We start from the raw sequence: 288,358 nt of genomic DNA, 5'->3' as shown, positions 1-288,358 counted from the left end.
GCACGAGCATTTATAGTATAGATAAAAAAACAGATGTGCTGTGTTTGTTTTTTTCTGTTTTTACAAATGAACTATATATATATATATAGAGAGAGAGAGAGAGAGAGAGAGAGAGAGAGTGTAAAGAGTATTTAATGTAAATATATAAATTCAATATGCATTTAGAATATAAAGTAATTATGTATGTATAGTATATGAAACTCTATATATAGTATTAAGTACAAATATTAATATATGGTATGAGATACACGTTTATGTGGAACTATTTGGGAGTGTGACAAATTACACTTACATTTGTTTTGCCTATTGTCATATTCTCTCTCTCTCTCTCTCTTTCACTCTCTCTCTCTCTCTCTTTCTCTCTCACTCACTCACACACCTTGCTCCTTGCTAACACCTCGCTCGCGCCCGTTCTGCATAAACAACACCACTCCAGTCGCGCGGTCTGTTTGATATGCGCGCTCACAGGCGCAGCGTGCTTCATTAGCATCCGGTCCGCGAGCCCCACTTTATGGGCTGCGCGCGCTGATGAGTTTCACCGCGATCAGGAGGGTTACACAGAGGCAGCAGTGTGTGTGTGTGGAAGGGAGAGGGGGCAAAGTGCACACAGACACGAAGGGGTGTGTGTGTGTGTGATATTTGCATAGTTGTAGTGATTTGTGGGGACCATATGTCCCTAGAAAAATGGGAAACAGTATTTTTGTAAGGTTGTGGAAACTTGTGGTTAGTAGCTATAAAACCATTCATCTAAAATCAGAAAACTTAAAAGAAGACAGAGGAGTGTTTTTAAGGTGTGATTAGGTGTAGTACAGCAGTGTTAAAATACAGGCATGCAGGAGGTAGTGGAAACACTGAACACAGCTGTGTGTAAAAAAAAAAAACAGGACTAATATCAGCAACAACAAACTAAAGTACTAGGTTTCTAGCAGGTACCGGCTACTTACCGTCAGAAACGGCAAAAAAAAAAAAAAAAAAAAAAAAAACCATAAAAGACAAAAAAAGAGTTTTTTCTTGTAATTATGGAGCATATTGGTACATCCCTCACAAAATGTTTGCACAACTGTTGTATTTTACCACCATCCTGCAAAATTCTTACTTTTCTATTTTTGCTGTTTTTCTTTATTTTTTTTATGTCTTTTCAATGTCAGATGGTCCAGGTGAGACAGTCACATGATATTACAAAAGTAAAATATTTGGTCGAACTAGACTTCTAACTCTAAATTTAATCATAGAAGATTGTAGAATGTATAATTTGTAGGTTTTCTGCATAAATGTATCTATTTTTTCCTTTTTCAAAAGAGTCATAACAGAGAAAGGAAGCATGAATATATTGGTAGCGACACTGTTTTCCTAATTCTTCTTCAGGAAATGGCAGACAGTTTGTGTTTATTTGGCAAACGTGAACAGAAGCTGAAGTTTAAATAAATAAAAAAAAGCTCTGGAAAAAATTAAAAGACCATTTCAGTTTCTGAATCAGTTTCTCTTATTTTGCGATTTACAGTTATATGTTTGAGTAAAATGAACATTGTTGTTTTATTCTATAAAACAACACAGACAACATTTCTCCCAAATTCCAAAAAAATATGTTATTTATTAGCAGAAAATGAGAAATGGCTAAAATAACAAAAAAGATGCAGAGCATTCAGACCTCAAATAATGCAAAGAAAATAAGTTTATATTCATAAAGTTTTTTTCTCATTAAGAGTTCAGAAATCAATATTTGGTGGAATAACCCTGGTTTTTAATCACCATTTTCATGTATCTTGGCATGTTCTCCTCCACCAGTCTTACACACTGCTTTTGGATAAAATTATGCCAGTCCTGGTGCAAAAATTCAAGCAGTTCAGTTTGGTTTGATGGCTTGTGATCATCCATCTTCCTCTTGATTATACTTCAGAGGTTTTCAGTTTGGTAAAATCAAAGAAACTCATCATTTTTAAGTGGTCTCTTTTTTTTTATATATAAGTTGTATATTTGAATATCTGCCAAACAGCGCCACGAGTGGACAAACACTTAATTTCTATTAAAATTGAATGTTTATAGAAGAGAGAAAAAGCTTTCTGAACTTTCTTACTAAATTTTATTCAAAGCATTTTCAAACAATTTTTAATTTTAAAGATAATATGTAAATTACTTCTGGTCTGATTGGCTGTCCTCTATTGTGTGCCACATCCATAACACAGCTTAATCTGAAATACTTAATTAATTTTAATATCTTGTCTTTCTAATGCAAAACATAATTTTTGAAATGATTCGATTCTGGCAGTTGTTTTCTAGATGCTGTCCAATTTTTATGATGAATGGACCAATTGAAATGCTCCTAAAATACAAATATGGGTAAAACCATCTTACATTGAATTCCATTAAAAGTTAACATTAAAAGGCTTTTCCTTCACCTGGAGATAGCCAGTTATTGCACGACAGTAGTGATATGTAAACATAATAGCAGTTTTTGTGCAAATACATTGGTTTTTTTTTGAGACACCATAAAAATAATACATACAAAAGTGACTTTAGCTTCCATATAAGGAACCTAAAAAATGAAGTCAATAGTGCAGTATGAAAGTGCTATCTTTTATTATGCCTTGTAATACAGCATGAGGATATGGGCTGTATGACATACAAATGTCAAAATACATTAATATATTCTGATCAGTCGGTGGCAATTATTAAACATAAAAAAAACACATTTCTGAAACATTCATGCAGTTAATCCCATTGTTTATTAACACTTCAAACTTCACATAAGTGAACAGACTGCCTAACCACTGCATCTAAAGTGTGTGTGTGTGTGTGTGTGTGTGTGTGGGCCTTAAGTGTGTCTGTGCACGTGAAGGAGTCCATGACCATCCCACGGGACGCCATTAATCCTTCCCACGTCTGACGGCCATTTTCGTTCATGCTTGTATGATGCGTGTATGTGTGTGTATGTTTGAGGGGGTGGTGGAGGTTCGAGCTTTCTCCTTTAAACGCACAATGCCATATTTATAAGGCTGTATTTATAAACACATTTGCATAGATCAAGATGAAAAAGTTGTTTGAATTGGGGGGCCATTTGCATTTGGCGAAACATATGGCGTAGCCGCGGAAGCCATGGGCCATGCCTTCATTAAGCCAGCTCCGTTTCATCAGCGCCGCGTGCTCCCCACTGCGCTCCCCTACCGCGCAGCCTTCTGTCCCCGAAGGTTCCACTGACAGGGGACAATATGTCCCCAAGGTGAAACGCACCCTGCTCCCAATGATTATTTAATCTGACTCACGCATCGCTCCTAAAAGGGAGAGGGACAAAGTGGCCGTTTTTTTTTTTTTTTGCTTGTCGGAAGTGAGACTTGGTCTACAGGTGATGGGACAGACACGTGTTGTCTGGAGAAAGCGTGCTTACTGTGTACAGTGCATTAAACAAATTCAGGCTGAGCGAAGTACAGGCAATGTGTGGGAATTCTTTATCCATCAGTTTAGCACACACTACAGCTATATACTTTCATTCTGTATAAAGACATAAATAAAGTACATAAACAACGGATGATCATTTTAACCCTTTGAATGCTTTGGACCATTACTCATTACTATATCTTGATTTGCATTGTTTTCCATGTAATTGTAGATGCCCTGATTTATGTACCCATAATGTTGTTGAGTAGAGTCAAGACTAAGTCTGAGAAACAGTAGGATTAAGTAGACCAAGTCAGGATCAGACCAAGGAGTAGGTAATAGAACTAGTGTAACATAATTGGAAATAAAAATAAAGCAAAACAAAATGAAATATAAGTATTTTACTTTGTATTCACTGTGACATATACCACAGTGAAGTTACTGCGATGCTCCACTGACAATAATAGCATCATCATATGTCATTGCCACTCGGGTGAAGCTGCTCAGTGCTGTAAAACCTAACAGGCTAATTTTAAAACCCCACTACCAAAAACTTCTGTATTTTTTCGCACTATAATGCGAACCAGTTTATAAAACACATTTTATGTGACTCTAGTAACTAGTAACAAGTTGTAGGAACAGGGGTGTCGCCATGTTTTCCTTCTAAATTCAGCAATAAAGCTAAGCTAAGTTAAGTAAACAAAACTGTAATTCTTAAAAAAAAAAACATTTCAGATGAGTCAGTGAAGTCAAATGAGTGTTGGGTGCTAATCTATACAGATTTCTCTCCTGAAAACTGTTTATTTAGTACTTTACTACTTCCACTAATACTGGAGCATTAGCATAGCGGCTAACTGCTAGCGATTAGCGGCTAATGCCACCCGACAGAGCTACACTGAGGAACCCTGAGTGTTCCAGTAAGCCAGTCAGGGGCGGATCTAGCCATTTTGGGGCCCTAGGCAAAATATAAACAAGGGGCCCTCATTCTTAAAACACACACATAAACCAAATAACTAGAGATGGAACGATCGATAGGCAGTGTATCGGTATCGGCTGATTTTCAGCCAAAATGCGGTATCGGCGATCGGCAGATATTCTTCTGATTTTAGCCAATCTGATTCAGGAGTTTAGGGTTAAGCAGTTTATCAGAGCTGTGTGAGGATGAAACTGGTGAAACCGGTGAAACTGCTCGCTTACAGGAAGCTGCAGTTCCTCATCCAACCACTAGTCAGAGCTGCAGCAGCAGCAGCACAAGACCCGCTCTCCTCACTCACTCAGTCAGTGCTACAGCCACGGGCTACAGGGCTCAGCTCAGCCAGTCTGGAGCCTTTCCTGTTCATCTGTGTAGAAAATAAAAGTTTTAACCCCACTAAACGGATAATACAGCTCTCTACAGTTCATCTTTCAGCCCAACCAGATAACAGCAGCAGTTTAGAGCAGCCGTCACGGAGTCACTGCTCGGATTACATTATAAACAGGTCAGTTAGCGCGCTGCTAACCTCATGATGTTTATAACTACGGAGTTTAATGGACACACCACGGCTGCAAGGTTAGACTGTTGAAGGCTCCTGAAGACTATTAAAGGCTATTGGAGGTTATCGAAAGGGTTATTGGGGGCAGAAATCAGTACAGGCTGGTTAGATAAGTGATTCACGTGCTCGTCCTTTGCTGCGGTGAAACTGTGAATAGCGCTGTCACAGTGATGTTTATTAACGTCATTAAAACAGATTTTGTCAGGTATTGTCTTATACATATGTACACATAACTCCTGAAAAGCGTTTATTTTGGTCAGTAATACTTTTAAATTAAATTACCAGTGTTTGCTTAGGCGTGGATGTAATTAGGGGAATCTGTACCAGGTTTGTCTGGCACCTGTGTGGCATTAATGTGGCATTTGGCCCCGCCCAATATCGGTATCGGCGATCGGCCGATCGTGGTGAAAGACGATCGGCGATCGGAATCGGCCCCGAAAACACTGATCGGTCCAGGAGGTGTAAAAAGGAGGTAAATTTTGGCAGTGCATCTCTTGCTCTCTGCCCGTTTCTTTCGTTTAGCAGAACCACTTTCATAACTCCGCCTTATTTTCACTGTGACAGCTGTCACTCTAGTTTTGGTTTGAAGTAACGTCGTGTGGCACGTTGCTACGTCATCATATTATGGACTAGTTCAATGCAAGCAACGGAGGGGGGTATGTGTGTTTGGACAATTAGTATTTAGACATTAATCCGGTATTCTACTGATATTTCTGTTGTTTTTTAATAGAAATATGTTTTTTCTTTACTTTACATAAGTAACAAATTAACATTGTTTTTGGTGTATTTACTGTAGCTGGGATGGTCAGATTTGGGGGCCCCTATGGAGGACAGATTTGGTCGAGGCCCTAGTCAAATGCCTAGGTTTGGCTAATTAAAGAACCGCCGCTGAAGCCAGGGCACTATTAGCTCTATTAGTTCGTTCCATGTAGCTTGTTTAAACATGGTGAGCTAATGGTAGCTGACTGGCTAAAGTCTCTTCAACTTTTTAACTAACAGCTAACACAGAGAAAACAACAACTCTATCTGGAAAGACTAATAATTACAATATTCTATTTTCAGGATGAAAGGATATGCTATATGATATGTTATGCTACTACGTGCCTCTTATGAGCTGATGCAATAAAGCAAACCAGCCAATCAGAGCAGTAAATATCCCCATAGATATTATAGATAGATCCCATCAGGACCAATATATAATGCCACAATACACAAATATTTACATTGATCAGCTATAACATTAAAACCTTCTGCCAAATACAGTGCCCTCATACAGCCAAAACACTCCATGTTTTTGACCTCTATGTTGTTGACCTCCTGTATCTGGCACCAACACTTACATTAGCTGGAGATCCCATATGTCCTATAGGTTGTGGGAGCTCTGTCACCGGTTTACTGGTTGTCACTTCTTAAACCACTTTTGGTAGTTCCTGATGAATGCGCACCAGGAACAGCCCACCAGACCTGATGGCCTAATGTTTTGGAGATGTTCTCACCCAGTCTTTAAGCTACCACAATTGGGGTCTCTTGTCGAAGTGTCTTAGAACTTTTCATCTGCAATAAACTTACTGCGGCACTTAAAAAAGAGGTCACACACTCTAATATTTCATTGGGCTGCCATTAGCTTTGATTGCAGCACACATTCACTGGGGCATTGTTTCGATAAGCTTCTGCAATGTAACAAGATTTATTTCAATCCAGTGTTGCATAAATTTTTCACCAAGATCTTGCAGCCTGATGATGGTAGAGTGTGACCACTGCTCAAAGTCTTCTCCAGCACATCCCAAAGGTCTGGACTCTGTGGTAAACAATCCATGAGTAAAAATGATGATCCCATACTCCCTGAATCACTCTTTCACAATTCCAGCCTCATGAATCCTAACATTGTCATCTTGGAATATACCTGTGCCATCAGGGAAGAAAAAATGCATTGATGGAATAACCTGGTCTATATTCAGTATATTCCGGTAGTCAGCTGACCTCATTCTTTTAGCACATACTGTTGTTGAACCAAAACCTGACCAACTGCAGCAAACCCAGATCATTTACTTAGTTAAATTCAGGTGGCAATTTTTTTTTGGCCAGGCAGTGTATATAGATTAAATTCCTGTCAGTTCATCTGTCAGTGGTTTTAATGTTGCGGCTAATTGGTGTAGACAGTATATTCACACACTCATCCATGTGGTTGCCTTTGTTAGTTTAGAGCGTGTTCTCCAGCGCAAGCTTTATAAACAGCAGGTTGATCTGTTTTGACACATACAAGCATGTTATTTTCAGTCCAGAAAAGTGCTAAGAGAGGCAGACATAGACTCTAAACCACACACCTTTCTCCAGCTTTCTAAACCTGGCTATTATTGCTTAATATTTACATATTTAATCATATTTTTCACTGAACCGACCCAAGGACTGATATAGCAGACGTGCCACAAATATCCACCAAAGCCCTCCACACGCGACCACCTGTGGGTTTGAGGAACAGACAACAGTGTTGTTGATGTGTTGTTGATGTGTTGTTGATGAACACTTAGCTCACAGGTTTATCTGGGGCAGATAATTCAATTATGGGATGATACATGTGGAGAATGTGTTAGAGGAATATTTTAAGAAGCGTTTTATTAGTGCTATATGAATCTGAATACAGTTCTTTCATTTGTTTCTGAATGTTTGTGAGTCAGAGGTTTGCGTCGGTTTCTTTATAGGCCATAGTTGTACTTTAAATTGGACATGGACTCTGTAGATTTACTATGAAACCTCAGACTGATAAACAGTCCAAAATCAGAAAATGTTTTGACAATGTGCAAATATGTCATTGCAGACAGTAGGAACACAATATATTTCATGTTTATATTCAATTCCTTCATTTCAAGTCTGCAACACATTAAAACAAAAAGTTGGGACAGTAAGGCACAACTTTCTCTAAAGTTCTCCCAGTGTTAGGAGCAAATGTTCCCCCAATAAACTGACGGAACATTCATACAGTACACAGTTCCATTAATGTTAGGAGAAAACTTTCCACACTAATGTTAATGAAACATTCTAAACACATTAAACAGCCTCATGTTCCTCCAACATACTAAATAACATTTTCACATTAATAGAACATTCTAAAAACTCCTTACATTCCTAGAATTTCCTACATTTCCTTCGGGATAAATAAAGTATCTATCTATCTATCTATCTATCTATCTATCTATCTATCTATCTATCTATCTATCTATCTATCTATCTATCTATCTATCTATCTATCTATCTATCTATCTATCTATCTATCTATCTATCTATCTATCTATCTATCTATCTATCTATCTATCTAGAAAACAGAGGTGTGCAGTGAGGCCCTTCTAACCCTTCAGAGAAGGGGTGACAATAAATGCATATAAATAATTACATAATTTTTAAGCAGGAAATATATATCATAGCTATTGTAAGTGTAAGAATATATTTTATAAATTAACTAAAATAAAAAAAACAGCAACTAATTCTAAAAAGCATTGGTCTGTGTTTTTTTTAGTTGCTACAGGACTCTTATCTGACTGACAGCGGTTTTAACCAATCAAAGCTTTTTAAAATGGCTTCTGCCCCTGTGTGTCTGCATGACCCTTCTCCTGATTTTAAGAAGGGTGTAGTAATGAATCTATTAGCAAAGTCGAAGCAAGTCTAACCAATCAGATTCATGATTTTCACTGGCTGTGTAACCCCTTCTCAGCTCTGCGCTGAATGTGTTATGCGTTTCTTAATCATAAACGGAGCTCATGCTGGATTAATTTAATAGTTAGCTAACTATCATGGAATTGCGACTGCAGATCAGACAGATATTGTGTCATATTATATTAAAAAGCCTTTTTAAAGGCTACCCATCAATGTGAAACTAATTCACAATAAAAGGCCGCCTGACTGTTGAGTTTTTGTGTGTACTTAATGTTTTGGCTGCCCTGGTGTACTGTAGACATCTTTGTTGAAGGGTAGTACTTGTAGGCAAATTAAGCATTTATTGTTGGGTCTATTGTATACTTTTGTAGTTTGTATCTGTATGTGTGGGCTGTTGATTTGTATTAAGTTAATATAACTCAGTCAAGTCAAGTCAAGACAGAGAATATGTAGTTATTGTAATATTTATCTCTGTGTCGGTCGGCCGGTGGCGGGGCGGCGGGGTAGGGGGGTGGTTGCAGAAGGGGTCAGAGTCCTGCACGGGTCCATTTTTTGAGACCCGCACCCACCCATATCCGCAGAGTACAGCACCCACCCACTTGCGAACCCGTGGTTATTTCAAAGTTAAATCCGTACCCGCCCGGACCCGTTAATATTCTACCCGTTACCTACCCGGGCCCTTGAAAAATCACACAAATCGAAAGTATTCTCATAGCACACTTTATTTTTCAATGTGCCTGTGAAAAAAACAACAACGTGGTGCCAACGAGGCTTCCAAAATAAGTGCCAAGCTATTGGTAACATGAGACATTGTTTTTGTATCAATTTTTTTTTTTTTTTCGAGGAAAAACGTCAGTATGACAAAGTAAAATCGCCCTGTGCATGGTTGGGGCTATCTTAATATCTATATGTCTCAGGTTGCTGTGCAGGAACAGTAGCCTCTATTCATTATGTAGCAAATAAAAGGCTACTAAAAATAACCACTTATTCACGTGCTACCCGTGCTACCCACCCATATTTAACTTACCCGCCCGCAAAACCCACCCATAAAATTTCAGTATTTGTAAAACCACCCGTTTTAGCATCTATTTGCCCGTGTCCGCGGGTACTCGACCCGGTGCAGGACTCTGGAAGGGGTACCCACTATATTCACTGCAAGCCACTGCTAGAATATTAGGAAACAAATATTCCTACATTAATAGAATGTTCTAAAAATGCTGCACAACCTTGTTCAAAGTTCCTAGAATGTTAGGAGTAATGCTCCCACACTAAGGTCAATGGAACATTTTATAAACGTTACACAGCCTCAGTCAAATTTATTTAATACTTTTTTCTATTAGAGTTGAATTATTTAATATGCAGGATGTTTGATAAGTCTATACATAGAATGTGTTATCTAATACAAATATGTGTGACTTGCTAGTTCTTAGCTAATTATATTATTAATAAAATTGGGACTTTCCTACAACTCTACACACACCTGCATTAACCAGACAAACATGCTTGTATCTGGTGGAGCTAATGCTAATGCTAATGCTAATGAAAAACACAGCACACCAGTGCAGGGGAACTCAGCACTAAGGCCTCAATCCATGCTCTACTAGAGTTGGTCTCAAATGTCCTTAACACATCTGATTGTGGGTCTAAAAGAAATACAGACCAGCACTGGTCTGACTAGGCTTGAACTGGTCTGACTATGTTCCCATTTCTTCTCACAACATTTAAAGACGTTTTGGTATAAAGGATAACAGGCAATTAAGTGTTTTACTCTCTATTGATGACTGGTCATACCTACAGTCCAGCCAGTCCAGTAGTCAGCCATGTCTTTGTAATGTGTGCAACATGTGATTTCACATTGTCTTGTTGATAAAAATAAACTCAGAATAAGCCTCACTGTATTTTCTGCATTAATGCTGCCATCGTATCTTGGGTTCGGTAAGAAACACTACATTTATTTTTACAGTTTCTTTAAAGAACCACCCTTTGAAAAGTGAGTGTTTTTTCTATGGTTCTGCTCAAAAACAATCTTAATTTTTAAGTGCGTTCTTCTGTTGAAAGCAGTCAAAGCCAAAGCCATTTGGCAGCACTGTAGCTGGAGCCCTGGAGAAACAGACTTTTTAAACACTGGGCTTCTCAGCTAAGTACACATTCATATCAAAATACTAGTTTAATTAATTTGCCAATATGGTAATGACTCCAATTGAGCCAATATCTACATTTTCTTTGCTCACATTATTAGCATGGACGGTGGTGGCGACTAACCCTAATATTTTGCAGCCGTTTAGTTGGAGTTAAGATTCGAGGGCATGCAAGATGGTTGCGTTATTAAGCCACACGCCGACATATTCCAACTGGGAAAAAGCATCCAGTCCTTTTAATAAGTAATGATCGCCAAAGATCAGAGGAACCGTACAGTACAGCAAAACAAGTTAAGCACAAGCTTTGATAATGACACTTAATAATTCAAAGTGTGTAATTATCCCTTTACAGAGAAGCACAACAGCGGCGGGAAGCTGGAGGGATTTTGGCAATTAGCGGAAGATCGGGGTCATCCGATCAGACCCCGGGAGGAGGCAGCAGTGACCGCATTAGGTGCTCTCCATTAGGTGAAGAGTCTTACCTGAGAGTACTGAGAAATACTGGTTTAAAATGCTTTAACTCTTTTAATCACGAATTTGAGTGTTTTATGTAATGTGACAAGGTCAGTTAACACATTTATTATGGTTTGGTTTCAATGGAAAAATCTCTATTTAAAATGCTGTTCTATACAACACTAGGCTTAATCCTGTCTGTGAAACTGTATGGGGAAATATCTAAATGTTTGCGGAAATTAGGGGTGGGCAATATTATATCGTATACAATATATCGTGACACAGAAATACCGTGATATTAAAAATCCATATCGTGATAATAGAGATGTTCTGTTTTAAAAGTAGTATATTATTTACTGTGAAGCTTTAGGTGTATTTATTGTTTAATTGTTTTAGTTTGCAGTTTAAATTCATGCACTAAATATTCTGCAATTTTTTTGCTGCATTATATTATTTTATGCTATATTATTTATTTTGCCACATTATGTTTATATTGTTATACTATTATACTATATTCCTGAAATTAATTAATTATTTTTCTGTTTTCCTATATCGCCAAGTATATCGTTATCGCAAAAATACCCTGAAATATCGTGATATTATTTTAGAGCCATATCGCCCACCCCTAGCGGACATGTATGCATCAATTTTTTTTTTTTTTATAATCAATGCACCCATTGCTCACAACATCAGTGTGTAAGCAACAGCTTGTCTAGTCCCTATTGAGAAGTACCATATTTTTCTTATTATATGGAGTTAGGATGTATATAGGTAGTCAGGTTGTAAGGAGCAGTAAAGTAACTCCACTAAAGCACAGCATTGTACAGGAGTTTAAGTCAAGTTCTCCAGCAGTATTAGCGTTAGCCACTAACAGCGCTAAACGCTGGCACTTTTACCGTTCAGAGGTGAGTATTATCTGTCCAGACATGTGATTTCACATTGTCTTGTTGATAAAAATAAACTCAGAATAAGCCTCACTGTATTTTCTGCATTAATGCTGCCATCGTATCTTGGGTTCGGTAAGAAACACTACATTTATTTTTACAGTTGAAGTACAGAGGTGAGTATTATCTGCCTGTAGCCTATTGCTAACAACGGCTAGCATTGCTGAGGCAGCATTAGCATTAGCCGCTGACCGCGCTACGCACTAGCGGTTAGCCACTAAAGCTACTGCTCCAGCTTTAGTGGAAATCTGGAAATCTAAACTTACTATAAATAAACAGGAGAAGCATTTTACTTACCAAAATAAACAGTTTTTAGGAGAGAAATCTGTGTAGATTTACATCCAGCACTCGATTGACTTGTCTGACTCGCCAGAAATGTTTTTTTTTAAAGAAATACAGTTTTGTTTACTTAACTTAGCTTAGCTTTACAGGTCTCATCCCCCAGCGTTGAGACCTGATGTATTAGAAGGGAAACATGGCGACACCCCTGTTCCTTACCAATGTCGTATGAAATGCGCCTTATAATCTGGTGCGCCTTAAGTATGAAAATAGACCTTTATTGGTAGTGTGCCTTATAATCCAGTGCTTCTCACAGTGTAAAAATATGGTATTGCCTTGAGCAGATAAACATGAACTTATTACTGGCACACTGCATAATTCTAGGCTTTGGCTAGAGGGGTATAATGCCCCCCAGCATTCAATTGTAGGGCAGTGGAGCTGTGTTCTCTGAAATCTGGGCAGATTTGGGGAGCTGGAGATGAGGTGGGGATGTTCCTGACCTCACCAATGCTCTTGTAATGATGAATGCAACCAAATCCTCACAGCAATGCTCCAAAATGTAGAAGAAAGCATTCCATATGCAGTAGCCACTGTTAATGACCTTATATTGTGGTGACATGATTTGTGGAGTCCTTTGGTCAGTCCAGGAATTTGCTACTGTAGATGGGGCCTCCCAAGATTTCAGAAGAAACAATGAATACTTGGGTTATTTTATTATTTAATACGACATGACCATGCTACTGTAGATGCCATCGCAGCCATAAACTGGTCTGAGACTGGACAGCGTGACCTTCACGCACCTTTATAATAGGATGTCCCTCTTTGTAGAAGCACTTATGTTGTTCTTGTGATGTTGACAGAAGGTTCTGCTATCTCGTTGCTCATCTTTGTCCGCCTTTTGTTTTAAATCCCGTGCTCTTATTCTGCACATTTTGACGGGGTAAAAGGTCCCACATTTGAAACTCCAATAATTGAGATTAATCACCCAAGCTAATCACTGTATTTGTCTCCCATCCATTTGTGTTCCACAATACACAGATGGAAAAAAAAACAGGGATGAAAAGAATCACCGCTCCTATTAAATCACTATCTTTCAACAAGCGGCGCTCTCCTTTTTTAACGCAGGAGGGCATTCAGAGGAGCTGCTTGGCACTCATTGTTCAGTTAAATGAGTAATCATAACATCAATGAGGCGCTGAAACGCGACGCGCTGCACATTGACAACCTTTGCGCCCCTTTGAGGGAGGGGAGTTAATTTGATCACCATGATCTGGGCTCCTTTCAGACACGCGCTCCACCACAGCCAGCCAGCAGCTGGGGGGCACGGGCCCTAAATGCTCGCCATGAACGGCCCTGGGAGAGAACAGGCAAAAAAATGATATCAGAATCTACGTTTTTAAGCCTTTGCTGTGCATCTAGTGGGCGCTAGACCGGCGTTAGCGGCCCTGCTGCAGCTCCATCATCATAGCGGATCATCTCGCAGCCGTGGCGGCTGAGCCAGACGAGCCTTGCAAAGCCTAATTGCCAGATGGTGAATATTTATCTCCCCCTTCTTCACTCAAAAGTTGCATTAATTGCAGGGCTGCCCGGGGGCTGAATTTTCCCCTGATCAGAGAGATAGAAGCCTATGACCCTGATTAGGGCCCCACTCCTCCCAAGTCCCCACCCCCAAGTCCCGTGCCCCCCCTTTCTTTACCCCCTTATGATCTGCAGCAAAGGTGGCTGTGGCAGTGGAGGGTGGGGGTGGAAAGTTTGGATCATCATCCCAGTCATTTGCCTATTGAGCCACCTGGGCCTTGACATGGGTGATAGTAGGGGTGGTGGGGGTGGTTTGGGCTTGTGTGCACATTTCTGTGTGTGTGTATGTGAATAGCTGTGGTGGGCTGGCTTAGGGCGGGCATTAAAAAGGGGAAAAGGGGAGGCGATGGAAGGGGAGTGGGGGGTCTTAGCATTCTCCAAGTCTTTCTCCATCCTCATCTTCTTCTCCACACCCCCCCACCCTTCCCTCCCTTTTTTCTCCCCTCCAGCACCGCGTGCCACCCCTGCGGCAGCTCTCTCTCCGAGCCCCGGCCTCGTTTACATATCTCCCAGAGATGTAATTGAATTAAATGAAGCTTCTGGAGGGCAGCTGCGGCAGCTGCTGTTTGTGGCATGTCAAAAGGCCCGCCACTTTAAGAGCACTTACATATGCTCCAAATTAGCAGGTCAGATAGGCACATGCGTTCGATGACAGGGGCACCGCTGCCAGCGCAACAAGGGGCCCTGCAGCTGTGGGCAATTCACTCTGAAGGGCCTTTATCACAGGCTCATTATCAGTGTATGTGAGTGTGTATGTACGCGCATGTGTGTATGGAAAGGGGGTGACCGCGTGCGAGTGTGTGTGTGTTCAAGCTCAGAGGTCACTGAGGGAATTAGGGAGTATTAGCTGTCCTATTAGATACTAATAATACAAGCAGGCCTTAGGTCAGCGAGTCAGGAGGTAAAATTAGATATTTAAAGCTTTAAATTAGAGATTAGCAAATCAGCTTTTATTCACAGCTAACTGTTCATTTGATTTTTTTTTTAGAACAGTGTGCTATTAGCGGGGCCTTTATTTCTGTGTGCTGTAAGGACAGTTAGATAACACCAGATTAGAAGACAAAGAATATAGTTACACTAGAATTGTGTATTTCAACAATTACTATTTATACATTATTATAAACCCTTAACCCCTTAACCCCATCTACAGTATACTGTATGTAAGCCATTATTTCTTCACTCCCATAAGGATAGCGCTGTTATAAGTGACATTGGTATTACAGGCCCTAGAATTGAACCCTGTGGGACTCCACAAACTATACCTAAGCAAATAATTCACAGTAGGTTCTGCATTACGATTTATAACCCAATGGTACATCTAGTGTTAAAGGGGATAAGGATAAAGGTACCATAATATGTTTTTAGGACAATGTCATACCCGTTTTTAAAAGAGGGGCATACATTTGACCCGAAATATAGTGAGCTTTTCACCTACCGTAGGTCTCTAAAGTAATTTTGGTCATTTTTGTTTAAAGTCCTAGGACTAGTTTGAAATGTGCAATTTCTTCACAACAGGCTACTTAAGAAACAATGACTCAAAATATTGTTTATATATTTATTTAATGAGAAAATATTGTTAGAAAGTATGTGAATCTCTACTGTTAGTAACTAATGAGATGCTGTTTAATTATTTTAAACATACGTTTCTGTGATCAATGGTGATCAATTCTATAATGGGATAGGGTGCTGCTTTACCTCAGTGATGTTAATGGGCTTTGTTGCATGAAAAGCTGTGCTTAGGGTTACTGTCTTGCTGCATGACCTATTCCTGCTTAAGCTTCAGTTTCTTTAAAGATTCTACTGGTATGATTCAAAATGTACAGTTACACTAACAACGGCAATCCATTTTAGCTCCAAGGCAAAAATGTAGCCTCCAGCTATGATAATGGAGATACTTAACATGGAGCAATGGCATTACTTCAAAATACCAGACTATACTGGATATCTAAACTTGCAGAGTACACACGATAGTTAAATCGGATTGATTTCAGATTGCGTTCTCACCACAAATGAACCGATTCAGAGTTCATTTGGGACCGGTCCAAGACCACCACTTTTCAGAGGGCTTGGTGAAGTTATTTAAGTCTTATTTAATATCATACATTTAAAGATTCAATAAGGAAGCTCCAGTTCTCTAAACTACGCTTTTTTGGTTTAAAACTTAAAGTAAATGTGAACATCTTGGCATTTTGAAATATCCTGAAATAAATTATTTACAATAAAATAATTCAGTGTTAAACATATAAAGTCTAAATTCTTAACCTTTGTATTTTTTTTCAACCATGGGAGGGAACAATTGTATTTATTCAGAGTTCATGTAAAATTGACTGGGACATCTTAACTGGGACATTGACCTTTAATTGCTTTAGCTGTATGAGTTACACTAATTATTGATGCAAATATAATCAAATTTACTATTTATACCTGAAGTGAGTATTGGGAGCAGTTAGCAGTTAATCATTTCAAATACTGAGTTTTAAATCACTGCATTTCCACATAACAAGCAGACAAGTTCTGTGCCGTTACTGTAAACGTAGTTATGAAACGTGGGAATGTGAATCTTTCCAGAGCCGACTGAGTCGCTGCCGAAAACTGGTGGTGCCAGATTTTGTTCCCAAACTCCCATAATCCACTAGGAAAATATTTACACATCTTATAATTTGTGGGAAAGGTGTTAAATCATTTTAGTTCTCATGGCAGTTCTTGATATAATGAACCTAATCGTATATCACACAGAGGTATCACTTTGCATGCAGATGAGAACTTGCTTTGCTCTGGTTTCCAGGGTGTTGCTGTGATATTTGAATAATACTTGTCATTGACTAATCAGCTGTTGCGAACAATTACCTAATGGCCTGTCAATCAAAGGCTGTCAGTCAAAAAAAGTGTTTTGCAATTATGTTATTTTTATTCCGAATTGGATGATGTTTATGAGAAATGGAGCCTTATGTAATTGCGGTGAGTGTTACCTAAGCAGTGCGCTGTTTGATTAGCCACCAGTGTGATTGAGAACATTAAATAAATTGGCTCGGAATGTAAGTGAGCCGCATAGACAACACTGTTTGTGTGAGAGAGAAAGGAACAGACGAGGCTTGCGAAACTTCTCTGGACATTCGCAAGATGTTATAAGAGGCCCAAATCAGTGTGGTAATAGCACTGCATAGACTAATTAACTAGTTAAAAGTAAAAATAGAGCATACATTTTTTTGAGCCTAGGATAATTTAACAGAATATTACACCTCAATCAGTTTTAGGTCCTGTGGTGGTATAAGTTTCATATGTACTGTACACCAATCAAGCATAATATGATAACCATCTCTTTGTTTCCACATCGGTTTTATATTTTTTTACTGTATCTGTTTCTTTACATACATGTTTGGTGAGGACCATCACAGAGCAGCACAGTATTATTTGGATAGTGGGGCATTTTCAGCACTGAAGTGACATGGTGGTGGTGTTTTAGCGTGTGATTTAAACACTATGTGGCATATTCCACGGAATCTGTGCCATTTCTGTCCCCAGGAAATTACATGTATAAATGTGCACAAAAATAAATACATTTAAAATACATTTCATTGTTACGTGTCTTGTACATTGACCTGATTGTAAAAAGTAAGATATGTAATAAACAAATATATAAAAACTACTTAGAACACTGAAAAATACCATTTGTTACCTGTTCCCACTCTTTAACTATAAACTTTACCATGAAATATAATAATTAAAATCCAGTAACAGGAGTGAGTTCCAGTAACAGGAATGAGTGCCATTAACAGGAGTGATTTTTTTGTCGTCATAAATATCAATTATATAAACAGGCAGTCAAACATTTCTTTAAAATAAAGACTTTCTTGAGAGAAAATCAAAGGAATTAGTGGACTTGCTTTTAAACATGCTTTTAAAATGTCGCATGAGTTTTGTAACCATCTTCGGTTTAGAAATCTTGTAAAAACTGAGTAAAGCTGCCTGAGATTGAACAGTACATGTTTTGAATAGTTAAATATGTGTTATTAGATTCAGAGTTTAAAAAAAGATTACAACAAGCAAATTGTACCCATTTAGTGGAAGGGCCCATGTCCACTGTTCACTGTCAACTCTATTAGACACTCCTACTATCTTATTGGTGCACCTCGTAGATGCACCATCTACAGTCTAAGATTATACCGCACTGTCCTGCCTGGTAAACCCTCTCATGTCTGATGTATTTATTGTATTTATTTAGCACTTTATGTTGTCTATAATGTACTGTTTGTTTCATGTAGCACCATAGTTCCAGAGGAACGTAATTTTGTAGCACATTAAAAGCCTCTTAATTTGACCTGATGTAAAGTCAGAGACAGAATAATAATAGATAAAAACCTTAAGTTTCTATTTTTGTTTTAGGATTTGCTAAAGAATTAATTTATGACTAGCTGACTACTTTCTGAAATTACTTGTCCATTAGTAAAAATGACTAGTCAGTTGTGCAACCCCTATAGTGTGGGTACAAGTTGGTGAGTTTTCAGAACAACTCGGCCTACTCTTGATTAATGACAGAACATATTGAGAAACTTCTCAGACCTCGGTTTGGTTGATTAACGACTGACACTCTTAACTTTTCTTCTCTAAAGACAAAGATGGATAGAGAGATACCTCCAATTCCGCTCCAAATCTACCATGACTCTGTGCAGCTTTGTTGAGGTTTTATGGTGGAACTGTTGAGATCTTCCTCTTCTGTTGTGGTTCTTCTGCTCCAGTCAAAGGGGAAATGTTGCGGAGAGCCCAAAGTCTGTGACTCAGCTGTTTGCGTGCCGCATTTTAAAAAAGAATGGCAGTGGAGCGGCAGCAAACAGCGCGGTTAAAAATGCATGAGCCGCTACCCAACGTTGCTCTCGCTGTGTCGAATAGAGCTATCACTGGTGCCTGTTATCTCCAGAACCCCCAGGTAGAAATGGTAATGATACCACTTAACATCGCTGCACATATGGAGGGAAAATGGAAATGCCAACAGCACCTCAACTATAAAGAAAATCAAATTGAAATATTAATCCGCTGATTAATATAACATTATGAGAGCCCATTCTCTTTGTTGTTTAACAACAAAGGGTTGCAAAATAAGCAACTGCCTAAGAGGTAAGGGGTTTAAAAGAGTCCCACTGAGGTGCTAAAATCCCTTTCAAACATCATTACCGCGCATAATGTATTCACTTCCACAGTGCTGAGATTTTGATATTGATGTTTACTCATTTATTTTTTAATTAATGTTCTTTGTTAATGAATTCTTTGATGAGAGGCATTTTGTAAATCATTATCCTGAGAAAAAAAAGCACCCTTAATTTCGCCTGCGAATTTTGAAAACGTAAGGTGTAAGGGGAAAAAGTTGCGGATGAGAAGCAGGGTCACTGGTTAAAGTTTTTTTTTTTTTCAAGTCAGTAATTCTTGTGTTTGTTGTAAACTTTGCATCACATGGGAATCTACTAGGGAGCTCAAATGGGAATTGGCAGCATTACAAGCGACATGCTTAATTAAACTGACTCCGGGCCCTGAAATTGTGAGCTGTGAAGAGTGGAGTTGGTTTGTGGTGAAAATGTTGGAGAAGTTCAGGCCTCTCTTGGAGATAGTTTGAGAACAGCACCCTTAGTATTTATTTAATCAGAGAAATCAAATGAACATCAACACTCTCAGACAATCCTGATGTAGCTTGTATAGACAAACTATGAGCTGAGGAACAAAAGTATGACAAAAAAAAAGTCTTCAGCAGCCTTAAACCTGTACTTAACAATGCATACATTTTTATTCATAATTTTATTCATAGTTTAGTTTTTATTTAACGCTTCTTGTCCATTCACAACACTGTTGGACAGTGCTGTTTTGCTGGTTTGATGGTCAGGTTCATCAAGCTGCCATTATTGGGCCCTTGAACAAGGTACTTAACACTCACTGCTTCCTTTCATTTCAGACATGTGTTTTTTTAACTAACTAAGTTAAGTAAAGCTTAGCTCAGAAAACAAAACTGTAATCAAAAAAGACTTTCTTTTAAAGTCAAATGAGCACAGGGTGTTAATCTACACAGATTTCTCTCCTGAAAACACTTCCGTTTTTTACAGTAAGCTTAGATTCCCGAATTTTTCCAGCACTAAGGCTGGAGCTTTAGCATTAGCGGCTAACCGCTAGCTAGCACTTATTGCGGTTAGCAGATAATGCTAATGCTGCTCCAGCAGCGCTAGCCGGAGTTAGCAGCAGGCACTTCAAGGCAGCAGCTCAGGAGAGAAAGAGAAAGGAGATGATTAGGGCAGGGTTTATGTTCGCTGGATGAGCTGTAAGAGGAATAGTTAGAAGGACAACAGTAAGTGACAAATTACAGGAATTGTAGTGAGACATTATTCAAAAGCTTGGGCAAATAGAAATGTTTTGAGTCTAGATTTAAAGATTGAAATTGTGTCTGAGCCCCATATAGTAATAGGGAGGGTATTCCAAAGATGGCTCTTCCTCCTGCATAGTTTTTTCTAATACGTGAGACTAATAACAGGCCAGCGTCTTGGGAGCAGAGTGAATGTGGCGGATTGTAAGGTGTAAGAAGTTCCTCCAGATAATGCAGGGCCAGTATTAGGGGAAGTATTTCATAAGTATTTCATAAGTATTTCATAATCTCTACAAAATTTAACAGGTAGCCAGTGTAGGGATGAAAAAATAGAAGTAATGTGCTCGTCACCAAATCATTGGTAAGATGGCGGCACAAGCGACCAAAAAAACCCACAAATGTGAGTATTTTTCTGGTAAAAATTACGACAACCACTACCACCATAGTTTATTGTGTAGTTTCAATGTTTTATGGCCAATTTCTTCATAACAAGTTGGGCTTTTCGAATGAGCTCCATTAATATAGCCCATAAACAGATCATGTGCAGAGTATAATCCAGATGGGCCTCATGTTAAACACATCACTGACCCTGATGGGGCCCATTTCTGTCATCTTTTTGTGGGGTCAACATCGAAATGGAACCCGTGGACAAAACATTTTTCAACATAGTTGGGGTATTCATGCAGACCCCACAATCTAGGTTAATTAAAGTATTATGGTGCTATGGTATTATTGATGCTTTATCATATATAACAGACAATACACTAAATCATTTTTTTTCAGGTTGAGTGGATAGTCGTATATTCATTTTAAAGCTAGCCTACATCCTGGGCCATACGAAAGTCTGAGCGCATGTCATTCTAGTACTGCATGGTGACTGCATGGTTAAAGCCATGAGGTCCCAATGAGATCCAACTGTTCTGAAAGTTCTGAAGATTTCAAAAGACCCATCAATCTGTAAAACTTATTTGTTTAAACATTGTTCACAGAAATAAAAGCCTTCATGACTAGACTTCAACCTGAAGCTCTTTAGGGTTTGTGACACAACTAGTCAAGAAGATCTAGCAGATGGAGAAGCTGGTTGTACATCACTGCCACCGCTTTGGATAGAAGCTCATTTAGAATGTCTCTACATTTCTAGCTGATTATTTTAGCTTCTTGTAAAGGTTCATTGTATTTTATCAATTAAAATCTTCAACTTTCTATAAGAGTAGATCATTTAGCTGTACATACACACAGAAAATACAGTATAATAATAATAATCATCATCATCATCATCACCATTATAAGGGGCTTGCTCATTTCTGTACCCACAGCTTGTTGACGGCCATACAAATCCACGCTAAACTGCTGCACGAAACTTGGAAAGCTCCGTACAAAACCCTCAAATGGATGAATGCGTGTTGGAAAGGGTACACGAGTTTCATACAATGTTGCCGATACGAAAAGTCAGAAACGTGGCCTTACGCCATTTCACATTCAGCGAGAGCTTTCGCAGAAAATGTGCATTTTAGTCTTTGAGACAAAGAAAATGGCTTGCTTCACCCCCGCGAATGACTGATTGTGTTTGCAGTACCTCACTTACACCACAGTGCTATTTTTCTTTCTATCCTTCAAGCCAGTCTAAATGAAGCCAAACTATACAACCCTAAAGGCACATTCATCACCCTGCGTGGAGAAGCTCTGTGCAGATGTTACGCAAGTAACTGATTGCTCCCACTCTCTCTCTCTCTCTCTCTCTCTCTCAAAAAAAAAAAAAATCCCAACTAGAATTAGGGCTTTTCATCGGCAAATATATTTCACTTGTGATTAATTGCAAGACTCAAATCCAGATCATTTCTACACAAGAGCGAGCATTTTGGCTTTGTAAAATTGATATAAAGAAAATGCAAATCATTGGTGTTCTTGGCACCAAACATATGCTGCCACGATGCCAACAAGCCTGCCCCTGACGGTCCCAGCTGGAGGCTTGTAAGACTTGCTTTTGGCAACGGATTTTTTTTCCACCCCGTTTTGCAAATGATCGGCAATTAATATGCCAAGCATCCAAGCCTTATTCTGCACCTGTTTATGTGTAAGTTTAAACTCGGGGTAATGTACTGTGTGTAGGTGCACATGCTTTAGATTCATATTACTATATGGAGGTTCAGCTGCTGAGACAGTACTACAGGAAGTTACTGGAGCTCTGTGTATGATTCCCACTATTTAGGTCTTTGTGTGTTGAATGCATATTAAACCTTTGTTGTCTTTATCATCACATCATGTACAATATAGAGCGATTTAAGCCTTTTCTTAAAAAAAATATACTACAGAATACTACAAAACAGATAAATCAGATAAAAATAAAACAAAGTTGCCATAAAAAAAACAAAAGTCCAAAGAGTTAAATGCCTCTAAAGGCTTATTAATGATCAGTGTTAAATACAGATACAGATATGGATATGGACAGAGCCTTCTGTCTTTACTCTGTGTATGTTCTCTGAAATCTTATACTTATATGGATGGAATGTAGCTGTACCTTTGGAACACTAGTGGTAATTAGTAGCAAATAGTTAAATACAGAATAATTGAATATTAAGACAATGAAGGAGAAAAATAACATCTAGTGGAACCTTTTGAATTAAATGGTCTTAGACATGCACTGTAAGTACATTATCAACTCCTGATTGTTGTTATCAGAATTATTTGACTCTGAACCGTCCTCTAGTGGATGTGTTGTTTATTGCACATACCAGACAGAACAAAGAGAAGTATGTGGGCAGTTATAGTCATATAAAAAAAAATAGTCCTATTCATTATAATGCATGAAGGGATAATTTTGAATCACTGTCTATATAATATCTATATATGCCTCTTTTACCAATGCCTTTTCTGTAAGTCTCTCCACACATTTTTTTGCTTGAATTTTGGTAAACATATTATTCTCAGTATGATGTAGCTTCAGAGGTATTGGTGAGTGAAATTGTGTAACATTTTTACTACATATACTTTATTACTCTTGTTTATTTTATATTTTTCTTGTTTGCGGGTTTGGTCTGATCGTTTAAAATTCCAGACTAGTGTCTTATATTATATACAATTTTTTTAATCCTTTTTTTTTTGCTGTTATTACTGTATTTTTTGCACTATAAGGTGCACTGTATTTTAAGGTGCACTATCAATGAACATCTATTTTCTAGTCTATTTTCATACATAAAGCACACTGGATTATAAGGCGCATTTTAAGAAATATTATAAGGAACTTCTAATTCAGCAGGTCTCGCCTCTGGGTGGTGGTGTAGCTAACTAAGTTAAGTGAAGCTAACCTAAGTAAACAAAACTGTAATAAAAAAGACTTTATTTTAAAGTCAAATGAACGCTGGATGTTAACCTACACAGATTTCTCTCCTGAAAATTCTTTATTTGGGTGAGTAAAGCACTTCTGTTTATTTACAGTAAGCTTAGATTACCAAATTTCTCCAGCATTAGCATTAGCGGCTAATTGCTCCAGCAGCGCTAGCTGGGGTTAGGAGCAGACAGATAATACTCCCCTCAAAACGGGGAAATAGTGGTTAGCGGCCAATGCTAATGCTGGAGATACACACTGAATAACACTGCAATTTGGTGAAATGGCTTTACTGCTCCTTACAACCTGACTGGTCAAATTCATATATAAGAAGCACTGTTGATTTTGGGGAAAATTAAAGGATGTTAACTGCGCCTTATGCTGTGAAAAATATGGTAAATTAAAGGTTAAAACCTTTCTCACAGAACGTTATGAAATATGTTGTGTCCATGGTGAATAGATACATGCAGGACATTCCTACACATTTTTTTGTTGCTACTTATGTCATTTTCAACATCATGCCCAAACTTCAGATGAGCGTAGTGTATGTGCTAAATACAACAATAGGCTGTAGTTGCTTTGTAAACAATGGGGCCTCATTTAACAATATCTTGTTAAGACTGTCCTCAAAAATATCCAAGAAATGTCTTTTTTGGGTCCGTGATGGGTTTAAAAGCACAGAATTGTTCACAGCTTTGCTCTTACAACAGTGGATCCAATTCTACTCAGTACTCAGTACTGAACAAAGCCCAAATAAAAAAAAACAATGGTTAAACAAATTTCAAAATCTTCATATAAAACAATGAATGTAAGTTTTAATATGTTTTATAAGAAATTTCCCAGTTCCTTTCAACTTCTAGTAGAATGAGCAATTTTAACATTTAACCCTGAAACCTCCTTATTAATTTTTAACCATCTTAACTATTGTAAATTATGTATATATTATGAAAAATGAGTGGAATTCCTTTTTTTAAGTAATAAACTGTAGCTGTATTTTTCTTGCGGTGATCCGTTGTGCTTTTCCAGAACTCCAAACTAACTACGCGTGGTTCCAGGCTGATGGTGTACCCAAGCACCTGAGAGCTAAAGCGAACCCTCCGAGCAGAATGAAAGAACATTATTTACATTTTTCCAGTCAGCCATTTTAGGAAGTTAAAACTGTGGTAAATGCAAATTACACTTTCAGGGGTAGAAAAAAAAGAAATATTCAAATGATATTTAGTAAGACTGGAAATCTGCCCAAGGCAACGTATGTACATACGATGACTGCGGCTCCGTCTCTGGATCTGTCTGGTTTTTAGCAGTGCTCACAGTGCTTCTTTGAATTATTCCACTGTGTAAGTGTTCACACTCACTGCCACTTCTAAGCAATGAGCAAAGCAATGTGCAGCATAACAGTTAAGTTAATCCTATACGTTTTATTTAAACACATTTGCTGTGTTCTGCACACTTTAAAGCAGGAGAGTGACACTCCAACTCCAGGACTAATTTCCTGAAGCTCTCCAGCTCAGATTTCTGCACTGATGGTGGCTCCGATACTCTCCATCTCTCTCTTCTCTGGCTCATCTTCCTCACCACACAACTTATGATGGATAGGAGGCCTTAATGAGCTTCTTACAAGCAATTAAGTAATCAGGGAGCCCTGCTGCTCTGCGATGAGGCTTTAGAGAGCGCTGACAAACGGTGGGCCATCAGTGCTCCAATCAACAGGACATGGAGCTCAGCTTCGCCACCAGTGCTATTTTAGACAATGACGCTCTGCGGTAATGCTGATAATCACATCCACAGGTCTGAGGATTTATGAGTTTTGGAGTGTTAATATACTTACTGTACCTGAGAACGCAGCTTATGTTTTGTTTATAAGATATAAGATATATATTCTGTAATGCTGATGTCTGTTGTTAACTACAGGTATTGGAGTCTCCTTATAGAAACCTGCTTTAATAATAATAATTAGTTTATCGTAATAGTGTAGCTACATTCACAAAGATAAATACAAAAGCATTTTTTATTAAGAATTTAAAAATAAATACATTTTTAAATGATTGCAGCCTAGCTTCTTACATCGTAATGCTTATAATTCCTTAACCACATACACATACCTGCCAAAAGTCATGGGATAGCAGTATGTAAGTTGAAGTGAAGTTGCATGAAGCATGAAGTGAAGTTATCAAGCGAGGCCTAAAAGTGAGTGCCAGATAAATCAGAAATTTCACTTCCATTCCTCCTCCTGTCTACCAGGAATACATCATACAAGGCATTACCAGTGGACAGTGGTGCAATGTGCGGTGGCATCTTCTTCCTTCTAACTTAGGATAAAATTCACATTCAGTCAATGCAGAAGTCATCCTAGCACTCCTAGTTAGAACCCATTTGCAGATCCTGGACATTTTTAGGTTTAATCAGTACAGGCCTGTCTAATGTTAACTGTATTTGTGAACTTAATGCACACTGAACCTGTAATTCAAGAAAAAATGGGTTTTAATTTTAGCTGCTTTTCCTTTTTTGTTCTTCACATTGTGTCAGAAGCACAACAACAATAATAGAAATAAACTTAAATGCCATATGTCATGTGGAACTAGTATCTGGTCCTGTGACATTTACCATGGACTACAGAAGCTGAAAAACACTGCACTGACCTAAGTGTGGCCTCCTCAAACTCCAGTAATTTACTCCACCTTGCCATTAGAACGCTGGCAAGTGTTCCTTTCTCACCAAATAAAACCTTCCAACACTTCATGATCAGTTTACATGCTACCTTACATGCATGACTATTGGCATGCAGCTTAGAAATGCTCCAAAAGTACTTGGAATAAATTTAACAAACAAAAAGATGCAAAGCTTTCAGATGTCAAATACAGCAAAAAAAAAAAAAAAAAAAGTTCAGAAATCAATATTTGGTGGAATAACGCTGGTTTTTAATCACAATTTTCATGCATATTGGCATGTTCTCCTCCACCAGTCTTACACACTGCTTTTGGATAACTTTATGCCACTCCTGGTGCAAAAATTGAAGCAGTTCAGCTTGGTTTGATGGCTTGTGATCATCCATCTTTCTTTTGATTATATTCCAGGGGTTTTCCATTTGGTAAAATTAAAGAAATTCTTAATTTTTAAGTGGTCTTTTTTCCAGAGCTGTATGTGTATAAAACAAAATTTATTTATAGGCCTACCTCATGATTTCTTAGCTTTCTAGGTGTACATTTAATACCTACTATAATAATTATTGTTTTTTTCTATTAAATTATAATGTGAATCACTAGCCTAAGAAGTTGCATTGTTTCTTCTGTATAATTACCAATATTTTGTGTCAAGAAAGCTCCTACTGTGACAAGGAGAGAGAGAAATACAAGTGCATTTAATTGCACAAGCAGTCATGTTCCAAACACCGCAGGCTGGGGGCTATGACACGTGAAGTCTCTCCACTCAGAATTGTCAGCTTCATATTTCTCACCCAAAGGAGACAGGCTGAGCACCCCTGGGTGCAATCACACCTCAGCCTCAGCAGTGACTTCCTCACATATTAGAATGCAGCCCCCTGCACTGCCACAGCCGAGAGGTGGGGAGTTATTGGAACACGACAAGATAAGTGCGCACTGCAAAGCAAATATGTTGCCTATTAATAGGCTGGGTGGTGAGTAGTACCTGGAGCGGTGCCGGGAGGAACTGTGGGTGAACGCCAGAAGTGCAATACTCTATGGTGTGTGTGTGTGTGTGTGTGTGTGTGAGAGAGAGAGAGAGAGAGAGAGAGATAGATGGAGATTTGCTGAGGGAGCAGATTTTTACCCCTGAGCTGGCATACTACTCCACATACACACACTCTGATAACACAAGAACTCACTCACACAGATATACACACTGTCTTTATGTTCACCCTGTTCACTATATAACTTTACACTACATAAATGGACCACGCCTTAGTACACACAATATACTACAACCAGGACAAGACAAGAAAAGAAAAGTAAATAAAAAAGATAAAATTGGACAAAAAAAGAAGAAAAGGCTGGGCAGGAAAGGGAAAGTAAAAATGGAATAATAAAAGAAAACATGGACAAAAATAGAAAAAAAAGGCAGGTAAAGAAAGGACAGAACAGGGAAAAATTAAGAACTACAAGAAAAGAAAAAAAATTGGATTGGGAAAAGAAGTAATGAAATTGGTTAGACAAAATTAAAACAAAAAGGCATGAGAATTCAGATGTAATTGAACAGAAAAGGAAAAAATAAAGAAGCAAAAAAGACAAGACAACAGAAGCTATAAATAGAAAACAAAAAATGAACAAAAAGGGAAATGATAGGGCAGGATAAGAAAGGATAACACAAAATCGGACAAGAAAAAAAGAATGGACAAACCAGGAATAAAATGATAAGGACAAGAGAGGAAAAGAAAGATGTGGACAGGACAATACAATACAGGAAAAAAAAAACAATTGAATAGAAAGAGAAAAAATAATGAATAAAAAATGAACAAGAAAATAAGAATTAATGGGACAGACAAATAAGGACGGGACAGGAACAAAATGATAAGGACAGAAAAGGACAAAACTAGAAAAGAGAAAATGGGGTGGGACAGGACTATAGACAAGACAGACATGTTAAAGATGGGACAGGGAAATAAATGATGGGACAGAACAAGACTGACAAATTATGCATAGACAGGAAAAGAAAGGATGAGAAAGGACAAGACAGACATATTAGGGATGAAAGAGGAAAATAAATGATGGAACAGGACAAGACAGACAAATTATGGATGGAACAGGAAAATAAACAATGGGACAGGACAAGATGGCCAAATTATGGACGGGACAGGAAAAGAAAAGATGGGAAAGGACAAAACAGACATATTAAGGATGGGACAGGAAAAGAAAGGATGAGAAAGGACAAGACCCAAATTAAGGAAGGGACAAGGAAAGCACGGATGGGACAGGACAGACAGGATAAACAGTAAGAGATAAGATGAGATATGACTGGAAAGGAAAATACAGAATAAGATAAGACAGAACCGAGATTAATGACAATGCCACATTAGCACTGTTATGGATGTAAGTAGGCAGTTTAAAGTGACCTGTACTCGGAATGATAATTAATGGAAAATGAAACAGAAACATTCAATCAAAACATGTATTAAATGTTTCTTGTTTATGTGGTCACAGTATCACAACAACAAACTGCTGGCCAGTTCCGTGTAGAACTCTTCCATATGGCTGACTGCCACTTGGAGCGCTCTCTCTCTCTCTCTCTCTCTTTCGCTCTCTCTCTCTCTCTTTTTACACATGCTTATTCTTCACAATCTCTGTGTGAGGCTGCTTACTGTCTGTGCTGCATGTGTGTTTGGTTTGTTTGTGTTTGTGTGTGTGGGCGTTTGTTTTTCCTATTTCCTATCTACTTGTTTTTTTTTTTACTTATTTCACTCTCATGTTTTTGGTATATTTTTTTTTTTATCAAGCAAACAGTTTATATACACCATAACTCTTAGTATTGCAGTCTGTCCTGACATACAGTGATCAAGCATAACATTATGACCACCTCTACACAAATTATATATTTTTTTTCAACTCCACTGAACATATATAGGGACACTTCGTAGTTCTTTAATGCTCCGGACCCTACAGGGCCACCAGAGGGTCATTCTCAGCACTGTAGTGGCACTGACATAGTGGTGATGTGTTGTGCTGGTATGAGTGGATCAGATACAGCAGTGCTGCTGGAGTTTTTAAACACAGAGTTCACTCAGTGTCCACCCTATTAAACCTCTACTTACCTGGTCCTCCATATACAATATATATAAAGCCAGAGGCACTGGTGTTTACTTGTGTGTTCACTACGTGGATGGGCACAGGATACTGCCCAAAGGATGATGCCCACAGGACGATACCCACAGGACCCTACCCATAGAATAATGCCAATAGAATGATACCCACAGGATGATACCCACATGACCTAGCCCACAGGACACTGCCCATAGGAAAATGCCCATAGGATGCTGCCCACAGGACACTGCCCACAGGATGATGCCATAGGACGATGCTCATAGGATGATGCCCAAAGGAAGATACACATAGGACAATGCCCATAGGAGCAGCCCACAGGATGCTTCAAACAGGATAATTTCCACAGGACACTACCCACAGGACATTGCCCACAAGATGCTTTCCACAGGATGTAGCCCATAGGACACTGCCAACAGGACGCTGCCCAACGGATGATGCCCACAGGACGATACTCATAGGACAATGCCTACAGGACACTGCCCATGGGACACAGGATGATGCCCACAGAATGATACCCATAAGATGATGCCCACATAATGATACTCACAGGACAATACCCAGAGGACACACTGCCCATAGGATGCAGCCCACAGGACACTTCCCATAGTATGATGCACACAGGACACTGCCCACGAGACAGTGTCCACAGGACAATGACTATAGGACAATACCCACAGGATGATGCCCACAGGATGATGCCCACAGGATGATGCCCACAGGTCACTGTTGATGGACTTTTCTTATGCATATAAACCAGCAACACTTCTATCTGCCATATCAGTGTCACTGTAGTGCTGAAATAACCCACCACCCAAATAGTACCTGCTCTCGGTGGTCCCATGGGGTTCTGACCATTGAAGAACAGTGTGAAAGGAGGATAATATATAATATAATAAGTATGCAGAGAAACAGAAGAACTGTAATTAAAGAACTTCAAAGTGTCCTATATGATCAATAAAGCTGAAAAAGGTTGATAATCTGTTCAAACAAGGTTTTGGTCATAATGTTACGCACACTTTGTTTACATTTTCAGCACAAAATTGCAGTAAACGCAGCCGTGCATGTGAGCTAAAACGACTGCATCTAATAGGTTGTGACATATTTGCACCACACAGCTATGGAGAAACATTGCAAGCCAGTGGCTGGTCCCCTGTGCTGCTGATTCCATACAGATAGCCCCAGCTAATTATGATCTAATAACTGGCAGACTGTCCAGCATTATTACAGGAAGGCAAGGTTAAATTAATAGCCCATCATCTGCCCTCTGAATCAGTCATTTCGTTATAATGATCATAATTTCGGCTTTAAATCTTCATTACCTGTCAAGATCTTAAAGGAGGTCTGTCAATTTTCTGCCTCAATGAGAATTAAGCCCAGCATTGTTTAAGTCAGGGTCTGTTTTTCAGAGGAGAAAATAATCCAGTTAACAAGGTACACATCACGACAGCAGAGCCAGAGCCACGGACATTCTTCAGCTTCAGTCTGTCTGATATTTTCTACAAAAGAAAAGAAAAGAACTAAACCAAAACCAATAAAACCCCACAAATGTTTACTACGAAATAAAAGCTTCGCACAGTTTGCTGTGTTCTTTGCTAATTTACCCACACCGACAATAAAAAGAGGGCAATTAGCTTATGATTTCTGAAGTTGTTCCCCCTCCCCCTGAACATCATCACGTCTATGTTTTGCATATTCATACAGACTGAATTTTTAAGGAATATCCAGTGGGCAGAAACTATCAACGAAAGTGTAAACACACACACACACACACACAAAAAAAACCCTAATTTGGTCCTGCTGAACATGGCATCGCATAAATTATATCATAGACCTCCTGTCCTGGTGGAATAGTTATCAAATCAAACACATTTTATGGGCTGTAAATAAGAAACACACTGAACTACAGCTTCTGAGGCTGAATTTAGGGATGAGACATGAGCAGAAAGCCATCTCTCTTTTTTCTTCTTGGTCTGTGTCTCTCTCTCGCTTTTTTTGTTCGCCGTATGTCTTTCTGTTTGTTGTGTCTTGATTCATAACAAACAGCTCTGGGCTCAAGAAGGCTTCAGGACAACAATAATAAAGAGAGAGTGACAGAGAGAGAGAGAGAGAGAGAGAGAGAACAAGCAATGGGGGTGTCCCAGTTGCATACTAATTAAAGATACTAGTTTTTGAGTATGTAGTACCAGTACAAGCCAAAAGTTTGGACACACCTTCTCATTCAATGTTTTCCTTTATTTCTTTATTTCATTTATTTTCTACCTTTAGATTAATATTAAAACATGAAAACAATTAAGGGAAACATATGGAATTACATAATAAACATAAAAGGGGTTGGTCTCCAAAATCCCCTGACCTAAACCCAACTGAGATGGTGATTTGAGGTGATTTGGGATGAGCTGGGGCTTCACAGCGTGAAGAAAAAGCAGAAACTGATGTGCAGCACCTCCAGGAACTCCTTCAAGAACATTGTTGTTTTATTCTACAAATTACTGACTATATTTCTCTCAAATTCCAAATAAAAATATTGTCATTTAGAGCATTTATTTGCAGAAAATGAGAAATGGCTGAAATAACAAAAAAGATGCCAAACCTCAAATAATGCAAAGAAGACATCAAGTTCATATTCATAAAGTTTAAAGAGTTTAAAAATCAATATTTGGTGAAAGTATCCTGGTTTTTAATCACAGTTTTCATGCATCTTGGCATGTTCTCCTCCACCAGCATTTATGCCACAACTGGTGCAAAAAAGCAAGCAGTTCAGCTTGGTTTGATGGCCTGTAATCATCCATCTTCCTCTTAATTAAGGTTTTCAATTTGGTAAAATCAAAGAAACATAATTTTTAAGTGGTCTCTTATTTTTTTTCCAGAGCTGTATATGTTATGAGTGTTGTATGCAACTAGGATGCAGACAAAAAGTGAGATAAAAGAAAAAGACAGGAGAGAGAAAGAAAGAGAGACTCCCTGCTAGAGTAAATAAAGTCTGTATCATCACCATCCGGCAAACAGTCCAGCTGCACATGTGCTGAAGATCAATGAGGTCAGTGAAAATGAACAAGTGTAAATCAATCAAGTGTCCCGTTTGGGTGCAGGCGGTACTGGGGGCGCCATCCCTGACGCCGACACCGGCCAGGGCCCAGTAAACTACATCAACATCCACCAGAATGAGGCTACTGTGCAACACAGGCTCACCATATTCTGTGAAAGACTGCTCTGTGCTGCATACGGTGTATACATCAGGTTCACAGACATGGAGGATTGACTGCCTTTTCTCCACATTATAATTAATGGCCTGCCTACTGTCCAAGAAGCTCTCTGTGTAAATCTTCTCAGATAGATTTTCAGAGCTTTCCTAAGACATGGGAACACTGCCACAAACTGGACAAACATAAATGAAAACACCCTCAAAGCTGGAGTGCACCGTCTGGACAAATCTGAACTTTATAATGTTCACTCTTCAGAAAATTAATTGACAAAGTGAATGAAATAGAGTGAATGAGAAGAAGAAATAACAGCAATCAAACACAGTTATTGAACATCAACCAAATTGGTGTATTCTGGCTTTAAGAAACGTTTGGTTGGCGTGAAATAATTAAACGCATTTGTTATGGAACTCAAGAACTATGCTTTTCCTCTATTCACAGAGATTTACTTTATTTTTTCATCATACACACTATCCTGCAATGTTCCAATATTCCACAAGTTTAAATAGAAGTGAACAGTCAATTTTACACCATAGTGTCTTAAAAACAGGTTTAATCTCCTATAAGACCTGGACTTACGTATGCACTTTTAATGTCTCCTAGCTCTCTTAACATTGTACAGAAAGTCAATATTGCAAAAAACATCGTCCTTATATGTAGACAGTAGTGTATTTTAACATTTAAAAATAGCTTTACCAGTTGGGTATTAGTAGGACCCAATTAGTCCAAAAACAAACTGTTTGCTTTTCTTCAGTGCAAGTAAATAAACTAGCAAATTAGAATATAATTAAAAAGTTACTTTATTTTAGTAATTCAGTTCAAAAAGTAAAACTCATATATTGCATAGATTACACATCTTAAGCGTTTATTCTTTTATTTCTGATGATTATGACTTAATCAAGTGGTACTTTTGGCAGTATGTCAAGTCCTGCTGGTAAATTAAATCTTCATTTTTCAAAAAAGTTGTCAGCAGAGGGAAGAGTGAAGTGATGTAAGATTTTCCAGAAAAAAAACACTGCACTGGCTGTTGACAACACCAACAGATGACATGTCTCTCCAAACCATTGTAAAAACTTCACGCTAGACCTCAAGCAGTTTGGACTGTGTGTCTCTCCACTCTTCCTCCAGACTCTGCTCCCTTAATTTCCAAATTAAATGCAAATTTACTGATGATCAGTGATGCTTTGGAGAGGCATGTTATCGGCTGGTGTTGATCCACTGTGTTTTATTATCAAGTCTGAAGTCAGTGCAGTGATTTCCCAGAAAATCTTACAGCACTTCCCTCATGCTTCCCTCTGCTGACAACTTTTATGAAGATACAGATTTCATTTTCCAGCAGGACTTGCACACTGCCAAAAGTACCAATTGGTCTTATATAATATTCTAATTTTCTATGGCTGTAAACATAATCATCAACAATAATAAAAAAACAGTTTAAAATAGATCACTCTTTGTGCAATCTATAATATATGCATTTCACATTTTCAAGTGAATTACTGAAATAAAGTAACTTTTTGATGATATGTATATATTTTTTGAGATGCACTTGAAGTTGTACTATTCCAGTAGAAGAAGTATTAGCACTGTTATTATTACTGTATTAGTCTGTAATAATTGTGTGTATAAACCTCATATTGTAATGTATCGAGTCTTACTGTTTAGATTACTGTATTACATTACCTGCAGTAATATGATTGTGTCACTGATTCACACCATTTTTGCATGTTTTTACATTCACACTGTTGCGGAATACTCTTTTCCAGTCATATTTTTTGTTATGAATGTTAGCTTAAATTCATGCTTTTATTCATTTTGCACTGTTCTAAAAAGATGCACACACACACACCAGCTAAAATGATGCAAATATCTATTAGCAAATTTTGACACCAACTTGCAAAAAAGAAAACTAGAAAAGGGGGAAATGGAGTGGGCTTCAGTGAACTGTGTGTAAAATTGGCCAATTCTCCCTCAATTCAGTTCTACAGAAACAAAGACACAAAAAAGGCCAGGAGCCATCATGATTAGAAATTGTCAGCTCTCTCTCTCTCTCTTTCTCTTTCTCTCTCTCTACCTCCCTTTCTTTTCTTAACCGCCTGACAACATATAAATAAGCCTTTAAAAATGGACCCCTCAAATTGAGCCGGGCTAAAACAACCAAGTCATTTCACCTCCCGACAACAATTGATCAATTGTAATTACCGACCTGCGGATTGGACCTGTAGTTCGTCTGGTGTCCCTGGGGGGACCCTACAGAGAGAGCGAGCTCCAGTAACAGGTAGACTCTGTAGGACAGTGCAGGAGAAGGAGGCTTTTAATTGCTTTGTGCAGTGCGTAATTGAAGGTTCAAGTGTGTTGCCATGAAGAGTGTGACTTCACTTGGCCTTGTCTAATTAATCCCGTCACACAATCCTTCTGCCTTCAATTTTCACGTTTGGCTCTCGTAGCGAGGTGAGAATAAAGCTGGAAATATAGGTTTGTAACTGTATGCCTCTCGCTGAGCCAGATGCACACAAATAAAATCAAATGGAGGAGGTAGTCTGGGCTTGATTCAAGCTTGGAGGGTCGACAATTTTGTTTGGAGAGTGATGGGTAATGGTAAATACTTTATTAGCCAATTAAAAATATATTAATGACATTTTGCTAAGGATACAGGTAATGGAGATAATTTTCAGTACATAATTTTCAGTACATTTGCTATATAAACGTAGTATTATTTAACTGTACTGATCAGCTGGTGTTAATTCCTTCAACTTGCTCAAAACAAATAACATTATCAGATGACATAAACACCATTCTCACAGTAACCCATAAGATATGCTACGTAAAATATTAAAATATTAATTTCCAGCTTCCAGCTAATATATTATTATTAATTTAGTAACTAACAATAATAAGCACTCTCTGTGCACACAAATGTAAATAGGGATAAGAGCTCAGCAGCTATATAAAATAAAATAAAAACATCTCCAAAAAGGAAAAAGGTGTGTATAATATACACCAGACAGAAAACACTGGATACATCAATACATATTAGCATTAGCCAAAGAGCATATCAAATGCCTTTCTTTGTGATGAAGAGAGTACCCTCCTACTGAGCCATATGGGATTTCAGCTGCAAAGACGATTTATTATTAAGTGTTATGTGTTACTCCATATGACATCATGTCTAAAGCTATGCAGGAGTTAGAAGAAAGTGTGAAAAATATAAGCGATTATACAAATGAGCTTAACAATATTGTATTAAACATATTATATATATATATATATATATATATATATATATATGTATATGACATACAATGTGTACACCTTTGTATGTCATACTTCTTTTTGAACTGATATCTCAGTCCCCCGACCTAAGTTTTATTGAAAATCTGTGGTGTGATTTAAAGCAGGCTGTTCATGCTCGAAAACCATCAAACCTGACTGAACTGGAGATGTTTTTTGAAGAAGAATGGTCCAAAACATACTATAGGAAGTGTTTAGAGGCTGTTATTTCTGCAAAAAAAAAAAAAAAACATATTAATGACATATCAATTTAGTTGGAATATTATTTCAACTAAATATTGATGTCATTTTTCTGTTGGGGTGCCCAAATGTATGCACCTGCCTAATTTTGTTTAAATAATTATTGCACACTTTCTGTAAATACTAAAAAAACATTTCACTTCTTAAATATGACTGTTTTTATCTGCTAGATGATATATTTAACTGATTATTAAATTGCTGATCTGGACAACCAATGATTTATAAATGAAAATCGTGAAAATTACTTAATTAACTTTTTTCATGCCACTGTAATAAGTACTATTATCTATACTATATCAGTATTATATCTATTCCATGCTGGACAGGCAGAAAAAACATTTACTTGGAAAAGTGTAAAGAAATTTGTATTTGTTTTGTGTGGATTTATAAAGCACAGAGAATGTGAATTGCGTGTGTAAGTGTGTCTAATTAGTGTGGCAGTTCTGACTATAGCAACCTAACTACAAGGAAAGAGCCAGAAGGTAACGTAGACATGTGGGCACCCTGAAACACTGGCATTTCCACCCCAGCATCCACAAAACTGAGTCAATGCATGCAGCATCCAGCATCTCAGTTTGCTACAATTCTCCTGGCTCAGAAGTCCTTATCAAAAGGGATATATTACTTACCAAATATTAAACTACAGAAGGCAGTTTTCAGTCTAGGACCTAGTCTAGATTAGGTCCTACTGAACATTATTTGGAAGGTTGTTCTATAATCCTTTAATTTTCCCAAAAATCGTCAGTGTGTGTTATATAATCTGGTGCTCCTTATGTATGAATTTTACCAGTTAGGTTGTAAGGAGCAGTAAAGCCCCTCTGCTGAACTACAGCATTATACAGGAGTTTCAGTTTAGTATTAGCATTGGAGCAGTATTAGCATTAGCTGCTTACCGCACTAAGCGCTAGTTAGCTCTTTTGCCATTTCAGAGGTGAGTGTTATCGGACTATAGCCTTCCCGTTTACCGCGCTAAAATAAGCTATGTGGGATGATATGCTAACTAACATCACCCTGGGTTACTGGAACACTCAGGGTTACTCAGTGTAGCGTTGTCCGGCTAGCCTTAGCGGAAATCTGTAAATCTTAGCTTACTGTAAATAAACAGAAGCACTTTTACTCACCCAAATGAACAGTTTTCAGGAGAGTAATCTGTGTAGCTTCACATCCAGCGCTTGTTTTACTTAAATATAATAATAAATGTGCCTTATAATCCAGTGCGCCTTATGTATGAAAATAGACTATCATCGATAGTGTGCCTTATAATACGGAGCACCTTATAGTGCCAAAAATATGGTAATATATTTAAAATTTATTTATGATCATTGACACGACCCGTTTGTAGTAATCATATTCATGGTAATACATGTATGTATAGGTAGAAAACCATGTGTGGTTAAAATAATCAGTATTAATATAATTTTGTGTAAATTAGAACTGCAGAAAAAGTAAAAGTTACTGTAACTAGCTCCACCAGCTGTTATATTTAACTCTGCCTACAGGGTCAATTGTAACATTTTCACACACATTATTTGCTCATGATTTAAATGTCCAAAACAGAATCTGCTGGACAAAAGGTTGTTATTTGCATCAGAGACAGGCACAATAAGTAATATATAACCTTGCTCAAAATCATCCAACAATTTCCAACAACATTTACTTTTATCTCACTGCAGATATTATAAACTCAAGATATATCACTTTATTACTTTCTCTCTTCAGTGTCAATTTTTTTTAAGTGTTGTGAGAAGGAATGGCAACATCGTAAAGTGGTAAATGCCTTAACGGCCAACTTTTTGCAATGTGTTACAGGCATGGAATGCAGCAATCCATGTATATTAATACATCAAATGAAGTTGATAACAGAAAAAAATATCTTGGGTTTATACTGTATGTGATAAAATTCAAAATATTATTTAATCATATTTTAAGAATAGCCTACTGCAACTTTTGTCTATTTTGTAAACAACCATAACTTACCAAGACTGTACTTTTTCATTTTAATTTTGAGATATGGACTTTTTATGGTTTCAAAAATTCTAACAATATAGAATTTTACAATATGGCACACCCCTAATTACAGTAAATATAAATTGATGAAATACATGGATTTAAAGTATATGTATATTAACCATATTAACCATTTCTAAGCTTCCAGTATTATATTAGCTTTCTTTACTGTGGCAGTCCTGATGAGAGCCAGTTTCATCAAAAATGTTTTGATGGTCTTGGCAACTGCACTTGAGGATACTAATTTTTCAAACTGACTGACCTTCATTTCTTGTTTTTTCTTTACTTAGTTGAGTAGTTCTTCCCATAATATGGATTAGAATCAAAAAGTGTTTATTTGTTCATAGAAGACAACAAAAATCATTACATTACTTATAAGGGTATGGCCCTAAAATAATAAACATCATAACATTTTCACATTTACGACATATTTCACTATATAACAAAACCTTAAAAATATTTTATTTCTTTCAAGAATATACTACTGCAGCTTTTATCTATTTTGTTAATGATACTAACTTACCAAGATTGTAATGTAATACAATTTAATAAAAAATAATGTAACAAAAAAATCTACCAAAAAACTAAATTGCTGATTTTTTTCTGTGCACATATAAACTGCAAACATAAATAAATATACAAATTTACTCTTAAAGCTTCACAATAAATAACAAAATAAAAGCAAAAAAGATTTTTAGAAAGAATATTATAATTAATACTGTTATTATAATATGGTCTTTTTATGGTTTAAAACATGCTAAGGATATAATCATGAATGATACAATAGGGTAACACTCATCATTACAGTAAATATAAATTAAAATAATATATTTCTTATACTTAGCTTATCAAATTTAAGCTAATTTAAGGAAAAAAATAGAACGGTTGTGGAAAGCTTTGCAGTTTTCTTTTTTGTTGTGAATAATTTGCTATTTGCTAATGTATGTCTGCTTTGTTTCAACTCTATTCATAAATTAAATGATTACTCTTCAGATCATTTTCAGATTTAAACATTTCTTTTTCTTTTTCTATCAAAGCGTAAGCCTAAATTCTAGCTAACTAGTCCATGTGCAGCAGCTTGGCTCTTTATCAGTGGCTAAGCATTTGCCTCCACTGCTGGCTGTCCGTCTCCATACAGCAGTGAGGTTGAGCGGAGGCTAAACAAATAACCCATTAGCCTCACAGCAGGCTTCATCATCAGCTCGTTGGCTGACTTTCACTGGAAGGAGCGGAGATCAGCACTTTTTTTTCTCCCTGCGTTCTGATTATACGGCTACATACATATGTCTGCACCAATCAGACCCAAAGCTGTGACCATTACAAGGCCTTTGACTGGAGAGCATTATCGAAGTGCAGCCGTACCACCTGACTTCCTTCTGTTCTCTTCACAGCACATCTGAAGATAGCAAACTGCACTGTTGCTCACACCCCTCCCCGATCGCCGTGTTGTCGTTGGACGACAGCCACCAATCATGAGCCAACCGAGTTAACAGACACTTCCGCTCCACACACAAGGAACCATCTGTTTTTAAGGCAAAAAAGAGAACGTTATAAATGTCCCTCCTAACACCACATCACGTGTCCTCTTTCTAAAGCAGCAGAACGGCAAAGACGAGTTTCAGAAGGATTTAATGCACTCAAGGCCTTGCGTTAGCTAGCATATTCACTTTTATATGATAGTTGTAGTGCTGGAACATGCATACGTTGTATCTAAATTGACCTGGCAGTGGCTCTCATAGTGATGTTTTCCATTGGCTATGCTACAATTACTTATAAACACTGGAAGAGCTATTAGAAAATGTTTTGTGGAAAAGAGTAACATGATTATAGCATTAGCATTAGAGTGATTAGCAAAATTTCTAAAAAGGAAATAAATATCACAGTAGATAAAGTCAAGTTATTCCGTTGTATACTTTATTATCCTATAGAGCAGGTACTATTTTTATTTATTAACACTGCTGTGACACTGACATGGTGAAGGTGTGTTAGTGTGTGTGTTGTGCTGGTATGAGTGGTTCAGACATAGCAGTGCTGCTGGAGTTTTTAAACACTGTCCACTCACTGTCCACTTCGTTAAACCTCTATCTAGTAAAGTCAGAGAAATAGTACAAGCTCATTGCAAGTTGCATTCATTGCTGACAGAGCTTATCTAGTCTCTGTAGTATTGCCAATATAATTGAATAAGAGACCACTTAAAAATGATAAGTTTCTTTTATTTTACCAAATTAGAAAACCTCTGGAATATAATCAAAAGGAAGATGGATGATCACAAGCCAGACGTAGCATAAAGTTATGCAAAAGCAGTGTGCAAGACTGGAGGAGCAGAACTGTGAAAACTGTGATTAAAAACCAGGGTTACTCCACCAAATATTGATTTCTGAACTCTTAAAACTTTATGAGTATGATCTTGTTTACTTTGCATTACTTGAGGTCTGAAAGCTCTGAATCTTTTTTTGGTTATTTCAGTCATTTTTCATTTTCTGCAAATAAAATGACAATTTTTTATTGGGAATTTGGGAGAAAATGTGTCTGTACTTTATAGAATAAAACAATGTTAATTTTACTCAAACATATACCTATAAATAGCAAACTCAGAGAAACTGATTCAGAAACACAGCCAGAGCTGTAAATTGTGTACAGTGGACCTCATTATCCTCCTATTTTCAAGCCTAAAGTACTAAAATCAACACACAGGCTCCCTGTTTTGCTTAAATTACAAACGCTGCAAATGTGTGTTATATGCCTGACTATTTCTGCCACCGCCAGGTCAAGCTGATCAAGCCTTCCGCCAGTGTAATGTTTGCATGTCTTGTTTTTTAGAGGCTATTTTGGGAGGCGTTTTATTTAATTTAACAACCCGAGGGGGGCTCAATTTGATGCCACTTTATCCATTTCCCGAGAGAGCTGAGAATTGCATTTCTGTCTTCAAGTGTTACAGCCGCAATCCTGTTGCCTTTAGGGGTAAGACACATTCATTTTCATCATTAAGGAGTTAAGGTACATTGCAATAAATGCATTATTTATCAGATTTGACACCGAGGCCATATGTTAGCGCAGAGATCCAATTTCTCTGTAAAAACTAAGCAAAGTACAGAAAGAAACTTCATTATTCAAGGAACCTATTTCTAGGTTTCTTTTTTAATGGCTATTTCAGGAGCCAGGACTGGTTATAAATGTCTCGGCCTAAATTTACCTCAGCAACATTAGTCTTGACGCCGCCCGTATTAGTACATTAGGCTTTTTCGATGACCACATCTCATCTGTGGAAATTACATGTGCAAAGGTACATGACTTGTGGGGTCATTTCTTTTTAATGGGGTCATTTCTTTTTTGTGACCTCTTTATAGTTTAAGTGGAAGATCTGTTCCCCAGATCCACTTTTACGATCTACTAAAACTGAATGGGTTGAACCGAGCAAACTAGTTTCAACACGTCTCAAAATAAGTCATAGCTTAAAACTTACACATGCCTTAGGAGGTGTAACATCTGCCATAAATAATGTAATTGAGATGGCTGTTGGTTTTGAGCTGTAGCAAAACAAAGGATACATTGGTTTGGGTTGGGAAAGCATTCTGCACTACATAGCACACCCTTTTGATTATTTTGGTGACTTTGATGGATATTTTGCTTCAGGGTCATTCCAAACTTGTACAGGAGTCAACTGTGCGCAGTCATAAGAGCAGTTTCACTGTTATTATGTGAGAACATCGATGTATATTTGTGTTCATACAGATCACTTAAATACCCCGAAATACAGAAATTAGGGCTGGGCAGTAATGTGAAAAAAATAATAATTAAAGGATAAAGGATATTCCTTAAATAAGGCTTGGTGAAGCTGGTCATCCATGAAACTCATTACATGAAGCTCTCTACATACCACTTTTGAGTTAATCAGAAGTTAATATGAAGTTTGGAGGTCTGTAGTGATTGGTGACTCTGCACACTATGAACGGCAGCCCTCTTCTGACCCTGCTCTGTCGTTTTCAATTGACAGAGTGAGTTGCTTTCATTCCCATCACAGTATCTTCATCACAAAATGACACAATATATGAAGGAATCAGATTTATTAGCGGACAAACAGCTAAAGAATGTAAACAATACATTTAAAAAAGAAATACGGTAACAATTTTAACATAGCTTTCTAGTTCAGAACTAAATATTTTGAAGTTTAAGGTTCAACTATTATTTAAATAGTTCCATAAACACTATAAATGGACCTAAAATACTCAATGTTTAAGTATTTAACAGAGATATTTCTTAAATGTTTTATTGCATAAGTTATTGCAATATCAATTTACAATATGTTATTCTTAAAGCCATTAGAGGCATTTGTGTATTTAAGTAGCTGTTTATCAGTTTTGTCACAATTTCCTAGCTACTCCAGGTAACAAATAAGGCAACAGTTTGCATTAATATTATCCTTTAAGCTGCAGCATTCATATATTTATTTAAAGGGCTATTCTTACTCATATTGCAAAGAGCAGCAGCAGAAGCTCCAGGAGATCTGTTCTCATGTTACTCCTGGCAGGACGGAGTGAGACAAGCATGTGCACTGGATTGTGTAGATTCATCCTCCTCAACTTGGCAACCCGAGTGAGTGGGGCAGACAACTCTCTGTGGTGTTTTGAAATTGGACTGCTGTAGATATTTTACACTCTCGCTCTCATTTCCTACTTAATGCTCCTTTAACTAAATCCAACGTATAGTTTAAGATCTAGTCTGGAGACTTAACTCTCTAACCTGCGATCAGACTTCATCACGTTCATCAGCTGGCGCAACCAACTGCAGAAGAGCATCACGAAGTGCCTAACAAAGTACCCCATTATCTCCTAACATCTCGGGGTGTCACATTTCCAGACCTCTTCTCCTCTCATCTCTCTCCGTTTCTCTCCCTCTCTCTCCTTCTCTCTGGCGACAGATGGGTTGGCCCACCTCTCTGAGGACAGTCTTATGCAGACCTGTGTGTGCCCGACAGGATGGCAGAGATCAAACGACATTGTGGAAGGTGAAGAGCCTCTTTATTCGCCAGCATCGCTGTGTGATGCGGTGGCAAAGGGGGCCAGTTGCAGTCTGACTGGCTGGGATGGCTTCAAACAGCGTGTGACCCTGTTTTGTGTACAAAACGATGGCACAGGCTGCCGGCAGCGAGCATATGATGGATAATGCGCTGTTTGTCCTATGTGGCAAAAATAATCCCTCTATAATGCTATTCTCTCTAGTATTAGTGTTTACTTTCATGGACATTGTTTTACTTCGGTGGCCAAACTGATAATTTTACTTGTTTACTGATATTTTTGCTCTTTTCTTCAGCTAAACCAAATTGTTTGCCATTAATTTGGCCAATTAGGATCATTTGAAGACATTTTTATTGTTATTACTGGGTAAAAATATACCAGTATGTATTTAGTCTATGAATAAATCTATGACCACTACTTTCTATTCATTCTGCTATTGTTCAATAATTTTAAAGTGTAGTTCTTCTTCTAGTTTCTCTGAATTTCTTTACCCTACTACATGCTCCTTTTACCCTGATGCTATTTGTGCTATTTGTTTTGGACGGTGGGTTATTCTCAGCAATGCAGTGACACTGACATGGTGGTCTTGTGTTAGTAGTGTGTGTTATGCTGGTATGAGTGGATCAGACACAGCAGTGCTGCTGGAGTTCTTAAACACCTCAGTGTCACCAACCAGAAAAAAAATATATCCGGTAGCATTTTATGGGCAGCATCCAGCTGTCTGTGTACATTTGTACATCTTTGTCAGCAGTGGGTGCAACCTAAAGTATCTAAACACATTCGTTAGAAGGTAGGAGTGTTTAATATAGTGGCCAGTGAGTGTGTCACGGGCGGAACCTTAAAAAATTAAGACTTTTACTTTAGTTAAATACAACAGTAAACTACAGCAAATAAAACAGAAAGCAAACATGAGTAAACACAAAACAAGTAAACAGGACTGGGATAGCTAAAATAACAAATACGAGATCAAAGAATAAACAAAACTAAGAAAACAAGAAACTAAAATAGCTAGATTAACAATAGGAACTAAAACCAAACAAATCTGACACCAGAATAAACAGCATACAAGGAATACGAAGCACACAAAGCATATAAAAGACATAGGGCATATGAAATACACAAAAACAAACAAAAGGGATTATATACACGTGGAGGGTGAGGAACACCTGGGGAAGGAAACGAGAAGGCAGGTTTACAAACAAGACACAAGGTGACAACACTAATGGCTAGGCGGGCTAGGGCAGAGACAGGACAGTAACACAGGGCCATGTGCTTGAAGAGCACATGGGGAAGGAAAATGAAACAGGCTGAAAGACAGGACACACACTAGCCATACAAAGGCGTGACAGAGTGGACTTAGTGTTTAAAAACTCCAGCAGTACTGCTGTGTCTGATCCACGTACCAGATCATACCAGCACAACACACGCTAGCACACCACCACCATGCCAGTGCAGTCCCTGCAGTGCTAAGAATAATGACCCACCACCCAAATCAAGTATATAACCATAGAACTGTATTTTTAAACAGTTAAATAAGTCAGTTTGACCCACAATATAAGAGGAGGGTTAAGAAATCTCTGTTGGATGTTAGATGTAAACATCAGCACCCTGTAATTCACCTCCACCTGATCTTTGTCTAGATGTCTATCTGACCCAGAGCTACAGTGCTGCAGTATAATCAATTTCACCAGTGTGTGAGCACACACATCAAGGGCTATTCATCAGTGCCATCCCGGTCTCCAAAAAAGCCTCAGCCCTTTGGTGTTTCATCCTCTGTAAAGCTGCAAAGAGTGCATTGGGGAAGGACATAATGAGTGTCAACCAGTGGCAATGCCTGGATTCAATCTCTGCTCAGCGTCAATTACTGTTCCACCACTATGATGCTCTCTGGAGTCAGCAGCACCGCTGCCGCCTTTGATCGGCTCGCTGAGAGCAGTTACCAAATTACCAAAGCCTCGGTGTGTAAATCTAAGAAATACGAGATCAAAATGTTTGTGCTAACCAAGCAACTTAAAATGCACCTTCTCCCATTGTTATTTATTAGAAAAGGGTCTATATTTTACTGTATTTTAGCGTTGATTTTTAAATACCAAGAGTTGTAATCTAGTTATGACTATGAACAAAAAAAATGCATGTTCACAGAATTGTCTCTCTTATAACAAAGCATACCTGTACAAAAGCATGAACAAAAGTATAGCAAAACCTGATTTTTTCCTGTTTTATTCATTGCCTTTTAGTCAAGTCAAGTGGTGGGGGCTTTATACCCCTCTAACCCACACCTAGCATAGGCCTGGTTTCAGTATGTTCATGTTTCATGTTCATGAGTCCTATTCTATTTGAAACACTGCTCCACAGGGACTACACAAGTAAACTACTGGACGCTTAACTTAATCAGCTAAATGCCACTCTCAGAGACTGCCAGTTATGTTCCCCCTCTGATTACCCCTGTAAAAGTAATTTAGTTACTATATGGATCACTTAATTTTAAAAATAAATAAGTTACTTTTAAGTTACTTTTAAGTTTCTGACGCCTCAACTTTACAATTTTACCAAAACTCACTTTATTGGAGGCTTTGCTCCTCCTTTAAGACTTGGGTTCTGTAAGTGTGCAGCTGCAACTTCAAATGTTTCTTCAAATTTGATTTTGTGATTGTGATTTTTTTTGTCTTTAGCTAATACAAACTCAGAAGAGTGTCTGTATTTCCAGCTAGAAATCTCTCGCTTCCCTCCAGTGTTTGTATCGCTGTGTGGTGTTACATGTGGGTTGTATAGGTCATAAGTCACTCCTAGAGATGCAAGAAGAAAGTAAAAATATACTGCAGCGAATCTGCAGTAATGTTCTGTGTTTACTGACTGTAAACACAAATGCACTGTTGTGTTCAGGGTAGAAGACAAGCGTGTGATTGGGGGAAGAGTGTAGAGTCTCTGGGAGCGTGTGTGTGAGGTTGAGAGAGGGTGTGTGTGTTTGTGTATGTGTGTTTGTTTTGCCTGAGTGCTAGTTTTAACCTTTTAGCTTGTTAGCTTTTAGCTTGCTAGCCTGTTGTTAATTTGGCGTGTTTGTAGCCAACATTTCAAGCAATAGAGCGACAACTGTAAACGTCTTTCTTGTCCATCCTTTCAATGCATCCAGACAGATGTTACAATATCTTTATACTAAGAAAAATATCAAAAATAGTAACACACAGTGACCTGGATTGTTGAAAGAGAGTTTCACTTTTATCTGATTACTGGATTGGAAATAGTAACGTGTTGGATTACTCATTACTGAAAAATGTGGTCAGATTAATGAGTAATGCAGTACTAAGTTATATGTTACTGACAGGGTTGTCAGCCATCCCGTAAAATACGGAATCTTCCTGTATTTGGGCAGTAAATTCCATGTTCTGTATTGAATTGATACAGGACGCGCTTTGTTCTGTATTTTTGCGGTTCATTATTAAGATGGGTAAATTGAAATGTGTGAAATTGTTTGCACTACTATAAATATATACTTGCAGAATGAGCTTTTGTGTTTTTACAGTACTGATAAAATACAAAATTTTAAAAATGAACAAGTAAATAATTGGCTTTCTTCATGAATTGTAATGATGTAGTTGTGGTTGCAGCATCTCCTGGTATTAAGCCTGTCCTGGACACTTACACTATACAGTGTCAGTTGTAGACTATACAGTATTTTCCTTTTAATAGAAAGTTTACATTCAAAATGCTTCAAAATTCAAGACTAGTCTTAATAACATTGTCTGGAAAACTGCCCCATAGTCAAAGGTGTCAGTAACGAAATACAAATTCTTAAAATTTGCACTTTAGGCTCCTGTGGTGCTGCTGTTTTTTCCCCCTTATTATTTTTTTTTAAACCAGTACTTTTAAGCTATGTGCAGGAAGTGGCACGCTGAAGCACATTTTGTCGGCATGTAAGGTGAGTCTATCCCAGGGGCGCTACACATGGAGGCATAATCAGGTACTTAGATCTCTTGCAGGTGCACTTGATAAGAAACGGTTAGAAGTTAATAACATGCCCGTGGTAGGTTGCAGTAGGGTAATCACGTTTGTGCGTGAGGGGCAGCATAGTGGAGAAACAGCACAGTGCTTGAAAACTGCTGGTAAGTGGGCCAATGCACGAGATTGGAAGTTATTAGTGGATGTAGGTAGTAAACTGCAGATCCCAGAGTGCATTCTGGTTACAACCTTGAGGCCGGATGTAGTGTTGTACTCTGAAAGTAAGCGGATAGTGTATTTTATAGAGCTGACTGTTCCGTTTGAAGACGAGGTAGATGGAGCTTATGAAAGGAAAAGGCTGAAGTATACAGACTTGGTGGCTGAGGTGAGAGAGCGTGGGTGGCAAGCGTATATTAGACCGGTAGAGGTAGGTACTAGAGGCTTTGTTGCGAAGTCTGCCACAAGACTGCTGTCTGAATTCGGAATTAGAGGTCGTGTGCTAAGGACTGTAGTGAAGGAGTTGTCAGATGTAGCTGAAAGATCTAGTCAGTGGTTGTGGTTCAGAAGGGCTGAGGCTGTGTGGGGAAGGGAGTGAGTTTGTGCTTCTACAGCAAGCTTGGAGGGGGGTGGGTCTGGGACGCCAGACTTCACTGTTGAGCCTTCTGGAGGTGTCGTGGGCCTAATTCAGCGAAACACTGACGAAGGAAGGTGCCTGCCTGATGACCCCTGAGAAGAGCTTGCACTGAAGTTTGTGTTAGAGTTTGGATGAAGGGGATTGGTGTGGTCCTGCTCTTGTAATAATTTGTCTCATGAGTTTTTGTAGACGTCTGAGTACTTGGCAGTTGAGGCACGGACCATGAACATAGTTCGCTATGCTTCTGGATTCTTGTCGAGCCAGTATCGGATGGTAGTGGTTGCTGTGTTCTGCTCACGCAACTTATAATGTGATTTATTGTGTGTGATTGTGCTTAGGTAAGTGTGTTGTTGCCATAGTTAAAGGAAGTGAGCTTAGATTAAGGAGGGATTCTGTGTGTTCATAGGTTATTTTTTGGTAGGTCTATTACTTGGCAGTTGAGGCAATGGACCATGAACATAGTGTTAGGCTGTGCTTCTGGATTCTTGTCGAGCCAGTATCAGATTGTGGTGGTTTTGCTATTATTGTTAGTTGAGTGAGTAGTAGATCCTGGCTGAGCCCTATGCATAACCCCAGCTGTTAGGTGCAGGATTTGTCAATTTCCTGTATTATATTACTTGATATCTAGTTAAGCTAGTGACTGCTGTGAAGAGAACAGTTGACAACAGAGGAAAGACCCTGTGACAGCATGGAAAGACAGCTGACAAGAGGGAATAGACCCTAACGGTGCTGCCATGGGCTGGCAATCCATGGTAGCAGCCACCATGGTTAACCATGTGTGTGCAACCAAGCAAGCTACATTGAAAAAGAAAAAAGCAATACCCCAGGAGTCAGCGAGAGCAGGGGTGGAAGATGACTCACAGGCGGATAACATGGTTACGGACTCTGGAACGGACATGACTACGAGAAGTGGGTTAAGCATAGAGGCAGGTGGGATGGTAAGTGGAAAGGAGTTGCTGACCTGTGTGTGTGGGTGGAGCAAGGTCACATCAGTGAGAGGGCTGAGGATACACCAAGGAAAGATGAGGTGCTTGAGTGAAGGAGTGCAGGGGCCCCGCATTGAACAATACTTTGAACAGAATTGTTTGAGTCAGTCGGCTGAAGTCCAGTGGCAGGTTACATGCCACAGTCCGCAGGATATCAATACCTTTGATACTAGGGAGGCTAACTTAAGCACAGAAGGAGTGGAGGATGAAGGAGGTGTTGATAGGTCAAAGGCTAAGGGAAAGCAGATGGGTAGGGAGAAAGGAATCGGTCAAAGATCCAAAGTTAAATGGCCAGGCACAGGAGACAAGATGGCATGGAGGAGTATTAATGATGATTTGAAAGGTATGCTTGAGGGTTTGAAGGGAACAGCAGAGAGTAAATTGAACAGGCTAGGTAAAGTCATTTATGATTATGGAATGGCAAGATTTGGTGTTGTGCAGAGGAACGTAAAGTGTCAAGATGTAGTTAAATCAAGGCGGCAGGTAGAAATAGAAAAACTGGTTAAGGAATCAAGGTTACTCAGAAAGAAGTGGAAGAAGGGGAATGAGGCAGAAAGAGAGGGCATTGAGTTATTGCAGGAGGAGTTGAGAAGTAAGTTGGTAAAATTGCGGAGAGCAGAGGCTATGAGGAAAAGGAGGAAGAAGAAGGAGCGTGCTAGGATAGAGTTCTTTAGAGATCCATTTAGGTTTGTTAAGAGTCTGTTTAGTAAGGAGAAATCAGGAAATCTAAAGGTCGGAAAGAGGGAGTTGGAGGAGCACTTTAAGAGTGTTTACACAGAGAAGGAAAGGTCTAGCGACCTGGACCTACCAGCAGACATGCCGCCGTTAGGTGATATAGAGTGGAAAATGGATGTTAACCCCCCTAGGTGGAGTGAGGTTCAGGAGGTGGTGAAGGCTGCAAAGGCAGGTTCTGCCCCAGGGCCAAATGGGGTTCCATATAGATTATATAAAAGTGCACCAGATGTTTTGAAGTTTCTATGGAAACTAATGGCTATAGTGTGGAAGAAGGGGATTATTCCAAAGGAGTGGCGCAGAGCAGGTGGTGTTCTTATCCCAAAAGAAAAGGATTCTGTGGCTATTGATCAGTTCCGTCCCATAAGCTTGTTGAATGTGGAGGGTAAGATCTTCTTTAGTGTGGTTGCACGTAGACTAGCAACGTACCTGAAAAGAAATAATTTAATTGATACGTCTGTACAAAAGGCAGGAATTGCAGGTTTTTCTGGTTGCATAGAGCATAATAGTATGATTTGGCATCAGATTCAAACAGCAAGAGCCGAGAAAAAGGATCTACATGTGGTGTTTTTAGATCTGGCTAATGCTTTTGGTTCGGTACCGCATGCATTGTTGTGGAAGGCATTCAATTTTTTTAGGGTTCCAGAAGAGATTTCAAGGTTAGTTAAAGCCTATTTTGAAGACATACAGTTTTGCTTTAGTGTAGGGGAGTGTGTCACATCTTGGCAACGACTGGAAATAGGTATAATGGCAGGTTGTACAATTTCACCGCTAGCGTTTACGATGGCAATGGAGGTGATTATTAGGGCTTCTAAGTGGGTCGTAGGCGGGGAGAGGCTGCATGATGGCACCCGGCTCCCACCAGTTAGGGCGTTTATGGACGATATGACAACATTAACGACCACGGTGCCATGTACCCGGCGACTGCTAGGGAAGTTAAATGATAATCTTAGGCTGGCTAGGATGAAAGTTAAACCGAGCAAGTCTAGGAGTGTATCAATCGTTAAAGGGAAATTGATACAAGAAAGGTTTATGATGGAGGGAGAAGTCATACCATCTATATTGGAAAAGCCAGTTAAGAGTTTAGGTAGGTGGTATACTGCAGCACTGAATGATAAAGAGCAGGTGGAAGGGTTGAGGACAGAAATGGTGGAGGCCATTAATAGAATTGATAAGTCTTTTCTGCCAGGTAAATTAAAATTGTGGTGTCTGCAGTTTGGTTTGTTGCCTCGTCTAAGGTGGCCACTTACAGTTTATGATATTCCGATTTCTGAGGTTGAGAGGTTAGAAAGGGTTATGAGCAAGGCTATAAGGACATGGTTGGGGGTGCCGCGTTGCCTTAGTAGTGTGGCGTGGTGTGGGAGAGGGATGCTGGAACTGCCGTTGACGAGCTTGGTTGAGGAGTTCAAAAGTGCTAAGGTAGGACGTGAAATGCAGTTGTTAGCGTCAAAAGACGGGCTGGTTAAAGCAACAGCACCAGTGACTAGGTCTGGGAGAAAGTGGAATGCTCGAGAAGCTACTCAAGCCGCAAGGAGGGCACTGGAGCACAGGGATGTTGTGGGGCAGGTGCAAAATGGGAGGGCAGGATTAGGTTTAGGTGATTCTTGGAAAGCATTCGGCAAGGCCACATCACCTGAGAAAAGGCGTATGGTTACAGGGTTTATTCGTGAGCAGGAGGAGGAAGCAAGGAGGGCTAAAGCAGCAGGGCAGAGTAAACAGGGGCAGTGGATGAGATGGGAAAGTGTAGAGAAGCGGAGAATCACCTGGCGAGAGTTATGGGGATTGGATACAGGCCGTATAAAGTTTCTTTTGGGAGCTACATATGATGTTCTGCCAACGCCACAAAACCTTGCTCAGTGGGTGGGTGAGGATCCAAGTTGTAAGCTATGTGCAGGAAGTGGCACGCTGAAGCACATTTTGTCGGCATGTAAGGTGAGTCTATCCCAGGGGCGCTACACATGGAGGCATAATCAGGTACTTAGATCTCTTGCAGGTGCACTTGATAAGAAACGGTTAGAAGTTAATAACATGCCCGTGGTAGGTTGCAGTAGGGTAATCACGTTTGTGCGTGAGGGGCAGCATAGTGGAGAAACAGCACAGTGCTTGAAAACTGCTGGTAAGTGGGCCAATGCACGAGATTGGAAGTTATTAGTGGATGTAGGTAGTAAACTGCAGATCCCAGAGTGCATTCTGGTTACAACCTTGAGGCCGGATGTAGTGTTGTACTCTGAAAGTAAGCGGATAGTGTATTTTATAGAGCTGACTGTTCCGTTTGAAGACGAGGTAGATGGAGCTTATGAAAGGAAAAGGCTGAAGTATACAGACTTGGTGGCTGAGGTGAGAGAGCGTGGGTGGCAAGCGTATATTAGACCGGTAGAGGTAGGTACTAGAGGCTTTGTTGCGAAGTCTGCCACAAGACTGCTGTCTGAATTCGGAATTAGAGGTCGTGTGCTAAGGACTGTAGTGAAGGAGTTGTCAGATGTAGCTGAAAGATCTAGTCAGTGGTTGTGGTTCAGAAGGGCTGAGGCTGTGTGGGGAAGGGAGTGAGTTTGTGCTTCTACAGCAAGCTTGGAGGGGGGTGGGTCTGGGACGCCAGACTTCACTGTTGAGCCTTCTGGAGGTGTCGTGGGCCTAATTCAGCGAAACACTGACGAAGGAAGGTGCCTGCCTGATGACCCCTGAGAAGAGCTTGCACTGAAGTTTGTGTTAGAGTTTGGATGAAGGGGATTGGTGTGGTCCTGCTCTTGTAATAATTTGTCTCATGAGTTTTTGTAGACGTCTGAGTACTTGGCAGTTGAGGCACGGACCATGAACATAGTTCGCTATGCTTCTGGATTCTTGTCGAGCCAGTATCGGATGGTAGTGGTTGCTGTGTTCTGCTCACGCAACTTATAATGTGATTTATTGTGTGTGATTGTGCTTAGGTAAGTGTGTTGTTGCCATAGTTAAAGGAAGTGAGCTTAGATTAAGGAGGGATTCTGTGTGTTCATAGGTTATTTTTTGGTAGGTCTGTTACTTGGCAGTTGAGGCAATGGACCATGAACATAGTGTTAGGCTGTGCTTCTGGATTCTTGTCGAGCCAGTATCAGATTGTGGTGGTTTTGCTATTATTGTTAGTTGAGTGAGTAGTAGATCCTGGCTGAGCCCTATGCATAACCCCAGCTGTTAGGTGCAGGATTTGTCAATTTCCTGTATTATATTACTACTCCTTTGCTTAAGTAAAAAGCTTTAGTTGATATTTTAATCCCTGGTATTTGTACTTCTACCTAAATAATGAATGTGAACACTTTTGACACCTTTGCCCGTAGTGTACTAGTGTTGGAAACCTGACTAAATCAGTAGGACCCACCAATTACAAAAACGTAAATTATGTTCCCCCTTTCATGTAAATGACCTCTATTCTTTAAGTCTAACTTTAAGTACAGGTTAATAAAACGAGATCTTTTAAACCATTTAAATCAGTCATTGGTCATTGAATGGATATCATTTATATAGTGTAAAAATTCTGTTTCAAAAATATGAACTTTGTAAAGGGCCACACATTTTTAAGTGGAATACTGTCCAACTCTACTTAAAAATCATCACACTGCATGGCGTCGCTTCCCCAGTTGACATAAATCAATTGCGGGCATCTCAGGGAATTACCCTATGAATGATTTATGCCTTTTTGTGTTGCTATTAGTGACTGGGTATTGAGGTCCAGCGAGTGCTTTCCCTCAGGTTGTCTTATGTACATTAAAAACGGACTTGTTGAGATACTCCAAACACATTTGGTTACACTGGGCCCATTTGGTTTCATTTCACTTGGCAAACATATCTGTGTCAGGGCCAACTGGGTGACTGGAGCAGGCAACACAAACCATTTCCTATGAGCAAACACTGCGCTGTGCTGTAAAGTCGAGTGAGAGAGTACGAGCCTGGGCAAACACAGAGGTGGAGAGATGGGCACAGGCCAGGCTAAATGGCTTAACATCAGCCTCATGCCTAATGGAGCTGACAGAGCTGCGGGCGGTTTGCTCACTCTAGAATGGAGGAGAATGGCAGGATTACTGTCAAGGCCAGTGAAACATATGGTGAAAATGTTTGTTAAATCCACATTTGAAGAGATTGGATGAATTGATTTCTCACTCATCTGTTGATACAGTGTTTCTCAGTAATAGTGGTACAGCCGCTTTTTAATAATGCATTAATGCACAAAGCCTTAGGGCTTAAAATCTATAGCCTATGTGTGATACACTGTGGTTAGAATAAAAGGAACTGGAATTGCTTGAATGTATCTGTATTTTATATAATGAAACTGTGTGTAATAGGCCATTATTTACTTTTTTTTAGCTGAACTTCATGTCACCCATTGTGTTTACATAAAGAAGGCATTCCATAAAAGTGAATAAGCTAGTTTGTCGATTTTGTTTTAAAATAATGGATTTTATTTATTAGTTTATTTAAAATAATAAAACATTTGTAAATATTAAAATTCTACTGTCTGAATATTTATGATAATTGAAAGTTCATTGCTCTTTAAAATGGTATAGTTGCATCATAATGCAGCATTTTAAAAGTGACATAACAGTATTGACAGTAGAATGGATGATCACAGATATTTCTGGGATAATATATTGTCCAAAAATAGTTATTGTGACAGGACTAATCACAGCTAAACCTTTATATATTATTATTAGTTATAAGTTGTACAGAGGAAGAATAGAAATATTAATAACAGTTATGGTTCCCTATGGAGATACATAGGGAAGACCACTTAAAAATGATGAGTTTCTGTGATTTTACTAAATTAAAAACCTCTAGAATATAATCAAGAGGAAGATGGATGATCACAAGCCATCAAACCAAGCTGAAGTGATGGAATTTTTGCAACAGGAGTGGCATAAAGTTATCCAAAAGCAGTGTGTAAGACTGGTGGAGGTGAACATGCCAGGATGTGATTAAAAAACAGGGTTATTCTGCCAAATATTGATTTCTGAACTCATAAAACTTTATGAATATGAACTTGTTTTCTTTGCATTATTTGAGGTCTGAAAGCTCTGCATCATTTTTGTTATTTCAGCCATTTCTTATTTTCTGCAAATAAATGCTCTCAATTACAATCTTTTTATTTGGAATTTGGAGGAAATGTTGTCTGTAGTTTATAAAATAAAACAATAATATTTATTTTATTCAAACATATGCCTATAAATAGCAAAATCAGAAAAAACTGATTCAGAAACTGAAGTGTTCTCATTTTTTTTCCAGAGCTGTATATGATATGTGTAACTTATTTGAAGACACTTTAAATGGCTCTGTATTGAACCTAAAATGTTTTTTCTTTAGTATCTAGAACATCTTAAGGCCCTTTTATTTTTACACGTGTCAGACTGCAACAAAAAGCTATTGTTCTATACAGAAGCCGTTACACCACACTGCTGAATAGTATGTGGTCTGCAGGGATTCTATATGCTCTTTATTCTCTCAAACCCCTTTCAACTCCTTAACGTCTCTTCCAAAAACCATAACATGACATACTGTACCTCGAGGGGCAGAGCGGTTTTGCATGATATTTCAATTTGAGGCATTTGAATAAACCACTGTCATTTGTGTCCTCTTGGAAACCGTGACGATCATTTTAACAGACAAATTTGACCACAGCTTGAGGCTAATACATGCGCGTGTCTGTACGCGGCCCTGTTTGTTAGATTCACACTATTAAAGTGAAGGGTTGCTCTAGGTTTTAAGCCTTCTTAACTATTTCAGGCTCAATACGGTTTATATGTCAGCTAGAATCCTTTTGGAAACTGGAATGGTGCTCGAAGGAACCCATGAGTGTGATGTCAGAGTTCATTTTTGTCTTCCAAAGCTTAAACTTAATGTAGCACAATATACACAATGTGGACAAAAATGCAATGTGTGATAACGCTGTTGAAAATCCTGATATTGATGTGAAATGTGAAAAATTATTGGGGGTTGGGGGGGGGGGGGGGGGGACCTCCCTGAAATCAACTTTTGCAACTTGGGATGTCGGTTTGACTATCATATTTATAAGAATTTGGACTACAGAAAGTCATCATTTCTAGATTAATCACTTGTGGTTTTCACTTTTTATTATCTGTTATTCATCCTGTCACGACAAGCTGCACAACAGAGCAGACATTTTTTGTGAAAATTGCCATTTGATGAAAACCTTGTCACGTGCAAGCACTGTTTTATTTATTTATTTATTTTTTGTTAGTTTGTCTCTTTCTCTCTCTGGAGTATTGAGGGAGGAGTCTAACATTTACATGGAGAAACCAACATGGCTGCCGGAGGAAGAGGATAGTTGTTTGGTTCTAAACCTCTTATGTTAAGACTACTATGTCTTTTTTTTGTCAAAATGGGTCTTACTCTGTGTTGTTAGGAATGTATTGTGTATTATATGTCTTTAGAAAGGGGGCATGAGGTGCAGAAATTAATTATTATTGTTCATTCCTTAATTCCTCTTTGACTGGGAGCAGAAATTATTTTTTATAAGTTTTTTTATTTTTGTTGCACCTTAAATGCTGAAGCTTCTGCCTTCTTTTGCACCATTTAAAAGGTGGAACTGCAAAGTTAGCTATTTAGCTACAGCTACTGAAATAAACATTTGTAGAAATTGGCCACGATACATTAAAATTACACATTAAACTGTGGTGATATAGTGGTTTTAACAAGGAAAATACTACATTTTGTTGGTTTCTTCAGTCGCTTATGCCACAGTCTTGCCAGTGATTCTCTGAAAAGCCTCGGAAAGGATTATGTAGCCCTAACAGCTCCCCTACTCCTCCAGCCTAACAAGAGTCGAGACACCCTACCCCTAGACCCTAGACGTGCACACACAAAACAAAAACAGAGGGGTAGGGCTATAAGGTGAAATGGGATTTGGCCTGTAAGAAAGCTGTGTGTTTGGGGGGACCTTTGTGTGCACTGCACCTGTTGCTTTCAGGACAAAAAAGCTGCACTGTTTCCTGTATCTCTACCATTGACAGTATATATTAACTGGACCAAGCCATCCCGCTGATTTCAACAGAGCCAGATGAGGCCAATCGTGTCACTTCCTGGTGGGCTTCTCGTGGGGCGTTAACCGGGAAAGTGAGAGACTGCGCAGGCGCCAGCATGACGCGAATCTTCCGCGTGCCGTGCAAACAACCGTACTGTTTATAGGAGCTGCACAGAACTATTTACTCCACAGTGAGAAAAGCTTCATTCCGGCTTTTATTGAATAAACAGCAGATAAAAACTAGAATTACTGGTATCCAATATTAGTCCACGGATTTACTGAAGAATATCCATAGTATATGGATCACTATATCACTATATAATGAGCATTTAGAAACTCAGTAATAAGAATAATAAATGTGTAATATAAATTACAGTTATATCTATACACTATAATTCTCATAGTCTATCTTACTTCTATTTACTACTATCTTACTATCTACAATGTATTATAACTGATAGTAGTAGCATTATATTTGCATAATAAGAGGTTACTTTGACCCTGCTCTAATTCAATCAGCTCTGTACTTTTAAATTAAGAGGAGCAACTTCTCCAAACATTACAGCACGGTATTTTGGGTCGCTGTCTTTTTACGTCATCGTTAGCATAGTTGTATACAAATGTTATTTTCTAAAGCTATGAACAGATTACTAATCTTATGGATCAAATGGCAGAAAATCCGTTCTTTGTAGAAAAGAACACGGGCCGTGTCATAATCGAAAACGGCTTGGAAATACATTTATTATTGGTTCAAAGACACCCAGAAATGAATGGAAGTGAATGGATAGCTTTGCTCAAATGGTCCTCTCATCCCTCAGCAGCACACTTCCGGTGGCACGTTTCGGAAGGGAAAAGCTGGGGGCCTGATCTCTACAGGTGTTTCCCAATTCAGGGGCTGCATCCTTCGAAGGACTCATTTGAAGGCCGATAACGTCACAGCGGTGCAACTAGGCTGTCCCATTTCAAAGACTCCTTCGAATGCGGCCGACAAATGCAGCCTTCTTTTCCTTGGAAACGAAGGATGCAGCGGGTGTATCCTTCACAGCCTACAGTATCCCAAGATTCATTGCGTGCCGGCTTATTTCAGCACGAAAAGGGCGGAGTCAGCAGAGGAGTCGGCTGTATTATGTAGTATACTATGTAGTATTATGTAGTTTATAGATATTATAAATATTATTTATATATTATATCATTTATATTATTTAGTTTATATATATATAAATATATAAGTATTAAGTTTATATATGTGGTATCATGTTTATGTTGTTATATGTTGTAGTTTATAGATATATAAAAACATATTTATTTACATAAACTAAATAATATAAATTAAATATATTAATATATTATTTAGTTTATTAATAAGTATTGTTTAGTTTATATATATATAGTATTTATATATATATATAAACTACATAATACTTTATTCTAATTTATTCTCTTTTTTCAACTTTATTTCAAACATCCTTTTATTTGTTTATGTCCAATTCCACCCGTTCACATTTAAAATATTTAAGTATTTGCACAGTTAATTAACCTGGACTTAATTTATTTGGTATTTTTTGGTCTGAAGCAACAAGAATCAAAAGCTCTGGCTCATTTCTCAGCTCTGACTTTGGTTGTGGCGGGTGGAATCTCAAACAGGAAACAGGAAATACTCCGTAGGGTAGACTGTCCCATTTCAGTACTGCCATCGCAGCCTACCCATCCTTCAAAGGACACACCTTCATAGACCGCGTCCTTCAAAGGATGCAGCCCCTGAATTGGGACACACTGTACCAGTCAATCGTTAGCAATTAACCGCAGCAGTTAGCAATAAGTAGTTAGCGATTAGCATCATGTTAAGAGTGTGAATGGAAAACTACCGGTTTAGACCATAATTTAGGCTGGTTCTGTAGCGTTTCTATGTTAATTATGATATGGTACTTATGTTCTACAGGAAGATTTTAATTCAGATAATCCTGGAAGCAAATAATACTGGTCCCAGCCTTTCCATTAAAGACAACAAGTCTGAGACTGTGCAGCTGGGGTTGTCCTTAAATTTAATAAAAGGTCTATATAGTCCTAGGTTAACACTTCTCATCATTGTAAACAGTCCATTTTATCACTTTATACAAATGTGCACGTATGTTCTACCAATAACAGTGCTTACTTTATGTTAATAAAATATGAAAAACACCATTAAAATGGTCACACTACTTGAGAGATGCTATAGCACAGTGATTTAAACCATGAGTCTGTGATCAGGACAGTCAGGACTTGACATACATTATTGTGTGAGTTATAAATCATAATCATATCCCACCTAAATAGCATTCCTAAATACAGCGCTATAAGCTTCTACAATGCTAGCAATAGGGGCGTAGTGTTGCCCATGCAAAGAAATGGCTATTTGTACACATTAACAAGCTCAAAGTAGCTCCATACTTCATTGGTAGAATTCGTAGAGCCCTGACATTCAAAACAAGTCACTGAAAAGATGTAATTTGACAGTAATATGCTCAGTTTTGTATATGCAGTATGTTTTGTTCTTTAACTGTTTGGATCTTTTTTCACATCTTTTCTCTGAGCCTCTCGGCGCCGGTTTTGGAGAGCAATTGTCCTTCAAGGAGGCACTCAGCTTACTACTATTAGACACCTGACTACATCTGTAGGTCACTAAGGGTGTCCACCAACTGCATTTCCCCCGGACCCCCAGCCACAGACGCTTCACAGCAGAGCTTGAGTTTAATCTGAGCTGAAGTCACTTCTCTGGTAGTAAAGCAGAGTTTTTTTTTCACATGTGCTCTTATTGCTCTTATTATCACTCTTATTATTCCCTTTCAATAGAACTATGTAGTTTTCCTAGAATTCATGAGAATATCAGTCAAAAGAGCTATAGATATTTAATAGGAATTTCTAAATAACAGACAAACAAAAAATACTCATAACTGTAAAAGCAACTCTGGTCAATTTCATTATTTTGATTGCAGAAGTAATATTTTTCACTTATAATAGTTGATAATACTATTGATAATAGTTACTTTTTCATGATAATTGGCATCTCACTGTACAATAATGTTAGACATTTTTTCTTTTGCCCTAAAGAATACTTTACATTTTTATTTCATAAGTAACCATTTTATATTACAATAGTTAAATACTAAGTATGTCATATACTAATGTATGAGTAAATATAATTTTAGTATAATGGAAAATGAAAAATGAAGTAAAGATTTTTTTTTAATAAATAAAAGGTTCTTCACATTCATGAGAAGTTTGGAAATAGCTAAAGATACCCTCATAAATTTAGTATATATTAGTATATTGTTTTTTTTTTATTTTTATTCAAATATTAGTGTTTGGCAAACAATTAAAAGCTCCCTTCCCACATAAATAGCTTCATAATATCATTTTGTTGCAATATAAGGTGCCCAAAACAATTGGACTACCCTGTATATTAATAATAACAAAAGTATAAGTCATTCTTTCCAAACCTTTCATTTTAATTGAATCTTTGTCATTTTAAATGAGTAATTGATTTTTGGACAAAAAAAAATCTTTTGCTTTCTTTCACTTTTTTCATTAGACTCTCTTAACATTGCTCTCAACTGAGGACAGAGAAAGAAACCAATTGTCAATCATGAAAAGCTTCCTTAAATTCAATTCAGCTCTAGTGTAAATTAGACATTGATTTTTCCTCTGACTGCATTTGTGGCTTAATGCTTTGGGATGGCAGATAAAATTAGTTTCTGTGAGTGTGTCCCAAAGGTGTACTAATGAGTAATGCTAATCACAGTAGTTTCTTTTTTAGTATGATGTCAAATTTGAGTATAATCAGTTGGTTTTTGAATGTAGTTATGTTAAACAGAATTATCCCACAATGCAATGTGAAATGAAACGTCTAGTCAGTGGCAACCCTCAAGCCTGTTGACTACAAATATGTTACATTTTTAAACATAATTTAATTATATGAATAGTGGGTATAATATTAATATACAGGGTGAGTAATAAGTTGCTGAAATAATTCTAAAATAATATATTTTATATTACCCTGTATATACCTTATATCTTGTTTTCATTAGGCGTTATTGAAGGTGACAGCGGTGCATAAATCAAGAAGCCACTCCCATCTCAGTCATTTATCCTCTGATTATGACCAATGGAGAAGATGTGAAACTAATCTCATCTGAATAGAGCTTTAGTGTGTAGTACACAATTGGGACACAGCCCATTTCTGTTTGTTTTTATTTATTTATTTTTTATTTTAACAAACTAAAAACTACACACTTATTTAAAGTATCAGTTTATTAGTGTCTGATTACTCTGACTTGTTATCTTATATCAGATTGTGGATTTATTTATGAATAAATAAACTACTCGATTGCAGGTCAAAAAGGCCATTTCCAACCAAAAAAAAAAAAAGAGACAAAAATCACAGAAACCAAAATGAATGTGAAAGTTTGAAGGGTGACAACTCATGAGTATTTCAACACTATTTTATTACAGAAGTGTAGCTATTGCCATTTCCTTCTCAACGTATATATTTTACATTAAATAAACACTGACTTTGTTTTTGATGTAAAAAAAGACAGAAAAAAACAATAATGAGCGTACTGCAGGGCATAGCTGCCATCTGATATGGAATGACTACATGTATCCAATCACACGAAAAAGCAGCATCAATGTGTATTAACCTGAATATACATATTCATAATTGTAGAGATGATGGCGTAGTGGGTTGATGGAACGTTCGTGTTGACTTCATAATTTCAACTTCATTTTGACATTTTCTTTAATAAATAAATGTAAAAAGGTTTACTTGGTTCTACAGTAAAACAGCAGTGTTAATAATAGGATGAGATGGACACTTTGAGACTATGCATGTATATGGTCTTACTACTGTATTTTGTCTTAAATTATTCAACATTAAGAAGCAGTTTCCTGGACAGGGAATAAGTCTAGTTATAGAATATATATCTCCATTCAAAATGCTGTGTAGTCCAAGGCTAGGCTTAATCCATGTCTGGGATCTGACTCTATATTCCCTTACATTAAAAATGCAACTTTAGAGCTTTAACCGGTTTTAAAATCTCATTAATTACAGTTTAAACATATGTAAAAGAGGGATAATTTTTAAGTAAAAAATAACAACATTGGGTCAGAACAGCTTTTAAAACAGCTTTTAAATTCCCATTTATCACTGCCATGCCTTGTTTTATTTATTTATTTATTTATTTATTTATTTATCTACAGCTCTGGAAAAAAATAAGAGACCACTTCTCTGATTTTGGTATTTAAAGGTTTATATTTGAGTAAAGTGAACATTGTTGTTTTATTCTATAAACTGCAGACAATATTTCTCCCAAATTCCAAAAAAATATTGTAATTTAGAACATTTATTTGCATAAACTTAGAAATGTCTGAAATAACAAAAAAGATGCAGAGCTTTCAGACCTAACGTTTTAAGAGCTCAGAAATCAATATTTAAGAAGATTTAAGCAGTTCAGTTTGGTTTGATGGCTTGTGATCATCCATTTTCCTCTTGATTATATTCCAGAGGTTTTCAATTTGATAAAATTTAAAAAACTCAATTTTTAAGTGGCCTCCTAATTTTTATCCAGAGCTCTATGTTTAGGATGGACTTGATAACCCAAATGGTACAAATAACATTACACAGGCATGTGCTGCTCATCTGCTAAAACTAAAACACTTAACCAGTACTGATTTGGTTTTGTTAATGTAGGGTCAGTAGATTTTATGGAATCTTGCTCATTAAATCATCATCTGCCTCAGATATGTGCTTGTTTCACTTTCACTGTGGAGACCCTTGTAGGCCATTATACCCCAACAAAAATTAAATGCGTCATTAGCTGTTAATCAATATGACACCAAAAGAGGGGGCCATGAAAATAACTGATCAGTCCACAAATGATTAAAGGAGATCTTAGGAAAAAAAGAAGTTAAGATTTATTCACCCACGTGCTCCAGACTATAAACCAGTCTAAACAGATGAACACATTGTTTCAGTACCAGGCCGTTAACGTCCAGAGTCACACCTGTGTGAATATGGCATGCTGCAAATACCCAAACCCCCATGTTTTCTTTTATTTTTGAAGAAAAGGAAAAAAAAAAAGAAAGAAAAACATTGAAGTAGCGACTACAGTAGAAACTACCGCCAGTAGGTTTACACGCTGCCCGTCTCTGTCCATAAAGTGCACTCTTTGTCCCGGGGAAACGACGGAGACGTCAGACAGAAAGAGGAACTGGTGGGGGAAAGCCTGAAAAGGTCAGAGTCTATGGGAGGAGGTCCGCCGCCGTGGGTCAGACTCAGGATCAGTTATTAGTAGACGTAGCCCTCGTTGTACGGGTGAGGGTTGCAGTAGGCGCCCTCCTGAACGTACGCCACGCTCTCGTCAAAGTGCGACAGCGGCACCGTGTCCTCCTCATTGATCTGCCTCTCCATATCAGTCTTCAGCACAGGCCGCTGATTGTCGGGGAAGGCCATGGAGAACAAGGCCTCGGGATCGCAAACGAATTTATACACGTATCTCTCACCCGCCACCTGTTCAAACCAGATTTACAACTTAATTAGTACCATAGGCTACATACTGTATACAGCTTTGTATCTAAACACAATATGTATCGTCACTGTCACACAAATATGTAATGCGATTTCTGACTTTTGGTTTATTAATTTGTTTAAAATTGTTTTAAAACAATTTACAGAAAAATGTCCACATTTCAATTGTACCACAAAGTCGATAATAGGAAAAAAAATAAATAAATAAATAATAATAATAATAATAAAAATTCTGTACCACTTTAAAATAAGGCTCCTTTATTAAAGGTTTCTAAATAGTTTATAAAGGAGTTTTTTAATGGTTAATAATTATGTTATAAACCATTAATAAGCAGTTACAACAGTTAAGCAAGGGCAACAGTTACCTGCCTTGTACCAAATAGTGATTCCACATTTGTTTATACTGTTTAAACCTTTAAAATCTATAAATCTTAAACCGGTTAAATCTTTCTGGAAGCTTATCTTACTTTCTTACTTTTCCATTCTTTCTTACTTTTATCAGTCATCATTAACATTTCTGGTAATAACTTTATTAATTTAACTATAATAACACATTAAATGACTAAACTGACTTTCTATATTATTTTATTAGATATGTGAAAAAAAAACAGTGAAAAAAAATGTCACTGGTGTTCTTTCTATTTATATGTTGTAAGTGCTTATTAATGTTTTTCAAGTCTTTACAACTTAATTTATTACCATTAATAAACTTCTTTCTAAAAAAATACATTTTGCATAAAATTTTGACCAGAGCAAAGTTAAACTGCATATTTATAAAAGTATTATTAAATTAGCTATGATTCTGTCATTGTGATGCGTGATATGTCACAGTCTTCACCTTTTGCATGATCCCCTTCTCATAGTAGTATCGTAATGAGCGGCTGAGTTTGTCGTAGTTCATGGCGGGGCGATTCTTCTGGATCCCCCAGCGTCGTGCGACCTTCAGGAAACATGTCAGTGAGTAGATCAAATAAATCAATCAAATAATTTATTCATTAATTTATTTTACAACATACATGTAGAGACCTGAATAGTGCCAGATGCTTTTTAATATTGCAATTCATCAGGAGTGTACCCTGATGACTTAGCTAACACATACTTAAAACAATTGATTTCTTACACCTTTTTCTTACTTCACTTTTTTTCAATATGTATTATATTTATTTTACCCCGGTTTTGGACATGTACATAGTTATAAATATAATGCCACCTTCTAGAGAAATCTGAGAAATATTCCTGTATTTTTAAAGTTTTAAAGGGCAGGACTTTTGTCAATTGTCTGTCTGACATTACACCACTAAATCTTGAGGATTTCTATTCAAGCATTGCATAAAAAACGTTCATGTTTGATAAGGAACTTTGCTGAAAAGCATCAGTGTAAGTGTAATAGAAAATATATTTTAAAAAATTATAAATACAAATCAAACAGTTCGTAGTTTCGTTATGTTTGTCTAGATTTTACATCTATTTTCAAACATGCAGAATTTGGGTTGATTCTTGTTACTGATCTGAAATTATTAAGTGGAGTAGAGAGAAAACAGGCAGCTTTTCCAGGTGTCCTGTAGGAGATTTCAAAGCCCTTCAATTTTCAGAATGTAAATTAAATAAACTTGTTTTACTGCAGAAAAAAAAGGTTTAGTATCACGGGACAAGGCATTTAAAGGGGTTAAAATTGCGCAGCTCTAATTCTAACTTAACAGATGTCAGAACAATAAATCTAATGATACATATTGTCTATTATACAAAAAAACAATAGATTTTCAAAGTTTTCCTACATCAGCTACAGGCTTTCAGGCTCTGAAAGGGAAGCTAACGCTCTGAAGCTTTGAGCGTTGTGTCCAGCTGGACATATGTGTGTCTACACCTCTCATTCAGAGATGTGTTCATTAGTACGAGTGGAGCGTGGCAGATGTTGCGGCACCTGTCCGTACGACCACCCGCCCGCGGCCCCCTTCCTTTTCAAATCTCCCTCCCGCCACTCTCCCACAGCCCGGCGCAGTCGGCCTTTTCTCTCTGCCGCGGCTCATTCACGTCTTACACCTGCCCAGCCAAAGCCTGCAACCCTCAGTCACCTGATGGCATGAATGGCCCCCTGTCCCCTACAGCTGCCCAATGGACTGAAGCCAGCTTCCTCTATACACACACACACACACGTACACACAGAGGCCAAAGCGAGCCATGCTGCCCCTAATGCAGATCACAAACACAGCACTGTTAGCCTCTTTCAGAAGCCCGGGCCAGTCAGCATAGCTCAGGCTTTCAGAGAGTCTGCACGCTGAAATATTTAGCAGTCAGTCTCTGCTGGCTGTTCTGTTTGGATGGACATGAAAGCTCGCTGTGTAAAAACAAGCTCTGGCCTCCTTTCTGGTCAACAAAACATGCCCGCAAGGTCAAACGCTTCAAATACTGTGAGCCAGTTAAACTGGGATTGGCTGAAATTAGTGACGGTAAAGAAGTAATGAGGCAACAGTACTGAGGTGCAGCTGTAAAGTAATATACAGCTAGAGGTGTGCTAAATTTTTATTTATATGAAGATCACTTCAGTTTCTAAATCAGTTTCTCTGATTTAGATATTTAAAGGTCCAGTATATGTTTGAGTAAAACGAACATAATTGTTTTATTCTATAAACTATGCACAACATTTCTCCCAAATTTCAAATAAAAATAGTCATTTTTTAACATTTATTTGTGTAAAAAAATGAGAAATGGCTGAAATAACAAAAAAGATGCAAAACTTACAGACCTCAAATAATAAAAAAAACAAGTTCATATGCATAAAGTTTTAACAGTTCAGAAATCAATATTTGGTGGAATAAGCCTGGTTTTTAATCAGAGTTTCATGCATCTTGGCATGTTCTCCTCCACCAGCCTTACACACTGCTTTTGGATAACTTTATGCCACTCCTGGTGCAAAAAATCAAGTATTGATGGTTGTGACAATCCATCTTCCTCTTGATTATATTCCAGAGGTTTTCAATTTGGTAAAATCAAAGAAACTCATCATTTTTAAGTGGTCTCTTATTTTTTCCCAGAGCTGTATAGTGTTTGTTTCGCTATTTACCCTAAAGCTTTAAATATATTTTTGGGTATATTGTTTGTATGTAGTTTATATGCATGCACTAAATATCCTGTATGCTTTCGTTGTAGATATTTGTTACATTACATGATTAAAAAAATAAATAAATAAACAAATAATGCTGGTCATTTTTTTTAAAATAGTATTACAGTGAGTCAACAACCAATCAGCTTTTTTTCACTGTGCATATAGTGTTTGTTTTTTCATTTGATCATGTGACACCAGTACACCCTCAATAATCACTGTCTGTTAAAGAAGGATGATAGTACCTCTTCAGGTTCGATGAGTTTGAACTCCATGCCCCGGCCGGTCCACGCTATGAAGTGTGAGTTGGAGGGGTCATCTAACAGAGCCACCAGGAACTGCCAGAGCTGCAGCGAGCCACGCCTCTGATAGGTAGGACCCTCGCGGTATAGCCCCGCCTCCTGTTTAATATCACCTGCAGGCCACGAAACAGAAGATCAGGTCGATCTTAATGCTTGAAGATATTTCCTAATACACTGATAGCTTTGTTAGTAGCACTCTGAAAAATATAGAGATTTTTCCTGTCCGTAAAACAATACATATATACTGTTTATAACAACTAAACTGATAGCGGGAGAGGAAATTATATTAACTAATTAAACATTTTTGTTTTAAGTTAGTCAAAAAGACAAAGTAATGCAAATGTATCTATTTCCACTGTTATTATTCTGCATATGTAAAATGCAAAGTACATTTTTCAAAATAATTCAACGGCAACTTTTTTTTTAATAAAGTGGAGACAATGAAATGTGATTGAAATCCTGAATAATTATATAATTCTGAAAACATCATAGAAAATATATGTAATTTCTTAAATAAAAAAAAAGTAACTGTTTTAAGTAAAAGTTTTAACTGTAAGAAAGCTTTAATCTAAATCTCACCTTCAGCCTTTTCTGGAACCACACAAGTGTCGTCATAGAAGTGCCTGGCAACTTTGTCAAACATGCAACCTGCAGCAACAATACGTTTACAAATATTATACTATTTTCAGATTTTTCATAAACATATTTTACTGAAAACAGCTTTTACACCAACATGCTATACTAAATACAGCATTTACACAAACATACTATACTATATTCAGCTTTTACACAAACATATTATACTAAATCCAGCATTTACACAAACATATGTGCACATGCACCTTTTAAAAGCTTTAAAGGTCCTAAATAAAACTTACCTTCAGTTCTGTTTGCATGAGCCAAATATCCCTCTTGCCTCAGGTAAACAGAGTGGCAGCTAGGCACTTCTAAAGAACACGAGAAAGAGGGGAATATAGTACGACTGTCAACAGGCACAGTGATTAAAAAACCTCAAATAAACCCCTGGAATAAATGAGGTATCAGATAAACGCTGCATATGTTTTACACATGTATCTTTCACTTTGTTAGCTCTTGTTGTGATTGAATCAAAGCAGAGCAACAGTTCCTAAGTGAATGCTCAATAAAACAGCTAACCCTGTTCATTTGAGCCTATAAAGATCTTTCAAGGCCTCATCGGAGTAATGGGCCTGTCGAGGAAATTACTGTTAATTAAATTAGCCACTGCCCTCCCATCCTCTCCACAGCACACAACAAACAAGCTCTTTTATGTGCTACAGTAAATTCTACTGAACGACGCCGCAAAGATACAAAAACGCATCGATGTTCGTGTCACTTGAAGTAAATTTAACAACGTCTATACAGAAGACATGTATATTTTAAAATGAGCTTTGTAGGGGAAAAGCCTATATAGTTTGAATAAAATAAAATATATATATATTATGGAGCTTATATTGATGAATATTCATATACATGTTATAGTGAGTTATTGCAAAATATATATGTATAAAATATATATATATATATAAATGGTGGAAAATACATTTTTATTTCTGTATTTGTAATAAGAAAAAGTTATTTGCTCTTAATTATTATTTGTGATATTAAGTTAGGGCCACCCACCATTTTTTTTACTTTGTCAATAAATAAATATGTAAGGTTTGTTCAAATTTTATGCTGCAAATTTACTTGAAAAAAAAAAAAATCCATTAACCCTTTTAGCACATAACACTATTTGAGAGCTGCTGTAAATCAGAACAGACCATGAACCAGCGAATGAACAAGTTTATAAACCAATGAAACAGTAGCTTTGCCCCGCCCACTGCACTGGAAAAACAGTAGTACGAGTAGTAGCCATTAAGGCAAAGTAACAGCTAATTTTTTATTTATATTTAATTTGATTTAGAACATTTTTTAAATGTGTGTTTTTTATCAATTTATTTATTTGCTAGATTGACAGATTCTGTACCAGAATATTGAAGTCTTCTTTTCTGTGCATTACAGAATTCTTATTTTATTTTTTTTTCTTCACTGGAGATATATCAGGTCTGAAAGGGTTAAACGTAGATACAAGGTTTTTACAGGATTGTTATATGGACATAATAAATTGTCTTTTTTTAATTAGAAAATTTGAACATTTGTAACTTTTTTTTATGTCTCAGTATTTGTAATAAGCAAAAGTTCTTTGCTTATAAAAGCACTGTGTAAATGCATTATTATGCTATTGTTTTATTATTATTATTTTTACTGTATTTTTTGGCATAAATTGGTGTCAAAATAATATATAATATATAATGCAATAATATCTGAATGTACAATATATTATACCAAAAAATAATTTATATATATATTTATATATTTGTATTATTTAAATATTTCCCACAGTTTAGCCCAGGCTGCACTTTGCACTTTACATGACTGTACTGGTCCCTCGTGGGACTGAATTAGATCAGGCAGAGCTGCTGCTGCTGTCCTGAGTCAAATCAGCCTCTACAGGAAGCAGCTGAGGGCCAGGCGCCGCATTCCTTCCTGACAGGCTGCTCCAGTGTACCTCCAGTTTTTATGAATGAAAAACGCCACCAAACGGCTCTCCATTCATGCCAGAGCCGGGCCCACAGCCCGGGGGCCCTGGCCTGAGAGAGAGGAGGTGAGGGAGAGATTAGGGGCCCCTCTCCTCCCCTCTCTGGCCAGGCCCTCAGGAAATGAGACCAGAGCCCCTTTTTCTAATAACGCACTAATTCTATCAGCAGCCTCATCGCTCACACGGCCACTATCTGCCTTTAGAAAAATAGACTTTACCGGAATCGTCTCAGACTCTTTCCTGTCATACTCACGGGCTTAACACGGGGCTATTCGGGGGGGTAATTAGCACATTTTAGCTGACCATTCCTGCTGACCAAATGCTTAATATCTTTAAGCTATGTCTAATATCTTTATTAAGATTTTTATCTAAATAATAAGATCTTCTGGGCGCACATAAATTAAGATTTTTTTTACCTAGTGTATTAGCTGAATATGTACCTATAGCCAAAACAGGCTATAAGACGCCACTTATACAAACAGAATATACAACAGTTGTTATCAAGCTAAACTGTAGTATATATCTATAAGGGGCTTGCCATATCATATTGTATGCATGATAATGTCTTTTTTATCATATTTTATATTCATCAATTTTGGAAACAATAATAAAAATTAGTTTCTTTGACAATAGTGGTAACTTTGCAGCACTTTTTGTTTTGTTACATGATTTATTGTTATTTTGCCAAAAAATATCGTTATTACTAAAATACTCTAGAATATTGGGATATTATTTAAGGGCCACATCACCAACCCCAATCTTAATTTTTATCATTTTTGACTTTCTGTCAGTTTTGTCCAAACTTTATTATGAATGGACCAATGGAAATGCTGCAAAATTACTTGAAATAAAACTTAAAAGTTTTTTTTTTTTCTGAAGGTTTTTTCTCTTCTTGGAGAAACAAGGTTTTGACATATCAGTGACAATGTCCTAAATAGATGAACAGTGAAATATTGAAATATTATGCTACTATTTTAGAGCAACATCGCCCACATCTAATCTTAATTTTTGTTATTTTGAACTTTTTTGTCATAATTTATATCTGGCAGTTTACTTGAAATAAAACTTCCTTTTTCTGAAGGTTTTTTCTTTTTTTTTTTTTTGGAGATACAATGTTTAAACATGTCACTGAAGATGTCCTAGACAGATAGAGTAACCGATATTTGCTCCGATGACAGATCTTATAATTTATGCTTGTTTAACTCCTATAATCGTAACACACAGCTCTGAACAGGGTCACACCTAACTGAGTGTAATGTATGTAGAGAAATCTCACCTGAATCGTAGGTGAAATCTCGCGGCTCCTGCTTGATCATCATAGAGTGGGGGTACGAGTGGGGGATGGGAGCCCCCACCATGACCGGATGCTCAAAGATGTGGTCTGAGTATTCCTGCTTGAACCCTTGAGAGGGGAAGGGGATGCTGGGCTCAGACATCTGTCTGTGGTACATGGGTCGCCCGTCCGGCGTCATGGAGGGCGGGGAGGGGAATGAATGGCATGGCTCTGATAACTGTCGCCGAAACCTGAGGGAGGAAATACAACAACAATAACATCATTAGCAAAGGGTCTTACTATAACTTTTTTATTATATTAATTCATGTACGTGTATCTGATTTAAAATATGGTAAAATCCCTAAACATAAATGTTTCTGTATAAGAGCAGTACTACTAAGCAACTAAGCAATATTTTAGTGATTTCCTTCTCATATATGGTAATAACTGCATTTTAACAGAATTTGAAGACACTAGAAACCTAATATACTGTTAATAAAATCTCATTGCATTAAGATATCACCATTTTCTTAATGTTGACATTGAATGTATATAACAAAAATCTGTATCTACCTTTTTTTGAGTGAGTTTCTGTGTGAATACAGAAATAGCTTGAAAATACTTATAATTAGAATAAAACGTTCAAAAGAGGGTAAAATCTCCCAATAATTAGATGTTTGCATTTTAATATACATGTAAAATATCAGTATTCACTTCTGCCATTTAGACAATATTTCGATTACTGTCATTGTCATATAATACTTGCTGATTTACACAAAATAAAGTCTCATAATATTTTTGCACTTTAAAATTTCCCTCCTTCTATAGAAATCCCTGTTTACAAGTTCAGTTACACTATTGATCGTAACTGTAAATGGTTTATGGATATAACAAAACACTATCTGATTTTTTTACACTTAAAAAAAAGGTTCCAATTGAATTAAATGGACCAATAGAAATGCTTTAAAATACTTGCAACAGAATCTCTAAGATTTAACTTTACTTATATATTCATTTAAAAAGAATCCAAGTAAGCATTTCTATTGGTCCATCCATTAGATTCCAGATCATATATGTATGCACACACAGACACACACACCCACACACAATATACACACGACATATACTGTATAAATAAGTAGTATGCCTCATGCGTATTACCTGTGGTCCATGGAGTACGTGCTGTCGGGGAGGGGCTGTGGGGGGACGAGGTGGGGGTATGTCCTGTCTGGTTTAGGAGTGGGGGCAGCGCTGGGAGACACATGCTGATGGGGGGACACTGGTGTGCTGCAGGGGGTCGTAGCTGGGCTGGAGGCTTTCATTCCCGCTGGATGTTTCTGCTCATAGGCACTGCAGACATCAGGGAATAAGAACAGTTTGGTTAGACCCCCACTGCGTCCCCCAGGACAGACTAGCAGAGCCTCTGTCAGACTCCTAAGTCCCTCCATTAATAAAAAAATCAGTTTAATTACTCTTTACATATAACAAACAATACAGCTGCTGATATTAATACCTTATATTCCATTATCTGCAGTGATGTTCCAATGAGTTTAATTTAAAGAAAAAGGGTATTTTAGTGAGTTTCAACAATTTCAGCTATCAGCTCTCAGTAGTAAATCATTATAGCTGAGCTGACAGACTGAACTGAAGTGCTATGATGCCTCTGGAAACAGGTTGGCTCCTTCAGTACAGTGTTTATCTGACTTCAATTTACACCATGCAGAGTGAAATTAGCATAAAATGCCATACATTGATCATTAAATCGACATATGATTGAAAGAAGGCAAGTATTTTTAGTTATGCAGGGAAAATGTATTTGGTACTATTATGTATTATCATGTTCAACTCAACATTAGGAAGCTTTAATAAAAAATGATTAATTGAAATGTGTTTATTATTGTAGTTACATTACACTAAATATTTCAGCATTGTTGATGCCACTGACAATAATAAAAAAACAAAAACAAGTGCATAAAAAGAGCCATGCCCATTAATATCAGCTGATACGAATTAATTAAGGTAATTATTCCTATTATTTCTTGTATTTGTGTGAGTATTAATTCTTGGTGATATGACCTTCTATAAATATTCTGATTAATTGAAAATTTGACCATGATAACGAATAAGTTAGGGATGTACGATACGTATCATAATACAGTGATCGCGATACTTGGATATATTGATATTTTCTGACACCCCTACAGTTTGTGAATGATTCTTTTAATGGCACATCCCTTACATATTTAATACTATGTTTTTTTTAAGAGGATAGAACATAATCGCACACAGTGTGGAAATATTAACAGAATTAAAAAAATGTCGGTTTTGGTGAATTTTCTATTAATTTTCCAGCCCTAGTTACTATTGTCATAAATTCTATTACTTCTGCTCGTCATTTATAATGTTTATTGGCATTTGTATTTATATATTTTCATATCACTTTTGGTATTCAACTGAAATAAAAAAACTGTGATATTGTGATATAAATTGTGATATGAATTTTGACAATATTGTCTAGCCCTCATTACATGCTATTCATATCAAAAATAATAAATAAATAAAAATAATAATAAAATATATAAATAAGGCATAATCAGGGCTCTACTTCTGCTGTGGGTATATAATATTAATATAATAAAACACTGAGCTTCACAAATAAGAACTGAAAACAGTCAGTTATAAGTTATTCTATATTTTTAACTCCACAAAATGTCCATGTCAGTCACAGACTAATAAAAAGCTTTTTTCACAAGTGAAAATAATATATATATATATATATCTTGTTTTTTACTTCTCAGTAAAGCAAGTCTAAGGCAAAGGTTTCTGACAGCTACTGTACTGTGAATACTGTATTATTAGCATGCGTCACTGAGCAGCGTACCTGATATTATACAGGCACTTCTCCCCATAGTGGAGCTTGAAGGGCCTCTCCTGGCTGCAGGCTGATCCCAGCTCAGCACATGGGCTGTGGGGCTCCCGCTTGATCCTCAGCTGCAGCCCGTGGAACGCCACTGTGTGTGTGTGAACAGGGGAGACAAAGAGAGAGAGAAATAATGAAATAAACCAAAATACATCATCAATAAATACACCATGTTACACAACCAGCAACTCTCAATATTTTTTTTTTTACCAGACATGACCAGAAGTTGATGTTTGAACATCTCGTATTCAAGAGAAATATACAGTAACTATCTAGTAGAAATGTGATAAAAAATAAAAAAAATAACAAGTGTGAATTTGACTTATGTACCAAAAGAAATATATTGTGATTTTATATGTATACAGCTCTGGAAAAAATAAGAGACCACTTTAAAATTATGAGTTTATTAGATTTTACCAAATTGAAAACCTCTGGAATATAATCAAGAGGAAGATGGATGATCACAAGCCATCAAACCAAGCTGAACTGCTTGAATTTTTGTCACCAGGGGTGGCAAAACGTTTTCCAAAAGCAGTGTGTAAGACTGGTGGAGGAAAACATGCCAAGATGCAGGAAACTGTGACTAAAAACCAGGTTTATTATTACAATATTTTACTTGGAATTTGGTAAAAAAAAGTTGTCTGTAGTTTATAGAATAAAACAACAATGTTCATTTAACTTAATAATATACCTATAAATAGCAAAATCAGAGAAACTGATTCAGAAACTGAAATATTTTTTTCCAGAGCTGTATATTTTGCAGTGTTTAAAAATACTGTACATTTTTCCAATAATTTGCCAGTTACCAAGCTGATGATTCAGCACGTTGTAAAATAATAATTTCTTGTGTTTCGAGGACTGGAGTAGATTTAATTTATCTTGTAGAGGAAATGTGTGAATTTTTGTCTCAAATTAAAATGTCAACTAAAAATTACTAATTACTCTATTATCTTTAATACTGAAGTGAAAATCCATATTTGAATGAAATTTACTTCTGTAACAAGCAAGTTGGACTATGGCGTGTTTGCCTTGAATTAATTGACATGGCATTGCACATCATATGGTGTGACTATTGCACATGCGCACTGTGATAACGATGCTCAAATGTGTTGCTCAGATACATTGTTCAGCCCTAATCACAACCTCTAGAAACACCTCCTTAATTGGGTGCATCTTTGAGCAAATGTAGAGATACAAAAAAACAAACAAAAAAAAACGTTAACATGAGACGTGTGCCTACAGCTGCGCAGTACATCACTGTGGCATAACGCATCTCTCGCCTCGAGACATGACATCTACCGGGGTGGGTGTGACCCGTTCAGAACGCCTGCTCTCTTTAAGGAACGCGCTGGTATCTCCCAGACAACAATAGCACCATCCATCATACACCCTTCTCCTTTCACCACCCCTACACCCCTACACCCCTCATCCCTCATGCCTCAGAGCGCTGAGAGCAGGAGAATGATAGCTGCTGAATGTCCTGTCACTCTGTGGAAAGATCAGCCAGCGCTAAGTCTGTTAGCCTGCTGGACCATCTCTGCTGTCAGTCTGCAGAGCTGATACTGACACTGACTGAGTGAGTGAGCACATTTTTGAGACACCTGCACATTTAAGGGTGTTGAAAAATAGTTTGTCCTGTATTTACTGGAGTTTCTGTCTCTACTGTACAGGAATGAAGTTCAAGATTTGGTTGCATTCAGCAACAAGGGACTATTGTTAGTGAGGTGAGGATGTTGGATCATCCCCACCTCCTCAATTCATGCCAAAAGTATTGTATAGAGCATTATTAATTATTCCAGAGAACACAGATCTTTTAATTGCTCTGCAACTACGAACAACATTTCTCCAAAATTCCAATAAAAATATGGTCATTTAGAGCATTTATTTGCAGAAAATGAGAAACGGCTGAAATATAAAAAAAGATGCAGAGCCATTAGACCTCAAATAATGCAAAGAAAACAAGTTCATATTCATAAAGATTTAAGAGCTCAGAAATCAGTATTTGGTGGAATAACCCTGGTTTTAATCAAATAATTTTCATGAATCTTGGCATGTTCTCCTCCACCAGTCTTACACACTGCTTTTGGATAACTTTATGCCACTCCTGGTGCAAGAATTCAAGCAGTTCAGCTTGGTTTGATGGCTTGTGATCATCCATCTTCCTCTTGATTATATTCAGAGGTTTTCAATTTGGTAAAATGTTTTCAGAGCTGCACAAGACTACAATGAATGTCCTGTGATATAACTATTGTGCATGTGCACACTGTGGTAAGGATGCAGAACCGATATACTGTGCAATCATTTTTTATTTTTGATGTCTTATTGTATATGTTTAATGGTTAATGGTTTAACATCTTAAATGCATTACTATGCTATATTATTATCATATCAGTGGCTGTAAATAGTCTTAAAATGACTATAATGGTGCTTAACGCAATGGTTTTAGAGATCGTATATTTTCAAAAAAACAAAAAAAAAAAAAACAAAACTATTGTGACAGGCCTAAATCCATCCATCCAACCAAGCAAATATCCAATCTATTGGCCACTGGCAGCTGTATTTAGACAGCAACACTTAAACTGAGGCTGGAGAGGCTGTCAAGTCAGATAAATCTTCTCCTGAGCTTTGACTGACTGCTGTCTTCACCACGGTGGAAAAATCACAGCTGCTGATTCCCAGCCCCCCGAGAGAGCTGACCTTTTACGGTAATTGATCGGAGGTCAAAAAGGCACTGGGTAAAGATCTGTGACAATGCTGAACAGAGTAACACCCGTTAAGCAGCGTCTCCATCCAGCTCATTATGAGGGTGTAATGAGGGTGGAGATGCAGAATTACGGCTCATGATGATGATAGATTCCACATTGATCAGTCATGCAGCTTCACGTCTACCAGTAACTTTGTGTTAACCCTTTAACGTCTTTATCAAGAAAAGGAAATTAAATATTTGAGTTTTTGTATTTTTTCTTTGTTTGCTTAGTTTTTGAAAGATACATCTTAATCAAATGATTGAGACAATCATTTATATGATGTATAAAGATACATAATAGTTACATAAATGGTTCCATTCATTAAAAGGCATCTTACTGACCTTTCAGTGGATTTATTTAGCCTAACATAACTCTGCTGATTGGAAGAGATGGCACACTCACTTCTTTAATAAGTGACTTAAATGTGCTCTACTACCAAATGTTCAAGCAAAAGCTGAATGGTTAAATGTTTTGTTTTATAAAATCCTGAACCAAAAAAGGATCTATATAATTAATTAATACAATACCAATTGTAAATAGATAAACTTCCCACTATAAGATTATATATAAATGTAAATAATATATACTAATACTTTTTAGTGCAACAATTGAACAAGAAAGGTAAAAGGCAAAATGCCACCAAAACTAACTCAATGCTGTTTTGATTACAATCATATTTCCCGGCCTTCGCAATAATTTTCTAAGGACCAAAACAAGAACCACTTAGAGTAAGAAAAAAAAAATGTCACTATAGATTTTACTCCGAGGAACAAAAGTATACAAATCAATACAAAATGTATTTGCTCTTCAGCCGAGCTGAACCCTATTTTCAGTGGGGGGACGTCATGCGTGTGACTGGTGCAAGATTGCAGCAATTACAGATGCATTGATTTCTCTTAATGGACGGCATTATGAAGGACTTGTTCATGGCATTTACTGCTATTATTCATTTCCTCAAAATTTTGGTGATATTTTAAGGCAGTGTAAAGCATGACAGATTTAAAGGCAAGCAATTTTCACTTTTCCTTCTGAAATATGGCACTAGAAAACACAATACGGTCACGACGTGAGGCTTGTTGTTAAGTAAGGCAAATGCCGAGCTTGTAAAAACAAATCACACATCATTTATTGTTATTATTATTATTTCAATTGTGACACATGTCCATTGTATTCTAGTGGCCAGACACTAAGTAGAAACTAAGCTATACTATTTGTATTACTAATAATTTGCTTTAATATTCCTTATTTAATTTAATACTTTTATGATAAAAATGATCATATGATGATCTATAGACATACACCTATTATCAGTGCAGTCATATATAAGTGGTTATTGCAATTATTAGAAATGAAATCAGTTAAATATGTAAAACTATTTTGTATATACACTATGCATAGTGAAGATTATGATATATTACAAAAAATGCAATACATCATCAGTGCCAAAAAACTCCTTAACTTCAAAGAAAGATGATGTTTTTGTTGGATATTGCATACGTTTATATATATATATATATATATATATATATATATATATATATATATATATATATATATATATATATATATGTGATTGGCCAGGTATACCTAATAACAATACATATACTATGTACATATACTATACTGTAAATAAGCTTTCACTTCCTCTGCACTACTCCCCCGTCCTGTTCTGGAGAACGTGTGTTTATTTTGGTCTGTTTTATGATCCTGTGTTTTGTGCGGTGGCGGGACTGGGCAGTAGCTAGGCGGAAGTGAGTGCGAGGCCGTGCCAGAGTGGACCCATATGGGAGGGCTGCAGGCTAGGATGCCCGTTCAGGAGCCCCACCACCGCGCCCTCGCCCTCCCACCATCTGCCCGGCCCTCCACTCCTCCCCTGCTCTTCCCTCGCTCGCACCCACCATGCCAACTCCCAGCACCCAGCCGGGGGAACGACACTGCAGCACAGTGCAGAGGAGAAGCCGAGTGAAGAGCACTGATCATCACTCACCATCACTGCTGTACCAAAACTCATCTATCATCTAATAACATCATCTTACTTTTGATTTTAAAGCTTTAATCCGTTTATTATATTGGTCAGATTGTTGTGAAGCTTTCAATGGTGTTAAAAAGCTGAAATTGAATTTATTAAGTTCTGATATGATGGAAATAACTATATTTCTGAAAATGCTTCAAGTAATCATGATTTGTTAATACAATGTAAAGAGTAGTTTGTTTTTAATGGTGTAAAAAAAGCTGAAAAAAGGATTTATAAAGTTCTGACATGATGAAAATAACTATATTTCTGAAAATACTTCAAGTAATCATGATTTGCTAATACAATGTAAAGAGTAGTTTGTTTTTAATGTTTTTTAAAAGCTGAAAAAATCGATTTAAGAAGTTTTATAATATAAATAATTATGACATTTTAATACAATGTAAAGAGAAGCTTCTCCTTAATGGTGTTACAAAAATCTGAGAATTGGATTTGTAAAGTTCTGATATGAAGAAATTAACTATATTTCTAAAAAAAATACTTTAAGTAATCATGATTTGTTAGTACAATGTAAAGAGTAGCTTGTTTTCAATGGTTTTAAAAAAGCTGAAAATGGATTTATGAAGTTCTGATATGATGTAAATAATTTTATTTCTAAAAATACTTGAAGTAATCAGGCATTTTTAATACAATGTAAATAGTAGCTTGTTTTTTAATGGTGTTAAAAAAGCTGAAAATTGGATTTATCAAGTTTTGTTATGATGTAAATAATTATATTTCTGAATATACTTCAAGTAATCATGAATTATTAATATAATGTAAAGAGTAGCTTGTTTTAATGGTGTTAAAAAAGCTGCAAATTTGATTCATGAAGTTTTGTTATGAAGTAAATAATTATATTCCCTAAAAGAAAATTAATAATCATGAATTTGTCAAGACATTGTATGGAATAGCCTGCTTGTTTATAGAAAAATAAATAATAAAATAAAATAAGATAAAATAAGATAAATATATTACATTATATAGTGAAGTAAAATGAAAAATATATATCCTGAACATATATGTGACCACAATATAAGCTCTATAAATCTCGGTTTCCTTCGTAATGAGAAGACAATACAGTGTAGAAACTGCGATGCTCTCTGGAGAAACACTAAGCTGCATTGTTAGCTGGTGGGTTAACTTCCGTAACAAGACAAAGCCTTCTGTTTTCTTCAGCACGCCCCACACGCCTGCCTGTTTTGGCTTCTCTTTAAGACATAAGCTGGCATCACACCCCACTGTGCCACACTCAGTCCATGCCACTTCCGACACTGGCACTGACACCGAGTTGACCACTTCAAGCCAAGTCTACTTCCTATGGCCATTTAAAGCACTACCGGAGCGAGATGCTCACTCGCTAACATGCTACACGCTACGTGAGCTACAGTACAGAGCCAACTGTACACCGTCCTGTACAGCATCGCCCCCCCCCCCAGAGGAGGAACAGCAGCGGTCTAGTAGCCAAGCAATAGATTTTGATGTAATTTACTGCATTATGAATGACATATACAGTAGAATTAGTATATATAATATTATACTGATCATTAATTTTACCTTTTTACATTTTTAGTAAATCCATGTACTAAAAATTAAATAACTTACAATAATAAAGACAATATCTGATTTAGTTTATGATATGATATTCATTGGAAGGTCTTAAATACTTCAAAATAAAATTACTTACAATAATAAGGACGATAACTGATTCAATGTATGATATTACGATTCATTGGTCTCAAATGTGACAAAATAGTAAACTGTAAACTGATAGTAAATTCTAATATAAGACTAATATAGTGTACCAGTAAATATTTATGAAGGTTTGATATGATGTAAATAACTATATTTCTGAAAATACTTCAGGTAATCATGATTTTTTTTATAAAATGTAAAAAAAATAGCTTGTTGTTAATGGTGTTAAAAAAGCTGAAAAAATGTATTTATCAAGTTTTGTTGTGATGTACATCATTATATTTCTAAACATATTTCTGAAAAAAGTAATCATGAATTTTTAATACAATATAAAGAGTAGAACTTATTATACTGATTATTAATGGTCATAATTGAATGATAACTCAACCATTTCTTCCTTTTACACTTTTTGTAAATCCGTGTACTAAAAATTAAATAACTTACAATAATAAAGACACTATCTGATTCAGTTTATGATATTATGATATTCATGGGAAGGTCTTGAATACTTAAAAATAAAGTAACTTACAATATTAAAGGCAAAATTTATGATAAAGATTCATTGGTCTTAAATATGACAAAATATAACAGTAAACTGGTAATACATTCTAATATAACACTAGTAAAGTGTACTATTAAAACTTCTTTTAAAGTAATTTAAAGGTCTCATACTTACAGTTTTCACTCTGAAAGTCAGGAACAAACTGCTCATCGTTGTCCGGAACTTGAGCTGAAAAGAGAAAACAGAAAAAAGTGTAGAGAGCCGTATTAGTTTCTTCCCTTGCCTGTGGCGTAACTTGAAGAGTTAACGAAATCTGTATTTCAGATTTACTTAAATAAGTCATTTCCTCTAATAAAGCTCCAATGATTTAAACAGTAATGACTCAAAAATCTCTAACCCACGCATGAGGACGCTTATTCATTTATGACAAAGGAAACATATCCGCTAATTATGTCAATAATCTAATTTGGACTTAATTTGCTGGACAGAGCAGGGCCTTGCGTGTGAAACACATTCCAAATCTCTCTCTCTCTCTCTCTCTTTCTCACCCTCTCGTTCTCCCCTTTTACAAGTACTGTACACAGGGTTGTGTGTTTCTCACTATAGCTCACTTTCTCAGATAGGCCAAATCACACCAATACACAACCACAATAAACCTATTTTGCCATTTTTGTTATTTCCCCATTCTTCTCTCTGGTTCTGAAGAGACCCGAAGAGGGGAGGGAGGACAGCCATGCAGCTAGAAAACACCCATTGTTCACACTGTCTAATTGGGACACGTCCCCACTGGTGAATGCACCTGTACCTGCCGCGCCGGCTCCGCTCCAACCCACGCGTGTTCCCTACCTCTCCTTCACTCGCGCCTAATGCTAAAATAATGAGCTCTTCATACAGAGTCCAATTAAACATGCTCATGTTTATCTCCCACACATTTACACCCCGAGTCCGCCGCCGGTTCCCCGCTCGCCTGACCTGCAGCACAGGTAAAAGGCCGTGCGGGACCTCTGAGCTCCAAGCTATTAGCACATCGCTAAATATGGCCTTCCATTTTCACAACGATGATAATAATAACACGCCAGGTTATTAGGCGACAAATGTTCAGTATTTACAGTATGTTTGTTTTTTATTGATGTTTTAATCACTGCAGAAGGTTCATTTGGTGGAATATTTTTTTTTCAAGCACACACACACACACACACATAAGCTTGAACACACACTCTAATACACATGCCAGTATTTGAGCAGTTGACAGATGACTTATCTTTATGACACTAGTCATAAAGTGTGTTGTAAGGTGCAAACAGCACTTCAGATACGCACAGCAACACAATCGCTAGCAAACTATTAACCTCCTGTTGGACCAGTCACACACACACACACATCCGAATAAGTTGTTTAACTCTCCCAAAATAAAGAAAGAAAAACACACACACACACACACACATATATATATTACATTAAATAGACTAAGACTTCAGTATATATATATATATATATATATATATATATATACTGAAGTCTTAGTCTATTTAATGTAATGTAGAAACCCATTTCCTACTAAATATACTGGCGTCTGGGTCCAATCACATTTCTAAATAAAATAATCCCCTGAAAATAAACAGATAAAGAGATAAAAGACATTACAGAAAGGATAATAATATAGGAACTGCAGTAACTAATAATCTGGTTTGTGCTCTTTCTATTACCAATTTAAAAGTATATGTAGTTATATATTACAGAAAAACAACATACCAGGTATATATATATATGTTATATACAAGCATTTTGCATTTTTATGTTGTACAAAAAATGATCAAAAAGAAAAAGAACAGATGTAACAGACAAAACTACTGAAATACATACAGTAATAGACTGTAATATGCTGTTAATGTATGGTAATACAATATAAATATGAAGAGTGCATTTGCATAATACGATAAAAGTGTGTTTAAAGAACAACACATCTTTACAGTTTAACTGTTTAACTTAATGTAACAAATACAAATATTCGACATGGAACATTATCAGATAAGGTCCATTTTAGTAAATGCTGAATAAAATGACTCTATAAACGAGAGAAAGATCAGAGTGAAAGTCTGTAAAATGATGGAAGACTGTAAAATATGAACATCAGAGAAAAAATGAAACAGAAAACTGTGAAAGTGTTGTAAAAGCTCTTATATATCACAAAAAAGTGTAGTTTTACTGTATTTAACAACATATAAATACACATTTCTAGAAAGTTTAACTGTGTATGGGTTCCACAGGTTCTTTCAGATGATTAGAACCTATAAAAGAAAGAGAAAGACTATGAAAGAAAGTGTGTGTGAGAGAGAGAGAGAGAGAGAAAGAGAGAGAGAAAGAGAGAAAGAGAGAGAGAGAGAGGAGGCTGCATGCTCGAGTCTCAGCAGGGTGAATGAGTCAGCCTGTGAATGGGGCAGCTGATCCCGGCAGCGCTCCTGAGGCCAGCCTGGAACTGGAGCGCTGCCGCCATTCACAGAAAAAACACACAAACACACACACACACACACACACACACACAAAACAGAGGGACACACAGTAAACACAGGCCAGAAACACCATGGCCGCTAGATTCACCAGCACACACGCACCTGTGATAGTCAATATACCGGTACGCCTCGTACACATGCATTAGTGTCATTTAGAAATCTAGTATTTTTTTTTGCTACAGTCTGACTTATAGTTTGACAAATAGCTCGAATAGACCACTTAAAAGAAAGGCTGAATCATTGTGAATATTGATTTTATATCTATAGCACTTTGCGTGTTAAATTTATTTGTTGATTTTGTTGATTTTAAGTGATGAATGTGTGTATTTATCATATTTGTAGTATCTTCTGTTCAGATCAGACTTAGAACAGAGTATTTACTAAAAATGAAAAGGAGACTCTAATATCTACAAGAGAATTTATCATATCACGTTTTTTTTAATATCATGATATTTATGATATTTAATCAGTCTCGTCCAGCCCTAACACCTGTGCCACATTAAAACCTTTGCTACCAACTAGTTCTGGGCAATTGTTTGAATGAATTCAGTTAATTTGCATAACTTTACTTAAATTTTATGTGATTTTTAAAATGGCTTAATAAAGGTTGTATATCTTTACATATAGCATATAACCTGTCAGAGAAAACTGCAGTTCGCTGGCTTTTGCTTCTGTCAAAAACCTGTAAAGAACCTGTAAAGAATTGACCAAACTTAAAGTAGGATATTTTTCACCTTGTTTAATATAAAAATGGCTTGTAAGTCTAAAAGGACCTGCTAAACTGAACTTTAGGTGTTTTTTTTTTACTCAGTTTCACACATATTTACTTGTACAAATTGGGTTTCCACAGTTCATTTTTTGAAGATTTGTATATTTAATAGCCCTAAATAGTGCAGTTTTGGCATATTTTTTTTATTGTAATGTAAATGTATATATATAAAATCAAGGATTATAAGTGACAGATACTGAAACTCACTCTTTGTTCTTGTGATCATTGCAAGCGCACAGTTTGCTACACTCAGAAAAAGATGCTCCACTATCTAGCCAGTAGTAGCCAACCGCAGTTCATTTAACAAACACTTTTTTCTCCATTAAGGTCTACATTTTCTAAAGAGACATATGCCCAGCTGCCAGCTGTCAGGGCGGAAAATGACACACACATGTCAAATGACCGGCCCATCACCTCTTTAGTCTCCGCTGTCGGAAATTCAGTCTATCTCTCATAAGTCTTCCTCTTCTTTCCAATTACCTGAGCCAATAAATCTCTGAAATGGTTCCAGTAGGTCTTCGTTTGGGTTCTAATGGACAGGAAGTCGTATATTAAATCTATCCGCGATTTGTCTACAACCCCTGGCCAGTGCGGCAGACTGATGTAAGACAGACTGAATTGGGCTCGTCACAGTAATATCTACAGCACTGGACAGTTCTTTCTTTCTTTCTTTTTTTTTTCGTCTTCCTTCCTGAGACACTAAAATATTTAAAGGATGTCTTATTCTTTTAAAGGCCCCGAGGTGGACCGGCTATAATCACGCTGGCAGTGAGGAAAGTAAAGTATCCTCAAATCTCTTCCTAAGCGCACTTTCTCATTCGCACATCTTCAGCTATATTGCGAGCATTTTTAAATGTATTAAAGAATACATGAAGCTAGTCAAAGGTTATGAAATATGGAGATTCGTTCTCACCTGTGTACGCACTCGGCCATATTTTAATCCACTTGATAATAATGAAAAAGACTCCACAGACGTTTTATTCTGGAGTTTTTAAAGGTGCGCTGTTAAGTTTAAGGTCTGTTATTAGTACTTATTCACAGAGAATTTATTCATAGATTTCTTTCATTATTATTTTATGTGCTTAATATTATAATTTAAAATGGAGTTTTACAAGTATGTGAACAGAGCCAGATGTATGTATGGGAATGAATTATAATAAAAACTTAAAATAAATAAAATAAAAAACTTTAAAATAAAGGAAAATATATGTATTATTCTAATGCTATAAAAAGGGGTCAGCGAGGAATAGAGCTGAGGGAATATGTGCCCAATGCAAAACACTGGTTCAAGTTTTACAAAAGTACTTTGCATGATTATAACGTGGCTATCTATTTTGTTTATTTAAAATATGCACATGGTATATGAATCCCAAAACATCTGGTTTAAAGAAATCTCATCTAGTATATATGTTAATACATACTGTCAACTTATATTAATAAAAAATAATAAAATGTTTATTTTTTGTAATATGAAATGTATTTTTAAAAGAATCTAGACTATAACCATACAAATATATATGATAAGTATATATATTTTTAAACAGTGATATTAACTTAACTTAGCTAAATAAAGCATGTAATCACAGTCAAGCAAAAACCTTGTATCTCCAAAGTCTGACTCTTTCTTAACTTAACTTAACAATAGAAGTAAATAAAATATTCCAAACAATTTGCAAACATTTCTGTTAATTTCTGATTCATGGTAAAATATTGTTTAAATATATAAAGTTGTAAACAGATGTCAGAATCACATTAAATCAAAAAGTTAAAAATAGCCAAGTATAAAGAAGATACACGTTTTTTTGGCATGACAGTGCTATTGTGCATTAGGTATATCTTTAGAAGTCTTATTTTTGGGTGTGTCGTGAAATCTAAAGAACAGCCGTCAAATGACAGATTTGTTCAGATTATGTCAAAAAAGTACAAAAACAGATACAAAGATACAAAAAAAATTAGATACAAGTTTTTTTTTTTAACCTGACAGTATGTCTGAATAAGTCAAGTAAAAAAACTGCACTTAATATTATATTTGTTAATAAAAAGTAAAAATACAATTGTACTAAATCACCACATATACAGTGATACAAAAATATATAAAATTGAATTTTTCATGCAGATTTGTAGTAAATCTTTACTTTTATTTTCCAGTCCTATCTTTTTTTAGAAAAGCTATGGCAACTACTCACAAACAACAATTACGTATCCAAAATCATAAAGAGATTTAAAACTTTAAAGTTATTTAAAGTTCTAAAAATATCTAAAGAAACATCAAAAATATCATAAATAATAAAATCAGAAACATTTAAAATAAATATATATATTTTTAAATCCACGAACCAAACAAGTCAACCTGTTACTAACCTAAAGGCCGGTGCTGCAAACAAGGCGGGAAGAAGACGCTGGCGCTTAAATCCTGAAGCATCCCGTTAGACACATGTGTCTTTCCATCAGAAAAAAGCCAGTCAATTTTTTGGGAAAAAGTTGAAAAAAATTGGCGATGCCTCAGAAGTTGTCCATATTTTTTTTTTTTTTCAAAAAAAAAAGAAAAAGAAGAAAATAACAGAATAAAAAAGAGACAGCGCTGACAGATGTAGTGTTTCAGAGAGAGATATAAAGTATAAGCGAGAGATGTGAGAGAAAGAGACAGAAGTAGTGAGAGCGTATGTTATGTGTATGAGTGTGTATGTGTGTGTGAGTGAGAGAGAAAGAGATAGAGAGAAAGAGAGAGAGAGAGTGATAGAGAGCGAAAGGGAGAGAAAGAGAGAGAGTGATAGAGAGAGGTGCTGGTGCGGGCTCGGCTGCTGCCTTAGCTTTTTGCCAAAAGCGGGGGAGTGAAGAGAGTGAGCGTGATCGCAAGTTCTTCTGGTAATTTGTGATGACACTCGGAGTAGAGGCTCCTCTGCTCTCCCTCTAGACTCGCTCGCGCTCCTCCGCCGCTCTAATGTATGCATGACACACGAGGTGCCTTCGCCACACACGCATTAATTGGACTGCATATTAGGGACTGTAACTTGAGGCATATTGCCCCCCCTCTTCTTCTTCTTCATCCCTCCCTCCTCCACCACCACCACCATCCCCCCCCACCAACCCCCCCAACAACTTATCTTCTCTCACCCTCACACTCCTCCTCTGTCTTTCAACAACAAAAGCACGCTTGTTGAATCCATCCACCACCAACACCACTACTATCCACAGCCCAGCCAGCCTAAAGGTCTAACTCAGAGGTCAGTAAATACACACAGATCACAGGAGCCAGACTTACCTTCAGCAAGCCAGGTCTCCTGAAGCTGACTGAGATCCTGAAACAGCCCTGCAACACAAAAGGGACAAACACAGAAACAAAGAATTGAGGAAAAAAACAACAAAGACAAGAAAAAACACACACAATACCGAAGAGCCACAGAAGCTTCAATTCACTAACAATCACTTTCAGGTTCACTTCAGACCCCAGGTCCACCACTCCATCTACAAGACCACCTCAAACCCAGCTCTGAAAGCTGAGGGGCTAACGTTGAGGCAGCTTCTTCAGAGTCGTCTGGGTTGTAATTGAGATTTTACAGCACCGAGTGCAGGTGGAAACAAGCAAATTGCATTTTGTGAAACGCTAAGAAGCCGTGAAATGAAGATTGCCTTTTTCAGCCCCCCCCCACGCACCACCACCACCAGCAGCACCAGCACCCCACCCGCCAACACCTTCTAAAGCTTACCCTCAGTGTCCAAAGCCAGGTCAGTGCTAATGAATTTTCTTTTCTTGTCTTGTCTCGCTGCTCTGCTGCTGCAGGACGCCTTTCCCTGCGGATTTGACAAGTGTTACAGTGTTAAGTCTTTCCAGGATTTAAGAGAAGTCTACAATCAGATTGTTGGATACTCTTATATATGTTTCCTTTGAGGATTTTAACTTTTAAAGTGTGAGTTAAGCTGCCAATTGGCAAATAACCACAAAACCATATCAGCAGTCAGTACAGTAATGCTTGGGCCACTCGTATATATTCACATATCCTTGTTGTTCTGTAAAATCTTTGTATGTTAAATATGACGCTTTTTTAATGTAATTGGCAGTGATTATTTACAATTATTTGTAGCAAACTGTCTGAAGTTTTCTTTGAAAAAGCAAAACAACAATAAAGAATTTAGGCTATTTAATTTTTGAAATAGTGAATTAAAGTACCAAAATTAAAGAAAATTATTATAAGTTTACATTTTGCTTGCTTTTAGTTTTGGAACAAAATGTTTGATTTGGAATTGATTCGTTTTACACCGACTACCACTGAAATAAAGGTTTTTCCTTCTGCTGTTAACTTTCAATTTGGAGATATATGAATATATGAAGCTTTTGTGTGACTGTGACGGTACATGCAGGCTATAATAAAAATAGTGATTATTTATATATGTCTTTTCTTTCTCTCTCTCTCTCTCGTTCGCTCTGTATACATATAACATAATATCTCTTCCAGCATTACTACATAGCTACTGAGAGGTACTTGCTGCTTATGCAGGCTGGTCCATTCTTGGCTTTAACTCATCAAAGCACGTGAAGCTCCGCTCTAAGTTCATGCTTTCATGAAATGCACCAGAGTTACTTGAAATAAGATGATACGATGTCTTTAAATTGACTTTCATTAAACGCTAAGAACGCTTTTCCTTCTTGTGTGATTTTGCTATTTATAGGTATATGTTTAAATAAAATAAACACAGTTGTGTTATTCTATAAACTACGGACAACATTTCTCCAAATAAATATATATTGTCATTTACAGCATTTATTTGCAGAAAATTAAAAATGGCTGAAATAACAAAATGACTGCAGAGCTTTCAGACCTTAAATAATGCAAAGAAAACAAGTTTAGAAATCGATATTTGGTAAAACAACCCTAGTTTTTAATCACAGTTTTCATGCATCTTGGCATGTTCTCCTCCACCAGTCTTACACACTGCTTTTGGATAAATCATTCTGTTCAAAAGGCCCAGAACTGACTGTAGAGTTTAATAATTTATTAATATATTATTTGTTCTGTTTAATCTGTGGAAACCTAATGCCATTGGCTGAAGCTAGTCACATGTTGTTCTCTGATGTCATTTCCTGTAGGAAACAGTGTAGATTTTGCTGCCTCATGGCCAGCTACCTTAGTTTGCTCTGACTGTTCAACTCTGTTCAGCTGCTGTGCGTTATTGAGAAATTGTAAGTCAAGACCATTTATTTCAGTAGTATGTGTGATTGGTAATGTTTAGTTTGTATAAGTAAGCAGACTTGTATTGGCTAAATGCATGTTTAGTTTCACATCTACACAGCTGTATTTGGTGAATAGCTTTGTTAGTTCTTTGTATTATAATAGTTTGAAGACATTTATTTGATACCTCTTTGCTGTGTTATTATTTTTACTTTGTTTCATTGAATGTGTGGCTTGAGTGAAACTAGCAACAGCTACTCCGGCGTCAGTTACTGAGAATGACCACTAGATGGCGCCTAAGTACTATCAGAGAACTGTGGTGCCCTAGATAGGCCTAAGATACACCTTTTAGAATTTTTGAGGTAGTTTCTTTATCTCATTTAGTTCATTAGTACCTGTATTGTTATTTACAGATTTATCTGTTTGTGTCTCCTAGACCACAGCCTGTAACTACGCCTATGTCCTTACCTGCAATAAAACTCTTGATCAAACTCTGGCTTTAGTGGTGTTCTGGCCGACACACCAGACTGAACACGGTGTACCTCGCTACCAGAGCCAACAACAATACATTCACAGTGGTCTCCACTACAATGATGGTCCTTCGAGCCGGATGGCCCTGTGTTTAGTCCAAACATGGATACTGCTCAAGAGTATGATGTGCAGGGCGCCCGTCCTAGGCGCCATATTCACCCCCCTGCACGCTATGAAGATTATGATGTACAGTTTCCTGGTTCCCATCATCACAGGCAGGGACATGAAGTTGGGTGTACCACTCACCCGGAGGAGGTTAGAAGAATGACTCCCATGACCTCACATCATGGACCCGCACCTCAACTGCACATTCAAGAGGAGGTCTCATTCCATGATGTTGAGCATAGCTCCTCAGCCGGAAAGATGTATCATGATTCAGAGAATCATTTTACTTACCCATCTGATCCAGAGCAATACCATTCCAGCCCTTATGAAAGACCCCCTTTGTCCAGACACTCATCCAGCGATCTCAGAGAAGAATTAGAGGAGATAAGGTATGAGCGTTGTCTTCTTCGAAAGACACAACAGTGTATGTCCTCAGACTTGGCTGAGCTGAGGTCTATTCTAACACAGATGAAGCAATCAGTGAATGCTGCACCTAATGTACAGAGAGACCAAGGTCAAGATACAGCTCAGGCAATGAAAGAGCCCATTCCTGAACAAGACAGTGAGGAGGAGGATTGGCCTGCACCACCCCCCTGGCCAGACTATACTGAAGATGAGCTAACAAGTAATCAACCACTCTTGGAACGCCTTGACACGATGATGAGTGAACTTCAAATTCTCAAGGAGAAGACCCAAGCCACTAGGCAGCCTGAGTCAGCTATAAAGCGACCCACCCTAACATCAAAGCATGATGTGTTACCACTCCGGAAGCACCACGGCATTGCAGCACAATCCACTCCTGCACGGATACCTGACAGGGTCTCAAATCCTTACTCACAGCATTGGGTGCCACCCACCAGGCAGTTCCGGTCTGAACATCCACCAGCTGTCTCACAACCTCTATCAGCTGCTTCACCTTATTCAGCACAGTTCCTCACTAGTAACATTGCGAATGAGACGACTTATAGAGGGCCTCGACCAACCATCCCTAGCTTTGTTCATAGAGACCCAAGCGAGTTCGCTCGTCTAAAAATCGCATTAGAGAACCTTCTACCAGTTGAGGCAACAGAATTATTCAAGTATCAGGTCCTAGTGGATCACTTGAGGTTAGAAGAGGCAAGATTGGTTGCTGATGCCTATCTGCACTCTCCAAGACCCTATTCAGATACATTAGCAGCTTTGAATGACAAGTTTGGCCAGCCACATCAATTAGCCCTGAAGCGAATTGCCACTGTGATGGAGTCTCCAGATGTAAGACGTGGTGACACTGCTGCATTTGAGAGGTTTGCACTTCAGATCCAGTCACTTGTAGGCTTGCTTAGCACCCTTGGCTCTGAGGGACAAGTGGAGTTACGGTGTGGTTCACATGTTGCCCGCCTACTGAGCAAGCTACCACCGGAGCAGAGAGCAGACTTCCGTCGCTACATGTTTCCTCAAGCTGGGACCAGTTACACTCTGAAGGACCTGGCTGACTGGCTAAGGCATGAGGCCTGGTGTCAGGATTTTGATGGTCAACTACCTACGAGGATGGGAAGGGAGAAACTGGGACCCAAGGTCGAGACACGCCCATGGAAGCGATCTGTTGCTGTTTTGCATGGATCCAAGGATGGAACCTCAGTAGAGGAGGTTCAAAGGGCTATCTTAAGAAAGGGCAAGAGCCAACCTTACTGCCCATTCTGTGACAATTCAGAGCACTATCTTAGTCAGTGTACTGCTATCTCCAAGCTCACCACAGAGCAAGTGACAAATTGGATAAAGGCCAACAAGAGATGTTGGCGATGTGCCCGATCCCACCATGCAGCACAGTGTAATCTCAAGAAACCCTGTAGTCTATGCAATAGGAGGCATCTGCAGATTCTACATGAGGTAAATGACCGATACACTGAAGGCTCGGCAAAGTCCACAAATAAAGAGAGATGTGCTGCGAGCCCAGCTACTGAGGTGCTCTACTTAGATAGACCCACTGAAGGACAGCGAGTCTTGTTGAAGGTTGTGCGTGTTCTTCTCCATCATGGTGATAAGATCATTGACACCTTCGCAGTTTTGGATGATGGGTCTGAGAGAACAATGTTATTACCTTCTGCGGCTCAGAAACTAGGTCTAAAAGGCACACCGGAGGAGCTACCTTTACGTACCATCAGACAAGATGTGCAAAATCTCCATGGGTTTTCGGTCTCCTTCTCTGTCTCCTCCCCTGCATCTCCAAAGATCAAACATCCGATTTCCAGAGCTTTCACAGCAACTCGCATTGACCTAGCAGACCACACCTACCCCATGAATCTACTTAAGAGGAAGTATAGCCATTTGGTTGGTCTCCCCATACCTTCTTTCAAGAGGATACATCCCCTTTTGCTCATCGGGAGTGACCACCCCTCCCTTATCACACCCATTGAGCCGGTCCGTTTGGGTCCTCTAGGAGGCCCTGCTGCCATTCGTACTCGCCTGGGATGGACTCTGCAGGGTCCAGCATGGACAGTGAATCAGTCAGCCCGTCCTCAGCAGTGCCTTCTATCATCAGTATCCCCCCAAGTGAGTGAGCTGATGAAACATGTTGAAAGATTATGGCAAGTGGATACTGTCCCTTTCAGAAATGAGAAATTGGTAACTCGCTCGAGACAGGATCAGGAGGCTATTTCTCTGCTTGAGGCCAAGACCACACGTGTGGAAGTGAACGGCATTCTTCGTTATGCCACTCCACTTCTTCGTCGGAAGGATATGCCCCACTTAAAGGCCTCAAAGGAAGCAGTCATGTCCAACTTACGAAGTGTAGAAAGAAGACTCTCCAGGGATCCAGATCAAGCTAAGGCCTATAAAGTCGAGATGGAGAAGTTGATTCAAGCTGGGTCAGTGGTCAAACTAAGTCCTCAGATGCTAGGAAGGGAAGAAGAGACCTGGTTTGTTCCTCACCATATGGTGAGCCACAATGGCAAGAACAGGCTGGTGTTCAATTGCTCCTACCAGTACAGAGGACAGAACTTAAATGAGTACCTGCTCCCTGGTCCAACCTTAGGTGCCCCACTGCTAGGAGTCCTCTTGAGGTTCCGTGAACATGCTGTAGCCATTTCAGGTGACATCAAAGGAATGTTTCACCAGGTCCGTCTCCTCCCAGAGGACCGCTCCTTGTTGCGCTTCATATGGAGAGACGTGAGCCGAGAGGAACCAGTAGCAGTTTATGAATGGCAGGTGCTTCCCTTTGGCACAAGCTGTAGCCCATGCTGTGCTACCTTTGCTTTGCAACGCCACATCACAGAGAGCAGCCAGCCAGGAGACGAAGTGAGATTGGCAGTTGAGAAATGTTTTTATGTCGACAACTGTCTTGAGAGCCTACCCACTGTAGCCGAGGCCAGAAATGTGGTTGACAAACTAACATCTCTCTTGAGGTCCGCAGGATTCGAACTGCGCCAGTGGGCCAGCAATGAACCAAGTGTCATCAGCCACTTACCAAAGGAGGCAAGATCGGACAGTGTGGAGCTTTGGCTTGCGCATGAGAAGACGGATGCTCCAGAGTCAACACTGGGACTTAGCTGGCACTTCACAAGCGACACTTTGAGTTACAAGTATCGACCAATAGATTATGATGTTCCAACAATGCGAAATATCTACAGGGTGTTGGCAAGCCAGTATGATCCCTTGGGGTTCATTTCGCCCTTCACCACCAGAGCCAAGGTATTAGTCAGATCACTGTGGGACAAACATAGAGGTTGGGATGACCCATTGCTACCTCCAGACCTCTTGCAGAAGTGGAACGACTGGACGGATGAGCTCCAGATTCTACCCCAGATCAGACTCCCCAGATCGTACTTACCCAAAGAGACAGACATGTCTGAAGTCCGCAGAGAGATGCACATATTCTGCGATGCATCTGAGCAAGCATACGGCTCAGTTGCTTACCTTCGAACCTCAGATGGTCAGAGTCCAGGGACAGTCCAGCTCTCGTTTCTGATGGCTCGATCCAGGGTTGCTCCTAAACGCCTCCATTCAGTGCCCAGGTTAGAGCTCTGTGCAGCACTTGTTGGTGCTCAACTTTCTCAGCTCCTGCACAATGAGCTTACATTGAGGATAGATAACACAGTCTTGTGGACAGACTCCACAACAGTGTTAACATGGCTGAAGTCGGAATCTTGTCACTTTAAGGTCTTCGTTGGGACCAGGGTGGCAGAAATTCAGGATCTAACTGAGCATCATATCTGGCGGTACGTTGATTCTGCCCGAAACCCAGCCGACGATATCACCCGGGGTAAGACCTTGCAAGCACTCGAGAAACCCAACAGGTGGAGTCAAGGGCCCCCCTTTCTGTTGTTGCCCCCCAACGAATGGCCAGGGAACCCAACCATCAATCCAGTTGATGATTCCTCTGAACTCCGCAAGTCTGTTGTCTGCGGTGTCATTTCTGCTATGACGAATTACCCTGAGATAAATCCAAATGAGTGCAACACCTGGAAGGAGCTCCTCGAAAGCACGGTCCAGAAGCTATCCGTGTCAACAGATGACAAACGCATTCCAACTGCTGAAGACTACTGCAACGCAGAGAAGCTGATCTTCAGAATGGCTCAGTCTGACAGTTTCTCTGAGGATTTACGTCTCCTAAAGGCTGGGAAACCTGTCCTCAAAAGCAGTCGACTTCTAGGTTTGTCTCCAGAGCTTGACCATGCTGGAGAACTAATTCGTGTGGGAGGCAGACTTCGCAGGGCAGGTAACCTCAATCTTTGTACCTTGCACCCTATAGTCTTAGATCCTGCACACCCAGTAACCAGGCTCCTGATCCAAGATTTTGATAGTCGCCTGAAACACCCAGGTCCAGAAAGGGTGTTTGCAGAGATTCAACGCACATATTGGATTTTGAGAGGACGTGAGGCAGTCCGCCGTTTCCAAAGAACTTGCCCTGACTGTCACAGATGGAAAGGAAGACCCACTGTACCAAAGATGGCTGACCTACCGGTAGCCCGCCTTCAACTGTTCAAACCCGCATTTCATTCTACGGGGATGGACTGTTTTGGACCCTTTGGGGTCAAGGTAGGACGCCGAAATGAAAAGAGATGGGGTATAATATTCAAGTGCCTTACCACCCGTGCTGTGCACTTAGATGTTCTTACCTCGATTGATACGGATTCATTCTTGATGGCTCTCCGGAGGTTTATAGCCCGAAGGGGTACACCTGCCGAGCTGTTTTCAGATCAGGGGACAAACTTCAGAGGAGGGGAAAGGGAACTTCAAGAGGCCTTTTCAGCATTGTCCCCACACTTACAACAGCTTCTAGCCAAACAGAAGATCCATTTCTGCTTCAATCCTCCAGCAGCACCTCACTTCGGAGGTGTATGGGAGAGAGAGATCCGTTCGGTGAAGACTGCACTTTACACCACCGTGGGTGCACAACCAGTCACTGAAGAAGTCCTTCGTACTGTGCTCCTTGAGGTTGAGGGAATCCTCAATTCTAAACCCCTGGGCTACGTCTCATCAGATGCCAGTGACCTTGACCCAGTGACACCAAATTACCTGTTGATGGGGCGGCTGGACGGCTCCCTTCCACAGATAGTATATCCAAAGGATGAGCTCCTAAGCCGTCGTCGGTGGCGGCACTCACAGGTACTGGCAGACCACTTTTGGTCCAGCTTTATTCGTCTGTACCTACCAAGCCTGCAGTCCCGCCAAAAGTGGCACTCCGGGTCAGCGAATCTCCCTGGAGGTTCAGTAGTGATGATGGTAGATCCCCAGTTGCCTAGAGCCCTCTGGCCAATTGGACGAGTTGTCAAAGTCCACCCCAGTGCTGATGGTCACATTCGGGTTGCAGATGTACAGGTTAAGGGTAAAACATACACCCGACCTGTTGCCAGACTTGTGTTTCTGCCAGCCCTCCCCTCTTCAGAGGAAGAAAGCCGTCCTGGATCTGCAGTCAATCAGTAATTGATGGAGCCTTTGTTGAGAACAAATGTATTCTATACATTTGGGGGCGGCTGTTCAAAAGGCCCAGAACTGACTGTAGAGTTTAATAATTTATTAATATATTATTTGTTCTGTTTAATCTGTGGAAACCTAATGCCATTGGCTGAAGCTAGTCACATGTTGTTCTCTGATGTCATTTCCTGTAGGAAACAGTGTAGATTTTGCTGCCTCATGGCCAGCTACCTTAGTTTGCTCTGACTGTTCAACTCTGTTCAGCTGCTGTGCGTTATTGAGAAATTGTAAGTCAAGACCATTTATTTCAGTAGTATGTGTGATTGGTAATGTTTAGTTTGTATAAGTAAGCAGACTTGTATTGGCTAAATGCATGTTTAGTTTCACATCTACACAGCTGTATTTGGTGAATAGCTTTGTTAGTTCTTTGTATTATAATAGTTTGAAGACATTTATTTGATACCTCTTTGCTGTGTTATTATTTTTACTTTGTTTCATTGAATGTGTGGCTTGAGTGAAACTAGCAACAGCTACTCCGGCGTCAGTTACTGAGAATGACCACTAGATGGCGCCTAAGTACTATCAGAGAACTGTGGTGCCCTAGATAGGCCTAAGATACACCTTTTAGAATTTTTGAGGTAGTTTCTTTATCTCATTTAGTTCATTAGTACCTGTATTGTTATTTACAGATTTATCTGTTTGTGTCTCCTAGACCACAGCCTGTAACTACGCCTATGTCCTTACCTGCAATAAAACTCTTGATCAAACTCTGGCTTTAGTGGTGTTCTGGCCGACACACCAGACTGAACACGGTGTACCTCGCTACCAGAGCCAACAACAATACATTCACAGTGGTCTCCACTACACATTCCATTCCTGGTACAAAAATTCGAGCAGTTTATCTTGGTTTGATGGCTTGTGATATTCCATCTTCTTCTTGATTATATTCCAGAGGTTTTCAGTTTGGTAAAATAAAAGAAACTCGTCATTTTTAAGTGGTCTCTTATTTTTTTCCAGAGCTGTATATATATCCCCACCCCCCACCTGTACTTACTTACATGTGAGCTACTAAGAGGCACTTGCTGGTCATACAGGTTCTCCATTCTTGGCTTTAACTCATTAAAGCAATGAGCTGCAGCTTCTCCCAGCTTCTCCCAGTGTGATCAGCTCCTGCAGCAGACCAGTAAAAATAGCACGTTTAAAAACAGACCAGCAGTAAACGCATGGCTATATTCACTTAATCGGCACTAGACTAGGGAGTACAAAGTAAAGCAAAGTAAGGCATGAATGGAGCGCGTGAAGGCAGCAGCATCCTGCACACGTTCCATTCAGCAGCAGCGCGCGCACACAAAACTTTCCCCGGTGTTTCAGCGCGTGCAGCTCAAACCCAGTCAGCACTGCAACAGCCTGCGCGTAAAGACGCGCGAAATTATCGTAAAACGCGCTGAGATTAACGTTACCAGCCTTAGCGATGTTATGATCGCTAGCTGCAGTAAGTGCATGCATGCTGGCGCGCGCTCTGGAACGTACTTGTTACTTAAAACTGGAGAGTCTCGAGGCTGCTAACTCTCTATAATAAACAGTGCAGCCGCTCGGGAACGCGCAGCTCTACTCACCCACCCCAGCCAAGCGCACCGCATCCGCCGCCCCCGTGCTGCACTGACCGGGAGGGAGAGCTGGGGAAGAAGCGCCCGGTCCTCGCGCGCTGTCCTGCGCTGTAGCGCGCGCTGCTCGGCGCTCGTGGGGCCTCCCTTCCCTTCTCTCTCCTCTTCTCCTCCCATTGGCTGCCGACGTCCTCCACCAGCTCCGGTTACCAGCCGTCAGTCAACAGCGCCCTTCACACCGTTTAGACAGCGATTATAAAAGAGATTTAAGGGGATTATTTCTATTTTTTACATGTTTAAGAATAATAATAAAAACGTGATGTGTTCCAGTCATTTAAAAGAGAAATAGTTGTGAATATACTAAAAAATAACACTTTAAAACTTTATTTAATCAAGGACTGTAGTTCAAACATCTTAATAAAACAACAAAGAACCCTTATGTGACAAAAACACAACTGAGTCTGGTCAATCCAACTCAAAGCCAACTTGCCAGTGTTAAATTAGCACTGTGAATGTTAAATTAGATCACTATTAACTAGTGGTGTCAAGCGTTAAAAAGAGAATAAACCATAAAAATATATTTATACTGTACAATTCAAATTACATGAGCTGAGGAGCAAATTAATCAATTAATAACTGAAATGGACTTTTATTAGGAAAAAAAAACTTTTTTCTTTATTAATTAATTTATGTATTTTGTAATACATTTATACATGTAATATATTTATGTATTCTTTTACTTCTAATATTTTAATTAATACCACCTGGCCTTGGGGACTTCTATTATGAAGCCTAAAACGCCTTATAAGCCATAATGGCTAACAGGCATTGCTAACTGTTGAATATATAGTTAACTATTTAGTCATAATTAGAACGCCAGAATGCACCTAGCAGCTCAAGGCTAGCTAGCTAACAGCCAAAACCAGCATTAGGCTTGGACAATGTTAGCCCCAATGCTAACTGTACTAACACATTTATTTGGCAGTCTTACTACTGATTATCAATCAATAGAAAGAAATAGTAGGAATAGTAGGAGACAATATTAACAAAGATATTTAAGTTGACCAGAAAAAAATAAGAAATATCTGTACTTTCTACTGTTTGCAATCAAATAAAAGTCAAAGTAAAGGTAAGAAACACTGTATTTATTTTTATGGGCTTTTCATTAAGTCCCAAATTTTTGAGATTTGGGGTTGTAAAACCAACAGCCACTTAAAACCGTTTTTCAGTGAAGGCCACTCTTAGAAATGGACACAGAGATATGGAGGAAAAGTTTGTGGTCATGGTAACTGTGTTGTGAGCAGTTTCCACAGGGACTAGCTTTGTTGAACTGCTGAAAGTAGCAAAGAGCTGCAAGGAGCATTGACCCAGAAGTAAAGCACATGTCTGAGGATACAGCCAACCAGCTACCAGCTACAAATCATTCTGTCCACACTTAACCTGCATGGTTTGTTGAGCTTGGTCTTTAAAGTGCACTTACCATTTGTTATACAGCTCTGGAAAAAAAATTAAGAGACCACTTAAAAATGATTTTACCAAATTGAAAAGCTCTGGAATATAATCAAGAGGAAGATGGATGATCACAAGCCATCAAAACAATCAGAACTGCTTGAATTTTTGCACCAGGAGTGGCATAAAGTTATCCAAAAGCAGTGTGTAAGACTGGTGGAGGAGAACATGCCAAGATGCATGAAAACTGTGATTAAAAGCCAAGAATTTCTGAATTTCTTAACTTTATGTCTATGAACTTGTTTTCTTTGCATTATTTGAGGTCTGAAAGCTCTGCATCTTTTTTGTTTTTTTCAACCATTTCTCATTTTCTGCAAATACATGCTCTAAATGACAATATTTTTATTTGAAATTCGGGAGAAATGTTGTCCTAGTTTATAAAAATAAAACAACAATTTTCTTTTTTTTTCAAACATATATCTATAAATAGCAAATTCAGAGAAACTGATTCAGAAACTGAAGTGGTCTCAATTTTTTCAAGAGCTGTATCTACAGAGCCGTGACAAAGTATTTGCTTCCTACAGATTTATATTGTTTTTGCTTTTTTTGTAATACTTAAACTTTTAATTCAGATTATCAAACAGATTTTAATATCAGATAAATGTAACCTGATTAAATACAAAAAGCAGTTTTTAAATGAAAATGTCATTTATTAAGGGAAATGCTGGAGGGATATATAGACAAAAGTACTGGCTGATGTCAACCTAATGTTAACCCAACCTTTGCCAGAGTAGCTGTATGCACAGAGAATTTTAGCCAGACACTGCTAGTCACACTCATATCACCCACTATGCTGTCTGCTGCGGGTGTTAATACCTTCCATGACATATTACTGGTATATTAAATGCCTGCTCAACTTTAGAAACTGAATTGTCCATTCATCCGTCACCCACTACCAGGCCTCGCTCCATCTGGGGGTTGCTAAGCCATCGCCTGTGGCAACACTTCATGATCAGTTTACTTACTACTATCCCATGACTTTTAACATGTTAGTGGATTCACCATTTTTTCCTGATGTCCCACTTTTACAAAACACACTCCACTAATATTAATATAGAGACAGTAGATATATGGCTTCAGTTTCTTAATCAGTTTCTCTGATTTTGCTATTTATAGTTATATTTTTGAGTAAAATGAACATTGTTGTTTTATTCTGTAAACTGCGGACAACATTTCTACCAAATTCCAAATAAAAATATTGTAATTTAGAGCATTTATTTGCAAAAAACAAAAAGATGCAGAGCTTTTAGACCTCAAATAATGCACATAAAAACAAATTCAGAAATCAATATTTGGTGGAATAATACTGGTTTTTAATTACAGCTTCCATGCATCTTGGCATGCTCTCCACCAGTCTTTCACATTGCTTTTGGGTGATGTTATGCCACTCCTGGCTCACAAATTCGAGCAGTTCAGCTTTGCTTGATGGCTTGTGACCAACTTACATCTTACATGATTACATTCAGAGATTTTTCAATGGGGTTCAGGTCTGAAGATTGACTGTCAACCTATTTAAATTTCAAAACATCAAGTGACCTATAAAAAGACTGGCAAATGGCAGCTGGGGTAAAATGCAGGGAAAGAGCATTTTAAAACAGTCTCTTTGAGGCAGGACTCAAGATTTTTGCAAAAGATCATAAGAATTGGACTATAGAGGACAGGAGTAAGATCATCTTCTTGATAAGAATTTTTTTTTAGCTTTGCTTAACACCGGGCTTTCAAATGTTTAGATGGAGACCTGCACCCATTGTGAAATTTGGTGGAGGATTGGTGGATGACCGGGGGTGGCTAGATCAAGAAGGACCACCAGATCAAGACAGTGTCATGGCCAGCACAATCTCTAGCTCTGAACCCTATTGAAAACCTATGGAATATAATCAAGAGGAAGATGGATGATCACAAGCCATCAAAACAAGCTGAACTGCTTGAATGTGTGCACTAGGAGTGGCATAAGGTCACACAAAAGCAGTGTGAAAGACTGGTGGAGAGCATGCAGAGACACATGAAAGCTGTGATTAAAAATCTGGGTTATTCTACCAGTTATTGATTCTGAACTCTTCCTGAGTTAAAACATTAATATTGTTGTTTCTAAATGAATATGTAATACTTGTTTACTTTGCATTATTTGAGGTTTGAAAGCTCTGCATCTTTTTCGTTAATTTGACCATTTCCTATTTTCTGCAAATAAATGCTCAAAATTACAATAATTTTACTTAGAATTTGGAAGAAATGTCATCAGTAGTTTATAGAATAAAACCACAATATTCCTTTTACTCAAACACATACCTATAGATGGTTAGGTCAGGTAAACTGATTATCTTAATTTTTTCCAGAGCTGTATATCTATCTAATGCATCTACTGTACCAAACCAAACCGTCTCACAAAAATCGTGAGATCCTCCCTTCTGTGAATATTATTTACATGCTTAGTTACATGATTGACAGGCAGCATATGCATATCAAGCACATAGACATTTACTGTTCACAGTGGGGAACTATGGAGCACGTGGCAGTATCTAGACTCCCATAGACTGTCAGGACTCCATTAAGAGAAGCTGATGAAAATGCAGAGTGACATCTTAGGTAATTCACCACAGCCCTGGAGTCTTACAGTACACAGGTCAGACAGAGGTGTTTATTTTACAGAAGGTGAAAAGGTAAACAGTCTGACTTGATATGAGGTCAAAAGGTGAGAATGGTGGTCTTAGATTTATATGTAGTTTAAAAAAGGAAGAATAGAGATAACAGGAGAACTAATATAAGCCATTCATAAGTGGATACTTGATTTTTTGTGAATCCTCCCTCTTTTTTGTACAAGCAAAAGCAATACTGGGACAGCATAAATTGTTTGTATCAGAATTATAGGACCCCCAACTGTACATTTTGGATTCGGAAAGTTTAAATTACAATATCTAATCACATCTAAAGTCAGCATTACATTTTTCCAAGACAGTTTTTATACAAACTATACAATTAATATTTTTATTATATATTATATATTATTAAAAAAAAAATCTGTTTGTAAAAAGTACAGTTTAATTATCATTATTTTACAATAAGCAAGGAAAACAGTCAGTAAAAAGTACTATTGTAAAAAGAGCATAGCTACAAGCTGTACAAATAAATAGACTATAAAAACACAATAATTATTAAACAAAAATACAAACAAAAATTATGCGATATGCCATAATAGACTGCATGTCTTAGTTAATTAATTCATTAATTAAGGATATTAAATAATCAACTAAATATAACCAGGTGGTGTCTCTGCGGGCTATCAAATAAGATTCTAATCCGTACTGAAGCTAAATGATACATACAAAATACTGCCTTCCTTTTTTGTTTGTGTTGGATTGCTATTCATAATCAAACAGCATAAATTTTGACCATATGTATGCAACCCTAGTTCCAAAATAAGTTGGGATGCTTTGTAAAATGCAAACAAATGTAAATTACAACAGATTATACCACAGGTAGTTCCGACCCTGCAATATGATTGGCTGAGAGGCGGTCTATGAGTGCCATTATCAGCTGGTAATGCACTGTAACCGAAGCTCTCCATGTATTACTCCACCACATACAGGTAACCTAGCAATGATGCAGCACTTACAAGCTGCTTCAATCAGAGCAGAAATTGAACTATTTTAACTCGCGGAGTGTGTACAACCAAACAGATCGTATTTTCTCGTCCTCTTTAACTCAAAATCTTTTAATAAACAGCAATAATATAGCTGTTGTATAATCACAATAATACACTCGAGGTTCGTGCTATAACATGTAATATTGGCACTGCTGTGCTGATCTACAACCGCAGCACAGCAATGCCAATATTAAACGTTATAGCACTCCCTCTTGTGTAGTACTGCTTAAATGCAATGATTTTAAAATGTCATATACACATCTTTTTCACTATAAAATATAGAAAACATATACTAGATGTTGACTGAATATGAATATTTCATGAAAAACATTCACTCATCTAGAACTTGATTGCAGCAATGCATATCAAAAAAAAGTTGGTAAAGGGTGACAAAAGGCTGGTAAAAAAAAACAGTTTTGCAACTAAATCAACTTGATTAACAAAGATAATTTTAGAGAGGCAGTCTCTTTCATAAGAGAGAAAAACAAGCAGACGTTCACACATTTGTGAAAAAAATATTTGGATAGGTCTCCATCTACAGCAGATGATATTATTAAAGGATTTAGAGAAACTACTGGATGCTAGTGATCTTCAGGTCCTCAGGTAACACTGCATTCTGTGATGTTTTATCCCTGTCATGATTCTGTACGGATAATCTCTACATGTGCTCAGAAGCACTGCCAGAAATCACCCGTCTCTAAACACAGTTTGATGTGCAATCTACAAATTCAAGTTAAGGCTTTATCAGGCAAAAAAGGAGCCATATGTCAACATCATCCAGAAACACAACTACTTCTTCTCTGGGCCAAAATTTAAAATTTTGATTTATCTGACCACAGAACAGTTTCTGTCTCATTTCAGTCCACTTTAAATGAGCTTTGGCCCTGCTTTAGCTGTGATTTTGGATGGTATTGACATATGGCTATTACTTTGCATGCTACAGCTTTAACTTGCATTTAATGTCCACATTTGGCATGTCAGTGTATTACGGTCATTAAAATCAGGTTGGAGCCCAACAAGGACATGGGATTCTTTCTGGCCAGGAGCTGCCATGGACATGCCCATCAAGAGGGACAACAGCAGTAGAAACCTGACTGCAGTCCAACTTGGTGACCTGGTACCATGCTGATGCCAAACTGTTCCCCAACCTGACAAAGAAAGGCTGATTATGGTCACCTTCCAGTACAAGGGGATCACCCTACAGGCACTGGAGTAACCACTGAAGCTAAGTAGGTGTAGAACAGTGAAGAACGTCAAGTGACCACTCAGTCCAAGAGCATCTCAGAGCTGTATGGTGGTCAATGAAACCATCACAGCATGTGATTAAAGAAACTGAATGATCTGAGCTGGCATAAGGGATTCAAGGTCAGCCCCAGTACTAACACATGGTCCAGGGAAGCCAGTATGTCTGACACAGCTTGTTGGCTCTCTATAGAGGTAAACACAAGCTGACTGTCCAGGTAGGGGAGAATCTTCACACCCAGTACCCTCAGCACTCCAGTACTGCTTGAACTAATGTGGTGAATACCCTCAGAGCCAGCCAAAGGCCAAAGGCTAGTACTTTGAACTGAAAAGCTCAATCTGGGAAGGCTAACCAAAGCGCTGTCTCTTGCTGAGGGAAGTGGGTACATGAGTACGTGTGTCCTTTAGATCTGAGGACATGAACTATTTGCCAGGAAGCAGAGCCCAAGAAAACCCTGTGCAACATGTGAAATGGCAGGATTTGTAGGAACAAGCTGAGCCTACCTTGGAGACTGGGAAGAGTTCAGTTTATTTGATTTAAGCACTGAAAATGCTCTACTAAACATAATGTTATTCTTAGAACACACAGAGTCATGCAGACAGGTGCATTAGATCAAGATAAAGATAAAAAACAAAACAAAAACGTAATGTCCATCAACAAGGCACTCTTATCAAGTTAAACCCATTGTTGAAACATAACTGCAAATGAACACACAAACCTTGTGGAGAGGTGGAACTGTTTTCTCTGGAATAATAATGATGTTTCATCCAAAACTTTTGGGATGCGTTGGGGATGAGGCAAGGTAGTGATGATCAAACAGTTTGTTGAACCTTAATTAGCCATCTGCAATGTTAGACTTTTTTCCTGTATGGTTAAAGTATGTAGGGAAACAGTGATATGTTTTAGAATATGAGGAAAACTGCCTAACAAACATTTAAATAGACTTCTAATGTCTTGAGCAATCGACTGTACAAAAATAGCCAAAACCCATCTTTGGCCTATCGACCCCCTACAACTGGCCGCATGTGGGTGTTATAACAACGATGTTGCCTACATCGTCAAATCAAATCACTTCTGATTGGATAGACACATCGTGTTGGTTAATTTGCATAAAGCAGTTCGGCTCGGTTCAACTTTATGTTGCATCCCTCAGATTCAATGCGCCAGATTCATGTTGAATGACAGATACAACGACTCCCATTGAAAATGAATGGGATTCATTGCATTGATGCAATGGAGCAGTGTTAATACAGTATTATTCCCAATTTTGAATTAAGTGTGTAATGTAATTATATCCATTAAGTGGCATTGATGTAAAAAGACCGTCTAAAAACTGAAAAACAAAAAACTGTTGTGGCTCAAAAGTACTTCAGAAAGTTGATGTATCTATTCTAAAGATTTTTGTTCAGTATCCTTTTCCAATAATGTCTTTGATGAAAGTCAAGTGCATTAAGATCATATCGCAATTTTTTTGCTGGACCCAACTGTTTATAGACTTCAGACATATACACTTACCGGCCACTTTATTAGGTACACTGTGAACAAAAAGGGATGGACATGGTCAGCAACAATACTCAGGTAGACTGTGGTATTGACACAATGCTCAATTGGTTCTAATGGGACCAAAGTGTGCCATTAAAATATCTCCCACACTATTGTACCATCACTACCGGCCTGAACTGTTGATACAAGGCAGGATGTATCCAAGCTTTCATGTTGTTGACGCCAAATTCTGACCCTACCATCCGAATGTCGCAGCAGAAATTGAGACTCATCAGATCAGGTAACGTTTTTCCAATCTTCTATTATCCAATTTTGGTCTGTGTGAATTGTGGCCTCAGTTTCCTGTTCTTAGCTGACAGAAGCGGCACCCGGTGTGATCTTCTGCTGCTTCAGCCCAGCCCATTTTTTTCTTTTTCATACGTGAAAATCCCAGTAGATCAGCAGTTTCTGAAATACTTAGATCAGCCAGTCTGGCACCAACAACCATGCCACATTCAAAGTCACTTACATCACCTTTCTTCCCCATTCTGATGCTCGGATTGAACTGCAGCAGATTGTCTTTGCCATGTCTACATGCCTAAATGCATTGAGTTGCTGCCACGTGATTGTCACAGCTGATTCAACATTTGCATTAATGATCAGTTCGACAGGTTTACCTAGTAAAGTGGATGGTGAGTATATATATATATATATGTATAACTCTTTACATAAAAAGCTATGAACTAGTAATGCTCATCATATGTCTGCTATAGCCATCAAAGCTGAGCCTGATTTGAGAACAGTGTGCAGTAAATAGTTACACATCTATATGAGGTTGCAATCCCTAATTGAGAGTTCGCCAGCTGGGCATTGGTTAAATTTTAGCATTAACATCAAGAGAGCTGTAAATATCAGCCATCCTTCTTTAAACTGACTCTCACGCTTTGCAGATGAAAGCACACAAGCATTTATAAAGATAATAAGAAGGTAAATGGTACTAGAGTCCTCAAACAGAGGCGTTCTCAGATCTTCACTTCAGAGAAAGAGAGCCAAGATGACATTTGTTTCTTATGCCAAAGAAAAAAAAAAAAGATTTAGTATGACAGCCATAAAGATTGACAGTCAGTGATGTCTTTCCAGGCAGAATGTAGAGCAAAACATATTTTGTCCCAGTTGGCTATATTCTTAATCGCTTTGTGCTATAGTACAGTGAATAGCTGAAATTGTTAATCAGGTTTGTTAAGTATAGCCTGGCCTCCTGGTAAAATGGTCACTATACAGCTCTGGAAAAAAAATTAGGAGAGCACTTTAGTTTCTGAATCAGTTTCTCTGATTTTGCTATTTATGGGTATATGTTTAAATAAAATAAACATTGTAATATTGTAATAACAAAAAAAAAAGTTCATATTCATAAAGTTCAGAAATCAATATTTGGTTGAATAACCCTGGTTTTTAATCACAGTTTTCATGCTACTTGGCATGTTCTCCTCCACAAGTCTTACACACTGCTTTTTTCATAACTTTATGCCACTCCTGGTGCAAACATTCAAGCAATTCAGTTTGGTTTGATGGTCTGTGATCATTCATCTTCCTCTTGATTATATTCTAGAGGTTTTCAATTTGGTAAAATCAAAGAAACTCATAATTTTTAAGTGGTCTCTATTTTTTCCGGATATCTATGTGATATACTAAATGTTTGTGGACACCTATTTTGATGAATGCATTCAATTACATTAATTTACACCTATTGCTGACACATATAGATGCATACAGGGATTTAGGGAGTGGGAGAGTCGGGGATGAGGTGGTGTTTTGATGGTCTGATATTCTGACCTCAATAACCTTGTTATTGGATGCAATCAAATCATCCCAGCAATGCTCCAAAGCTGAACTGTGGGGGACCTTCATATGTCCCAAAATAGAACCCTGTGGGACCTTCATACAGCCTATATCAGAACCCCTTGTGTTACATTCAGAGGTCCCAAATAGAATCATGTGGGACCTTTACAGGTCACAAAAAATAACTCTGTAGTACCTCCTTAGAATATGTTAAACCAAAAAGTAACCAATGCAATTGTGAATAGAATTAAAATAACTATTAAAAGTTAACATTAAGAGTGAAGTTTTTTAGTGCTCTCAGGGACAGACTAAAGACCCCCAGACTTATATTTGGGGCTGTTTAAATTCTAGAGTTCCTTCAGCAGTGACTCACATACTTTTAATGAACAATAATAAGAATGCTAATATGCTATACATTACCCTGATTAAAAGTTCTTACCTTTACAGCAGCGTTTACAAACAGCAGAAATCAGCTCAACATCTGCAAGTGAATGAGCATAATCAGTTTTGCAAAGAAAACATTGGAAACGAGCCAATTTCTGACAACAGTGTCTTATAAGTAGTTCAAAGACCTACTGATACAAATTAAGTGCCAATAAGGCCATAGGTTGCTATGGAGATCACCTAGCACAATTACGGCATCGTCAGAGCCTAAGTTTAGCGAGAGTTTTCATCAACAGGTCCAAGTGCTCCTTCCAATTACTCGTGTTGTTATGCATTTCAGATTCCCAAACACTGACGCATTGAAGCATATGTAAATGAACACTGCACTTCAGCGAAGATGCTTTCAGACAGGCAAAACTTTAATTAAAAACGAACAGCTTTTACTCCTGCAAATGAGGTGATGCGATTTGAGAAAAAAAAAGTCAAAGGCAAACAAGAAGAGCGTCACCATTTAAACAGCTGAACAGCAACTGGTATAAATATTATAGAAACTGTAAAGAGCGACTGGCACATTTTCTTGGCGAAAATTAAGTTTAAGTTTAAGATTAAGTTTCATAACAGACCTGGCTGCTGACTAATTCAGTGATAAATATATACATCAACTTCTAAATAGTTGCTGCAGTCAATTGGGATGAAAATACAGTAAAGATCAGCAGGCATATATACAGTATATAAACAACTAAGGTAGTGCTGGGCGATATACTGGTTCATTCGGTATACCGCGGGGTGAACTTGAACCGGTATGCTTTTCTCTTTATACCGCCACACTGCTAGAGGGCGCTGCGGAGCACCGTGTGAAACAGAACTGTTAAAGAAGAGAGTCAAATGTTGGTCTAGAACCGTCCTGCAGAGAAATCAGAACACCTCATGCTGCCGTTTTTACTGTAGGAGTGTTTTTATCCCAGTAAAGTAAAGCAGTAACTACAGCTCTTTTAAATATAATAATACAGTAGCTTGAAGAATGTTTTGAATGTATTTGTTAACTGGAGAAAGAAGGGAATTGTAGCTGATTTAAATAATGTAATGTCTATAATGGCTTCAGGAATAACATATAGTAAATTGAAATTAAACTTGTATCTAACTTGTGCAATAGAACTTTTGAGAAATATCTCTTTGAATACTTAAACGTTGAGTATTTTAGGTTTGTTTATAGTGTTTACAGGGAGCCTTGTTAAATTTGGTAGCATATCTATTTTTAAGGTCTATTGTTTACATGCTTTAGCTATTTTTCTGATAATAAAGTGTTATTTTTTCATATATTGTGTAATTGTGTGGGACAAAGTAAACTTCATACTTATCAAAGCCTTAAATTAAAACCTTAGTGTTTTATATTATATGTACTCCTAACAGTACAGTAACTCACACACCTATATTAAATCCCAGTCATGCAAAAAATAATAATAAAAAAATCATAATAAAAATACCGTAATATGCATGTTTGGCCATACCGCCCAGCACTAAACTAAGGCATGCTTAATAGCTTCATAGTTAAACCCACAAAGAAAAAATGTACAGTGGCCACTTCTACATTAGCTATAGCTCCCCACTATCTCTTTAACATTAACACTGATCATATGCCCATCACCTCACACTCATAACACAGAACCTGTTTCTGTCTTAGCTTTAGCTCCCTATTCAGTTGTTTTTGTTCTGTTGATTGTTTGTACTGTCCGGGTCGACCAGAGGGGGATAGGTTCCTCTGACTGAGTCTTGGTTCCTCCTAAGGTTTCTTTCTCTTAATATAAGAAAGTTTTTCCTTGCCACTGTTGGCACTGTCACTGTGGTGCTTAAGTTACTCAAGAGGTTTGTACCCGTATTTCTGTAAAGCTGGTTTGTGACAACATTTGTTGTAAAAAAGCACTATAAAATAAAATGTAACTGATTTGAATAGTATAGTAAAGCATACAGGTTGTGCGGAGGTTATTCTGTAATTAGAATTATCCTAGGCAGGGTAAAAGGAGAGCTGGACAACCTGTCAGCTGGATTAGCTAGCCAGGCATGCTAGCTGCTTTTTCTGCTAATGGACCCACACAATCGGCAAAAACGTAGTAGCTCATTTTCACAAAAAAAAAAACCAAATAAACCACATATCTGAGGTAAAAAAAAATTCCAGCTTTTTTTTAATTAATATAGCAGTACTATATTTAAAATATATAACTCAGGGTTCCTCAGTGTAGTGCTGTCAGGAAGCATTAGACACTACCTGCTAGCAGTTAGCCGCTAATGCTAATGCTCCAACCTCAGTGCTGAAGAAAGCACTTTACTCACCCAAATAAACAGTTTCCAGGAGAGAAATCTGTGTAGTTTACAGAGTAAGAACAGTAAAATACTGTTCAGTAGTGCTGTGCGATATGACGATAAATATCGTTTCTACAGTACTTCAATTATTCATGCAAATATATAAAGTAGGCTATGATGAAAAGTATTGGCGTGGTCACTTTGTAACAACTCGGTTTATATAAGTGATAATAAAGTAATCTTCGCAAAAAAAGCTTCATAATGTGGTTTTGCGACATGCATTACGTTATTAAACTCATGAGAGCTGAACAATGGAGACACATTTTTCTTAAAAAAAAAAAAAGCTACTGCTTCTACCTCATCTGTTTTCATTTGATACATATATATTGCTGCACTAAAAGGTAGTAATACTAATTTGTGAAAGTTTGGTTTAATGTCACTTTGAAATAAAGTTGGAAAAAAGTAAGCTATATTATTTTGTCATATTTTTCGAAGAAAAACTGAAAACATACTTAAATGTGGTATATCACGATATATATTGTTATTGTTATGTAAAAAAGTCCATATCGTGATATATAATTTTTCCCATATCGCCCAGCTCTACTGTACACTACATAACAAACTATACGTTTTCTTCCTATTCCACCCTGACTGTTTTTAGCTGCTCCACCCTTGACAGTTTTAAAAGCATAAATAAAATTCAAACTAAAAATGATTAGAATAATAATTCTCTGGAGTATGACCAAAATGAAGCCTTCAAAACTGCCATGAACAAACGGCAAAATTATTATATATTATTTTATATGAAAATTGCACCACAAGTTTAGGGTAACTGTAGGTTCTCCTGGGTTTTAATTTACACCTACATTTAAGTACGAGTAGGACCCCATAAGTATTGTGTATATGCTGATTCATAGAGAACAGTTACACTATACGTGTTGGGAAAGTACAAGATAATTTTCAAAAAGTTACCTAGTTGTTACACACTTGTTCCTGGTTGTATTTTATTTATATGTATAGTTAAGTACCTGTAGGACCCGGTAAGTACTTTAAATGTGCTGGTTCCAGAGAAGTTACACCATAAGTAAAGGGAACTTACCCTCTAACACAGGCTGTATTATAAAGCATTACCAAACTTTCTTTCATGTTTATATCATAAAACAGCAAATTGAGTAAAGAAAAAAAAATAAAGTTGTGCACATTTAGTAGATTACTTCATCCTGATTGGCTCAGCTGGATAAAATTTAAGTTATATCACTGGCTCCAGAGTCTTAAACACAAAAATGCCACCTGCTCCTCTCTGGCTGAGAAGGACGGTTAAATTCATTGCTCCTCAATTGTGGGCATCCACCAGCTAGAGAAACATGCAGTGACCAGCTTGGCAACCTCTCAGAGACAGCACATGCTTCTTGCATTACACTCCAAGGGTATAAAACTGGTGCCATATAACTGTGGAGAAAACCGGGCCAAAAAAACTGTGAACGTTACCATATCACACTGCATTTGAGTAAAACTCAACAAACTGATGTCCATCCCTGCCCATAATCAAGACTGCTAAATACTGCAGCTTCTCTGGCATGTGCAAATGGACACTGCAGTCAGTGTAGATGCTTTTAGAGAACAAGAACGAGTGTAAAACACCAACACAGAGGCAGAAGAGCAGAGAGGAAAGGTGTACAGGGAGACAGGAGTGTTAGAGGGAGGAAAGAAAAGCAGACAGCCTTGATTTGGAACATTCACAGTCTGCCTTCCGCTCTTAAAAAGCATAAATTGTCACCGTTGGAGAAAATGAGGGGAGAAGAAAAAAAAAAAAAAACACCAACAAGCCACAAAACAAAACACCTATTAATTAGATTGCGACACTGATGCAAAGCAATCTTGTGTTCCTATATAATTATTAATTTCTTTTTTGTTTTGAAGTTATGAGCATTGATTTTTCCTCTGTCGGAGGTCCAGTGTCGCGCTGGGACCATCTGTTCCGTACAGCTCCTTCCACTCCTCCTTACACACACACACACACACACCTCATTCAGTCTGCAGCCAAGCAACAGTCACAAATAAGACAACAACAAACACAAATAAACCATAAATAATCACTAGAGCAGGTTATGAAGTGCACAATTGAATGAATGTGTGTTATTAGAATCCATGTGCTATTTGATAAATAGAATAATAAAATGGCCCATATGTGTGGTTAGCAACCACTTCTACTGGGTGTATATGAGTAACTGTGCCAGCCAAATATACTGTACCAGCCAAAAGTTTGGAGACACCTTAAATTCAGTGTTAACAGCTGCCTTGTTAATTCCTTAAATTATCTTGCTCTCTTAATGTGTTTGAAAGCATTAGTTGTGTTGTGAAGAGGTAGTGTTGGTATACAGTGAAAAGCCCTATATGAAAAAAGTTCTAATCCATATTATATCACAGTTAGTTCCGACCCTGCAATGTGATTGGCTGAGAGGCGTTCTATGAGTGCCATTATCAGCCGGTAATGCACTGTAACCGAAGCTCTCCATGCATAACTCCACCACATACAGGTAACCTAGCAACGATGAAGAGCTTACCAGCCAAACAGCTCAGCTACAAACAGAGCAACAATGAAACTATTTTAACTTTTTTTTAATATTTTTTTTGGATCAAACTTTCGGACCAGTTATAGAATGTTAAGGCAGTCTATCATTACTTATTAAACAACAAAAGAAAAAAAAATAACTGATGTTGCGTCAAAACATCCCCTTTGGGCATTTTGCTTACGATTCCTGTATATATTGTAATAGAAATAAATAGAAATTCACATGTATGTGAAGGGAGGCAAAATACAGCAGGTGTGCAGGGTGAAACTAATGAGAGTGGGCCCCTTCCCCGGACACACTACCCGAACAAACACTAGACACTGTTTGACTGCATGAACTCATATTTATTTCTTATTTATTGGAGGAAATGTGCCAGCAGGGGTGAACATATACAGAAACAACAAATCAAACAACTAAATCAAACAAAAACTAACTAAACCCCATAGCTTCCCAACAAAGACATGGTGGTTTTGGTGTTTTACATGAAGAGTATTGTTACTACAGGACATGTATGACTGATTCGCATGGGATAAGAAATCTCAGCATTAATGACTGAGATGGGAGTAGCTACTCAATTTACACACTGAATTCGCCTTCAAAAATAAGATGATAATGAAGAGGAAACCAAACTAATGTCTGATAATTAAATTAGACAACCTCTTCCAATGTCATCTCTATCCATGTTCCAGCTGATGTGCTGCAGCTGTAATACAAGTGGGAGTGTCTTAAATTTCTTATCACAAAAACATATATTTCTACTAACTACTGTATATTTTACAAGTTATTTATAAGGGATACTTAAGTTAATATTATTGTTAATATCTGTCCTGTTTCCATATTTTTGTAAATGTGCTTTGCGACACATACAAATAAATTTTAATTTGCATTCATAACTCAGTAAATCAGATATGATATATACCTATAATGTAAGACTGTAATAGGCCCTAATGTTTCTTAGTTACTGCTGTCAAGCAACTACAGTCAACAACACAATACAACCGTGAGCGAATGCATATTCACCTGTAGTCATGGAGACAGGTTGTGAATGGAGCCCTTGCTGGGCTGTGAGACTGTGTGTGTGTGTGTGTGTGTGTGTGTGTATACACAGTGGTGTGGCTTCTGTGCCCAAGCACATTAACAGGGTCAGACTTGAAGGCCTCTTCAAGTAAGTGCTAAGAGCTCCCTAGCTCAGGCCTGACAGTGATGATGGACAGCGGCAGCACACGCGAGAGGGGATTCCTCACTGTCCATCCCCACCCTCTAGATACCATAACATCACCCACAGCCACATCCCCCAAACATGAAGTTCGAAAGTTCACTTCCCTGTTCATGCATTTAGGTTTAATTTTAAGTTACTGGTTTACGATATATAGATAAGGATGTATAAGCATACATTATACTGAACTTTAATGCAACCCTATTTAATTTCAACAACTGAATTAAAATTGCAAATTCAATGTTTTCAGAGAGAGCTCTACATTGCAAAAAATCCATTGGCAAAAACTAGACAAAATATATGCAAATTAAGACAAATATATGTATATTAAGCAAAGAAATCTGCCAATGGGGTAAGTATAATTTTCTTAGTAAGATTTCTTACAAAAAGCAATGGCAAAGTCTCAAAATATGTGAAGTAACACCTAAATCAAGCAAAAAAGTCACTGTTTTTGGACACAAGAATCAGAATAACTTGATTGCTGCTTGATTGGGCTTATTTTGAGTTAAAATTAATTAAAATAAGGTACAAATTCAAGTAAGAATGATTAAGATAATTATTCCTAAAATAAGCAAAATAATCACTTTTATAAACACTTACAATGCTTAATAAGCAAAAAGACTTATCATAGAAGAAAATAAGATTTATTGCCTTAAATAAATAAAAAATTCACTTGCTAAGATTTAGTTTTTGCAGTGTACAAGTTTCACAGCTGATTCATAAAGAGTTTTTGTTTCACATAATGAGAATACACATTTTTATGACCCTAGGGCAACCTAGGGCCCAGTTTCCCAAAAGCATCTTCGTGTTAAGATTTTCTTAAAGGGCTCCTTCTGCTATGTTCCAAGTTTTCTTGTTCTTTGTGAAATATAATAGGTTTCTTTGAAACTGCACATGAAACTGTTCCTCAACCTACATTGTCTGCAGTAGCTAGGAAAAGAAAATATTCAGAAAAATGAGTCAATCAGGAAAAGCGCCCGTGTCTATGTCAACCCGTGAATTAGCATTCATGGCCTAGCGCACCTTGGCTCGTGACCACCCACAGGCAGAGCTGAAGGCAGGCAGCCAGGCACGTCTGGTAAGATAGGAGCTAACAGTGCTAGGAACAGCATGGCAGTTCTTTCCTGTGTTATTTGTGCAAATAACACATCAATGTTATAAGCTTTGCTCAGTAATTCAGAGCTAAGGAACAAATGGTTAGAATTTGTCTATGGAAAACCATCAGCAAAGTACAATTGAGATAGTAAGGTGTATGTTTAGAACAGTTCTGTTTACACTAGTCAAAAGTAATGGATTTTTACTTTCTGGACCGGGACTACCCACCTCTGTGTGTTTGCATGGGTTTAAATATGATCTCCGGTGGATTTTTTGCGTTCTACAGAGACTCTAAGACTAGGTCAGTGGCTGAACTGCCCTTAGCAGGGCATTACACATGTTTTAAAGTAACATATGACATTGCAAAAACTGTTAAGTGTAAAAATGTCTTTATTTTAAAACATTTCTAACTGTTATTCATCTCAATGCCTTGCAGTGCTGTTAGCCAATCAGAGGCGATATGTTTGCATGTATGAATATTCATGAGAAAAAGACAAAACCCTATCATTTCTCCCCCCACTCTCCTCCACCGGACTAAAGCAGCGTTATACCAGATCTCTGGAGCACTTTTTGTCACTAAAACCAACTCACATTGCAATCATTTATACTAAAGACCACAACTAGACGTTTTAAAATGAATGAAAAAAAACGATGGAATGAGACCTTCAACTGATAGAGAGTGTGAACAGTGTGAAGCCCACTTGACCATTTAAGAGTCACCTTTGTCGTACGATGCTTTTGGAAAACTCAACCCAGGTCTCGCGACTACGTATTTTCCTCTGTCACTATCCTCAGTTGGAAGACTCAAACTCACAGGATGGGACAACACGGGGAAGCACAAACATTTGTGTTTGGCTAAAAGCTAATACTATCAGACTTTATCTTTTAACTGAGCTTCTCTTTTCTGTTCACTCAAACAAAACTATCAAACTTGAGCTAAACCCACACTAGAAGAGAATGGAAAGACCCTAAAAGACCATACAAGGGAAAGCATGCAAGTGCAATATTATAAGCAGTGTTGTGCGTGAACGAGTTCAAAAGAACACGCTCATTTTTTCGTGAACGCTGAACTGAATGCAACACATTTATTAATAAAGAACTTGAACGTGAATTAGTTCATTTTATGTGTCCTGAACGGCAGACATCACTGTAAATGAACGTTGGCTAGAGAGCGTGGAGCGCGAGGGCGAGAGAGAGAGAGACCAACGACGAGAGCGCAGAGCGTGAGGGCGAGAGAGAGAGAGAGAGAGGCTGACGACAAGAGCTCGGAGCGTGAGGGCGAGAGAGAGAGAGAGAGAGAGAGAGAGAGAGAGAGAGAGGCTGACGACAAGAGCTCGGAGCGTGAGGGCGAGAGAGAGATACAGAGAAAGAGGGAGGGAGAGAGAGAGAGAGACCAATGACGGGAGTGAGAGAAAGCGCTGCAATAAAAAAAATAATGGCTAGTGGAAGTGATGGCACGGAGACAGACACCGATTCTCCTTATGAACATTTTCATCACCTGGTAAGAACCCACAATTGCAGTGTCATGAGCAAGTGTCTACAATGAGCTAAAAGAACGTATAGTGATTTCTAGCTTGTAGTGTGAAAAAAAATATTTATTTGAATATCTAACTAAAAGGAAAATGAACTGAACTTTGTTCAGAATTAAAATTGTGAACTTTGAAAGTGAACTGTTCACTTTGAGCATGTATGAACTGAACTTGAACTAGTTCAGAAAAGCTGTGAACTGGCACAACACTGATTATAAGATAAGCTGGCCAGATGATTCTCTGACACTTTCTTTCTTTGACTTAACATATGTGTGTGTTTGGATAAAAGCTAAAACTATTAGACTCTACCACCTTTTAACTACCTTTAACACTCATAAACAAAATGATGGACTACCAAACTGGAGCTAAACTCACATAAGAAGAAAATGGAAAGACTCAAGCGAATCATACATAAAAGCTAAAAGCTAACCTGGCTAGCTGACTCTCTTGAACTGCTTTTAAATTAACAGGTTGAGTTTTTACAACATGCTCCCACACATAACATCCATGTAGGTTAATTTCATGGTTTCAGCCCAAAAATATGACCTATCAGGTCATTTTTTCTCCTGTCCACTGGTAGAGCTGTAGAACAAAATACAGACAACCAGCCTGGAAGATAATGAGTTAGAAAATTTTGTTGGTGATTATGAAACAGACATTAATGAATGGAAGTTTATGGTTAAGATTAGGTTTAGGTGTAGATTAAAGGGGGTAAATTTAGATTAAGATAAGGTTTAGGACAAAAAAACTCATTTTAAGTGAGATTTTATATTGTGTTGTTTTTGCTTGGTTACAGTAACGTTAGCTTTAATGAGTCAACTCTCAGAGGAGTTGCCTGTAGTATTTTTTTCATTGCTAAAGGTCATCTTTCTTCTAAATGTAGAAGTGAGGTTACTTTACAAGTCGAAAACAAACAACTAGTGTTGACATTTTATATTTGGAAAGCCTTACAGTATACTATATATTTTGGATGAATGAAGTAGCTGTGCATCAACACCGCTCTACCAAATATATATTTTTTTAATATTAAGGCCTGTAACTACAGCAGGAACTGTAATTAAGCCATTTGGTATTTCAGAGTTACTGTTATCGACTGTTTCCCAGGCTGTTGCTCTGTATTCCCCAGGTACCTTGCGGTTCATCCACATATCTGCCCTTCATCATGCCCACACACCCTTTCACAATAACCCCTCGCTTTAAAAATTTACTCTACAAGCCCAGCCGACCACAGCTGCCTGCTGGACTTGCATGCTGCTGATAATAGTCTTTCCTTGTCAGATTCGCCGTTTTAAAGTGGGCGCAGCAGCGGCGGCGGTGAGGGTGTTATCGAACTTGCCGACTGTGTTTTTGACACACCCGGAGCGACAGCCTGGAGGGTGGATGACGTGGTGCAGAGGCAGAAAGAATGGGTGGGAGGTGAGGGGGCTTTCACACAGTGTGTCAGGGGACATCAGTCCCCTCAGCGTGCTCGGCGTCCACGTTGAATAATTCAGCCCGTCGCCATTCCCTTCCACCTGAGGAGGCCTGTCTCCTAGCGTCACCAGTGGGGCCACTCAACAGCTCCAGAAAGGTCAGGCTCTACCCCGGCCGAGAGCAGGGCCTCGGGGGCTAATGCACTCCCTCTTTACTACCTGCTAATACCCCATCCTCTGATCTGACAAGACCAGGCCTCTAACCTTGAGGGCACCTTCAACCACAAACCTTCAGCAGCGAACGCTTTCACTACTCCAACAGCTAAGTGCCTTCCCTGATCTGATTGTGGATCTGTATTTATGTTTTCACGCCAAATCAATTGATCCGATTTTCCGTTTTGCAGAATAAATCAAGAGGAATGCTGGAGAAACTTGGATTGATCAGCTAGCACTGCTTCTCTTTGATTTATCTGGGAGCTTTTTGAGGGTTCAGGCAGCAGCAGTTCAGGCCCATTTTCCCAGGCGAATTCCATGAACACTTCATCCTTGGCTCCGTTCTGATCCAGCGTAGAGTTGGAGGATGCAGGAGGATATTATAGTGAACATGAATGATACAAATGGGTGCATTCATCAGAACTTGACTTGTATTGACTGAAATTAAAGAGTGCCGGGCCGAGGGGTTGGCTGAACTGCAGGGACGCCCGCGGATCATACTGTCCGTGAGCTGGAGGATAATGGATTTGGTACTTTTAAACTGAGGAGGACAGTGCAGGGAGTTTAATGAATGGCTTACTATGGAGTTAGAACCTGTAATGTATCGATCTCGAAACACTATACAAATGATCACCAGGGTAAGTGTACTGAGTTTAATAGACTGGGAGGCTGAACACTCACTGAGGGAAGTTCCACTGAGAATTCACAGCTGCAAGGACAGCCTTTTCTGCTGAGATAGAATATCATTCATCAAGCAATGCCCTTAATATATAACCCCAAATAATGATAAAAAAAATGTTTGAAAAGTACTTTGACTATTTCACGAACAAAAACTAGTATAAACGAGTATGAACTGAAGATATTTATATTTTTTATATTTTGTCTAGTCAAATTGAATTTCTTAATATACATCCATTACATCCATTCTTGCTTTTTAGGCCTGCAATACATTCTTAAAAAACAATTGGAACAGTAAAGCATTTAGCACTTTTTAATGTTGCCATTCCTACCAAGATCCCTTAAGTGTGCAACAGTATGGGACCATCATTGTGACATTTTTTAGTTCAAAATTCTCCATGCATATTTGAAATTTTACATGCGCACCAGGACAAAAGTATCAAATTTTTCTGGGCAATTTACAGTTTCCTGTTGGGACTGAGGAAACAGTTCCAAGAAACCCACTCAGACATAAGAAAAACATAGAAACCCAACCTGGATAGGGACTTTAATTCAAGCTGCCGTGCCACCAAAATGATATTATGCACTGTAAATGAACAAATATGAAAATCTCTTTTAAACTTTCTGTGAGAAAGAGTGTTTCTAAAAAATAAATGTTGTTGGAAAATGCAATCAAACAAAAACAAATCTTAAAATGTACTTTGAAATTATTTTTTGTTTTGTTGTTTTAGAATTTTCTATATGGTCACAGCTTTCTCTAATTTAGTAATGTATTACCCTGCTTATTAACTCTTAGGGTTAGAATGTAGACCAACAATTAAAATGTAATTCTGCAATCTCTGGCTGAATTGCAAAATGAGCTACACATTTGCTTTACATTTTTAACCAATGTGCATTTTGTATCAACAGTTTTTAATAAAGGCTTTATTTTCAGTTTGATGCTGATTAATTAGAAAAGTGCAAATGCAAATAAAATACATTTATATTTATATTTAAAGGGTCTGAACTTAGATCTCTAACCAAATAAGAACTGCATCTGGGACAACCAACACAGCAGAAGTCTTGCAGTGAAAAATACAATAGTTTCACTTCTAAAGAAGTCTTAAGAAAACCCATTTTCCCTGACAGTCCCTTTAAAGCAGGTGATTTCTCACGAGGGACTCTGGCGCTGATGTTCTGAGGAGCTTTCCCTGGCTCAGCCATGTCTTCTCCTACTCCAGTCTGGTATTATGAGTCAAAGCACTCCCCTGGCGGAAGCCCTGAAGCGTTCTTGCAAACAAAGCACTCATGGTGCTTTTCTTTTCCTCCAACAAAATGACAACACACTAACATGTTCATAGGTCATCAAACAGAGTCCTTCATTAATGGTTCTTTGGAGACTTTCCCAAACAGTGAGAGCTCAGTGTTACAGTAAGAGTGATGTGTTTATTGGGAAAGTAATAACGACTCGGATCGCTTCAGTGGTTTGCTGCTTGACAGATTTGGGTTAATAACATAAGACATCTGTCTACATTGTGGTGTGGAGACGTTTAGCTTGTTTCATCAGTTTTATTAGAGTTTAGACCTAAACATTACATTGTATGATTGGCTTTTTACCAACCAACCATCCATTAAATCAAATAGTTCAGCAGGAAATCAGACAAACATACTGGACATTTAAAGTTTTGACATTGCAATGTTTTTTTTTGACGATATATATTTCATTATTAAACAATGCAGGACCCGTGACATCACCAGCCCCGCCCCTACTGGCATGTTGTCTCGCGTCAGAGATCCGGACCGACCGAGAGCTGAGTCAGCGCTTTAGAGTCAGCCGATCACTCAAAACCCGAGGAAGACTGCAAAACAACAGTAATCATTCCATTAAAAAGGCATTTAAATGGCCTTTAAAAGGTAAATAAGAGTGTTTTTTCTGGGATTAAAAGCATGATTTCTATTGTAACTGGAACTATCTACGCAAATTGTGCACAGCTTTCGACAGGCTGTGAGCGGCTGCGTTTACAAGCACGTGCCCAGCCATGTAGAGGCCATGCGGTTACCTTGTGTTTAAGCCCACTCCCCCTCTCCCTCCTTTTTGTGCTTCTCAGGCAGCAGCAGCCTGTCTCTTGCACAGAGACAGAGACAGCGCTGTTCACTTCAAAAATTACAACACTATGTATCTACTTCTTGTGTCAAAAATCAAATCGTTGCAACATGACGTGTTCGATTTAATTGCCTTAGGATATATAGCACGTCCTGCGATGTGACTATTGACAATGCTTAAACGATATATTGTACAGCCTTACTACAAAGCTAGCAAATAAACACAACCAGACACAACTGCTTTTCAACATGAATTCCAATACCAACCATACTGGCAAATCATGCCGATTTGTGTTTTTAAGCCATTGCAGTCAAATTATGTAAATTCAGTGCACAGTAGCAGTAGCTTTAACTTAGTAACGTAGTAAACAGCATTAATTAATATGTAGCAATATTAGTATTACAACTCTCTAATGACACCAACACATCTGTTGCTGCATAGTCTATGTTTGTCGTCCTCTAGACCTTTATCAGTTTTCACAAGAAGCTGCCCACAGGACATTTTTGATGGATATTTTGATTGGATGGCTATTCAGTCCAGCAGTGACACTGAGGTGTTTAAAAACTCCAGCAGCATTGCTGTGTCTGATCCATTTGTACCAAAACAGTACACACTAACACACCACTAACATGCCAGTGTTGTTGCAGTGCTGAGAATGACCCAACACTCTAATACCACCTGCTCTTTGGTGGTGTATCCTGGTGTACCACTAGATCTGTTGAAGAAAAGCCATTTTGGTCTGCTGGTTGAGAACCTTAGACACAGTACACAGCAGGATTAGGCAGCAGACTTTGTCTGAAGGAGGGATCTGTGGCAAGTCATGTTTCACCATTTAGCACAAGCTAACACTAATATATAGTAATTGCTAAACGTATACATGGTGTGGCAAACAACAGCTTATTTACAAAAAAAAAAGTGCCAGAGCCCTTAAACCGCTCATTCTAAAAGGGACTAAAACTGGCAAGAAACAACTGAGACTGAGCTGATTTTGTGCAAATTATTACATGAACACGTTTTGTAAATCCTACAGACCTATTCTGAGTAACTAAAATATTTTAAAACCACTGCAAATGTTCTTTCAAATAAAGATGTTCCTTGGCTGAATCTGTAAGTCGTGCATGCAGGAGCCTTGCAGCTGATGAAGTCACAGCGTGTAAAGAGTGCAGCTTCTCAGTCCGCTCCTGTTAGACGCTGCTGTCTACTGATGTCTGCACAGGCTATTAAAGAGCGAGTGACAATGTCAAACAATGACATGAACCTGGACCCTCATTCCAAACAAAAGGCCTGCGCTCTGATTCAACGTGTCACTGATGAAATATTCATCTCGAAAGAAAAGTTCTGCTAAAGTTACCTTTGCCTAATCATGCCCAGGGCCAAAAAGTTTCATCTGAAACAACCATCTCCAATCTCATTCCAACATATTGCTTCTTTACTTTCTGATTGTAATAGGAATTTTGAGAACGGCAGACATATGCACAGACCAATTAGAATATTATGAATGCCCTCTTGTTTTTCGACATCTTTAATCACATAAGATACTTAGTAGTTCTATACTTTAACACTGTAGTCTTTCTGTTTCTCTGCATATTTTATAATCCTTATTTTGCACTGGTTTTCTGGTCACAGTACCACCACAAAGCAGGTATTATTTGGTTGGTGGGCCATTCTCAGCACAGCAGTTACACTGATTATCATGGTGGTGGTGTGTTAGTATGTGCTGTTCTGGTACAAGTAGATCAGGCACAGCAGGGCTGATACACTATCATTTAATACCATTATGTGCTCTGAGGCAAACAGTATTTTTTTTTCTTTTCCATAGGCAGTAGGCTACAATTAAGCTTGATATTGTGACACAGATTGTTGAAGAGCTCAGGAGCTTCACAGTCACAATAATAGACAAACACAGTCAACATTATATGTTTGCATGGTTTTATTAAACACAACATATTAAAATTCACAGCGAGGGTGGAAAAAGTATGTGTACCCCTAGGCCAATTACTTTTCTAAGTGCTAATTGGAGCAAGGAGTCAGCCAACCTGGAGTCCAATAGGAGAAAAACAGGCACAGCACACCATCATCAAAACCTCATCCCAACTGTAAAAAAATATGGTGAAGGGGGCATCAGGGTTTGGGGCTGCTTTGCTGCCACAGGGCCTGGACGGATTGCCGTTAACCATGACATTTTGCCGGAAAACTTAAGACCAGGGGTCTCAAAGTAGCGGCCCGCGGGCCACATGCGGCCCGCGACGCGGTTTCATACGGCCCCTCACGGGTTAACAAAATAAACATACATCTGGCCCGCAATTCAATTTAATTATTTATGCTTTATTATGTTCGTTTTCATATTTTATCTTAACTTGTATTTTGGTGTGTGTGTGTGGTTTTTTTTTTTTTTTTTGCTTACGCTGCGTTGCCTGCTTTAGTAGTCTTCAGTAGCCTTCAACAGTCTAACCTTGCAGCCGTGGTGTGTCCACTAAACTCCGTAGTTATAAACATCCTGAGGTTAGCAGCGCGCTAACTGACCTGTTTATAATGTAATCCGAGCAGTGACTCCGTGACGCTGCTCTAAACTGCTGCTGTTAGCTGCTTGGGCTGAAATATGAACTGTAGAGAGCTGTATTATCCGGTTAGTGGGGTTATTTTATTTCATACACAGAAGAACTTACAAATTTTTAAAAACGCTCCAGACTGGCTCAGCTGAGCCCTGTAGCCCGTGGCTGGGCTGCAGCTCTGACTAAGCAAAGACTGCGGGCTTGTGGTGCTGCAGCTGCAGCTCCGACTAGTGGTTGGATGAGGAACTGCTAAATCTGAGGAAATGCTAAATCTGTCACAGCTCACAATTTTTGATTTTATATTTATTAAGCCTTATTTCAGTATCAAACGTTTTGATCAAAGTTAATATAACTTATAAATTAAAAGGATTTATGTTAATAGAGCAACAAGCAACCATTTTTCCATGCAACTGTAATATTTGATTGAATAAATAGTATATTGAGAGTTATTTAACATTAAGGAGTAATTACATTCATTTTGTATTACATCTGGTTACATTTTCTTATATTTATAAGTTACATCTGGCCCTCAGAGGACAGCCAATATGCCAATGTGGCCCTCGGCAAAATGAGTTTGAGACCCCTGCTTAAGACCATCTGTCTGCCAGCTGAAGCTCAACAGAGGATGGATGATGCAACAGGACAACGACCCAAAACATAGAAGTAAATCAACAACTGAATGGCTTCAACAGTATAAACTACACCTTCTTGAGACCCAATTGAGATGCTGTGGCATCATGACCTCGAGAGAGCGATTCACACCAGATATCCCAAGAATATTATAGCTGAACTGAAACAGTTTTGTGAAGAGGAATAATCCAAAATTCCTCCTGAATGTTGTGCAGGTCTGATCTGCAACTACAGGAAACGTTTGGTTGAGGTTTTTGCTGCCAGTTATTAAATCCAAAGCTTCACATACATGTTGTGTTCAATAAAACCATGCAAACATATAATGTTTTGTGTGCTATTTGTTTAAGCAGACTGTGTTTGTCTATTGTTGTGACTTAGATGAAGATCAGAACACATTTAATGGGCAATTTATGCAGAAATCCAAGTAATCCCAAAGGGTTCACATACTTTTTCTTGCAACTGTAAATCAATAATTATCTATGTGCCGAATGGAAGAAGTACTGTAAGTGTAAATACATTAGTATAATATTGAACTGAATAGCCATTGAATGCAGATATGACTGAACATCAAAAAAGAAAAAGATCTTCTAAAAGAAGTGCCAAGCTACTACAACTCTGTATAACTTCAGAAAAAATGTCTTCTGCATCCCTGCAGAAAGAGTTCTCTCCGAGTGATTAAAGATCCACGCTGGAGAATTTTGATCTTTGATCATTTGCTAATGTAAACTGAGCTCCAGAGGTCAGAAAGGTCAGTCGGGATGCCTGCTCACAGCCAGGGTCCTGCAAGCCCCCGACCGTTAAGTAATGGAGGTCCGGAGTGTGCAGACCTCTCTGACAAGAAGAAGAGGCAGAGACGGATGGATGAAGGCCCATCTTCATTATCACTCAATATCACACCCAGCGGGTCATTCACACATAATTACCTGAGGCTCTGCATCAAGACTTGGTAACAAAAGAGAGTGTTAATTCACTTTGATAATGTTCTCCAGAATGGCGAGTGTATAATTATTGCCAATATACGTAAATGTGCCGTGCGAAGAAGACGTGATACAAATGAGTTATTTCTGTCTTCGGCCTGAAATAATTATCTATAGAGAGAATGGTGAGTGGTATCTATCAACTGTTGCACAATGCGAAATAAAAAAATTAATAAAGAGAAGAATTTTCAGATCTTGTCCTATTACAACTAAATCAGCTCATTAAAATATTCACATTTCAGTACAGGTATCCTGTATAATCCGTTTCATTCAGTTCCTTTTCTTGCTGAAAAATACAGCTCAAGACCAGGTTTCAGATAGTCTATGCAGGATGTGATTGTCCATATGGTTGATAAGCCATGGCTATGTTCAATTTACCAGGCTGAAATGTTTTAAATGTTTTTCTTTTTTTTTTGCCTTAATGTGGCACAGATGATTTTTTTAGTGTTTTGTTGATATGTAAAATCCAATTTTTTCAAATCAGATTTGCGTCACTTTTACATGTGTTTCTAGGGTATTTTCACACCAGCACTATTTGGTCTGGTTAAAATTTGAGCAGTGTAAAAACAGCAATTGCACCTGGGAGAGTACAAAAAAAAAAAAAAAAAAAGACACAAGAACTCCAGAGTGGTTCATATGAGGTCAGAGTGTGATGCAGTCTCGACCCAAATAGGCTATCAATTTTCTCCTTGTATTTGAACTAAATGGCTGTTCAGGTGCAGTTTAACTTGATTAATTACCCAGATTAATTATCATAGCTTTGAAAAAAAAAAACGCTGTTTCTGCTGCTCCTCTATGCTTAGCTGTTTTCATACTGAGCAGCGTATTTGCAGAAATTGTTTCTCATGTTTGAAGACCCCGTTTACTGATGCAACTGTGTGGATGCCGTGCTACCCATTCACACTGCACAACTATTAATTACTTAAAAATTATGAGTTTCTTTGGTTTTACCAAACTGAAAACCAAACTTCTGGAATATATTCAAAAGGAAGATGGATGATCACAAGCCAAAAAAACAAGCTGAACTGCTTGAATTTTTGCACCAGGAGTGGCATAAAGTTATCCAAAAGCAGTGTGTAAGACTGGTGGAGGAGACCATGCCAAGATGCATGAAAACTGTGATTAAAAACCCGGGTTATTCCACCAAATATAGATTTCTGATCTCTTAAAACTTTATTTATATGAACTTGTTTTCTTTGCACTATTTTGTTATTTCAGCCATTTCTCATTTTCTGCAAATAAATGCTTGAAATGACAATATAAATAGCATAATCAGAGAAACTGATTCAGAAACCAAAGTGGTTTCTTAATTCTTTCCAGAGAAGTACATGCTGGTAGGGAACACAGGACCTTCTTGCTATATTTATTTTATTGCTCCCACACCTGACAGCTCTGATCAATCAGACCATATGCTTGCATGGTTTGTTGTAGCATTTAGGTTTTTGCCTGTGTGAAAACAAATTAAACAGAGGGGGAAACGTCCAAGTAAACTCATCAACTGATTCAGAGCAGGGAAACGAACTACAGGTGTGAAACCACCCTTATATAAGATACTGATTGGATTTGTGGGCCTGTGACATAAAGGTGAACATTCAGATTAGATTAAGCACACTGTGCTACCTGGTGATGGAGAAATCCTTATAGGAAAGTCTATTTAATCAGAGGATTTTTTTATTTGCAATGTATTGCAGTCGTTTCCAGTCACAAAAGAACAGGCTCTTGTATGTATAAATAAGGAGAGGCCGGAAGTCATAATTTTTTAATTGACAAATTATTTAAAAATTACAAATTAATTATGACAGAAAAAAGTAGTTTAATAGTGTCATACATTTTTCAACTTGTTTTGACTACTGCACTGATTGGCTCTTTTTGTTGAACTGTAAATAGACGCCATGTTGAGCATTACAATTCAGTGACAACAACCACATTAATGATGTTTCAGCAACAGATTTGTTACTAGGGCTGTCCCTAACGATTATTTTTTAAACGATTATTCTAACGATTATTTTTTTCGATTAGTCGACTAATCTATTCATTGAGAAACATATTTAAATAATTATTTTACGTTTTAAAGCAAACGATAAATTACTATATTTATATATAATAACAACAACAACAACAACAACACAAGCCTACTAAACCAAACCCCACACTTATAATCACTTACATGTACAGCACGTTGTTTAGATCTATAACGCTAAAAATGGATAAGCTCCCATACACCACAACCGTGTGTTGCACTGTTTTCTGTGACCGCTAGATTTTGTGACCACTGGCAAGTAGTTCTCAGCAGACCGGTGCACTGGCCGATTTGAAACGTGTTCGTTTCTAATGTTTACCCCGACTGGCCAAAACGGTTCAGTTTAGGGCTGAGGGTAAGGTGTAGGTATAGAAAGCTTCCGTTTTGCCAATGAACGCTCATAACCGTGAGCACTGGTCACAAAATTCCGACGGTGACAGAAAACGGTGTGACACCGCAGCGCCGACGGCGCTAGCTAAAATAACTTAAGGCAGCTAGCTTAGCTAAACACCTGAACTTATGAATAATGCTACTGTTTCTGGAAACTGCGAAATGCCATGCACAAATATAAACCAAAAATGTATAATTTCTGCCTGTGGCAGGTTTAAAACCTTTGGTAGACAGCCTTAAGTCTTTTTAAGGACACCCGCGGAGACCCTGATGTAAACGGTAACTTACTGTGTGACCCTGTTGACATAGTGCTCCTGGATGTTTGCGCTTCAAGTGCTCCTTTTGCACGTATGGCAGAGGACCACATTGTTGCCCTTTTGCGTGAAATGCTCCCAAACTTTAGATGCCCGCTGGCGTTTTTTTGTAGCTGGAGATTGCTCTCCGGAGTCCAAGCTCTCTAGAGCTTAGATTCTCTGCCCGAACCCGACATGACCCGAGGCCCGCCCGTAAATCCGACCCGGGCTCCAGAAAATAGTCCGAGATGTAGGCGTCTGTTTTTTAATTATATTTTTATTTAAAAAAAAATAACGAAAACTGAAAGTGAAACTAAACTAATTTATTTATAAGCGCTGTTTTCACTACCGCAGTTCTACAGCGGCGGTGTTGTGCCGATTCTGTCCGCGAAGCGGGAGTCAGATTCAGCAGAGAGTCGGATTCGGCACAAACGCGGCGGCACCTCGCGGTCCGCGGTGTCAGTTGTAAGCGCTCGCGCTAGCCGCAAAATACGGCAGAAAACACTGAGGGAGCTGCAGACTTATGTGTGGGACTAGAATATGAGCACGAGGAGATCAAAGAGAACCTTCACCTGTGAGTAGCTCACATCAGAACACGCAAATCTCTCTCTCTCTCTCTCTCTCTCTCTCTCTCTCTCTCTCTCTGTGTCTCTCGCACGTGAACTCCTCCGCGTTTGACTTGCAGAACTGTGTTTAGCTGTTCTTAAAAATCATTTTAATTAAATAATAGTTCTATGCTTCTATGTTACCGTGTTAATTAACATAATTCTGATCATATTTCGCTCATTAAAACAGCCCGAAAACAGCCAGTTGGAATTTTTGGGCCCGATCTAACCTCTAATGCTCTCCACAGGCGCCGCCATGTTTACGACGCGCCGACGCACGTTATGCAAATCGATGTATTTTTGTAATCGATGACGTCGATTATGTCGACGCGTCGCCCCAGCCCTATTTGTTACACTGAAATTAAGATGAGAAAAAGTTTGCAAATTTGACATGTTGGACAATTTTTGCCTTTTTTTTCTACTGAACTTGGAGGAATGGATCCACAACATCCATGTTTTTTCTATAGTCATTATTATATGCCAGTTGATACAGAAGACTTATTATACAGAAGGTGAAATGTAATACGAAATCAATCTTGGCGTACAGAAAAGTTTTGCTTTAAAATCAAATAAGCAATTAATAGAAACTTGTTGCAGTACTGAATACACAAATATGGTGAGAAATAGTCATAATAAAAATAACATTCATTTGAAAACCACTGTTGCAAACTGCATAGTCACAATGTAACAACAAATAATATGATTCCAATAAGCTACACTTTCAATTGGAAATATTATTGCAATATAAGAAGCACTAATCCTCTTATCCATCATGCATTGTCCTCAGTATACATCAGGGAAGCGTAAATATGGCAGACTGCCAGCAGGACTCAAAGCGGCTGACTAAAGCATGTGGCACAGACCACTCCTGCGCCTGAGCCCAGCTAGGGGCTAAAGAGGGTAATGTAACTGCCCCTTCAATTAAGGGTAGGCTGTGGAGACGGACCCCCGTCTTTGCTCAGCACGTGCCCTCTTTGGGGCCAGGATCATGGACAGTGACCTTCATAGCGCAAAGCCACCATCTGTTTGCATTTCGGTAACGTACGATTTATACAGCGACGAGGTTTAGCCGCTAATGCAAAGAAACAGGATAAAAAAATTATACAGCATAAGAACACAGGTTCCTCATTGGTTCTTGACTTGAATATCTCCGAAGGACCTCAAATTCATAATCTATAGAGCCTTTATATCATAAAGAGAGCTTTATATTTGGACAAATCGTATTTTTTGCAATAAAAAATCCTTTATAAAATCCTTTAATTTTCCCAAAAATTGTCAGTGCGCCTAATAATCTGGTGCATCCTATGTATGAAGTCAGAATGTACAGAGCAGCAAAGACATTCCACTGAAATGCAGCATTATTGTTTAGTTCTATAGTTTAGTTCTCCAGCAACAAGACTCGAGACTGAAGCAGTATTAGCATTAGTTGCTAACTGCGCTAAGCGCTAGCTCTTTTGCTGTTCTTAAGTGAGTGTTATCAGCCTGTAGCCAGCTCCTAACCCCAGCTAGCACTGCTGGAATAGCATTAGCATTACTCTCTATGCGCTAGCTCTTGTGACGTTCAGAGGTGAGTGTTATCGGACTGTAGCCTGCTCCTAACCCCTGCTAGCACTGCTGGAACAGCATTCGCATTACCCGCTAAGTGCTAGCTCTTTAGGTGTCCAGAGGTGAGTGTTATCGGCCTATAGCCTGCTCCTAACCCCTGCTAGCACTGCTGGAGCAGCATTAGCATTAAACCATTCTAAGCGCAAGTTAGCTCTTTCGACGTTCAGAGGAGAGTATAACGGACAGTAATCTTCCTGTTTACTGTGTTAAAACAAGCTATGTTGAACGATACGCTAGCTTACATTTCCCTGGGTTACCGGACGGAAGCGTTTTACTTGCCCAAATGAACAGATTTTAGGAGAGATCTGTGTAGATTTACATCCAGCGCTGGTTTGACTTTGAAAAAAAAATGCACCTTATAATCCAGTGCGTCTTGTGTATGAAAATAGACCAGAAAATAGACGTTTATTAATAGTGTGCCTTATAATCCAGTGCATAGATTTTCACATTTAAAAACGATGGACAGTAAAGAAAATGGGCAATTCGTCTAAATGACCATCCTGCTTCTCTCAGTTTAAAGACGTGTCTTTGAGAGTGTTTTACATGCATGTCTATATATCTTTCACCAAGAGGTACGCTACCCAAAAGTAGCATTTAAGAGTGTACTGTCCAATCAGATCACAACTGTAATTATTTTCACACAAGTTTTGCAAGAATCTGAGTGGGTTATTCCTTTTTTTTAATGGGAGTGTTGTCTCAAAAACTTCAGAAAAGATCCTACACAAGAAATGCTCTCTTACCATCAATCTACTGTTCGTAAAAGCAAACTAGCAAGAAAGTGGCCACCTCAGCATCTTATTTTGTATTTTGTTCCAAGTGGATGTGTTATGCTCATAAGCCAATTTACTTTTTTTAGTATATGTAACCACTTTTTAATATCATTTATAAAATTGGCAAAAATCTGACCATCAGTCACAAACTCCTAGAGAAGATTAATCTAAGGCCTCTGAGAAGAAGAAGAAAAAAAATAAAACATGCTGACGTGCAGAAACGGAACAGTAAAAAATGGCCTCTCCTTTGCTGGATTCCAACCCAACAAGTGGGATGTATTAGTATAAGCAGAGCAACAATCGCTAAATTATTGATTTCCTCATTAGAGTTTTTGTCAGGACCATTTAGCGATGTTAAAAATGAGCCTTCATTAGCCACTTGCAGGAGCGCCACGGCCGCCTTTGATTTATAATGTGCAACATGGTCAATAGGTAGGGGGGGTCACACTGAGACGACGCAAAACTCAGCCCTCACGCTGGGAGCGGCGTCGACGCACATCAACACACTCTCAGACACGAATTACATGAACACACTTCTCACAAACATGAATTACAACAGCTGCTGGGGGTAGCCTCAGAGACCCTCCTCTCAATCTGTCCTCTCTACAGCACCAGCAGCTAGAAATAAAAAAAGAAAACACCAGGAGATTAATTTTCAGTCTTACACCAATGAGGCTTTTTTGTGCTTACTGGTGCTTGTCTGAATGCCCTATTCATCACGCTGGGGCACAGAACTAGAGTTGACACAACCTGAATTCTGAAACACAAGGCCTATTCTCTGTAGACATACAATATACCCAATGTGTAACTGGAAAGAGTTTTCCAAAAAGAACTTAAAGAAATTGTGTAATTTAGACCAACGTATGTGACAGTTGGATAAGATTATAGCAGGATAACTGCTAACTTTACCACAAAAACGTCCAAACACTTTACTTTGATTTATAGTTTGACAATATACTGCGGTTCATCACATTCATAAGCATAATATAAATAAAGTTATTTTGTAAAGCAATCTATTAAAAGGTTCTTAAGGGAATCGAATATAGTTATTGTTTTATTGTCTAAACTAAAAGAACTTTAAAAAATATAACTCACATACAGCGCTGGAAAAAATAAGAGACCACTTAAAAATAATGAGTTTCTTTGATTTTAGCAAAAAAACTCTGAAATATAATCAAGAGGAAGATGGATGATCAAAAGCCATCAAACGAAGCTAAACTGCTTGAATTTTTGCACCAGGAGTGGCATAAAGTTACCCAAAAGCTGTGTGTAAGAATATATACCTATAAATAGCAAAATCAGCAAAGCTGATTCAGAAACTGAAATCTCTTAATTCCTTCCAGAGCTGTGCAACTAAATAACCCTTATATAGCCTCAAATTGCTTTAGAGGCCCTGTAATGATCATATTTAATAGGTCTTTATTTTGAGGATTACTGATTTAATTCTACAAGCTATCATAGCTTCTGGCTTTGAAATCATGTTGCAAGTTGTGGACTATGATGATTAACAATTACTTTACACTTTTTTCTCTTCACAAAATGTTAGAACATTTCAAGAGACATTCAAGAGAATTATTATCTTCAGCTTCCATGACAACAGGTAGTATAATTAGTTCAGTTAAAGGAGTAACAATAATCAAAAGAAGAGTAGAATTTCAAATGAACAACAGAGTTATACCTTCCACTTGGGTGTGCGTGCAGTTCTTCCTCAGTTGTTCACCGACGTGTGTTTCAGAACTTTCGAATCGGACAGTTCCCCGTGCCTGACACTCTGGCTGAAACTCCACCCTCTTACTAGATCTGTCTAACAACAGAGCGATCTATATTCTGATTGGCTCAATGAGAGTACATTATAATATGCAGCCGATGGATTGGCAAGCATGAGAAATACCATGTGTGGCGTGTGAGCGTGTTAACTCGCTGAGGTGCGTGTGTCACACGCTCAAAGCGTGAGACTTGAGAACACTGGTATAAAGCATGGGTGAAACGGATATGTCAGGAGCTTGTGAGGCTGACTCTTATAGGTTAACTCTTAGCCTAACATATAAGGTCCCAGACAGCCTAACAAGATCCTGATGCATATGTTTTACCACAACTCTATAACCAAGATTCACCTCCACAAAACAGTAAGAGCAGGAATTTGGATATTTGGACCTTCTTTGGAGTGTGGTGGCCAACAGACCTCTAAATCAGAGTTCTTGCACCATTTTAAAAGTCAAATTTAATGCTTTTTAAGACCTCAATAAATATAAATTTAAGGTAGTCATAATTTCTTGAGTTCTCTCCCTGGTAACGTTGGCTATTTTTCCGTTGACATTGTATGTATGTTAGCTAACTCGCTGCTAATGTTAGCTAGCTTTCCACTTACCTCAGTTCTATCCCTGGCAACGTTAGCTAGCTCGTTTAAGCTAGTTAAAGTTAGTATGTTAGCTACCTTGCGGCTAACGTTAGTATGTTAGCTAGCTTGCTGCTAAAGTTAGTATGTTATATAGCTAGCCGCTAATGTTAGCTAGCTCACCACTAATCTTAGTTCTCTCCCCGGATTAGATGTTTAGGATGGGCCTGTGTGTTAAATAAAGTTAAGTAGAATATTGGAAACCTGGGTTAGCATAGCTAGCTTCAAAAACGTAACAGTTATGGTCATATTCCTAAGGTACTACATGTTTGCTAGTTGTGCTAGAGTTTAAACACTACATTATGTCAATGAAGCTGCAGAGTTATAGAGATAAAGATGAGCAAGGAGGAGAGAATGAGCCAAGATGGCAGTCTGGCCCCTCAGTCGATTCTCCCCACTTAACCTAACAAGAGCACCAAAGAGACAAATCAAGCTGATCCTTTTGCTCATTAGGTAATTAGAAGCGACCCATCTCTTCAATCGGATTCCCATCTGTTCTCTTCCCCTACCATGCTCCACACACACAGGGGGTGATGGACAGGCTAACAGCTCAGATCCACAGAACAGAGCCCTGGAGCTAAATGCAATCTGATCTTCACAAGGATGGATAGTTAACTCATGAGGAGGTACAGTATAAGAGTCTGCTTACAGTACAAAAGTAATACTGCTGTTCTAAAAGACAATATTGCATATTGTCACTGTCATATGAAAAAAGCCTACATTGTAATACACAGCTCTGGGAAAAAAATAGAGACCACTTAAAAACGATTTTTCTTGATTTTACCAAACTGAAAACCTCTGGAAAATAATAAAGAAGAAAATGGATGATCACAAGCCATCAAACCAAGCAGAATTGCTTGAATGTTTGCACCAGGAGTGGCATAAAGTTATCCAAAAGCAGTGTGTAAGACTGGTGGAGGAGAACATGCCAAGATGCATGAAAACTGGGATTAAAAACTATTGTTATTTCACCAAATAATGATTTCTGAACTCTTAAAACTTGTTATGAACTTGTTTTGTTTGCATTATTTGAGATCTGAACGCTTTGCATCTTTTTTTGTTATTCAGCCATTTCTTTTTCTTTTTTTTTGGCAAAAAAAAAACAAAAAACAAAAAAAAGGTAGGCTAGGGGAACAGATTGCAACATTAATTGCAATTAATGAATTATATCTGTTGCTAAAAATATCTGGTCTGGTGTGAATAAGAATAAAGAGTACCATACAACAAATGGCATGAACTTAGTTCAAAAGGTTTGACTTCTCAGTGACTTGACAGTCAACTGTCACAACAATTGTGACTCAGTTTCAAGATGGCAGAGAACTACCTCAAAAGTACAGTGTGCATAAACAGTCTTTGTTTTAATTGAATTTATTTCTAATTTTCTCGTATTTGTCTCCCAGTTTAGCTAGGATAAAATGTCCCACCTATTTAAAAGCTACTCAGCTTTATATCCCCCATCACAAGTGATGTCACAACACAAGAAGGGTGAGGACTAGTACATTAAACTGTACCAAGGTTTCCTTTTCTCCTGAATTTTGAATTATTTTTGTGAAGATTTGTTTCCCTGCTATCATCAATACGGCAACTTGCACTTAATAATGCACTACAGAACAGGAGTAGCATAACTGGTGCTGCTAAGCAGTTTTTCATCACTGGATGAGTTTGACAGTCTATTCACATAGTCGAAGTGGCATTTAATAATGGGTTCAGAGCAGAAGTTTCACAGTAGCCTGGGCAACCTGAGGCAACTTTGCCTCTCGCTGGCTTGTCCCATGTCCAAGGACGGCAAGTGGCTCACCAGTCATTGATTTTTTCTTTGACAGTTAATCTAACCCTCTGTGATCTATGACCTTATTTTTCACACTAATTTCTTTTTTAGCAAAGGTGATAAATACCACATTGACATAAGCGCTTCTTTCCACGATGCTCCAATGCACTGCTTTGTATAACATGACAGAAGTGTAAGCAGAGTGAAGAGAGAAAGACAGACACTGGGGGTCCAGACTGAGGAAGGACCCTGAAGTAAAATAAAGTCATTATTTTTTTTGGATGTTTAACTCTGAACACTGCACACACTGAAACTCCAAATGTTAAGAGGAGAATGACAGAGTGACTGGAAGAACAGAGAGCAGAAATAAGTGTTTTTTTTCTGTAGTGTTGGGTTCTGCAACTCACTATGCTAACCTAGCCTCTAGTACAGATACACAGAGTTACACAGGGCTCAGTACAGCTTTTTTAATTAGGTTAAGTCAACTAACCTGATTACTGATTTAAAGATTTGTTTCTGGGAGAGCGAAGTCTTAGTTAATTAACATTAGCTAAAAAGCCACCCACTAAACCACCATCTGTACATTCTGTCTAACGACCCCAGGTAATGATAATAAAAACTTGTTTCAGAGAGATGTAACAGGCTAAACATTAACAGGCTAGCTGCTAACATGCTAGCTGCTAACATGCTAGTCGCTACCAAGGTAAACACAAACAGGCTAACCGCTAACAGGCTAGCTGCTAGCAAGGTAAATGCTAATTGTTAACAGGCTAACCACTAAACAACCAATTGTAAAGCTATTTCTGATTAACTAACCAATAGTAAAAAACTATTTCAAAAAAACTTAAAAAAAAAAAAAAAAAAACACTTTTTTTTTTTAATGTCGCTAACAGTCACATCACATCACATTTCTGTAGCACTCATTTCTGTAGCAATTTTTTTTGTATTGTACACTACTTGTCTCAGTCTAATTCTAAGTGAACAAGGGTGTGGCCATGTCGCAGTCCCACAAATACGCCCAGCGATTCGAAAAAACACATTATTACATACATCAGCCAATATCAACAATATCATGTTAATAATTATTAAAATAAAAGCTTAGGTATATATCATTTCCAGTTAATGTAGGGTATTTTAAGCCGGAGTAAACTTTAATGATTAAAAAACCCATTTTCTTTCAAAGTCATGCGAGCGCTGGACTTTAATGTACGCAGATTTCTCTTCTGAAAACTGTTTGTTTGGGTGAGTAAGGTAAATCGCTTCCATTTATTTACAGTAAGCTTAGATTTTCAAAGTTTCTACTGAAATGGCCAAAAATAGAGGCCACCATGCTAGTTAGATAGCTAAATAACTAGATAAATTTGGGTGACAGGCTAGCTGCTAACAAGCTAACCACTAACAGCCTAGATAATAAAAAGCTAATCGCTACCAGGCTAGCTGCTAACAAGCTTACTGCTAACAGACTAACCACTAAACCATCATCTGTACAGCTATGTCTGACTACCGCTAACAGGGTAACTGCTAAACCACCGTATTAAATAATGTGGCTCAAAAAATAAAAATAAAGCTTCAAACCTTGTTAAGTGAGTTTTCTGAGGCACCCCTCAGACTCCTATATGCAGGTTCAGTGGCTTTGCCTTTGACATGATCAGAGAAACAGTTACTATCAGAAACTAGTGAAACTTCCAACTAGGTGGTCCTGTGTTTTTCCCCCAATCCGTTTTCAAAGAGTGACTCAAACTCAGTGAGCGCCCCCTGTGGCCACATTAAATGCACATGAATGAATGATAGATCAATCAATGCTATTTTGCTATTTATAGGTATATGTTTGAGTAAAATGAACATCGTTGTTTTATTCTATAAACTATGAACAACATTCCTCCCAAATTACAAATAAAAATATTGTCATTTTGAGCATTTATTTGTAGAAAATGAGAAATTGCTGAAATAACAAAAAAAGATGCAGAGCTTTCAGTCCTCAAATAATGCAAAGAAAACAAGTTCATATTTGCAAAGTTTTAAGAGTTCAGAAATCAATATTTGTTGGAATAACCATGATTTTTAATCAGAGTTTTCATGCATCTTGGTTCGTTCTCCTCCACCAGTCTTACACACTGATTTGGATAACTTTATGCCACTCCTGGTGCAAAAATTCAAGCAGTTCTGTTTGGTTTGATGGCTTGTGATAATCCATCTTACTATTTATTATATTCCAGAGGTCTTTAATTTGGTAAAATCAAAGAAACTCATCATTTCATGTGGTCTCTTTTTTTTTCCAGAGTTGTATTTCTAAATTTTAGTCAATATTATACAATATTTTACTAATTATGATATCATTATATACATAACATTGAAAGTCCTTACAAGTTCATCAAATACAGCATTCAGCTTCCTCCAGCACCTCAAACCTTTAACAGACACTTCAAACTACATTATTTTGCAGGAAAAGTGCTGAAGGTGTACAGCAGCACCTCCCAGCACAGGGAGAGTATTGATGGCTAGAGAGTGTAAAGGATAGGCTCGCTGACAGCTGCCAGCCCTGCAGGAGCCACTGGCTCCACATGGGGCTACTGCTACCAAAGAGGCAGTGGGGAGGGAGGGGGGAGCACGCAGCAGGGGCTGAAGCTCAACAGGGGATAGAGGCCTTAACTAGAGCTCCTGGATGCCTCTAACTCAGCACAGGCCATATCGAGGGACAGGCCCACAGAAAGACTGCACTGAGATTATGCTGTAGCATAATTTCTTCTCAAGAGCCCACCACTGGTAAGTCATTGCTCAATCACATGCCTAGTTGTATTATGGTTCAACCAGATAGAATGAGGAGTCTGATACAGTATATAGATATTTCCTGTACTTCCTGTACAATGTCATGTGTGTATGTTGTCACTGTCCAATGTCCATTTTTCAGTTTACTACATAATTTAACACACACACCTGCTCTTACGATGTGTCAAAATAGAAATTCTCCAAAATGACCTGAAATAACTTTTAATGGAAGTCAGTGAAAGAGTTTCTCTCTCCTGTAAAGTTGCTGTTTTGGAGATGTTCTTCTTTGGACTCAAGACAAACAAAAGGCCTGTATAATTTCCAAACACCTGGCAATCTAACATGCATCAGCTTTACAGGAGTTGTGATTGAAAATATTACAATATATTTAGATACTGTAAGCAAAACAATACCTTGCGATTTTTATAAAATGTAAAAAAGTGCATAAAATCTATGTAATAGAAACCTTTATTTTTTTTACCAATTCAACACAGACTACAATACTGCTAGCTAACCAAGGGGGTTTAAACATACTGTAGCACAACATGTTTGTCACTATCTGACACCAATATTTATTACTAATAAATTATTGATACTGTGTTTTTGAGAATAACAGTACTGTAAAACTAAATATCTTAATGCTTCGATCTGTCGTTATTTTCTTACACCCCTAGTTATCAACATCATCTGCATTCTTATTAGTTAACACCTTTTAACAATACTCCAAGTGTAAAGGGAACTGAATATCAGCTTGCCACATGACAGGCAGAAGTGTTACCCACTGCACTAGTCAGACCACATTTATTACATTTATTTGTTTATTTTCCTCTGTATCCTGATGAAATCTGATGGTCCTCTAGAATACACTAAACAAATTTGCCTGGCGTGTTTTGGAGAAATGTTCACACTGCTGTTATTTTTGCTGTCATTTTGCTCAAATTTGCGACACACTTCCCATGGAACTGTTCTTAGGTTCATCTTCTGAATCACTGTCATCTGTGAATCATTCATATCAAATATCTGTTTGGCTGTCTCTCTGTTTACTTTGCGAAGTATTGCCAACCTTACCTATTACATACAGAACATTCACAGTTATTAATGTCTGCCTGGTTATCGAGATCTATTTTCCTGGTTTTATCTCTTAATTTTGTTGTCCTTTAGTTTTGTTTGCCTGGTTTATTTAGATCTCTGGTTAATGACTCTTTATTTGGTTCATATTTTGTGATTCTGGTTTGCCCATGTCTATTTTGGTTGCCTTTGTGTGGTTAACCTGTTTATTGACTATAAAGTATAATATAAAGTGACAAAATGCATTTCTGATCACCTTCTGAACTGGTTTGAGTGAGGTGTGAACAGGGTTTCAGTGAATTTGAAGTCCTAGGCCTAACATATTATTTAGATTGCTTGCATTCTGGTACCCATACAGTTATTTTATCTTGTTTTTAATTGCGACATAACATTGCAATGACTGGTCACATTGAACTGCATAAACAAATTGTTTAACATCATAAACACAGAGTATGGGCTGCAGGAGCCACTGGCACATGGTAGCTCTAGGCAGGCTAATTGTGCCATTTACAACAGTAGTGTATAAAGCTTGAGTAGGCACTGAGAGTTGTTTAAGGCCTGAATGGGGTGTAAATGTGAAGAGGTTGGGGGGGGGGGGGCACAGGGCCACAGGTGAGATCTCAATAAATTACACTCAGAAGTGGCCATTAATTATAGATGACATGCTGGTTAGACCAACGATTTCATCTGAAATGAGAAGCAGTGTGCGTGCCGGTTGTGCCCTGGGCCCCTAGTGGAAGAGCTTGCATGTGAGAGAGTGTATGTGTGTGAGTGTGTGTGTGAGTATACGATGTGTAAGCAGTGGGTCAAATGGACTCTGCTTGTGCAATGGCCTTTTGATGAGCAGCCTCATTATGCTAAATGCTCCGCTCCAGCTCAGCCACCCTGCGACTCAGGGAAAGGTTAAATAGGGAATAATTTAAGGGGGAACGCCTCGGGCTGCGCGTGTCGCCATTAAGTGGTGACTGTGCTCCGTGCTTAACTGCTTCAAAGATAGCCTGGGAGAATTTAAGTACTACTCTACTGTCAGCATCATACCACTGATAGCAGCAACATGTGCTTGAATTTAAGTACGACTGACAAGATAATTAAGAAATACAGACTGCAGTTTTGGTTACTGTCTTATAAATAAAGCTCCTAAAATAGAGTAATTGGGGTGATGTCTGAGGAGAACCTTTTTTTTGGGGTGGCTTTATTAATTTCGATGGCTATTCTTGCAAAAGAGATGCACAAGTCTGAAATAAGAACTTTTTTAAAGGTCACCTTCCGTCGTTTTTTCTTTCATTTTAAAATGTCTAGTTGTGGTCTCTAGTATGAATGAATGACATGTGAGCCGTTTTTGTAAAAAAAAAGTGCTCAGGTGTCTCTGTATAGCTCTTTTTTAATGGACTGTTTTAGGGGTGTGTCCAAAATGACCGGATTCCAGCTTTGCTCATGAATATTCATACATGCAAACAGCATGCAAATATCTCTCCTCTGATTGGCTAGGAGCACTGCGACGCCCCTCCACCGCTCTGCCGCTCACTGCCTCCCACCTCCTAACTGATGAGCGGTGATGTTGCGTCGCTTCAGCTCCGCCTCTGGGAGTTTCTCGAGCCAAGGTGGGCTGGTCTGTGAGTTTCTGCCTACGTAGGCAGAAAGATAATTCAAAATTCACCCGTTTTTCGGAGGGGGGGAGGGGGGATTTCTTTGCTTAGCTCCTGCAGACAATGGGGGCTGCAAAACAGTTTAATGTGCAGGTGTACACATTCAACTCGGAGAGACCTACTGTATTCCACAAAAAACAAGAAAAATCGGATTTTCGCGGAAGGTGAGCTTTAAATCCAGAGGAACAGTCACAATTAGTTCTTAGCTTATTAGCTTGGACATGCTATTTTCTTGGGTGGCTAGATGACGCTATTTCCCCTCATCTTTCAAATCGTAGTTCTGAGCAGGACAGGCGTCTGTTGGCTGATGTGTCAGAGCTGGGGTCCAGCGCTTTCCTCAGACACTGCTGTGCTGCCTTGTGTTGCTGCATTGGGGGCAATTTGATTAAAAGATTGTATCATCTGATTTTACATAAATCAGAGTGGGCATGTTTTATCATCACTTTTCTAGTGTTGGGGGATGGCAGGGGAGAAAACTGCATAGGAAGAAAGTCCCTATGCAATATATATTTTCTCACTAATTTCATTCCAGACTTTCTACCACATCTTCTTAAAGTGCTGCTGTTGCAGCATCATTGGACAGCTCAACAGCTTGCAGAAGAACCAAAATCAATTTCAGATTAAGCCTATTGTGCTTTTTGGGATGGTGGTTTCACTAGGGATCAAACAATGTTGGGTAATTTTGCAGTAATTGGGCCATTATTGAAATGATTACACCTCTCAAGAGCCAAGTGTAACTTGTTAGGGGTTAAAATAGGTAAACTCTGTTCTCCATGCCCAATGACTTTTGCCATATCCCACAATCCCACAGAGGTTAAAGGACGTCACACTCACCTTTGGGATACGCACATGGGGCCTGAGGGCATGATTTCTGCCAGAATTGCTGTTCATGATCACTGCCACCCATTCACTGCGCCGTGCAATGTTGTATGGGGTATTCCTAATAAATATGAGGAATGTTAATTCATGTTGCCTTATCACGAGTCCACTGGCCAATATTCAGCCTCTCTTGCAAGATAACACCTCACAACTTGCACACATGTGGGCATTCCAAATTCATTCCCTAAAGTGACACTTCACGTTCATAAGTTTACTGCTATCCTATGGCTTTGTTATGGCATGTCACTGTAAATGCTTATATAAAAAATAAAAGCTAAGATAAAAAAGCAAAGAAATGTTATTGGCTAGTGTATTAAATGTAATACATTTAAATATTTCAGTAAGATTTTACACTAACTTGAAGAGCATCACTAAAGGAAAAGGAAAGTGTGAATGCACGTCTACAGGCGAGCTGGATGCTCTCTAAAATGGTACACTTGTGAATCCACATCAACAACTGTCACCAATAGACGTAAGCTCACTAAAGATACAGAATATAACAGTAGAGTTCAAACAAACAAAGACGACTGAAAGTCCTTTTCTCTGAGTGTTATTTTTTTCTCCTTCCTTGACACATCTCCGAGGTAGAGATTAGCCTATAATTACACGGGAGATCAGTGACAAGAGGAACAGTGTACTTTAACAAGGCTTCACATTGCCACCGGCGGACTGATCGCCTGCTTTTAATCCTCGACCTCATTATCACCCCCTGGTCCGGCTGCAGCAGTAAATTAATCTATCTGCAAAGTGTCAAATCTTCTCACCTTCTTCCTGGTAATCACCCGAGGTGCAAATAAAACCAGGGAGCCAGGCTGACTCAGGGCCTACATCCCTCATCAACAAGATCCTCCAGCGTCATAATTAAAACGCAATCGTCCATTATTTGGTTGCTCATTAAGCTGATCAAATATTTATGTCTGTGTTAAGGTCATATGCTTAGCAAGTGCAACGATTGTACGATTAGAAGAAATGAGGAGATTGGACATGATGAAAGTGAGAATGAAAATGAGTGAGAAGGAAGACAGGAAGTCAATTACGCTAAATTCCTACTGGTGACCTAAAAAAGTGACAACCCTAAATGTCACTGAGCATGACACCTTGAAGACGTGTCATCATTAGCTAAACTAATACAGTATACTTATTAACTACTGGGAAAATGAATGAATTAAGCCAACAAAAAAAGGGTGAGGGTTTAGATTTGTACTGGTTCTTTAGGTTTCTAGTGCAAATATACACTGATTAGCCATACAATTAATTAAGAAATGAATAGTGAATAGTAAAATTAATAACATGGATCCTTGTCTCATTCCAATGGCACCTGTTCTAAAGCTTAGATCATGCCCCCCCCCAAAAAAAAAAATTCTAGACAGACCTTACTACTGCTTGTGCACCATTAACTGTCCCTATGAGCAAGAGCCAGACATTTTTTAATCCAGAAGTTTTTTAGCAAGTAAAGCGTTAAAACTTTTAACTAGAATTATGAGTTGTTTGAATGAACAAAATCTGTTCAGAGTGATGAGCAGTGCAACACTGAAGAAGCACAGGCCTAATCCTTAAGAAAACTGTTACACACATTGCTGCAGGTCAAGTGTTTACACTTAAGGCTGCAGCTTTCACGACATGCTTATATCTGCTATTATGATCATAGTGTGACTTGGTACGTTGATATATCGTAATTATCACGCTATAGCTTTATATAAAATTTTAAAAAGCCTTAAAAAAATGTCACAGACCACTTTCTTAATTTTCTCAGCCCGAGGTCAGGCTGGGTATCAGCTTGTGTTCAGGCAGTCCAACCTAACTCTAACCTGTTTTACGGGGGATCTACATATTAGGCAGCAAGTAAAGCGCCACGTATTGAAGTTGATGGGTTAGATGCAGGATAAATGGGCAAGCATATGCATGCAAGCCAAAACGAACCAAAAAAAATGTGATGGTTAAATGACTGTGTCAGAGTCTTTTGGGGTGTTCCTATTATGCATTGGTTAGTACCCACCAAAAGTACTCCAAAGAAGGACAACCAGTGAAACGAGAATGGCACCTATGCCTCACTGACACTCAAGAAGGTCCCATTTCACAACTTACAGTTCAGTATGTATTAATACTGAGTGAAAAGGAATTAATTATGCCTACACTAATATTGTGAGTCTAAATTTGTACTAGTTGATGAGATTTCTAGTGCAAATATACACATATGCATCAGCAACATATGCAACTAAAAACCACTCCCATGTATGGTGATTTAAATTGATGATCTAACTTTAAAATCAGTGGTCAGTGGGATGGGATCTATGTGTAATGTAGCAAGTGAACAGTTTTGAATTTAAATGTGTTTTGAAAGAAAAAAAAAGGATCCGAGACAGACCAAAACTTTAGGTGTTATGGGGTGTTGCCTGTATGCTGTGGTAAGTAGCTAGCAAACGTGTTCAAAGTCCAAGTCAAACCTGTTTTACAATGTTTTGACATCTATAGTTTTTACTGGTCCAAATAAACTGGAACAAAAAAATCAAGTGCATCTAAAATCACAGCAAACATTGTGAGGATATTCTCTCTGCTTATTGGTCAGATCTGTCTGGGGTCGGGAGAAGGTTCTGTTTTTTTTTAAGTAGTTCATATTTCTGTGCAGTTTAAACTGGAGAAACCACAGCGATGGCATTTGTTCATAGCTGCAGTAATTACACGTGTAATATACCAGTTTAAACTGGATACAGGAGCCGTTTAGCTCAAACAGGCAGGTCAGATCATGTTTTCATCACATTTAAACTGCTCCATTGTTAGTTTCGGCCTGGTTTGAGACCACCACCTCTCAAGGGTCTTGTGAAGTACAGAGACCTGCAAGAGAAGCTAATCTAGGTGCAGTTTGTTTGGTAAGAACGTTATCCAGGTTTGAGCTAAACGGCTGTTCAGGTCCAGTTTAACCTGATATGTTATCGAGATAATTACTACAGCTAAAAACAAACGCTGTCTTTGCTGCTGCTCCATGTTAAACTGTTTACACACTGAATACGGTATGTGCAGAGCTCGCTGCTCACTCCTGTGAACCTCTGTATTTAAAACACAGAAGCAATATTTTCCACACTCAGTGTTAAAGCAGCTTTACACAGCACAACAATATGTGCTGGACTGGAACACAGAAACTTCTAGTTTAGAAACTGCTAATTTACCTTTTTACTCCTAGCTCTGACCAATCAGTGGAGATGTGCTTACATGATTTACTGGACAGTGTTTTGATGCATTTGGGTTTGTATAGTGAGTGGCACAAGACAGACCTTCCCAATAGACAAGCTGCTTTTAATGTTATGGTAGCTCAGTGTACACTGCTTAATCCTTTTGTATAGTATAATAAGGCCCAAGCATCCCAGTATAGGTCAATTAACTACTGCAATGCAGCTACAGCCTGTCCTATATTTTGCAGTCTGTCTGAGCAAACTTATAACTACTGTATATAAGAACTCTATATGTGCTTTGCTTTGAAATAAAATGATATATCAGGTAGCATTACTGTTAATGTGAATACCTAGATAAATCCTGCAAAACTCTACCAAACCCTCAATACCTCCAAACCGCATTCATGCATTATTGAGAGAGAAAGGAAAGTATGTAATAGAGAGATCCTAAACCCATTCCCTCCCGTGAATTATTTATTAAATTCAAATAACAAATGGTATAATTTTCTTAAAATATCTTAATCATTTTTCAAAGACACTGTGATATAAAACAATATCTGTATTCGCTCTGACGGTACACACATTTCGAAACGGCTGCAGTGTTTTATTAGAAAAATCCCTACAAATACATACACACACTTATCTATCCATCCAACAACACCTAAAAACTTCAGATAACATCACTCTGTTTTGTTCTGCACAATAAGCCAGGCTGAGACTTACGAATGTGTGACTGTAATTACAATATGATTATTAAAAGACTCTCCTGAACAGTCTTGTGCCATCAACATGATGGACAAATGATATTAAACTACCCAAGCAAATTCAATTACCACAGCAATTACTCCCCATCGCTACTGCTGACTTATTGGGACATGAAATGTTAATGGCGGAATACATGCCAAATTTGTACATCATTAGAAGGTGAACACATCTTGAGCTCATCACAGATGTCACGGCTCAATCAAGCACAGAAAAAAAAAAAAAAAAAAAAAACGAGACACAACGTTTGTTTCAGTACAGTATCTCCACATAGGAAGCAGACTGATCTCCGTTGAACAGAACACAGAACAGACAGAGTTTATGTTAGAATTGGAACCTGTTTACACCTGGTCGCTTGATGTGAATTGATAAGTAGGGGTGGGCAATATTATATCGTATACAATATATCGTGACACAGAAATATCATGATATCAAAAATCCATATCATGATAATAGGGCTGTTCTGTCTTAAAAGTAGTCTATTATTTACTGTGAAGCTTTAGGTGTATTTATTGTATAATTGTTTTAGTTTGCAGTTTATATGCATGCACTAAATATTCTGCAATATTTTTTGCTGCATTATATTATTTTATGCTATATTATTTATTTTGCCACATCATGATTATTCTGTTATACTATTATACTATATTCTTGAAATGAATGAATTATTTTAGTTTTCCTATATCGCCAAGTATATCGTTATCGCAAAAATACCCTGAAATATCGTGATATTATTTTAGAGCCATATCGCCCACCCCTATTGATAAGCAATGACTAATAATTACAATTACAATACTGTATGCTAACACTTAGCAACAACAGGCTTCTTTAAGCAAAGCATCTGCCTACAAATCTGACAACAAAAGTAATCAATGCCTAGAAGGAAAGGGAAAGCATTTTAGCTTGTAGTTTTAAAAGGGCATAATGTTATTAAAACTGTCATTCAGGGGAAATGTGGAGGTTAAGATGAGATGATGAGAAGAGAACTGAGAGACCAATAAAATTCAGAGAGAATTGCAATTGCCTGTAAACTGGTAAGAGAGACAAAAGACATATGCAAATGCTACAGTATATGTCTGCCAAGAACCCCTACAGGAATGTTTTGCTCAGTCAACAATGGTGGTGCACTATTCCACTGTGCAGCGCTGCTTGCACAAGCATGTTCTTCATGAATGAGATGTAAGACGGGGGGCTTTACCTTTAATTTTGTCACAAAATGTAATCTATAAAGTATCAACCAGTACGAACTAATAGGTGCACCGGATTATAAGGTGCATCTTAAGCAACGATAGTAAGGAACAAAGGTGCCACCATGTTTCCTCATCTTGCTGCTGGGTGGGGGGTGGGTGCGCCGAAGTCAAATGAGTGCTGGATGTTTTTCTACACAGATGTCTCTCCCAAACATTGTTTATTTGGGTGAGTAAAGAGCTTTTCTTTATTCACAGTAAGCTTAGATTTCCAATGTTTTAGCGGGGTTAGCAGCAGCGCTTAGCGCTAGTAAAGCCGCAGGTAACCCAGGGCACTTTCAGCTAGTGGATCGTCCCACGTAGCTTGTTTTAACACGGTAAACACACAGGCTACAGTCCAATTTACTCAACTCTGAATGGCAGAAGAGCTAGCGCTGCAGAGAAACTTTACTGAAACTCTTTTATAATGCTGGACTTTAGTGGAGTTGTTTCACTGCTCTTTACAACCTGACTGGTGAAGTTCATACATAAGACACAGGGACTATAAGGCGCAATGTAATTTTTTGGGAAAATTAAAGGATTTTAAGTGTGCCTTATAGTCCAAAAAATAGGGTATACTATAATTGAAAATAGATAAGATTTAAAATCATTTGCTTGAAGTTTGAAGGGAAATAGAAACTGCTATTACAAATGATGGGAAAGAAACCAGTATTGAAAGCTTGTCCCATGGAAGCTAAAGAACGCTGCACTGACTTGTGGGATATGTGTGAGGGGCCTTCTGCATTGTAAATAATTGTGATTTTTGGTGCTTGCCTGTTTGCATGGACAATTCTAGCCAGATGCTGCCGGACACAATCATTATCACCTACTGCTCTACCCACTGATTTTTTTTTGTTGCATTTGCTTTTTCGCTTACAAAGGAAATACAGCGTTTAATACCACCTCATAGTTTTTAAAGAGCAAATTAACTGTTCATTAACACGCAATCAGCCTATCCAGGTTTGCTGCATTTAATTGCTTGACCAACCTTTTTAGATTCCTCTGAGCAACCTTCCTGCATGTAAGTGAACAAATGAAGACATGAAGGAGGCTGCCGAGGCACCCAGGAGAGAGCGAGCTGGTGTGGCATTAACTCAGTGAAAACCCTGTAAACACACTGGCGCCTTCACAGATTCAGCTGGCAGCCGAAACAGTGGGAGGAGTTAAGATGCAGTGTTGCTGAAGTGTTTGGTGTTAAAACAGAAGGAGAGCAGGAGTGCAGGTGGAAGAAAGGCAAGAAAGGAATGCTTTACCTGCAGTTACAACCATTCAAAACATCTATCTCATCTATCGCATAGCTTCAGAGTAATATTTAATAGATGCTCAGTTTAAAACAGCAGAAAGATCTTTCTTCCTCAATAAAAGTGATTTTTTTGTAAAATTATTTTATATTTATTTATCTCATAATGATTACTTATATAATATTTGTTGTCAGATGGGACAAATACATACTATAGTTGTTTATACATCTCTGGAAAAAAAAACAAAAAGACCAAAAAGGATGAGTTTCTTTAATTTTACCAACAAAGTGATTTTGAAAACCTCTGGAATATAATCAAGAGGAAGATGGATGATCATAAGCCATCAAACCAAGCTGAACTGCTTAAATGTTTGCACCAGTCGTGGCATAACGTTATCCAAAAGCAGTGTGTAAGACTTGTGGAGGAGATCATGCCTGTGAGGAGATGCATGAAAACTGATTAAAAACCAGGATTATTCCACCAGATATTGATTTCTGAACTCTTAAAACTTTATGAATATGAACTTGTTTTCTTTGCATTATTTGAGGTCTGAAAGCTCTGCATCTTTTTTTTTATTTCAGCCATTTCTCATTTTCTGCAAATAAATGCTCTAAATAACAATATTTTTATTTGGAATTTGGGAGAAATGTTGTCCGTAATTTATAGAATAAAACAACAATGTTCATTTTACTCAAACATATACCTATAAATAGCAAAATCATGTGTGAAGAGCTAGATCAGAATGCACTCAACCTGTCCAACAGAGGGAAAAACAGATTGCTGGAAGAGTGAGTATGGATAGTGAGCGTAAGTAGGCAGGAAAATGGACAACATCAGTGATTTGAGGACTTCCATGAGGGAAAAACGAGGCAACAGATCTCTAAAATATATTAAAATAAGGTGTTTCTTGCAATAATATTAGAGGGCTTGTGTTGCAGTGTTCATCGCTGCAGAGTCAACAGAAAATAAAAATATTAAAACCTGATTGTGGCTGAATAACGTGTCCTTTTTTAGAGAACTGGAGCAAATTCTTGGTGAAAAGCGCAGCTGTAAGCCTCAAATCATTTATAACTTGAGGTTAATTTGAGATTTTGATTGATTATGAAATTCTGTATTAAAGTGAAATTTAACATGAAGCAAATCTCTATTGTGCATGCGTGTCACTTATAAAGCATGAACCGGATTTGGGCAGAAAATCAGATTTGGGCCACTTTTTCCCTGCTATGTGAACCTAGCTTAAGAATAAGACTAAGACTGTCCAGCGCTTATCTATTTGTTGTTTTTTCATCCCTGGTTCCTCCCATTCTCTCTCATTCATTTTCACACATAGCCAAGGCCTACAGTTTCATTTGCCCAGCAGACACTGCATGTACTTCTTCATTGTTGCTCCCTAAATTCTAACCCACAGCTATACTGACCCACACTCATCATTTTTTTTTCATCCCAAGTTCCTTATTTGAGTTTATTTGCTTAGTAATATTTCCTCCATCTCTTAGTATTTTTCAAATAAAGAAAAAATTGAATTGTGTATTTGTTTAAATTTGTTAAAATATGTTGTAAATGAGGTTTTCATGGTGTCCAAATTCATGGCACAATACATTTAATCTCCAATTGGTACTTCAAAAAAAAAAAAAATCTCAACAAACAACAAAATAAACAGCTGTTCTTTCACGATGCGTCTATTCATTTTCATCCAATTTTCTAGCTAGATCAACATGAGGAGAGCAAACATAAGGCCATGATAAGAAAAAAAAAAAAAAACAGCAAATAAATCAGCAACCTCCTACACCAACAGCCAATAATAGTCCTAATATATGTTCCACTATACTGAAAAACAGCCTGGGCTCCATGCATATGTATGTGCGTTAACAGATAGGGTGTTTGTGATTCTTCACTGGGGCTACAGCCAGCCAGCGATGATGAGTATTGACGAGAAGACTAAACACACGGTGCAGCGTCTCGGCGCAAGCTAATTAATCAAGCACACATCGCGCGCAATCACAGCTCCAACCCCTATACAGGATGCTCGCGGCTCTCCTGGCAACCGCGCTGCTCTCTTCCCCCTGACCCTCCAGGCTAGAGGTTTAGACACTGCAACTGCTAGATCTGCTGCACATATGTGTTTCTGCATACGCTATACATGATGCCAGATTCAATAAGGAGGGGGGAAAAGGCTTATTTTCAATTTTATTTCAGTCTGAGTTACACAATTTCTAACTGACTACTTTTATTTAATATAGGAGTAAGTGTAATATTAGAAAACAATTTATTTTGATTATTAATTTGAAAGGATTAGAGAAAAAAAAACATCCATTATTTACAACTGAGGATGGCAAATCAAAACACACATGTATTTCAAGTCAGCAGAGCTGGTTTATGAGCCATTCACTGAATGGGTGCCAGTTGCTTGTTGTAACTCTTCCCAATTAATTTTTTTTTATACTCAGAATCTAATAACACATATACTTAACGATTTAAAACATGTATAGGGGTAGGACAATGAAACAGAAACACCTGGTTTTAGACCACAATAATTTATTGTCCCGACTGAAAGTTCTGGTGGAAACAGGAGAGTTGAGGTGCACATAGAATTCTGACGTGATTTGGGCAGCCGTGGTTTTATGTTTTTTGGATACAATTCGGGTTAGCACCCGAACATCCCTTTCAGACAGCTTCCTCTTGCGTCCACAGTTAATCCTGTTGGATGTGGTTCGTCCTTCCTGACAACTGTGGCTCTTGATACATCACAAAGACTTGGTCACAGATGTGCCAGCAAGACATGCACCAACAATTTGTCCTCTTTTGAAGTCTGGTATGTCACCCATAATGTTGTGTTATATTGCAATATTTTGAGAAAAACTGTGCTCTTACCCTGCTAATTAAACCTTCACACTCTGCTCTTACTGGTGCAATGTGCAATTAATGAAGAATGGCCACCAGGCTGCTCCAATTTAGCCATGAAACCTCCCACACTAAAATGACAGGTGTTTTAGTTTCATTGTCCAACCCCTGTACTAGTTCATCTCAGGCAGCTTTACTTATTTTTTTTTTACAAGATGTCTAAGCTGAAGATGGTTACAAAACTCATGTGACATTTAAAAAGCATGTTTAAAAGCAGGTACACTAATTCCTTTGATTTCCTCTCAAGAAAGTCTTTATTTAAAAAAAAAAAAAGGTTGACTGCATGTTCAAATAATTGATATTTATGACAAAAAAAAAAAAAAAAACACTCCTGTTACTGGCACTCATTCCTGTTACTGGAACTCACACCTGTTACTGGCACTCTTTCCTGAAACTTTTTATGTTTTGAGTAACAGAAATTAGTTTTTAGCATATATTTAGCAAAAACATGAAAAATAGCTAAATGGCAGCTTTGCTAAAAGCACGAGGACACTGAGAACATTCTACTGATTTTCCTAATATTTGTATTTTAAAAATAAACAAATAAGATCTAAGTATGAATTTAGGTAACAGAAATGAGTGTTGAGATTGATCTCATCATTTATAGTTACAATAAGATCAAATATACAGAAAAACAAACAAGGGAATTTAATTTTGGTCTTCCCATGGTCTTCAGACGAACCAACTGATGTCACTTCCTGTTGTAGATGTGATTTGTAGAATGTTCCAAATTTCTCAGATGGGGAAATGTGTTACAGTAACAGGAATAAGTGAAACCCAGGGACACAACTTAAATGTATATTTTAATTTAAAAATTATAGCTTTATTATGAAAAAAAATATTTGAAAATCATATTTAGGATTTGGAGTCACACAACAATGCAAAACAAATTACATCTCTAAAGGATTAAAATTTTGATCTGTTCTAAGTAGTTTTTATTAATATCTTAATTACATATCTTACTTTTGCAATTAGATCAATGTACAAAACATTATGCTTAATAATAAAATGTATTTTAAAGTTATTTTGTGTGCAGATTTATACATGTAATTTCCTGGTGACAGAAATGACACCGATCCGGCGGAATATGCCTTATATTATTAGCATTTTTTAGGCCGAATTCTTGCGATTTACTGATACTGTTAACTGTACCAGTGTTTAAGGCCTACTTGTTGTACAGCTAATAGGAAATTCTATGCACACTGATGTCTCTCAATTGTACTGTATACAGAATATGGTGTTTCAGATCTCAGTACTGTTGCACCGTATACTGATACTAGAAAAGTATCTCAATAATGTCATTAAAAACAGTACAATACCCCATTTATTAGTACCAGTACTTTAACTCAATTGGCACAAGGAGCCTTGCTGTCATTCTTCTCAACTGAATAACTCAATAATGTCTGAACAGATCAGCATAAACCATATATCTGAGTAGAAAGAGTTTTCTAAAAACTGCAGCATCATTGCTCAGCAAATCATGTTAGTTGTAAATAACTAATGTGTGTATTTTCTCTAATCCTTTTAATTAAATAATAAAAATAAATAATCTCAATAATAAGCCATCCTTTAAAGTTTCTTTTATTTATTAAAGTGTCTCATTTATTGCTTTATTTCTCAGTTCTCAGTCATGAACACGTGTTAAACGTGTAAAACAAGTGTAAAATCCAGTATCCAGGTAAGCTTTATGTTGTATGTTGTATACTCGATATCAGAGCAGGATATCAGTGCATGGGCTCGTAAACAGTGTTTGAATCCTCAATTCGAATTTGCACTTGATACGAATGTGGTCCAATTCACTCAATGAATGAACTCTACCCTCAGCCCAGAGGTGGTTCTTTAATTAGGCAAACATAGGCATTTGCCTAGGGCCTCGACAAAATCTGTCCTCCATAGGGGCCCCCAAATCTGACCATCCCAGCTACAGTAAATACACCAAAAACAATGTTAATTTGTTACTTATGTAAAGTAAAGAAAAATATATTTCTATTAAAAAAACAACAGAAATATCAGTAAAATACCGAATTAATGTCTAAATACTAATTGTCCAAACACACATACCCCCCTCCGTTGCTTGCATTGAACTAGTCCATAATATGATGACGTAGCAATGTGCCACACGACGTGACTTCAAACCAAAACAGCGGGAACTGTACGCGACTAGAGTGACAGCTGTCACAGTGAAAATGAAGCGGAGTTATGAAAGTGGTTCTGCTAAACGAAAGAAACGGGCAGAGAGCAAAAGAATCGCAGATGCACTGCCAAAATTTACCTCCTTCTTTACACCTCCTGGACCGATCAGTGTTTTTGGGGCAGATTCCGATCGCCGGTCGTCTTTCTCCACGATCTGCTGATCGCTGATGCCGATATTGGGCGGGGCCAAATGCCACATTAATGCCACACAGGTGCCAGACAAACCTGCTACAGATTCCCCTAATTACATCCATGCCTAAGCATACACTGGTAATTTACACTGATAGTAAATAAACACAAGAGTGTTACTGACTTAAATAAACGCTTCTTAGAAGAGATATAAGTTATGTGTTAATATTTATAAGACAATACCTGACAAAATCTGTTTTAATTACGATTAAAACGCGCCCCACCCAAGATGGCGGCGCGTTAACACGCAGCGGCCGCTCCGGGTCTGTTAAATGGTGCTTTTGTGTTACTATTTGTCATTTTTTCCGTTTATTTCCTGCAAATATGTGCATCGGAACACCCGTGCACATGTTCTACCACCGCCAGACACTGCTACAGTGGAGAAATCAGCCAGAAAACACGCTACCGGACGAGGTTCTGCAGATGGTACTTGAGCTTAGCCTGCTAAGAGACCCGCCAGCCCGCAGTGTTTCCTGACGCCGGAGCCCAGCGGAAGTGCCATCGCAAGCGGTGCGAGCGGAAGCGGAAGTGCGAAAAGAGAGCCGGGATCCGCGCGAGGCTAAAGGCTAGTCCTAGCCGGCCGGCTATACCATCGCTCTTTCTGGCAAACGTCTGTTCCCTTGACAATAAACTGGACTACATCCGACTCCAGCGAACAACCCAGCGTGAGTTCAGAGACTGCTCTGCTTTGGTTTTTGTGGAATCGTGGCTGAACGACAACATTCCGGACAGCGCCATTCAGCTAGCCGGGCTAACCGCGTTCAGAGCGGATAGGAGCGCGGCTCTATCCGGGAAGACCCGCGGTGGAGGCGTGTGTGTTTACATCAACACGGAATGGTGTAACAACGCTGTGACTGTCGCCAAACACTGCTCTCCGCTGGTGGAGTTCCTGATAGTCAAGTACAGACCTTTTTATTTAGTACGGGAGTTCTCCGCCGTGCTAATAGCTGCTGTCTACATCCCACCCAGCGCTAGCATTGGTGCTAATGCTAAAGAGGCTCTGTGTGAACTCTATCGGTCTATCAGCGATCTGCAGAACAAACACCCAGACGGACTGTTTATTATCGCCGGAGATTTCAACCACGCAAATCTCAAGTCAGTGCTCCCTAAATTCCATCAACATGTGGACTTTGTAACGAGAGGAGCGAGCGCGCTGGATCTTGTTTACACAAACATCCCCAGCGCGTACCGGGCGGAGCCCCGCCCCCACCTCGCTTTCTCGGACCACATGTGTGTTTGGCTGACTCAAACATACACACCACTCATCAGACGCTCCAGATCAGTTCAGAAGCAGGTGAAAACCTGGCCGGCAGGCTCCATCTCTGCCCTTCAGGACTGTTTTGAGTGCACTGCATGGGACATGTTTAGGGAGGCTGCTACTGAAGGCGATTCTGTTGATTTGGAGGAGTATGCAGCATCAGTCACTGGCTACATCAGCAAGTGTATTGATGATGTCACTGTCTCCAAGACCATCACTACACGCTCAAACCAGAAGCCTTGGATGACTGCTGAGGTACGTGCGCTGCTGAGGACCCGCGACTCCGCCTTCAGAGTGGGTGACAAGGTGGCCCTGAGGAAAGCGAGAGCCGACCTGTCAAGAGCCATCAGAGAGGCAAAGCGCGCACACGCCCAGAGAATCCACAGCCACCGAGCAGGTGTTGTGCCTGACTGCAGTGGATGTGAGGAAAACTCTGCGCAGAGTCAACCCACGAAAAGCTGCAGGACCAGACAACATCCCCGGCAGAGTGCTCAGGGAGTGCGCAGACCAGCTGACAGATGTTCTCACGGACATCTTCAACATCTCCCTGTGCAGTGCCACTGTCCCAAGGTGCCTCAAGTCCACCACCATCGTTCCCGTGCCGAAGAAGTCCACAGTGTCCTGCCTCAATGACTACCGTCCCGTTGCACTTACACCCATCATCATGAAGTGCTTCGAGAGGCTAGTCATGAGGAACATCAAGACACGACTGCCCTCTTCACTGGATCCCCTGCAGTTTGCGTATCGTCCCAATCGCTCCACGGACGATGCCATCACCACCACCCTTCATCTCTCCCTCACCCACCTGGAGAAGAAGGACACTTACGTCAGAATGCTGTTTATAGACTTCAGTTCAGCATTCAACACCATCATCCCACAGAACCTCATCAGGAAGCTAAGCTCGCTCGGCCTCAACACCCCCCTCTGCAACTGGATCCTGGACTTTCTGATGGGGAGACCCCAGTCAGTCCGGTTCGGGGGCAGCACCTCCAGCACCATCACACTGAACACTGGGGCCCCCCAGGGCAGTGTCCTGAGTCCTCTGCTGTTTACCCTGCTGACTCATGACTGTGCTGCAAAACACAGTTCTAACAGCTTTATCAAGTTCGCCGATGATACAACCGTGCTGGGTCTCATCACCAAAGGCGACGAGTCAGCATACAGAGAGGAGGTGCAGCGGCTGACAGACTGGTGTACAGTCAACAACCTTCACCTGAATGTGGACAAGACAAAGGAAATGGTTGTTGACTTCAGGAGAGCACAACAAACCCACTCTCCACTCAACATCGACGGGTCCTCTGTGGAGATTGTTAAGAGCACCAAGTTCCTTGGTGTCCACTTAGCAGATAACCTCACCTGGACCCTGAACACCAGCTCTACAGCCAAGAAAGCCCAGCAGCGTCTCTACTTCCTCCGGAAGCTGAGAAAAGCCCGTCTCCCTCCACCCATCCTCACACTCTTCTATAGAGGGACCATTGAGAGCATCCTGAGCAGCTGCATCACTGCCTGGTTTGGGACCTGCACCGTCTCTGACCGCAAGACCCTCCAGCGTATTGTGAGGACAGCTGAGAGGATCATCAGCGTCTCTCTCCCCTCCATCACGGATATTTACACCACCCGCAGCATCCGCAAAGCAACCAGCATTGTGAATGACCCCACTCATCCCTCACACGAACTGTTCTCCCTCCTGCCTTCGGGAAGAAGGTACCGCAGCATCCGGTCCAGCACGACCAGATTCTGCAACAGCTTCTACCCCCAAGCCATCAGACTCCTCAACTGCAGAGACTGAACTGATGGTTTTTCTGTACATGCACACACACTCTTACCCCACTTACCCCAGAAAATGGAAAGCACTAAAAACCCTACTACCTCACTGGACTCTATTGCACACTGTGTAATAGAGGTAATTACTACCTCACTGGTCTTTTTTGCACACTTTTTGCACACTGCATAATTTGCACACTGTCTTGTTATTTATTATTCTTTGTCTGTATTGTGTTGTATTGTCTGTCTGCACTTTTGTACTGTTGCACTATTGTTCTGTCTACACTGTGTTTATGTGCACCATGGTCCCTGGAGGAACGTTGTTTCGTTTCACTGTGTAATCTGTATATAGCTGAAATGACAATAAAAAACACTTTGACTTTGACTTGACTAATAAATATCACTGTGACAGCGCTATTTACAGTTTCACCTTAGCAAAGGATGAGCACGTGAATCACTTATCTAACCAGCCTTTACTGATTTCTGCCCCCAATAACCCTTTCAATAACCTCCAATAGCGCTAACTGACCTGTTTATAATGTAATCCGAGCAGTGACTCCTTGACAGCTGCTCTGAACTGCTGCTGTTAGCTGCTTGGGCTGAAAGATGAACTGTAGAGAGCTGTATTATCCGTTTAGTGGGGTTAAAACTTTTATTTTCTACACAGATGAAGTTTAGAAACTGTAAAAAAAAAAAAAAACCCTCCAGACTGGCTGAACTGAGCCCTGTAGCCCGTGGCTGGGCTGTAGCTCTGAGTGAGTAAAGACAGCGGGGCTTGTGCTGCTGCTGCTGCAGCTCCGACTAGTGGTTGGATGAGGAACTGCAGCTTCCTGTAAGCGAGCAGTTTCACCGGTTTCACCAGTTTCATCCTCACACAGCTCTGATAAACTGCTTAACCCTAAACTCCTGAATCAGATCGGGCAAAATCAGAAGAATATCTGCCGATCGCCGATACCGTATTTTGGCTGAAAATCGTCTGATACCGATACACTGCCGATCGATCGATCGAAGCACAGCGAATCGGTTCCTATAAATCAGCTCACAGACGCCTTGTGCTGAGCAACATCACCCTTTGGAGAGTTATGTGGGGAGAGAGCACAATCTCATGCCATCTCACCCAGAAAGAGCAAGGCCAATTGTGCTCTCTCAGGGCTCTGGTAGCCAATGGCAAGCTGAATGAATAGGATCCAGGACTTTTACACTTTTACTTGAGTAAAAAGCTTGAGTTGATACTTCAACTTCAACAGAAGTATTTTAAAACCTTAGTATCTATACGTCTACTTGAGTAAGAATTGCAAGTACTTTTGACAAATTTTGTTTGGAATGAATATAAGATGTTTGGTATTTGATATAGACACACAGGATAGACAATGATTTTTCTTTCGTATGTATTTGAATATATGGATTTAAATTAATGAAATACATTTGTAGACTTTTATAATAAATGAATACACATTTGTTACAGGTACAGTGCAAAAGGCCAAGTACAAGTAAATGTGAGTGCAGACCACTGAGAATAGAACTTGCCAACAAATAAAGGTGGGATGCTATTTTTGGTTTCCACGAGTCAGGAGTATTCTTGAAAAGGAAAAAGTGCGCATGAGTGACAAACCTGGCTAAGTGCCAAAAAGAACTGAGGGGTGAAAAATAAAATAATAATAAAATAAAAGTTGGGAAAACATTTGAGGTTTCGTCAAGCAACCCCCCCTCCTCCACCCCTCTCCTCCCTCCCCTCAAGCTGCTATGACCAGTTTTTTTTTTCTTCTTTTCTTTTTTTCTCCAGGCCCTCGATTGAAAGAGCCGCCGCGAAGAGGACCCCCTGCTAGCCTGCAGCGCAAAATTTAGGAGAAAGCCAAAAAAATCAATTCCTTTCCTTCTGACGGCTTTGAAAGTAGCTGCTGGGTGAAGAGCAAAGGGAGGCCTCTGATCCCGCAAGGCTCTCTTCTCACCAGCACAAAAAAGGTGAAATGACAGGTATATCTTCAGGTTTGTAGCGCACTCCTCTTACAAACCGCACAATAAATAAAAACAAGAGAGCAAAGGTATTGTCTGCCCTTTGATTTCAGTCTCAATTTGATGCCGGCTCTAGCAAAGGGGCAAAAAAAAAAAGGAAACTTCCAATGCTTTTCGCTAAATCCCATCTGTGCCGGGCAGCTGAAGGGCTGAAGGAGTCAGGAGGACTCTCTAGTTCTCTTCTGCAGTGGAAGTCAGTCCAGTTCGTCATCTCCACACATTCACTCTAACGACTACTAACGACTACTCCACCCCAATAATTACCTCTGCAAAACTCTTGTGCTCAAATTAATAAAAGGACATGTGTAATGTGCCCCCATAGCTCAACAGTTAGTCCAATTATGGCTTGTCCAGGCAGATGATGTGCCGTCGCTGGGAGAGTAATGACTTTGACATGAGCGCAGAGTCATTAGGAAACGGACTACATTATCTTAGGAGCTCCTGTGTGATTAGGCTCTGCTCCTGCCCCTGATTGAAATGACAACAGCAGCCCCTTCCCTCACACAGAGAGATCACTCAAATGTGGTATTTAAATGGTACCTAATTACCCAAAATACCACTGGACAGGATGATCACTCAAACAGGACAGGCCTTATTATCTTATTATATAGAACAGCTTTGATTGAGTTTTTTTTTTTTTTTTTATCTCCAGCCTTGATATGACACAAAGAACCTTCCAGCAGCAAAAGTTCCGCAGATCTTCGACCGTCCAAGTTTGCACAAAGCCAGTTCAGTCTACACTTAGCAATGTGAGAAGTGTTTAAAAACGAAACTTTTATGACACTGATAAACACTGTGAACGCAGCTTTCGATATGAACTCGCACGCGAACGTACATCCATACCCTTTCTAAAATAGAAGCTGTGAATTTTTATTGCCACAAATTAAGGTGTTTATTACACGTTCCTACTTGTTATCAACATGTTTTGCATGTGTTGGTTGTTCCACACTCGCAGATCCACATCAGAGTTCAGACAGATCATTACTGAAAAGATCTCGGCACATTTGCATAATCTCCAAAGTAATTATGAGCTTGACTTGTTCTGTAATCTCTCTCAGTTTCGCTGCCCCCCCCCCTCCTTTTTTCAGAAGAAATGCATATTTTGACGTCAAACGTGCTAAAAAAAAATATAACACTCAAACCCACAGAGGTTTTCACGTTTCCTTAATTCTCCAACAAACAGCTAAATTTGTCAACACTCCCAAACTCTGATTCCACTGAGGTAATGCGTAGCGATGAATATATGAATGATAAATATGCAGCGCATGCTGAGCCACTGGAGGAGCCGTGCTGATAACGTCGGGCTTTAGGCCATTTTGTTCCTACAGTTTCCAAAACATTACAGTATTTATTTAACGGGTAGAAAAGGTACCGTTACGAAGTAGCATTCAATTAAGTCTGCTTTGTCTGAAAAAAGATGGTAAATTATGCTGCTAATTGAACATAAATGAATAAAAGTATATAGTATATACATACACGGCCCATATAGCTACAGTATATGTGCTTTCTAGCTACAACTAGCCACTGTAAAAATATATATAATATAATATAATAAAATATAATATAATATAATATACATCTCTGGAAAAAAGAAGAGACCACCTAAAAATTATGAGTTTCTTTGATTTTGACTAATTGAAAACCTCTGAAATCAAGAGGAAGACATCTAACCAAGCTGAACTACTTGAATTTTTGCACCAGGAGTGGCATAAAGTTATTCAAAAGCAGTGTGTAAGACTGGTGGAGGAGAACATGTCCAGATGCATGAAAACTGTGATTAAAAAACAGGGTTATTCCACCTAATACTGATATCTGAACTTTTCTGAATTTTTTTAAAAATATGAACTTGTTTTCTTTGCATTATGTGAGGTCTGAAAAATCTATTTTAGAAGAAATGTTATCCATAGTTTATATAATAAAACAACAATGTTCATTTTACTCAAACATACACCTATAAATAGCAAAATCAGAGAAGCTGATTCAGAAATGAAAATTGTTTCTAAATTTTTTTCCACAGCTGTATATATTATATTAATAATGCTTTCATGAAAATCAGCATCTTAACGCTCTTAATGAAGCAGTGATACCAGTTAGCTAATAAGACAACCAGTCATCTCAACCTGGCATCAGGCATTTGCATTATTTGACTAACATTTGTCCAGGCATGCGTCCCTCGTTACCATTTTTTGTTGCGACATGCGCGAATGTCACAAAGCGCGACTCGCCAAAGCTGCAAATGTCAATTACCATATTTCCCCTGACATTTCAGGCTAATAGCTGACATGCAGCAGGTGTAATAAGCATCATTACATTTTAGATGGCTCAGGACACATCAAACACACAAATGCTCGCCAGCAGTTCTGTAACACGAGAGCCTTGTTATGTCTACAGCGTATTTCATTGTCAATTTGAAATGCTCTAAACCACGCCACAATGATGAGAAATGGCTTTGTTAATGTAATAGACGCTCTTGGCATTTCAAAAAGCACTCAGCGCTCTCGATTACCTCATTTAGTCGTATTATTTAGGGGTCTTATTTACTTCTCCATTCATAAAGTGTAGACCCACATACTTCATAGAGTAGACTGGGGTTCAGACGTAGTCTGCCTTTGTGCTTTGTGTGTAGTGGGTGGATGGTGGTGGTGGGTGGTGTAGAAATTGAGACAAAGTAAAAGAAAGGAGTAAAAGGGAGGTACAAAGTGGCAAAGAAAAAGGCACAGATATATACCTGCATGCCTGATTTAAGCTTAATTTATACTGTGTGACCACCAGACATGTTTCAATGTATTGAACATATTGCTATTGACAACAGTGGAGCGGCCATTTTTGTTTTGGAGCATCCAGTGTAATAGAAGATCTGTTTATGTAGATTACAACCACAGTAATATTAAATCATACAAAATAAATAGTATAATATGGATTGGATTATTTTCTCGAGGTGACAATTTTAACAAAAATAATAAGCACTATTTTAACAATCTATACGACAATTTAGGGCGTCCATGTGCAAAAAGCATCTACTAATAGGCGTAGCATGAAATAAACCAATCAGTGTGTCACTCCCTGTTCCCTTTTAGAGCCAGGAATTATTTTGATACACATTTCACCAGAGAACATTCACAACAGCAATCTGATTTCATATATTAATTTCAGAAAGTATAATCTGGTTATCAGGTTTTAACAATGTGTGGTTAAAAACCAGTGACCAACGTGAGGCAACACCTGCCTGAACCAACACAAATATTTGAATCGGGAGAACAATAAAATGATTAGACATGATCAATCTGGACAGGAATAAAAATACAAGGGATTTAATATGAAATAGAGAATGACCAGGAACCCATGTATCTTTAATCCTGTCTTAATAGTGCTTTTGGTTTAAGGCGCTAATTTAAAAATATTAACCTAAATGTCCACAAGTCTGCTCTTACCTTTCTTTCGAGGTGAACCAACACCAGAACATCATTACGCAGAGAGAGACATTAGTGAGTTACAAAGCCCTTCAGGTGCTTGTGAGGCTTTCACACAAGACATTGATATAAAATTAAGATAGTTAGCTATGATTAGCTGACCTCCTTTTCACTTCAATACACAAAACAACAGAAAAAACAAATACAAAATCCACAGAACTGCTATAAACTCTCTGGGTAAAACAATCCAATCTGAACATGCTGCTTATTTTTACACCTGTCTTCCATGGAAGTACAAAATCATAGTTGTAGTTTTTGTTTATGTAATTTTTAAGTTCCTCCTTTTTCCACTTAGGTTATGTTTTCATTTCATTTTTATTTCAATGTACATTACTAATGATTTCCAGGTGGTCTTTTATACAGTACATTTATTATTTTTTTAAATCACTGGGTAACTAGTGGGGTTCTTATAAATAACCCTATATTACTATCACTATTGACATCTTCATGCTGTTCATTCTGTCCTTCTAAACTTCCTCCCACAGACAGTATATCTCTAACATATGCCATCTGTGAGTAAAAGTCTTATTTTAAACTTAAATGTCCATCATTTATAAATAATTATTCTTTAATGGCTCTTGGCTTGAAACCTTTAATTTGTAGGGAATGTTTATATCATGTGAAGTTTCCCGACACATTAAAATATTTCTTCATATTTTCACATCTCACTTTCGAAGTAATTCTAACAGCGTATCCATGCAGAGTTTTAGTGCCTTTTTTATAAATATGTGCGTAGAAAAAAACGAAATTTAATTGAAAAATATAGCCGCAAGCGGCAATCATCGGGTTCAAGCACCAACTTGCACAATGGTGCCTACTGGAGCATTGAATGGTGATGTGTAAGAAGGTCTAATATGATTGGAGATGCCCTGTCACATTTAGAAATTATCAAGTTTTTCACCTGTTATTAATGTTGAGCAGAGGCCTTTCAACCTGATCAGTGCTTAAATTCACATGTAAATCTAGTGAACTTTGTAGGATATTCATTAAGTGAGTTAGAACTAGTCAAAAGGTGTCTACATGTTATTGGTATTGATCAGGTGGCTTCAACCAGAATGTTCACAAAGTGGTATTCAGATTGACCTTTGAACCTTTGCAGAACAAGCTGAAATGTTTGACCAAATAAGTTTAAATTAACACAAAGGAGTGAATGTTCTGATGTGACATGTAATTACGAAGTTATTATAAATCTAGTTCTGAATTAAATGGCGCTTCATCAAGCACCAACTAGCACAATGGTGCCTACTAGAGCATAGGATGGTGATGTGTAAGAAGGTCTAACACAATTGGAGACATTCTGTCACATTTAAAATGATCAAAAGTCTTTCACCTGTTATTAATGTTGAGAAGAGGCACAAAGGAGTGAATGTTCTGATATGACATGTAATGTCAAGTTATTCTTAATCTAGTTCTGTATTAAATGGCGCTTCATCAGAGTGATATTGTACAGAGGTCTTTAACATTGTGAGATTACAGCAAATACTGCAGAGTTACAGCAATTTAGGTTAGAAATTCCAAGGACGCACAGATTGCTTGATGCCTGGAGAGTATTGTATGTGAAATTTTCACAAATGTTTTTAATGAACATTTACCTAGAGACTCTACAGTGTGCAGCAAGACTGAAATGGAGGTGATAGGCCAAATATCCAGAGAGTAGTTTCAATATAGCTATTTTCAAACAATTAGCAATTATGAATGAACAAAGCACTTTTTAAACATAGTTGTATTGAGAAATTTGTCAGAGCCACTGTACTAAATATGGCAAAAACAATTAGATGTCAAAATAGTACAGCATGATTGACATATACTCGTTTTTTTGGAACAGCGCCCCCCAGTGGGCGGATTGTTTCAGCACTTTGCAGGTCACTACAGTGTCTCCACCTGAACATAACTGCCAAATATCATCCAGATTGGGCAACATTCAGCCTGCCAAAATGTCTGCTGAATGCTGATTGGCTGATGGTGTTCAGCCATGTTGATTGATTAAGTTGCCCTTTGAACATCCTTTAGAGGCTGTATGATAGATTCTGCATGCAAAGTTTCAACTTGCTAGGTTGCACGGTTGCTGAGAAACAGTGCTCCAAATTTACCTCTTGAAGTGAATGGGGCATATATCCGGAAGGACTAATTTGCATATGGCGGCCATATTGTTTACATATTTCAACTTTTTCTTAATGAATATTGAAGCGCATGCTCTCACGAGTGTTTTGATACCAAACATGCCAGGATTGGTCAAAATTCCTAGGACTAGTTTGCAAAAGTAGGTTTTGCATATTATGCAAATTAGCAAAAAATCTATATAGACGGAAGTGCATGGTCCAAATTGGAAAGTTGTTGGTATTGACCCAAGGAATCCATCAAAAAAAGAATTTTGAATGTAGGTCTTATGGTTTTTGAGTTATTGAGAAAATTGTGAAAAATGAATTTCCTTGTTTATAGCGCCACCACTTGACCAATCGGTGCCATTTTTGTTGTCCACCGAGATGCACTGATCCTACATCTACCTACCAAGTTTCATTTCTCTAGGACTTACGGTTTAGGCTGCACAACTGTTTTTACAGGAGAAAAAGAATAATAATAATAAATATAGCCGCAAGCGGCAATCATCGGGTTCAAGCACCAACTTGCACAATGGTGCCTACTGGAGCATTGAATGGTGATGTGTAAGAAGGTCTAATATGATTGGAGATGCCCTGTCACATTTAGAAATTATCAAGTTTTTCACCTGTTATTAATGTTGAGCAGAGGCCTTTCAACCTGATCAGTGCTTAAATTCACATGTAAATCTAGTGAACTTTGTAGGATATTCATTAAGTGAGTTAGAACTAGTCAAAAGGTGTCTACATGTTATTGGTATTGATCAGGTGGCTTCAACCAGAATGTTCACAAAGTGGTATTCAGATTGACCTTTGAACCTTTGCAGAACAAGCTGAAATGTTTGACCAAACAAGTTTAAATTAACACAAAGGAGTGAATGTTCTGATATGACATGTAATTACGAAGTTATTATAAATCTAGTTCTGAATTAAATGGCGCTTCATCAAGCACCAACTAGCACAATGGTGCCTACTAGAGCATAGGATGGTGATGTGTAAGAAGGTCTAACACAATTGGAGACATTCTGTCACATTTAGAAATGATCAAAAGTCTTTCACCTGTTATTAATGTTGAGAAGAGGCACAAAGGAGTGAATGTTCTGATATGACATGTAATGTCAAGTTATTCTTAATCTAGTTCTGTATTAAATGGCGCTTCATCAGAGTGATATTGTACAGAGGTCTTTAACATTGTGAGATTACAGCAAATACTGCAGAGTTACAGCAATTTAGGTTAGAAATTCCAAGGACGCACAGATTGCTTGATGCCTGGAGAGTATTGTATGTGAAATTTTCACAAATGTTTTTAATGAACATTTACCTAGAGACTCTACAGTGTGCAGCAAGACTGAAATGGAGGTGATAGGCCAAATATCCAGAGAGTAGTTTCAATATAGCTATTTTCAAACAATTAGCAATTATGAATGAACAAAGCACTTTTTAAACATAGTTGTATTGAGAAATTTGTCAGAGCCACTGTACTAAATATGGCAAAAACAATTAGATGTCAAAATAGTACAGCATGATTGACATATACTCGTTTTTTTGGAACAGCGCCCCCCAGTGGGCGGATTGTTTCAGCACTTTGCAGGTCACTACAGTTTCTCCACCTGAACATAACTGCCAAATATCATCCAGATTGGGCAACATTCAGCCTGCCAAAATGTCTGCTGAATGCTGATTGGCTGATGGTGTTCAGCCATGTTGATTGATAAAGTTGCCCTTTGAACATCCTTTAGAGGCTGTATGATAGATTCTGCATGCAAAGTTTCAACTTGCTAGGTTGCACGGTTGCTGAGAAACAGTGCTCCAAATTTACCTCTTGAAGTGAATGGGGCATATATCCGGAAGGACTAATTTGCATATGGCGGCCATATTGTTTACATATTTCAACTTTTTCTTAATGAATATTGAAGCGCATGCTCTCACGAGTGTTTTGATACCAAACATGCCAGGATTGGTCAAAATTCCTAGGACTAGTTTGCAAAAGTAGGTTTTGCATATTATGCAAATTAGCAAAAAATCTATATAGACGGAAGTGCATGGTCCAAATTGGAAAGTTGTTGGTATTGACCCAAGGAATCCATCAAAAAAAGAATTTTGAATGTAGGTCTTATGGTTTTTGAGTTATTGAGAAAATTGTGAAAAATGAATTTCCTTGTTTATAGCGCCACCACTTGACCAATCGGTGCCATTTTTGTTGTCCACCGAGATGCACTGATCCTACATCTACCTACCAAGTTTCATTTCTCTATGACTTACGGTTTAGGCTGCACAACTGTTTTTACAGGAGAAAAAGAATAATAATAATAATAATAAGAAAAATCTTAGCAAAAACAATAGGGTTCTACGCACCTTCGGTGCTTGAACCCTAATAATAAGAAGAAGAAGAAGAAGAAGAAAAATCTTAGCAAAAACAATAGGGTTCTACGCACCTTCGGTGCTTGAACCCTAATAATAATAATAAGAAGAAAAATCTTAGCAAAAACAATAGGGTTCTACGCACCTTCGGTGCTTGAACCCTAATTAATGATTTTTACAGTATAACAAGCTAAATTGTGAAAAAAAGTGAATAAATGGTGACATCAAGCAGTAAGCCTCTGACACAACTGGAAACAGGATGTACCGTTTCATTAGTTTTATTCTTACTGCTTAACATACAGAAGTTTTACAATAATGAATTGATGTTGCATTTTCTTACAGGGGTCCACAAGCATGAAACATCTGGCCCGTGAGGTTGTTTGAACTATAACAAACAATAATGACAAAAAATATATAAAATGCTTCTCTGGCAGGAATTTGTTTACATTCCCCCCCCCCCCCCGTCTCTCTGTTGCGCTGGGTGTGACTTTAGTTTCTGCTCATTCTCGTTTTTCTGCCCATTCTTGGGCTCCTGATCTACTTTAAAAAGGTGTTTTATCCTGGCTGTGTCCCAATTCATTAGCCGATGCAGTGGTATTGTATTGGACTGCGACCCTGACGACACGGGTTCGATCCTGCGTGAGGAGCGGTGTGTTTATTTATTTTATTTTTTTCCTTTCTAATTGTGTTTACCTGCTTTGAGATCAACTGTTCTGCAATTGGGTTTAACAACCCTCCGGGCTGGAGAGCTACTAGTCTTCAGCACTTTATCCCATTACACTTCATTTTCCAAAACATGGAAATTTCAGCCCACTGCTTATCCTGCGTAGCATCTCTGAACTGCCATAGAAAAAATGTAAATGGCTGTAAAGAGGAGTAAAAATTCTCCATTTTGCTTGTTTTAAGGGGCATTCAGTAGGAAGTGAGAGCGAGTGTGAGAAATAGCTGCAGCAGTCCAATTTCAAAACACCACAAAGAGTTGTCTGCCCTGCCCACCCCAGATGCAAAGCTCACTCGGGTTGCCAAGCTGAGGAGGCTTAATCTGAACAATCCAGTGCAAGTCGAGTTCAGTAACTTCTACCATGGCAAGTAATGACAAATCATACACGCCTGAGTGACATGTCTGCTCCTCCATTGTGACTGACTGCAGTTTGCGGTAGTTAGTTGTGTAGCATTACTGCGTTATCCAGCATATTCCAGATCATTTTAGTTAACCTTGCTAACTTATCCATCTCCCTCAAGTACCCTCTGCCTTGTTATCCCAGCTGCACACAGACTACTGATATGAATGTGAACACTAATTTGTTTTTTATTAAACACCAGTCTCTAGTAAGCTAATCTAGTGGTTGTGATAAATTACCAGACTAATTTTGCTATCCATTTAGCCCACCTGTTCAGGAGAAAAATAGCCAGCTCTGTCTCGGCCTTGTAGTCTTTTTAAGCTCTAAATCTTTATCCACCTTTCGAACTCACTGCCAATATTTACTCTTGTTTTATTTCTTCTTTGGTCACTGTTTTTTATTTAACATGCACGTAGCAGCTATGGTTTCAGCTGAATCAGCCTGCTTGCTAGTTTCCATGCTGCAGCACCGCTCGCACTGCCTGAACTCGCTGACAAGAGCTGCCAGTGCTTTAACTTAGCATGTTTCCTTAATATCTTATGATACATCCTGATCATTTATTATTTATTACTGAAAATATAATCCCTATTAGTCCTTTAAACTGTCTCCTAATTACAGTAGCCTTCGTCATCTCATTTTTTTTTGTGCGAATGGATGGAAAACCCATTTTTTGTTACCTTAGTGTTATAGTGCACATTACTTACAGAATTACAGTCAATTTATACAACTGCACAAGCAAGTAAACTGCTTATCTTGCCGCAGCTCATGCAAATATTGTGCAAATAAAAATAGACTATGTTTCTAAGTAGCAACAGCATGTAAAATACTGCAAAATAAATAGCTCCAACTCTATTAACAGTATTACAATTAAACGCCTGTTCTTCAGCAGTGTGTTCAAGTCCAAGTCCTCGAGGTCAAGCACAGGTCAAACTGACCTCTGAACAGAGGTAATGACCAAGAAATAGCAGTTCCTATTTTCCATCCCCTGTGCAGCACCTATACCTCAGCGAGTACTCTCTGCCCCTATCATACAAGAGCATTTACACACCTTCCCTTTCTATTACTCGCCTTTGTTTTGATGGATAAAAAATTGAGGCAATTTTTGGCAGACTTAACAAGGAGCAAGTCATCTAAAAAATAATCTGAACAGACTATTTTTTCAGATGATTTAACGGCTAATATGCCATTTCTGGAGAAGCATAATCATCCTATTTGCTGTTTGGAAAATACAGGCACGCATTTAATAGCCATCTTTCTATAAATCATAAATATTTCACTTTTTTCCCTCCTGACAAAAATGGCTGTTTACAAGAAGTGACAACAAAAAAAGCAACTTGGAAAGAAAGAAAGAAAAAAAAAAGAACTTGGACTGATTACCCAAACAAAGATTAAGCCTGGCCTTGGGAGTAAAAATGACCTTTAATGGGGAACCACCACTGACAGCTGGGTGGTGGGAAAAAAAGAACTTCAGGCAAGGCTCGCAATCTTACAACATTCAAAAGCAGGACATTTATATATATATATATATATATATATACAGGCAAACTATTTGAAGGTATCCTGCTGAAGATTAAGAAAATGGTGCTGCCAACAAAAACGGAGTGTTCATTTTCAACCTGCTGAGCAAAATAAAAACACGTCTTTCTTCAAGTGGCTGTATCTGAACTCACCGACAAAGTCAAGAATCCACCCCACTGTGTCATCCGGAATGTGGCGGAAAAAAAGTTCAAACCCGTGATTATGAATAAGATAATGGTAATTACAAAGATCCACCGTTTTCACACAGCATTTTCTAGCTCATTATGATTATTACACAATGTAAATAATATGTGCCTACATATTTATGTACGCACATTCCATTTTTGACTTTCCATTTTCTATCCAGCATTAAAAAAATTTAATCCTGCTTTCCTCTTGTATTTTATTTCACCCTGTGATCCATTTGTGATTGTCTGTGAGGCTTTTATGTATGAAGTCATATTTATCAAAAATAAACTGGCAGCACTCTTAAAAAAATAATGGTGCTACAAAGCGTTTTTCGGGTGATGTAATTTAAGAACAGTTTTTGGTATCATAAAGACTGAAGCTTACATCTTACATCTTAGCTGGTCTACATCTTAGACACTCAAGAATAGGTGGGTTTGATAAATAGGTGGAAATGCATATGTAATGTAAATTCAATGTAGGCTACACCATATACAGCTCTAGAAAAAAAAAATAAGAGACCACTTAAAAATGATGTTTTTTTTTATTTTACCAAATTGAAAACCTCTGGAATATAATCAAGAGGAAGACAGATGATCAGAAGCCATCAAACCAAAATAAACTTCTTGAATTTTTGCACCAGGAGTGGCATAAAGTTATCAAAAGCAGTGTGTAAGACTGGTGGAGGAGAACATGCTAAGATGCATAAAAACTGTGATTAATAACCAGGGTTATTCCACCAAATATTGATTTCTGAACTCTTCTGATATCGGAGTTTAGATTCTCTGCTTGAGCCCAAGCCGATGACCGATCCGAACCACCACATTCACACCACTTTCCTCTGGCCTGGTCGGGTCAGGCTCAAGAAAATGGGCTGTGGCATAGGCACCTGTTTTTTTAATGCTATTTTTATTTATTTTTTTTAAACTATAAAAATATAGCTGAGTAAAATAAACAAACTGTTTAAAATAAAAGTTGAACAAGTTACAATGCTAATCATGCAGTTCTGGGGCTCACGCACACGTCAGCATTTGACTTGCAGCGCTGTATGTAGCTGTTCTTATTAAAATTTTTTCTTCAATAATAGTCTATATTTCTTCAGTGTTGCAGTGTTAATTAACATCGTTTTTAAAAATCTCAGGTTTAGAGCTTTTCTTACAAAAACATGACGGGTTTAAATCGGGCTGTGGCTCATAATAACAGTATATGGGGCGGGTTTGGGGCAGAACGTGCACAGGCTTGGGCCGGGTCTTGCTGGATTTTTGGGCTTGATCTAAGCTCTAAGATTATATGCAATTTAAAACAGTTTTAAAAATGGTCTACTAAACTTAATCAATTAGTCTAGAATGTCCCATTATTTAAACTGTTACTAAATATGTTACAATTAATTAAAATTTTACCGTATTATTTAAACTGTGTGGCTGAATTAGAGCTGGGTTATGTAGATATATATTTGTAGTAGGCCTGGACAATATTTCGATATCGGTATCTATCGCAATAAGAAATGTTTCAATAACGGGGATATCATTTTTGTGGCATATCTGGTGTGCACCTAAAATCTTCCGCGATGAATCTCGGCTCCGCTCCGCTCCGCACCTAAAATCTCGGGCGCACTCCGGTCCGCATCTAAAGTCTCCCGCGATGGAGTGAAACAGACCCTAAACGAGTGGATCTCGGCTGCAATGTAATGTAAAGTTATTTATATTGGTAATATGTATAAAGTTTTAGGTTTGTGTTTGACAGAGATGTCATGTTTTTATTTTGCTACATGCAAATAAAAGTGAGCATTGATTTATTCTGACCATTTTTTTATGTCTAAAGTATTATACAGTTTTTGTGAGAGGAGGCTTTAAAGACTTGCATTAAAATTTCAGACTGTAGTGTACAGATTTCCATTGCAGGGATTCTTAGCTGTTTTTCTGAGGCCTTCAATGTATTTATATCCATATCGAAATTATATCGTATCGACCGAAATTAAGGAATATATCGTGATATAAATTTTGGCCATATCGTCCAGCACTAATTTGTACTATATTATATAAAAATTTTAAAACACAAAAAGTATGCATTAGTAGCAGCAGATTATTAAAATCTGCTATTCAAACACTTTTATTATACACTATTATACAAAGCACAGTGACTTTTATACAAATACGTTGTTATTTAGTCAAAAATTACTTTTTATTTTTACTCTTACTGTAGTGAAATATACAGTTGTCAGTGTTCTTTAAGCTTTGCTGATCTTCATGGTACACTTAATAAACGATTTTGTGGATGTTTGAAGACAAGAAAATGTATCAGTATGATTAAAGTCATATTGTCCACCTTAAGGCTGCATTATTTATACAAACACAAAGATCAGTTCGATATCCGCCAAAACTGTTCAAACTTGTCTCTGCCAACAGGTCCAAACATCTGGCAGCATAACACATATTCCCCTCTCCACCAGTCCCTCACTGCAAGCAAAAGCAAAGTCTGTTGAGATGCTAATCAGATCTGCTGAGACCATGTTTAGTCCAGTGTCTTCCGTTCCTTCACAATAATAACGCTCTAACTGAATGAGGAGGCCGGCCATGGGAGAATGGTGCACAAAATAGGCCTCTCAATTACGCTCCTACTGGGACGCGCAGGCTTCGAAAACCACATTACACTGCAAACAGACGACTGTTCACATGAAAGGCATCTTTGGGGATGTTTGAATATGAAGAAACAAACACTTAATTTAGTGTAATTACATTACTGAGGCCTGTAATTGACAGGGCAGTGCAGGGCTGGGCTGAGCTCTGTGGTTGTGGAGTCCATAAACAGCCAGTCACCTTGTTAACGCACAGTGTATTAAGCACACTTCGCCAAATATTAACAAGGTTACGCCATGCCAAGGTCATTTGGAATATCAATTGGGAAAAAAGGGGTTCAGATGCGTACGAGTACAAGCCTTCTGTCATTTTCTGCAGGAGGAGAAGTCAATATGTGCCCCTCTTAGCTGGTGAAAGCTTCGCAAACCATAAAACAGGGTTAAATCAATACTTCACAATGCAAATGGCTTGACTTGACAAGGTCAACTAGACAGTACCGTAACTTTTCTTGCCATGTTGCGATATATTCATCTCTTTTATTTGACAAAGAAACCCTTTATCAATTCAAAACACTCTGCCACCTTAGATCAAGGTTGGCACAAGGGACCACCAGAGCCAGTTAAGCTTAGAATTTGCCTAAAAATGGGCTCTTTCCAAAGCCAGAAGAAGAAAAAAATCCAAGAAGGGTCATATTTCTGTCCTCCTTTATGATGATTTCCACTGTGCCGTTCAATCTGCCATTTTTTTTTTAAACAACCCCTTTGTGTTCATCTCCTCATTGGTCACATGAATTGCATCCTCACAACAGATTAACATCAAATATTCTCACACTTGTGACAGCCGTGCACTTAACAGACAGCCCTGCCCCGTGCATACTAATGCTCAAATTCAACCCTGTACAAAAGCAGAGGTGCATGGCAGCCTCTGTTTGCGTGACACCATTGTTGGTATGCATGGAGCAGCACGGCACGATGCTTTCGCTAACATGCGCCCGGTATGGCGGTCCGCCTGTCAGCCCCCCAAAACATCTTCGCCTTGCCTTGCCTTCTCCAGCGGCTGTGATGTCGGAACTAACCCGCTAATAAAGCCTGGCGAGGCCAGAGAGAGCAACAGCCTCCCGTGCATGAGTTATTCAATATTAATGCGCTGCAGCATCAGAAAACACAATCTACTGTAAACACCGGGCCGCACTTTAACACAAACCCAGCTGGACATTCATCTAAACTGTTAAACAGAACAAAAACAGCAAATCAACAAGAGTGAAGAGGAACCAGCAAGCGGCTCAAGGATGAAACTCTGCCATAGTGATTATTTATGGTTTATATATTAAACAAATGTGTATTTGTGCATGCATATTGCTGATTTCACACAATAAATCTGGTTTATCTGATTTTTTTTCTTTTACATGTAATTTGAATTTAGCCGTTATACGTTAAAATTTAGTGAAGAAAGGCTTCAAATGTTTAAAAAATAATATTTTACATTTTTTTGTCTGCGACAGGAAAGAAATCCCTATGTATAGTTCCAGTCAAATGTTTGGACACATCTTCTCATTTAATGCTTTCCTTTTTTTCCTACACTGTAAATTAACCATTGGTTGTGGTTTCAGAGGCTGGTAACTCTGAGAGAACTTGTCCTGCGCAATAGAGGTACCTCTTGCTATTCCTTTCTAGAAGCGGTCCTGATGAGAGCCAGTTTCATCATAATGTGTTTGAAGGTCTTTGCGACTGCACTTCAGGATACTTTCAGAGTTCTTGAAACTTTATCAAATTGCCTGACCTTCATTTCTTAAAGTAGTTTTTTTTCTTTATTTTCTTGAGTAGTTCTTGACATAATATGTATTAGAACATTACTCAAATAGAGCTATTTACTGTTTACCAGCTCTACTTCTATACAACTTTATAACTGATGCTCTCAAACACATTAAGAAGGCAAGAAATAAAATTAAACAACTCAATTAAAACAAGTTGAGCACAGCTGTTCACTGAAAGCCAATTTAGGTGACTCTACCTCATAAAGCTGAATAAGAAAATACAGCCCAGATGTGCAAAGCTGTCATCTAAGCAAGAGGTGCCTGAATTGTTTAATGCTCTTTTTTTATTCATAATTTTGATGACTTTTACCTCAGTTACCTCGTGTTTACTCCTGCCCCTCATGCTTCTCAGGCAGCAGTAGCCTGTCACCTACACAGACACAGAGACAATGCTGTATATCTTTTTATATCAAGAATCATTACATGTTTGATTTTATTGCCCTAAGTGAATTGCCCTAGTCACAATCATTACCACCTTTTGCGCTAAAATGGAATGTTTCATGCATCTAGCTCCCACTATTAGGACTTACTTGAATGCCACTCTGGCCAGTGTGGCCACCTTCTTACAAGATAATACCTCACATCTTATACAGCTATAGAAAATCCTGAGCTGTTACTTCATGGTTAATAAACGCACTGCTATCCCACTGGATGATATGGTGATGTCAAAGTCAAAGTCAAAGTGGTTTTTATTGTCATTTCAGCTATATACAGAGTACACAGTGAAACGAAACAACGTTCCTCCAAGGACCATGGTGCACATAAACACAGTGTAGACAGAACAATAGTGCAACAGTACAAAAGTGCAGACAGACAATACAACACAATACAGACAAAGAATAATAAATAACAAGACAGTGTGCAAATTTTGCAGTGTGCAAAAAAGACCAGGTGAGGTAGTAATTACTCTATTACACAGTGTGCAATAGAGTCCAGTGAGGTAGTAGGGTTTTTTGTGCTTTCCATTTTCTGCGGTAAGTGGGGTAAGAGTGTGTGTGCATGTACAGAAAAACCATCAGTTCAGTCTCTGCAGTTAAGGAGTCTGATGGCTTGGGGGTAGAAGCTGTTGCAGAATCTGGTCGTGCTGGACCGGATGCTGCGGTACCTTCTTCCCGAAGGCAGGAGGGAGAACAGTTTGTGTGAGGGATGGGTGGGGTCATTCACAATGCTGGTTGCTTTGCGGATGCTGCGGGTTGTGTAAATGTCCGTGATGGAGGGGAGAGAGACGCCGATGATCCTCTCAGCTGTCCTCACAATACGCTGGAGGGTCTTGCGGTCAGAGACGGTGCAGGTCCCAAACCAGGCAGTGATGCAGCTGCTCAAGATGCTCTCAATGGTCCCTCTATAGAAGAGTGTGAGGATGGGTGGAGGGAGACGGGCCTTTCTCAGCTTCCGGAGGAAGTAGAGACGCTGCTGGGCTTTCTTGGCTGTAGAGCTGGTGTTCAGGGTCCAGGTGAGGTTATCTGCTAAGTGGACACCAAGGAACTTGGTGCTCTTAACAATCTCCACAGAGGACCCGTCGATGTTGAGTGGAGAGTGGGTGTGTTGTGCTCTCCTGAAGTCAACAACCATTTCCTTTGTCTTGTCCACATTCAGGTGAAGGTTGTTGACTGTACACCAGTCTGTCAGCCGCTGCACCTCCTCTCTGTATGCTGACTCGTCGCCTTTGGTGATGAGACCCAGCACGGTTGTATCATCGGCGAACTTGATAAAGCTGTTAGAACTGTGTTTTGCAGCACAGTCATGAGTCAGCAGGGTGAACAGCAGAGGACTCAGGACACTGCCCTGGGGGGCCCCCGTGTTCAGTGTGATGGTGCTGGAGGTGCTGCCCCCGAACCGGACTGACTGGGGTCTCCCCGTCAGAAAGTCCAGGATCCAGTTGCAGAGGGGGGTGTTGAGGCCGAGCGAGCTTAGCTTCCTGATGAGGTTCTGTGGGATGATGGTGTTGAATGCTGAACTGAAGTCTATAAACAGCATTCTGACGTAAGTGTCCTTCTTCTCCAGGTGGGTGAGGGAGAGATGAAGGGTGGTGGTGATGGCATCGTCCGTGGAGCGATTGGGACGATACGCAAACTGCAGGGGGTCCAGTGAAGAGGGCAGTTGTGTCTTGATGTTCCTCATGACTAGCCTCTCGAAGCGTTTGGAAATATCTGATTTTGATTATACATGTACTGGACTATATATATATATATTTTTTTTTTTTAAATGAAAAATCTCCATTTAGAATACTATATAGCCCAAGACTAGGCTTAATCCCTGTCTGAGAAATCTGCCCAATAGTGTTTATAAGACCCATAGTGGATTCACAGGCTGGATATTTGAGTAGTGTGAGGATCTAAGCCTAACATTTATTATTTATTTTATCAATAGACACAATTAAACAGCATCATAGCATTACTTTTACTTTAGTCCATTAGGATTACACTCACTTAGTTACTGGTGACAGCTCTGGAATGCTGGGGTTGGTCTTCTGCACAGCTCTGGGAGAGTATTCTAGGTGAGGAAGAGGAGGATGAAGCAAGCCGAGGGGGCATAAATTACACTAATCCTGAGCCTCTGTGTTGCCTTTCCGGTAATCAGTATTGGCCACGATTGTAATCAACATTAGTTCCTAACACAACATTAGCAGTCGATCATATTATTTACGTTCAGTCTAAGTGTGCTGTGATTTTAACAAATAAATAATCAGCTGAGTACGAGCACGTTAATATACCTTGAAAGAAATATCAGTTGTTTGGAAAATGTGTAAAGAAGAAGACAAAAGAGTTTACGACTGCAATTTAAAATTACATTATTAATGAAACATAATCAAAAGATCAGCAATTAAAATGACTTTCTTTTCATATATGAATGTGACTCTAAAATGTAACCAGTAGCAGATAGCAGGTGAAGCGTCTACTAAATTTAAGGTTGCATTGGTCTGCAGTATACTATAAAAAAAAAAGGTTTAACTCACATGCAGCTCTCTTATTTATTTATTTTACATATACTTCAAACAAACTATTTCACTTTATATCATACTATTTCACAAATATCATGTAGTCTGTCATTTGAGAGTCAATGAAGTGAAATAATAGAAGAAGAAGAAGAAGAAGAAGAAGAAGAAGAAGAAGAAGAAGAAGAAGAAGAAGAAGAAGAAGAAGAAGAAGAAGAAGAAGAAGAAGAAGAAGAAGAAGAAGAAGAAGAAGAAGAAGAAGAAGAATCAACAAAAACTGTCAAACTGATTTTTTTCAAACGGTTATGATACCATGATAATCTCATCCTGCAGCAACAAGGGATACACTGAAAGTTTGGCAACCAAAATTACTCAGCCAAAAGCATACAAAAAAAAACCCAAATAATTTATACCCAGCAATAACTGATTTATTGTAAGTCAAACTGCAGTACAACTGCAGAGTTAAAGTCAAACTAAAAATTGCATTGCTGAAGTAAGTTTGTGATTAAAACAGCACTGCTAGGGTAAATACTGTATAATGTGCTTTTTTGGTTTGTTGGCTGAGATGTAAAAATGTATTTAAAAAAAAGTGTTCAATATTCATTTTAGACAAGACAAGGGTAGCATATACACAATAACTGTGCTGGACACAGAAGAAATTTGGCCTCTGAACACACACATACACACTAGTGAGTACAGTCAGAAGAGATTTTGTAAGAGCGTGTACTGGAAGAGGTGGGCGGCCATTGCTGCGGTGCCTGGGGAGCAGTGAGGGTTAAGGACCTTGCTCAAGGGTTCGACAGTGGCCCACCAATCCCTAGTATCAAACCAACAATTTTGCCATCGATGGCCTGGTGATCTAATTTCTGAGCCACCCCTGCCCTGGTAATTGTGTAGTTTTTTTAGTTTTGTGTAAATGGTGAAAAAAAAAAAAAAAAAATCTGAGAAAAATAAAATTCGGCCTTCAATTAAATGTGTTATTTTGCTCTGAAAGACCTATTTTAATCCCAGATTTAGCAGCTACAGGCACATTTTAGGTTATTTGACTCTAGTACCAAAGTACTTACCTACACAATTTATATGGTTTCCTAATAATTTACAATAATTACAGCTCTGGATAACACGTGTGCTGTAATGTCTTCTGAAATACTTATGTAGAGCCCTGTAGTAAACTACAGTAATTGTGTAAATTTACCATACAATTCTTTTAGGCTCAAATTCCGTAAGTATTACTTGTAAGACCTATTAAAAAGAACTATTATAATTATAATATAATAATAAATTTTAACTACAGCATCATAAGTAGAACTCCCAACAGAATTAAAAACAATTCCAGCACTAAATTTACTCCATTGGTCGATCTCACTAAACAGGATTACACTCTGTCAGCGCTGACAGCTCTGGAATTTCAGGACTGGTGTTCTACACGGCTCTGCTGAGAGAATATTCTTGGGTGGGGGGGGTTTGGGTCGGGGGGATCGGGGGAGGATGAAGCAGGCAGGAATACGAGGGGCACGAATATGAGGCTAATCCTGAGCCTCAGAGTCGCCTTCCGGCGGACGGTGACACAGATGAAGCGCTTAAAGCGAGGCCCGTTGAAACAATCCCAGCAGGCCCAGGTGAATTAATGAGCCCCCCCCCGTCCGGCGAGGAGTGATCCATTACTTCCTCTAATTATAAATAATAATCCTGATTATTACGCTGGTTAACCGCCACCAGCCGAGATGGATGACCCGGGACACGATTCATCTTTTTTTTAAACTTTCTGCCAACACTTCGTACAGAAATCCAGCCACTCTGGCAGCCGTCTGCTGTGGTGTAAACTACTATACCCACTGATCACAATGTGTGTGTGTTTCATGCTTCTGCTACAACAACATATAAGTATTGCGCATTGATATACAGTATTTTATTTGGTGTCTTTAATAAAATAAGCAATATATATTTTTTAAATGTATCTTCCCTTTTTCCAAATAAAAACATCTCCAAAATATTTCTGTTGGTCCATTCATCATTACATTTTGAAACAATGAGAAGGACAGCTGCTGTGTTCACAGTATGTAGTTAACTAAAAGCGTTTTTTCAGAAATATTTAAACGTTATATATTCAGCTCTGGAAATTATTAATTAATTAAGAGACCACTCAGTTTCTGAATTAGTTTATCTGATTTTGCTATATATAGCAAACATTTCTCCCAATTTCCAAATAAATTTTTTGTCATTTAGAGCATTTATTTGAGAAATGGCTGAAACAAGAAAAAAGATGCAGAGCTTTCAGACCTCAAATAATGCAAAGAAAACAAGCTCATATTTATACAGTTTTAAGAGTTTAGAAATGATTATAACAATATATTTATTATATATGCAATTTATTTATTTATTTTTTATATTATTTTGCAATAGTCAGGGATATAAAAAAATCTCATTAAATATTAACCCATAATATTTTACATTGATATCTAGCTTTAAGCTTTACATTCAAAAACTGGCTTAAACTGCAAACATGGACCACCATATCCACTCTGTGTGACTTGATTGCAGTACATTTCACTGCAGTATGTTCAGACTCAAGTCTTTCCCTTTCCCTGTTAAGGTCAAAGGTTAGTAGCCCAAATAAAGAAAAAGTTTATTTGTTAAAATAATTTAAAAGTGAAAACAGATATTTGCTATATTCTGTATATAATACTATTTTAATATATCTCTGATCATCTTATATAAGACAGTTTTTCCCACTGTCTCAGACTCAGCAGCTCTGATATGAGCTGATAGCGTGGTACAGTACTAATACAGTACTACACTGCGTCTTTCAGTGAGACGGTGGAAATATGACCGTCTGACAGCTGAAGTTAATGATGACCAGCACTTTAATCTGTTTATCAGGTGATTAAAGGAGCACACGAATGACTAATGAGGTAATTGGAGGATTTTACTGTAAATGTCATGTTTTACTGTAATGTGAGCATTGTGCTCGTTTATGATGAATGTGTAATGTGTGTAAATTAAAAAAGAAAAGACACTTACTGTCATGTGACACCCAGCACCCACAGTGCAGCTCTGGGAAGTGAGATCTCTGCAGCTCTTCCACAGAGAGCTTCCTTCAACCCACAACATGATGAGCGAGAGCACTGAAACAGAGACAGCGATCACAATCAATAACTCAAACAATACACACATGCAAGAAAGCAAGCAGAAAACAAAAAGAAAGAAAGAAAGAAAGAAAGATAAAAGAAAGTACCAATTTAAAATGCAAAAAAGAAAGACTAACAAACTAACAAACACATGCAAGAAAGCAAGCAAGAACACAAGCAAAGAAAAAAGAAAGAAAGAAAGAAGAAAAAATAAAAAAAGAACGAAGTAACAATTTAAAATGCAAGAAAGAAAGACTTAATTAAAACAAACACAAGCAAGAAAGCAAGCAAAGATGAAAGAAAGAAAGAAAGAAAGAAAGAAAGAAAGAAAGAAAGAAAGAAGCAAGGTAGGAAGTAGGAAAGAAAGAACACAATAAAGAAAGAAAGAAAGAAAGAAAGAAAGAAAGAAACTGAAAGAAGGAAAAAGCAATTAAGAAAAAGAAAAAAATAACATTGAACTTTGAAAATAAAACAGAAAAAAGCAAGTAATATAGCAAACTGAAAGGAAAGAAAGCCAAGCAAGAAAGAAAGAAAGAATAAAAAGAAACAAACTAAAATAACAAATACAGAATGCAAAGAAGGAAACAAACTGAAAACAACAAAACACATGCAAGAAAGCAAACAGAAATGCAAAAGAAAGAAAGAAAGATAACAGAAGAAAGTAACAAATTTAAAAAAAAGCACGAGAAGAAAACAAAACACATGAGAGAAAGCAAGCAAAAACACAAGCAAAGAAAGAAAGAAAGAAAGAAAGAAAGAAAGAAAGAAAGAAAGAAAAAGCCAAGCAAGGAAGAAGGAAGAAAAATTGAGAGAAAGAACAAAGAAACAAATTTAAAATGCAAGAAAGAAAGAAACCAAATGAAATCAAACACATACAGAAAGAAAGAAAGAAAGAAGGAAAAAAGACAGAAATATGGGAAGAGTGTGTATGATGGAGTGGTATTGTTGGTGTATTTAGGCTTTATCTCTTTAAATCGAGTTAATCTGGTAATTAGCGAAGCTTAGTGAGAGAATTTGATTGTAATTTCATTAGCTGAGCAGGAGCCCTCGGCCTGAGCTCCGTGCAGCACGGCTAATCCAAGCGTGCCGATTTTTAAACACTACAATTGGACACACTTCAGTGTTGTTCTTGGACTTGACGTATGTTTTGATGTGAGAGGATGGTGCTCGAGCTGCACAGCGTTTGTGCACGCTGCTCTCACAGAATGGAAAAAAGCCAACAGCACATATTTCAAGCACACAGAAAAACATCTATCCATATCAACGTATTCTTATGAGAGCAATTAATAAACTCATCTTATCATTTATCTAAACATTAAGTGTCATTTTTTTTGTTTTTATGTTAATGTTTTAAAAACTGTCAAAGTAATGAGGGGAGTTATTTTATTTTTCTTTCAAATAATAAAAAATATGATTGTGAGATAATAAGAGGAGATAAACATAATCAAACAAATCTGTTATTTTTTAAAGATCAAATAGTAATTCTATGTTTCTGTAAAAAAAAAATATTTTTTATTATTACCTTGAATATTTTAAAAACAGTTCAATATTTTATATATAGTGTAAATTATGTTGAATCTATAATATCTATTTATATTGTATATATTTTACATTTTGTATTTTTAAGAGGAGCCAAGATTTTCACTCACATGTACACCTATACTAAGGTGATGTAAAAATAATGTTTCAGTATTATTAAAAATAATAAATTAATACATCTGTAAAGCATTGCAGAGTTTTAACATTAGTGTGTTCTTTTGTATTAAAATATAGCAGGAACATTTAATGCTTTTTATCCACATTACCATCAGAACATTCAGAAACAGCTCATTTCTACATAAACTGTCCATCTGTTTAATAATATTTAGTTTAATGCTATTTGTCATCATTCCTGCTATTTCCCTTTATTTTTGCCATACTGTATGCTGGGACCTAAACCAACCGCAACTGTAAGATTTATATATATAAGTCAAATTGCCTCAAGCTGTTATATATTCAGAGCCCACAGACACCATCAGTGTAAGAGTTTACTTATATTTATAGACATACAGCTTTAGAAAAAAATGAGAGACCCGTTAAAAATGATGAGATTCTTTGATTTTACCGAATTGAAAACTTCTGGAATATAATCAAGGAAGATGGATCACAAGCCATCAAACCAAGCTGAACTGCTTACATTTTTGAACCAGGAGTGGCATAAAGTTATCTAAAAGCAGTGTGTAAGACTGGTGGAGGAGAACATGCCAAGATGCATGAAAACTGTGATTAAAAACCAGGGTTATTCTACCAAATATTGATTTCTGAATTCTTAAAACTTTATTAATATAAACTTATTCTCTTTGCATTATTTGAGGTTGGAAAGCTCTGCATCTTTCTTTTTTTCAGCCAGTTCTTATTTTCTGCAAATAAACGCTCTGAATGACAATATTTTCATTTGAAATTTCTGAGAAATGTTGTCTGTATTTTATAGAATAAAACAACAATGTTAATTTTACTCAAAAATACCTGTAAATAGCAAAATCAGATAAACTGATTCAGAAAATGAACTGTATATAGTAAAAAGGTAAATTGTCTGAGAGCCATTACTATAAACCGCAATCAATAAGTATTTGTGTTTAAATTAGAGCCTGGTATGTGTTGATGTAAGTTCATAATAAAAAAATAATTTTATACTAAAACTACTACAGGTGAATTAATTCTCACGGTTTGCTGAGGTGTTAAATGCCGTGGAAACTACATTTCTAAAGCTGGGACTCCATCTACAGGCCACAGAGCGTACACTGATTGAAAAATTTAGAAGATCACTACTGCCCCAGTGTGGTGAGATGAGTCATGGATGTACACTTTACAGTACATCCTGTACATTCACACTCCTGCACACTATTTACTAAATACAATACTTGCACAAGTTATTCAGTATTGTTGTATCTGCTGATACCTGCTCTCCCTTTTACCTTATTTATTCTGTATTACTGCACTTCTTCCTATTCTCAGTTAGGTTACTATCATACTTTGTATAGTTATTTATAGTATAGTTGTATAGTTAATTTTTTAAGGCTCAGTTAGCATCTATATATTTTTTAGACCACCCCAGGAAAAGAAGAGCAAGAATTATCTCTGTTACAAACCTCAGAAACCGCAAGATAACCGCAAAGATAAGACACCACCTAAATATATTTTGGTTTGACTATATAAATTATTATGTGTTCCTTCAAAGTCTGGATGAGTTTAATATTCATTAAAGAAATGTCATTATTTAAAAATAAAACTTGAATGCGAAGATGCATCAAAACGTTCAACAGGTACTGTCATAAGCCCTATCTATACAGGATTAGTTTCTCAGGATTAGATAATCCCTGTATCTATACAGGATTAGTTTTCTAATATTTTACACTTCTAAGTGTGATAAAACTCTTGCATCCGGACTGCAATTGAAAAAAAAAAGGAGGACCAGTGAGTTTTTTGGCTTTCTCAGTCACATGACATCACGTTCAATAGCTCCTCCATTTTTAGTCACTGCTGTGTTTATGTGGATCTCTGTGGAAACGCGCGCCCAAAGAGGACATCTGATTAAAAAAAACATACATGGTTGTTCTGGACAGGAATAAAATCACAGAGTACCCCTACCCCCCCCCCCCCCCCCCCCCCATAAAAGAGAAAAATACCCCAGGAACCCCTGAGAACCCTGAGCACTGCAAAAGCCATTTTTTAAGATACTGACACTACAGACTGTTGGGTCTGACTGTGTGACTTGGATTTAAATACAGCTTTTTGATTGGACATGCAGTTTCCATGTTGCACTGGATTTGTGTGCATTTTTTCCCATAGGAATGAAAAGGGTGCAAACTTTGGTGCCTTTTTGGCATCCTTATGGTAAAACGATAATACAAATACACTTGTAACAACCAAACATTCACATGGGGTACCACAGCAACCACTTGACAGCCAGAAACCATGTCAACTATTAAGCATCCACTCATTAACACCCTAGCAACCACTAGGCGACACCATAATCAACCACCTGAAAAACCATTGCAATCCACTTGCGATAGTACAGCACCCATCTTAAAAGCCTCCAACTCCCAGCAACTTCTATGATACATATATTTTTTAATATTAATGACATAAATTCACTCATGTTGTACACCAGCTTAAAGTGGACATGAAACACAAGTATTCAGTATAATTTACAAGATGTATTTTAACTTTAACAAATCGTATAAGTTTAACAGTTGTCAGTGAAACTGATTTAAAATAATAAGCAATCTAAATGTAATTTTTTTAAGTAACGTTAAGTGTAGCGCCATCTTGTCCCAGCGCTGAAAGTGACGTCACGAGGTTGATTCTCAGACGCCTACAAACTATTAGCCTACAGTAACTTAATTCCTCAATGAATAATAAAAGCCAGACCAAACAAAAATCGATGCAATTGGGCAACTTTTGTATTGCCCCTGGGTGTAGTAAAATTGTATAGGGTGAAGAATGGGAAAAAGATTCACTTTCATATCTCGCCTCTTAAGCGGATAGCTGTTCTTCGGCTGTGGCTAGCGGCGCTGAAGCGTGAGTTAGTAGCGAGCACTTTCGAGACGAGGACTATGTGGAGAAGAGGGTTTTTAAGTCAGGGTCATTAGTCGTTGGCCGGACAAATAAGCTGAAGTCCAAGACTTTTTTCTTCCTTTTTTAATTTTTCCTCTTACCAGCTGGGATGTACAGACCGTCCGACTGTGGGGGTAAGTTACTATGAAAGCAGCAGCTGTGAGCCTCAAGAAAGGAGCCAAACGACGCGCCCACCCAGCAGAGCAGCGAGAGGTACCGAACGTCTAGATAAGCTGACAGTTAAAAGATAACATAGCTAGCGTTAGCTATGTATCTAGCTATCTTACCACAGCTGGCATTAGCTATTTAGCTAGCTATCTTACTAAAGCTAGCGTTAGCTACTTAGCTAGCCATGTTAAGGTTGCTTGCCAACGCTAGCTAACTAGCTAACGCTAACTAGATAAAGCTAGCTACCCAGCAACTTCCAAACTGAACGGTTTATCAACTTAATATCCACTTAAATCATGTACGTTTTATTCAGTCTTAATGAACTCTGGTCTTTGCATGCTAAATAGCTAAATGTATATAAACACGCTAGTTAACGGTATGGCAGTACCTGCTGTTGACGGGCTCCAGGGTTTCTGCACGGAACTCACGTAGAGAGAGTATAGACACCTCCAAAACTTCTCGCTCTTAGAAAAGCATCTGAAAAGTTCTGCTCAGGGTTCTGCAGGGACGATATCAGAGCAAATGGTTCACGTTAGCCTCCTGACAGCAAATCCACTCGGTTGCAATCGGCACGGCAGTGCAGTGAGCGCATCTGCACCAGGTAAAGTTAGTGTTATGCCAAGCTCAGACTACACAACATTTTTGTCCCTCACAATGTTCACTATGTCAGATTAAGCAGTTATTTTCGTTTTGCGTCGTTCTCGGGGGACTGGCAACACTACAGGTTAGTCACCGACCAATCATCGTCCGCGTCCTCGCGTGAGTTCGTAGGTCATCGCGGGGGAAGAGGATAGAATCTGAGAATCACGGCTACAGAAGCGCTTTGCATGATGAAAGCGCTTTTGTGCTGAAGAAACTTAAAACAGGGGGAAAAGCGACTGTGGGCTCATTCCTGGGTGACCCAAATGGACATTATATGCTTTTTGTACTCCAGAGAGAAGTTAAGGTATGGTAAAGATGTAGCTACTTAGGTTTCAGTGAATGTAAACAGAATATTTCATGAATGAAGTAGATTATTAGATGATTATTATTAGATTATTCTTCTGTTTCTTTGGTCCAGAGAACCGCAGGAGCACCGTCCTGCTTTCTTTTCCTGTGTTTACATCCGTGCGCCACAGAGCGCTCCGTCTTCCTATTGGTCATAGTCAGGGAGCACGTCGCTGAGCATGTCAAACTAGGCCATAAAATACAACGAATTCTAACATGCTAGTCTTTCCGTCGGACGCTCCGACGGCGTCGCTCACGTCACATTACTGATCTTTAACTGTGTCACACTACACGGACCTTTGTCGCTCGCGACAATAAAATTCGGTTCCGACGCACGCAATGTGTCGGCGCCGACAAAATCGGGTCAAATCGGGCTAAAATCGTGTAGTCTGATCCGGGCATTCACGACCCTCTCCACCTGCACGGGAACCGCTGGCTGTCTCCTCTGTATAAATCGTTTGTACCGTAATCTGTCTCGTCTCCTCGCCGACTCAAACGCATGAGCCATTGGGTTTCTGGGAACCTGATTAAAACCCCGTTCAGCTTCGACTTCATCCACAATCTCGACAAACAGCAAGCTTATTTCCTTAACCGTGACCGCTAGCTACCTGGGCTCTTCAACCAACCAACATCGTGACGTCACTGCACTGGCAAAACGTTTAGGGTAGTAACAAACATAAATATATTATAATTTAGTGTGTAAACATTTTATATAAATGGATTTAAAATTAAACAAAGGGTGCACAAATTCTGCAAAATTAGCTTTTACTAAAGGACATGGACCAGATATATTCCATGAGTGAATCCATTCCTCAATACAGTATGCAAATGTAAACAATTCACTTGTTTCTGATTTGTTCTTTTCCTTCATAATACAAAGGAACAAATTATAAAAAAAGAAATCTGTCTGTTTTGATTGGGAGACGAGTCTTTTTAACCTGCAGAAACAGCTCCAGAAAGAGTGTAATCACAGTTTACTTGATTAGCTCCGTTACCTTTCTTTTAGATAAATCGCTGTATATCGAGATCTGTTTTAACGTCAGCTGCTCCGACTAGCTGCCTGAACTCACAGCGAGGGGGCGGGGCTTCCCCACACTGACCCTCCTCTGCACTGCGCAAAACTAGCAAGCTAATTGGCTGTTTCTCCTGAAAGGCGGGACTTTCTCCTTGAACTGGCACCATGATTGGCGTCAAGAGATTGAATAATCTCTCATTCATACGTTTTTTTGTGTTTTTTTTTATAATAAGGAAAATTTACGGGAAAATACTAATACGGGAGGACAGCGGGAAAAAGGGGTAAAATACGGTAGTTTCCCGGCCAAAACGGGAGACTTGACAGGTATGATCATATTTAATCCCTTAGAAAACTTCTACAAACTGAAATGTTTCATGTCCACTTTAAAATCACGCAACCTGAACTACACCGGTTAGATGATTATTTTATGCCAGACAGGATGGCAGAAATCAGAATAAACACATACACACTGCACCACCAGGGACCCAGCAGAGGGCAGCACAGGCCCAGGAGCCTACAGCTGGTCAAGCTTTAGACCCGGACATTTTTAGGGAAAATCGTATTCAAAACACAGCATCTCTCCTTCTAACAGAGATAAAAGAGAGCAGCATCATTCACCCCAACTGCTTCTAATGATGAGGCCATATAAAACAGCCTGTAGCATCAGGACTGATCTCGCTCGTCCCTGATAAAGACTGTTTACCCCCTATCTTCTGAGAAAATGCTACATAAAAGTCCTCCAAACCTGTAAATAAAAGTGTATTTATGCAGGCAGTGAGTCTGCTAAACCAAACGAACGAGTCACACTTTTAATGCACCCAGCTGATCTTAATTTCACTGATTATGAGACTACTCATACAAAATGTCTGGACTTTATTTTTTAGGCAGTGAATATTTATGTTATTACTTAATTACTTATTACCTGACATTAATTTGTTGAAGTCTGTTTTCACTTTTATATTCTTGGCAAAAATGCAAATAATATAGACTATGACTCCATTTATAAAAGCATTAAAAAATGGGGTGAATACTTTTTATAGGCACTGTACAGGATTGTATAAGGCTTTCCTGATTGAGGTTGTCCTTCTTCAGCATAGGAAAAACATCTATCAATGGGGTAAGCAAAAATAAAAAAACGATTATTTTGAGTTCAAATGTAAAAAAAATCTACATAAAACTAATTAAAATAAATTCATTATAAAATAAGAAAAATAATCTTATATTTACAATGCTTAGTAAGACAAAAAATAAGAAAAATAAGATTTATTGCAGTGTGAGGGAGAAAAGCAATGGTGAAATAATATAGAAACTGTACCTTTCCTAGAGTGTGTTTGACTGACACGTGTCCATTAAAAAACACTTTCTCATTGAAACACTTTCATTCCAGGTTTTTGATTGTATCTGCAACCAAAAGGAAAATCCCAATTTAAAGCTGATGTCTAAATTTTGTAATTTGGGGGATTTAGGGCCCTCTCTGGTGAGAATGGGTAATTGCACCGAACATGCGGAAGAATCATTTTAAACTGGGAGGATGTGAGGCGGTCTACTTTCAGAGCGGATGAATCCGATTCCAGGTTATGTTCAGTCAGAGAGAGAGAGAGAGCACGCAGGAAAATGTCTTTCTGCGAAAAGCGACCGACCGACACCCCAATTTTTAGAATAAATATATTAGGCTTAGCAGGGATGGTTGTTCCAGCACACTGCTACCAATTAACACAATATTTTATCCCTTCTCCACTCAGAAATGCTTTTGCTTTCAGTTTAGAAAACTGACTGCCACTTTAAGATATTACAGATCAACAGCTATTTGTTATGCAAATATATTAAAACAAAATAGTCTGACCAAAATAAAAAATAATAAAAAGCATAAGAAGAGGAACTACATAACTTGTATAAGGCTTTGTTGGAGTACCATGCAGGTTGGTTTATATGTTCAAAAATATCATCAAATAATCAGATAACATGTCCACTGGTCTACTCAAAAGTGTTAGCTAAGACAGATCCAGCTGTGCAGAAAAATCTCCAGGAAACATTGAGATTTGGTGTCTAAGAATGGTGTCTCAAAGGGTTCATATACTTGAAATTAGAGACCTGAGAAATGTATGTCAGGTCTAGATTAATACAGCAGTAAAACCACTTCAAATATCTCCAATTGGAGCTGTAGAGTAAGACGCAGCAGTGACTCGCTACTGTCACACTGTGCTAGCCAGCTAACATGATAAGTGTCATGGACACAGCAGGCTCAAGCTGATCAATTATTCACATTATCTCTGCTCCTGCATATGTAATGAGAGGTTCTCTAATTATTTATGACCCGTGCAGACTAGTTAAAGGAGAAGAGTAACAGATTCTCACTGATTTTCTACTTTTGTGTACCACAGAACAAGATATAATGAGAGGAGCTACAGTAGGCTATAGTGTATTATACAGCAAAATGTATATTCCACAAACAGTCGCTCTCTCAGAAGTCCTCTCTTTATACTTCCACTTTAGTAAAAGCAAAAAAAGGTATTTACCCTTAAAGTTACTTAAGTATTGAAAGTATAAGTACATATACAGCTCTGGAAAAAAAATAAGAGACCACTTCAGTTTCTGAATCAGTTTCTCTGATTTTGCTATTTATAGGTATATGCTTGAGTAAAATGAATATTGTTGTTTTTATTTTATAAACTATGGACAACATTACTCCCAAATTCCAAATAAAAATATTGTCATTGAGAAATGGCTGAAAAAATCTACTTAAGTACAGTAACAAATTACATTTAAATTACATTTGTTACTGTCCACCACTGAGCTCCAGAACACTGCTAAATAAAATACTGTACCACAAAAACATGCTCTCTAGTTTTAAGGAGCATATGAGTAACAAATCAATAAAGTGCTAATTTAGACATGTGTGTCAGCAATTTGTGGTCATTCTCCAGACGTTTTATGGAAACTGTTTCTAAAACCAGGCTGATTGGAAAGTAGTTAAGTTAATCACATGGTGAGACAGTAAAGTCTCCTGATCAAAGCCATGTGTAGCAATATCAGACTAAGTAGCTTACTAATAATGGGTTAACGGACAATTGCTTAAGACAGAATTTGTTGAAACAAAGCCATGACTTAATTGTATACAGATTGTCCTTGTTTCTTTCTGCCCTTTTAACAGCCATGACTGGCTCTGAAAAAGAGAAAAAAAACGCTGGAAATGAAACAGGCCTTGTCTCATGACTCAGACATATGAGGCTACAGTAAATACGCAAGTCAACGGCTCAGTTTGGCATCATATTGGTCTCATAGGTTCTGGCTTTTTCTCTTGATAAAGACCAAATTCATCTTTTTTTTTTAATTACACTGAAAATAATGTTTCACAGCATCCTGTCTGTACCACAGGACTGGCAACTTTTCCAGACTGCCTAAAAGCTATTATTTAATAATTAGCTTTGTTCTTCCATACTGCATTTGGCATGTGGTAATGACACAATTTTGATAGCATAATAGTTTGGAAATTATGTATAAAGTGTCAGGGTCAATTAAAATCATTACTGTCAATGGTTGCATGAGTACAATACAAAATACTTGCTTGTGGCAATACATAACAGTAATGTAATTATATGTAATGCTCCGTAGGGCTGTGTATTGGCACAACAGAATTCACCCTCCACATTTAAAACATCAATACACACTCACACTAGCAGGGCACAGCTACCTCAGCACCCAGAAACCAACTGGTCCCCAAGAACCCAAAAAATATTTAAAAAAAAAAACCTCAACCTTAAACCTCAGCTACTCCAAGCCTTTTCCCTACTAGGAAAATGAATGGGCTTTTCAAAAACTTGCCTCTATCACATTCTGTGGTAAATTAATATGTTCAGAATCCTGTACGTTTTTATTCTGTGTACATTTTACTCCTAAACATCACTGGGTCCTCTGAATTTTAAGATTGTTCAAGAGTCGTAATGAGAAAAATACTAGCTTTAAACTAATGCTTAATGCAGAGATCGGCAGGGAACTCTTTTCAACGCAACACCAGTGAACTCCAGCCATAAGTTTACAGCATATTACAGTCAGCTGATCCAACTAATGAACTAACTTTCCTCACTGAGGAGAGCTGAGAGTGTCACAGCAGAAAAACACTAAAACAGGACAGTGATGCTCCAGAACCAGCTTTAAATACTTTAAATACCTTTTACCCGGTGTAGCTGAGACGAGTGATGGTGGCGTGTTTGGCTGTTCTATGCACTACTCTATAGGGTTGGGCGGTATGACGGTATTTCGGTATACCACGGTATGGTTTTGTAAAATAGTGACGGTATATTAACCACGTGACGTGCAAAATCTTTACTACTCAATAAACTCTACTGGTTTTACTAATTTTCACCAAAATTTCGCCACAAATAGCCACATTTGTCCTAGAGTGGCAATAAAACCCCAACAACCAACCACCGAAATGATCAGATTTATCAGTTTATCCTGCAGCGTGGGGTGTTCTGGTGTATGAGTTACTCACAGGTAAAGTTACACCTGCTTCTCAAACATTCCTCATCTCCTGTTTCTCTACAAAACAGTTTTTTAATCCCGTACAGAATTCTGCAGTTTCCTCAGGGTTTTCTGTCGTTATTTCGCCGCTAGCTTGAAGGCTGTAAATATAAGTAATTCCGAGGACTGCGAGGCGCTCTGCACGCTGCCGAAATCTGACCCCCGCAGAATCCGGCTCCGCTTTGCAAGCAGAAACGGCACAACACAACTGTTGTAGTGGAAACAGCGCTTATAAATAAATTAACAAACACGAAAATGAGGGTATTCAATCTGCAATTTCAGTTCGTTTTAGTTTTTTTTATTTTAATTACTGTTTATTAGTCTCAGTTAAGGAGAACTTTCAGTTTTTGTTGTTTCGATCGTTTTCGTTAACAATAATACTTTGTTACTTAGGTATATGGTGATTTATTAGGTCATAGCTTTATATAAAATAAAAATAGTATTAAAAATTTAGATTACAGCATCACAGACTATTTCTTGGAGCCTGGACTCGACCCGAGATTTTCCATTACCTTCCTCGTTCAAAGTGGGGGGGGGGGGGGGGGGGTGGGGGGGGGGGTGGGGGTTATGGATAAGTTTTAAAATCGCCAGCGGGGGGTGGCAGAAATACGTTTTAAAATCGTCAGCGTCCTGTCATTACTTTCCCACCAGAAAGCTGATTTGTTTCTCCGGAGAGGAAATTTATTTGGGGCTTTGATTTGGCGCCCCCTCTAGTGCAGCGCCCCTATGCGTCGCATACGCTGCATACCCCCTTTTTGCGCCACTGAATTCACACGTACACTACTCCCAGAAACAAGAAAAATGCTAGACGATTTAAATCACTCACATCATCTCATTGTGTAATACATTTTCTATTTGATATAATGCCATAACAATCCCACCAGTGTTTGAGAGTTATTTGTGATATCACCAGTGCCAAATGAATGATGTATTTTTAGATAAGAGATGCAGTCCTTGGCATTCACCAGTTTCTTTTTGTTTTTTATTTTAATTAGTATGTATATAAATCCATGCCCAACACTTGTGTGGTTTAAATACTTTTGTTCCTTACGTGTGAATTAATATAAGCGATTGAAACGTGTCAGTTTCCCCTATTTTAGCGTGCTATCATCCTGCGCGTCTGTTTACGGTAATATCGCGCGTATACGGGCATCTATTTACAGCGCGGATGACCTGACCGTGAATCTCGGAACCGCGGGTACTTGACTCCGGTGACCGGCGCTGTGTATCAGCAGTGAACCGCAGCCTCAGACGCCTTCATGGCGAGAGAGACCGTTCAGAGTAGATCGCCTGTTAGTTAGCCAGAGCTAGCTAGCTAAGCTAACTAACTAACAAGCCAACTACTCTGAAAGGTCTCTCTCGCCCCAGAGGCTGCGGGCGGCGGAGGCTGCGGTTCACTGCTGTAGCCTAGTGCTGCGCACAGGAGTCAAGTACCCGCGGTTCGGAGGTTCTTGAAGCCGCGATGCTCCCGAACGCGGCTGGGGCTGCTGAGGCCGCGGTTCAGCAGCAGCAGCGAGCCTCGGTTTAATCGGTGGCGCTGCGCGCTGTAGCCCACAATCCCAGAGCCTCGCTCTCGCTCGCGGGAGGGTCAGTAGTTGTAGCCCCGCCTACTGTTAATTTACATGTATTTGCATGCTGGTGAGGTTGAAAATTAAAAGTGTAAAAATTAAAACACCAGCAGAGAGCGCTAATCTTCCTTTGCGTTTACATTTTAATTTTGGCACTTAAAGCGCCGTGCACGCCAAACACTGAATCACAAACTGTAACTTTGCTATTGATTTTTCCATTTAGTTTAATTCTGTCAGACATGCAGCCCATTGCAAGGACTAAAAAATAAAAACATTTGACATTTATCATGCAGTTCATCAAAAAAAAAATATCAAGACCAAAGTGAAGCTTTTATTTTTCATTTCACAATTAGCTTTTTCATTTTAGATATTTGACTGTAAAATACCAGTATGGTAATAAAAATTAAATGACAAAATGCCTTTTTTAATTTAAATTTTATTTTTGTCACATGTTGTCATGGAAAAACACATAGAAATGATTTTGGTTAGATGCGAGAGATGCAAGTGTTTATTAAATTCCAGTTATTATAAGAAAAAATGAAAAAAAAAAAAAATATATATATAACGAAAAAAACAACAAAATGTACAAGCTACTATCAAAAATGTATTACAACAAAAAATCACCCTATTTTGGAGAGAAAACTGTCAATAAAAGTCCCACTAAACAGGTTTACTGTAAGTACAGTGGCAGAGAATAGCTGTGTCACAGCAGGTCAGTTGCACTCCAGGCCCAAGACTAAGTAAAAGCCACAGTTTGGGTGCCACCTTGTGGTGTGTCTCCACAACTGCATTTGAAATGAAGGAAAAAGTATTCTGTTCATAGGTTTAACAAATTATTTATTTTAAAAGAAATAAAAGAAACATCATAGAAATCAAATGTACACAGAGGCTTGGCTGATATTCATCTTGTTTTTTTTAACCATATCTTGATCACAATATAATATTTTGGAATAAAATCACATTATATAAAATTGCATTAAAAAACAAAATGCTTTTTGCTTATCCAACCCAATAATCCTATTGGAGTTTTTGGACAGTTATGTATTATGCATGAAAGGCATTAATATGATGAGATACAGTACGTGTTGTGGACTCCCAGGACTGGAAGTGGAGAACAATGACTTAGCAAGGCCTGTCTTACAATGTGAACAATGGCATCGCTGATATTGCAGAATACTTAGAGACTGGTATCAAGAGGTATGAAGTTGTATTTGTGGAATATTTACAGATTAAGTTAGGAAGTATGAATGTTGCATAGGCTTAAAATATAAAACTTCTCCTCATTAGTATTGATATTGCTACTTAAAGGTGTTCATTATACTAGTGTATCTCAAAAAAAATTATATCATGGTAGAGTAACTTTTTTCAGAAATTCAGTTTAAAATGTAAAACTCATATATCATATAGATGTATTACACACAGTGATCTATTTTAAATGATTATTTATTTTATTTTTAATGATTATGGCTTACAGAAGTCAGTGCCATGTTTTCCCGGAAAATCTTACATAACTTCATGATTCCCTCTGCTGACAATTTTTTTTTTTTTGAGATTTCATTTTCCAGGAGGACTTGGCACACAGCCAAAATACCAATTGGTCTATATAATATTCTACATTTCTGAGACACTGATTTCTGAAAGCCATAATCATCAACAATAAAAAAAATGCTTAAAATAGATCACTCTATATGTAATAATACAATATTAAAATAAAGTAACTTCTCAATGATATTCAAATTTTTTGACATGCACTAGTGTATATTGTTTATTGTTTTGCTTATTAAAGCCATATAAAATTATTTTTCTCAAATCATCAGTAATAATAATAAGGTAAGATAATGACGTATAATATTATATAGTGTAATATGTGAACAATGAAATGTCTTGTATTAGTATCATGTCAAATATTAGTATTTGAACAGAAAATGTGACTTGCTTAACACACATAAATTGTTTTGGCACCCTTGCCTAAATTACACATTTTTAGTAATCTAAAATCTCCTAAAAATAATCTCTGGCATGTGTGACCATCTATAAATTGCTTTGTAATTTTTAGGTAAAAAATATGTATCAAACTATCAAAAATTATCCTACAGTATTTACAGCATATGTTACTGACTGATGCTCATTACAGGGAGCTTTTAAGTCTGTGCCAGTTATTCATTTATTCATTTGCTCTTCAGCCAAAAATTGTACAGTTTAAAATACTTTCTAAGCAAAAAAGTGATGAATGTGGTTAAACGTGATTAATCACAAAGCATGTAATAATTTGATTATTTTTTTTATCACCTGACAGAAATAATATATATATATATGTATATAGCCCCCATTAATCAGTCTTAGGCAGGTCTTGATATACTGGCAAAGGTCCTTTATGTCCTAAAATATTCAGCAAAGCCCAGCAAAAACATGCTTATTTGTTCCATTTAGGCAACAGTTGTTGAATAACAGAATACATAGCCCTTATATTTAAACATTGCAATAGCAGAACAAAAGTAATTGTTCATTGTAAATTCTATATTAAAATATCTGTGTATTGTTTAGGGCTGGACCCGAATATTCGGGTATTCGGATATTCGTTCGTTGAGTAGGTATTCGGTTTTTAATTTTGGTATTCGGATATTCGTTTTTTTTCTCCTTTCCAGAGTTCCACCTCACTCTAACCACTTCTGTTTTCGCGGGTCCCGTCAGAATATCTTGCGCGCGGGACAGAACTGAACTGTTATTGGCTGGAGCGGGAGTTTAATCCAGACGATGCGGGAGCAAATTAATAAATAGTTAAGAAAACTGTAATAATTGTAAAAAAAAAAAAACCTAAAGAAAACTCTCAACGCGCAGGATGGACCGACACACACACGCACACACCGATGGTGTTTGGACTGGGGTAAGGAACGGGACAGCACTATTCAGCGCTGCTGTTTTAATAAATATATAAGTAAATTTGAAGCATTAAATGTAGTTTATTTAATTTATATTAGGAACGTGGGGCGGGAGCGGCAGAAATGTGTATGTGGCGGGCGGGCGCGGGATTAAAAGAAGCAATTTTTTTGCGGAGCGGTAACGAGACAGAAACGCGGGAGCGTGGAAGAGTGGGTTTAAAAATCAGTCTCGCGCAGACCTCTATTATACATGATAAAAAAAAATGCAGGCTCTTCGAAACTGATTTATATAATAAAACGGAAGGGGTAATGTGGCAACAGTAGGGGCTAAATCGGTTACAAAAGCCTGGCCTACAAAAATGATGTCTGAACGAATTTCCTCTTATCTAATATAATTTAAAATGGTTTAAAAATATAAAATAATTTCTAAACAAACGAAATATTTAATATTGAGCTTATAGCCCAAGTGCAAAAATACAAAATCAGTAATACGGCTATGCCCTGCACAATGCTTAAACCGAAATAGACCAAGTACAATAACGTCATTAACAATGACTTTCCTCTACTCTAATATAATTTAACATGGTTTAAAAATATAAAATAATTTCTAAACAAACGAAATGTTTAATATTGAGCTTATAGCCCAAGTGCAAAAATACAAAATCAGTAATATGCCCTGCACAATCCTTTAACCGAAATAGACCAAGTACAGTTTACAATGACTGTCCTCTAATATAATTAACAATGTTTAAGAATATAAAATACTTCCTGAACAAACGTTTTTTTTGTTTGTTTTTTTAAGCAAATAGCCTAAGTGTGAAAACACAAACAGCAATTTACTGGGCTGGCTTGCGCAGCGGAGAAACCGTGCAGCAGCCTCCTAGCCTGCTTACGCAGCGGATAAGCCGCGTGTGGGGCAGCAGAAATTCCGGGATGAAAACACAAAGAAATCTGGGCTAAAAACACAGAAAAAATATGGGGTGAAAATCACAAAAATATGGGGGATAAAAACACCAAAAATCCGGGGTGAATATGTCTCGTCGGTCAGAGCAAATTGAACATTTTTCAGTGGATTAAAGGGGCCGTGATTTGCTTTTTTTTAATTTTATTTTTTTATCTCTTTTTTTAAAAACGAATATTCGAATATTCGCTTCGAATCAGTGCCGAATATCCGGAGCTCAAAAAACGCTATTCGGGCCAGCCCTAGTATTGTTCTGATCAAAATACACAGTAAACAAAAGCACCTCCAACATAAATCTTGCTACTTAAGGTACTAAATACAGAAAACAATTACATGACTTTCAAATAAGTCACTCTGGATAAAAGCTTCTACAAATGCCAATATATTTATCTCTAATTAACAACTGCATAGTTAGAATATTGCATAATACAGCTTTGTGTCAGTGATTTCTGTTGGTCCGTTAAGCTTTTAATCAGTGGATCTTCTCCTTGCCAGTCTGGGTGAAGCACTGTAAGCCCCAGTAGAGTGCAGAGAGAGACACAAAAACCTACAAAAGATGAAACATATTAAAGTATTAATAATTAAAATTTTTTATAATATTTTTACAGTGAATCTTAAAAAAATGATGTAAAATAAAGTCGCAAAGTATATAGCAACCACAAATCTATTAAACTGGGACATGGCAGTACAATTGCATGCTAAAGGAGCCTATTAAGGGGGAAAAACATTACAAAAGGTTACGCTCCAGGCCAAAAAATCTCCCATGATGCACTAGCTCTGTGTCAGGGGGTTAACAGCACTGGTCACCGAGGAACAGAGCCAAGAGGTTCTGCCAAAAAGCGTCCCGGGCGGAACCAGTGCTCCTCCCCAGTGTTCTGGACCATAAACTGCATCCGTGTTCTTAAGTCGGGCCAAAAGCGAGCCCTGTCCATCACAGCCGTCTCTCTGATGGGAAAGAATGAGTTTCCTCAAGAGCTCCACAGCTGTTTCCCTCTGAGAGAATGAGACACAGAGACACGGGGCCTGGAATGTCCCTCTGATCCCTGACCCCTCGCTACCTGAAACCCACCCACTGCTGCTTCAAGACTTACAAAAGACTCTGCGTTTTGATTATATATGCAGTACATTACTCGGTAAATCTGCAAATCTGACTAAATCTTACTCAATATTCATAAACAGAGTAAAGCATCTTAACCATGATTTAAAACTCTGATGTAGCATTTCGTAAAAAGCCAAACTGAGTAATGTTGAAAGAAAAGAAGGGGCTCAGTCTTTTAGTTAGCTTCATACCTGCGGTAAAATTCAACGTAGCTGCATTCAGTATATACACTGACGTGCCAAAGGAGTGTACTAAAAGTATAATTTACAGCAAGACATAGCAAATGTCTGCTTATACCAAAGTATTGTTAGCAAGGCTTCTCCCTCTCACTCTCTCTCTTTCTATATATATATATGTGTGTGTGTGTGTGTGTGTGTGTGTGGGTGTGTTTGTATCTTTAAAATATGCATTACTGGAATACCTTCTGTGCATTCCTCTCATTCATTTTCATGAATTTTAGAATATCTTTTTTATTTTTATTTTTGGGCCTGCCACCTCCACCCCTTTTTCGAGGACCAATTAAGCTTTAATGCAGTGTTAATGCAGAGTTATAGTGCAAAAAAATGCATAAATAATGGGGGAGATAATAAAGAAACTATAAAATAATAATTTTTACATTTCTTAGTATTTGGTTTGGGGGATCTCATTTGTTTTAATGTCACCAAATGTACTATGGACTATGACATAATATTTGTTTAAAAAATAGGTCAGATCCACTCTAGAGTTTTGCAAGTTCACCTGTTAAGCCTGAGGGTGGCAGTATCATGGTTTGGGGCTGCTTTTGGACCTATGGACTCTGAATTGTACCAGTGAATTCTAGAGGAGAATATCAGGGTGTAAAACAGTTTTGTAAGCAAGAACAGGTCAAGTCCTGATCTACTAGACAAAGTGCAACTAATCGTCCTTTTAGCCTTTTAATGGGGCAAGTTTAAGTGTGATAGAACTTCAAAGTTCTATCAGTGTGTTCCATTGTTTATTCTCTCCTCATGCACACAGTTGGCTTGGACCGCAGCCCAGCCTGTGAGGCTATTACTGACCATTCTCCCCATAGGAGGTCACTGTACCTTTAATAAGCAGACTGAGAGGTCCATTAGTCCATTATTATTATTATTATTTTTTTTATCAAATTGTTGTTAGTTTGGTAAGTGAGGGGAATCCCTAACCTTTTGGAACCTCTTCTGAAAAAGTGTTGCGTGTCGGAAGTGGAGATGATACGGGAAAGTTAGGGAAGTGGAGCTGAGTGAATTATCTCTGTTTTGATAGACAGTGTTAAACTGGGAGTCCATACGGTGTCTGTGAGATGACCTGCACCAGAGAGGAGCAATGAGCTCTGCTGTGTAGTATGCAATGCTCAATTCTGAAATATACAGTTAAAAAGATCCTCTAACTACTTGAAATCTGCTTGAGGTGTATGCTCTATATTGGCTCCAGAGACAGAATACAATAAAGAGTATTCCTGGTTCTTACTGTTGCTAGTCAAGTCTGGCAGTGCTTCTAACCGCAGCTGAGTAGCACTGCTAATCGGAGCTGGCTATCACTGCTAATGCTAACTGGAGCTAAGTAGCACTGCTAATCGGGATTGGCTAGTGCTGCTAACTGGGGCTGGCTAGCGGTGCTAACTGGGGCTGGCTATGCTGCTAACCGCGGCTAAACAGCGCTGCTAATCAGGGCTGGCTAGCACTGCTAACCGGAGCTGGCTATGCTGCTAACTAAAATACTGGAAGGCTTGCTGCTTACCCAAATAAACAGTTTTCAGGAGAGAACTCTGTGTAGATTAGCATCCAGCACTTATGAACTTTAAAAGAAAATGTTTGTTTTCTTTAAAAATAACAGTTTTGTTTACTTAGCTTAGCTTTACTTATCTTAGTAACCCTCCCCCACCACCACCCAGCAGTGAGACCTGCTGAATTAAGACAGGAAACATGGCGACACCCCTGTTTTTTACTAGTGTTGTATAATGTGCCTTATAATCCGGTTGGCCTTATGTATGAAAATAGATAAAGTTTATTGATAGTGCTCCTTATAATCCAGTGCGCCTTATAGTGCATAAAAAACAGTAGATATAAATAAATAAATAAAAACATACAAGTATCTACTTCCTAAATAAACACAATAGGCAGCCTGAAGGTCAACAATAATTATTGAGGTTATGTCCATATATTGCCCCAAAAAAAACAAAATTGTTATTATAGTGACAGGCCCACATACTGCTATACTTTTGCAGTGTCAGTGTATGTTTGTTACTCATGTCAAGGCCTGTCAAGGAAATACAGGGCTTGAAAAAAGAGATGCATTCACATTTGTATTACATCTGGCTAAAAAGCATCTCAGAAACAAAACAAAAAATACTGAAATTCAGTACATTGTGAAAGCACAATATTTTCAGTTCTGAAACTCAAAGCCTAAATGGTAATGGTCGCCCTCCCGTAGAGCTTCCCACTGGTTTTATGCAGCTTCATGAGGAGCAGCTCTCTGAACACAGGGCTGCGGCTTAACAAACCTGAAGGACCTTCAATGTGCCAAACCAGCCCCTCAGCACTTTCATGCGGTAATGAAGGAGGCTGCAGCCATGGTGTGGAGGCCTCTACAGACACTCTGTAAATCACTTCAGTGAGATTCCTGAGAGAAGGACAAAGATGGATGGCTCCTGTGGGACTTGTAATGGACCTACCACGGTCGACTTGGACACCTGAACCTGTGCCCTGAAAACACTGAACTGCATGTGCACACACAAACACCGTCAGCAAGTCCTCTACTGAACTCTACTGCAAATTACTAACCAGTGCCGAGAATCGTAATACTAGATCTTGTGAATCTTAGTTAGATTTAATAATTTCCTAATTTGTATTACTGATATGAAACATTTCCCAAATAAAGGTGCTACAGTATACGGACAAAAGTATCGGAACACTTGCAGTTTTTATTAATACCCCATTCTAAAGCCATGTACATTAGTGTGGAGTCGCTCCCCCTTTTGCAACTCTAACAGCTGGAGTGGAGTTCTCCGACACCCCGCTATGTAGCTTTATGTGATCAGACACTTCCCCAACTGCACTGTTAGAATCACCCATTCTTTTACATAAAGGCATATAAAGGCTTATTTTATTTATCTATGACAACAGAAGGTAATGAAAAACCTGAATTCAACGATGCAAATTTCCCTGCCGTGGCATTATTAAATGATTATCTTATAAAAGGTGCATCCCAATTTTTTTTTTATGTATTGTGGTGTGGAAAAGGAAGGAAGACCCGTGAGACTCGTGCTGAATGCTCAACAGCTCTTTTATTGAACAGGCTTGCCACTCACTTACAGTCTTTAACAAGACTAGGAGAGCTAAAACCATTCTATTCTATAGGCTACCAACAGAGCCAAGTGACTGAACTCACTATCCACCTACTTTACGGTGAGTGCCCTAACCAGCACCCATCTGCATGGCCCCTCCCCATACCCTAGGTTACGGGGGAGGTACCAATTACATAGGCTGGAGCAACACAGCACAACAAAACACAAGAGGCCCCACACACAGAAAAATAGACACATGCCTACAGGCAGCCACACACACAACCCAGAGCCGCCACAGTATGTACATTTACATTAAACCTGTTAATGAATTGTCAGTGTTAATATTACTTATTATACTACTGTATTCATTTAAGTGTTCCAAAATATACAGCTCTGGAAAAATTAAAGACCACTTAAAATGAAAAGTTTCTTTAATTTGACCAAATTAAAAAACCTCTGGAATACAATCAAGAGGAAGATGGATGATCACAAGCCATCAAACCAAGCTGAATTGCTTTAATTTTGCACCAGTTATCCAAAAGCAGTGTGTAAGACTGGTGGAGGAGAACATACCAAGATGCATAAACACTTTGATTAGAAAAACTGGGTTATTCCACCAAATATTGATTTCTGAAATTTCTTTCTAAAACTTTATAAATATGATTTTTATTTCTTTGCATTATTTGAGGTCTGAAAGCTCTGCATCTTTTTTGTTATTTCAGCCATTTCTCATTTCCTGCAAATAAATGCTCTCAATGACTATTTTTATTTGGAATTTGGGAGAAATCTTGTCTGTAGTTTATAGAATAAAACACCAATGTTCATTTTACTCAAACATACACCTATAAATAGCAAAATCAGAGAAACTGATTTAGAAACTGAAGTGGTCTCAACTTTTTCCAGAGCTGTATTTCCTTTTTTTCCCTTCATTTTATTGTTTGACCTAGTTTCGCACCTAAGACCTCAAAATGTGCAGTAATAAGAAATCTTAGGATATAGCAAACATACAAAAAAGGCTACAACTCTCAATAACTCTCTAATCACCATCAGCATAATCTATTTTAGATTATTTAATAATGTAATTGCTAACATAATTAGAAGTGACAGCCCTATTTCTAAATTCAGACATGGACAAGTGGTTGAAAAGGTTTGAAAAGCACAGGTTCCACATTGGTAGTGCCCTCAGTGTGTGTGTCAGGTGCTATAGAAAGATAAGGCCATGCTGCTTCTGCGTGAGGCGACCTCCATAATATTGTCTTAACCTTTTCTTTTAAAAACGTGGAGCAGTTCTTTGTAGCGGTGTAATTATGTCTCCCCCTCGAGAAATGAGGTTGCAAAAATATTATCTTTAATTGCTGAAAAAGCAGGGGATGGAAAGAACTCCGGAAGGAACATATGCTCACCTACCTAATCTGTGCTGAAAGATCTCCAGCTCAGCACGATCCTGTGAGCGGATTTGCAATACTGATATTTTCAGTATGGTTTTCAGCTTTTTTTATTATACACTTTCTTCTATGTAAAATCACAGTCATGAGCAGTTAAGTTCTTCTGTTCTAGGATATGTAAGTACACTTTATTTTTGGCATTATAAGGCGAATTTAAAATCCTTTAATTTTTTTTCCAGAAATCATCAATGTGCCTTTTAATCCAGTGCACTTGTATGAATTCTACCAGTCAGGTTGTAAGGAGCAGTAAAGCCGCTGAAGTGCAGAGTTATAAAAGAGTTTCAGTTAATTAGCATTAATCGCTAACCGAGTGCCATTCAGAGACGAGTATTATCGGTCTGTAGCCTGCTGCTAACTAGCTCTTTGGATGTTCAGATGGGAGTATATCAGACTGTAGTCTATGCTTTACTGTGCTAATACAAGCTACATAGGATAAACCACTAGCTAGTATCGCTTTGGCTTACAGAAAACTCCGGGTTTGTCAGTGTATCGCTTTCAGGCGGCATTTACTAGCGGTTAGCCATTAATGCTAATGCTGCTGCACCCAGCCTCAGTGGAAATCTGGAAATCTAAGTTTATTGTAAATAAACCGAAGCCAAATAAACAGTTTTAGGATAAAAAACTGTGTAGATTAACATCCAGCCAATGTTTTTTTTTTTATTATTATTACAGTTTGTTTACTTAGCTCTGCTTTACTAAATTTAGTTACCCCTTCCACCATCACCCAGCATCGAGAACAGCTAAATTAAGGCTAATTTATATAAATATAAATGTATACAAATTCGGTTTTAGAAGAAAAACATGGCGATACCCCTGATCCTAACTAGTGTCACACAATGAGCCTTATAATTCTGTGCACCTTATGTAAGAAAATAGACCAGAAAATATGAGCTTCACTGATAATGCATCTTATAATCCAGAGCGGCTTCTAGTGCAAAAAAAAAAAAAAAACGATTATAGGCCACGCTACACTAATAGACTGTGTTTTCACTGGATTCCCAGTTTGTCCAATAAGTGTAAATATATTATACTTATGAAACCAAAAGTAACTCTTCTCAGACATCACTTATCTAAAGCAGCTTTATATTTAACAGGCTAAAGAGGCTGCTTTTGACAGATTAGCCTTTTAAGAACACCGAAAGCAGTTTAGTTCCAATTAAATGCAAGAACACCTTTGATTGTCCTCAGCAGAGCCGAGTGCAGTAGAGCTCTTTCCTGAGATATATTGTATCATTAAAACCACATGCTTGTATTTATTATTGAGAGAGTTCCCTATTAAAACAGCAGGGCTAGCCTATAAACTCAGGTGGCAAGGTCACACCCCCAAACACAGGCACGCCCGTCTCTTAGGCACACTCTTTCTCGCTTGTTTACTCATGCGTGTGTGCATTTTGATGAGCCATGTGGACCTAATAGAGCTGCAGATAAATGATGTCACACATGGCCCACAGTTCAGGATATGGGACGTCCCAGACATTGCATGTCTCGTCGTAATTAAGGGAGCTCCTCTGCAGACTGGGAGTGGTGAGCTCATAGCAATTTAAGTGGAGCTCTAATAAAAATACACCTGTCTCTGAGACGATCTGCGAATGCTCTCAGAAAGCTCACTTTCCCCTGTGGTGCTCTTTCAGTTGAGGCAGTAATAGTCTGTGTTTTTGTTGTGGTGGTTCAAATCTTTGTAGGAGAATTTCATAGTCTTGTGTGACTGCACTGACATTTTTGTGACCATGTGTGTACTGAAAATATGCCAAAGAAGGCATTATCACCCACATGTTAAGTCTGAGTCTTGACTCAGACTCAGAATAGAATGAATTTCTATTCATTTTTATTATAAAATGTAAAAAAAAAATCATCACTATTTGCCCTCAAACGAGGTTAGCTATCTGGCAGCTAAGGTTAGCTAGCTCGTCTCTAAAGTTAGCTAGCTTGTTGCTAAGGTAAGCCAGCTCATCACTAGCTTTAGTTCTCTCCCTGGTAACATTAGTATTTTAGCTAGCTCATCACTATGGTTAGCTAGCTTGTCGCTAAGGTTAGCCAGCTCATCACTAGCTTTAGTTCTCTCCCCGGTAACATTAGTATTTTAGCTAGCTCATCACTAGCTTTAGTTCTCTCCCTGGTAACATTAGTATTTTAGCTAGCTCGTCACTAAGGTTAACTAGCTTGTCGCTAAATTTAGCCAGCTCGTCACTAGCTTTAGTTCTCTCCCCGGTAACATTAGTATTTTAGCTAGCTCGTCACTAAGGTTAACTAGCTTGTCTCTAAATTTAGCCAGCTCATCACTAGCATTAGTTCTCTCCCTGGTAACATTAGTATTTTAGCTAGCTCATCACTAGCATTAGTTCTCTCCCTGGTAACATTAGTATTTTAGCTAGCTCATCACTAGCATTAGTTCTCTCCCCGGTAACATTAGTATTTTAGCTAGCTCATCACTAAGGTTAGCTAGCTTGTCGCTAAGGTTAGCCAGCTCATCACTAGCTTTAGTTCTCTCCCCGGTAACATTAGTATTTTAGCTAGCTCATCACTAAGGTTAGCTAGCTTGTCGCTAAGGTTAGCCAGCTCATCACTAGCTTTAGTTATCTCCCTGGTAACATTAGTATTTTAGCTAGCTCATCACTAAGGTTAGCTAGCTTGTCGCTAAGGTTAGCCAGCTCATCACTAGCTTTAGTTATCTCCCTGGTAACATTAGTATTTTAGCTAGCTCGTCACTAAGGTTAACTAGCTTGTCGCTAAATTTAGCCAGCTCATCACTAGCATTAGTTCTCTCCCCGGTAACATTAGTATTTTAGCTAGCTCATCACTAGCATTAGTTCTCTCCCTGGTAACATTAGTATTTTAGCTAGCTCATCACTAGCATTAGTTCTCTCCCTGGTAACATTAGTATTTTAGCTAGCTCGTCACTAAGGTTAACTAGCTTGTCGCTAAGTTTAGCCAGCTCGTCACTAGCTTTAGTTCTCTCCCCGGTAACATTAGTATTTTAGCTAGCTCGTCACTAAGGTTAGCTAGCTTGTCGCTAAGGTTAGCCAGCTCATCACTAGCTTTAGTTCTCTCCCCGGTAACATTAGTATTTTAGCTAGCTCATCACTAAGGTTAGCTAGCTTGTCGCTAAGGTTAGCCAGCTCATCACTAGCTTTAGTTCTCTCCCCGGTAACATTAGTATTTTAGCTAGCTCATCACTAAGGTTAGCTAGCTTGTCGCTAAGGTTAGCAAGCTCATCACTAGCTTTAGTTATCTCCCTGGTAACATTAGTATTTTAGCTAGCTCATCACTAAGGTTAGCTAGCTTGTCGCTAAAGTTAGCTAGCTAATCACTAGCTTTGGTTCTCTCCCCAGTAACATTAGTGTGTTAGCCAGCTTGTTGCTAAGGTCAGTGCTCTCCCTGATAACATTAGTATGTTAGCTAGTTCGCTGCTAACATTAGTTATCTCACTAGTTTCTAGTCTCTGTTATCAAAATGTTGCAGAATTTACATTCTGCTGAATGTTTCTTTTTTCAGAAAGTCCTGCACACAAATTCAAGATGATTCACATAACGCTAGAGTATAACTTCAGCAAGCCGGTAAAAGGTCGAGTCGAGTCTTAAGACAAGACCGAGACCAGAGACAATGAATTGTGGCAGAAATCACATTCACGGTAATAACATCCTCGTTAAAAGCAGGAGGCCCCACATGCATATCCCAGTGCAGGCCAGTGCAGCATAATTTACAGTTAGGCCTATAAACATTTGGACAGTGAAGCAATGTTCATAATTTGAAGTGAAACAAATTAAATGCCATTGAAATGTAGATGTTTAGGTTTAATTTTAAGGGGTTGAACAAAATATCCTATGAAGCATTTAGGAATTACAGCCCTTCTACTACAAAGCCTCTTTATTTCAGGGGCTCAAAAGTAACGATCAACTCAATCAACAGATGATTTGTGTCTGGGCTTCATGGGCTATTCCCTTATTAATCCATCATCAATTTAGCAGGTAAAAGGTCTGGAGCTGAATCCAGGTGTGTTTTTTTGTATTTGGAAGCTGTTGATGTGAACCCACAACATGCAGTTAAAAGAACTCTGTATTAAATAATAAGTTGAATAAAAGAAGTCATTCATCAGAGAGATAACAGAAATTTTAGGATTGGCCAAATCAACATTTCTGGGGAAAAAGAGCGCAGTGTTGTGCTCAGGTACTCAAGAAGGCCTGGACATCCAAGGAAGCCCAATTACCTGTATTTTAGAGCCCCTGAAATGAGGAGGCTTTGTTAAAAAAAATTGTAACTCCTCAACACTTCAAAGGATATTTTTGTTCAATTCCTTAAATTAAACATGAAAGTCTGCACTTCAACTGTATCTTATTTGCTATATTTAAAATGTGTGGTGGCATGCAGAGCCAAAATCACGAAGATTGTGTAACTGTCTAAATATTTATGGACCCAACTGTATATTCCATGGGACATGGCAAAAATCATAGGACATGTTAGTACTCATTACAAACATAGTTCTTATTGTTGTTTAGAGTGTAGAAAGAGGTATTTCACTATTCAGTCCATATCTACAGATATTTGTGTATAGATACAAGGGAAAAAAATACATCATAACCTAAAACAACACATCATCCATCTCTTACCCTGTCCACCTCTTTACTTCTTCTCTACTCACTGGACACCTGAATGCATTTCCCCCTATCCAGCATGTGGGAACCTTTCTCAGCGTTCCACTCGTTTATTCCTCGCAGATCTTCAGGAAATAAACGTATTCAGTGGGCGTTTTAGCACCTAAGTCTACAGATGCTTGGTCACAAAGTAAAAGGAACAATTCAAGTCTCATGTGTAAATCTCATCAGCTCGTTCCAGTTAGCCGCAGACAGGGCTAATTGATTCCAGAAGTGTTGCCTTTACTTCAGGCAGGGGTGGGAAGAGGAGAAGAAGGGATGGAGAGAGAGGGGGAGAGTGAGAGAGGGAGGGAAGGATGGAGGTGGTATAGTAATGAGGGGTCAGACGCGATCTACAGGCCCGTCGCAAGAGCCAGAAACACATGGCAATTTTATGGTCAATTGGGCCATGCATCTGGACTCATACATCACAGCACTGTGTAGGGAAACCTGGTGCCAGTTCACACACACACACACACACACGCACACACACACACACATATACTCGGGCAGAGCACACTCGCAGACGCACACGGCAGAGCATAATAGGGCGCTGTCACACCTGTGTGCTGACATGCTCCATCTACACCATCTTGTTGCTTTACAACAGAACCACACACTCACAGTGTAGTCAACTTCCTCCACCCTTCAACCACCCTTCACTTTCTCTCACTTTGAAATGATTCTTTGAGTGAAGTAACAGAAAAGCTAAATTTGGTTCCATTAAGAGACATTTTTGTAGTGGTAATGTGGGTGGTAATGATCGTGACCGGCAGCATCTGGCTAGAATTTGTCCTGTCCACATTAAAAGCAGGAGGACCTGATTCTTAGACACAATACTTGTTGTTCTTTGGTGGATTGCTATTTTAAATTTGCAGTGCTTTTGCGATTCTCAGCAGAAGAAACTGAGCTGTTCATTCACCTGTGTTTTCCGTTGCCAAGATAGAAATACACCCGAAATTTTCCTTGAACACACCTCTCTTCCAGACCACCACGCCCATCGGCGTAGATTTATTCCCAAGCTCTGATGCTGTTTAGCATGAAAAAGTATGAAAATAGACTGTTGGTGGAATATTAGATATTTTTCCTGCCCACATTCAAAGCAGGAGGATCTGATTTTGGGACACAATACTTGTTGTATTTTGGTGGATTGCTATTTTAAAGTTGCAGCACTTTTTTGTTTCTCAGCAGAGGAAACTGACCTGCTCATTCACCTATGTTTTTCGTTGCCAAGATAGCAATATACCAAAAATCTACCTGAACACACCTCACTTTCAGATCACCATGCCCCCCCAAAAAAGTGTAAAAAATAGATTGTTGGAGGGATATAAGATATTTTCCTGTCCACATTCAAAGCAGGAGGACCTGTTTCTGGGAACACATAACTTGTTCCTGTGCCATGAGATGTGACATTTAAATAATAATATAGCCATACAGTAATCTTTACTACTATGTATTATTGACATACCTCGGTGGCAAAAGCCAGTTGAGACATCAGAGGACTGATCCAGCCAAACCTGTAGAGGGCCATCATGATCAGACAGCGCAGCATTTCCCACACAGCAGCATTAGGACTGCAAAAGAGGAACACAAATATTCAATTATATATGGATTGCTAAGTGGTTAGATATGGGTTGCTAAGTGGTTGCTAGGTTGTTGCTATGTTGTAGATAATTATTGACACAGTGTTGCTAAGTTGTTAATATGGTACCCAAGTTCATTGCATTGCTGTTGCAAACTGGCTGATGCTAGATTGGTGCTACCCTGTTGCAAGATGGCTTCCATGTTGTTTCAGGCAGTTCTTAGGATGTTGTTTAGTGTTGCCAAGTGATTGATTGCTATGGACAAAAACATCAGCACAAATCTATTGCTATGCATAAATTGTATGTCCAGTAAAAAAAACATCATCACACAATAAGATTAAACACTTTTGACCTAAGCCTAAGTATAAGTCTAAATCTAGGGGCCCTATTGTAACATCTATCGGCGAGTCGTCTTCTATTATTTAGTATTTAAAGCGTGCAAGCATGTCTTTGGTATTGTAAGGGCGCAAAAAATAAACCTTGCAATGTGCAAAAGGCATGCATGTCTTAATTCTCTTTATTAATCATGGGTGTGTTTAGGGCGTTACATGAAATAAACCAATCAGCATTTCACTCGCTATACCTGTGTTTTCTGCTGCCAAGATAGCAATACACCTGAAACACACCTTTACCTGAACACACCTTAGTTCCATGTCCATTGGCATAGATATATTTCCAAGCTCTGATGCTATTTTTGCAGTAATAAAGTGTAAAAAATAGTCTGTTGGTGGGATATAAGATAGCAAAGAGCATTGTGACGTGTCTTGTGCAAGATGTAAAAAAGGACACTAAGTGTGGGACAGATTATGCAACAAAATCAAGAAAGTGCTGCCGTAATATTGAAAACACAACTGCATACTAGGGGTGTCACAATCTCGATATTTTATCGAAATCGAATCGAAATGAGGTCATGGTCTCGAGTATCGAAGTCAAAAAGAGGATCGACGATCCCTCCCGCGCGCGCTACGCAAATAGCGCAGCGCGCTACGCAAATGGCGCGGCACCAACACAGCGCATCCTATTCATTTAAATAGAGAGCCGCTGCATGAGCGCAGCCCCGCCCTCAGTTCTGCTGTGTGAGAGACAGCTGCCTTTCAACCACGGAGGAGAAACTGAAAACGGATTTATAGAAATATAGACAGGGCTCTCAAGTTTTGAGTGTCGGCGGGAGTGTGATCACTGTTTTTTATCTGTCCAACGGGGGAGGGGGGAGGGGGGGCGGGGGTTGGGCGCGCAGGTTTTGTATCTGTATCTAACGGAGGGGTGGGTGCGCGCAGGTGAGAGCGTGTGAACTCGCTGAAATGCGTGTCAGTGTGGCTTGAGAACACTGACTATAGATCACAGTGAGGTGGATTAAAAATCTTAAACTTATAATTGACTACACCTGTTGCTTTCCATTGAATTAAAAAAACATCTTTCTCTCAGATAAAGTAAACACAAGCGTGTTTCTGACTAAAATAAAAGCTTTTCAGGAGAGATATAAGTTATGTGTAAATATTTATAAGACAATACCTGACAAAATCTGTTTTAATGACGTTAATAAACATCACTGTGACAGCGCTATTCACAGTTTCACCACATCACATATCTAACCAGCCTGTACTGATTTCTGCCCCCCAATAATGCTTTCAATAACCTCTAATAGCCTTTAATAGTCTTCAGTAGCCTTCAACAGTCTAACCTTGCAGCCGTGGTGTGTCCACTAAACTCCGTAGTTATAAACATCCTGAGGTTAGCAGCGCGCTAACTGACCTGTTTATAATGTAATCCGAGCAGTGACTCCGTGTCGGCTGTTCTAACCTGCTGCTGTTAGCTGCTTGGGCTGAAAGATGAACTGTAGTGAGCTGTATTATCCGGTTAGTGGGGTTAAAACCTTTATTTGTTTACAGAAACAGTAAAAACGGACTGGCTGAGCCCTGTAGCCCGTGGCTGGGCTGTACTGAAGTAGTGACTGAGTGAAGAGAGCGGGGCTTGTGCTGCTGCAGCTCCGACTAGTGGTTGGATGAAGAACTGCAGCTTCATGTAAGTGAGCCAGCCATCCACACACAGCTCTGATAAACTGCTTGTTTTAATAGTGCACACTGTTGCTACCAAAAAAAGTCACTAGATGGCATTACCATATATATCTTAATAAATAATAATAATAATACTATTTATAATATTTATAATAATAATAATAAATATATTATTTAAATTTTATGAGGCATAAAATAATAAGAAAAAAAAACAAGAAAATCGAGAATCGAATCGAATCGTGACCCTCAAATCGAAAATGAAATCGAATCGAGGATTTAGAGAATCGTGACACCCCTACTGCATACTGCCTTATTTTCTTTCATACTTTTTTTTAAATTTTAGAACGAGGTACCTTTGGTCTATGATGTAACCCAGGGAAGTGAGTGTGAGTAATATGTAGCCGGTCAGCAGCAGCACAGTCATCTGAGACAGCATCTAGAGAACAGAAACAAAACAGTAAACATCTAAAGTATCTTTTTGATTAAAAAAAGGGCATTATTGCTCAGTTTGTATACCACCCATGTTTTTATGTCTAACCTATTTTTGGATGAGAAGTCAGATTGTCACCATACTTGTAATGTTTTGGCTAAATATGTTCTATTAAGCTGGGAAAATCTTTAAAATTTAGTGCTGGTTTTCAGAATTTAAAATAGGTTAGTGCCTCCAGTGCTAGAAAAATTTATCCCCTTTTTCCTCCTGTACATCACATGACTGGACCCCTTTTCCAGATAAACCAAGATGATTTAAAACTATTGCTTTACTCTCCAAACATAATGAATTATAAAATAATGAGTTTCTTTGATTTTATCAAACTGAAAACCTCTGGAATATAATCAAGAGAAAGATGGATGATCACAAGCCATCAAACCAAACTGAACTGCTTATATTTTTGTGACAGGAGTGGCATAAAGTTATCAAAAAGCATGTGTGTAAGACTGGTGGAGGAGAACATGCCAAGATGTATAAAACTGTGAATAAAAACCAGGGTTATTCCACCAAATATTGATTAAACTTAAACTTTAAAACATTATAAATATGAATTATTAATATTTGTATCTGGAATTTGAGAGAAATGTTGTCTGTAGTTTATAGAATATAAACTAGTTTATAGAATGTTCATTTTACTCAAACATATACCTATAAATAGCAAAATAAGAAAAACTGTTTCAGAAACTAAAGTGGTCTGAACTGAGTTATATGTTATATATTATATAAAGTGTGCTTTACTGATTATTTAAAATGACAGACCATAAGATTTGAAGAGTTAGAGACATTTCTGGTGAGAATGTGCATAGAGCATGTGAAAGATAATATAATTATAATGTAGGTTAATGTAAATTATATAATATATATATATATATATATATATATATATATATATATATATATATATATATATATATATATATATCGTTCATTATATAATGTAGAGAACAATTACATCCAAAAAACCTACCAGACCACTCTGTTTTAAAATTAATATATTAGACATTGCAGTCATTGTCATGCCAGGAAACGGATGCCATTATTTACAACCCAGCAATGCTACTGCTTTCAATATAAAATAAAAAATCTAGGGCTGCTGCTTTAAATACAAATCGTGTTGTACCTCAGTATTGTGTTGGACTGTTCCTCTTAGATAACACCAATCTGTGCAGGAACAACAGACGCACATAAGCCATTTGGCTAAATCTGGCACATTTATATTGTATATAAATAATGCTGTTTATTTAAGTGTATTGTGTAAGTGTATTGTCTCTGTTAACTAAATAAATAAAGTATGAGAGAAAAGTCAAAGCCTAGGGACAACTCATCACACAGATACTGTGCATGAAACCATATGCACGCTGCATGATAAGCTACCAACAGCTAATTCTGACAGGCCCATAAACTAACAAACTGCCCCCTGATATACATGAGAACAGCTACAGATGCAGGCCTGATGTTTGTAGATCACAGCCTTCGCCTCATGTATAGGGCCTTAGACATATTTCTCCCTGGAGAACTGTACAGTAACTCACAGTTCACAGTTCTATTATTCAGAAGTGACCATATGCTGAGCAGCTGAGCTAGCGGAATACTGTATGTTGTATCTTTAGCTTATGTCATTCAGACATGTTCTAATAAGGTCTCTTATTCCCTGGTTAAAGCCTGCAGGGTCTTAGATCTTGTGGGAAAGGCTGTAGCAAAGGCACACGGGAGAGGCTTTCAGGGGACTGGAGAAGATCGGAAGCTGTAAAATTGGCTGTAGCTAAAGAGTTCAGAGATGTTCATACCAGTTTGATTTTCTCCCCAAATCTCTTTTAGGAGACTTAAAAGTGTAATCAATCTTTCTAAAATTAACTATTTCCAACATTCGTCTAAACAGTTAATGCTCCTAAACTGACAAATTTGTGCAATGCAACATACAGCAATATAATAAAATTTATTGTATCATTTATATATTTTTGTATTTGAAGAAAATGAGAAATGCAAAGAAAACAATATTCATAAACTTTTAGGAGTTCAGATATCAGTATTTGGTTGAATAACCCTGTTTTTTTAATCACAGTTTTCATGCATCTTGGCATGTTCTCCTCCACCAGTCTTACACACTGCTTTTGGATAACCTTATGCCACTCCTGGTGCAAAAACTCAAGAAGTTTAGCTTGATTTGATGACTTTTGATCATCAATCTTCCTCTTGATTATATTGTATTCCAGAGGTTTTTAATTTGGTAAAATCAAAGAACCTTTTTTTAAGTGGTTTAATTTTTTCCAGAGCTGTATATTAATTCTATAAAACAGGGTGTCTGGTAGGTCCTGGGATAGTTTTCTGACTATAAAAGTTTACTAAAGCAACCATTGTCCTGCTAATAATGCTGATATAAGAGCTACTGCAAACATGGAGAGATCAGAATGACAAACTCAGACTTTATCCACTCATTCACATCTTAAACACACAAAAATGCAAAATTTGAACTGAAGAGAGCTGGTGGACTAAAAGAGGGAATCCTCACTAAAATCACCAGATCATTCACACTCATTCACTCAACAACCGCAAAACAATGCACGTTTTAAAAGTAATTTATATCATGCACTGTGAAATGACACATTGTCAACAGAAACTTACAGACTGTGACTTAAGAAAAACACAGACCATTTCATTACAAAGAGTGTTATCAGTCCAATATTGTGTGTTGCATAAATGTATATAAATATCATGATACATGAAATTTTTACCTGTTTTAGTTTGTTCTTTAGCAGCATCACAGGAGCTATCATTGAGTTCCAGTGACTGAAAACTGGGCTTATTACTTGTTCAATGTAAATAAGCTTATTTTACACGACTTTTAAATAATTTATTTTGGTCCATTTATAATAAAATTTTGACAAGACACAAGATAAAAACAGAGGCCAGATTTAAATGATGTAAAAAAAAGGGAAATGTATAGAAAAATGTATAGAATATAAAGATACACTACTTTGTTCTTATGGCAAATATACAACACTTCATGCACTCAGTCCAAACTTATATTTAAGACCAAAAACACACAACAAACACACAACAAAACAAAACAATTTCCAGGTCAATTTTTTATTGAAATAGTGAACTATAGGAAGAAGACTTTATAAACAAAAAAATGAGCTAAGTATTTGAGCTAAGGTTTGTAAAAATGAGCTAAGTATTTTACTGCAAACTGCATAAATGAAAGCAATTCTTCCATTTCACAAATTATTTAGCAGCTTTGTTTTTTAGATTACTAAACGTTGGTGAAAATTTGACAATAGCAGTAATTTAACTGAATTTAATTTGTCCATTTTCTCTTTTATATGTTGCACAGTAGTGCAAGGTGAACTAGACAGAAGGCCTTATAAAGTTTCTTCTAGTTCTTGCGCTGCCTATATGTGACACAGTCCAGGTCTCAGTGGGAGCTCTGTACAAACACTGTGAGTCAGGTCTCTGGGGTCTGACTCACATTTTAAAAATCCTTTCAGCATGCTAATTTTTAATTTGTCTCTGTATCCGATTGCAACAATAACATAAAGCGAGAGTGTCGAAATAATTAAAGCAGCTGGCTGTTCATTAGTAACTGTAGGCAGAGTTGAACGGTGTTATTGTTTCCACGCCTCCCAAGGCCACCGAGATGAAGTTGTTAATGGTACCGCCGTCACTTATTACTTTCAACACCGCAAAGCGGTCGGTAATCTAGAGCCTTGGTTCTGCTGAGTTTGCAGTTAGAGAACTGGCATTTGAAGAGTGGTCAGTTCAGTCTTCGTAATGAACAGCTAGTCAAACAAGTAGTGAGATGTATAGTGCAAACGGTCCAATAAGGGTGATGCAACTGGGAGGTAACTCTGGCAAACGCTGGCACGGAAATACGTGTTTTTTTCTTTGCTTTGAAGTACCACTAAGCTGTGCTGTAGCATCTCTTGTCAGCACAAATAAATATACTCCGTACACTGAGGTATAAATACACACTTTGACGTTATTTATTGCCTGGCCTGGAGGCTTTACTTTGTTATTTTCCCTGGAAAGGGTGATTGATGCAACAGGAAGGGTTTTCGGGCGATGGGAAATGGTTGACTTGGCTCGCGGACCGTTTGTATTGGTCGTCGGACCACCTATGGCTGCTTTATTGGTTGGTGAAGGGAGGGATAGAGGGAGGAAGGGAGGGAAAGGGGTCCGGAGGATACTTCTCAGTGAGCCACAACTGAGAGAACGCCACAGAGGTAGGAATCACAGGAAGAGAGGCCGTTTCATTTCAGCGGGGAAGCAGGGTGGGTCCGCACATTTTGGCTAACCAAAACTATGCCTGGGGAACACACACTTCCAATGATACCAATAGGAGGACGCAGTGTCTGTGTGTTTTTGTTGGAGGGGGCTTTGGGAGGTGGAACGAGATGGAAAATAATAGACAAAGGTTACTTAAAAGCAGCCTGTCGCTTCTCTCCAGTGAAAGGCCTTATTATAATTGAGCTAATGAGAGGGAGTGACTGAGCCTGGCTGGGATTTGATAATAGACTGTGTGTGCTGGTATTAAGCACAGAGAAAATGAGAAGCTTCCAGTCCACCAGTAAAGACAATGAGAGATTAGCGTGGGCATGAAAGCCTTGGCATGGAAACAAGGCAAATCTAATGTCATTCTACTCTCAACACTTCAGCTAAACAGAGATATTCTGATGGCACGGAAGCTTGTGATACTTACATGCTGCGTTGCAAACAAGTCATTGTAAACGCCGAGCACGAGCAGGAACTGTATGTGCACATAGAGCTGCAGTGCAGGCGCCCATCTTGGATTGTGTGGCAGTTCATCTCCTGTCACCTTAAAAAGAAAGAAAAGAAAAAACAATGATAAAACGTTCTTATAACATTCTCTGATATCTGGGAACTTGGGAGCTTTACTTCATTTTCATTGCGATATGTGGTAAAAAAAAAAAAAAAAAAAAAAAAGGTCAAGAATCAGTGGACTAGTCTATTAATATACAGTATAATATTAAATAAAACTATTTTTTTTTTTTCAGTTTGAATCCTGTTCATGTAGCTTGCCAGATGGCTCACTCTCCCCTCATGACTCCAAAGGGTAATGTCACTCAGCAGATGGCGTCTGTGAGCTGATGTATCAGAACCGAGTCGCTGCGCTTTCCTCCGAGAGCCCTGTGATGCTACTCGGAAATGCTGCATCAGCAGCAGTTCAAAAAAGATGGATTGCTGACTTCACATGTATCGGAGGAGGCATGTGCTAGTCTTCACCCTCCTGGTTTTGGGGCATCACTAGTGATATGGGGAATCCTAATGAGTGGGTCCGGTAATTGGTTGTGTAAATTAGGGAGAAAATGGGAAAAAATTAACTAATTGTTTTCTAATTGCAAACAGTGTACATAAAAACACGAAAACCTGTATGGAAATACTTTTTTTTTTTTTCATATTGTACTCCAAAATTGCAACATAAAACGAAAAAGACCTGTTGTCAAAATCCCTCCAGTGAGGATTCTGTATTTAACTGGCAACTCTTCTGGAGGGTTCCGTACAGACCTGTTAAATTTTAATCAGTAATGGCTGTAGATCTGCATGTTTTCTATAATATAATAAAATAAAATAAAATAATACATCTGAAAAGAATGTGAAATGGATGTTAACATATGTTTTTTTGTGTGGGATAATTTCGCCTGTTTAAGACACTTGGACTGTCATTACTCTGACTTTTATTTTTTCAGTTGCAGTTACACAGTTAAAGCTTGGCTGTAGCTTTAAGACCGTGGGCGAGCCCTCAGAACACTACATCTTGGCAGCTGACCAGATGAGCATGAAACGACTCGCACGTAGCATCTCTTCATACGACCTACACACTGAAAGTCCAGTTACACCCTCAGACACACTTTCACATTCCAACATCTGGACAATAAGTACAATAGCTGTGATGTAGTACACAGCGTGTTCTTTTGACCAAGGGTGCCCAAACGCTGGCCTGTGTTTAGGCAGAAATCCTAAGAAATACAGCTCTGGAAAAAAATAAGAGACCACTAAAAAAATGATGAGTTTCTTTGATTGTACCAAATTGATAAACTCTTGAATTGTTGCACTAGCAGTGGCCTAAAGTCATCCAAAATCAGTGTGTAAGACTGGTGGAGGAGAACATGCCAAGATGCAGGAAATCTGTGATTAAAAACCAGAGTTATTCCACAAAATATTGATTTCTAAACTCTTAAAACTGCATGAATATAGACTTGTTTTATTTGCATTATTTGAGGTCTGAAAGCTCTGCATCTTTTTGTTATTTCAGTTATTTCTCATTTTCTGCAAATGAGACTGTAAATGACAATATTTTTATTTGGAATTTGGGATAAATGTTTTCCGTAGTTTATAGAATAAAACAACAATGTTCATTTTACTCAAACATAAACCTATAAATAGCAAAATCAGAGAAACTGAAGGGCCTCTTAATTTTTTCTGAGCTGTATGTCTGGGTCTAACCGTACACTAAATGTCTTTATTCTAAATATACCTTTTGAATCTAAAAAAAAATGTTTTTGATAATTGTAATACCTTAAAGTCATTGTGGTTTCTCAAGCATTCTGAAGGCTCTCTCATGTGCAGTCACATGTGGGTTAGTCACAGTGGCTCCTGCTCTGCTTTCCCTCAAAACTCAACTCATCCAACCTGACCACCATTCTCAGCAAGAGCATGAACAGGCCCAGCCCAGCCCTGCCAGTCCAGCACCTTTCAAAGGTATTTCGGTCAAATTCCAGCACCCGCCACATGCTCAGGATCACCAGGGCCCTCTTTAGAGCTGCTTTAATTGCAGTGTGTGGAGAAAAAGAGGCTTTCTCTTGCCTGCAAAGTGTGAATGGCTAAATATGTACTACAAAGAAAACCGCTGCTGCTCCTGATGAGGAGACTTCAAATCCCCTGTCGCCCAAGAACCGGGCCTGCCATTTGATCTCTGCCTTTTAAAGACGGGTAAAAATCCAGCCTATTGTGCTGCGCTCTACAAAGGCATTTAAGACTTTTTGGCACTGGGTTGTAAATGTAAAAGTCTGACGTTTTTATGCTGGAAATCAGGGAGTCATTTTCAGGACTTTTTTGACAGCTTAAATGGCGCAAATTGTGAAAATGAAATTAAGAGTTTTAAAATGATTCTGCTAGAAAAAAAGTGATTTGCATTTAAATAAGCCATTATACACATTTTATAAAGTTAAACTCTTTTTCATTTTTTATTCTTTTTTAAATCTAGTATTTTTTTTGCCAGTACTTCAGTCCAATATAGTTATTTGGACTGCTGGGAAATAGCCAAATCTGTACAATATTTTGGACACACATTCTCAGTTATATTTGTTCTTTAATTGTTTTATTTACTACATTGTAGATTAATATTAACCTCTTAAGACTCCAACTCTTGCGTGGCATGCATTTTTTATTCATCTTTGCTATTTGGGTTAGTTGGCACCTGATTAGTGTAAAAACTAAAATTTTTACATGATGTAGTTTTTGAGAAAAATGGCGTCCACATGTGAGGACTTTAGTTTTATATTTTGATTGAACACAATGAAGTCACAATTAGGAATTATGTGCAAAATATTTATTTTGTGCCTGAACACAGCAGAAGTGCAAAACAAAAGCAAAAACAACAATTGTGCCCCTTTGAGCAATATGGCTCATATGAAGTGCTGCTTCAACATGAAGACGTAACAAAGTAAAAAACATAAACATTTACTGTTCATTAAATTTCTGAACAAAATTGAAACTGTAACATGTTAAACTCTTCGGTCATCGCTAGGTGACAGTATAATGGTCTCATTGTAATTAATTGTAATATTGTAATAAACTTGTAATAAACAGGCCCTTGTAATTATAATTTTATTTAATATTTTTTCCTATTTTCTCCCCAATTTGCAAAGCTAATTACCCGACCCAACCATTAGGACTTCCTCTATCACTAGTGATACCCCAACACCAGGAGGATAAGGACTAGCACATGCCTCCTCCGACACATGTGAAGTCAGCCACTACCTCTTTTCGAGCTGCTGCTGATACAGCATTGCTGAGTAGCATCGGAGGAAAGCGAAGTGACTCGGTTCTGATACATCAGCTCACAGACGCCTTGTGCTGAGTGACATCACTCAGGGGAAAGAGCACCATCTACACAGCCAGAGAGAGCAAGGTCTCTCAGGGCTCCGGTAGCCAATGGCAAGCTACATGAACGGGATTCGAACCGGCAATCTCCTGATCATAGTGGCAGCGCATAGCCCACTGGACCACTTGGAGCCCACCAGGCCCTTGTAGAGCAAAATTTAGTGTTGTGGTCTAGACAACCCAAAATGTGATGGCAAAGTTAGCATCAAAGCAAAAGCTTCTAAAATATATTTTGGCTTGTTTAACATTTTTTAGTTTACTTCATAATTGCATATTTGTTCCTTCATAGTTTAAATTTTTTTCAATATAAATCTACAATATAGAAAAAAAAAAATCACATTTTTCCTTGCATATCCCAGTCAGTGGTGGAGCAGAGGGCTGGCGTAGAGCGAGTTACATGCCTCACTCAAGGCCCCAACAGTGGCAGCTCAGCAGATGTGGGCACTGAACCCACAACCCTGTGTTCAATAACCCAGCACTCTAACCACTAAGCCACCACTGTCCCTAAAATGATTTTCAAGCCCATCATAACTGTGGACTCTGAGCTGTTGTAAAAATAGGAAAAATACATATTTTTTATCCCTTTATGTCAAATAAATGACTAGGCTTTAGAAGTGTAAAGTTATTTTTAAGTTGTCTGTATCTAGACTAGGCCTGTCACTATAACTATTTTTATTTGGACAATATATTGTACCGTAAATATATGACCATTTCATTATTAAAAGCATTCCAACATTAGATATGGACTATATAAATGTTCAAATATCCTGCATACATAAAAGATAGAAAAATATGTATGACCACATTTGACAAAATCATCACACAGGCTCATTCAAGTTAGCATTAAAGGACAATATCCAAATCCAAATATCCAAATATTTTATAATAAGTGCATGCTGTTATTTTTGTGACAAGCCTATTTTAGATTATATTACTTTAAAGCGAATAGAGGTGCAGACTAGGGGTGGGCAATATGGCTCTAAAATAATATCACAATATTTCAGGGTATTTTTGCAGTGACAATTAACACAAAAAATATATATATTTGTTTATTTTATTTTTTACTACTGCAACAAAATATAAATTAATGTTTTATTACGTATACATGCAACTGTTTCAAACATTTTTTTTAATCATTTTTATCGCATTTTCTCCCTAATTTACAAGACCAATTACCCAACCCACTTATTAGAACTCCTTCTATCACTAGTGATGCCCCAACACCAGGAGGGTGAAGACTAACACATGCCTTTCCGCCTCTTTTTCAACTGCTGCTGATGCAGCATTGCCGAGTAGTATCACAGCGCAGCGACACCTTGTGCTTAGCGAAATCACCCAGGAGTGATATGGGGAGAGAGTGCCATCTACCCACCCAGAGAGAGCAAAACCAATTGTGCTCTCTCAGGGCTCTGGCAGCTGATAGCAAGCTACATGAACGGGATTTGAACCAGTGATCTCCAGATCATAGTGAGCGCACCTTAGTCCGCTGGACCACTTGGAGCGCATCTGTTTCAAACATTTAATAGAAACAAAATAATAAACTTTGGTATATTTTGTTAACAAGACTAAATTACCAAGAGTCACAAAATAAACTGCTTTCAAGAAAGAATATCACTATGATCACGATAAGGATTCAAAATATTTTTATCTTTTCAAAAGTGTGGTACATTACACAATACATTGCAATACTGCACAGCAATACATAGTACTAATATAAAAAACACAAACTTTTATTTTTTACCACTTACCACTGGCACCTCTGCATGATCCCCCAGTCTAGGCTTCCCCGGAGCCCAGCTCGGTCCTTTAAAGATGATTGACAACTTGTTTCCTATACCCTCAGCTTTGTGCCACTGCTCCCACAGGTACGGGTAGTAATGAAACTTCAGAGAGGAAACACCACAGACAAAGCAAAGGTCACACTCAGAAAATCATTTTACAAGAGTAAAAAAGCAGTGAAAATGCTAATGTGAAAGATAAACATTATTCCTATTGCTTCTGACACTGAATCCATACTCTAAATGTTTCTGGTCACAGATTAGATTACACTCGCAGTCCGTTTCCAGAGGTGAGTGCAGAGAAAATAATCAAAAGCAACTTCCATTCAGTTTCTGCCAGACTCCTTCACCTCTCCTGAGTGGTTTGTTTAAAGTGGAGTAATAATGTTATGGTTACAGTGTGGCTTTTCCACTGGTTGGGAAACTTAAGGAGAGGAAAGGCGGCGGAGAACTGCGAGCATGTCTTTACATTTACCCTGACACTCTGAAATTCTAAAATCCACTTTACTAGAAGTCCTTATATGTTCAACACAGTTACTACTATGTTGATATTTTCACAGAGAGACATTTCTTTTATATTTCTGGGGTTTAATGCAATTAAGAGACAGATTCATGTTTTATTTTTTGTATTATGTGGCATATGGTCCATCTCAGTAAGAAGCAGGAACACTGCAAATTCAAATTTGATAAAATCAGTCATACTATATAAGTAATCTGTAGGTGGTCAAGTTTCCACAGTAATTAGACTTATCTTGTATTCGGACTGCAATTGAAAAAACAGGAGGACCAGTGACTTTTCTGGCTTTCTCGGTCACATGACATCGCGTTCAGTAGCTCCTCCATTTCCACTCGCTGTTGTGTTTTTACATGGATCTCCGTGGAAATGCGCATCTAAATTGTAATTACGGTACATAGCAGTGGATAAATAGGTACTTTATTAAACACAAGGTGACAAATCTCAGAGATGTGCGTCCAGACGGGAGTAAAATTACCAGAGGACCACAGAGTTAAGTGAAAAACAGGAGGTAATTCAGCCTGTAATTTTCTCAGAGGACGCCTGAGAAAAACACAGACATGATCGTTCCGGACAGGAATAAAATCACAGAGGTCCCTCATAAAAGAGAATATTACCCCAGGACCCCCTGAAAAACTAATTCCGTCCAGATAGGGCTTTAGATAGACTTCATAGACAGTGTTATTTTTCTATAAGTGGTTTATAAAAAAATAAACAGTGCATAAATTAGACACAACACACTTTAAATTTTAATCAAATAAATGAACTAACCTGAACAGACATGATGTCAAAAGTGTTAATAGGGTGTGTAAGTCCATACACAACTTTATCACCTTCTGGAGTAAAAGTTCCTATAAGAGAAATGTTCACCTTTTTCATTATACTTAAATCAAAATCCCATGAAGCTGCAGCACAGTGTGAAAGACCACTACTTGATTCATTTGTAAGTGGCAATATCGGCAAAATATCTGGAAGCATAAGTGGATGTCAAAACATCTATAAAAAAGCTGAAAATGAAAAAATGATGGCTTTTTAATTTGCCCTCAAAATTTACTGTCTGCCATCAGGTTAAATGGCCTTCACCTGGTCAGCATTCTTTACACAGTACCAAGTGTTCACAATATACTCTGAAACTGAAATCAATCATTGGAGGTTGTGTTTACTACTTTTCAAATGTTGCCCAAGACGTTCCACAAAAAATTTACATGCATATATGAATACATTTGTATATACAGCCCACTTAATATGATGGGTTTATTTGATTTTACCAAATTAAAAAAACTGGAATATAATCAAGAGGAAGATGGAAGATCACAAGCCATCAAACCAAGCTGAACTACTTGAATATTTGCACCAGGAGTTGCATAAAGTTATTCAAAAGCAGTGTGTAAAACTGGCGGAGGAGAACATGCCAAGATGCATGAAAACTGTGATTAAAAAACAATTATTGATTCTGAACTCTAAACCTTTCTAAACCTTTATGAACATAAAATTGTCTTCTTTATTTGAGGTCTGAAAGCTCTGCATCTTCTTTTGTTATTTCAGCCATTTCTAATTTCCTGCAAATAAATGCTCTAAAAGACAATCTTTTTATTTGGAATTTGGGGAAAATGTTGTCTGTAGTTTACAACAATGTTTATTATACCCAAACATATACCTATAAATAGCAAAATCAGAGAAACTGATTTAGAAACTGAAGTGATCTCTTAATTTTTTCCAGAGCTGTATGTTTAAACACAGACAAGCTGCAATACATGCATGCTTACCAAATAGCCGGTCCCAAATAATGAGAGTGCCTCCATAATTCCTATCAATACAGTACAGGTTTCGTCCTGCCAAAAGAAAGAAGATGCCATAATCATTATACTGACAGTTGGTTGATAGTGCTTTAGTTCTGTAAATAATACAAATACACATTTTTGCTGTCATACAAAAAACTTCAACAACAAAAAAAATCTATAAAATGGCAACGCTATAGGAAAGGGAAAAATAAATTTAAAGTCACTTTCTTCATAAAAAATTGTAAAAAAAAAAAAAAAAAAAAACAGCTGCTAGATTTCCATTATGTGAAAAAAGTCAAAAACAGTAAAATACACTCTGGATATAAAAAGTTTTTTTTTTTAATTCTATACCATGATGAACTCTATGGTGGCTGGGCGTATTTAGGATCCACTCAAGAGGACCGAGATCTCTGACAACCTAGTGAAAGAGAAACATTTTAAATGGAAGAACTGGTGTCATACTTTAATCAACAGATTGCATCTACACTAGGATTGTTTAGTGCCATGTATACAAAGAGAACGAGAAGAAAAAAAAGTTTAGACTGTGGGGTTCCAGTGGTGCCAGCTGTTACGCTGTTAAACAGAGATGTAAACGGAGCACTAGTGCTAGCCTCACACATGTGATTAATCTTTCCTATTGATTGCCTTGTCTTTGCTTTGGCCAACAGGGCTGAAGAGGAATTGCACAGAACCCAAAAGCTTGTATGGTTCACATGTTCGCTAATGTAGTCTGACATGAAACATCATTAATTTCTAGTGTTTTCTTGTCTGATGAGCTTGCTCGAAACTAGGCTAACTATGGAAAGAGAGCGGTGGCCAGATTTCCAGATGGAAAAGAAACAACAATACAGATTAGAAGTAAAGCAAACATAAAGTTGGAGCGAAGTACAAGGGCATTAAGGAAGCCAAAAAAACTGATAATGTTCCCTCCCACACACTTGTACGCACATACACACCCACACAAACACATCCCCTCCGTTTCCCACCCCACAACAAGCCGCTTTAACTTGATATAAGGTTATATATTACACAGGTGTTCACTTTCCCCTCAGGTGTTTGACCTGAATAATGATTCTGATGGCTGAATCTAAACCTGCGGAGCTGCAATGGGAACGGTGCACAAGCGAACATCATTTTTCAATGAGCCATTATTTCCCCGTAATGAGCAGCCCGGCTGCAGCTGAATTTTATCTTGAATGAAAAGAGGGAAAAGAGGTTGCTCTCTGCTTCGCTTGTGTTTTAAAAGTTGGATTAGGCCTGGGAATTCCACGCCAATAAATTACAGGACATCAAAAAAGCCCGTAAAACAGGCATAAATTCTATCCTTCAGAAACTCGTGGATGTGAAGACTGTTTTCACTAATAGTGCTCGAAAACATGGAAGTGATTCCAAATCCATTCCCCCAAACGACTCCCCGAACTGTAAAACTGATAGCCCAACTTTCGCTCAAATGGCAAGAGTGCACTTAATGCTTCTGTTTGAAATAATTCATAAAAGCTCGTTATGTATTATTGGATGTAGGTCTGGGACTGCAACGTGATATGGAACATAGACATTTGGTGTTGTGTAAAGTGCACAAAAGAAGCAATTAATAAGCAATAAGCAGCCAGTGCTTTGAGAATGGAGTGTGAAAATTAGTCTTATTTACATTGACAGAGGAAAAGCCTGAAAAAGTGTGGGGATGTGAAGCCCCATTTACATATATCTGGATATAGATTTCGTCTTTCGTTTTGTCATCCTAGCTACATGAAAAACTCTTTGGCTGCATTTTAAATACAGTCAAAAATAAAGAAGAAAATTGGAACTCTCCAATAATAAACAATAACACAAACATAAATAAATAAATAAATAAATAAATAAATAATGAGATGTGTGGACGAGGCCAAAAGGAGGAATATCTATAGTGTATGTATAAATATACTACAGCACTGCTGTAAAACACATCAGGGCCATAAATATCACTAAGAGTTAGTTAAAAGATTAAATGCTTACCTCTGTGTGGATCCAGAACTGGTAGAGCAAGTTAAACTGAATGTGAACAGCAAAGACTGACGGTGGAACTATCAAGGCCATTGGAAGATAGAACACCTGATAAATAAATAAAAAAAGTTTAATTAAATTAATAAATGAATAAACAAATACATGACTAAATGAATAAATAAATGAAACACATTCTACCTTTACATTAGTTAAAAATACTAGTAGCACTAATCGTACCTTTACTTATAGATATTTTCCTTCTGTGCTCCACTAACATGTTGGTCATCTTAATGTTTCTATTAATGTCTTTGTGCCCATTTCAACTGCATCTTAACGCAAGATCGTACATAACTCATATAGATTTATACAGCTATGAATAAGGGTTGAGATTTCCATCATGCCCCAGCACCTGATTCTTTGCTTCTCTAAAAAAGCAAGTTTAATTGAAGCGCTGCAGCTTTTAACCCTCTATGGCATTGTGTTTTTACTACTCTCCTGCCTTGCTCTCATTATCATTTGTCTATTCTTTTCAGACCTATTTTTGTGTATTTAGACTATTATTTTTGCCTAGCCCTTTTACGGGCGTGACTGTCCTTGGTTTGGCCCACAAGAAAATTTTAATTATCACTGCTTTTTCATGATAGCCCCAACAATAGTGATCTACATAACGCTGCCAAAATACAACAAATAAAAAAGCTTGTTTCAGTAAGCTTACCACCGGAATGTAAGAATATTGCACATAATAATATAGCCATAGATATGCCTTGTACCATTATATTAAAAATACAATAAATAAACACATAAAAATAAAGTATGGTATGAGAAGGAGTGTAATCACCAAAAGATTTTGGTTTGTTGCCTGAGAGCAACATCATGCCATAGAGGGTTAAATTAACTCCACAGTTATGTAATTAAAGTAAACCATTAGTGATTAGGTGAGTGTCGACTGGTCAGTTTCACACAAAAATTGGATGGATGCACAGCTACACATCACCAATTACAAATGAACATGAAGATAACTGACACTTGAATCCACCAATTAAGACACAGCAAGAGGCAGAAAATGATTCTCATAAATATAAATCATAAATACAACATCAATCGAAACCTGAGGAAACAGCAAATTTGATACAAGCTAATGGACCCTAAAGGGTCAAACACTTTTTCTTCAGATTGTAAATATTCTATATATGCACCTAAGTTTATGCATATAGTATAATGCAGCACAGATAGCATGAATATTTTACATACTATTTTTTACATTTCCTAAAATTCTCTTAAGTCTGTTTAATCTTTCAAACACTGTTCACCAGTCGAGTCATATGAAGGGTGAGTGATACCTCGAGTACAAAGTGCAGTTAGAGAGTCAGACAGACGGTCAGACGCACGACGGAGGGCTTGTTTTGATTTCAGTGTGCACACAGGGCAGTCGTGTTAATCAGGGTTAGTTAGGGAGAGAGTCTGGCCGATGTCTGCAGCACAGCTGGAACTCTTACCCATGAGGCGCACTGCTGGGTGACGGACTGTCGCAGTGCTGTGGTCAGATTGTAGTACTCTGAGCTGTGATGAACTTGATGAGCAGCCCACAGAAGATTTACCTCTGAAGAAAAAAACAGATATACATGTAACATTACTTTAACACTACATTCTACAACCAGTGTTTCATTAACAGGCTCAAAAACTTTGATGAAATAAGTGAAAGGAGATTTTTTTTAGAAGGCTGGAGCGAGGAAATTGTTTTCATTGTTGACAAAGATGTGCAAAACCGGGGCCACTATGATCAGAATATCGCTGGTTCGAATCCTGTTTATCTAGCTTGCCATCAGCTACCGGAGACCCGAGAGAGCATAATTGGCCTTGCTCTCTCTGGGTGGGTAGATGGCGCTCTTTCCCCACATCACTCCAAAGGGTGATGTCGATCAGCACAAGGCATCTGTGAGCTGATATATCAGAACCGAGTCGCTGCTCTTTCCTCCGAGTGCGCTGTGATGCTACTCGGCAATGCTGCATCATCAGCAGTTTGAAAAGAGGCTGTGGCTGACTTCACATGTATCGGAGGAGGCATGTGATAGTCTTCACCCCCTTGGTGTTGGAGCATCACTAGTGATAGGGGGAGTCCTTATCAGTGGGTTGGGTAATTAGCCTTGTAAATTGGGGAGAAATCATTTTATAAAAAAAAAAAAAAAAAGATGGGCAAAACCACACACACAGCTGTTCTAGTCTCTGTAGAGAAGTATAGCAAATAGAAGAGAATACTCTGAAGCAGAAAGACATGAACCTATTGGCACCATGCCTAATACCATACAAGGGCTGAGTACTGAGCAGTGGAACAGCGGAACTGTGTTCTCTGAAATGATGATGGTGCTCCATCCAGTACTTTTGGGGTAAGTTGGGGATGAGGTGGATTAGGGTGGTGATTATCCAACATCCTGATTTCACATTGTAATGCTCTTGTGAAAAAATAATCATCACAGTTTAATCAAAATCTAGTAGAAAGCATTTTCTTGAACAGTAGAAGAACAATGAATAAACAGATGTCCTAATACTTCACATACACAAAACATCGACATCAGAAGCCAGAGCCTGAGAGAGCACAATTGGCCATGTTAACTCCATGTGTGTAAATAGTGCTCTCTCTTTATCTCTCTCTTGAGATCACTCTATTGGGATGCTAAATGGCACAGGATTATGTTAGCTGGTGTATTAAGAGCTGGGGATCTGCTTTGCTTTGAGGCTATTTGGTGCTTAGCTGCTTAGCAAACGAAGTTAAGTAAAGCTAAGCTAAGTAACCAAAACTGTAAAAAAAATACTTTATTTTAAAGTCAAACAAGCACTGGGTGGTAATCTAAACAGATTTCTCTCCTGAAAACTGTTTATTTTGGGCGAGTAAAGCACTTCCGTTTATTTACAGTAAGCTTAGATTTCCAAATTTCTCCAGCACCAAGGCTGGAGCATTCCGCCAACAACACTACACTGAGGAACCCGTGTTCCGGTAAGCCAGGGCGATGTTAGCTAGCGGTGCGTCCCACGTAGCTTGTTTTAACACGGTAAACTCGCAGACTGAAGTCCTAGACATGTTAGGCAAACAGTATCACTTTCAAATAACAAACAAATGTGTGTGTTTGTACCATTGGTTTGCACTGATTATTGAACAGGACTGCCCCTACCCTTACCCTGCGTTCACACTGGAACGCGACGAGTCGCTTGTGTCGCCCAGCGTTTGTCGCTTGTGGGCGTGTCAAGCTCAACGCCCGCGTTTATCATGGTCCAGCCTCCGACAAGAAAAAAGGCACAAAAAAGGAATCACTTGGCCACTTTATTCTCCAGCTATAACTCCCAAACTTGCTGGACTCTTGTGAGTTTCTGTGATTTAACTGCGCTGGAAATGCAGCCGTTCCCACAGACTGATGTGGGTCCACCCCGTTCAACAGAAAGAACCGGGAAAGAAACTAGAAATTCAGAGGACATCGAACCGCCTTGTTTGTGATTGGTCCAAAGAAAAGCTAGGAGCCAATCGGGTTAGAATGTCGCTTCACCGCATCATAACTCATTTGCATAGAGTTGAGAAAAATTCATCTCCGTGTCGCTTGTCGCTTTGTCGCCTCTCGCGGCGACAAATCGCGCCCTGCCATAGGAAAGGAATGGTCGCCTGTCGCTTTCCAGTGTGAACGCAGGGTTAGTGCTAGTTGGGTGCATGACAAAAATGAGTGAAGTTTGCTCGTGTCCCGCTGCTGATGTAATGAGCTACGCCAAAGAAAAAGAAAAAAAAATGGCCTATTGAGCAATGGCACATCAGTTTATGCTCCTCTGTTTTGTTTTGATTTACGCAACATTGCTCTTCATGCTGGCCCTCAAGCTCACGAGCCACAGTATCATGGCTGCGAAATTTCAAGGGACCCTATGAGCTTTCCTCAGACCAGCCGTGTGGGTGTGTTTTTTGGTGAAGCTCCCACTACTGGACCGAAAACAAATGAGCTAACAAAGCCTAGCGTCTCAGCCGTACCTGATTTAACTGGATCAGTGTCTTCCCGGCTGCACAGAGTGCCGTGTTGTTGTAAAAGGAAGGGTTTTAGAGAGCAGGTGTGATATTAGTATTGATGTCCAATATAGATTCATTTCAAAACACCCTCCCAGTTATTATTCCTCTGTCAAAATAGGACCTGCTGCTTCAGTGCCTGCTTCAATGAGCGCTGTTTCAGTGTGAAATGGATAGCCCGGCGAGTCGTCGCTCTCCAGCTGAACAAACAGAGAGTGCTGAGAGCGTAAGAACGGCTTTCTCTCTCTTTTCTCTCTCTCTCTCTCTCTCTCTGCCCTCCAGCAGTCAGCAGCACCGGGCCAAGATGTCAAAATCACCTGGCTAAAGCTAAGCCCAGGGGAGAGCACCACAGTTTCCATTCAGAAAATTTCATCAGCCACACCACTGACAGCATGCTGAGCAGCTAGGCCCACAGTCAAGACTACATATGCTCCAGTTCCAGTTCCATTTCAAACGGATCTGTGGTGTGTGTGTGTGTATGTGTGTGGGTGTGTATGTGCTATTTGAAGATTTAGTGTCAATATAACATGCTTTTTGTGCCGGGAAAATAGGTGTTTAAATTTCATACGAAAACAGGGTGTGCCAATATATTTTTCAAGTTTTAAGCTTAAGAATAATATAAACCTTCTTTTTCAAGTACTTTTCACCTACATTTTTTGTATGTAGATGCTGCCTGGTTAAGTTGAATGATTCTTTGAAACTGTTTAATAACACAATAAAAAAAAGTTAAGTTTACATAAAGTTTTAAAGATGTGGCAAGAATTTAAAGAGCCAAAAAAAATCTTTGATGAAAATGAATCTTTGATCAAGAAATATTCAACATGTCTGCATCATCTGGAAATATAATTTATGTGTAGTCCAAAGCTTTATGAATAAATTAAATAATAATCCTATAATATTATTGCAATTTATAGGTATATGTTTGAGTAAAATTAACATTTTAGTTTTATTCTATAAACTACAGACATGTCTCCCAAATTTCAAATAAAAATATTGTCATTTAGAGCATTTATTTGCAGAAAATGAGAAATGGCTGAAATAATACAAAAGCTGCAAAGCTTTTAGACCTCAAATAATGCTTTACTCTGTGATTAAAAAACTATGATTTAAAAACTGTGATTTAAAAACAGGGTTATTCCACCAAATATTGATTTCTGAACTCTTAAAACTTTATGAATATGAACTTGTTTTCTTATTTGGGATCTGAAATCTCTGCATCTTCTTTGTTAATTCAGGAGAAATGTTGTCCGTAGTTTATAGAATAAAACAACAATGTTCATTTTACTCAAACATAAACCTATAAATAGCAAAATCAGAGAAACTGATTCAGAAACTAAAGAGGTCTCTTATTTTTTTCCAGAGCTGTATAACAATATTAATACAGAACTGTTGATTTTTCAATGTTGAGAAATGCTGGTTCTCGCTGAAAGTGTTGAGTACCTAAATAATGAATCTAACCCATCCAAAATAATTTGATCAATCGCGGTGATGTCCTACAAAAATTGCTTCCAACTAGTTTCAGAGAGTCAGTGGAGTGATCATTACACCTGGCCTCAGTCAGGTTGATGAATACGTTCTATATTCATCCACCATGCAAGTCATTAACAAATGGTCTGCATAAGCAAAAGTCCTTCCATTACACTCTCCACCCCATCCGTCCATCAGAGTAAGAGGCATCAGATGAAGGCGGTATCAGGAAAGCACACACTGGCCATTGTTTAATGGTGTGTAGGAGCTGGGAGCAGAGGAGAGGAAGATTGATGTGGGGTGTCACTGGTAGGAAGTATGTACAGCTAGGCCTCATTGCAATCCATGTCCTTGTGCGCCGGGCTCGGCTGGATACTGCATAGTTTGGCAGCCTGTATTCAGAGGGGAAGAGCTTTAATGATGAGAACCAATGCCACAGAAAGCCTTTCCCATCGAGCCTGAGCAGTCGGGCCTGCACACAGACCCAGTGACTTTATATAAAGACTAGGGTAGCATGCAAATATATATATATATATATATATATATATATATATATATATATATATATATATATATATTTTTTTTTTTTTTTTTTTTTTTTTTTTTTTTTTAGTTTTTTTTTTTTATTATATTTAAAAAATATTTTTAAAAAATCATGTGTGGTCAGAAAATGCTGGTGGCAAGTTCTTAACCTCTCAACATGTTCAAAAACATTAGATGTAATGTATGTAAATAGTACTTTTTACAACTGATTAAAACCCCTCAGATGGGAGGAGCCAAAGCTGACAAGGCGGGGGGCATCTTCCTCTGGTAAAACTGCTTATACATTATTTATAAAGTCATTATAGAGCCACATACAGTGGTGTAAAAATGTCTTTGCCCCATCATTATGTCTTGTTTTTTTGCATTGTTTGCATGTAGACAAAATGCAGTATTTAAATTAAGTTTTTTTTATTATTATTGGGGGAGAAAAAATCCACCACCCCCCATTCTTCAATCAGGAATTCCCTTGCCTGACAAACCAAAGTAGATCTAAAGATGCTCAATAGCTAGACATCATGCCAACATCCAAAGAAATTCAGGAAGAATTGAGAAAGAAAGTAATTGAGATCTATCAGACTGTAAAATGTTGTAAAGCCATTTCTAAAGTTTTGGGAGCAACCAGTAAACCACAGTAAGAGTTATTATCCACAAATTGCAAAAACATGGAACAGTGGTGAACCTTCCCAGGAGTGGCCGACCGAATAAATTTCCCCTAAGAGCGCAGCAACAACTCATGCAAGAGGTCACAAAAGACCCCACAACAACTGCAGGATACACCTGGCTCAGCGAAAGTCAGTGACGACAAAAAACACTCCTGAGCAAAATAAACATTATGGTTTGTCTGAATTTTTCCAGAAAACATCTTGATGATCCCCAAGACTTTTGGAGAAATACTTTTTGGACTGCCAAGACAAAAGTTTAACTTTTTGAAAGGTGTGTATTCCATTACATTTAGCGTAAAAATAACACATAAAACACATTTTAGTAAAAGAACATTATACTAACAGTAAAATATAGTGGTGGTAGTATGATGATCTGGGGCTGTTTTGCTGCATCAGGACCTGAAAGACTTGCTCTGATAAATGGAACCATAAATTCCACAATTCCAAGAGATTCTGATACTGCACATGAATGTCTCAACGTGTTATCCAACACATCTACAAAACATCATTCTACTGAACTTTGTGTCTGAGACTGTAAATGTATAATCAGACATTTACTAGTGACTCCATCCTCGTGCTGGTCCGTGCTTAATGTAAGGCTTATATAACGTCTGTCCTTGGTGTTAAACTCTGGTACAGATCAAAGGTAAAAACACTGTGATAAAGGACATCGTCTCAATCAGTTGTTATTGTAGCCTATGTAAGAATTAGATTACAGAACCGGAGATGACCTAGATTATATCATATGGGTTAGTGTGAATTTGACTACTGCAGCAGAAGATTCTGGAATAAACATAAAGAAATATTTTTGTAAGAAATTTCTAAAAAATAGAATTAATTAAAAGAATTGTGCAGTATATCATCTACCAAATCATTTTTCATTATTTGTGGATTAATACTAAAGTCACACTAAAGTTTTATATTTTTGATTATTCAAAGTAGCACCTTATGCTTAGATGACAGCTTTGAACATCTTGGCTGAGTTTTCTCAGTCAGCTTTAGGAGGCAGAGTCACCTGCAATGGCTTTCAGTTAACAGCTGTGCTGTGTTGTAAACATTATAATGAAACTGGCACTTATCAGGACCACCCAAAGAAAGGAAGACAAAAGCGTTTCCTCTGTTGCACAGGGTAGGTTCTTCAGAATTACGAGCCTCAGAAACTGCAAGTTAACTGCACCCCAGATAAGAGCCAGCTAAATGCTTTAAAGAGTATTTTGTTTGTTTATAACTTTTACGTTACTACATGATTCCTTATGTGTTCCTTCATAGTCTGTATGACTTCATTAATAATTTAAAATGTAGGACAAAAAATAGTCCAAATATTTGACTGGTACTGTACATGGCTATTTCTGTATTTGTATTTCTGTAGGTTGAGGGGGTTAGATTAAATCTGCAGACAAATATAAGATTACCAATTTCTTATGTAATATGCAATTTTATTGATACATATTGTGACAACACTGGTAAACCAGTGAGCTAATGTGGTTAAAAATAAATAAGTTACTTAATAAAAAAATAAATTACCTATTTATGGATTACAGGAAATGTCATTGATTATTAAAACAACAACAAAAATCTACCTGGACTGGTCAGGATGCTTACAACATTTAGTAAAAGTATTGTAACTGCCCAGAGGATTTACTGCACACTGCAAACGGCTGTGATGTATTAGGGTGTGAGTTAGGGGTGTGTGCGATAATGATACTCTTGGCAAAATGACAAAACACTGAATTAAAAAAATTCTCTCAAGAATACACTACTGCTCTTTACTAATTATGCACTCCAAATATCTCCAAATATCCAGGACTGAAGTAAATAAATAATACTGGAGAGACATAATCTGTCTATATATATATAAAGGGAAATGAGAACAGTGTGAATTTTTATTTAGCTAAAAACAGCAAAAAAGTAGTACCCTGATGTGATGATTAGGGGTGGGTAATATGGCACAATATTTTAGATATAATATCGTTCACAATATTCAAAAATGTTGGTGATATTATTGCGTACTATATGATATGATACATGCCTAGTATGAGTATCACACTAGTACAGTGATAACAATCAACACACAAGTGCAACTTAATGCTTATCATGACCAAACCTTCAGCACAGTGAGTACTGTTATCTGTTAGCATCCGCTTCTTTATCTTCTTGTTATTCCAGGTTCAATACCTCAGAAATTCCTTAATGTAGCATCTTTGTTCAAACTATGTTGTATGGGGCGTATGATCTTTCTCGCACATTTGTTCCTCAGTATCAGTTTTTATTTTCTTTTTTCTTAGATTATGTATGATGTACTATTTATGGGGATTGGGTCTTTTTTCTGTCCTGATTTATTGATAACTGATTAAATGAATAAATAAATTAATTTAAGTTAAATGGAATCATATGGACCAAATAATAACTTATAGTAATGTTTGTAATATTTGTTTGCTGCTGCCAAATTCTATTTACAGGGTCCATACACTTTTTAAACAATAAATTGTCATGATTTTTTTATGACTTTTTCATGCCTTCATGGCAAATTTTCATGACCATACAATATTTTAAACCCCAGTGCAAACATGGACAATACAACCAGAAATCAACTAAAACTACAACCAAAATTGATTATAGTACGCCTAAAAGGAATCTGACAAACAATTTTTGATAATAAAATGTGTGTCAGATCCTGAGTGCTTCATTGTGTAGGGCTAAATTACTCAATTACCTCTAAGCTGATGTACTTAAATAAATGGAAACACAGAGATTTGTAGACCAAATTTCCATAACTTTTCCAAAACTTTCTAGGTGATAATATTTTTCCAAAACTTTTCCAGGCCTAGAAATGACTGTTTTCAGATTCAATGACTTTTTCAGGTTTTTCATGACCGTACGAACCCTGTATTTACCGCAGATCACCATCTCCCACTTACATAACGAAGTCCAGTGTGAAAGTTCACTGAGAAATTACCACCATGCCGGCCCAAGTGCCACCCTCAGTGGCTCTCCCACACGGCCGCGGTGCTGTAAATGAGGCAGTGTGCCGCAGAGTGGCAGGAGACTGCATGCCATGTCACTCACACCAGCAATGGGCTGTGAAAAGGCCTGGCCTGAGAGGACAGGCTGATTGCTAATAAGAAACGCCAACACAAACACGCGGCAGCGCCAGCCAATCCCTCCCGTGTCACCGCAATACTTCACACTGTCTTCACTTACCGAGCGAAACTGTTAAATATTAAAGACGCTTTTAGAGGTGTGATAAATGTCAAACTGCCAGCATTATGCACTTTAAGGTGAAGGGCCTACCAGGAGAGATTTGTGGGATTATATTAAGTGCTTGGACTTGCTAGCAAACATCCCTCACGTGCATTACAGTGAAATCCAGTCTTCGGGGTCAGAGCTGTAAAAAAGAATGCTAGTTATCACATTTCCTACATACACACTCTAAATAAGGAGTACGTCCAAGTCTCCTCCCCGTTTTATAACACTTTCCAGTTGAAAGGTGTGAAGAGATTCTCAGTGATTTTTCCAAGCAGCAAAGCCAACTCAAAGCTTTTAAACTGAACACTGCCATCTCCATATTTTACAGCTTACAGAGCAGACTAAATATTCATGGTGGGTCAGAAATAAAGAAATGTGTTAAATGTGCTCACTTATGTCTTACAGTGGTTCGGATTCTTTATAGTGACCAATGGCAAGAGGTTTAACGAGTGGGTTTGTAAATATTACTTACTTGAAATCCAATAAGTAAGTATTTGCATAGTGGTAAAGCATATCTTACACACTAGCCTGATACTCTAGATACATTCATTACCAGTCAAAAGTTTTGGAACACCACAATTTTTTCTCTATTGCGGCATTCTACACAACACACAAAACATTCAGGCTTTAATCACAATACATAAAAAAGACACAGAAACACAAATATCACTGTAACTATTCACATTATAAGTCTTTTCTTCACAGAATTTACAGATGAAACCAGAGAGCTGTGAGTACTGTTTACTACACATTCAAAAGACAGTGTAGGAACTGGAACTGGTACAGAAAGAGGTCTCTTTAGCTCAGCTTAACAATGGAATCTTAGTTTCAGATGAGAAGAGAAGACTTAGATGTCTGATGGGTGAAGTGCAGTAATAAAATGATTAAGAAGATGAGAAAATAAAAAAGCATCTTGTCTGGACCATACAGCACATACAAAGTTTAGGAATATATCTACACTGATGGGTGTGTTGGTCTGGAAGTGAGGAGTGTTCAGGTAAATATCTGGCGTGTTTCTATCTTGGCGGCGGGAAATACAGGTGCACCACTGACTGATTTAACCCTGACTACAGTCAACAGTCAGCTGCTCAATCCTATTTTAGAGAGGCAGGAGCGCCACACACACACACTGACGTGCTGCACCACGCAAACCCAACTTTTATCTCAAAGACTCTCCATAAACAACTCTGGTGTGTTTTGGACCCGTGGTTCTCTTTTTCTGTGATCCCATTGGCTGTATGTCGCCGCTGCTCCTGACTCCTAGTTGCCGACTGAGTCAGATATTGCCCATGTTAAATACAACCCCTGGCAAAAAGTATGGAATCACCAGTCTTGGATGAGCACTCCTTCAGACATTTCATTCTGTAAAACAAACTCTGATCAAAAACATGATACAATAATAAGGTCATTCCAAAGTGCAACTTGCTGGCTTTCAGGAACACTCAAAGAAATGAAGAAAAAACATTGTGGAAGTCAGTGAATGTTACTTTTATTGACCAACCACAGGGAAAAAAATATGGAATCACTCAATTCTGAGGAAAAAAGTATGGAATCACTCAAATTGAAGGTAGAAAATAAGGACACACCCAGTCAATTTCCTTTCCCTAAATGGACACCTGCCTCAGATTAGATCTGCTCGTTAGTCTGCAGTTAAAAACACCTGCAGTCATGACACCTTGGAGGGCTGCTGGACGAATTAGAGTGGCAAGAACCATGGCTCCAACAAGAGAAATGTCTCTTGAAACAAAAGAGAGGATTGTGAAACTTCTTGAAGAAGGTAACTCTTCACGCATGGTTGCTAAATGTGGGCTGTTCACAGTCAGCTGTATCCAAGATATGGACCAAATACAAACAGCATGGAATGGTTGTTAAAGCCAAGCGTACTGGTAGACCGAGAAAGACATCAAAGCGTCAAGACAAGCAACTTAAGGCCATTTGTCTTGAAAACCGAAAAAGTACAACTAAACAGATGAAGCATAAATGGGAAGAAGCTGGAGCCAATGTATGTGACCGAACCGTAAGAAATCGCCTAAAGGAAATGGGATTTCAATACAGGAAAGCTAAAAGAAAACCAACATTGACACCTAAACATAAAAGAACAAGACTGCAGTGGGCTAAGGAGAGGCAATCATGGACTGTGGATGACTGGATGAAAGTTATCTTCAGTGATGAGTCAAGAATCTGCATTGGACAAGGTGATTATGCTGGAACTTTTGTTTGGTGCCGTTCCAGTGAGATTTATGAAGAGGCCTGCCTGAAGAAAACAACCAAATTTCCACAGTCCTTGATGATATGGGGCTGCATGTCAGGCAAAGGCACTGAGGAGATGACTGTGGTTAATTCTTCTATCAATGCATACGTTTACATTGACATTTTGGACAGTTTTCTCATCCCTTCAATTGAACAGATGTTTGGAGATAATGAAATAATTTTCCAAGATGACAATGCATCGTGCCATAGGGCAAAAACAGTGAAGGCATTCCTTGGAGAAAGACACATTCAGTCGATGTCATGGCCTGCAAATAGTCCAGATCTCAACCCAATTGAAAACCTGTGGTGGAAATTGAAAAAAATGGTCCACAAGAAGGCTCCGACCTGCAAAGCTGATCTGGCAACTGCTATCAAAGAGAGTTGGCACCAAATTGATGCAGAATACTGTTTGTCACTCATCAAGTCCATGCCTCAGAGACTGAAAGCCGTTATAAAAGCCAAAGGTGGTGCAACTAAATACTAGTGATGTATTTTGAATCATCTTTTGTTTATCTGTTTTTCATGATTCCATACTTTTTTCCTCAGAATTGAGTGATTCCATATTTTTTTCCCTGTGGTTGGTCAATAAAAGTAACATTCACTGACTTCCACAATGTTTTTTTCTTCATTTCTTTGAGTGTTCCTGAAAGCCAACAAGTTGCACTTTGGAATGACCTTATTATTGTATCATGTTTTTGATCAGAGTTTGTTTTACAGAATGAAATGTCTGAAGGAGTGCTCATCCAAGACTGGTGATTCCATACTTTTTGCCAGGGGTTGTATTTGCCTGCGTCTGAGGCTTAGCGAGCGTCTTTCAGTAGTTCACACTACACGACAGAGTGAGCGCAGAGTGATCCCCAATTTGCCTCCAAGAGTTTTTGTCGGTGATCCACGAATAAGTGTCGGCAACTGAAAAACTTGACCAAAATCGTTTAGTGTGAACCAAGCAAAAGAGCTGACCATGCAGGGTATCCAAACATCATGGCCATTGCGCCTAGATTAGCAGCATGACTGACCAAGTTCTAATACACAGTAGCTATTTCCTTTCTGATACTCCTATACACATATTTTATAAATGTTATCTGATAAGATTTTATCTTTCGAAAAGTCAGGTAAGCCACTTGGTTTTACTGCAGGAGAAGACCGGAACTGGCTGATTTGTACAGCATCGACAGGAACTATGGATATATAAGTAACTGTGGAAAGGCTGACTTAGTCCACAGAGACATTAAACCTTCAACACAGCAAGACACACACCATAGACTGCACTGGCCTGGCCCTGACACACACACACACACATATCCATGCAGGAGAGTGTCTGATTCGTTGGCTATTGTTGATATTATTTCAGCATCCCGTGGGCACACCTCGCTCGTCCAGAGTCCAGGCTCCACATCCTGGCCGGTTTGATTCTTTTGTACGCCCTCCAACCTGAGTGGCCGGGGACTTCCAGTGGCGGGAGAAGATTTATGAAGCCCCCGTGGCCCGGGGTTAACCCCCGCCACCTTCCACCGTGAGGATTCCTTCTGAAAACAATAACATCCAGACCCAACTGCCTCTGGGACGTCCCGCAGTGACACTGACGCTATCTGTTTGTCTTAGCAACTGCTGCTGTCTGCAGTTGCTAACGGCTTGCTGTTTCCACGTTCCACGACGACTACAGCTCTCGCTGGTTTCACTTGGAGGCAAGCTTTTAATCAAGTGTCTCTGGAATGCTTCATTAAGAATTGTCACAGAAATACTGAAAAAAAAATTACTTTTGAAGATATACTCTCAAATACACAGGTGCGCTATATGGTTATTTTAGTTATGGTACAGAAGAATCTGGTTTGTGTAAAGTGAACTGTGAAGAACATTTGTCAAAAAAAAAGGACAATTACACCTACTTCCTAAAAACTTACGGTATAAGGCTCATTTATACTCTCTTCACACACACACACACAAAAAATTATATATATATATATATATATATATATATATATATATATATATATATATATATATATATATATATATATATATATATATACAGTTGTGGTCAAAAGTTTACATACACTTGTAAAAAAACATAATGTTATGGCTGTCTTGAGTTTTCAATAAGTTCTACAACTCTTATTTTTCTGTGATAGAGTGATCGGAACACATACATGTTTGTCACAAAAAACAGTCATAAAATTTGGTTCTTTCATAAATTTATTATGGGTCTGCTGAAAATGTCACCAAATCTGCTGGGTCAAAAATATACATACAGCAACATTAGTATTTGGTTACATGTCCCTTGGCCATTTTCACGGCAACTAGGCGCTTTTGGTAGCCATCCACAAGCTCCTGGCAAGCTTCAGGTCGAATGTTTGACCACTCTTCTTGACAGAATTGGTGCAGTTCAGCTAAATGTGATGGTTTTCTTGCATGAACCCATTTCTTTAGCACTGTCCACATGTTCTCAATGGGGTTTAAGTCAGGACTTTGGGAAGGCCATTCTAAAACCTTAATTCTAGCCTGGTTTAGCCATTCCTTTACCACTTTTGATGTGTGTTTTGGGTCATTGTCTTGTTGGAACACCCAACTGCGCCCAAGACCCAACCTTCGGGCTGATGGTTTTAAGTTTTCCTGCAGAATTTGGAGGTAATCCTCCTTCTTCATTATCCCATTTACTTTCTGCAAAGAACCAGTTCCACTGGCAGCAAAACATCCCCAGAGCATAATACTACCACCACCATGCTTGACAGTAGGCATGGTGTTCCTGGGATTAAAGGCCTCACCTTTTCTCCTCCAAACATATTGCTGGGTGTTGTGGCCAAACAGCTCAATTTTTGTTTCGTCTGACCAGAGAACTTTCCTCCAGAAGGTTTTATCTTTGTCCATGTGATCAGCAGCAAACTTCAGCCGAGTCTTAAGGTGCCTTTTCTGGAGCAAGGGCTTATTTCTTGCACGGCAGCCTCTCAGTCCATGGCGATGTAAAACACGCTTGACTGTGGAGACTGACACCTGTGTTCCATCAGCTTCCAAATCCTTGCAGACCTGCTTCTTGGTGATTCTTGGTTGACTCTTGACCATCCTGACCAATCTCCTCTCGGCAGCATGTGATAGCTTGCGTTTTCTTCCTGATCGTGGCAGTGACACAACTGTTCCATGCACTTTATACTTGTGTATAATTGTCTGCACAGTTGCTCTTGGGACCTGTAGCTGCTTTGAAATGGCTCCAAGTGACTTCCCTGACTTGTTCAAGTCAATAATTCGCTTTTTCAGATCCACACTGAGTTCCTTTGACTTTCCCATTGTAGCTTTTGTAGCTGAGTCTAATCACTGGGTCAAATGAGCCCTATTTAAATGGGCTCATGAGAAGTCAACAGCTGTAGTCAATCAGAATCACTTACAAGAAGTGAAGAGGCCATGACATGAAGCTAATTTGATTGACACAACTCGCTACATCACCAAAATTGACAAATTTTGTTGCTGTATGTATATTTTTGACCCAGCAGATTTGGTGACATTTTCAGCAGACCCATAATAAATGTATGAAAGAACCAAATTTTATGACTGTTTTTTGTGACAAACATGTATGTGTTCCGATCACTCTATCACAGAAAAATAAGAGTTGTAGAACTTATTGAAAACTCAAGACAGCCATAACATTATGTTTTTTTACAAGTGTATGTAAACTTTTGACCACAACTGTATATAAAAATACAGACATATGAAAAAGTTTGGGCACCCCTATTAATCTAAACCATTTTTAGTTCTAAATATTTGGGTGTTTGCAACAGCCATTTCAGTTTGATATATCTAATAACTAATGGACACAGTAATATTTCAGGATTGAAATGAGGTTTATTGTACTAACAGAAAATGTGCATTAAACCAAAATTTGACCGGTGCAAAAGTATGGCCACCCTTATCATTTTATTGATTTGAATACTCCTAACTACTTTTCACTGACTTACTGAAGCACAAAATTGGTTTGGTAACCTCATTGAGCTTTGAACTTCATAGCCAGGTGTATCCAATCATGAAAAAAGGTATTTAAGGAGGCCAATTGCAAGTTGTTCTCCTATTTGAAGATTAATAGAGGTGCCCAAACTTTTTTGATATGACAGTGTATATATATATATATATATATATATATATATATATATATATATATATATATATATATATATATATATATATATATATATATATATATATATATATCAGTGGTGTCAATCAATAAAAAAAAATGTATTTGATTAATCACAACAAAATTCTGTGTTTAACTGCGATTAACATACCATTTCACACAGTAGGGGGGACCAGAACATACCATTTCACAAAGAGGGTGGGGAGCTGGAACAAACCATATCACACAGTGAGGGGGGGGGGGCTTCCTCTCGCGCTGTGTGAAGTACCTGCAGCAGCAGTTTGGCTCGACTTAGGTTTTTGCGCTCGAGTTTTGAAAGGGGCGGTTTGGACAGTTCGGGGGCGGAGTTAGTGTCACCTCCCTCAGCGAACGCTATTGGCTTATATCTCCAGGCCTTCTGACATTGCAGACAATCAAACAGGCGGTGTCATAACCTAGTATCTACATATCTGAGTATCAGAACAGGCCCAACCATCACATTAAGTAAGTAAAGGTTTCTAATTATTATCCCCTTATGTTTAGAAAACAATACTGCCAATCATTTGTTTTTATGAAGGGCAGGTATGATGGGGTGCTTTTTAATTCATGGTTCTTCAAAATGACTACATGTCCAAGCTAAGCATCTATTAAAAAATCTTCATTGTTAATAGTGTTGATAAAAAAAAGTACTGGTATACGAAGAACAAGGAACTTTACCTCTCAACCGATCAGACTGCATGGTTGTGATGTTTATGTGACTGCTGTATCACTAACATTTACTTATTCTAGCAAACAGCGGTACATTTGTTGTCCAAAAAAAAAAGTTGGCTGAGGGACACAGGAGTCCACTCACCCTCAGTATCCTGAATGACGATGACAGGCAGAAAGCCCTCAGTAAAGAGATCAAAGTCTTTATTTGGTGAAACCAGTGGCCAAGGCACTGTAAACACCTTACGGACTGTAAAGCATGTTCAGCGCTGAGGTGGTGAAGGATGTACTATCTCTTGTGACCAGTTTTTCCCTGAATATAAGCTGTATGAGCTCTGATCTGAACACCAACTAAATCACCACAACACTTCTCTCTTAAATGCCCAAACCAGAGAGAACAAAATGAAAGTCACACAAACAGAACAGCACTTCACTTCACCCTGTCCTGTCCTGACACTTTTACAATATCTCCAAGAGTGAGTGCTAGCCCCAGTTAGCAAGTGCTTAGCCAGCCCTGGTTAGCACGAGTTTTCTCTTTTTTCCCCCCATTCAGGTTTTATTTTTTTCACATTTTTAAAGCGTGTTAGATGGAAAACCAGCTTGTGTAAACCTAACCACCACGATAGTCCCTGATAACTATTTGTGGACTGTCCCTGACCCACTTTAGAGTGAACGTCAAAGTGAGGAGACCTCAGACAGATCTTTTTTTTAACAGTTTGTTAATTTGAGTACATTTAGTGCTAAAATACTAAAATAAAAAAGAACAGATATAAATACACTAAGTATTTAAATACCAATACAGATTAAAGTCGTAAGATTTACAGCTGAATAAAAAGTCTAGGGTTTTAAGGAGTATCTAATAATGGAAACTGCTAGCACTATAACTCCTTCCTGCACTGAGGACGGCTCCGTTACTTTCCCCTGAGTTCAGAAACAGACGTAAACAGCCATAAACCTCATCTCTTCTAAGTGCAGCCAGAGGCTAACGAGGAGCGAAGGCCAGTGCACGGATGGAAAGGCGGTGACGGCACATCACTGCTGCGGTGGAAGACGGTAAAGAAAGGACACCAAAACTGCAATCAGCGGCTGCAGCTGGAAAAGAATGCACGTGGTAGGAAAAAATGCGGAATGCCAACGCCATGCAGATTCCAAGCAAACAGTGTCCCACACACTTCACACATACTTTACTTCAAAGAGAATGGAAACAGACAGTGCAGACAATAAAATAACAATAAATGAAAATGGATGGTAAAAAATAAATAAACTACACTTAATTTGCATTAGTTGTAAAGCAACATATTGGCTTAGTTATTAATAGCCTACCTGATCTCACACTCTGAAAAAAAAACTTTAAAAGCTTAGACTGTAGAACAAAGTGTAAATCCATACTGTAGACCCAAACTATATCCCAACATTTACAGCAATGTCTTCTCAATAAGGATGGCATCGGAAAAGAGAGGCTGTAACTTGAAAGCGCTTTCAATAGTTCTTTTCCAGCCTGAAACAAATAACAACCTCTTTCAAGTGTTTTACATGAAGGGGGGAAATATGAAATGCCAATTAAAAATAAATAAAATAAGTATTCATATTTTACAATGGCACTAATTAGGCTCTGCGTGGTTTTACGACGGTCATATTTCTGCTTATATTGCTCGAAAAAAAGATTTACGACCTACTTGTCCTAAAAAAAAATAGGATTATAGATAAATATTCCAATGCTCCAATGGAGGCTAAATTGAGTATGAAAACCATTCTGAGCCATTAGTGTCAAACTCGGAAACTGCAAAGACGGCTAAACTGCTGCTTACTACAGTTTCTTGATCTCCGCTTGCAGTAGAGGTCTTTACTTGATGTTGCAAAAAAGCCTTCTGACATTAGCTCACCCTCCAGCTGAGCCACAAACCCCACCAGCATGCTCCACTTACCCCCACACCCCCCAATAAGACCCCATAGGACTTCGAGACTCTTCAGAAACACATTACTAGGGACATAATCACACTTTTCTGTCTGTTATATATTCAGATAAACATGTTAACCATAGATTTAGACTTCAGATCTTAGATATTAAGACTTCTAAGTTCTAACAAAAACTCTTCAGGCACTGTGGTCATCATAAGCAACGGCTTCGTTTTTTGACATTTAAAGAGGAAATGTCTACATTTTATAAAAATGTTTTTATGCTTTCTGGGGACAGTTAAAAACGCAGCAAGTGATATAAGTACCGTAGATTTTTGTGAAGCTAGATCTGGCCCTGCTAATTACAGATTTGCTTTGTGTGCAATGAAAGTTCCATGCATTAATTTTTGCACCAGGAGTGGCATAAAGTTATCCAAAAGCAGTGTGTAAGACTGGTGGAGGAAAACATGCCAAGATGCATGAAAACTGTGATTAAAAACCAGGGTTATTCCACCAAATATTAATTTATGAACTCTTAAAACTCATTTTCTTTGCATTATTTGAGGTCTGAAAGCTCTGCATCTTTTTGTTTTTTCAGCCATTTCTCATTTTTTTGCAATAATTTTTATTTGTAATTTGGGAGAAATGTTGTTCGTAGTTGTTTATTAAAACAACAATGTTCATTTTACTCAAACAAATACCTATAAATAGCAAAATCAGAGAAACTGATTCAGAAACTGAGGTGGTCTCTTACTTTTTTCCAGAACTTCACATCGTCACTGTCCAGCGAAAAACAAGTATCTCCATTTTTGTTGATTTTTAATTAACATCATTTGAACACAATAAAAATTCTTCAAAGTTACCTGAACTAAACTTTTTTTTTTACACTGACTTCCATTGAAAGTAAAGAAGATGTTATCTCTCCTGTTTTTTTGCTGTTTTGGAGATATGTTTTTCATTGGACAGAGACAATATTGATTTTCGTATATAAAGGTAGTTAAGTAAGCCTATACATTACAAGATATTGAAAACACATGGCTTTAAAATAATAATACTTCTATATAATTCACTGTACATGAGCTAAACATACATTAAAGACGGAATGCCATGGTATTATGTCGTCAGTGGAAGGTATGTCTACTCAGTGATATGAAGGAAAAAGCATCCTGAGAAATGATGAAACAGGAAAGTTCAACAAATCATTTCCTCCAGGTACAAATTGGACACAAGAGAGCACTGACATAAATTACATTTCCTACTTCTTGAACAGGCTCTGGACAATGGAAAACATAACATGACAACCACAAACACCTCATCACTCCACTCCGTCTCACTGAAGTCAGCAGAGGCACAATTTGAAAAACGTCCTGTCGCCCTATCAAAATGAAACTCTAAATGACGGGAATAGATGTAGCATATGGTAAACATGTACTTAACCTCAGACATCGAGGGGCAATGACTCCTATTAACTGGAGTGGTAAGAAATGAGATCAGTGGACTGGCCTTTGACACACTGATTATATTTCTTTTTAACAGAAGGCCATGCTGGACGAGTGGGCATTATGAGTTATTAGGCTGCAGTGTCGGTTTAAGGATATAGTTGGTGGTCTGTTATGAAGGCGGATGTAAGAAGAATGCGGTCAATATAGATCACATGTGTACAGGAAATGTTCTCTTATAAATAGCTTTATGGATGAGTTGTGAGGGAATGACGTTCTAGAAACTGCATGTGCAGAATCTGTCTCTGCTAACACTTAATATCCTCAACATTCCTTCACAGTATGGACGTTACTGTACAGACCTGGAGCAAGGATCACAAAAAACAGAAACCGTTCCAGAAAAAAAATAATAATCAATTTTAAAATTAATATTAAGACTTTATTATGAATAGGGTATCATTTACCAACTGTTCTTGGGAAACAGTATTTTAATAAGACCCAGTTGAGTAATTTTACAAATACTCTTACATGAATGAACCTATGTTTTCTTATATGGGATTTACTCAAATTTATGAGTACACCAAGATCCATTGTTAAAAGAGCAGTAAACTATAAAAATCTGTTATGATCTGTTTGTTTTTAAACAAACTTAAAAACAGCTTGAGGAGATTTTGGTATAGGAGGTCAACTCTTCATTAATACAATAAAAAAAATATTTTTATTTTTATTAGTTTTATATTCCTAAATATTCTTATAAGAAACTTGGAAAGCTCTGGAAATAATTAGGAGACCACTTCACTTTCTGAATCAGTTTTTCCGATTTTGTCATTTATAGGTGTATGTTTGAGTAAAATCAACATTGTTGTTTTATTCTATAAACTACAGACAACATTTCTCCCAAATTCCAAATTAAATATTGTCATTTAAGCATTTATTGGCAGAAAATGAGAAATGGCTGACATAACAAAAACGATGTAGAGCTTTCAGACCTCAAATAATGCAAAGAAAACAAAATCATATTCATAAAGTTTTAATAGTTCAGAAATCAATATCTAGTGGAATAACCCTGTTTTTTAATCACAGTTTTCATGCATCTTGGCATGTTCTCCTCCACCAGTCTTACACACTGCTTTTGTGTAACTTTATGCTATTCCTGGTGCAAAAATTCAAGCAGTTCAGCTTGGTTTGATGGCTTATGATCATCCATCTTCTTCTTGATTATATTCCAGAAGTTTTCAATTTGGCAAAGAAACCCTTTTTCTCAAAACTCAAAAAACTCAAAGGTTTTTCCAAAGTTTTCTCCAAAGCTGTATATATACTACATTTTCCTAAGACACTCTTTGGTTTTTTTGTGATGTAGCTGTTGTATCACAGCCTTTTGTGTTGTATCTTCCTGCCTATTATAAATGACACAAACACACATGTGTAATTTGTCATTATTCATTTAAATCAGTGGGAAATTAAGCAAAATAAAAAACAACAAATAAAAAATAAAGAACTAGAGGTGATGGGGAAGAAAATAATCAATAATTCTGGTAAATCAACTATTTAAATTATCATTTTAGATGCTAATCTTCTCAATTCTTAGGGTCGATTTCTGTTTTATTACAAACAATTTATGATAAGATACCAATTTACAGTAACAATCTAGAGTTTAGACACACCTTAAATTCAGTGTTTTTCATTATTTAAAAAAAATCTGCATTGAAGATTAATACTAAAGTCACCCAAACTTTGTGGAGTAAACAAAAAAAAAACATGTGGAGTAAACAAAAAGGTGTAAAAGCAATCAGAATATGTTTTATATTTTAGATTTTATTAAAGTAGCCTCTCTTGCATAGATGACAGCTTTGCAAATCTTGGTATTTTCTCCGATTTCTTGCCAAGAGTTAATTACTTGAATTTCTTGCCTCTTAATGTGTTTAAATGCATCAGTTGTAAAGTTGTGAAGAGGTAGAGTTGGTATACAGTAAAAAGCTTAATTTGAGTAATGTTCCAATCCATAATATGTCAAGAACGTCTCAACTAAGCAAAGAAAAATTACTTTAAGAAATGAAGGTCTGTCAATCTGAAAATTTCAAGAGCTTTGAAAGTGTCCTGAAACACAGTTCATCACACCATATGTCAGTTCATCAGAATCTGTGCAACATTACTCCTATCCTGCTGCAAATTCTGAAAGCAGATATGTTGGTCTAATTAATGATAATTAGAAACAGCTTGAGAGATCAAAGATTACAGCTGTGATAGTTGTTCCTAATATTTCATAGTCTGGCACACGCACACATCACTTCCCACACAGAGACTTCAGACATGAGATATCATGGTTAGACTAGGCTCACAAATGTTTCTGCTGTCATCATTATCATGTTATATGACCGTGAGAAAGATAAATCGCCATATTATAAAGCTGAGAAGTTACTATTGGTTAATACCTGGCTAAACAAACCAAAAGGCAAAAAATCAGCTGTGAGGAAGAGAAAAATGATGCCGCATGCAGAATGTTTCAGTTGCATTGCTATTTAAAGGTGACGTTTGGCAAGAGATCACATACCATGGGCAAATCGATGAACCCAGTAGTATCCAAAGTCCACACCAAGAAACGCCAGCCACCACGTCCAAGCTGAATCCCAGGGTAGCTCTAAAATGTGGAAGTTGTTCCAAACATAGATGTAGCTGGACACTTCCAGACTCCTGACAAAGAGACTGAGAGAAGAAGTGCAAATGAATCCAACTGGGAAAAAATCAGGAGAAAGAAAAAAAATCCCATATAGGGGAATTCCAAAAGTTGTCCTAAATTTCAGCATAATTTATTTATAGTAAGATAGCACTGTCATGCAAAAACCTACATTATTTTCCATTCAAATATGCCACCTTGTTGAAGTTTCAGTTTTTTTTAATCCATTACTTTAGCAATGCTATTTCCATCATAAATGCAACACAATAGTGCTATTTTAATTATAAATGTACCACAGTAGTGCTACTCAAGTCTTTTTTACACAGAGAAAGACAGCCTAGCTTTTGATAAACAAACAAACCAGAGATCTAAGGATTTAAAGCTTATAAAAATTCCCCCATTAAAGCTGGTGATCCAACATGTCATGATATTAAATATGCACCCTGTATATGGAAAATTTGAGTAAAATAAATTACTGGGCAAATGGAATCGATATATGTATGGTAGATATGTCAAATGTGGTAGTTATACCATAGAAAATGACTAAAAATACTACTTGATCTGCAAAGCAGGTTCAGCACCAGTATGTACTAAAAGAATGAGGTCGGCTGACTACCTAAATATACTGAATATAGTCCAGGTTATTCCATCAATGGATTTTTTCTTCCCTGTTATGTTATATGTTAAGTTATGTTTTATATTCCTAAATATTCTTATAAGAAACTTGGAAAGCTCTGGAAATAATTAGGAGACCACTTCACTTTCTTCCCTTGTTCTGATTTTGCTATTTATAGGCATATATTTGAGTAAAATGAACAATATTACTCCCAAATTCCAAATAAAATATTGTCATTTAAGCATTTATTGGCAGAAAATGAGAAATGGCTGACATAACAAAAACGATGTAGAGCTTTCAGACCTCAAATAATGCAAAGAAAACAAGTTCATATTCATAAAGTTTTAATAGTTTAGAAATCAATATCTAATGGAATAACCCTGGTTTTTAATCACAGTTTTCATGCATCTTGGCATGTTCTCCTCCACCAGTCTTACACACTGCTTTTGTGTAACTTTATGCCACTCCTGGTGCAAAAGTTCAAGCACTTCAGCTTGGTTTTATGGCACGAGCATATTCCAAGATGACAGTGTCAGGACTCATGGGGCTGGAATTGTGAAAGAGTGATTCAGCATGAGATCATTATTTTCACACATGGATTGTTCACCACAGAATCCAGACCTTAACCTCACTGAAAAATCTTTGGGATGTGCTGGATGGAGAAGACTTTGTGCAGTGGTCAGACTCTTCCATCATCAATGCTGCAAGATCTTGGTAAAAATTAATGCAACACTGGATTGAAATAAATCTTGTGACATGGCATAAGCTTATTGAAACAATGCCACAGTGAATGCATGATACAATCAAAGCTAAAGGCGTCCAACAAAATATTGTGTGACCTTTTTTTTGGCCAGGCAGTGTAGTTTAACTACAGAACTGTGCGGAACATTGTGTTAGACTAAAGCTTTTGTGAACTTACTGAGGCAGTCTGGATATCATTCCTGCTGCGAGAGATGTGGTCCCATCATTGATTTTAATCAGCAGGTCACCAGTCTTCAACCAGGCCACAAACACCTCCAGCAAGACCAGTCCAACGAAGAAAGGAGTCGCCTACACAAAACACACGGGTGATAATCAGAAATATAATCATAATCTCCTGAAATAAATCACTTGCATTGTTGGATCTAAAGATCAATATTCATGTATAGACGTGTAGATTTTAGTGTAGATAATAATACTAGTTTGGGATCAATAATCAACTATGTTTGTACTCTCTCAACTGTCTGTGCCTAGTACCATACCATACCATACCATACCATACCGTACTCTGATTACAGCTGACATGTGGAGCATTGCTATGAGGAATTGATTGCACTCAGCAATATAAATTTTATGCTGAAAATCGATACTGTGATTTTAAGTATTAATACATTATGGCAAAACATAATACTTCAGTATATAGATTAATTTTTTTAAACCAGAATGCAAAGTTTCTTTAGTTTTTTTTTTCTTCCAATTTTTAAGCTGCTAAGTTAAACTTATCTACAACATCCAGAACAAAGGATGGGAAGGAGCAGTGGACTGATCATATCATTATCAATTCTGATGCTGTGAGTCTGCCTGCTTCAGACTTTGAACTTGTTACTTAAAACTCTACTTCCCAGCATGCACCCACACCAGCGTTCCCACTCTCCGAACTTCTGATTGTTTTCACCTGTCCTCCCCTGTATATATACACCTCTCAGTTTGCTCTCTTCCTTGCCGAGTATTGAATCTAATTTCCTAGCTCTTCCACAACGCAGTTCAATACCTCTCTTACTGGAAGTTTTAGACTTTTTATATTGTCCTTTTTTATTTATTTGTTTCTGCTCTTTATTTTTTCTGTAAAGTGTAATGACACTGCTGAAATTTTTATTCCCCTAAGGGAACCCTCCCAAAGGGATCAACCAATCTATCAATTCTTTGATTTATCGATACAGTCAGCCAGCCAGCAAATGACACGAACTGGAGGTGAATAAGTTTGTGGTTATCTATGAATACAACCCTTGTCATGAGATACCGGAGCTTGCATATCACCCAGCACTATGAGCAAGCTGTCAAAAATGGCAGAACAATGATATGGATATGTTGTCAATGTTTCTCTATAATGCTGAAATGTTTCCTGTTATAAGAGCGAACCAGCTAAACACAACCATGAGTTTCAGGTCCCCATTCACTTTGAGACACATGCACACTCACAGTGTTAACTGGGGATGGTGGAGGGGGGCAAAAAGGCAGAGCAGGCTCACACAGGTGGAAAAGGAAAATGTGTGTGTGCACACTGCAAGGCGGGATATGTCACTTGGGACCCCTCCCGTCACACGCAAACCTCGCCACATCTGGCTGCTGACTGCAGCTTACAAATGTAAGCGCTGTATAGTCTGCTCCCCCTGCAGAGCCCACAGGCAGAGACTCCATCAACCTGCGAGTTCAGCCTAAACACTCTTCTCACATTTACCCAGTATCACTTTACACACTTAAATAAAATGCTTTTACCCAAACCTTACTGTAATAAGTTAAGCTGTTTGCAGGGTTTGCAGCTGGGTGACACACACTTGCTATAACACTCTTAAATAAAGGTTAAAAAAAGGGTCCTCTAGAGTGATACCACAGTAAAATCACATTTTAATGGGCGATTCTTTAAAAAATAAATACCCCTATATTACAGTACCTCATTATGTTTATTTATTTATTTAATTGGATTTCTAATATTGAAAACAATCAGGGAACACCTATGGAATTGTGTTGTACACACAATGCCCTGACCTAAACCCAACTGAGATGAGTGATTTGGGATGAGCTGGAGCTTCACAGTGTGAAGGAAAAGCAGCAACTATTGTTCAGCACCTCCAGAAACTCCTTCAAGACTCTGAGAAAATTATTCCAGAAGCCTCTCCCTCATGAAGACACTGAGATTAAAATACCAAAAGTGTACAGATCTGTCCACAAAGCTAAATATGGCTACTTAGAAGAATCTAAAGTATAAAACATATTCTGTTTTGTTTAACACGTTATGTTTACAGAATAAATCTGCATGTGTTCCTGTACAGCTTTAATATAGTCTTAAATATTAAATATACAATGTAAAAAGTAATAAAATAAGATATTGAGATACTGTATTAAGATGTGCAGTGATATTATAATATGCATACAGCTCTGGAAAAAACCCACATAAAATTATGAGTTTCTTTGAATTTACCACACTGAAAACCCCTGGAATATATTTAAGAGGAAAATGAATGTGTGTCATAAATGTATCCAAAAGCAGTGTGTAAGACTGTTGGAGGGGAACATAACAAAATGCATGAAAACTTTAATTGCAAACCAGGGTTATTCCAACAAAGCTCTGCATCTTTTTTTGTTATTTCCACTATTTCTCATTTCCTGCAAATAAATGCTCTAAATGACATTTTTTTTTCTATGTAGTTTATAGAATAAAACAACAATGTTCATTTTATTCAAACATATACCTATAAATAGCAAAATCAAAGAAACTGATTTATAAACTGAAGTGGTCTCTTAATTTCTCAAGAGCTGTATAATAACTTGCAGACAATCAATATATATTTCAAACTCATCTTTTTAACATGTATCAAAGAAGCATTGTGCAGCATTTTAGACCTGAAAATGTTCAACTGGTTGTAGTAGAGAAATGAGCCACTTCTGTTGCTACTTTGAACTTGATATGCTGCTAAATGCACTATGTAACTGTAGTGAAGCGACATGGAATGGGATAGAGTAGTAATATGACAGGTATGACTCAGGATACAGTGTTCTGCCTTTCTCTTCAAAGGTGCAGTTTGTGCAGTTCCACCAGTTACATAGTGCAGTGGCAGCATTCCAGCCCAGACTGGCCATAATTCTCATCCCTATATCTACACAAGAGAGGTTTTGCTTCAAGCCTGAGACCATATTAGCCTTTAAGGTTTACTAGAGTGCATACAGTGTAATGATTTTTTACAATATGGGAAATGGTCTTGCAATTTGTTCTTATGGGACATTTCTCAGCGAAAGCTTTTCTTACAAGTTCCTCATAAAGTGTTGACTTGTCCCGTATCATGTACTTTTAGTGGGGTGATATTTTCTTCAAAACAAAAAAAGACAAATGAAAACAGCTATTATTCAGGCAGTAACGTATTTTGGGCTTGTGAAAATTGTTGAGGGATTCTTAATGGTTTTATAGAAAGCTGTGCCTGTGAACTCAGATCTCATCAGGAAAATTGCATTTGTGTAGCAGATGTTAATGTTTTACTCTCTCTCTCTCTCTCTCTCTCTTCCTCTCCATCTCTCTTTCTCTCTCTGTGATTTTTGGTTACATTGTGGAGAGGTTCTGTGGTTTCTCCACTGGAAATACAGTCACAATACACTGATTTCAAGGGAATCTGGAGGTAAACCAAAAATCCTATCACATTCCCCATACACATATTGTAATGGTTGGAATGGTTGGAAGTCAATGATAATGCTTTCATTTCACGAAGAACAATGTTTCATAATGAGGTCAGTTAAGTGCAAGGCTCAAAAATGATGTGGGATAATAAATAAAAAAAAGATTTTATTCAGAGTAATGGACATTAAATATTAATACTACATATATTACATATTATTGAGATGGGGTATAGAAAGAGAGAGCAAGGTAGAGTGAGGTACAGTACAGTACAGTGAGGTAGAGGGAAGGAGAGTGAGGTAAAGTAATGAGGAGTTTGGAAGAGTGATGCAAACCGAGGTAGAGTTAAGTAGATAGAGGCAGAGTGAGGTAGAGGGAGGTTAAGTGAGGTAGAGGGAGGCAGAGGGATGTAAAGCAAGACAGAGTGAGGCAAAGAGAGGCAGAGTGAGGTACAGTAATGTACATTAAGGTTGAGTGAGGTAGAGTAATGAAGTGTGAGGTAGAGTGATGCAAACCGAGGTAGAGTTAAGTAGATAGAGGCAGAGTGAGGTAGAGGGAGGTTAAGTGAGGTAGAGGGAGGCAGAGGGATGTAAAGCAAGACAGAGTGAGGCAAAGAGAGGCAGAGTGAGGTACAGTAATGTACATTAAGGTAGACTGAGGCAGAGGGAGGTAAAGTTAGATAGAGAGTGGCAGAGGGATGTAAAGCAAGGTAGAGCATAGCAGAGTGAGGTAAAGATAGACAAAGCAAGGTAGAGTGAGGCAAAGTGAGGTAAAGTAATTAATGTACAGTGAGGTTAATAAGAAGCAGAGTGAGGTAGAGTGATGCACAGTGACGTAGAGTGAAGTAGAAAGAGACAGAATGAGGCAGAGACAGAATGAGTTTCTGTGCCTGGACTAATCCTTGGTAGGTGTAAAGTAAGATGGAGGTAAAGTAAGATAGAGTGAGGCAGACCGAGGTACAGTAATGTTCAGTGAGGTAGAGGGAATCAAAGGGAGGTAATGTTAGCTAGAGCAAGATAGAGTGAGGCAGACTGAGGTATAGTAATATAGAGTGAGGTAAAAGAAGGCAGAGCAAGGTGTAGCGAGAGTGAGGTAGAGGAAGGTAGAGTGAGATACAGTGAGGTAAATAAAACAACTACTGTCCATATTGTACACCACTATAACACACTCACATATACTCATACATGCATGCACACACACACACACACACACACACACACACTCAGAGGGCATGGGAGAGGCAGACAGCATATAAAGTTGCGTAAAGACAGTCAACGTCTGCATGTTTGTGACAAAATTACAACAATTAGGAGTCCTGCTGTGCGGTTCTCTCTCGTTTCTTTACTCGTATTTATATAGCTCCATTTAAACTTTAGCCTTTTACCTCAAATAACAAACATGTGTTGATTCGGTTACAACTAAACCAAAAACACACACCCATTTAAATCTAAGCAGGTACATGTGTTTACAGTGTTGCCATTTCGAGTCTAGTTTCTCACACTGTGACTACAGTAGCAGTTAAAAACACATAAAACTAGGGGGGGAGTGATATAATAGATATTAGTGATAATAGATAATAGTAATATATAAATATATATCGATACAAAAAAGTCAAACATTATTTAAATGCTTTCCTATATTTAATTTAAAACAACATTGGACAGAATCCCATAATTTATATTTAAAAAAAAACTTTCCTTTATGTAATTGATCTAGATTAATTGCACTCTCTGTAATGAAATGTGCAGTCTAGCCAGTGTTTTTCACATACTGATAATAACTTAAAAAAGTATGTTTTCAATATAAAAAGAAGATGCTACTTTGGTTTTCAAAAAGTTTCCAAAAAGAACCCTTTCAAAGACTTAATAAAGTTCCTCTTCATGTTCTTTACCAATGAAACGGTTCTTCACACTCACACATCTGAACTATAAACCAAAAATGGTTCCTCTAGGTCAGAGGTCTTCAAATCTGGACCTTGAACCAGTTTCTTTGCCTGGACTATGTAATCCTTGGTAGGTGTGGCACCATATCACCAATCAGTTACATCCGCTGTTCTCATACTTTACAATGATAAAAAACATCCACGACTGGAAACTGGATTCAGCATTTAGATTTGATGAGCTGGGCTCTAAATTATTACTCTGAAAACGTGGTCTCTAATATTATTACATTGTTTTTGTTTTCTATGTAAACTGTGTATTTCAGAATAATCTATAAATACATTTTAAATAATGGTTCATCAATTCAAGTAGGGTTAAGTGATATAGAAAAATATATATATTTTACAATATTTAAAAGACATTTTGACAAGACATAATATTAATTGAAATATTGTGACAAAGTGCACCAGTGGCAGTAGATTAAAAAAACTGCTATTCATATATTTCCTAATCTACAGCCCTCCATTTACTTTCTTTAACCACAGGCAATATCAAATTGTAAATTATCCACAATGACCACAATTCCAAGTAGTTAAACTTATTCAGCTCACATGCTTTAAGTTTGAATAACAATAATTTGAATGTACGGTATGTATGTGTCTTTTTTCATTCAGAATATCTGGCCTGAATTTAACTAGTTAATTTTCTCTCTTTACAGTGTAGACTTGGGTTTTATGATTTTTAAAATAACAAATTATTTACTATGTCATTGTTAATTAATGGTATTAGTTTTCATTTTTTATGATATTCTACTAGGTAATTTATGTCCACTGTTCACATTTTTGCAAATTTGCACTGCTTAATTATTATACACATCAGTCATTTTCCCAATATGCACAGCAGCTTTTTCAGGTACTTTAGAAACATTACTCTGGATACTTTTTTCCTAAATGTTTCTTATTGGACTAATACAATACAAACATTTTATACAGCTAATTTTGTGTATTGCATCCACACTGTTTGTACTGGTTATATACTCTCTCATACAGAATCTTTACAAATACATCCCAAACTGCTGCACTTCCCTTTTCGTCTCTAACGGTTTAAATACAAAACCCATATTCACATCTGCCAGATGTGGTGTAATGATTTACGACAGGCCAAGAGAGCCAGCAGTTATTTCAGAGGGGAAGGAATTCATCTCAAACATTCCATCCTTCAGGTGCCCCGCGAGACTGTTGTCAGTGCTGTCATATTTCTTGTACGGAACTTAAAAACTGAAATATAAAAGAATAATTCTTAACCTTCTTTTAATGTAGTGGTGCTCATTATTATTCTACTCACTGACTGAAAACTGACAAATAGGTTTAACCCAGATGTATGAGTGGGTAATATACACAAGACCAGAGAACATTTTCACAATATACCCAATGAGAGCACTACAAATGAACCAAAAAATTTATTAAAAAAATCGAAAAACTGAAGAATGAAAAAATATTACGTTAATATTTTGCCCACTGTATGTATACATGTTCTGTAGTGTCTATATATACCATATTTTTTCCCACTATAGAGCACACTTATATGCTTTAATTTTTCCAAAATTGTAATGCCAGTGCACCTTATAATTCAGTGCGCTTTATGTATGAATTCTACCAGTCAGGTTGTAAGGAGCTGTAAAGCTACTCTGCTGAAGTGCAGTGTAATAAAGGTGTTTCAGACAAGTTTCTTCAGCACCGAGGCTGAAGCAGTATTAGCATTAGCCGCTAACTGCACTAAGCACTTATCCTTTCGCCATTCAGGGTTGAGTATATGTGACTGTAGCCTGCTTGTTTATCCTGTTAAAACAAGCTACATGGTGACAAACCACTAGCTGATAGCGCCCTGGGTCACTGGAACACTCAGGGTTCTCAGTGTAGCGCTGTTGGGCAGTATTTACTAGCGCTAACCACTGCTAACCACAACTAGCGCTGCTGCTAGGCGTGCTGTTGAAAATATAGGAAATCTAAGCTTACTGTAAATAAACAGAAGTGCTTTACTCACCCAAATAAACAATTTTTCAGGTGAAAAATCTGTGCAACACTCTTGGTCTTACTATTGTCACTTAAACTTATAATCTATTGCGCCTTATGAATGAAGGAAATAGACCAGAAAATAGACATTTATTGATAGTGAGCCTTATAATACTTGTCTTTTGTTTACAGCATAGTTATTACATTTCATACAAACACTGTGTAAAAAGTTATGTTTTAATATTAACCTTAAATGATAATAGTATTAACATAGAGAGGAATGTTAACCTTCAATGTAAAGTATTTTTTGTACATTTTATATAGTTTTCTTTAATGTGGGGGTGTTATTTTTTGTCACGTCCACAGTGCTGCATGGGTAAGTGGATTTCTTAATATTTTAAAGATGTTTCATATATTTTTTTATTTAACCACTAAATTAATCATTTAGCTAGTTTCATAAATATATCAGTCTATTTAAATGTGTCAGAGAATTCCCTGTCCCCCCAGTCATCTTTGGATAACCCCACCCCTTTAAGAAAGTAGCCTTTGACATACATACTGCTTTATTTTTAAGGTACTGAAGACACATGATGAATGTGCAGCAAAGAATAACATTAACTCACCTAATATTTCTCATATTGTCTCCATGCCTAATATGTCCAATATGAAATATCACAGTAATTCAAATAACTTAAAAAAACATACTGAACAGAGGTCATCAAGATAAATTCAACATGTTTGCAACCCACAATTTTAATGAATCCTGATTTTAGCTAACATTGTCTGATTGGCTTTAAAACCACACACAATGTGTAGTAACAAACAGATTACTTGTTAAAGAGCTTAATTGAGATAATACACTATTTAAGCTTAAGCATATTAGTTTGTTCAGTGATTGTAATACTTAATGAATATGTAAGTTTGGGTATGGGCATGAAGTTCCTATTTAGATAGATTTTCAAAAAAAGCATAACTAAATCAATAAAACCAAACCAATATTTATTATCTTCAATCTGATAGCCAATCATCAGCTACTTATTTCTTTGCTTCTGGTCATTTTTGTCATTACTGCTTACCAGCTTTTATAATTTAACTAAATACATGTTATGATGAATTGGGCATTCAGAGTTCAAGAAATTGAATCATACAAAGCAAAAAAAATGTGTAAAGATGTATTGTGTCACAATAACATATGGTCATATTATCACATTGCTCAACAATGTCTGGCCCTTTATTATAGGAAATGTTACATTTCCACACTCCAGTTTCCCGTCACATTACTCCAACATGTAAACATGCTGCAAAACACTGAACTGCAAATCATGCAACAGCAGCCTCGTAGTCTTATCAACACGCCTCAGTTTACTCCTCTCTGGAGGAAAGGGCTCCCACTGAGAGCAATTAATTCTGGGTCTGGGACAATGCTAGCCAGTCCAATAAAAGTTCAGACATCATTCCATTACAACTACAAAAAAACGGATTGTAAAAAAAAATGAAAAATGAATGGAGAAAATGAAGAAAACTGAGGTTATAAAGAACATTTATATATTTTTGCAGTAAAATATGTAAAAAATGACCCTTTTTTGACCCACTGCTCTGCACAGTTTCAATAGATCCCCGCCTCAGAGTGTCTCAGAATGAGACACAGCTCATCAGCAAACAGCCAAGCTTTTCTTGAGGTGGATCAAGTGTGTTGCTGCAGGCAACAGGTGACGATGTGCAGAAGAGTCCCCAGTGGTCCCAGTGATCAGGATTAAGGAACACTGGACTGAGGCAGTGTTTTTCAGTGCAAGTGCTGATGCCCTTCCTCTAATCATACCTCCAGCTCAAGGAGATTCAGTTTGATCATTGATTATGATGTAACTCAGATGAAGGAAAACATGAAACTGTGCAGTGCAAGGTGATCACCAGGTTAGAACAAGATCTGTAAGAAAGTCTGTAATCTATATTACACAACACACAGTTCTCTGTAGTTCTCTGGTCTATTTTCATGCATAAGGCGCACTAGATTATAAAGTGGATTTTATGCGAAAATAGTAAGGAACAAAGGTTTTGCCATGTTTACTTTCTAATTCAGCAGCCTAAATAAACAAAACTGTATTTCTAAAAAAAAAAATCCTGCTGTATAACTCTGTACTTCAGCAGAGTGTCTTTAATGCTCCTTACAACGTGACTGGTAAAATTTATACATAAGGCGCACCGGATTATAAGGATTTTAAGCGAGCTTTTTAAAATATGTTAATAAATATCCATACTTTTAACCATACTTATTACGTCTTATTTCTACTGTTGTAATGTGAAAAATACAGTACATTCCAAAGTAAAGAAGTTGGATGGCTGTTAAACCTACTCTCCCAAGCAGAGTAAGACTCCCAGGTTTTCATCAACAACAAGTCCAAAGCCAGGGGTGTAACTGTATGATGGCAGCATTAGTGTAGAAACATACATAAAAACATACAGGTAGATTTTTTTAAACAGGAAGCTTTGTGTTTTAGCTGAGATACAGTGTGCTGTTTCCATGTTTTCCATCAAAGACCATTTAAACCAGTGATACCAGCAAAAACCTTCCATTGAACTGGACTTTTGTAAGTCAGCTTTGTGTGTTCAGTTGGATATTTTTTATGCTTTTCATCAACTTAGACTATTTCAAACATGTTATAAGAGCAGAGCATAAATACTTTGTTAACTTACTTAAGTAGAAAGTTTGGTTACCTATATTTACAGAAGTATTAATTGGTCAGATGATTGTTTGCTTCTAATTCTTAAATTTCCCCACAATTATCTGTACTTTCTAAATTTCCACACAGTTATCTGTACTTTCTACTTCTTAAAAAACACTATCCAGATAAATCTCTCCATCTGGATAGAGTGAATTTAATTGTAGCTGAATAGGAAGTATAAACATATACCATTCCTACATCATATTGGTTTAGGCCATTTAAAATTTGTGAAGCAAAAGCAAGTCTCAAGCTGGACTTTTGCAACACAGAGCTTTGTGTGTTACTTGGAATAGAGTATGTTTGTTCAATGTTTTCCATCAAAGACTATTTACCAGCATTGTGTTCTAGCTGGAATAGTGTACATATATATTTTTTCATGTTTATCATCCAAATGAGCTTAAACTATTTACATTTAGTAATACTAGCAAAAATCTGGTCTTGAACTGGATTTTTTAAACAGGGAGTTTTGTGTATTAGAATAGTATTTTTTCAACAAAGTCCAACTTAGACCAATTAAATCCTATTAAAACAGCAAAAGTTAGTCTTGAGCTGGACTTTTCAGCAGGGATATTTAGCCTGCAGTTAAACTGGTCATGCTGTGCTGCCGAAGTTGGGCGTGTGGCTTGTTTACATGTGACGTCACGAGCCTTTGGTAATGCTATAGGCTTTTTACAATAACCAGCTACATCCGGGTACTCGCCCGTGTTTTACAGACGGAGAGCAGAACTTCACTCAGTTTTCCAGAAACTTGCTGACGTTTAAAAAAACTACTTCCTATTGACTGCAGGAAGAGCAGTGCCTCCCTCGCTGTTTTACCACAGCCCCCCTCTCTCTCTCTCTCTCTCTCTCTCTCTCTCTCTTACAGTATTAGAAGTACAGCTGGCACCATCTTCACCCCGCAAGTCACGAGCGGCAGCAGCAGCTAACACTCCCCTCCTCACACTGCTGCCGTGTTTATTATGTCTATGTTGCTGTTGCGCTGCACACTTACCTTCTGAACATAGCGGGGCACCCCGTCCACGTCTGAAAACGACGTCTCGTTCGGCGTCATCAGATAAAACAGCATGCGCGTGCCCTGAGAGACCGTGAGGTCTCCGCTCTCCTCCCGGGCCATTATTGTGCTGTGTGAAGCTGTACACTGTCCCAGTCAGCCTGAAAACAACCTGCAGAGCTCCAGCCCAGCTCCCACAATGCAGTGTTCAACCCCGCTGCTGCTGCTTCTGTGCAGGGATTATATTCTCAATACAGCTAAGTGACTTTTGTACTCTGGGTGAATGTTTACCATGCTGCCCTGAGCTCTGTGGGATGGCCTGCATGACGCAGCTGAAAGCTACACACACACACACACACACACACACACACACACTCTGTCTTTCTCTCTCTCACTCACACACACACACACACTTACTCACTGAAGAGTGCAGATACACAGTCCCACTCAACAGTTTCTACACACCTCTTCTCATTCAAAGTGTTTTACACTGTAAATGTAATACTGAAGTCATCCAGTTATCCAAAAGCAGTGTATAAGACTGGTGGAGGAAAACACGCCAATATGCATGAAAACTGTGATTAAAAACCTGGGTTATTTCACCAAATATGGATTTCTGAACTCTTAAAACTTTATAAATATGAACTTTTTTTTTGCATTATTTGAGGTCTGAAAGCTCTGCATCTTTTTTGTTATTTCAGCCATTTCTCATTTTCTGCAAATAAATGCTCTAAATGACAATATATATCTTTTTGGGAGAAATGCTGTCCGTAGTTTATAGAATAAAACAACAGTAGTTAATTTTACTCAAACATATACCTATAAATAGCAAAATCAGAGAAAGTGATTTAAAAACTGAAGTGGTCTCTTAATTTCGTCCAGAGCTGTATCAGCCACTATATTAAAACATGTCCAGGTCCTTATTAAAAAAAAAAGAAAAATACTTGCATGGTTAAATTAAAGGTCAATCCACTAACAGGTGAAGTGAATAACATTGATTGTCTTTTTAAGGGCCACCTGCCAAAGGATGGGAGATTCATATAAGGCAGTGAGTGTACAGTCAGTTATTGAACCTGATCTATTGTAAGCATCTCCGAAATGCCTGAACAGGTCTTGTTGGGCGTTCTTGGCATGCAGTGGTTAGAATGTATGAAAAGACAAGAGGTGAACTGGTGACAGGGTCATGGGTGCACAGGGTCATGGGTCATTAAAGGATTTGACGAGATCTGTCTGCCTCCGCAGGCCAGAGCTGATTTCGCAGCACCAGAAGGACCTACTCTATACTTAGCAGGTGGTTAATGTTATGGCTGATTGTGTATTTAACAAGAGGATTGTTTGTTTTAGAGAAAATTTATTGTATCATCCAGATAACCACGAGTACTCAAGTTCAAGTCATAATTCTATATGGATCCATTGCCTTTACAATGAAACTATTGATAAGCTGCAACACACCTGATAAGTCAACCTGTTTTTTTCACCATTCTTAGAAAATTACCTTCTGCATATCTGAAATTACACTTTAGGTTAAGGTTCTAGCTACATCTGAAAAAGAAAACATGCAGTAAGATGATTGAATAACTTTAAATAGCTAAAAGTTAAGCCTGGTGCACATACATGCCAAAAGTCATGGGACAGCAGTATTTTAATTGATCATGAAGTGCCACCACAGGGAATGGCTTGAGAATGTCTACACCTGTAGAAGTTGAGAGGCGTTATCTTATGAGTGAGGTTATGGATGGGACATTCCATTTCCAGAGTTGTGTAGGAATCTAACATTCCTTGATCCACAGTATCACGGGTGGACAGGGAATACATCATAGGCATTACCACTCACAGTGGACAGCACAGTTGGTGTTAACAATTGTGATCAGTGGTGTCTGGAGACTCTGGCAGAAATCCTGACAGCTTTCCATGCCAGGAGGCTCCCCACACACAAATCAGTGTAATGTTCTTACAAAATAGCTTTCAAGGGACATGGCAAAAATTTCCTGCAATTGATAAACTAGGCAAACATTCAAGCAAAATCAACTGACTTAAAACCTTGATAATAAGTTTTTCATTATTAAGGTTAAGGGACTTGTGGTCCATTAGGCCTCTTGTTCTGACATAAAAATGCAGACATACTGAAATTGAACATTTGTACAGCAGTGTTCACTGATGAACCACTCTCAGGAACATGAGGCAGCATCTCAGCAGTTTGGAGAAGTATTTGGTGGATGCTGTTTTTGGATCTGACCATTTTTAAAACAACATTGCACTTCCTGATGAAGAAATGCTGCCTCTGAAACAAAGCAAGTTACAGGAAAGGGATTGACTGAGTTTGTGTCATCAGGTTCAGAGCCTGACTATGAGTAAGATGTTTCTCATAAATCACATGGACCTCAGAATTGATTAACATTAGCTTCATTAAATCCAAATTACCAAATTTGTCACTATTATAATAATTAAATTTTGCTTTAGGGGAGATTGGGACCATTTAATATTATTATTTATTTTGTTCAAAATTTAATAATTTTCCTTATTGCCATACTATATTTTGTAATAGATACTTTCTCAGTCCAGCCAAAAATACACTTTTTTTGTTCTTTGACAGTTACAAAATATCGTTGGTTAATGGAGTTCTCCTCACTCTATTAAGACAAAAATATATTTTATTAATGCTTGATATCCTATGCATGGTGCCCAGTCAAGTTGGTGCCTTTCTAATACAGCTATGAAAAAATAAAAGACCAATTAAGAATGATGAGTTTCTTTAATTTTACCAAAAATCAAAGAGAGATAGATAATCGCAAGCCATCAAACTAATCTGAACTGCTTGAATTTTGGATAAAGTTACCAAAAGCAGTGTGAAAGACTGGTGAAGGAGAACATGCCACAATGCATGAAAACTGTTTTCAAAAAACAGGGTTATTGCACCAAAAATTTATTTCTGAACTCCATAAGAATGAACTTGTCTTCTTTGCTTTATTTAACGTCTGAAAGCTCTGCATCTTTTTTTATTTCTCATTTTTGCAAATAAATGCTCTAAATAATGTTCATTTTAGTCAAACATATACCTATAAATAGCAAAACCAGAGAAACTGATCCAGAAATTTAAATGGTCTCTTTTTTTTTTTCCCACAGCTGTATATGTAGGCTTTACTAAGCTTGTGCTATGATTGTTAGCATTATTTTTACATAACATTCATGTTATGTTGTGTCTTTATCTGTATGCTTCATATTATTGTTGAAGAACTGCTCTACCTATTTACCTTGTGTTCTTGTGTGCTAAAAAATATGTACTACTATAGTTTACTTTGTGTACTGTCCAATAATGTTAGGAAAGAAGTTCTATATAACATTATGTGTGTTTGAAAGCATAGGTTGTACCCATGGCTTACAGGCATATGAAGACTTTGTATATTAAAGCTTTGTGATGACATTTGATGGCAGTTGTGGTGCAAAAGGTGAATAAACTGAATGCAAAAAGGCGAATTCAAGTATGTAAAAACTAACATTTTAAACAAGCTCTGCTCTGAAGGTTGTGTCTGGAAAGATGCATCAGTTGCGTCCTCAAAGTCACTCCAAATGTAGGCTGCATTTCTAGGCAGTGTATTCCCTCTGAAACTACCTATCTATGATTTAGCCGCAGAGAAATGCAGCCTAACTTGGCTGCAGTCTTGGTTTTGGATCGCAGCTACTCTGACACCTTCTACATTATATAGCGACTGAGTTTCAGCGTGTTTGTGTTCGTGTAATTTTACACGTCCTTCACATATTTCTTGTGCTATATATTTTGCTCTTTTGTACTAAGTGAGAATAACACCATAATTGCTCATGTGGTTCTTTTGATAGAGACCTTCAGTCAGGCACTGGAGGGAAAGCAGTGTTTTCACAGTCAGATTTACTTTAGCAGTTAGCATGCACACTCACGCTGTGGTGACAGGAGGTGTATTTTATAACAAAATTTCAAACAGACTTTTGTAATAGAATATGATCCATTTGCATGCCCTCTTCTAGGACTCTGGCAGATGTCTTGACCCTGCCTGGAGGAGAAGTTGAGTTTAGCATTCACTCTGATGCTAACGCGCTACTCCTTCCTCCATGATTTATTCATGCTAGCCACACTCTTGAGTCCTGGCATACATTAGCTATAATGTGTCACAGAAGAAAAGTAAAGGATCTCTCACCCCTCACCATGTTTTATAGCCAGTCTATAGATGGAAAACATATAGTTAAAAGAAAATCAAGCAACATAAGGTGTTTTTATTTATAATGAAAGTAGTATAGACTGCATTAAAATCGTCATCAGATGTGTGGTAAGAAAATACTGATACTGATATTTACACAACTGGAAAACTTTCTGATTCTCCCAAAGGCTTGATTGCATCCTTGCTTTGTTTACATTGAGAGTTTCAGAACAGCCAGTATAAATCACCGAAGGCACGATTTAACAGTGCAAACCAAAACACAGACTGACCTCCTTTCAGTGTTTTAGTAAAAGGCACATGACATGGAATGTTCAAATACTTGACCACATTAAAGCTCAAAACTTTTTATACTGCTCAGTTTCATTTCATTACATTCCTGTTGAAGAAGACGTTCAGTGAAAAATTAAATTAACCCAGTCTTTCCCCTGACTCTAAATATGACTGATCAGCCAATGCGTTAGCTTCTTTATTTTTCCAGATTTATGAGGGCAATATAATAATAGTCTATAGTAGTATAATATACAGTACCAGTAAAAGTTTGGACACACTGTCCCGTCCTGGCTTTATTCCGTGTCTCTTCAGTTCTGTAACTTTTATAGGGTTACTTACAAATATAAAAAAAAGTAAAAAAAAAAACATCCACCAGCTAAAATATTTAATTTTCTGGAATTTTCTTTCATATAAACAAATTGATTTAAGTCGGTGATGCTCAAGTCACAAACATTGTCCATGCCATAAAATAGCCAATATGTTGCTGATTTGGCACAAAACACAAACAAACAAACAAACTTCTGTTCTGTCTCTGTGTTTTTACCGCCCTCCTGTTTGTTTGTTTATTTACCTTCCCCTGCATGTGGCCTGTGTACCTCCGTGTCTCTGCCCCAGACCTGTGTTCCTCACATGATTAATTTGTAACTCCCTCGTTACCTGTCCCCAGGTGTTCCCTTTTTCGTCTATGTGTATAAATAGTCCCTTTGTCCCAGTGTCAATGTTGCAGTGTTGTTGTCTTTACGTCTGTTTTGTTGAGGTTCCCTTAGTTCCTATTCTCTGTGTATTCACTGTTTCTATGTTTTGTTTATCTCTTTTTATTTCTGTTTTGTTATTGGATTTCTGTTTCGTAATAAACGCTTTCCACATCCTCTTCTTGCTCCTGCATCGCCTGACACACACCTTATCTTATCTACATTAGAGATTAATGTTAAAGACTCCAAAACAATTAAGAGACACATATAGAATTGCGTAGTAAACAGTAAAAAGTCCTTGTCCTTTACAATCCCCTGACTTAAACCTGATCAACTGTGATTGCGTAAATGAGAGCAGCCAACTATTGTTCAGCACCTCCAGAAACTCCTTCAAGATTCAACATGTGTTCCTGTTTAACTTCATTATTAAATTTACAATGTAAAAAAAATCATTAAAAAAAAAGAAAACGCATCAAATAAGACGAGGTGTGTCCAAACGTTCGACTGGTACTGTATATTCAACCCCAAATCAGACAAAAGTTGGGACAGAATGGAAAATGCAAATAAAATTAAAAGTAATAACTCAAAATATCTCATGTTTTGTCTGAGCAACAGGCCTGCAACACATTCCCAAAAAAATATTTACCACTTTGTATTGTTGCTATTCTTACGTACCACACTTAAGAGAAAACTTGGCACACAGTGGCATTAATTTTGTCCCATTCCTTTTGCAAATGCATCTTATCGTGTACAACGTTACAGTATCTTGTTACTTTTTCCTTCTTCCTCCACAGCCATGCCCTTATAAAATGTGTAGCATTTTTTTATTTTCTTGTTGAAAAATGTACGGACATCCCTGGAAAGATCTTCCTGCATCAATGCTGCCATTACCGAAGAGTACTGACACAACCCTACACCATGACAGACCCTGTTTTTTAATGCCTCTTAGCCCTACTTGAGGTTGACACCAGTTCTGGGTATGGTTAATATATGGCTTCTCTTTATACTGTTAAAAAGTGTTATTTGGTTGGCCAAAGTAATCCCTTGTCCATGTGGTTCTATAAGCTATTAATAAATAACAGTTCCTAATGCATTTCCACTACAGAGATCACGGGTGTTCAGTTTTCAGTTCAGTTCCTTTGTGAGAAAACAGTGTTATTAAAAGTACAGAATTGGATGAAAAGGATGTATATTTATGTATGATGAAATATCTTGGGTTTGCACTCAGTTTCAACTTTTTCTGATTTGAGGTTTTATATTGTTATGTTTAATGTATGCTCTAACAAAAATGGGTTTTCTATTATACTGGAATTGTTTACCTCATAACAATAGTGGAACTCTTTTTGGTGATATTAAAGAGCCAAATAATATGTTTTCCATTGTATAATAGAACAATTTAACGAGACATATAAAATCTATTACTGACTTTTATTATATTACATCTAATATAATAAAAGTCCCCAGTGGAAGTCTTTGCCACCCAAAAGGTTTTGGGTGACACAGATTTCCATCACATGTTAGCCGCCTGGCTCCAGTGCAAAATCCTTTCTGCTTTACCCTGAACACAGATAATCAGCCAAAATCTGAGGGTAAAAATGGGTCAATCTGATTTTTACAGAACAAAATCTTTTAAACTCTTTAAGATTGTTCATGTACATGAAACATATGAGGCATATTCTCTTCAGCAATTCAATATTCCGCCTGCAAACTCTGTTTGACTGTCATTTTATGACAAGGCACTTTGACACTCATCTGATAACCATGAAATGTATTTTAGCCTCCTAATTCCAAAGTACTGTATATGGCACAGTCCTGCCATAAAGACTATGTACGTTTTTTGCATTGTCATGGGTCAGTTTCTACACAGTTTCATCAGTTCTTTGTACATGTGCACATACACGTTGTCGCTAAGCTATCAGCTATCAGCAGTCCTTATAGGGACGTTCCTGAGAGAAGACATGGGGCACAGTCTTCCTTCCCAGGGATTAGAGGCCCTGACCTGCTGACCTATTTTCAGTCTCTCCATTAAAAAAAGAGCAGCCTCGACCACCTTTAGCCACTGTAGCAACAAATCCACATCTCAGGCACAAGTGTGTCTACTCTGTATCATAACTGAGCATGCTCAGAGCTCTGGTCACTGTCATGACTGTCCTCATTGACCAAGGAGTCCGCTGTGTGGTGGAGTCCAACGATGCCCGAGAACTCTGAAGGCAGCAAGGTCCCCTTTTTCACATTCACCAGTTCCTTCTCCCTGGCCACCGCCCCCTGCTGTCCACCCTTCACTCTCTTCCACTTCATGCGTCTGTTCTGAAACCACACTTTCACCTGGGGAGGGAGAAAGAGTAGCAAAGTGCAGTTATCTGTCCATAAATTGCATAAGAATATAAATAACCCATAGGGTTAATGCAGAGTTATTCGATCCTGGTCCTGGTGCTCCCCTGCCCTGCAGATTCACAGCTTTCCTTTCTCCCAACACACCTAATTCAACTAATCAGCTCATTAACAAGCCCTGTCAGAGCTGCAGTGGGTTGGTTAAAGCAGGCAGTCCTCTAAAATGTGCAGGGGCACTAGGACCAGGATTGAAGAACACTAGGTTAAAGGTTGTACTGTGTGCAACGCCATACTACAGGGGTAGACAAAATCCTGTCCTTCACTGTTAGAGAAAAAAATACAGTACAGGAACATTTTTATTCACTAAATACAAACAAGTACAAACAGTGGAAATGTACCCTCAAATTTACAACATGGTCCCTCAGTGTCTCTTGCTCTTGCCCCGCCTGTCTTATTTGTAACCCCACCTCCTAGTTTCTTCCCAAGGTGTCCATTGTCTATGCCTGTGTATAAATACCCCATGTGTTCCTTTGTTCTCTGTCCTGCTTCTGTGTTTGACCCTCTGTCTCTATGTGAGCTTTAGCCTCTCTATTTTGACCCTGTCCCTGTTCTGTTCACTAGATGCAGCACTTGAGACAGGGCCTATTATCCATTTTAGAGGGATATTTACAGCTCTGGAAAAATTAACAGACCACTTTAGTTTCTGAATCAGTAGCTATTTATAGGTATATGTTTGAGTAAAATAAACATTGTTGTTTTATTCTATAACTTATGGAAAACATTTCTCCCAAATTCAAAATAAAATTATTGTCATTTACAGTATTAATTTGCAAAACATGAGAAGAAAACAATTTCATATTCATAAAGTTTTATGAGTTCAGAAATCAATATTTAGTGGAATCGCCTGTTTTTTAATCACAGTTTTCATGTATCATGGCAAGCAGTTCAGCTTAGTTTGATGGTTGATCATCCATTTTCCTCTTGATTATATTCCAGAGGTTTTCAATTTGGTAAAATCAGAGAAACTCATCATTTTTAAGTGGTCTCTTATTTTTTCCCTGAGCTGTATATAGAGAAATATTCAATTCCCTTCTGATCTTATTTTGAGGAACACTGTGTGCATTTTTAAATAAACAGGAACAGTTGGAATGCACAGAACTGTGCAGGAATCCAGTACACCAGGACTGGAATAACCTACCCCTGCCGTACTGCATGCTGTTGGGCCTAGTTTTGACACAGTTAGCATTTGAGCTAACCTCATGATGTGCATGACTCACCAACCTCAAGTAAGTCAATATCCCTTGGTGAGCGAACAGATGCTTACTTGTATACAGCTTAATAAGCAAAGTTTGGAAGCATTGCCTGATAAACTTAGATTTATTTACAGAGGGTGGTCTAATATAGACGTTTCCATATTAGCAATAATAAAGTGACAGAGTGCATCTGCTTCTTGATATCAAACACTTCCTGCTTTTCCTTACTCGACAAAGTCGCGGGCCAGTATTTACATTTCCCAGAATGATGATGAAGCTGTTTCTTAAATGGTCACCGCAGCGTGAGCGAGGCTTCGATGTGTGGGGGGCCGGATCACGCTCCTCTAAAATTTATTTTTGGTGGGTCACGATGCAGGCGAGGATCATGTGATGCGGAAGTCAGCTAGGAGTGGATATGTTGGTGTTTGGTGTTGATCATGCACTTGAGGGGTTCGTTGCTGAGAGCTTTCGGACAATGTGGATTCAAAGCTTTGGACAAATAAGTGAAAGCAATGAAGTACATTGGGAGTGTTGGGATCATTTTCCCCCTCATTATTTAGTTTTTTTTAAAGCCCTGTTTTTGCTATGTCTCCTCAGTGCCAGGTTTTGTCTGAGTACAGACTTGCCAGACAAAACAAAACAACTCGTCAACTTTTTAATTCAACATTTCAGCACCTTAAACAGAATGCTTTAGGTTAATTCTGGGGTTAATTGTGTTTAAAAGCATTCTGCATGCTTGAATATTGTCATATGATTTGCCACCTGGGGGCCCCTGCTGTCAGCACGGTAAGATGCCTGACCTTAAAATACATCTGCAAGCTCTGCACTTTCGCCCACAGCATGGAGAGTTCTCCACGTCACTCCTGACAAGTTAAGAGTGCTCATTATGTCCTCGTGGTGGGTCATTAAGCAGTTGGCTCCTCAAAAAAATCATCAGAGCGAGCCACAAAGCTAGCTGGCTATTATAATTAGCCGTACCGATGTTATTATGACTGCTACAAGGTAAGATTGTTCCTGTAATTATTATGATGTGATTAGTAGCCTCAGTGTTGGTGGCCCCAGGAAAGTCATAATTCTCCAGAGGTTGCACGGCCTCGTTCACTAGGAGCTGGTTCACACAGGGATCACATAGCAAGTGGGGGTTCACTTACGCCGTCGTGTGGCAAGGTTAATGTTATGCTGACAGAATGTGACCCCAGGAGAAATGTCTCAAAATCTGAGACTTCACATTTTAAAGCCTGGACTGTAGAGCATTGTAAAGTACAGAAGTCTGGACGTATGCACAATGTTTTAAAGGCCAGTACTTTCCACAACTACAACTAAAATGATAAATATTCAGTACTTAAACTTTAACAGATACAGAATATTTTAAATGGCCAATATTTATTTCTGCGCAATGTACATACACAGATCTTTATTTAAAAAAAAGGGTAATATTTAATTGCTGGGAACCAAGCTCCTTTACAATAAAAAAGTTTCTGAATGTTATTAATTAGGTTTAAACCATTAGCTAATAAGCGGTTACAACACATAAATAAAAAAGAAGGGCAACAGTGGCCTGTCGTGTACCAAACAGTAATTCCACATTCATTTATACTGTTAAACCTCAGATCTTACTAGATCTTACTTTCTTTTCCATCAGTCAGCATTAACATTTCTGTTAAGATTTTTTTTTTATATGAAGTCATTAAACTGACTTTCTATATTATTTTACTACATATGTTAAAAAAGTTGTCACCGTTGTTCTTTCTATGTAAGTGTTGTAAGTGCTTATTACTGTTTTTAAAGTATTTACAAATTTATTTACAATTTATAACAATGAATAAACTCCTTTAAAAACTATTTATAAACCCTTACCCTAGCTTTAAAATTGTATCTATAAAAATAGCAAATGTATGGGAAAAGGGAAAAAAAACATCTTAATGTTCCAATGGAAGTCAGTGTAGAAGATTTTACTTCAGGCCATTTATGAGCATTTCTATTCTAAAATAGTAAAAAATCAACCAAAAGTGTCACATATATAGCGATGATAAATGTAATAAAAACAAATCCTCCTCTTTTTAGAACTGCATTAAATATTAATTCGAAATATTGCCCAATTGAAAATATATATAGTTTTTAGTGGCAACAAGTATTTTAAGCAATTTTCTGGTGAGATTGATATGATTCTGATATCATTGCACAACCGTATCACTATAATGATGTTAAATCAATATGTACATTGATACTGAATTAATTGTTACCTCAGGGGACAGCTTGAGAATTCCCAAACTGAAGTTGTGAGGTGTTATCGTGTGAGTGAGGCTGAGCACTGGACACTGACCAATGTGTTCATGGCAAGGCAAAGTAAATTATTATTGGAGTTTGAGTGAGGATTAGTAATGAGTAAAGATGGCTGGGCAATCCAGTTCTGAAGTTGTGCAAAATGTGATTTCTTAGATAAAATTCTTTCTAGAACTGTGTACATGAACAGACACTGTCTAGCCAGACACCGTTGGTCACAATCATTACCACCCACTGCACTGTCCACTGTGGGAAAACCTGCCTTCTATGACATATGCCTAGTACACATCTGACACTGTAGGGTGAGGAATATTAAAAGCCCACTCAACTTCAGAAATGGAATGACCCATATGTCTGGCACCCACTATCAGACCTCATTCAAACTCACTTCACTTCACCTTGCCATGCACTGGACTCACAACCTGAGGTCAGTCAGTGTAAATGAATCAGCTGTGTAATGGTACCTCTAAAGCAGAGAGTTTTGGTTTTGGGGCAATACTGAGGGGCCTAATAGTGGCAGCTCATTGGATGTGGGTATTGAACCCATAAGCTCGGGTCAATAACTAAATGCTGTTACCACTGAGCCACCACTGACTGCCCCACAGTATGCTTTTACGTCAGCATGCTCCAAACTTGGCATGGAGTTTTTGGACCATGACATGAGAAGAAGAAGAAAAAAAAAAAAAAAAAAAAAAATATATATATATATATATATATATATATATATATATATATATATATATATATATATATATATATATACAGCTCTGGAAAAAATTAAGCGACTACTTCAGTTTCTGAATCAGTTTCATCTGATTTTGCTATTTTTAGATATATGTTTGAGTAAAATAAACGTTGTTTTATTCTATAAACTACGGAACAACATTTCTCCCAAATTCCAAGTAAAAATATTGTCATTTAGAGCATTTATTTGCTGAAATAACGAAAAATATGCAGAGATTTCAGACCACAAATAATGCATTCATAACGTTTTAAGAGTTCAGTAATTACCATTTAGTGGAATAACCCTGGTTTTTAATCACAGTTTTCCTGCATCTTGGCATGATCTCCTCCACCAGTCTTACACACTGCTTTTGGATAACTTTATGCCACTCCTGGTGCAAAAATTCAAGCAGTTCAGCTTGGTTTGATGGCTTGTGATCTTCCATCTTCATCTTCATTATATTCAAGGTTTTCAATTTGGTAAAATCAAAGAAACTGTGGTCTCATTTTTTCCAGAGCTGTATATATATATATATATATATATATATATATATATATGTAGATAATCTCTGTGGCCTCAGACTTTTGGACTCCACTGTACGTGCAATTAAGATAGGTGAAGATCTTGCTTGGACAGTAAGTTGGACATCAGTAAAAGATTTTCGGAAGATCAACTACTAACAATGACTTTTTAAGACAAGTTACAGCGACTTGCTGAAGAGTCATCAAACAGTGACCGCATCCCATGATCCCTTCTCGCCAAATAAACTGTCTCCAGTTATTTATTTCACATGTGGCTGCACGAATAGCCTTCCTACGCAGAGACCAATTTGTAATATTGTAGAGGAAGTGCTAGCTGGACAGCATATGCTTTGCCTGTCTCTATTTCACCCCTATAGCCTGACTGAGGGAGCCTGCAGAAACATCTGGAATATGATAGTCCCTCTAGATCACCACAGCAGCGTGGAGCAGCACACAGACCGAATCTCAGCAGAAAAAAAATCACAGTAGCTTTAGACACAATGATGGATGGTCAGGTATGAAGTTGCATGGAGTTGTCATACCTGCCTTTCTGTGAGATCCAGGTTTACTGCTATTTCGTAACGCCGCAGTCTGGTCAAATAGTTGTGATGAGCAAATTCTGCCTCCAGCTCGCGGATCTGCTCCTTGGTGAACGCCGTCCGCTCCTTGCGGGGTTTGCTACTCGTGTCTGATTTGTAATTCCCATCTTGGGATTCTGGACAGAAAAAAAAGACAAAATATTACCACAGATGCTTAAATATAGTAACATATATAGTACAAAGAGCTGTATATATGTTTCTTAGTCATAATATCATATATCATTATTTATAAAAGTAGTTATGTTCAAACAGTAAAAGTAGTTATGTTCAAAATCTGAACAAAATAAAGGTAAATAAAATTAAACTGTTTTGAGGTTCTTCAGTTTGAAACTGTGGATGAAGGAGCAGAACAACAATATTTTTTTTGTTTTTTTTTTAAATAAATATGTTTCCTGAAAATTCCTTAAGAGGTTCATCTACAATTTCAAATGAAAGAATCTCCAGAAGTTCCTCAAAGGTCTTGTAATGTTCATACTAAAATAATAAAAATGGGAATTTTGCATTTGACCTGTTATGAGAGAATTTTAAAATATTCCTCAATAGTTATTTGGTCCATTTGTGGAACATGAACTATGATACTATTTAATCCAGTAACTTGGGTTTTCAACATGTTGGTGTCTAAACAAAAAATAAAAAAAAATTTAACAGGCGCTTCACACAATATCACGGTAAACAAATTGACAAAAAAATGTATATGCTGCTGATTTCTTAGAAGTTACATAACTGACTGCATTTCACATTTTTTAAATCAGAGTATAGGAGCTATCCACAACATGAAATTATATATATAGAATTTTATATCTATTTTCATAGAAAATAGATATTCTATGAAACTGGCGTTCACTGACTAAATTTTATTTACTGTTTAAATGAGGTGAAGACATTCAATAATGTGCCAATAATAAAATTAGTACTTTCATACAAAACATGTACAATAACAAAAGCATTTTGGAAAAATAATAAAAGACTTTTATCTGGGAGATGTGAAATCTACTTCCAATTCTAGAATGACCCAAATATCACGTTCACAGTAATAACTCGCCTCCTCTGAACCCGAGATTATAAAGCACATAAAACAGATTGTGTTTGATGGACACAAATATTAAACCTCATTGATAAAATAATGGAAAGTAAAAGTAGAGCAAGCACTGCACTGTTTTATGGTACTGGTTTTCTTGATGCCAGCTGTATACTGGTGTGTCCAGCAGTGATCATGGGTCATGGGTCGGCTGCTGGTCACACTGGGCTGGCTCTCAGTAAAGCAGTTTCCAGTGTGAGTTAATCTGCTCTACACTGTTAATGGAACATCGGTTCCTCTCACTGGTTTAATATGGAACAGAATGACCAGAGTGTAAAATTACGTTTCCTTACTTTATTTACCTCAACTTTTACCACTCGTCTTCCCTCTGAACTTACAGACAGTCTCACACTTAATCACAGCTCTAATATCATCTCTTTCTCTCTCTCTCTCTCATTACAGATATCTCTATATCTTCTATCTTTACTTTTGGTGCATCTTTACTTTTTATTTCTGTTTTTTTCTTCTGTCTTGCTTTCTTTATTTCTAGTAGATCTGTCTTTTTTCCTTTTATTTGTTAATCCTTTTTCGTTTTTTTACATTTTCTCTCACTACCTCTCCCTTTCATACTTCTATTTTTATTATTTTTTTCTTTCTATTTTTTTCATATCTTTCTTTGTTGACTTCAACTCTCTTTTTCATTCTCTTTTATGTTGCTTTCTGTCCTTTTTTCTTCTTTCCTCTTCTCTTTTTCATTTTTTCTTTATTTTGTTCTTTTTTCATTTATTCTTTCTCACATTATGTATTTTTGTCTCTCTCTCTCTCTCTCTCTCTCTCTCTCTCCCATTAAACATCTCTGTCCTCTCTGTCTTTACTTTTGGCGCACTGTATTCCTTTCTGTTTTTTCTTCTTTCTTGTTTTTTTTTTCCTTTTTGCTCTGTCTTTCTTCCTTTTATTTGTTCCTTCCTTCTTTGCTTTTTCTTTTTTTCTCTCACTCTTTTCATTAATTAATTAATTAATTCATTCATTCATTTTTCTTTCTATTTTTTATTTCTTTCTTTGTCTACTGCAACTTTTTTTCTCTTTTATGTTGCTTTCTGTCCTGCTTTCTTTTCTCTTCTCTCTTTCATTTTTTTCTTTCTTTTATTCATTCTTTTTCTTTGTCTCCCACTCTACCTTTCTCTTTTTATCTTACTCTGTTTTTGCTTTCTTTTCTCTTTACATCACTTCTCTTATTATTTTCCCTTTATCTTCTGTCCTGCTCTCTTTCAGTCCCTCTTTCTTACTTTTTTCTTTCTTTTGTTTCTATGAATGTTCTTCCTTTCCCTCTTCTCACATTATTTATTTTTTGTTAGTCTCTCTCTCTCTCTCTCTCTCTCTCTATCTCTCTCTCTCTCTCTCTCTCTGTATTCACTGTGGTGTATGTTCACACTCATAGGTAAGATCAGTGTTTGATAGGGATCTTTGATCTGATCAGTGTGAGAATAACTGATTCGGAACAGTAAAGCTCAGTAAAACTCCAGAGAGAAAGTGGAGGAGCCCAATTAAGCAGCTTTGACGTGCTGTTTTGCTGCAGCAGGGAACGTATTTTGTTCTGTGTGTTTTTTTTTCTTCTTTTTTACTGGAAGAAGAGGAGAAGTGCGTGCCCTTCTCATGACTAGATCTTGTGGCCTGGTTTTTAAGGCCATGCCTCGGTGGCAAATTGCACATCAAGGCATCAGAAGCTCTGCTCTCTGATTCATGTGTAGCTGTAGAGCTCGGGCTAATCCAACTGGCAGTCTTAAACCCAGCTGTAAATAGAGCCCACTTTAACGAGGCCCCATCCACCAGCCATGGGAACGAGTCTGCTCACAAATGCATCGACATGCTTTACAGAAATATTACATCTTACATTACGTTTCTTTACATCTACTAAAATCTGAGGAGTTACATGACATAGGTTAGTCCTGTAAAATAAAAATTAGAATGTGATAAATGTGCTTTTTTTCACAGCACTTTTTGAATGACGTGATCACTTCATCAGGTGCCATTTATTGTAGAATTAGTACTGATTAATTTATAAATTAAAGAAATGCTCATACAATGACATTTTATTGTCCACATGTGCCAATGTAAAAATACTTATTATATATATATATATATATATATATATATATATATATATATATATATATATGAGAATGCTAGTCTTGTATCTGTAGGTGATAGTACCTCATAAAGAAAGACTTCCAACACACCATTAAGAAGGAGGAAGAAAACACAGAGGTTCAATCCTAAAATACACACACTACTACCGTAGATGTGTACTATGCTAAGTCATGAAATTACAGCTCTGGGAAAAAAATGAGGAGACCACTTCAGTTTCTGAATCAGTTTTTCTGATTTTGCTAATTATAGGTTTATGTTTGAGTAGTATGAACATTGTTGTTTTATTTTATAAACTACAGACAACATGTCTTTTAAAGTTTAAATAAAAATATTGTAATTTAGAGCATTTATTTGCAGAAAATGAGAAATGGCTGAAATAACAAAAAAGATGCAGAGCTTTCAGACCTTAAATAATGCAAAGGAAGCAAGTTCATATTCATAAAGTTTTAAGAGTTCAGAAATCAATATTTGGTGGAATAACCCTGGTTATCATGCCCAGTTTTCATGCATCTTGGCATGTTCCCCTCCACCAGTCTTACACACTGCTTTTGGATAACTTTATGCAACAAATGTTTTGGTCAGGTGGCGTTTACTGTACTGATGTAGTACTGATTGCTTCCCTGGCCCCGGCCTGGAGCTGCACGGTCCATTTCACCAGTCACGTTTCCCTCTGACCTCCAGAGGTACGAGCAGTCTGTAATTTTAGCAGGCCGTTTCTGGCTGCTGTGTCTGGCGGCGTTTTGGTCTGATTGAAACAGGCATTGAGAGACACAGTTACTGCGGGTTAAACACAGCCATTGTGGAAGAAGAAAGACTAACACGAGCAGCTGTTTGCGAACAGCTCTGCCACAAGTTAAAACGACTTTTTCTCAGCTTTACGATGCAGCGGCTATACCGCAGCAATTAGGCCTGCGCCTTAACTTTCATCTCACTTCAAAAAAATAAAAAAAATAAAAGAGAACGAGAGAGAGAAAAAGAGCAGCACTGGAAAAAGTGCCACACTGCTCCGTTCGTGTCTCAGTATATGATTTTTTTGTTTGTTTTTCAAATTCAGGGCTACAATATTTAAAAGTAATTGCGTCATTAAATAACGCTGTTCATTTCAGGCAATGGCATAAAGGGACTTAAGCACAGCTTATTAATAGTCATTTGTTTCTCACTTTGTACTATTGTTGGTGTTACAGGAGGTTCTAATTTGCCCAGATCTAAAAAAAAAAAAGAAAATCTCGCTTTTGAAGAAGAAAAGATTTATTAAAGAAATGCACATCTGACACTGCTGAATCTCCAGATGTGCCAGTGTGAAAATACTTTATCTGTTCCTGTAATACACTCACACTGGCATAATATAAAATATATGCCTACTAGTACAAGGATTCAGATGTTCCTTTGTAGCTGTTCCTCAGCTACAGTGTTTGTATTATAGCTACAATATGACCCGTGTGATCATCTGGGAAATATAAAAAAAAATGTCAGTTGATGGTCAGATAGTCATATTTATATTACGTCTATGTTTCCAGAAAAAAAAAAACCTGTATAAATAGTATATCGATACCTTATAAGGAGAGACATTGACACACCCCCACAAAAAAGAAAAAAAAAACTACAGAGATGTAATCCTAAATTGCAAACTGCTCCCTAAAAAGTGGACTATTTAAATCACAAAATAAATTTAAAATAATATTATAAATCTAAACAAAGCATTGCATATTTTAATAGAGCAGGATTCACACTAAAATTCCAAATAAAAATATTGTCATTTTGCAAAAAAATTGAAATGACTGAAATAACAAAAAAGATGCAGAGCTTTCAAACCTCAAATAATGCAAAGAAAACAAGTTTATATTCATAAAGTTTTAAGATTTCAGAAATACTGAATACAGAAATCAATACTGCATGTTCTCCTCTTACACACTGCTTTTGGATAACTTTATTCCACTGGTGCAAAAATGCAAGCAGTTCAGCTTGGTTTGATGGCTTGTGATCATCGATCTTCCTCTTGATTATATTCCAGAAGTTTTTTAATTAGGTAAAATCAAAGAAACTCGTTATTTTTAAGCAGTCTCTTATTTTTTTCAAGAGCTGCATATGTTAACATATATGTGTTGAAATGTGCTTTTAAAAGTAATACTACTGCTAAAATTCTTTCTAGCATTAGATCCTAAAACTGTCAAGAACTACAGAACACAGAATACACTAAAGTCTACAATGAAATATGATTAAAGTGAAAGGTTATATATAGTTGCTGTCATGTAGAAATGCAGAACAATAGCAGCTTTCATTGGAAACCAGTGTAAAATGATTTTATTCCAAGCAATTTTGTTCCATTTCTATCGTTCATTCATTATAAATCATGCCTGATTAAAATGATGTGCCAGGTTTTTAGAAAGCGACAGTTTGTTGTAATGCATCCAGACAGTAAATACAATAAATACTCCACCAATATAACAAAACAGTACCAATATATACCTGCTTCAAATGACTAATAATACTCGACTGTACTCGTTTTACTCAACTGTAATAGCAGATCTTTTAATTCAGCTACTAAAACAAATACTAAGCAATGTAAGTTTTACTGTGAAGAACAAAATGTAATATATGCCATATAGAATACCAGCAGCTGCACTCGAGTTGTTCTTGAAATTAGCTGAGTTTCTCTGCTGTACAACCAGAAAAGAAGCACCATCATTTTATCAGAATCAACAGCCCTGTTTAAATAACCTGTTGCATCAGTTGAGAGAGCAGCGCTTCATTAGGACCGTATTTATTGAGTGAGTGAGTGAGTGAGTGGAGAGGGAGAGGTGAAGGCCTAGTTTATGCCTGATAACTTAATGTGACTGTATCTGGTCTGTTTTCTGAGAAGATTTTAACAAATAACAAATAAATTTACAAAACTTGTAGGCAAATGTGTCTCTGATTAGACTGACTGAAATCTGATTGCTGTGTGGGCTGGATAATGTAAATTTGCTTACTGCACAGCAGTTATTACTGGTGTTTCATTTGTAGTGGGAGGAGTTTCGGCTGGAGAGATGGATGTGTTTACACTGCTATAACGTGGTTCAAGTGTGTCTCAAAACACCTCCTGAAGTGTTTGGATTTATATCCGTTCTAAAAGTGTCTTGGGTGCGTTTACATTTGCAGTTTTATGTGTAAGTGTATTGGTCTTCTCCAAATATAATCCAGAAATACAAGATGGATAAAGTAAGTGTCACTTATTGGGCTTACTGGGTTAAACAGTAAAACAGTCACATTTGTTAACATTACGTTTGATTTTATAGCACATTTTTTTGTCTTTTGATCATTTTATTGGGATGCTAGTGCAGTTTTTGCAATCCAGTTTGTAATTACAGGTATAAAAAATAATAAAGAATAAAACTTTACAAAAGACAGAAAAAGATTTTCAATGGAACTCAATGTAAAAATTAGCAGGGAAATTTGGAGAATTTTGTATTGGTCAATTCACTATGAAATTTGAATTTAGCAAAAAGCATAACAGAGAGATTTAATGTGAAATGTCTTAATGTGAAAAACATACTATAAATGCATCCGATATTATTTGTAAATACTGCTCAATTCTAAATATACAGCTCTGGGAACAATTAAGAGACCCCTTCAGTTTCTGAATCAGTTTCTCTGATTTTGCTATTTATAGGTTTTTGAGTAAAATGAACATTGTTGTTTTATTCTATAAACTATGGATAACATTTCTCCCAAATTCCAAATAAAAATATTGTCATTTAGAGCATTTATTTGCAGAAAATGAAAAATGGCTGAAATAACAAAAAAAGAGCAAAAAAGTGTTCAGAAATCTATTATTGGTGGAATAACCCTGGTTTTTAATTACAGTTTTCATGCATCTTGGCATGTTCTCCTCCACCAGTCTTACACACTGCTTTTGGATAACTTTATTCCACTCCTGGTGCAGCTTGGTTTGGTGGCTTGTGATCATCCATCTTCCTCTTGATTATTTTCCAGAGATTTTCAATTTAAAAAAAATCAAAAAAACTCCTAATTTTTAAGTGGTCTCTTATTTTTTTCCAGAGCTGTATATACCCAGTAGCAATAATTAATTTAAACAATTATCCAGTTACAGTGATATGATTCTGATATCTTGATGCAAACCCATAAACAAATCTACAATATTAATCTTGTATTCTGGGAATGGGCAAAAATGAAGATATAAGGTTTCTGAATGACGGAAATGAATCATTGTACTATTTTCATTGATCTCAGGTGATTAGTGCTTTTTAAGACACTGTAAATTTAGGAATGAGGCAAATGAATGTACTTTCAATTAAGGTTATTCTGTCATTTTAGGAGTATAAAATACAGTGGAATTAAAATATTATCTATCCTTTTGATTGTACAATAAGTATTAAAGTGCTTTGAATAATTTTTTTTTACTCTTACAGTTGTTCGGCTCACTGCTTCTCACAGTTCCAGACAGTGAAAGACAGCAGCAGCAGCAGCAGTGCAGCAGAGTTAATGGAAAGGATGTGAGCAGCTCATTCGTCAGATGTAATTCTTCAGTGGCGCGCCATCCTGATATACTGGAGAGCCGTGGAGGTAATTGTGGAGGGGAAATCTCAATCAGCGCTGGAGTGGTGTCCTCACGTCTACTGTGAGTTTATGCACACGCCAGCCAGTTCAACTGACAGAGCGCTAGCAGGCCAAGTTCTACAAACAGCAGAAATGAGCTGCTACACGGACCGACACTCAACATTACAGCTCTCAGAGAATGACTTCACACTTTTTTTCAGCTTAAACCATTTAACATTTATGTTTCAATATTTAGAGCTACAAATTTAGTGCACATGTCTGAGGGACAGAGACCTAAAAAAAAATGACACTAAAAAGGGGTCTTCTGTCTACACAGGTGTATTTTCAGAAAATTATACTAGAAAGGTTTATTTTTAGATTTATAATTTAGTTCTATTTTAATATTTTATATGCATGGGATATATACAAATACATATACATATAAAAATGTTAACATAAAAAATTCTGCTTATAACTACATAAAAAAAAACAAAAAACTCCAAAACAGCAACTTTACAAGAGAAGGAAAAAACCTTCTTAACTACGAGTTGAAATCAGTGTAAAAAAAGATTTTATTAATTTTGGAGCATTTCAATTTCAACTGGTTAATTTTAAATTTTACATTTTAAAGTCACAACTTTAAATAATAATATAAAATAAAATAATAAAATAAGAATATTGTTTAATGTCTACTGGTATATTAATTTAGTTTTTTATTTTATTCATATTATGTCAAAAAGCAAAGGATAGTAGTAAGGATAGTAATGATATGATATGATATGATATGGTATGATATATGATATAAACTAAAACGAATAAGAGCTTTGCAGAGAGCACCTGCTCTCACACTAATGAAAAGGAGTGTTGTCCGTGGAAAAGAAAATCCCACACAATTTCAAATGAAAATTAGGATTTTTTATGACAATTTTTTTTTATATAAAATGTAAAATCATAAAGGAACTGTTTCCAAAATATATATTTTTTTATTTTACAAAAAAGTTTTTACAGTTAAACAAAAATAAATACTCCAAAGAACATATATGAGTTCCCGGAGCCTGTGCGTGAAGATACTTTATCTGTTCTGCTTTTTATAGAGACTTTATTTTTCAGTCTTTAGTCTTCAGTTTAATCAACTTTAATTCTAATTCTCTCATCAGCCACCCAAAAACAAAACAATAAAAAATTTAATTAATGTATTTTAGTAGACAGTTTGCTTATAACACTCCTACTGCCAACAATCCTATTGTTTTTTTTTATTGTCTCCATAGGTGCCAGTGTGGTGTTTCTTTACAGCCCGTAACAGATTTTTTTTTTTTTTTTACAGTAAGCCTCATTTTCTGCTCTCTAAAAGTGCCGAGATGAAACAGATGGTTTGTAAAGCGAAACATGCGAGCAGTCGAATGCCCACACAGAGTTACAGCCTGGCCTTTGCTCTCGGCCCTGGTCAAAATAATTGCTTCTGTGCGTGTCAGCCAACACCTACAAAAGTCTCTCGCGCAAAAATACTGCTCCACATTTCCCAGCAGTGGGAAACTAATTTTCCAAAAAAACGCTACTGTAGAACCCAGACTGCTGTCTGGAGATATTTGTTGCTGGTTACTTCATGTTGAATGGAAAAATAGTGTTCCTTGGTGCTTCGGCAAAGTCGTGTCTCATGCTGAGGAATTTAATTATAACTATATAAATAAATAAATAAATAAATAATCATTGCCCAAAATAGATGTATCATTAACAAAAAAAAAAAAAAACATCAGATAATTAACTAAATTATGAATGAAAAACACTACGTACAAATCTCTGTTAAGCCCAAATCTACACAAGACCAATTTTTAAACTGTTATTAATCAAATCTGATGCCCAAACCTGTCTAGATAATCAAGGGCTTAGAATAACCAGATCAAGAGTGAACCTGAATAAATAAAAAAAATAATTTACAATTAATTTATTCTAATTTATTCCAAACTCACATTAGGATTTAGGTTTAGACTAGTAAGATTAAGCCTAAACTTTAATACATTAAAAAATACAAATAATCAAATCTGAAACCCAAACTTAGATAAAGACTAATCTTAGACTAGTTAGAAAAACTGCATTTACTTAAATCTGACGCCTACACCTAGACCAAGCCTAAACCTTATTTAATTGAAATTAAGTGCAGTTACTCAAATATGAGGACTAAATCAAACCAAACCAAAAATAAGTATATACCTAGACTATCTTGAAGTTTGTTTAATCCTAAACCTTGTTAAATGAAAAATCTGCAATCAATTTCTCTAGAATAAGCCTGTGTATAATGTATAAATGTTTTTAAATGCTTTTACAGAACACACCCATTCCATTTTCTCATCATCTCTTACCTGAGCTGTCACTCCTCCGCTTGCCGTTCCTCTTCTCTGCCTCAGCTGGAGACAGCGTCTGCCGCCCAAAATCTCCACCCGGCAGGCAGGAGGCCCCGGAGGGCACGGCTCCAGCCAGGCTGGGAGTGCTGGCACACAGGCTGGGCCCCCCGGGGGACATGTCTGAGGAGCCCGAGTCAGGACCTGTCATGCCCAGGCCCAGGCGGGAACTGGCCGAAGAGGCGCTGGGCATTTGCGGGATGTGCCAGCTGCTCTGCTGGGGCTGGGGTGGAGGGTGATGCTGCTCGGTAATGGGGGGTCCACGCTGGTGCCCGTGGACCCCGAAGAGCCCATCCTGACCTGGGTAACCACTCACGATACAGGAGGACGAGGAAAGGTCAGGGTAGGAGAGGTGCTCGGAGCGTCCGTGCAGGGCAAAGGCCGGGTGCAGGGCCTGAGGGGGGGCGTGAGGGCCGCGCAGGCAGCCGAACAGACTGTGATCCATTGCATGCAAAAGAACAAACCTAAACACCCAAACGAGACTTTATCTCCTCATTTAAAAAAATTAAAACTACAAAAAATCAAAAAACACCCCAAAGCAGAGGCTCAGCCTTAATAGTAAGAGCTAATAAATAAAGTTAAAAAAACTTTAAAAAATTCCTGCTTCACTTCATAAAATATGTCCTGCAAAGTAATAAGACTAATTGGTGTCTAAGATAAATCTGTCATTAGCTTGATTTCGAGCTCACACACTGTCTACGAAATGAACAAATGATGTTGGATCTTTTGAAAACTGAAAGAAAAGGAGAAAAAATCTTTTTACACGCCTCTAGAGATGTAAACACAGACAGACCCAAAGTCTTTCCTCTTCCAAAGTCAGAAAGATCCCGGTCCAAAACTTCCAGCAAAAATTCCAGTAGATTTCTTCTCACTTCATAAAGGGTGTCCTAAACAACAAGCTCAAAAAGTATAGCGCAGAGTAAAGTGTGTGCATATATACATGTGTCTCTATGTGTCTCTATGTGTGTGTGTGTGTGTGTGTGTGTGTGGCTCTCTGCCCAAGTGTGTGTATGTGATAATCCAGAGCGTGGCACAGGCGAGGGCTGTCAGGCGGCGCTGGGTAAACAGCAGCAGTCCCTGGCTCAGCAGCAGCAGCAGCAGCAGGAGTAGCTGAGGAGAGTGTGAGAGTTGAATGCTGGATGACGGGCTGGAGCTGAGTGTGGAGCAGAGCGAGACGGGAGGGGAAGGTGCTTCCTCAAAGCACCCAGGGCTGAGGCTGGGGCTGGGGCTGGGGCTGGGGCTATGGGCTGGGGCTTAGAGCAGCACGCTGGGAGGGGAGTGAGTGTATGATGGTGTGGAGTGGTGGTGCTGGTGGTGGTGTTGGTGGTGGTGGGAGGAAGGGGGGTGTTGTTGGGGGTGTTATAAATAGAGATGTAATGTGAGAGGGAGGCTGGGTCATAGAGCACATGCTGCCACTAACTGACCACACACACCATCAGCCCAGCGCAACACTGCGCAGAGAGGTAAATCCCAGCCGTGCAAATTGCCGCAGCTCAGGGAGTGTGATCTGTGCTGTTTTTTTTTTTTTTTTTCTATCATTAGGGGTCCACGCACTAGTTTGTATTTTAATTCCTCATTTTGTATTTAGTATTTTTTTCTTTGTATAATTTTTTAGTATCATTCAACCCTCTTACAAAATACACTTAAAATCTCCTAAACTCTTAAAAATTAGCTGAAGAATTCATTAGTAGGACATACCCGTATTTGATGGCTGACTGATTTCTCCATATTCCCCATACTTCTTTGTTTTTAACATTTTCAGGATGATTTAGAAGGAAGGGAGATGTAGCTGGAGAACAACAGGCTGTAGATGTTCACTGCATAAAACAAAGACATAAAACAAAATAAGCAATATAAGAAGGACACATTTATTCTAACACTCATAAAACTATTTAACTTTGAATGGAAGTCAATGTTAAAAAATAATAATAATAATTCCACCAGTCATTCTGGAGCATTTCTATTGGTCCATTTATCCTGACATTTTCACAGAATGTAAAGGACTGCACGTACTGTATATTTAAATAACGTAATAAAACAAGTTTTTCTTTTTCTTTTCCAAATTTGTTCATATTCTGTTTTATGTGGTTCTAATTTAGGTATATTGTTAAGTTAATAATCTTACAAATAAGACATTAAAATGTATTCAATACTCACCATAAAACAAATTTTAAACGAATGGAAAAAAAAGGTTATATACACATACAGTCGCTGTGAGTGTGATGGAACAAGAACCCTATGGAATTAACTATTTTATGTACAATTTTCAGACAGTTGTAGAATATTGTTAATAATCACTAGATCAATTAATCGTTAAATCAGTAAACTTTCTCAAGTAGTTTTTAAACAGTAGTTTAATATTGTTAGCAGTCATTTCTTATTACTGTATTTTACACACTATAAGGTGCTCTTAGAATTTTTTTTTTTTCCAAAAATTGTCAGCGCGCCTTATAATCCAGTGTGCCTTATATATGAATTCCAGTCAGGCTGTAAGGAGCAGTAAAGCCACTCCTCTGAAGTACAGCATTATAAAAGAGTTTCGGTGATGTTTTTTTTTTTCAGAACTGAGGCAGGAGCAGTATTAGCATTAGCTGCTAACCGCAGCGCTAGCTCTTTCGCTGTTCAGAGGGGAGTATATCAGACTGTAGTCTGCATGTTTACAATGTTAAAACAAGCTACATGGGACAAACCACTAGCTAATATTGCCCTGGGTTTCCGGAACACTCAGGGTTCCTCAGTGTAGCGCTGCTGGGCTGTGTTTACTAGCACTAAACGCTGCTAACTGCTGCTGCTAACCATGCTGTTGAAAATATTGGAAATTGAAGCTTACTGTAAATAAACAGAAGCGCTTTACTCACCCAAATAAACAGTTTTCAGGAGAGATTACTGTGCGAAACACCTGTCGCTTAAAATATGCCTTATAATCCGGTGTGCCTTATGTATGAAAATAGTCTGTAAAATACGGTAATCAGTAATCAATGGCAACTGCAATATATAAGGACAACCTAGCTAAATAATCTATAGTGACTTTCCCAATCTTTCAAATATCGGTTTCACACATTTGTTTGACATTGCCAGCAGTCATTTCCTAATGTGATGAATGACAACTGTAGTGAACTGCAGTCTGTTAGAACTACCAAGCCAAAAGCTATTTTTAAGAAATCAAAATTCAAATAGTTCACGGACCAATCTGCTGAATTCAGGGTGAAAAAGACACCTCCACCAGGGCTTATGTGTTAGTTCACACTCATAACTACATCCCTTATATGATATTTTTATAGTAATTCCCAAAAATGTTACATAATGTATTCAATTATAACAGGTTTAATGATTTTAAGTGAATAAAATCCTATTTGTAAATAAAAATGCAGTCTGAACTATGGAAAAAAATGGCAATGACAATTCACTTCATGCTTAATCTATTATATTTATTAATAGAGAAGCATACAAATTAGAATTTACTACTGCAATAATATTATATTATATTATATTATATATACAATAATAAATGTAAGGCCACCAGTGCAGCAGCAGTAGACCTAGCACACTAGTAGCAACAGCTTGTTGCATTTGTCATACTTTTTCTCAGAGTTTTTTGATTTATTACATGAATAAAACAAACAAACACACAGTTTGGTACAAACCATATGGCAGTTTGGTCAGTTCTGCATGTGTTCTAAAGTTCTAAGAGTTTCAGCAGCACACAGTGGCATCCCTCATGGACGCCATCACCCGTGGGCAGCCACAGCAAAGGGGCTCAGGCCTGCTCTGCCCGTGAGAGAGAGGAAATAAAAGGCAGCAGTCGGGGAAATGGCTTTAACAGACAGTTGAGGGGGAGATACAAGTCTGAACTGCAGGAAGAGAGAGGAGACAGAGCTGTATTCTCATCACACACTCGGAACGATGCGCTGCACCAAACACGTCTAAGGTCAGTAGTCCCATGATTATTTGCTTGTTTGATTGTATTGCTGGTTTAAGGTTAATTAGCTGCTATATATGGAAACAGATCGAAGGCTTTTTAGTTTTAATAAAACATGAAATGTTATTGCTGTGTTGTGTAGTGGCTGTGTAATTTGGTGGACTTGTGTGGAATGTGTGTGATCAGTCGGTGTGCTCTAAGGGCCTAAACTTGGGCCTCACACTCACTTTTACTGCTCCCAGCATGCAATAGGGTGCGGACAGTGACCTGCCGCGAGGAAAAGAAAGTGGGAACACTCTTGTCTTTATCCCTCATCGACATTAAATGAAAAAGCCTAAAAATTTGTAGTAGCTACTTCTAGTATTTAAAAGGTCAATGACACGCGAAAGGGTTGCCAATCCACAATTCTAGATTTGAGACTTGATTTCTATGATTATATTACTATTATATCTTAAAATATCTAGATATGAATATATAATTATTATGTTTTATACATATCAAGTTGCTTTGGGACAGAATACAAAAATAGCTGAGTCATAACTTTAGACAATTTTTTTTAAAGAACTAAAACATCTCACATGTGATTTGATTATATTTAAAAGATCAAGACGAATATTCTGTCCTGCCTAGGGCTGGGTGATATTCTAAAAACAATTATTCTCGATATTCTTCAAATATACCAACGATTCTCGATAATGATTTAGATTTTTAGTTCTTACATAACAACTTTAGTTTTTTATTTGTAATTAAACAGCAATTGATGCACATGCTATTGTTTCATTTTTAACGAATAGTAAGCAGCCCCATTCAACCATATGGAGCTTTTATATTAAACACAGTTCAAACATAAACCTCCTTGTATTTCAGTGAAAGAAAAGTGTCAAATATGAAAAGCACTGAAACATAAAAGGATTCTTTACAGGATCTACTGATTTTCACTCTGGCAGCTTCTATATGTAAAATGTACAATCTTGACTATACTGTGATTGAAAATCACATTAAAACAGTCATTTTATTATTCAAATTAATCTGATTAACCTCCCAGCCCTACTTCTGCCTTAGTTTAGTTGTAATGTAAGCAGCAGTTCTTTCATTTTTTAATGTCAGTTTTTTTTTATATGTATGCCTCTCCAATTGTATGTTTCTTGTGTTATTATAACTAGTTATTTGTGACTTTATTTTATTATGCAGGTGACTTCTCTTGACTTGCTTTACAAAAGTGCTTTACTTTTACTTTAATATCCAAAGCTAGTTATTAATAGACGCCACATTGGAGATACATTTGTGCACTAATTCATTTCTGATATAAAGTAAATCAATTAAATTCCATTCTAAATAATTGTCACTATAAATATTGTCCCAAAGCAGCTGAATACATGGACCAGTGTGTCCGAGTCCTTTTAAGTAAGCCAAGCCGACAGTGACAAAACGAATCAAGACTCTAAAGTTTAAAGAAATGAGCCACACAATATCCCTAATCCTAGCAATACACAATTCCTAATAAATCTAATCAAATGTATATAAATTATACCAGCTTTGACTTTACTGGATAAAGATGTTGGGACTCTATTGTTAGAAATGAAGTGCCCATCTTGAAAAGATAATAGAAGAGGGTTAATGTAAGTTCTGTGCATGTGAACTTAATGCAAAGCAGTGTAGTTCACACTCATGTCAGCTTTTATATACAGCTGGATAATGGAGGATGAAAATGAAAGCCTCCAGAGAGAAGGGCGCTGAACGCTGATGCTGCTCGACTTCTCTCTAAAGAAGGGTTTTAATGCTGAAAAAAAGCTTGCTAGTTTCATTCTGAAAATAAAATCTACACCTACAACTGATTTTAATCTGATTTGCAATTTTAATATATGATATTACAAAAGTTAAAAGATGTAAGATACTATACTATATATACTAATGCATCATAACATTTTTTATATACATTGTCTGAAAAAACAATTACTTACATTACAGCAAGTGAAGTGCAAATTATATATAATATATATTTATAATTATAAATATTAAAAATTAGAAAACATAGATAATTAAATCAAATTAAAAACAATATCTTAAAAAAGCCTTAAAGACATATATTATAATTAGACATCCATTTGCATTACACAAGGCTAATTAACTATTTATTTCAACTCAAAATTCCCTCATCACAATTATTACAATTACATCACCTAACATCACCTAACAATCATACAATATATAGAATTTCCACAATAATTTTCGATGATCTTGATTCTTTCGTTATTATACAATTATCATAAATAA

The 288,358-nt window shown here is 37.9% G+C and overlaps 3 protein-coding genes across 7 annotated transcripts; all 3 read right to left on the bottom strand.

Moving 5' to 3' along the window:
* Nucleotides 1-60,881: 60,881 nt before the first annotated feature.
* On the bottom strand, nt 60,882-183,444 carry etv1 (ETS variant transcription factor 1). Of its 5 annotated transcripts, none has more exons than XM_049466805.1 (16): nt 183,340-183,444; nt 178,081-178,184; nt 106,864-106,905; nt 96,724-96,942; nt 96,166-96,277; nt 87,119-87,203; nt 86,674-86,721; nt 80,307-80,360; nt 73,139-73,268; nt 71,419-71,607; nt 70,261-70,508; nt 67,264-67,332; nt 66,965-67,033; nt 66,329-66,498; nt 63,822-63,923; nt 60,882-62,965 (listed from the first exon to the last, which is right to left on the bottom strand). In XM_049466805.1, the coding sequence occupies exons 5-16, from the start codon at nt 96,208-96,210 to the stop codon at nt 62,744-62,746; spliced, it is 1,431 nt and encodes a 476-aa protein (XP_049322762.1). In that variant the 5' UTR covers nt 96,211-96,277; nt 96,724-96,942; nt 106,864-106,905; nt 178,081-178,184; nt 183,340-183,444; the 3' UTR covers nt 60,882-62,743. The 5 variants fall into 5 exon arrangements, with proteins under 5 accessions (XP_049322762.1, XP_049322764.1, XP_022539903.2 ...); XM_049466807.1 differs by having other exon boundaries at nt 96,728-96,942; XM_022684182.2 differs by lacking the exon at nt 106,864-106,905.
* An 11,658-nt stretch (nt 183,445-195,102) lies between these two features.
* agmo (alkylglycerol monooxygenase) lies at nt 195,103-259,516 on the bottom strand. Its single transcript, XM_022684128.2, has 13 exons — nt 259,205-259,516; nt 248,158-248,288; nt 246,500-246,651; nt 225,099-225,202; nt 223,615-223,710; nt 221,974-222,040; nt 221,608-221,673; nt 220,613-220,692; nt 219,298-219,432; nt 214,125-214,241; nt 209,289-209,371; nt 206,806-206,911; nt 195,103-195,429 (listed from the first exon to the last, which is right to left on the bottom strand). Exons 1-13 carry the CDS (start codon nt 259,325-259,327, stop codon nt 195,355-195,357), a joined length of 1,335 nt encoding a protein of 444 aa, XP_022539849.1. The 5' UTR covers nt 259,328-259,516; the 3' UTR covers nt 195,103-195,354.
* Nucleotides 259,517-263,431: 3,915 nt separating this feature from the next.
* meox2a (mesenchyme homeobox 2a) lies at nt 263,432-283,398 on the bottom strand. The gene is made up of 3 exons (XM_007232337.4): nt 282,127-283,398; nt 272,011-272,183; nt 263,432-266,681 (listed from the first exon to the last, which is right to left on the bottom strand). Exons 1-3 carry the CDS (start codon nt 282,608-282,610, stop codon nt 266,463-266,465), a joined length of 876 nt encoding a protein of 291 aa, XP_007232399.1. The 5' UTR covers nt 282,611-283,398; the 3' UTR covers nt 263,432-266,462.
* Between the last annotated feature and the right edge of the window lie 4,960 nt (nt 283,399-288,358).

This window comes from Astyanax mexicanus, chromosome 18 (genome assembly GCF_023375975.1).
Source record: "Astyanax mexicanus isolate ESR-SI-001 chromosome 18, AstMex3_surface, whole genome shotgun sequence".
Lineage (NCBI taxonomy): Eukaryota > Metazoa > Chordata > Actinopteri > Characiformes > Acestrorhamphidae > Astyanax > Astyanax mexicanus.
Note: the sequence above shows the minus strand (reverse complement) of the source record. Positions and strands in the feature narration are given on the sequence as shown.

Excerpts from the sequence above, each read along its gene's own strand:
- etv1 (XM_049466805.1), bottom strand. The coding sequence starts at position 96,210 with ATGGAGAACCTGTATGACCAGCAAGTGCCTCTTAGTAGCTCACAT. Across the intron at positions 71,608-73,138 it reads AAGTGCCTGTATAATATCAG|TGCCTATGAGCAGAAACATC; the intron begins GTACGCTGCTCA and ends TGATGTCTGCAG. Across the intron at positions 67,333-70,260 it reads AGATTTCACCTACGATTCAG|AAGTGCCTAGCTGCCACTCT; the intron begins GTGAGATTTCTC and ends CGTGTTCTTTAG.
- agmo (XM_022684128.2), bottom strand. The coding sequence starts at position 259,327 with ATGGCCCGGGAGGAGAGCGGAGACCTCACGGTCTCTCAGGGCACGCGC. Across the intron at positions 214,242-219,297 it reads ATCATGCAGAGGTGCCAGTG|GTGACAGGAGATGAACTGCC; the intron begins GTAAGTGGTAAA and ends TTTCTTTTTAAG. Across the intron at positions 195,430-206,805 it reads AACTGGCTTTTGCCACCGAG|GTTTTTGTGTCTCTCTCTGC; the intron begins GTATGTCAATAA and ends CATCTTTTGTAG.
- meox2a (XM_007232337.4), bottom strand. The coding sequence starts at position 282,610 with ATGGATCACAGTCTGTTCGGCTGCCTGCGCGGCCCTCACGCCCCCCCT. Across the intron at positions 272,184-282,126 it reads GCGGAGGAGTGACAGCTCAG|AATCCCAAGATGGGAATTAC; the intron begins GTAAGAGATGAT and ends TTTTCTGTCCAG. Across the intron at positions 266,682-272,010 it reads TGGATCTCACAGAAAGGCAG|GTGAAAGTGTGGTTTCAGAA; the intron begins GTATGACAACTC and ends CTCCCTCCCCAG.